Source organism: Myodes glareolus, chromosome 21, assembly GCF_982192425.1.
Source record: "Myodes glareolus chromosome 21, mMyoGla1.1, whole genome shotgun sequence".
Lineage (NCBI taxonomy): Eukaryota > Metazoa > Chordata > Mammalia > Rodentia > Cricetidae > Myodes > Myodes glareolus.
The window spans coordinates 15,797,259-16,081,697 of record NC_142046.1 but is presented as its reverse complement, the minus strand read 5'-3'; the positions used below and the strand labels follow the sequence as shown (position 1 = coordinate 16,081,697).

The 284,439-nt window shown below is 49.3% G+C and overlaps 5 protein-coding genes, 1 non-coding gene and 1 pseudogene across 16 annotated transcripts; 5 read left to right on the top strand and 2 right to left on the bottom strand.

The window, feature by feature from the left end:
• The first annotated feature begins 81,411 nt into the window (after positions 1–81,411).
• Rapgef1 (Rap guanine nucleotide exchange factor 1) lies at positions 81,412–200,519 on the top strand. Of its 7 annotated transcripts, none has more exons than XM_085681439.2 (27): positions 81,412–81,663; positions 140,969–141,105; positions 141,583–141,696; positions 147,267–147,445; positions 149,180–149,336; positions 158,553–158,641; positions 159,247–159,402; positions 159,852–159,972; positions 160,344–160,527; positions 162,109–162,594; positions 167,096–167,298; positions 169,376–169,531; positions 180,225–180,482; positions 181,270–181,365; positions 182,770–182,855; positions 185,614–185,725; positions 187,083–187,158; positions 190,140–190,224; positions 192,642–192,734; positions 193,295–193,480; positions 193,883–193,967; positions 194,109–194,203; positions 195,548–195,626; positions 195,726–195,827; positions 196,251–196,348; positions 197,316–197,444; positions 198,106–200,519. In XM_085681439.2, the coding sequence occupies exons 1-27, from the start codon at positions 81,603–81,605 to the stop codon at positions 198,254–198,256; spliced, it is 3,774 nt and encodes a 1,257-aa protein (XP_085537565.2). In that variant the 5' UTR covers positions 81,412–81,602; the 3' UTR covers positions 198,257–200,519. The 7 variants fall into 7 exon arrangements, with proteins under 7 accessions (XP_085537565.2, XP_085537566.2, XP_085537564.2 ...); XM_085681437.2 differs by lacking the exon at positions 81,412–81,663 and adding an exon at positions 103,801–104,027; XM_085681440.2 differs by lacking the exon at positions 141,583–141,696.
• An 803-nt stretch (positions 200,520–201,322) lies between these two features.
• Prrt1b (proline rich transmembrane protein 1B) lies at positions 201,323–213,262 on the bottom strand. Its single transcript, XM_048431909.3, has 4 exons — positions 212,457–213,262; positions 207,362–207,810; positions 206,536–206,679; positions 201,323–205,368 (listed from the first exon to the last, which is right to left on the bottom strand). Exons 1-4 carry the CDS (start codon positions 212,464–212,466, stop codon positions 205,219–205,221), a joined length of 753 nt encoding a protein of 250 aa, XP_048287866.1. The 5' UTR covers positions 212,467–213,262; the 3' UTR covers positions 201,323–205,218.
• A 2,321-nt stretch (positions 213,263–215,583) lies between these two features.
• LOC146890494 (uncharacterized) lies at positions 215,584–218,394 on the top strand (annotated as a pseudogene). The gene is made up of 5 exons (XR_015735886.1): positions 215,584–215,829; positions 217,254–217,364; positions 217,604–217,647; positions 217,749–217,812; positions 218,158–218,394. The product of XR_015735886.1 is annotated as an uncharacterized LOC146890494 (transcript).
• A 12,782-nt stretch (positions 218,395–231,176) lies between these two features.
• Trub2 (TruB pseudouridine synthase family member 2) lies at positions 231,177–243,393 on the bottom strand. The gene is made up of 8 exons (XM_048431910.3): positions 243,151–243,393; positions 241,909–242,040; positions 240,648–240,722; positions 238,975–239,036; positions 237,806–237,887; positions 234,179–234,251; positions 233,067–233,203; positions 231,177–232,200 (listed from the first exon to the last, which is right to left on the bottom strand). The coding sequence occupies exons 1-8, from the start codon at positions 243,257–243,259 to the stop codon at positions 231,953–231,955; spliced, it is 918 nt and encodes a 305-aa protein (XP_048287867.3). The 5' UTR covers positions 243,260–243,393; the 3' UTR covers positions 231,177–231,952.
• A 357-nt stretch (positions 243,394–243,750) lies between these two features.
• On the top strand, positions 243,751–252,351 carry Coq4 (coenzyme Q4). Its single transcript, XM_048431911.3, has 7 exons — positions 243,751–243,991; positions 244,072–244,203; positions 245,408–245,504; positions 246,034–246,136; positions 250,633–250,762; positions 251,291–251,384; positions 251,771–252,351. The coding sequence occupies exons 1-7, from the start codon at positions 243,922–243,924 to the stop codon at positions 251,940–251,942; spliced, it is 798 nt and encodes a 265-aa protein (XP_048287868.2). The 5' UTR covers positions 243,751–243,921; the 3' UTR covers positions 251,943–252,351.
• A 3,161-nt stretch (positions 252,352–255,512) lies between these two features.
• Positions 255,513–255,705, top strand: LOC125399072 (U2 spliceosomal RNA). Its single transcript, XR_007231600.2, has one exon. It is a non-coding gene; the product is annotated as a U2 spliceosomal RNA (small nuclear RNA).
• Positions 255,706–259,714: 4,009 nt separating this feature from the next.
• On the top strand, positions 259,715–272,019 carry Slc27a4 (solute carrier family 27 member 4). 4 transcript variants are annotated; one of them, XM_048431912.3, is made up of 13 exons: positions 259,715–259,732; positions 261,345–261,511; positions 263,227–263,621; positions 264,988–265,146; positions 266,462–266,531; positions 266,626–266,717; positions 267,273–267,382; positions 267,640–267,849; positions 268,009–268,135; positions 268,663–268,800; positions 268,994–269,158; positions 269,230–269,376; positions 271,159–272,019. In XM_048431912.3, the coding sequence occupies exons 2-13, from the start codon at positions 261,351–261,353 to the stop codon at positions 271,314–271,316; spliced, it is 1,932 nt and encodes a 643-aa protein (XP_048287869.1). In that variant the 5' UTR covers positions 259,715–259,732; positions 261,345–261,350; the 3' UTR covers positions 271,317–272,019. The 4 variants fall into 4 exon arrangements, with proteins under 4 accessions (XP_048287869.1, XP_085537559.1, XP_085537561.1 ...); XM_085681433.2 differs by lacking the exon at positions 259,715–259,732 and adding an exon at positions 259,745–259,924; XM_085681435.2 differs by lacking the exon at positions 259,715–259,732 and adding an exon at positions 260,143–260,163.
• The last annotated feature ends 12,420 nt before the right edge of the window (positions 272,020–284,439 follow it).

Below are 284,439 nucleotides of genomic sequence, written 5' to 3'. Positions count from 1 at the left end.
AAGAACAGCCAGTGCTCTTAACCCCTGAGTCATCTCTCCAGGCCCCAACCAGTGCTCTTAACCTCTGGCTATCTCTCCAGCTGCTGGTGTGAAGTCTTACTGAGAACAGTTAGAGTCTAAACCAAGTAGATGGAGACGAGGCATGGCAGGGCTTGCGGCTCTGAGAAGCTTCTGGGAGAGAAGCTGGGAACTGGCAGGATCCTCTGGAGAAGAGACAAAGTAGCGGAGGCAGCAGGGGGCCCAGGAGATGCAGTGGGCTGGTAAAGCTGGGATGGCATGTCACAGCTTCTGAGCTAGAGCACCCTGGCCCTGAACTTCCTGCCCGCCAGGGAGACCCAACCCCACCCCTCTACCTCCTACATACTTGGCCAGCCTGTCACAGACTGACAAGAGAAAGATAGAGACATTTTGTGGTTCTGTGCGGGGGCCCTGGTAAGCAAGCAGATGCCAATGAAACAGCTGGAGTCAGATGTTTACATCCTGGCCAAGAGACAGGGTAGCAGAGAATAAGAATGTATGGGCCAGAGGGGCGTGACCAGGCCAGCAGCTGGAGAACTGAGCCAGAAGACAAAGGCTGGTCTAACTGGGTCGTGTCCAGATTTGTCTGTGCCTCCGCTCTCCGTCTCTGATGATTTCATTTTGTTTTTATTCTAGACACAGGATCTTACTTTGCAGACACAACCCCTCTTCCCTGTCACAACTGTCCAGAGTAAACATGCGCTCCTGCCCTGCTGGTGCCCCAGCAGCATGGTCCAGACCTTCACAGAGGCTGGTGGACAGAAGCAAGGGCAGCGGGAGAAGGCCTGGTCATGGGGGTACAATCAAGGGCAGCTGTAACGATGCCCTGGGTGACAGTACCAATGCCATGGGGAGCAAGCAGAGACAATAGCTCAGAATCCTTACTGACCCAGGTCTGCAGTTGGGGACCCTTCCTCCTGTCTTCACAGGCTCCACACTCACAGCTGGGTTCTCTGGCCTCTGGAGATCTCAGAAGCCCTAATACCTGGCTGGTGACTTCATTTTCTGCTTAAGTCGACTGGAAGCAATTTGCTTTGCTTACAAAGAAGAGCCCATCGGTTGCCTGGCATCCCTGGTGGTGTTCCCCAGAGAACGCCCAAGCAATAAAATGCGCTGTAAAGTTCTTTCAGTAAGTTCTTTTGAAAAATTATCGCATAAATAATACATGTTCACTATTTTCAAGCGCAAGAAATAAAGAGAAACACAAAGAAGAAATAAAAATATCTCATAATCACAACACCCAGAGATGAGAGTTTCTGCTTTGCAGTAGGCCTTCCCAGTGCCGACAGAGGATGTCTTTTATTTATTTATTTATTTATTTTTAAAAAAGGAGTTTGTCTGGGAATTGGCTGAGTTGCATGTTTGCCTAACATACACAAAGCCCTGAGTTCCATCCCAACACCACATAAACACCCGGGTGTGATGGCACACGCCTGTAATCCCCAGCACTTAGGAGGTAGAGGTGGGAAGTTAGAAGTTCAAGGTCACCCTCAGCCACATCACAAGTTCAAGGCTAACCTGGGCTACATAAGATGCTGTTTTTAAAAAGTGGAGGGGCTGAAAAGATGGTTCAGTGGTTAGGATCGTGTCCTGCTGCTGCAGAGGACCTGCTTGTTCCCCAGCATTCATACAGGCAGCGGACAGCCACCTGTAGCTCCAGATAGAGGAGGACCGACGTTCTCTGTCTTCCTGGGCCTCTCTCTCTCTCTCTCTCTCTCTCTCTCTCTCTCTCTCTCTCTCTGTCTCTCTCTCTCACACACACAAATAAATAAATTAAATAAATTTTTAAAATGCAGGGGCAGGGAGGAAACAAACTGACTGTTGAGGCTGCAGAGACGGCCCCGCATGAAGAGCTCGGCTGCAGAGGACCCAGGTTAGGTCCCCAGCGCCCTCTCTTCGATTCACAGTCATTTGTAACTCCTGTCTCGGGATCTGATGCCTCTTCTGATCTCCGAGGACACCAGGCACACACAATGCACATACATACATGCAGATACCTATACACATTAAATTAAATTTATTTTTTTAAAAAAAAATTCATCACAGGTTTACTGGATATAGAAGTTTTTCTACAATTTAATCCCTCAGTGTTTGACTTTACTTTTTCATTTCATTTATTTTTATTTGCTTATTATCACCATCATCATCATTATTACTCTGCTTTGGGTTTTAAGACAGTATCTCATTGCCCTTGAACTCGTATGTAGCTGTGGACAACCCTGCACTCCTAATCCTTCTGCCTTCACCTTTAGAAAACTGGAATTACAGGCCTGCTGGCCTCCGCCAGCTTTGCTGCTCTTTATTTCTTCCTTTAACCTTCTGAAGCAGGGTCATACCTCTCACGGGTAACTGTAACGCAGGGCGGTGTGTGGGTTCACGTGGGTCCATGAAATGAAGACTCTGAGACACTTTGAGAATGAACTTAGCCTTAGCAGCTGCAGGGGGTCCCTAGCCTCGGTGGACCGGAGGTTTTCCCTTAGCCAGGAGCTAAGCCAGGAGCTTTCCATATCTCAAAACAACCTAACTGAAGCTTCCAAAACTACAATACCAAGTGTAAATACCTGGTTCGTGAGGTACCACAGCTTTCCAGGTTGCCCCTTACCAAACATAACAAAGCTCAACAAACAAACAAATATAACAAAGGGTAGGCTTTGTATCCTATGGGCAACAAGGTATCTATAACACAAAGGATTGATTAGGGCTGGGCCAGTGTGGCGAGTGGAGGTTGCTTGCTACCTCTTTGGTGCCAGGCCAGGACACTCTGCCACACATACTCTGTAGCCCAGGCTAACTTTGAACTCATGATCCTTCTGCCTCAGCTTCACAAGTGCTGAGATTATCAGTGTGTGCCACCATACCCAGCTAGTATTTTATTTTCTCTGACATTTTTGCTTTCTTTGATGCTACTGCAAGTGTTATTTTGTTTCATTTCTCCTTTTGTCCGAGAATAAAGATACTGGGTGTGCAACAGGTTTGCTAAATGTACTCAGGCTTCTGATGCTCTGCAGATTCCATTAGATTTTCAGTGCATCCAGTTTTTTGTTTTAGTGTTTACTTATTTATTTATTTATTTATTTATTTATTTATTTTCGGTTTTCAAGACAGGGATTCTCTGTAGCTTTGGAGCCTACACTGGAACTAGCTCTTGTAGACCGGACTGGCCTCAAACTCACAAAGATCCGCCTGCCTCTGCCTCCTGAGTGCTGGGATTAAAGGCATGTGCTATCACTGCCCGGCAATATTTTATTTCTTAATTATGTGTATGTGAGGCAGGGCATTGGGCTGTGTATGCAAGAGTGCAGGTTCCTGGAGAGGTCAGAGGAGGTCACTGACCCCTAGAGCTGGAGCTACAGGAAGCTGAGAGCTATTCTCAAGGCAAGAAGTCTCCCTCTTTCTCCGGTTTTCTAAGCGCTTTCTTCTTGCATAGTGCTGGGTAATTCTTCTGCATCTATAGCATAACTGTACGACTTCCATCCTCTACTGTGTTGACTGGATTTTGAATATCAAACCAGCCTTGCCTTCCTGAGGCGCAGTCCACTCTTGCAGGGGAGCCCGTAGCTCACATTTCCCTGAGGACTTTCACAGGGACCTACAATGTTCTTTGCTTTCTTGGCCATAACGTTCATGCCAGACCTTAAGGCCACACCAGCCTCAGAAAATGTCTCAGAGACTGTCCCTTCTGCCTACCATCTTAGGATTTGTTAGACTTGGGTTGTTCCCGAAAAGAAATCTGGGCCTGGAATTATCTTTGTCCCATGGTCTGTAGTTTGGGATTTAATTTCTTTGATACACACTGTTTGGGATGGCAATTTTGGAGTTTGTGTTTCTTTAACTTTTTTTATTAATTTTCAAACAGTTCATCATAAAGTTCCTGCTCTCCACTCCCATCTCTTAAAACCTCAGCACTCTGTGGGTAGGCAGGACTCAGGAACTGGATGTGGGCCACTTTATAATCTGCATCTGAGCTATGGCAAGGGGCATTATCTGAGTGTTGCCCGTCTTTGAGTGGCATCTGAGTGTGTGCCCATCTTTGAGTGGCATCTGAGTGTGTGCCCATCTTTGAGTGGCATCTGAGTGTGTGCCCATCTTTGAGTGACATCTGTGTGTGTGCCCATCTTTGAGTGGCATCTGAATATGTGCCCGTCTTTGAGTGGCATCTGAGTGTGTGCCCATCTTTGACACCTCTTGCTGTCTTTGACTCAATCTCATGTCACTCTGAAATGGAACTTTCAAACACTGTTTGTGTTGGCACATCACAGGGTGCCCCAGGTCCCTGCCCCAACCCCAGCCAGGGAAAGTCATCGGCAGATTAATTTCAATGAAGACGAATCAATAATTTATGCTGGTGTTTTCCCTTGTGCAGCAAAGTGGCCCATTTTGATGTGCTCCGACAGGGTCAAGCATACCTTGGTTTAATTAAACCCAATACAGAAAATTAAAAAAAAAAGAAGAAAAAAAATCCTTCCCCAATTGAACCCAAAAGCCTCCATCCAACAGTTGATGAAGAGGGATAGGGGATCTGGGAGGGGTGGAGGGGCTGTAAGGGGAAAGTCCAGTTCAGCAAATGCTTGTGAGAAATGTAAATATCCTATCGGCATCTCTTCATTCTGTGGCCTTTAGGAGGCCAGGCTGGCCGAGGTGTGAGCTGATGGATGGATAGCCTGTCTGCAGGAGGCAGCACCATGTCAAGAAGCCAAGCGTTGCATAACTCTCCTGGAGAGGGGCAAGGTGCCCAACCCACATCCTCAGAGTGAACACCAGAAGCAGCAGAGATCACTTGTCTTGTCACCTTGAGCATCATCAAGACTTCAGGTGTGAGACTGCAGTCACAGTGAGCCCTCCTGAGTCCTCCCTCCAGGCTCTGCAACATCAGTCTTCTGTCAATCAACCCTCCAGCAACCCAACACCCCAGCCCTAGGCCTTCTCTCTGTTCCCTGGACCACTCAGTCACCAACACATCCATGATTCCTAAAACACGTGGAACTCCTTCACCATTGCCATGGTGACCAAATGCTGCAAACCCCAGACTGAATCCCTTTTACTGACTTAGGGAGATGTGGAAACTGAGTCACATAGTGAGACTAAAGCTGTATTCCAAAGCCCTCTGGGCAATAGCCCTGGTCACAGACAGGTCCAGGCTGTCTCGATCCTGTCCTGGACCACCAGGCAATCCCCACCAATCAAAGGTGGCTTATATGCCATGGTCCAGTAAGGCACTGCTTAGCAACATTGTAACCACTTTAGTTTCCTGAGGTGCTCTGTGATGTTCTTATGAAGGTGGCCCCCCAGGAAGACACTCCCGTAACACTTTTCCAAAGCTGCTTCCAAGGGCTCAACCTGGGGCCCTCGCTCCTCTGCCTCCCTGTCTTCCTATCAAGGACCCCACCTGGGGCTCCACCACTGGGGTACAGTGTGGTGTAGGGGTCAGCGTCCTTTCTCCCTGGCCCCTTCTTGTAGGCCGGTGCTCTTTAAGGAGCGGAGGAGAGCCCGGCACTTCTGATGCCCAGACCTCCCCACCAGTCTTCTCCATGGCCTCTTTGATTCTTTTATTATGCTAACATACGCGTGACATTAAATTTATCATCTTCAGGGTGTGGTTTGGGTGGCGTGGCGCACAAAGCCATCACAGGGCAGCAGCCACTGCCATTCATCTCCAAGACACTCCATCCTCCCCAGCAGTCCTCGAAAACGCTAGCCCCTCCTTCCAGTCCCAACCTCCGCTCAGCTCCGCTCTGCTCTCAGTGTTTAAACTCGACTCTCTCAGGTCCCCTGCCTAAATGGACCTATCCACGTTTGACCTTTACTGACTGCCTGTTTCTCACTTAGCAGAACGTCCACAAGGCTCATCTGTGTTGCAGCATATGTCACCGGGTCTTTCCTTCTCCAGAGTGAGTGACATTCTACCATGTAGATACCCACTTTTGCCCCGTCATTGATCTGAGGTGTGTGAGGGCCGCTGCCTCCTGGGCTGCATTGATGCTGCGGCGGTGGTGGGTACCCAAGTCCCTGCATCCTTCTTCATCCCTGGCTAGCTGCCAAGAGGCTGCTCATCCTAGCTCTAGCTGCAGGCTGCATTTATTTTTTGCTATGTATCCACTTGTGTACATATATGTGGGGGTGCATATGCCCTGGCATGTGTGTGGAACTCAGAGGAAAATGTTTGGGGGTTGCTTCCCTCCTTCTGCCGTGTGGCCCGGGGGTCAGGCTCAGGCTGGCGTTGCTGGCAACCCTCCTCACCTGTCAGGCCGCCTCACTGGCGCTGAGCTGGACCTTTTTGAGGATCCTCTACCCTGTTTCCTACAAGAGCTGCTCCATCCTCACTCCCCAAACGGAGCCCAGCATTTCAATTTCTCCACACGCCTGTCAACGTTTGAAAGTGTTTTCGTTTCTTTTCCCTATTGCCGTCAAAAAACACACCACAGAAGCGGCGTGAGGGAGGAAGGCTTGTTCCGACACAGTCTGAGCGGAAGTCAGGGTGGCAGGGCCTGGTCGTGTTGTCTCTAAAATCAGAAAACAGACAGTGACTGCAGTGCTCAGCTAGCTTTCTTTTAAAAAGATTGCTTGTTTGTTGGTTGGTTGGTTTCTCAAGACAGGGTGTCTCTGTGTAACAGTCCTGGTTGTCCTGGAACTTGCTTTATAGACCAGGCTGGCCTCAAACTCAGAGAGATTCACCTGCCTCTGCCTCCCAGTGCTGGAGTTAAAGTGTGCACCTCCATGCCCAGCTTGTTTGTTCATTCATTCGTGTGTGTGTGTGTGTGTGTGTGTGTGTGTGTGTGTGTGTGTGTGTCTTCCCTCCTCATGTTTGCCCTGGGAATAGAACTCAGGTCACCCGGCTCAGCAACAAGCAATTTTATCAACTGAGCCACCCCAAGGGCCTTGACCTCCCCTTTTTAATGCTATCTAGGGCCTTGTCCTGGAAGTCACCACCCACTTTCTGGGTGATTGTTCAATTTACCTAATAAACATATCCCTCCCGGGCGAGCTGGAGGCTAAACAATCCCTCCTAGGCGAGCTTGGAGGCTTGTCTCTGAGGTGAGTCCAGAGCCTGCCAGGTTGACAACGGTAAGGTAACAGTTGTTTTTAATGTCACAACCACCCAATGGGTGCCTGCTTTTCTTGTGGCCCCATTGTAACATTGCTTTCCATAAGTCGTTTTCACTAACTTAAAAAATGTTCTGTTGAATTAGTTAAGAATTCTATACAATATGTTCTGATTTATTGCTTGAGAGGCAGAGGTTCGCTGTTTCTCCAGTACTGACGAGATGGTGGGCAGGCCTCACCACAACCCTCTCCACCACAGCCAGCTTCACCACAGCCGGCTCCACCACAGCCGGCTCCACAGCCGGCTCCACAGCCAGTTCCACCAAAGACAGCCTCACAGCCAGCTCCACGGCCTCCATTCTTCCTAACGTCAGTCTCAGCTGCTTTCTGTTGCTCGCAACATGACGATCTTGGCAGACAGGGGAGGACAGACGCCTAGCTCTCAGGACGGCCAAGCGCTAGCCCTCCTTTTACCCACTTCCTGTGTTGCTCTCTGACTCTCCCTAACTCTGGCTCTTGCCATGGGCCCTCTACTGCTATGTGCGATCTCCCAGGCCAACTCCCAAGAAAGTCTCCCTGGCACCTCTCCCTCAGTCCTCTTGGGGAACCACTCAGTAGACGCTCTGCCCCAATCCTCTCCCCTCTCCCGGACCACGGTTTCGCTCCGTGCTCTTTCGGCACAGACTCACGGCAGCTACACGTGTCCCTTTTCTCTAACATGGTTAGTGCTGCCTGTCCCGTCCCACTACAGATATCTCCACCTTACCTGAGCTACTTCCTCTCAGAGCCTCTCAACCTTCCCAAGGCTGCGACCCTTTAATTCAGGTCCTTGTGTGGTGGTGAACCCCAACCATAAAATTGTTTGCAATGCTCCTTCATAACTGTAATTTCGCTACAGTTCATAACATAAATCTCTGTGTTTTCTGACGGTCTTAGGGGAACCCTGTGAAAGAATCGTTTGATTCTAAGGGGTCGCGACCCACAGGTTGACCTTTCCTCTCTGCATCAGTTTGTTAAATTCTGTTAAAAAGGAAAACCCTGCCGATTGCCGATTGCGAATGCACTGAATTTGAACAGTAATCAGGGAGAGGCAGTGCCTCCCCAGGACGGCAGCCTCCCTCTCCGCTAGCAGGGACACGTCTGTGTTAGTCTTCCTTCCTTTCCTCCAGTGACACCGAGGGTGTAGGACTCTCACCTAGCTAAGCGACTTTTAATGACTTTTAACTCTTGCCCCGCTGATACCTACGGTTAACTCACAAGAGCAAAACAATGAGGGGTCTCCAGCCCTGCCCACTGCTCCAGAAAACAGCTGTTCTCCCAGGGCATGGGAGTGAGACTGTGGAGGTCCAGAGTTAGAGGAAGGAGAGGAGGTTCTTGAGCAAGATGGTGGTGACTATAGTGTGCATGTGCCTACTGCCAGGGAAATGTTTGCAAAAGTTTGGTTAAAATGCAGATTTTCACCAACACCATGATGTACACCTATAATCCCAGCCCTTGGGAAACAGAAGAAGGAGAAACAGGAGTTCAGGGCCAGCCTGGGCTATGTGAGAGCTCATCTCAAAAAAGCAAATAAAGTTTATATGATTTTATCACGATAGAAAAACCAGCCAGTTCTGGTAGGATGTCTCTGCTCACGTTGCCATGATCCTAGAAGACAGGCCTTGGAATTGGGAGGGGCAGCTTTTTTATTTGTGTTGGTTGTTTGATTTTGTGTTGTTTATTTATTTTTGTTTGTTTGTTTAAGATAAACAAAGGCTCACTATGTAGCCTTGGCTGACCTGAAACTTACACTGTAGACCAGGCTGGTCTTAACTCACAGAGACCCACCTGCTGCTTCACTGTTTCTACCTCCTGGGCTCTGGGATTATAGGTGTGCACAACCATACACAGAATTTTGCTTCTCTCTCTCTCTTCTTTTTTTTTTTAAGGTTTATTTTCATTTGTGTGGGGTGGGAGAGGGTATGTGCATACAGTCCTCCATGGAAGCCAGAAGAGAGTATCCGATCCCCTGGAGCTGAAGTTAGAGGCAGTTGTGAGCTACCTGACTTGAGAGAACTCCAAATTCTGGTCCTTGCGAGAGCAGCAAGTGCTCTTAACCACTGGGTCATCATTCTACCCTCTTTCAGGTTCTCTGTTTTCCACTTTCGGGGGTTAAAACACATGCGTGCAAGCACAGACACACACACGTTTTTTATTGTTGAAAAAACTTAAATACAGAGAAGCATGGAGAACAATAAAACATTGATATATGTATTACTTTTGCAGTTTGAAAAAAAAAAGTCTATACTATGAGGAAAAAAAATCAATGTACTCAACCAAAACAGAAATGGGGGGAAAAAAGAAGAGCAATCTAATTATTTGAAAAACACCTCTGGCTAGGCTCCAGTCCGAAAGTCGGGAGCAGTGTTAGGTTCCCCGACCCCCACACCACTCCCCCAACACCTGTCTCTAACCAGGCAGTGACTACCTGAGCCATTTTAGGAAGACTGGATGTATCTGTGATCCTTCTCAGCCTCCAAACCTGAGTCCATTAGTGGTAGACGCTTCCCTTTTAAGTTTGTAGGGTGGGTGCGCTGCCCCATGCTATTGTTTCAGTTACTTGCGTGGTTGAGGCAGGAGGAACATTTGGGCCCAAGAGTTCCAGGCCAGCCTGGGCAAAATAGCAAGACTCCAGAATTTAAAAAACCGAAAGCCAGTGGAAGGAGGTGGGGGAGGCAACACCATAGTGCCGGTGGCAGTTCGCTGCTTGCTAGCGATGTCAGAATACTGAGTCACCACGTTCGAATGGCATCGCAACAGCTGGCAAATGTATTCTGGGCTTCTCGGTTTAGTTCGGATCCTGCTCCAAGCTTCAGTCCAGAGTATACAGTTGGTTTCAAGGCCCTGCCTAAGGTTACACCCCAAGACAGACAACCCCCAGCCTCAGAGAGCCAAGTAGGATGGGGTCACTCAACCCAAGTGACTATCACCTCTGGTAGATAAATCAGGGCTCAACTGTGTATGTAATGAAGTCCTTTACAGAGGGTCTCAAGCTTGTAATGTGTGTGTGGAGTGTGTGTGTGGGGGGGGTGTGCGTGTGTGTTTCATGTATGCATGAATACATGTACATGTGCATGGGTAGGTGGTGTGAAGAGGCCAGAGATACATTCCTTAACTGATTCTCTACCTTATTTTAGACTTTATCCATTGGGCGTGGGGTGGGGTAAATGCCATACTGCACGTGTAGAGGTCAGAGGACAGCCTGTGGGAGTTGGCTCTTTCTTTCCACCATATGGCTCCTGGGGATGGACTTGGGTCATCAGGCATGGCAACGACTGGTCTCACCTGCTGAACCATCTTGCTAGCCCTTGTTTTTTGAGACAAAGTCTTTCATTAAACCTCACTAGCTGGCCACTGAACCCTAGGATCCAGCTGTCTCCAACACACGCCTCCTTCAGCACTAGAGCTACAGATTTCATCCCTAAGCTTGGCTTATTTGTGGGTGCTGGGAACCCAAACTCATGTCCTCATGCTGCCTAGCAAGCACTTTATCTGCTGTGCCATTTCTCCAGCCTATAACCTTGTCCTTATTGGGGGAAAGTAAGGCCCTGCCCCAGGGATTCCAGCTGGCTGTGTACACTGAGGTAGCCTGAGGAGTTCCTTGGTGTTCTCTGGAGGATGTGCTCTGGCTTAAGGGTGATAGTGGGATGGTGCCTCTGGCCATCTGAGAACCCAGACAAGTAACCACCTCTCCTGGAGCCTCCCTTGCTTCCTTGCACCTTCTTGAACGCATCTCCCATGACTGCAGCAGCAGGACAGTGGGCATGGGTAACCAAAGACCTCATATACCATGTCCTTCTCTCCAAATCAGTTTTGCCCCTAATGTGGCAAAGATCTACTCAGAATTCACAGCTACTGGGGGCTCATGAATTATGCACAGTATCAGATCAATTCATCAGCAGCTGTCAGAAAGAAATCAAAGGCACCATAACAAATGTCAGTTCTTTCCGCCGAGCCTAGAACCCTTTGCAAGAGTCCCAGAGTCACCAGAGCTCCTCTCTCCACCCCTCCCAGATGTCCATCTTCCTGTGTCTCCGCCAGATGCAGGTTTGATGGACTGGGGGTGGGGGCAACAACAAAAAGCCCAGCCCATGTTTTCTGAGTGCGTTCTGGAATTCTCAGACTGAATAATTAATGCCAGCACTATATTTGGAGGGAAAGTCACCTTGAGTGCAAGAGTCTCAGCTACCGCATCAAAGCCTCCTTAGGTCAAGCCATGCCTGGTGGTACATGTTTGTTATTCCAGTATGTGGTGGTAGAAGCAATAGGATCAGGAGTTCAGGGTCAGCCTCAACTACATAGAGTTCAAGGACAGCCTGGGCTACATGAGACCCCATTCAGGATCGGTAAGAGAGCCATGTAAGGAAAAATAAACTGAGCCACAAAACAGGGAACAAATCCAGACCCAGGCATTCCCTGATCAGAATGTAGTGTGGGCAACTCCACCGTCAGAGGGGCAGCGTTATCCCAAAGCATCCTCAAAGGTGAGCAAAGCCCAGCCTGGAAGGACTGGAGGGTTGTCTGCAAGACAAGGAGGGAAGTGCTTCGAGAAGGTTAGTGAAGGGTCTGCAGTGGGACGCAGAGAGCACCAGCCATAGGAGGGAAAATGAACACACCAGGCTGCGCTGAGCTTTGTCCACCAGAATGAAAAGGTGATCCTCAGCAAGGAGACCGCTCAGTATAAGGAGCTTTGTGTGAAACAAGTCAGCGAGGGTCACTGATCAGGGTCAGAGATAACCAGGCGGGGCAGGCTCTTCCAGAGGCCGCTAAGATTTCAATGTTCAAGAAACCGACTGGTCGTCACGGAAACACAGGCACAAGCCACAGTGTGGCACCAATCCACAGCTGCCAGGACTCCTGACATGGAAAGGACCTGCAGAGGGCAAGGATGTGGGCCAATCACAGCCCGCTCCATCCACTGGAGGGATGGGGAACGACCCTTTAGAAAGTTTCGACAAAATCTGATGGAGCAGAGCACACACCAGTGCCCGGAACTATGTTCTGGCTAGTAACACGCATGTCAGGAAGAGACCTTCCTTTGCCAACTCTGTTCACAATCGCCCAGAAACCCAAGTATATGACCCAAGGTGAAGTGTGGTCTTCCCTCCTACCATACCACTACACAGCAGAGAAGATGGATCATCCACCATTAAGATGGATGCTTCTCCCAAACACGGACTGGGTGGCAGAAGCCAACATAAGAAGGATTCACCCTAGGCAGTTCCACCCACATGCTGGACGGACAGGCTCCAGGTGGCTTCTAAGGTGGTGGCTGCAGGGATCCTGGTTTGAAGTCTATGAAAATCCATTCACTCAGAGGCATTCATTCACACACTCGCGTGTACTCGCAGACAACTAAGTCACATTCTTGACCCACTCTCAGTTGGTTTTAGGACCTCAGGAAAGCGGAAATGGGGTAACGCTACCAACTTTTTCATTGGATATGAACAAGAGCCCACACTCTACCTTTAGAACTCAAGTCCAAAAGAGCCTACTGGACCCTGCGTGTGCAGAGCAGTGATGACGTCACCTTTCCTAACCTCCATTGCCTCCTTGCCTCCCAGAAGCATCCCTTGAGCTTCCCACAGAGGCTGACACAGTTTGGAGCACATTGTGTCTCAATTCTCTTTTGTTTTTCCCCAACTCTTGCTTCATTGACTGTCATCCACACCGCAAGCCAAACAGTCCCGGTTACCCAAGGCACCATCATAAAACATGGCCAACCCCCACCATATAACGGTTAACTAGCCCCATTCTGAAGCCATTAGGGTGCCAGCTTCCAGCCGCACTATGAGGCATCCTCAGAGACAGTCTGCCCAGGCCAGAGACTCCTGGGGTCTCCAAATGTCAGGAACAGGGACCAAGACTCCCTAGAATCTAAATGAAGATGCTGTCCTATCACAGTGAGCTTTAGATAACACTCCATACACACATTTGGGTAGGCGATGGGGCGTGACTCCAGCTTACCATGTCGGCCTTTGTCCTAGCTCTGTAATTCAGGCAACTCCAGGATCTTTCACCTCAGCCCTGAGACCTCTTGTGGAATGTATCGGTTCCGGGCGATTGTCTAGACACAAGCCACATCCAGGCGTCATGCCATCAACGGTTCCACATACTAACTATTGTGTCCTGGTTTCTAATTATGGTTCTGGAAGCACAGGAGGGTAGCTTTAAGGCAAGGAACATCCAGATCGATTAGTGATGTCTGCTGAGAACCGTGGCAGAGAAACTCTAGCAGGGACCCAGCCCTGACTCAGCCCTTAGTGCTGAGATCTGAAATTGGAGAAATGGAGGCAAGGAATTGAGAATACCCTTCACACACACACACACACACACACACACACACACACACACACACACCACCAAGTAGCATTAAAAAACTAAACAACAACAACCTTTATTATAGAAAAGCTGCAAATTTTTTAAAAATCACACATAAAGACTGTACAACTGAATGACTGCCTATGCGGTCAGAGTGACCATTTGGACAGAAGCTGTGGGGCTTCGTGTTGGTTTATACTTTCACTGCCAAATATATTCTTATGCACTTATCTACCACCCAAAGCGAAAATTCATGGAAAGTTAGATCTAGAAAGACTATTCGCTTTCTATCCTTTCCAACCCATGTCCATCACCTGCTCGGCCCTTCCTCATCCCCTAATATCAAGCTTCTCTTGTTTTCTTTCTGAGTGTTATTCGGCACCCCCACGTACACACGCTTACATGTGTGCTTTTCTTTCTGAGATTGTGACCTTATTCCACCTTATACATTCTAAGTCCACTCATTAGTCTGCATATTGTGATTTAATTTTTCTCGAGAGATGATGTATCTCTTCTCTCCTCATCTCCCACCATCTGTATTGTCCCCTCTGCCTTCACTTAGTTTTTCTGACCACCCGCCCCCGCGCATGCGCACTACTCCACCACTGTGGATACGGGACACGGGGACAGAAGCACTCTGTTGATTGTCCTACCCTCCTGGTCCCAACTGCAGGCTTCCTCCTGCTGGGTGCCAGAAGGCTGAAGTCAAACAGCTATAGAGTCTGAGCTTAGTAACCCCCACTTTCCAATGACCCATAGCCTCAGACTGGGACACAGGAGCTAGGAGGCTGTGGAACCTGAGCTCAGGAGCCTCTGGCTTCCAGGTACCCTCGCTCCTCCTGAGAACCTTTGGAAACTGTCGCTGGGTGACTACCAGGTGTTCCGTGTGGAGCAGCGGGCTGGCCTGGGTTGCTGCTCCTGCAGACAGGAACCGGAGAATTCCAGCTGTCTCACACTCTGAGCTGCCGGATTGCCGGATGTCCAGAGGACTCCCTGCCTGCTGCTCTCCACCGTCCCAGCCTGTTCCTGTCACTTGGGCTCACAGTGTTCCCACTGGCCAGGCCCTGGGAAACTTGGGCAAGCTTTGGGGCAGGGAGGAGGTTTGGCATAGGAAGAAAGGGAGGTTCTGGGACTTTGTGACCTTGACCGAGTCTCCTGGCCTGGCTGGATCTACCTCCCTATGGAAACCCTTTCAGCTGCAAACCTGGTTAGCCAGAGCCAGAGCAGAAAACCCAGCGAGTCTCAGAGAAACTGTCCCCAGGACTCTGCTGAGTCCTCTCAGGCATGCTTCTAGAGAGTCAGGTTTCAGATTGCTGAGTTTGTTGAACACACATCAACCCCTTACTCATAAGAACAAATGCAGTGTGTCGAGTCTCTGAGATACAATGGGCTCTACTGGAGGATCCCAGAAATGAGAATTACCCAATTATTGCCTGCACTTCAGAGACCAGGAAGCTCAGAGAAGTCGAGAGACTCAGCCAATGTCACACAGCCTGGCAGTGGAGAAGCTGGAACTTCCTGTGGCATGTTTCGGGTATCCCGATGCCTCCAGTTTCTCCCTCTCTCCATCATCCTGTTCTGTGTCTGAAGCACTTTACTCTCAGTCAGAACATCTCCACACCCCAAAGCTCTCCCTGCAGATGCCAGGGCTGAGGTGACCATCATTGCCTACTTTCTTTGTCAAAGATCACTCTTGACAGTGTGTCTGTCAGTTTGTCAGCAGGGCCTGGGAACCCACTTCTAAGATGAGGGGACAGCCATGTGTGCTTACAGAGTGGAGGTGATGGGGGCAATGCCTTGGGAAAGCAGCACAAATGCAGGGACAGAAGAGAGAAGTGACAGCATCAAGACCTGCTGAGTGCCAGACATTTTGTAAAAAGGACTTGTTGGGTAAAGTGTGTGCGCGCACTTATGTGTGTGTGTATTTCTATGTCTAACTATGTGCACATGACTGTAGGTGTCAGTGGAAGCCAGAAGAGGGTGCCAGATCACTTGGAGCAGGAATTACAGGTGGTTATAAGCCCTCTGATGTGCCTGAGCTGGGTCCTCCACAAGAGCAGTAAATGTCTTAATTAACTGCTGGGCCCCCTCAGCCGTGTACCAGGTACATCCCCATTGCACCTGCCAGGAGCCACTGTGTACAGCGCACAGACAGGAGCTGCTGTGCACGATGTACAGATAAGGAAACAGGGCCGCTATGCACAGTGCACAGATGGGAAAACTCAGCATCTGGTCTCAAGTCTGGTGCTCAGCCCCTGCTGATCGTTAGTGTCAGTCAGAGACCTTATCAGTATCTGATGAAGGGGAATGATCTGGGGGAGCCCTGAGTCCCTGGAGGCCCAGGGAAGGTTTCAGGTCCAGAGGAGATCACAGTCCTCTTTGGTGTTCCCCAGTCTCTGCTGGCTGAGGACACAGCATGGCCAGAGGGGTCACAGGTAGAGGTCACTCGGCTGGAGCAGAGCCTGCCACCAGCCGAGCCTTGCAAGTCTGTGGCCTGAATGCCTTCCAGGTCCCCACAGGACCTCACCACCCTGCCAGCTCGTGGCAGCTGCTGTGTTGGACAGTTCTAGGGAAGCCGAAGAAAATCCTTCACCCTGCCTCCAGCTGGCCTCTAGCCAGAGCTGAGTGGCATTCAGAACTGGAAAGAGAGAATGGCACTCCCTGAGTACCCTTGCCCATAGGGCACCTGTGCCAGGCAGGGTCCACACACAGTCTCTGGGTGCCAGAGTCCTCTTTCTGTCTCTCCTGTCACTCTGTCCGATATACAGCTAGCTGACAACACAGGCAGCACACCGTGGTCTTTCTAGCCAGAGCAAGAGGACTGGGAGGCCTCAGAGAGTTAAGCTGAAGGTCAGCGTCTGGAGATGGAAGTAGAGTATTCTAGAACAGAAGGTATTTCCCGTGCAAAGGCACTGATGTAATACATAGAGGCATAGGAGATCCTGGTGGGAACCTGAGATGGGGCTGGACCAGTAGGCAGGCCAGGCTCTTATGCAGCGTGGTGAAGACTGCCAGACCCAGGAATCGATGGTGTGCACCAGGGACCCAAAGAGGAGTGTGTGGGCACTGAGAGGCCTTCGCCAGTAAAGACAATTACCACCGAGCCTGATGACCCGAGTTCAATCCCCAGGACCCACACGGTAGAAGGAGAGAAGTGACAACTATCAGCTGACCTTGTCCTCCACACTCACACCCAGTTCTCACACACACATGCAAGCATGTACATGCACGCGCGCGCACACACATACACATCGATGATGCAAAAAAGTCTTTTTAAAAATATTTATTTATTATGTATATAGTATTCTGTGTGCATATATGCCTGCAGGACAGAAGAGGGCACTAGACCTCATTACAGATGGTTGTAAACCATCATGTAGTTGCTGGGAATTGAACTCAGGACCTTTGGAAAAACAGGCAATGCTTTTAACCGTTGAGCCATCTCTCCAGCCCTGCAAAAAAGTTTTTGAAAGAAGGGGGTAGCAGGATGAGGTTGATTGACGTCCCACTAGGGGTTCCCCTGCACTAAGTGGTTCCCAGATGCATGGTCCAGTTTCCACTTCCTTTGTGGACGACTTCTATCGTGCTGCCCAGGGCCGCCTCTAACTGGCATTCCCAAAGATCTTCTGCTCATGATGGGCTGGGCACAGGTCTCTTACACACCTTATAAAGCACTTAAAAGTGACTTCTGCTACAAAGAGTGATTCCTCATGCAGACCCAGGTAAATAAAGGCAGGGTAAGTCCATGCCTGTCAATTTCCCATGGGTCACGTGCCTGCAGACTTGTTAGTCACTCAGAGACTACCTCCCTAGAACCATAATGACTAACTTCTCACTCTCCTTCAAGGCCAGCATCACCAAGGTAAGGGTCACAGGGCATCTTACTATCAGTTTCCAGTGCCCTGTCGCAGATGCTGTAAAGGTACCTACAAATCCCCAGCCATTGTCCTCAGCATGCAGTTGCCTTGGGTTATAGAAACAGCAGAGCCTCACAGGACAGAGCCCCGCCAGATGATGGATGGTGATTGTCCTCGAGGGCGAGGATGCACCCTGGAACTGAGTGTCCACCTCCCCAAGAACCAGCTTGTCCCCTAAGGCAGTAAGGACTTTCCTGGAGTGCCCTGTAGACCTGAGACAGTGATAAGGAAGATTATGCCTGGCCAAGATTGATTAAGCAGACACACTTTTTTTTTTTCAAAAAATTATGAAATGTAGTAGGGAGGAGAACAGACTGCGTCCAGTTGCCCAGCTAGCTTAACCTCCGAAATAACCACACAGAAATTGTATCAATTAAATTATTGCCTGGCCCATTAGCTCTAGCTTCTTATTGGCTAACTCTCACATCTTGATTAACCCATTTCTATTAAATCTGTGTATCACCACATGACTGTGGCTTACCAGCAAGATTCTAACCTACGTCCGTCTCAGGCCAGAGGCCTGACTCTGCTTTTCTTTCCAGCATTCTGCTCTGTCTTCCCCGCCTACCTGAGTTCCATCCTATCAACTAGGCCAAGGCAGTTTCTTTATTCAACCAATGAAAGCAACACAAATACCGAAGAACCTCCTAGAGTTTTATTTTATGTGCTCTGCTGTTTTTACCTGCCTGTGTGTCTCTGTAAAGGTGTTGGGACTCCTGGAGTTTTACAGACAATGGTAAGCTGCCATGTGGGTGCTAGAAATTGAATCTAAGTTCTCTGGAAGAGCAGCCAGAGCCCTTAACTGCCAAGCCATCTTTCCAGTCCCCGGCACACTTTTTAATAAAAGATTTATTTTTATTATTTTCACTTATGTGTAAGAACATGTATCTAGCCAGGCAGTGGTGAGCACTCAAGAGGCAGACAGATCTCAGAGTTCAAGGCCAGCCTGATCTACAGAGTGAGTTCCAGGATAGTCAGAGTTGTTACACAGAGAAACCTGTCTTGAAAAGCAAAATCAAAGCAAAGGAAGTGTGTGTCTGAGTGATGCTGTATGAGTGTAAGAGTCTGTGGCAACCAAAGGAGGACATCACATCCTCTGGAGCTGGAAGAACAGGCAGTTGTGAGCTCCATGTGGATGCTGGGAACCGAACTTGCATCCTCTACAGAGCGGAATGCACCTTTAGCGGCTGAGTCAGGCACACCTCTGACCCTTCTCCCACTTATATTCGAATCTAGAGCTCACGTCAGTGCCCTGAAGATGGACCTGGGACCCCTTTATCTGCACTCCAGAGTGTGGGCATGTTGGTGAAACAGCTTCTCTGTTTTTGCCGTGCCTAGCCTCGTCAGTTGGCATACTGGAGGTCTAGGGTGCTGGCTGAGCTCAGCCTGCTGGAGCCTCTGGAGTCAAGGCTTCTGCTATCAAAACCACTACCCACTCCTCACCCTGAGCAGCTCTGCCCCCGTCACCCACATGGATAGTTCTCCCAAGCCTTAAAGGAGGAGTTTGCTAACTCTGTTCAAATCTGGCTTGGGGTGACTACCCACAGGAACGCTGTCACCTGCCACCAACAGTGCTCAGGTGCCCCAGCCCATGCCCTTGACCTCGGCAGCTTGCTCAGTTTCAGGCAACCCTGGGACATTATCAACTGACTGAGAGGCACAAAAAAGACCAAAAACCCCGTGATTGACCAGTCCTGGTGATGAGCTAGGCTGTTTGTACCCGCCCCCCCCCCACACACACACCCAGTTACGTCAGGCATGAGTAGAGTCCTTCCAGAGTTCTTCTGGAGTGCCAAGTACCAAAACTCAAACAGATCCAAGGATAACGAGATCCCCAGTTCCTGTACCACGCAGCCCCCTGATTTTGAGCCCTATTTAGCCAGGGTCCATCGCTTTGCCATTTGCTGCCTCCTGCTTGGACACTACTTGAGATTCTCTCCAAGGCAGGATCGACAAGGGCAGCCAAGAGGCCTCCTTCTACAGAGGCAAAACACCGTTCACCAGGACTAGCTGTTCAGTAGATTCATACAAATCTAGTTGGGTTTTTTTTTAATTGGCCAGAGGCCTAGAAACCGACTGGCAGGAATGGAACAGACAGATGGGATCCTATATGAAGTGACTGACTCATTCGGCTTAGAAAGAGAAGGAGATCTTATTAGTCAGTAGTGTCTCAAAGGGCTGCGACTTCACAGGAAGCCTCTCGGGTCCAGCCAGCTGGGACTGCCTCATCTCCTTGACTGGCACTGTCTGGCTTTGCCAGAGAATCTACAAGGCCAGGTATTGAAGCTGAATGCCCACAGGCCTGCCTTGTTCCTGAAGTTTGCAGGGCACAGGGGATCCTGTTTGCTTACCCACCGACGGGACCAAGCCAACTGATTTCTCCCAGGTCATTTTTACAGTCCTACCTGAGCCTGAGCTTGAAGCGGCACGACCCAGGAGGTTCCAAATGCCCGGGACTCCAGACCACGGCTTTGGATGTGGACATCTGACCAATGCAATGGGGTCATCAGTTCCATTGACCAAAGATGGCTTATCAGCTTTTTTCTCTCCCCCACCCATATCTCCCCATCAGAGGGTTGTCTGGGCTTGACTTCAACTACCCTGTTACCTTCTAAAAGCTCAAACCAAAGCCACAGAAAAGAGCTAGGGTCCCTAATCAGACAGATTCCTAGATTACCTGGAGTCTAAACTGGACTAACTCAGCTGACATCTGCACAGCACCCACATCCCCGGAGCTACACAGTGCCCTGGTGAGGCTGGGATGGATCAGTGGATGAGGTCCCTGCAACCGGGGGGCTGATGACAGCCCTTTTTACATGTTTACAAAGAATGTGCCTATGTCCTGGGGAGTTGGCTGAGCAGTCAAGAGCGTGCACACTCCTCTTGCAGAAGACCCAGGTTCAGTTGCCAGGGCCTCCCAGCGCCTGTGACTCCAGCTGCAGAGGACCAGATGTGTCTGAACTTCCAGGGTACCTGGAATCACATGTATGTGTACACACACACACACACACACACACAATTTAAAAACAAGTCTTTGAAAGAGAACTACAAAGAGACCACACACACACCACCACCACCACCACCACCACCACCACCACCACCACCACCACCACCACCACCTGGTGAAGGTTGGTCTGGCCATATACTCAGTCAGCACAGCAGACCGGAGAAAGTCTAAGACCCACCCAGAGGCTCCTACCACACCCTTAGGACCCCACAGCCCTCAGCTGCCAGGCTGCACACCTCCCCTGGTCCAGGGCTCTGTGGGTGTCTACTCGACCCATCTACTTGTGTTTCTGGATTTTGCTTTGTATGACGACACTGTTCCTTTTATGGTCACTAAGAAACCAGAAGGAGGACTTTTTCTGGTGGGGACAGAAGCCTCAGAATTTATTCCTACAGAGGCTGAGGGACCTATATAGCCCTACCCCATCTCTGTTCATGAGAGCCAAGCAGGGTCCAGGCACCAAATAAGTCCCAAGCCCTGAACTACTTCTACAGCAGAGTAAAGAGTGAAGAAGTCAGAAGAGGCTTCCAGGCCTGACCCCCCACCATGGTCGGGTGGAGGGCCCCCTCTACTCCTTCCCTGGCCGAGCTCCCAGAAAGCATTGCATTCCAGCTCCTCCTCCTCTAGCAGAGAGGGGAGCATGTCTGATCTCCTGCAGGCTCACTCTCCAGCTCACAGCCCTCCCTCATGGGAGGCCCCCTCTGTCCCCAAGCTGAGTTCCTGACCTGAGCCAGCATCTTCCCACCAGCAGCGGATCCATTTGGATCCATTCGGGTTAGCCGAGGCGGCAGGCCAGGCAGAGGGTCACTGCTAACTATATGCTAATGAGAGCGAGGCCAATCAATCCGCCCTTAATCAGGCAACCACTGTGCGCGGCAGGTGAGTCCAATTCTGGCCTGGGGATGAGCAAAACAGGGGTGCACAGGGGAGGGGGAGCAGAGGGAAGAAAAAGGAGGGAAGGGAGAAAAAGAGGAGGACCAGAAGGAGGGAAGGGGGAGGAAGTGGGAAGGAGCACAGGAGCGCATGGTCCCCACTTCTATCCCTTAGGCACAGCCTTGCTCGCCTAGACTGGCTGTGCCCCCAGGGACCACTGGTTGAAAATTGAAAGAACCAAGGGAAAAGAGAAAGGAAAGAAAAGTGTGTGTGTTGGGGGGGAGCATCATCTTTTTAATCAACTCTTGAAGCTGCAACAGCTAATGAATTCACAGTCTTTGGGAACCCCAGGGCACTCTGTAGAGAAGCCAGACCTCCTCCCTCCCTGTTTGCCCCCTCCCTCTCTCTCTGCCCAGTTCCTCTACTTCACAGCTCCACAGAGCTCAGGGAGGGGGAAGCAGCCAAGCTAAATGCGGAATCTCAGTGGCTCGTGGGTACCTGCAAACTGGAGGTCTATGGGTCTCACCCCTGACTCTCAGCCAAGCACCCACCGCTCCCCAGGGAAAGGCTCACCCAAGGTTATCACCCCTGCAATACCAGGGCCTTGGATTCCTCTCAGCTCAGAGGATATAGTAAAAGAGAACTAAACAGACCCCTGAAGGTCCTTTCTCTGATGAGTCCAGCTGGGGTTATTTATTTCTCACCTACTGTGTGCGAGCTTTAACTTTAACTGATGTGGAAAATGCTCCCATCCAGCCTCTGGGGGCTAGTTACTTTGTTCCAGATGATAAAACAGAGAGTAGGGTAGGGATACAAACTTGCCAGCATCTCAGGGGAGAGGCCTTGTATGACCCTATTGCTGGGGAAATGGACAAATTTACTCCAGTGATCCCAGGATGGACTAAAGCCCTACTTGATAAACCAATGAGATTATCGAGGTTACTTACAGAGCAGAAATGACTCAAGGGCAGTTGCATCAGGCCACCCCAGCAAGAAAGACAACTCAAGAACTGGGCCCCTGGAGCTCACTGCATGACTGGCAGGTATGACTCAATGGAGCAGAGTCTCTTCTCAACAGGCTTTATTGATTACACAACCTTGAAAGGGGAGGGACCTTGGCTTCTGCTAAGTTTCAGGGATTTCCTGAGACTTACCTGTTGTTTATTGCTGGAGTTTCCTTTCAATATGGAATGCTTCAAGTCAGAGTAAATTGCTATACAAGAGGAAGATGTGGAGCCCCACTGTAGCTCTGGCTACAGGGTCCTGGGGAGGCCCATTTCTCACAAAATTCTGAAGTGCCCTGGCTCTTCAGCCCCCAGTCCCACAGTTCTGCTTTGTCTTTTGTCTTTGAATCTTTGACTTCACCTGTCCTCTAGCAGTTTCTTCCCTCCTTTTGAAAAAGGCCAAGCCAGGGCTGGAGAGATGACTCAGAGGCTGAGAGTACTGTATGTTCTTCTGGAGGTCCTGAATTCAGAACCCAGCAACCACATGGTGGCTCACAACCATCTGTAATGAGATCTGACGCCCTCTGCTGGCTTGCAGGCATGCATGCAGGCACACATGCTAACAGAACAGTGCAAGCTTAATTAATTTTTTTTTAAGTGCCAAGCCAATAGGTTTTGACAGTTAAGCTTTATTTGTGCTTGTCCTGACTGGCTATCTCTGGTCCCCTTGGGTGGTATATGGCATGACACACAGGATCAGCACCTTCCAAGGCCTTTCTATGCTTCATTTACTCCTGCCTCATCAGGTGACTCAAGAAAAACCCAGAGATGTTAAGTAACTTACCTGAGGTCATCCAGCTAACCAGAGACTATGCAAGCACGCACACAGCTTTGACAGCTTCTGGTCTAACCTCTGCTAACAGTCCAGATTTCCAGAGAAATCCCACTCAGGGCAACTCAAGTGAATAAAGGCAAAAGTTAGGAAGGGAGACAGCCCTGTTCTGCAGGGTAGGAGGTCCCAAAGGAGAACCAGTGGGACCATCAAGGAAGGGCTAGACAGAAACGCCCAAGGTGAGAAAGAGCCACGTGGAGTGCATAGTAGTTGAAGAGTAACTTAAAGCGTGAGCTGAAGGCGCGGCTCCTCTGCTGCACTTTCTGGGTTTCAGCAAACACGTCTTCCACACCCAGGCTGAGACGAGGAAGCAGCTAGCCCTCACTGCTGCTGCAAACACAGCTTCCCAGAAAGTTCCATCAGACCAATGGCTCCCAGAGATGTGAGTCTCCTTGAGGATGCAGCCCTCTTTATTCTGCTCTGGCAATTGGTCCATTACGGCTGCTAGTTCCACACAGAAGCAAGCCTTCTGGGTCTCCCACCACCTCAACACCACTTAGGCCACAACCTCCAGAAAGGCAGAGAAAGATAGTTCATTCCCATCTGCAATGGACAGATTACTCCTAGGGACAGCCAGGCCATCAAGGCTAGGCTTTGGAGGACTGGAACCCAGGGCTTCTTGGGAAAAGACCTGGGGGAAGGCTGGAGAGATGGCTCAGTGGTTAAGAGCATTGCCTGTTCTTCCAAAGGTCCTGAGTTCAATTCCCAGCAACCACATGGTGGCTCACAATGAGGTCTGGTGCCCTCTTCTGGTCTGCAGACATACACACAGAATATTGTATACATAATAAATAAATAAATATTAAAAAAAAAAGACCTGGGGGATATGTGTTCACAGGTGACACTAGAGGGCAGTGATGTGTCTCAGGGCTGAAGGTCCTGCTGACCTGGATCACATTTCACAGGTAGTAGTAAGTGAAGCTGGGGCGAGACAGCCACCTGACTTATCTAGATGGCGCCAGCTGGTAATCGACATGCCCCAGTAATTGACAAAACCCTGAGCTCAAGTTGCCAAGGATGATGGGTCCAAGAGCCTGGAGACTGTGATGCCAGCAGGCTGGCACCAGAGCCAGCTGCCCGGGATGTCCCTTTCCCCTTCTCCTCCTTGTTTTGCCATCTTCTGGGGGGTGAGAAAGGCCTCTCCACTCTATACAAGAGGCATCACCCAGATGGCAACGCAGAGTCACAGATCTGAGTGACCAGGCAGGTCAATCTGGCTCCTGCCTGGAGCCCAACCTGGAGACAAGCTTCATTCCTGGGTGACCAGGCTTCCCAGACGGTAGCACTTTGCTGTGTTCTTGCTCTCTCCAGAACTGGAGCTTTAGAGAAGGTCTGACCTCAAGAGCAGGCAGAGCCCACACATTAGTGACTCCACACAAGAAGGATGTCTTTCTTGCCTGCGTCTTGCTCAGAATCTGCTTAGAAAGCCAGTACCCCAGGCTCCTTTCAACTCCCATTATCCCCCAGAGCAACACCGGACAGGAATCCCATAAGCTTGGCCGACCAGGTAGCAGCAACTACCCATTTCTACCACTGTGGCAAAAAAAACAAAACCAAAGCCAAACCAAATCAAAACAACAACAACAAACCCCAACAGCTATAAATACAATAAGAGTAACTGACACCACCATGTTCCAATAAAGTTTTATTTCCAAAAGCAAGGAGAGAGTATGGCTGTTAGATTTTAATTTTTTAACTTCTACTCCAGCGCCATGGTATCTCTCACCAGACCCTTTGCCTCCGGACAAAAGAAAATGATGGGATCACTGAGAGAAACCCTTCCCTGAGGAGACTAAGCAGCGCCTAGCCCCTCTTCAAAAGGTCCCAGTGACAAACCAAAGTACAAAGCCACTTCACTTGGGGAGAAGCAAGATTATTGGGTTTACTTGTAGAACATGGGTCAGGGATTAGTGACCAGAGCATGGGGGACCCCAAAGCAGCTGCCCTGGGAAATTTGTGCTCCCGTGATGAGCACTTCTTCACAGCAGAACCGAGAGAGCCCCTCAGTTAACCTTCCCCAGCCTAGATACCTCATGAGACCTCCAAAGCCATGTACAGTTCGGGGGGATTGCACAAAGATGGCTGGAAGAATTTGCTGGACCCTCAGGTAAGAGTCGACGACCCTCCCCGACCCCTTTATCTATGAGGGAATGTCAATAGCCAGTAAGCCCGGATTGAGGATGCAGTCTTGAGCTCAGGAGTAGCTGACCTGATGAAGATGGCAGCCGTTTTGCTTGGTGGACCACACTGTACAACAGGGATATACAGGAGTGGGCTGCACCCCAACCTGGAAGTGGCAGAAGTGCTTTCTACCGCATCTTTCTACCACATCTTGTTGGCCAGAACTCAGGCTACCACAAAGGAGGCTGGGAAATTTCCACTGTATTCAGGAGAAACAGACTAGAAGAGGCTTCAGGGGTTACCTGCTCCCCTGCCTCACCTCTGGCCCTCAGCAGTCACTCTGAGGTGGGTGCTCCCCTCCTCCCTCTTGGGAAGCTTTCTGTAGTCATTTCTCCTCTATGTGGCAAAACACCTGTCGGCAGTGACTTAAGGGGAGAAAGGCTCGCATGGGCTCATGGGGTTTTTTGAGGTCCACAGCCCCCTCAAAATGATGGCGGCATAGTGACAGGAGTGTGGCAGGGGCTTTTTCACTATGGCCCCCCAGAAAGGAAAAGATACGGGCTAAAACATCAAAGGCCCATTCTGACAACCTCACCTTTCTACAGGCCACACCCTACCTCCTCAAGACTCCACCCCATCCAACATATGGAGAAAGAAGACCTCAAAACACGAACCTGTGAGGACATTTCCCATGAAAGCTCTGACACTTGGACAGCAAGAATGCTTTCACAGACAATGCCTGGAGCTGTCGCTAGACTCGATGGTCCTGAAGAGTTGAAGGTCACCAAAGTGAACCCAGATTGGCTTTAGCCGGGGCCTCCAGCAGGTGAAATAAGATGACTCCTAGAACCAGGGGCCTCTGTGCCTAGAGAAGCTCACATTAGGGTCGCCCCACTCATTTAGCATCAAGACCTACCTGGGCCCTGTCCTTGTCTAAATCTCCGTCTTTTTTGTTTGGTGCCAATTGTTCGGTATTGCTAGAAGCTGGTGCGGGCCTAAGAGCCTTCTCCTCCCATCCCATAACAGCCTGGGGTAGAAAGGCCCAGGAGACAATCAGAAAGCTGGGGCTTCCCATCACCCTGCACCCAGACCCCTTTGCTGTGGAACTTTGCAGTTCCATCCAGCCTCACTTTGGAGTCCTCCAAGAAGCTTCCTGTGGCTGCGGCAACCCAGGACGAAAGTCATTTGAAGGATTTGGGCCTCTCACTCTTGTGCCTTTGCTGTTGCCCTGAGATCACATCCAGCTAGTCTAATGGAGGATGAAAGACGTGTTAAGCAGATTCAGGTCACCTGAGCTACCTCTGCCAACAGCCTTCCAGTCCCCCGGCAAGGGAGTGGGCCCATCAAAGCTGCGAAGCTGCATGAACCCTGACCCTTCCTCTTAGCTGGCTCTAGATGTGTGAGAAATAATGTTTATGGTTGCAGGCCCCCAAGATTTGGGAGAGGTTTGTTATGTGCCACCATTGTAGCAATAAGTAACTATTACACTCCGGTTGTCTTCCACTTTAAAGATGGAAAAGGAAAAGCTAAGAGATGCTGAGTGCTTTGCTCAGGGTAGCATAGCTGGCAGATGCTAGCGCCTGTACGCTGTAATCAGTGCATAGTCTATCGGATTCCAAGTTCTGCTCGGGCCAAGCTTTGGTTTAAAGATCTGACAACTGTTCGGTCCCCTGAACTATAATGGCATCTTCTATGTGCAGTCGTCGCCAGTGTTGGTTGAGTGTGTAGAAGGACCCTGCTTTTGAGTGGCAGCAACTAAGAGGCCCTTCTTGCTCTCAGGAACCCACAGGCATGAACTTTCCAGCAGGGGTGGGGAGGAAGCCAGTAAACCAGCCATCACATTTCTTCCCAGCAACAGGAGCCTGGACTCAGGGCAGGCACCAGGGACCCGTTACCACTCGATCATCCCTTTGTTCTCTAAAAGACCTGGGGGAGACAAGGGCAACATCAAAGGAGGTAGAGAATTGTTCTTTAGAAACTACCAGGTCTTCTGATGTGGTGACAGCCCCCGTGGGGAAGATGCAGGGTGGGCTTGGGGAACCGGGGCCGTGGTGTCAGACCGTGAAGCCTGCAGCGTAGTACAGGCTAAGACAAGGCCTGGTTGGCCCAAGAAACTGCCTGGGAGTACATCTCAGGGGATTGCTGTGGTGTGTGTGGCAGGGGTGGGGGCAGGGGTGGAGCTTTGCTGTGCATCCTGCTTACCCTGTGTCCACCCAACCCGCAGACTCTGTCCAGGCAGTCTATGTTCAGCCCAGTCTGCTCCAGAGCCACTCAGAGGAGGCAGCGCGTTCTCCCTGGCTGGGGTTTTGCACACACAGATCCAGGGAAGAATTGATTTCCGCTTATCTTATTTCCCCATCAGGCATCCACGCCTCAGTAGCTTTATGATTACTCCATGTTGCTGCTCCTGTTCCCTGTCAGCACCAATATATTTCTAATTGAAAAGAAATGCTGGCACGCAAAAAAACGTGTGTGCCTATCAACATACAAACACGTGTTCACTCATATGCATACAGACATGCATATACCCATACATACACTTTTGAACACACACGTAATACCAGCATGCACACACACTGATACACACATGCATACATACATACATGCATGGTCTAGCTTGGTCTCTTGGTAATATGTCAGTGGACACCCGCATAATGCCATTCAACCCCTAAATAAATGGTATCTAAGACTCACTGTCTCCTGAAAATTCCAGAACCACAGCTTTGGATGTCCCTTTATCTCTGGGGAGTCCATACAGCTTTTAGAATACTCCAGCCTCTTTCCATAAGAAAGCATAGAAGCTAGTGCCATCTATTGGTGAGGACCCTGATCTGGAGCTGAGCTGTGACATTATTCCCTAATTCTCTCCCTTAAAGTTCCCATCATAGAGACCTGCCAACCCGTGTTGTATTTGTGGCTTTCTGACCCAGTCCTCATCATAATTCATAATGCAGGGCATGCAATGAAGCTCAATAAGTGTCGGTAGACATTAATGCCATTGCTAAGGAATGAGAATGTTTGTTTGGGGCAGGAAAGCGATGCAGTCCTCTCGGCTCTCTCCTGGTAAAAGCTCATGAGCCCCCACTCCCCAACGCCGGTCCCTTGGCAGCACAACTTCACCCTAAGCAAGCAGCAAAATGAATTTCAGTTGTGGGTCACTGCCATGACTCAGGTAGACTAACTGGTGACTCAGAGCTGGCCTCTGGGGCCAGACAGACCTTCGGTTGAACCCCGGCTCTCATGCCTCTGTGGCTTAAGCAGGTTACTGGATCCCCCTGAGCCTCTTATTATGACAATGACACAATAAGACCGGCGTTGCAGACTTCCTGAGAGTCTCCGGTGAGATACAGCGCAAAAAGTGCCTGCACAGCAGTGGGCCCTCACTCGCGGTGGCTGACGGAGCTGCCACTGATATTCATGCACACGGCAGCCTTGGCTCTGCTGCAAGGACAGGGAAAGCAAGAGCCAGGTCTCCTGAGAGCGTGCAGCTGGTAGGGAGAAAGAGAAAGCCGAGAAAGAATGCTTTGAAAAGCATTGCTTGCTAAACTTAGCTCCGAGGTCATAAGGAGGTCGGAGGAACGAGAGGCCAGGCTGGGCTGAAGTAGTCAAGAGAGGCTTCCTGGAAGGGTGTAGTGAGGAGGGACTCAAGGGGTTCGGGGATGAGGTGGCAGGGCACAGAAGTACCCGGGCAGAATAAAGCGGCCTGCGAAGAGCTTACAAGAGAGAGAAAGGAGGGTCAGTCTAGATAGAGGGTGTGGAGACCCAGACTTTTTTGACCTTTCCTTTTAGGATAACATCAGACACGGTGGGAAAGAGAGTGTGTTCCCAGGGGCAATAATAGTTTAGCAATGGCGATACAGCAAGAACTAAATCCCATCTCCCCCGCCCCCACCCCGCCAAGAGTCAACTAGCAGCTGTGTCTGATCAGCAGCCTCTGTGGGACAAGTGACTCTCACACTGACCCCTGACCTCTGCCACTTTCTTCTCGGGGTCAGGACTCCTGAGAGAAAATGGATACTCTTCTACAATACCCAAACATGAGCCACACATCCGAGACCCCCCCACCACACACACACACACACACACACACAACAGCGATTTAGAACCGCGGGCCGTGAGATTCAGAACCGTGGACAGCACCACGGCCCGGCGTTCCGGGAAGATGACCAGCCTAAGTCACAGGCTCGGCCCCACCGACAGTTTCGGTCCAGCACCACAGACAGTTCCAGAGCCCTGACCTCTGACTCCAAGACTTCAAATGCCTGCGATTTCCCCCACCCCTATAAAAGCACCCTCAAACCACCTTCCAGAAACCAATGACCACTCCCGTAGCAATGTGTATTCTAGAGGCCCGCTCGTTCTCCCCCTCCCTTCCTGTAAAATCTACTTCAGATGACCCTATTCCACGGGCCTGCAGCTTTCACGGGCACACAAAAGGCTGCATATCAGAAATCTCACACGGCTCAGTCTAATAGGCACTCCTTTGACAGCAACCCTTTCTCCTGGCAGGCGTCTGCTCCCTCTCACAGACTCTAAGCCACCAGATCTGGTCAGCAGTGACCTTCCCCACCCACAGCAGGCTGGGAGAACTTCCCTTCCAGGGAAACTGCCTGCTCAGAGGGGGCCCCACCGAGCCAGCCCAGACCTCATGACCTCTGCCATGGCTAATGAATACAAGCCACAAAGAGCAAAATGGCTTTGAAACGATCCAGGGTACAGAGGCTGCTCGGCATGAACACCCAGTTTTCATCAGAACATTCATGGAAGGGAATTAATCAGGAGGCTCGATGGAGTTTCGTTTGGTGGGGAGGGCCAGGAAAGGTGACGGGGCTTGGGGGTGGGGTGCTTTGCCTCAGTAATCAATGTTGGAAAGAATTCTGTGAATATCAATGATCTAACTGCACACGGAGGCTGGGAAGAGTGAAGCTGGGTGGGAAAAGCAGGGTCTAACAACACAGCAGCCTCTTCGGCTGCAGACAAGAAAAGCTGCTGTGTCCATTCATTCGTTCACTCATTCATTCATCCACCCACTCGTTTCTCCATCTGGCCCATCGGTATCTATGCAGACCCTCTCATATGCTGGATGCTGGCTCTGGGGCAGTAGTGACTGGGAAGACTGAACTGCAAAGACATTCGGAATCCAGCTTTTTAAACTACTGCTTAGTTCTCCTGTGTCTCCCAACCTTTCTTGCTCATGACCAATAATGTATATTTTGTACACACACACGCACAACACACACACCACACACACACACCAGAAGAACAGCTACACAGAGATGGGGGTGGCAGAATGCTGTCAGGGACTGCAGAAGGCTGAGGGCAGCAAGGAGGCATAGAAGGGTCTCTGATTTGCCCTGGCAACACTTTGATTTGATTTTTTATTTCTTCCTTCAGAACTAAGAGAATAAATTGCTATTATTTGGGACTGAGAGATGGCTCAGCAGTTAAGAGCACCAGCTTCTCTTGCCAAGGGCCTGGGTTTGGTTCCCAGCACTATAATGGCAGCTCGTAACTGTATGTGACCTGCAGCTCCACGGTATCCAATGCACTCTTCTGGCCTCTTCAGGTACACACGTGGCACACATATGTGCATGCAGGCAAAACACTCATATGTCCCCAAAATAAAATCTCTTAAATATCGCTATTGTTTGAAGCTACCCAGTGTGTGTGGTCATTTGTTGCAGTAAGCCTAGGAAATGCATTGTCCAAAGCTTTGCTGTGGTGTAAGGAGTTAGGGAGAGTCCCCTGGAGGAAGTGACATTTGATCAAAGACCTGAGCGCATTCTCAGAGAGGGGATACAGGTGCAAAGACCCTGAAACAAGGAGAACCCGAAGAAAGGGCCCAGAAGGCTGGCACAGCGGGAGGGAATAAGAGGTGCCAGATGGGTCTCAAAAGGTGGGCAGTGGGGGACTTCATGCTCAGAGAATGAGATGCAGCTTCAAGCCTAGAATGCTTAGGCCTCAGCCCCACGGAACCAGAGTCCTACTGGGTCTTTGACCTTCACACATGCCGTGGTATATAAATATTAACTGATAAATTCAGGTGTGCACCTTTGGCTCTGAGAATCGTCTGGACTGTGCCCGCCGCCTCCCTGGATAGTTGAATCTCCTTCTTCCCTGTCCCTGCACCTGTCCTAGCTCCATGTGAGCTGACACCTGCCCCCCACCAGCCTGAGTTCTTCAGCATTCCTGTCCCCTAAGCTCCACACATTCACAGACAAGCGGCTTTCTCTCCTTTGGTCAACCTCAGGCTGAATTAAAATAGTACTGCCACAGAGCGTATCAGACTCGCCCAAGGAATTCCGAGTCTCCGGTGACTTCATTAACTCCAGCGCCTTCAGTCATTCAGCCTGGTGCTTTCTGTCCTGCCCCCCTCCCATGGAGGGGTCTCATTAGCTGGGAAATATGAACCACTTAGTAGTTCCATTAACTCTACACTTGCAGCACATTTTATCTCCACGCTTCCTTCTGTGCTGCCCCTGCCTGTGATCGCTGTCTCTCCACTCATTAGCTGAAGGGCCACTCACCTCGCCACTTCTCCCAGCCCCTTCCCTTCCTTGTCTCTCCTGCAGCTTCAGAATCAGAGGACGTGGGCTTCTTGAGCCAGGACCACTCCTTCAGTGACTGCTCAATGTTACTTGGCTGGGCAGGAATGGGCACGGATCCAGGGTCCCAGCCCTCACTGTCCATGGCACCATGGAGTGTATGTCACTAAAGCTGTCTCCACCAGGGCCACCATATGGGCTCTTGGTGAGGGTCTCTCTGCATCCTAATCTGGCCCACAATCTCCAACCCTGCACAAACTTCCAGGGGGCACTGCAGGAGGCTTCTAGAACACCTGTCCTTATAGACACCCCCTCAGCCCCAGGGACTTCTGGGTACTAGCTATAGAGCAGGTATGTGACTGGTGGGGGGGTTGCCTGCTCTGAAGACCATCAGCTGTCTCCACTTCCTTCTCTGTTTGAGGCACAGCGTTCTCCCAAGGGCCTCTCTCTCTCCCACACCTTTGCCTTATTCTGGGGTCTACTTTCCCGATCATAAAACAAAGGCAGCGATGTATGCAGGTGGGCTCAGCCTCAGAATGTAGGGAAGGAAGGGTGGTTACAGAGGCAGGAGCAGAAGCTGAATTCTGAGTGTCCTGCAAAGGACTCAGATTCACGGAGAGAGATGGAAAACAGACTCAGTCAAAGCTGGGGGCTGCCGGGTGAGCCCTTGCCTCCAGAATCGTCTTTGTTCCCACTGCCCTCTTCCGAGCTGGCGCCAGCAGGACTGAATTGAGCCGATGTCTGTGCCATGCCCCTCCCCCTCCCAAGTCCCGGGCTAGGTGTGGTGACCTGTAGGTCTCTGGAAGCTGTGGATGAGAGCAGCACCGTGGGGACAGAGCTGGCGCTTCATCCTGTGGTGGTTTGATTTGGAATGATCCCATGGACTAGTGTGTTTGAATGCTCAGCCTATAGGGAGTGACACTATTAGGAGGTGTGGTCTTGTTGAAGGAGGTGTGGCCTTGCTGGAGGAAGTGTTGTGTCACTGTGAGGTAGTCTTTTTTTAAGATTAATTAATTAATTAATACATAATTAATTAATTAAATAATTAATACATAATGTATTAATTAATTAATACAGCATCCTGCCTGTAGGCCAGAAAAGGGCACCAAATCTCATTATAGGCGGTTGTGAGCCACCATGTGGTTGCTGGGAATTGAACTCAGGACCTCTGGAAGAGCAGTCAGTGCTCTTAACGGCTGAGCCATCTCTCCAGCCCTGGAGGCGGTCTTTGAGATCTCATATATGCTCAAGCTATGCCCTGAGGAACGGCTTCTGCTACCTGAGGAACAAGATGTAGAACTCTCAGCTCCTTCTCCAGCACCATGTCTGCTTGCACGCCACCATGAAGAATATGGGCTAAACCTCTGAAACTGTAAGCCAGACCCGTTTAAATGTTTTCCTTTATAAAAGTTCCTGTGGTCATGGTGTTCTCTTCACAGCAATAGAAACCCTAAGACAATCCCCAAATTCTAAGGGTGTGGGCCCTCCCTGACACCTGTGCTCCAGGTATGAAGAACCCAGGCAGCTCTTCCTTTCTCCCTCAGGGAGCTCCAGGACCAACACACAGAGCCTGCACTCATCCCTGGGGTTCAGCCCACAGCCTCTATGGTGCTCAGCACAAGAGAAGAGCAGCTCTGGGAAGAAAGGTCTACATTCGGGGGAAGAGGGCCCTTACCTCTGCTGCCTTACACACACAGACTGTGTGACCCGAGACAACCTGCTTCACTTCCCAGGACTGCAACTTTGTCATCTGTAGGAGGAGCCAACAGCCCTCACCCCATTGTGTTTGAGACTGAAACCAAGCTCAGGGCAGTGCTGGATCAAGTGTGGGCCAAGGGTCTTGGAGCTGGTCACCAGGACAAGGACAGACAGCAGGGAGCAGGGTCAGGAGAAGTCTGCAAGTAGACAGGAAGGAGAAGAAACTGATTCTGACAGAGCTTGGAGAAAAAAAGCCACTAAGACTGTCTTCAAAGTGCCTGGACGTTCCCCATGAGCAAGCGTCAGTAACACAGGCTCGAGTGGTGGCCCTGGAGAGGCTGGTGAAACCGAGGAATCAGCTGGCCGAGCTAATATTCTCATTGTATATTGCACATTGACTGAGGCAGGGGACTGGGGGCTGAGGGTGTAGCTCAGTTAACAGAGTGCTTGCCTAGCCTGCAGGAAGCCCTGGGTTTTCCCCAAGCACTGCATAAACCAGGTAGAATGCTGCATGCTTAGGAGGTAAAGGCAGGAGGATCAGAAGTCCAAGGCTGTCCTTGGCTACCTAGTGGGTTGTGGGTGAGTGGTTGGCAGTGCCAAGTATCAAAGCTATTGTAGCACACAAGCCAGAGAGGGTCCACTCACACAAAAGCCCAGGGAAGGATTGTATGACACACACATGTATCTAGTCTGGCTAGGCATCCAGGACAGCAAAGGACAGTGTAGTTCAGACACCCTGTAGAGAAAATTTAGAAGTCCCATGTCCAGGAAGCCTACAGCCCCATTCCTGAAGCTTCCTAGCCAGTGCCCTTAATTCTCAGGGGTTGAATGTCCAGGACCTGGGAGCTTCTGTCCTCTCCCTGCAGAGATGTTGTTGCACTTGGACTCAAAGATCTTAGTGGGCCAGGGAAGTAATAAGAGAGGCTGCCTAGACTATGGCTCTATGAGACCAATTAAGCCTAATGCTAATCACTGACCCTGGAGACAACAAAGCCAGGCTGGCTGAGGCAAAAATGATCACTGAACTCCATTGTCAGGAGGAGAGTTCTACCCCAAGCCTGGCTCACGAGCTTCTGGGGAAAGTTTACCGTGTGAGGACTGGGTAGCTGGACCACGAACGGGACTACCAAGTCGCCACAGTGCATGCATCCATCCAGCATCCATCAATCATCCATCTGACACTGGGAGAATGGCGGATTCTCTGAACCAAGTACTGGAGATCCAGCAGGAACATGGACCCCTGCTGCACAGCATCCTCTGCTAGTGAAACATCATTAGCAAACAGATCGTAGAGAAAGCTGAAGGAGAATTGGTGCCTGTGGTAGTTTATGGTGCCCGTGGCCCCCATAATCTTATAGGGAGTAGCACTATTAGGAGGTGTGACTTTGTTTGAGTGGGTATGGCTTTGTTGGGGGAAGTACATCACTGTGGGGGTGGACATTGAGGTTTCCTATGCTCAGGATACTACCCAGTGTCTCAGTTGACTTCCTGTTGTCTGCAAGATGTAGGAAATCTCAGCTACTCCTCTAGCACCATGTCTGCCTGCACACCAACGTGCTCTCCACCATGATAATAATGGACTGAACCTCTGGAACTGTAAACGAGCCACCCTAATTAAATGTTTTCCTTTGTAAGAGTCGCCGTGGTCATGGTGTCTCTTCACAGCAATAGAAACCCTAACTAAGACACTGCCACAAGGTCAGAGGCACGGAATACTGCAGTGTTGAAGAAACTAAAGAGAAAGGCTATCTCTAGTTCCACCAAAGACTTGAAGAGAGGAGGGTGAGTCTCCAGTGAAGGCAGAGATGCCCTGGCTCTGTGTCTATAGTCTTGGTGTGGTGATGAATTTCCATAAAGCGGATGCTAAACACAAAGAAACCGTATTTCTCACTCAGGAAGACAGAGGTTCTAATTCAAGGCACTGGCAGGCCAATTCTCTAGAGGCTGGTATGTGTGAACTCATATGTGTATGTGCTGTGTGGAGGCCAGTGGTTGGACATTGACTTCAAGCATTGTCTTTGATCAACTATCTTATTTTTCATTAAAAATTTTTAGATATATTTTTATTCTATGCATATGAGTGTTTTGCCTGAAAATAAGCTATGTGCACCACATCTGCGCAGTACCCGAAGAGGCCAGAAGGGGACATCAGAGCCCCTGGAACTGGAGTTACAGATGGTTGTGACTCACCCAGTGGGTGCTGGGAAGCAAGCCCAGGTCCTCCAGAAGAGCAGCAAGTGCTCCCCATCCCTCCAGCTGCTAACCTTCTTATTTTTGAAACAGGATCTCCCACTGAACCTAGAACTCACCAGTTAAACTAAGCCAACTGGCCAGTGAGCTCCAGGGATCTCCGCTCCCGCCCCCCAGCCCTGTGGTGACGAGCACACTGCCATGCACATCTCTTACTTGGGTTCTGAAGATAGGAACTCAGGTCCCCGTGCCAGCACAGCAAGCCCTTTCCTGACTGTGCCACCTCCACAGTCCCTACTACAACCTCATCCAAATTAAACTCACTACACCTACAAAGATTCCATTCTGCTTTTTTGTTTTTGCTTTTTTGTCTGTTTGTTTTGGGGGGGGTTGTTTTGGTTTTGTTTTTTGAGACAGTGTCTCTTTGTGCAGCCTTGGCTGTCTAGAACTCCCTCTGTATACCAGGCTGACCTCAAACTCACAGAGATCCACCTGCCTCTGCCTCCCAAGTGCTGGGATTAAACCCATGTGCCACCACCGTTTAGTTTAAGATTCAGTTTCCGAGTGAGCTCATATCCACAGAATGGGAATATGATAGAACCTTGGTGTGTCTAGTGGGGGTTAATCATGTCTATACAGTTTAATCAAAAGCATGATGGTTTTCCCAGGTGTGGTTTCAGTCTGACCTGAGGCCATCTAAGCATCCTGAATCCCTGCTGACGGGTGCATGAGGATGATGCAAGTGAAAAGGGCTCCAAGCCAAGCTCCGCACTGTGTGGACTCAGTGTTCACAGTTGTTTTACATCACAGAACTCCATATCTCTGCATCCCCAGAAAGACATAACCAGTGTTTCCTAGATGAAAACCCAGACTGAGTTTATGCATCAGCCTTGGTCCCAACTGTCATGGTTTGTTATCATCATCACCACCACCATCAACACTAACATCACCATCATCATTCTCACCACCATCATCACCATCATCACCACCACCATCACCACCATCAACACTAACATCACCATCATCATCGTCACCACCATCAACACCATCAGCATCACTACCATCACTATCATCAACACTAACATCACCATCATCATCCTCACCACCATCATCACCACCACCATCACCATCATCAACACTAACATCACCGTCATCCTCCTCACCACCATCCTCACCACCATCATCACCATCAGCATCACCACCATCACCATCATCATCACCATCACTACCATAATCACCATTACCAGATTTCATTCTGAGAAGTTCCTGAAATTTGACTCTACATCCAGTGCAGTGTACCAACACCAACACCACCCAGCCCTTCCCCCACAGTAACACTGGCTTCTTGTAATGGTAACTTGAATGCCTTGAGGGCAGGACACATATTTTGACCTCATCCATCTCCCCGGGGAGCTTGACACAGTAAAGAGCATTAGAGATTTTTATCAAGTGGAACAGGAAATCTCAAGGGGGACCCCCTTTGTAAACAGGGACTGGTCACACTGACCTTGACTCCCCATTGAGGATTAAGGAAAGGCCTAAACTACCAAATGAGTCCAAACCCTGAGCTGCATGGTAACCTCCATGGATCCTGGCCCCACGGGAAGCATTAGGGTATTTACAGATGGCCCCCACAACCCTGGCTGCCCCCACATCCACCCGTGGCATTTCTCAACTCTATGTAAGGAAAACCTTTCTGGACCTGCATTCCCTGGATCAGGAAGCATTCTGACTCCACTCAGCAACCTCTACACTGGCTAAAACCCAAGACTGAAAATATCAAATGTTAGAGAGACTATGAAGCATCCAGAGCTGCATACCCTCTGCCCGGCTGTGAGTGATGCCCCCACTATACAGAATGACTTAGCATGGGCTTTTTGGTTTGGTTTGGTTTTAGAGACAGGGTCTCACACAGCCCAAGCTGACCTTGAACTTCCCTAGCTGAGGATGACTTGGAACTTCTGACCCTTCTGCCTCCATATCCCTAATGCAGGGTTATGAATGTGAGCCACCACCCTAGTTTTATGCAGTGCTGAGAACTGAACCAAGGTCTTCAGAAAAGCAAAATACTTTGGCCCACACTCCAGGCCTCCAGGAGATACGAAACACATACTCCTTTCTGGGGAGGGGTCTCAGGAGCTTCATGGGACCTTTGCTTGGAATGGTCAGAACCTAGAACAACCCCCAGTGTCCATCACTAAAGCAGTGCAGAAACCAATGGCCTGTTATTTGGGGATGTGGCCCAGCTACGAAAAGTGACTGATTCACACAATATCATGAGTGACCATTGAGGAACTAGAGGTGGCTCATTTCAATGACACCCTATACAAAGTGGCCCATGGTGGTATCAGAGGATGAAGGAGGACCTTGCCTCGGAGGACCCATCCCAGGCGTATGCTTCCTGCTGCCCATGGGCCACAAACATCCTAAGATAGCCATGTATGCCAACCCAACACAAAACTGTAAACCTACCTAAAACATGAGATTTTTTTCGTAAAAATTTTATGTATATGTGTCTCTGTGTGTTTGGCACATGTGTGAAGGTGCCGCCAGAGGCCAGAAGAAGGAGCCAGATCCCCTGGAGCTGAAGTTATAGATAGTTTTGAACTGTCATGTGGGTGCTGGGAATTGAATCCAGGTCGTCTGGAAAAGAATCTAATGTCCCTAACCACTGAGCCACCTCTCCAGGCTGACTTTTTGTTTGTTTGTTTGTTTAGGTAACTCAGTCACATAGTTCTCAGGAGGACAGAAAACTTTATAGATGACAATGTCCTGTTGTGTAAACGGTTAGAGAGACTCTACTTTAAGCTTAAGGGAGCTACAGAGTTTATGAAATTTCATTGAGCCTTAATTATACAACTCCATATTATATGCTTGTGTGTGTGTGTGTGTGTGTGTGTGTGTGTGTGTGTGTATGTGTGTGTGTACCAGAGAACCTTAGGCCTCTCCCCTTCCAAAGGTCCTTCCCTGCCCCACCCCCAGAAGCATCAGGGGCTCCCTCTGAGACCATTTCTAGCAGTAAGCATCTCTTTTCTGTCCCTGAAGCAGCCACTTGCCTGCCCTCAGCTCTAGGGCTTCCCTTGTGGTCACAATTAGGTACTGCACTTCTTTCATCTGCATACCCCCAGAGCTCAGCCTGCTGTCTCCACAGGGCTCAGTAGACACTGCTGAACAAACAAATGAGGAGATGATTGCTCTGTCATTATCTTTGCAGCTGTAACTACATGTTTGTGTCTATAAAGTACATTTCCGCCTCCTCCGATGTCCCCCTATTAAATCTGTATAGATCTGTAAACTCGTTTGTATTGTGTGCCCACGCATCCGAAAGCCACCCTGAGCTCTGGGGATGCCTGTGAAGATGTGAGCCCCAGTCAGCTCATAGATGCTCAGGTGCCTGTAGGAGACCTGTAGGGTGACTCATAGTAGCCGTCACCATGCGTCCCCAACAGAGTGGCTCTCTTCCTGCTTCCCCTCCCTTCCAGCCTGGGCTTCTCAGTTCAGGCTCCAAACCCAGGCAGCTCAGTTCTGCTGGGGCACTCATCCTCTCCAGCATCAGTTTACTCATCTGTGAAATGGAATGGTGCTACAACAGCTCCACTTGTGCATAGAGTCCCAAACCTGGTGGCTTTACACAAACCGATCAGCCAGCCAGAGGTTTGACAAGCAGAGAGGGGATCCCAGTAGCAGTTAGTGAGTTCAACCCCACCCACCCCATGCAGGCTGGCCCCCAAAGCCCTCCCCAGATGCAGAGATGTTTTCAATCAAGACGGTGGAGCCCCAGGCTGCCCTTAAAAGAAGGCTTCTGTGGGGCCACAGATGTCAGAGTGGAGCTGATTGGCCTTGGACAGCGGATTAGTTTGCAGAAGTGCCCCTCCCCCATGCTGTACCAACAGGAAGGGGATGGGAATGGAGGCCCAGAAGAGAAAAGACCCTTCAGGGCAGGGAAGAAGGCAGCTCAGTTTCATGGGAAGGATGGCCTGCACCGGACAGAGGCCAACAACTCCAAAACCCTGACTCTACCAGACCCCATCATATGACTGCGTTCCTGACACATCCCGTGCTAAGGATATGGGAAGAGAGCTGGTGACATCAGCCCTAAAGTCAGGGCCGGCAGTTGCTTCCCAGGGCCCTCCTTTACTGAATATGTGAGCTTAAATGAGTGATCCCCAGAACATCTTCCTAGGAAAAAGAGGTACAAGTCCCCCCCACCCCAGATTTTGATGTAAATTTGGCCAAGAAGGAAAGCCTGTTCCAGTCACTCTGTTCTGTACTGGTAAGGAGGGTAGGGATAGTAAGGCATGAAAGAATAATCTAAAGTGACTTCAGCCAGGGCAGTTCAGAAGCTTAACACGGGGAGCCTGGAGAGACGGCTCAGCCTGAGGACCCGAGTTTGAATCACTGAACCCATGTAAAAATGTTGGGCGTGGTAGCATAAATGTAACTCTAGTGCTGGGTGGTAGAGACAGACAGACCTCTGGGGCACTGGCCAGCTGGACTAGCCTAATCAGGCAGTCTCGGGTCCCAGTGAGAGACCCTATTTCAAATGATAAGAGCGTGGAGCAGTCATAGTGGCCCATGCTACTAATCCCTGCATTCAGGTGGCAGAGGTAGGAGAATCTCAGTGAGTTCAAGGCCAGCTTAGTCTATATAGTGAGTTCCAGGACAACTAGAGCTACACAGAGTGATCCCGTCTCGAAAGAAAAAGGGGGCTGCAGTCATGGCTTTAATAGCAACACCTAAAGTTGTTCTCTGGCCCCCATATGCATATGCACACATGTGCACCCACATCTACACGTGCATACACGGTCACACTGGGATGGCTAGTCTTGGTTATCAGCTTGACTACGTCTGGAATGAACTAAACCCAGGTGGTTGGGTACATTTGCGAGGTGCTTTTCTGTATTAAATCACTTGAAGTAGGTAGACCTGCCTTCAGTCTGGGCCACACCTGCTGCCGGCAGCCTAAATAAAGGACACGGAAGAAGGAAGCTCACTCTCTTTGCCTGCTTGCTCTCACTCTCTCTGGCAAGTTCGTTCCTTCACTGGCATCAGAGCCTACTTAAGGGTTCCAGTGAATACTGAAAACCAACTGAGACATCCAGCCTCATGGGTTGAACAAATACTGGATTCTCTGACTTCCTGTTGGTAGACAGAAATTGTTGGAGTACTGGACCACAGTCTGTAAGTCATTCTAATAAATCCCAAATAAGTAGATAGATAGATGGATGGATGGATGGATAGATAGATAGATGATAGATAGACAGATAGATAAATGATAGATATATAAATAGATAGATGATAGATAGATAGAGAGATAGAGAGATAGAGATAGATAGATAGATAAATGATAGATAGATAAATAGATAGATGATAGATAGATAGATAGATGATAGATAGATAGATAGATAGATAAATGATAGATAGATGATAGAGAGATAGATAGATAGATACATGATAGATAGATAGACAGATGATAGATGGATAGATAGATAGATAGATAGATAGATAGATAGATAGATAGATAGATAGATAGAAACTCTCTAGAGAACCCCGTTCTGCTCCTCTAGAGAGCTATGACTTGCACACACACACATAAAACACAATGTTGTTGTTTCACCATAGGCTCAGGGTCCCAAAAGGAAGGTTTCTGCTCCCTTTGATTCTAAAACCTTTGTGCCGGCAGCAATGACTTCCTGCCAGAGACCGGTACACAAGACATGCTGTGTGGAAGAAAGTGGGCCACTCATGGCACGCCAGATGGTTAAGTGGGTACAGGGGCTTGCTACAAAACATGGCAAACTGAGTTCAATCCCCAGGACCCACACGGTCGAAGGCCATAACTGACTCGCAAAAGCTGTGCCCTGACTTCCATGTGCATGCTATGGCACACACGTCCTACCCCTAAAGTAAATAAAATGTAATAAAAATTTAGAAACAAAGATTAAAGAATGAACAGCCCAAGTTGCACCATCTCGAGCTACCAGCTAGAGAGACATTGTACAGCGTAGTGCTCTCCTTCCAGCATGATCAGGTAGGCCCTGTGCACAGGCTCCAGATTTTAGCCCAGCATTTTTACATTTAAAAATGTATGAACAACATCCTTTTACTGGCCGTGTTATAGTCCATCATATGGATGGATGCTAATTGAATCAAACTCACAGCTGGGGCAGAGCTCCGTCACCTGGCTACGTATGACCTTGACAGCAGATTGCCCCTGGTGACAGGCACTGACTGCTCACTAAATGGTCGCACAACCCGTTTTCATAAGGCTCTAGGATGTCCTTCTCAAGGTCAAGACCGCCTTGTGTTTCCTAAACTTCCTCACACCAGTGTCCATCCTGTATGTGAGGAAGGTCAGCTCCTTGGCCCCAGTCCCCTCATCTCTACCCCAAAGCCTGTCTGGAACCCACTTTCTCAGTGCCTTGACCAGAGAACAGAGCAGCTCCCCCAGTACAGGGCAAGTTTCTCAAGGCTGCAGGTGAGGGGAATTTTGGAGATTTTGAGGCTGACCTAATACCGAGTCTACACATTAAATCCTGGCTCCATCGCTTTCTGGCTGTGTGGATTCTGAAATGTATTGGCTTCTCTAAGCCTGTTTTCCCAGCGATAAAATAGATTTAATATGAGCATCCATGAGTTCCCTCAAGACTTTACGCCAGCTTCCTTGCAGACCACTTGGTCCAGGACCAGCTCTTTCAAGGATAGCCCAGATGATTGGGAGTGTCCCTCTATGGTCGTCCTGAGAATAGGCTCTGTGGGTCTCTGGGGTGTCCCCACTCTGCCCCCACCCCGACTGTCAAAGGCCAGTGTAATCTCATTCCTCGTGGACTCCAGGACCCAGAGGAGGGGCCAGAGCAAGAGACTCAGAGACCAATTGATACATTATTTAACAGCAAGTATGCAAATGAGGACAAATTAATTAAGGCATCCCTCCCCCGGCTCCCCCTACTCCCACTCCTCTCCCCTCTTTATCCTCTCCCCACTGTCCGATTGCTGACAAATTCTCTAGAAAAATATCAAAACAGCCTCTGGCTGGAACCTGCCATGCTGAAGCCCCATTATCTATTATTGATGCAAACCTTGACAAGCTCTCTCTTTAAGGAAGATGCAGAGAGAGAGAGAGAGAGAGAGAGAGCTGCTAATCTGTGTTTAAAGGCACAGACTCCCATTCCCCTCCCCAGGACATTGTGCATTGACACCAGCTGCAGCCCATATTGCCTGTGGGTCAGTCCCCAGAGCTCAGGGCTGGAGGGATGCATCTAGCCACAACAGCAGAGGCAGTCTCGACAGGGTAGCCAGGGGTAGGTCTTCTGACTCTCATTAGTTTTCTCTAGACTTACCTCAGTTCCCCTTTCAGGAATGCTGCTTAAGGCTAACTGTTCCAGCCTGACCAGGGGTCAGGCAGGAGTCCCAAAGAAAACCAGAGAGGTCTTATCCCTGCTTCGGTTACCCAGAAGGGATTTAAAGGCAAGGACGCCATCTGTATGATGTCACCATAGTGACCCACAAATCATTCCACACCATGCACGGTGTGGATCTTGGGTCACTGCTAGACCTTGGGTGATAGCAATGAGTCCTACAGGTTCACACTGTACCAGGTCCTGCCCTAGCAGGGAGGCTGGGAATGCGAAAGACCATGGGAAACCTCTATGCCTCACTCCATCTGCTGTCAACCTAGGGCTTCTCTAAAGAAGAAAGTCTGTTTGAAAGTTCTTACCCTTTAACTGAACATGAAGGTTCTCACTGTAACCAAAGCAGTCTGGAGGCTGACAGGCAGGCAGGACGGTCACAAGTTCAAGGCCACCCCCAGGCTAAAGAGTGCAGTCTTGTATTTGGTTTTTTGTTTATTTATTTATTTGTTTGTTTGTTTTTAAATTGGACACACTGAAGGTTTTGTACTCAGGTCAAGGAATGTCAATGTTGCTTAGTGGGTTGCTTTCCCAGCATGCACAAGGCCCTGAATTCCACATTGAAAGTCAATACAGTTTTCTAATAAATCAAGTAAGGCATAGGTCAGGTGCACTGGCTTATTCCTGTAATCTCAGCACTCTGAAGGCTGAGGCAGAAGGATTGCTTCTGGTTTAGGATCAGCCTGGGCTCCACGATGGGTTCCAGGCAAGTCTGTGTTGCAGAGTAAGAACACAAGTAATTTATTGACTCGGGCACTCTGCCACAGAAGGACTCCCTAGTGGCACTGGGAAGGGTGGAAGGACGTGGCACAAGTGGGAGTCTGTGACCAGGACAGTTAATGGATGGACAGCTAATGTTGGGAGCCACGAGAGTTGAGGCTGCAGGCGTCTGGGGAGTGGTGTCCCAGCCACGCCATTGCGGGAACAAGACCAGGGTGTTCAAATTTAAAGCTCCCGAGAGAAACAGTCTTTGGGGGGTGAAGGACCCAGATTCACTGCCGGCTTCAGGGGAGTCACAGTAGTGGGCAAGAAGGTAAGGGTCTCAAACTAAGAATGCCTTGATGGGAGCACAGCAGAGCCCCTAAGGAGAAGGACCAGGAAGGCTCAGGGAACAGTAAGGGCTGTGACAAAGAGGACAACAGACTCGGTACTGAATAAGCGGCTGCTCTTGGTCTCCCATCAGTCCACACTGGCGTAATTGGTACCTCTGGTCTCAGGGTTTTTCCAGTCTTTGAGGAAAAACACAAATTGAATTTTAACCCAAGATTACTCAAATTTAATGCATTGACAGTAAATTCCTATTTTTACAAAACAGTATTAGGCCAAGCCAAACCTGTTGGCCGGTCACTCCTTGCCCTACAGCTATAATAAGCAATTTGGCCTTCATAGAGGTAGAAATTGGGCACTGCAGGGTGGGGTGGGGCTTTGATGGTATCCATGCCCCTTAAACACATTGTCAGTTTTACAAACCCAGCAGAGTTAGGGTCGGGGCACATCATTGTGGTGGGGGGATTCAAGAGAGCCAGGCAGTGGTGGTGCACACCTTTAATTCCAGCACTTGGGAGGCAAAGGCAGGTGGAGCTCTGTGAGTTTAAGGCCAGTCTGGTCTACAGAGCTAGGGCCAGGACAGGCTCCAAAACTACACAGAGAAACCCTGTCTCAAAAAACCAAATTAATTAATTAGCTAAATAAGAAAGAAAGAAAAAAAAGCTAGAGGAATAGTTCTGCTCTTCCCGAGGTCCTGGGTTCAATTCCCAGCACCCACATGGCAGTTCACAACTGTAACTCAAGTTCTAGTAGATCCAATTATCTCACACAGACATGCATGCAGGCAAAGCGCCAATGCACACACACACACACACACACAAAACTTTTAACAAGAAAAAGAAACCAAGTAGTGATGGTACATATTTTGGGGGGGGGGGAGAAGGTTCAAGACAGGGTTTCTCTGTAGCTTTGGAGCCTGTCCTAGAACTAGCTCTTGTAGACCAGGCTGGCATCAAACTCACAGAGATCTGCCTGCTTCTGCCTCCCGAGTGTTGGGATTAAAGGCATGTTCCACCACCACCCAGTTCAGTGGTACACTCCTTAAATTCCCAGAACTCGGGAAGCAGAGACAGGTGGACCCAAGTTTGAGACCAGCCTGGCCTACAGAGTGAGTTTCAGGACAGCTAGGCCTACACAGAAATTCTGTCTCAAAAAAAACCAAAATAAAATAAATGAATAAATAAATAGAAAGAAAAAAGGAAAGAAAGAAAAAAAGGAAAGAAAGAAAGACAAGTATGATAACACACACCTATAATCCCAGTACATGAAAAGCAGAAGCAGGTAGACCTCTGTGGGTTCAATTCCCAGCCTGGTCTGCAAAGTGAGACTCAGTCTCAAAAATAAATAAATTTAATAATAATAATAATTTTTGAAAAGACATGCACACACTTGTACCTCAAGGGCTAGGGAGGGGACAAGCACCTAGTGAACAACACTAGAGGTTGTTTTCTGGCCTACACACACACACACACACACACACACACACAGAATAACTGGTACAGGTTTGTAGCAAGCCCTGTGCAATTTCTTCTCTACTTCAGGAACACTGTGGGCTGGGTGCTGTGCTTCAGTCAAGGAGATAATGGTGGTTCAGTGAGGTCAAGCAGCTTTCTAGGGTCACACAGCGGGCAAAGAGACAGAGCTGGACTAAGGAGCCTCATGTGAAGGCAGAACCGCCTCCACTGGGCTGCCAAAGTTTACTATAGAATAGAAAAGTGGCGGGGGCGGGGGCTAGGGAAAGGACTATCATCCAACTGACTGCTGCTCAGACAACACCAGTGTGTGACAGCTCTAGAGACCGGAGGGTCCTAACCCACAATATCAGCACCGTGCTAAGCTAGGAAAGCTGCCCACACCCGTCCTTGCTCCTTGCTCCTCTGTCTCCGGAACCAACAGGGTGTCTTCCACTTCCCTCGGTCTCTGGCTCTGTTTCCACTGTCCCATCTCCTCTCATTGTTTTTCTGTCTTGCTATGAAACCCAGCTGATCCTCCCGCCTCAGCTTCCCATATGTTAAGATTGTAAGTTTATAAGCATACACTACCATCCCAGCTTCTTTCTGAAATTTGAACCCCTCTCTGTCGTTTCTCCCCCCTCCACCCCACTTTGAGAGGGTTTCACATAGCCCAGGCTGACTATGCTAGGTAGCTGAGGCTGTCCTTGAACTCCTGATCCTCCTGCCTCCCCAAGTGCTAGGATAGTAGACATCGGCCACCACGCCCGGCTTTGCCATTCTCTTAGAAAGATCTCTGTGTTCTGGGCTCAATGCAGAGCCCAGGAAACTCTCCTGTGTTCATTGGCTGTCTCATTGCTGTGGCAAAATGCCAGAGAAGCAACCTGGAGTGGGGGAAGATCGACTTTGACTCAGGGTTTCAGGAGAAGGCAAGCAGCAGAAGTGGCTCAGTCCCTGTCACCAGCAGCTGGTCGCATCCTGGTAGCTGACCGAGAGTGGAAACCTACCTTCAAAGCCCACCCCTAGTGGCCTATGTCTACTAGCTTGGTCCAAGCTCCAAAGTTTCATAAGTAGCGGGGTGTCTTCTGCTGGGGACCAAATACTGAAACACATGGACTGGTGGGGGAGATCTCACCTTCAAACCACACCCCGCAGCTTGACATCCTTGATTTAATCCGGTCTGCAAACTGCCTTCTGCTGTGTTAGGCGACACACTCGACTCAAGAAACTAGGACACGTTCTGCCTCCCCAAAGTACTCCCCTGCAAAGGCCATACTTTGCCACCAAAGTGTGAGGAAGTGGCAAGGAGACACAGAACAGAAAGGTGACCAGAGGCCCAGGCAAGTAGCAAGTCCTAGTGACCCCAGGGGCAACAAGGAAAGCAGTAAGGAAAGGAGATGATGATGCCCAAACCATGCTAGCCCCATCCCATAGATGATCCTTTGTCAAATTTTACCCCTGGTGGCCCTGATAGAACTCCTCCAAGGGACTGTCCTTATGATCTCATTCTGGATGATGTTCCTATCCAGCCTGGCTTCACGGTCCTGGAAGGAACTTCTTCACAGGGGAAGAGCCCATCAGCAGGGCACCATATCCTTTCCTCATCCGCTCTTCATTCTGAATGTTGATACATCCCTCCTCTGGACCCAGCCCCAGCCCAGACACTCAGCTGCAGCTGGAAGGCAGGCAGATGGGGCCTGCGCCCTTGGAGAACCTTCAGCTTGGCACAAGAGACAGAAATTGAATATACAGTCATTTAGTCATAGGTATGGAAAGAGTTTTGAGGATATGGCATATTGAAGAATGAGAGGCCTCACAGAGTAATTTTTTAAAAAAAAAAAAAGAACTGGAGATACATTCTTCAAGGAATAAAATGAAGGTATTAGAAGAAGAGAAGGGGCAGAAAAAGAGGAGATGGCAGAAGCAGGAAAAGGAGGAGACACCGGAGGAAGAGGAAGAGGGTGGGGCTCTCTGAAGGGTACCACTGACATCTCTTCTAAGGAGTCAGCTCTGTGGTCTGGCCTTAAACTCTCGCTGAGCCCAGGCCTGACCCATTCCCTCTGAGCTCTCTATTCATTCCTTAGACCTCCTTTGCTTCCCTCAGTCTGTCTCCAGGGAAGAAGGCCAAGTCTTGGAGTATCACCTCCATTATTTTCCTGATGCACACCCTGTCACTAGCCCCAAAAGTTGTGTAGCACTTTTAGCTGGAGCTCGCGGCGTCAAAGGGATCCAACGTGCTGAACTGCAAGCCGCCATGTTGGACTGGGGGGCTGGGCAGCCATCTCCAAGCCCTGCCCCCGACAAAAGGGCACAGTCTCCAAATCCCAGGCACTCTGCCTTGTTAGCGTCCTTGTATTCTGAAAAGGCTCCTGTGTGTCTCGGGTTCTTTATTTTGGACTGGACTGTGGGCCTTTTAGGGACAGGGTCATCACCAAGCTCAGGTCTGGGCACCGAGTGACCATCCCACAAGGACACTGGTGTGAGCCGTTGTGGATTGCTGCAGGGAACCAGGGCCTTGCTGGCACTTTCAGGCGATGCCTGTGGTAGGGCTGGCACTAACCCCATGGCTGAGGCCCAAGGCTGCAGGCACTTCACAGGGGTGTGCCATCCTGCCACTCCATGGGGGACTGCAGGCTTTCTGTCCTTGTCCACAGTGGGGAGGGAGCTGATGCTGCCTCAGGACGCCTAGGTCTGACACCATCCGTTCCCAAAGTGCTCCTAAGTCAGATGCCCATTCTCCCGGGAGAGAAACTGAGCACTGGGAGACCTAACAGCTTGTCATGCATGGCCACTTCTCTCTGTCTCTGTCTTTGTCTCTATCTCTGTTTCTTTCTCGCATGCTAACCAGTGTCCTTAGATGAGTAGGTAAGTTACCTCTGAGGGCCTCTGCCTTCCCATCTGCACAAAGAGGGTACACACTCCACAGAGTCACTATGAGACTAAATGATTAAAATGACATGCACATCTACTGGCTTTAGGACCGCCATCCACTTGCTCGATGACTTTGAGAAGCCCTTTCCTCTGAGACTTGAGGGAAGCGGTCCTAGCGGCCTCTCCAGTACTTCCCGTGATCACACTCTATGATTGACATGAGCTGCCACCTTCCCACCACTCCTTCTCCTAGAAGGGCCTGCTGCAAGACCAAGGCCACCCTGACCGTGCAAAAAATGGCCAGCATGGCCAGCAGAACTGGGCAGAGGACTTTCTCTGAGCAGAACCCAGGGTGGGGCTGGAAACCACCCACTGTGGAGGAAACTATGCAATGGTGAAGTGGTCTAAAAAAGCAAAGATCACCATCTCCCTCCACCCCAGGTCAGAGGTCATCCCTTCTCAAAGTCAGGGATGGACGGGGCCCTGCTTTCAGATTAGCCAGGAAAGCTCATGGATTTAAGAACTTATGGAGAGTTTAATTAAAGAGCCCTGTTATTTTTGAAAAATTTTCCTCTCCCTGTATTGATCGTACTTTGAGAGGTGTTTGTTCTGATGAGGTGTCAGGGGAAGGTTGGGGAGGTCATGAAAGGGGAAGAGAAACACGACAGGAAAGAATGCGGCTGCAATAGTGAGACACGGGACTGTCACAAGCAGCCGGCCATGTGACATGATACACACAGACATCCGGCTCCTTGGGTCTGTGGTTGGGATCCCCCAGTTCTGCTACTGGAGATCTTTGGCCTCCTAAAAGATGAATATACACCCACATATGGGCAGAGAGTGCCACAGCCCGCCCTGACTGGTTGCCCCACCGTGTCCTGGCTACCATTCTGTCAGCACTCTCTCCCCAGGAGAAGCGACAATGGCTGCAGCGACAGCTGGGCCCCAGGCAAGGAGCTTCTCGGGGAGACAGCTCAACCCCCGGGAAACCTCCTGAGACTTCACAAAAGGCCCCAGCGTTCCTCCGCTCGGCCGCTGGAATGCTGCCTCAGCAAAGCTGTGTTTGCTCTCAGCTCTCCCTCCCTGCTCCCTTGGCACCTCTTCCTCCACAGCACCCAGCTGCCCTGAGGCTCCCCAACTCCAGGAACCACCCACCATCCCCAAGCAGAAATATTACCACTTCCTGGTACTGCCTTCATGTACCAGGATGAGAGAACCAGATCGGTAGGATGTGTGCCCATCTTGTCCGATCAGCTAGGACCATGGTAAGAACTCCCAGGGCCAAGACCTTGACCACAAGAGTGAGGACAGAGGGTTCCCAGACTCCTCATCCCCAGCCAGGAAGTCACTTGCCCTGAGGTCCCAACAAAAAGGCCTGTGGCCACGGAAGCCTAGTAGGCTGAGTAAGTGATCCATCCCCATTTAGCACCTTGGACAGAACACTCATAGTTGGTGATGCTGATGGCCCTACTGTTCCTCACAGTGAGGTGTGAGAGTCACCACAGAGCCAGGAGAAGGACTCACACCTCAGACTCCCAACCCTTGCTGGGCTAATCTCACTCCTTTCCTGACCACCCCGCTCCCCAAAAGTGGGCCCTTCTCCCAGACTGTCTGTCCCAGGTAGGGACTGACCCAGGAAGTCCTGATTTAAATATAGATTGTGTTCTGGGATGGTGGGGGCAGCGGATCAAGAGATGTCACTGTGGGGAGGATGGCTTGTCCCCTGCATGTGAGGCTCAGTGGCAGAGCTTGCCTAGTACGCATGAGGCCCTGGATTCTAGCCTCATCACTAAAAAACAGAATGAGGAACAAAGGAAGAAGAGGAAGGAGAAGGGGAAGTACAAGGAGAAGAGGAAGGAGGGGGAGACAGATTGTTAGGCCCACAGATGCTAAGAGGAAGGGATTCTCCATTCAGGTCCATAAAGGAAAGAAACAGAGTTGATCAGGGCACAGCGGGTGAGAGAAAAACGTGTGCCGAGCCTTGTTCACGCTCCACCTGGGAAGCGGCAGGTGAAGCGGGGTGAGCTCACTCAGATGACTGCAGTGGGTCCCTGTGGTTTAGATGGGGTACTCCCGCATGGAAACAATGGATATGAGATGGAGCCAAATATTGAAAACAGGACAGGAAAGGCTGTATTGAGACTTTCTCCAGAGAGCAAAGGAGCCAGCACTGACCAAAGAGGTCAGCAGGCTGCCCTCTGAGCAAGCTTCTATTGATCTGCTAGGGTGGGCGATCTGGTCACTTTTGCTGGTTATAGGCACAGACCCAAAAGATATTTTCTTTCTTGTGCATAAACATCTTGGCCTTGGGGATGGCAGGCTAATGGGCAGTGGCTTAACCCAGGGACTGCCGAGTCCCTCCTGTGACTGCTGTCGTCTGCTTGTTTAAATGTCCTGGCCTTATCATTTCCTCTGGGCCTTGTGGCAAGGCTGGAGGTGCTGAGCTCCTGGGAGGCATGGGGCAGATCAGAGGAAGGTAGATCAGAAGAAGCACGGGGCAAATCCAGTGGGCAGTAGACCAAATTCATCCTTCGTTACAGTCTTGAACAAAATATTTTATTTATTATTTTGTTTTGTTTTGGATATGTTTGTATGCAAGTGTATATGTGTATGTGTGTGTGAATGTGTGTGTATGTAGTTTGCATACATAAGGAGGAATATGGGTGCACACAGAGGCCAAAAAGTTTCAGAAGTCTTGAGCCTTTCCTCTCCACTTTATTCCCTTGCTAAAGAGCCTCCTGCAGAACCTGGAGTCAGGCTAGCAGCCTGCAAGCCCCAGTGATCCTCCTGTCTCTGACCCCCATAGCACTGAGCTCACACGGCTGTAGCTTGTTCTTTTGGGCGAGTGTTGGAAATTCTAACTCAGGCCCTTGGACTTGCATAGCAAGTGTTCTCACCTGCCGCGCCATCTTCCCAAAGCCCAGAACATTTTAACCCGTTAATCTTATTTATGTGTACATGTGTGCACCTCTGTGAGTTTACATGCACCATGTCTGTGCAGGAGTCCGCAAAAGCCAAAAGAGGGCATCAGATACCCCGGAGCAGGCGCAAGAAACCAAACTCAGGTCCTTTGCAAGAGCAGTGAGCATTCCTAACTGTTAAGCCATTGTCTGTTCAGCCCCTTCCCAAACCGTTTTTTAAACGATCATCATGAATATGCAGAGCGAGACCTATTCTGACCCAAGGGTTAAGACAGAAAGCAGACCGACACACCATGGAGGCAGAGATGCCAAGGTCATTTCCAGTGCCATCTGGCCAAGTAAAGAGTCAGAGTTTTTAGCAAAAGCAGGCTTTGTATTTCTTCAAAATATCTTAGGCAGCTGTCGCCATACCCCACACATTGGATGTTATCTGCAGTGAGCTAGTCGGCACTGAGAACTGGGATCCAGCTGTGTGGATGCCAAAATGAGTGACTTTAAATCAAGTAGGAGCAGGTGAGGTGCTTTTTCTCTGACAGACTGCCTGGCTTGACTTTGGGGGCTGGATGAGGAGATTTCATTAGCCTTTTGCCGCCTTGTTGCAATTGGACTGATTCCCCTAGCTGTCTGGTACCTGGCCCTGAAAGGATTAAAGCCAGCCCAAAGTATCTCAGGGTAAAAGGGGGTGTTTGGGAGCTGGAAGGGTGACTTGGTTGGCAAAGTGCTTGCCACACAACTGTGAGGGCCCCAGTTCAATCTCCAGAACCCAGGTAAGATCCTGGCATGACAGCTTGCATCTGTAATCCCAGTGCTGGGGAGACAAAAGACAGGAAGATCCCCAGGGCCCAGTAGCCAAGCAGCTTGGCTGCATTTGTGAGTCTGAGGCCAGTGAGAGACTCTGTCTCAAAAAACAAAAGGGGTTGGGGCTGACATGGTGTGACAGCCCTTAATCCCAGCGCTTGGGAGGCAAAGGCAAGCAGGTCTCTGTGAGTTCAAGGCCAGTCAGAGCTATATAGTAAGACCCTGTCTCAAAAACAAAACAAAACAAAACAAACAAAACAAAAACAAAGTGGAAAGCTACTGAGGCACAACACACCCACACACACATACACACACGTGCATGCCTATCTACATACACAAAGGAGGTGATTAGGGCGTGGCTCTAGATTGAGGCTCTGAGCTCACTGGCAAGTCTTTACTGTCCGTCTAAGAGTTAGCACAACCCAAGATATCAAAGCATCCGCGGTACAAAATGTAAAAATGATTAACCCAGAGGGTGGATTCTAGGAGAAGGGACACAGGTACCGAGCTTGTGGACAGCACCTGGCTTCTCAGAGGGTGCCATCTGCACAGCTGAAGAGCGGCAGTCTCCTGAGGCAGGGTGCTAGCTAGCATGATGGACGACCAGGCTGTCATTTCCAGAGCCACACAGCCTGTGTGGTATACTTTCATCTAACTCCACCAACAGACATATTCCAGTACCAACCTCCCCAACCCAGAAGCTGGGTCTCCAGACCCCAGGTCAGTGCTGAACAGGGCTTAGGGAAAAGAATCTGCATGGCCTGCCCAATGGAGCCCTTCTTGAGCTCAGGAGCTGGGCGCCTTTCCTGTCTAACTGGGAAGCCTCAGGCAAATGACAGAGAATTTTAGAAAGATTTTTTTTATTCAATCTCTTCAGTTTTCCCCTCTCCTGATGTCCAGAGAGGTAGAGACATGCCCCCGGGCTCCAGAACTAATTGGTGCTCCATGTACCAGAGGACAGAATTCTGGTTCTGAGAATCCGCTTTAGTCCTGTCTGCTAAAGGCCAAAAACAGCAGCCCCTGCCCCGGAGCAGAGCGGAGGGAGCCAAGCCTTCCACAGCTCCTCACAATGGCCTCCTTTGGCCTCTGAGCAGCCTTTGAGCCTAGACTTTGGGACACAGTTCTCTCTCCAGGCCTGTTTATTTTCTGGTCAGTCTTTTGTTTAGATAAGTCCTCTCAGAGACAGCCTGGGGTAAACTTAACATCCCGCCTGCCCTGCCAGAGGGGTCTCCTGACCACAGAGAAAGGCAGGGAAGAAAGGCAAGACCCTGAAGGGACCCCGATCGATGAGGGCCTTTCTTCTAGCGCAACAGCAAAGCACCCAGGCAGGCAGGGGTGGGAAGGGCTCCGCCACCTTTGCACAGCTGTGTCCTTGCAAACAGGAAAGAACCATTGGACGCCACACAGGGACAGATGCCACTTTGAGAGAGCAGAGCCACAACCTGGGTAGAGCTCAAAGAGCCATGGAGACTCCAGTGCCAGTGGAGGGGGAGCAGGACAGGCTGGGCGAGAGCCTGACAGCAGAGCATGGCCGAATCCCAAGGCAGGCGCCACTGTCCTGAGCCCTCCCAACAAAGCCTCGCCTGCTCGGTCAAGCTGTCGCCTAAAAGGACTAGTGTGTTCTGGAGTCGGGCCGGCTGGGGTTAAATTCCTGGGCATGCTACTCTAGCTACAGGCCACAGGTCCCCTCTGGGTTACCTCAGCTACCCATCTATGAAATAGGCCGCAGGAAGACACGACGAGACAGTAAGTGTATCCTACTCACAGAGAAGACCCAAGGACTGCTTCTGTTAAGGTTAACAGCTCCAGCCCGCTGTTTGTGGTGTCAAGTACTAAGGCCCAGGCCCCCTGATTGCTAGGCAAGCACTCTAATCCAAGCTACATCCAACATCCCTCTGGCTCCTGCATTCTGCACTCTAGCAAGACTCCACTTCCCTCTGCTTCTGGAAGCCTCCGTGCATCCTCGATATTCCAGGCTTGTGTCCCTGCTCTGGCATGTTCTTCCTTGCCCTCTCTTTGCCTGGTTAAGTATTGCCCAGCCTCAAGGCCTGCTTCTCAGTGTCACCTCAGCCAGGAAGCCCTGGACCAGGCTGCGCATGCTTCAGACGCCTCAGGCCCCCTGCCCTGGGCTCCAGTGTTCCTTTCTCCACTGTAACTTGAGCTCCCCCGGGGTGGGTTCCCATCCACCTCAGCGTCTCCAGTATCTGTTGCCTGAATGAATGGCTGAAGTTGTCCTGCACTTGAGTAGACTCCACAAGCTGGAGTGTTCCATCCCAGACATTAGGATCATGGTCGCCAAGGAGGGTTGGCAACTGCCAAAACTAGGTTCTCTTGCCAGACATAGGCAATGAGACCGGCCTGCTTAGGGTTTCCATGCCAGATATGGTGTTCCCTGGGAAATGTAGTCTTTTAAAAGAAGATTTAAAACCCAAATTCACAAATCCAGTCACTTCCTCTTCCCTGACTACTGATTCCCCTAATACACACACACACACACACACACACACACACACACACACATATATATATATATATATATATATATATATATATATATATATATATATATATATTTTACAGGACACTTGGGGGAAAAATTAACCATGATGCTCCAGTCCCAAGCCCAGTCCAGGTGATCAATATTTAAGAGCAACAAATGTTAATTTTTAAAAAGCTATTCTAAATCTAAATCTAAAACATGTTTTACATCTCTTTGACATTTTTTAAGCTGCGCTGTGGTTCATAATTCCTTCCCCATGGCATTACCTTCATAATAATATTTTCAATTTATAATTTATTAGTTTTTTCCCCTTGAAATGGACATCTCCCAGTTGTGATCTAAAGAACACAATCAACAAAATTAATATTTAAGTCTATAATGACCTAAATGTGGAGTCGAATCTCCAGGAATTGCCTTTGCAAGAGGATGTTGAGGCCTCCAAAGCCTTGGGTGGGGCCTCTGGGGCTGGGAAGGCAGAAGACATGCCTTCTCATCTTCCCCTTCACAACCGGGACCCATGGCAGGTATCACTTGGGTGACCCCACAGACCATGACAACCAACGCCCCCCTTGGAATGTCTGCCATCACTAAAGAGCCTCAGTCTCCTTCCTCCAGACACACCCCACTCCCCGCAGCTCCCCCAAGTCAGGTTCCATCCTTCCCACCAATCAGGAAGTCAGTGGCTCTGTCCGCTGTGCTTACAGGCTTGTCTCCACGGTAGGCACTGGGTTAATGCCTGTTTTATAAATGCACCGACTCCAGCCCAGGAAGGCTGTGCTGGGTCTGCCTCAAACCAGAGAATCTCGATCCAATAAGCATCTTCTCTTTGAGCTTCTCTGCTTGGCCTTTCTTTATGTTATGCAAATGAGTGCTTAAGAGAGTTTTCATTCTTGTCCTATAGAACAGAACAGTAAGAACACAGTGAGTTAGTGGAATATGAACACCTCTCTTAAATTCAGAGCGTTCAAGGAAGCCTCCACTTCTACCTTCTTAGACTTCGAGACTACGACATGTGAGGGGTGTAGAGGCAAATGTGCCACGGAGCACACGTGCGGACAGAGGACAGCCCAATTGTGCTCCACTTTATTTGCCTAGATGGGGTCTCTCGGTGTGTCTGGAGTCCACGAACTCACTGAGGCTGACCGGCCAGTGAGTGCCAGGGATCCCCCTGTCTCTGCCTCCCTAGCGCTGAGATCGCATGCATTCACCAGCACATGTACTTTGTACGTAGGCACGCTAGGGATCCAAACTCGGGTCTTCCTGCACATGCAGCAAAAACTTCAGCAACTGAGCCATCTCCCCAGGTCCTTGTCTTAAGGTTTTTGAGACAGAGTCTCATATAATCCAGTCTGGCCTTGAACCTACTCTGTATCCGAGGCCGGCTTTGAACTCCTGATACTCCTGCTTCCACGTCACAAGTGCTGTTACAGGTGTGCCATTATCACAACGAGTTTATAATCTGAAGTTCCCTTTACATTGAGAGTAGGAGTTTGAGGGGTGGCACTTGGTTTTCTCATGCTCACCTGCACAAACACTCACATGATCTTAAGAGATAACGGTGTTCTCGGATTAGTTTATTGATTGACTAATGATTAGTTGCTTCCCTGATACTGACTGATTAACTATCTCATGTGGGGAAATGACTGGCTTCCTTCTGGTGGGCGTAGAGTCAGCAGAGAAAGGGGGACGGGTGGGAGCAGTATCTGTAGAAGACATTGAGCTCACCTCCAAGCCCCGCTGCAGGCTGGATGGAAGGGAGCGCGCTTCCCAGCAAAGTCACACTTCTCCTCATCCAGAAGAATGGATGCTGTTTGATATGCTCACCAACACACGGGGTCAAAGCCCACCCTTCCTAATACACCTCGGAAACTGCTCAAAATGTGGAATTTATTCAAATAAAATGGATTTATCTCTGCATTCAAAAGAGACGCTGGGCGAGTAGACCCACAGCAGATGAAAAGGTGTGCGCTTACGCGGCCCGCTCTTTCTTTTCTTGCCTCGGGAACAGCTCTTTTCTCTTGTTAGCTGCAAACTCGCTTCTACCGGCTCCAGCGACCCGTCCCTGGGATGCCAGTGATCTTCCCGGCACTGATTCCTTTGAGAAACATCACAGTTTGGGTGCAGACAGGGCCCGAGGAGATGATGGTGGTGGTTGTGCAGCAAAGCCCCAGAGGGAAGGTTCCACGCTGATTAGAAGGAGGAAACTGAGGGACACGCTTGCAGCTGGTGAAGTTGGGGACAGAACCCAAAGCAGGGCAAAATTGAGATTTAATAGAAAATCTGAAGGAAGAAAAAAAATCAAAAATGAAAGTAACGGGTGGTGTGGGGAACACTTGAAACTGGAGAAAAATCATTTTAGGGTTGAAAAAAGTCTTTGCCTACTAGGGAAAAAATGAATGCAATACTAAAAATATAAATAGCTTCAGAAAGGTTTTCATAAAATATTTAGGACAAGGAGGGGCCTTAAGAATTATCTAGTCTGGTGGTTTAGATTTTTTTGTTGTTGTTGATGTTAATTTTAGCATCAGAACTTTTTTTTTTCCCTTTAAGAATAAAATTGCAGAGTCTAGGAAGACCGCTCAGCAGTAATGGGGAGGGGAACTGGGCACCCATGGATCCTTCCCTCCCACCCCTTCCACTCTTTATTCGTCTGAGGCCTCTATTAAGAAACTGCTATTGAGATGCCTCTGTCTTTCCCCCTCACACCACAGAGGTAGAGGGAGCCGGAGGGAGCCTGGGAGATCGAGCCTACTAGGGGCTCAGTAGTTCTGGGAACTGTAGCTAGGTCACGCGTGTGCCAGCCTCAGGCTTTCCTAATGGCTGGCCAGAGCTGCTCAGTGACTTTCCAGAGGAGCTCTGTGGCCATGCTGTGTGGGATGAACCCCTGCGCATCAGCTGGCCTCATTGTCTGCCTCCATTCCTTGTTGTCCAACCAGTGTGCTCCTCTGTCTAGCACAGAGAGTAATGAGGCTGCATGACTGGGAGCAGGCTGTACCAAGAGCTGAGTGCGCTGAGCAAGGAGCCGGCCATCGGCTAGGTGTTGACACTGGTCCCGTCCCTATCTTAGGTTCCTCAGGAGGGCAGATGAGAAAAACTAAAGGAGAGAAGGTTCTGGAAGGTTCTGGAAGCTGCTGCTATCCATCCTAGAGGAAGTGTTCACTGGTTGTATTAACCAACACCACTACTAGAATGTGTGTGTGTGTGGAGGGGGGGTATTATTGCTATTTTAAAAGTGCAGAAACATTCACAGAGGAGTTGGGTGATCTTCCCAGTCTAAAAGTCACTAGCTGGCCCAGACTGATTCTCTGGATCCCTCTCTCTGGGCTCAGACAACCCAGTAAAGTAGCAGGTTAGGGTCCAAATGGACTCCAGACTACCCAGCAAGAATCAAGAAAGGAACACCCCTTCCTGGATCCTACCCCCGGGGCCCCAGCGCTGGAGCCTAGTGGGCCATTGCTTCTGTGGACTCTGCTGCCCTCTAGTGGTTGCTACACCATCACTCCGCCTGCTGCCAGGTCCATCTGGACAGGCGCTCATCATCATCCAGTGATATCAGCACCATCTGAAATGAGGGCAGGACTACGCAGTGACCCTTTACTCAGAACAGATGTCAGCCACGGACTGGAACAACCAAGAGCTCTCCTCGCATTGGGATGAGGATGAAACTAGAAAAGGGATTTGGGCAGTGGTGGGTCAAGGGAAATCCTAGAATCTTTGTTCAGGTGCCTAGCCGATGCACGTGTGCACGTGGATGTTGCTGTGTGTGGGGACCATGTGGACACAGCCGAGATAGGTGTGGAGGAAAGCAAAAGATATGGTTCTAGAATGTACCGTGCATCTTTCTATCTGCAAACCCAAAGTGACGCAGAGGAGAGTTAGGGAAATGGAGCTTCCTTTCCAGAACTGTTTTACAGCCGCTCACAGCATCTCTGCACACGAAGCCCAGAGACAGGCATGCGTGTAACTAGCGGGAAAGCCTGAGCATCACCTGCACGAGTGAATTCTTTCCGTTCTACCGCTCTCAATTGGAGTGGCTGTCCGGGCAGTACCGTGAAAGAGGCCTGTTCTCTGCCTCCTCTCAGTTCTCAGGGCAGTCAATCCAGGACATCTGCTGTCAGTGAATCCTCCCAGGGACCACCCACCGTGGCACAGCTGGGTGTCACCTGCTTGATGACCCTCCTGACTCCCACCCCCGGAATGCCCTGCTCATCTGTGTGCTGTGACCAATTATGGCTACCTGGAACTTGACCCCTTGGCTCCAACAGCTGCTGTTGCCCTCGGGAGGTTTGTTTGGATAAAAACCCTGGGTCCAGTAAAGGCACTGGCGAGCTGCCCATAATACCAACTGCAACAGCACCAGAGATTGGGGTGTCTACGCTTAGACAACACCCTTAAATGACTAGAAGACACAAGATAGGACTCACTGGGGTGACTAGGCACCCCTGGAGGCTATGCAGATAGAGATCACAGAGTAAACACGGAGAGGGACCAGATGAGCCCATGCGCCCCAGGGGAGAAATGGTCTCAGCAGGAGGCTGCCCTGCAGTTGTAGTGGGTCAGACATGCTGAGGAACTGGGAGGAGGTAGGGAAGGAGTAGCTGTTAGGAGAGAGGCAGTTCAGAAAGCCCAAAATCGGATGGCAAAAGGCTGGGAATGGCGACCAGTCAGCAAAGTGCTTGCCTAAGGTGCACGAATTCCTAGGACCAATACCCAGTCCTACAGAGACCAGGCATGGCAGGGCACATCCACGATGCCAGCACTCAGGAGGCGGAGGCAGGAGGATCAGAATCCCAGAGTCATCCTGTGCTGTGTAGTGAGTTCAGACCTAGCCTGAGCTACCGTCTCCATGAAGAGAAATGAATAAACAAATGTTTGAGAGCACCACAAGATGGCTCACGGCTGCTTCAGTAACAACAGCTTTGCTGCCCACCAGCATGGCGGCTCGTGGTACCCAGCTCAGCCTGGAGCTCTTCAGGCCCGTTGGAGATTGAACGGGAATGAGGCCATACATTGGTTCATACTGGAGAAAAGGGGAGAGGATGTGGAGAGAGGCAGGTGACTGGCCCGGCTCTCCCAGGGAGAAGAGGGAGGCTTCCCTCGTTCTGGACCAGCTAGAGCTGGGCACCCTTCACACAGGTGGATCTGTGGGAAAGTCCCTCACAAGCCTTGAACCATAGGTGGCATAACTAGGGGGGTCTGTCTGTGACTGGAAGACAGAAACCAAGGTTGGGGAGTCCGGCCCCTCTGAGTCTGTCTCAGTCCAAACCTGAAAACAAACTAAATGGTCTCTCAAGAGAGAAAAGAATGAACACATTGTGCATTTCATGCCATGGGGTAGCACAGGCAGGAAACAGCCACATCTACAGAATAGCTTCATAACAAAACTGTTCTGGTCTTGATGCGTGGTGGGGCATTGGTACTGTTCTGGTTTTGGTATGGAGTGGGAGCGCTGGTACTGTTCTGGTCTTGGTGTGGTGGGGTGGGGCATTGGTACTGTTCTGGTCTTGGTGTGGGGTGGGGCATTGGTACTGTTCTGGTCTTGGTGTGGGGTGGAACATTGGTACTGTTCTGGTCTTGGTCCTTACAGGCGGCTGTTTAATAGTGAAAACCAACAATGTGTAGGCTTCAAATGACTCTGTTTTATGCCCGCTAAAAACACATGAAATCTAGAGCTAAGATGAAAAACAAGAGACTGGGAAGGCAGGGAGAGGTGATGATGGCCAGGTGCTCCCCACCGCGGTCGGGCAGAACAGGGTGAAGACGTGTCTGTGAGGCCGACTTGAGCAGCTGAAGAGCCTCGGGGACAGCACATGTGGAACCTGAGGGCCCAGAGACTCTGACTACATCGACCTTCATTCACTGTCCCCAAACCCCGAAGCGTCCTCTCAGGCAGCTCCCTCCGATGATCCACACTCGGCTGATTTCCCGGCTCATCGCCACGGAGCCAGATGAACGCTCTCTCCCATCTTTTCCTTTGGTTTTTCTACAATTAATGAGTTACCAGTTTTGTAACATGGGAGAGCAGCAAGAGCTATGTTAATTAAAGGAAGGAATTTATGGGTACAGATTCTGTTGTGTGCCTTACAGGCAAAAAAAAAAAAAAAAAAAAAAAAAAAAAAAAGCAGAAGCAAAGCCAGACTCCAAGAACATTAAGGGCATTGGAGCTGGGGTAAGGGTTGGAGTTTGTAAGGGGCCAAAGCTGCCTGCACCTGCCTGGCCTGTCTAGGAGGCAGTGGGCTTTTTAGTAACACAAGCTCAGACCTGATACAGCCTCACGAGTCGTCACATGGGGGTGGCACTTAAATTCCCACCTAGCAAAGTTTTCACAGACCCTCCCTCCCACAGCTTCTGCTAAGTTAGAAAGCAGGAGTCTTGTGGGTTCTACTTTAGGAGCTTGAGGGTGGAGCTGCTTCAGGCCATGTGGCTAAAGCGTGGTTCAGCGGCTTTGGTGACAGTAACTTCAATGGCCACAGGCAGGAGGCAGGAGTTCTGCCTTCCCAGCCCATGGCTTCTCTAGTCTAGATGATGTTCAGCTGTGGCCCTGACCCTTGCGTCACCCGATCTTCTTCACCAGGCTGTTGATGGGTCCATCTCCACCCTTCCCACTGGTTTATCGTGAAAGGCATAGGCAGAAGAGCATTTAAGTAGTTAGCCCAAATCATTTGGTGTGATGCTGCAAGCCTGACGACCCAGCGTTTGGGGGGCAAACACATAAAGATGGCTGGGAGTTCCAGGTCAGCCTGGTTTACATCAGAAGACCCTGTATCAAAATTTAAAAAAAAAAAATAAGGAAAAAAGGAAGGAAGGAAGGAGGAGGAAGGAAGGAAGGAAGGAAGGAAGGAAGGAAGGAAGGAAGGGGAAGGGAAGGAAGGAGAGAGAGAGGGAGGGAAGAAAGAAGGGAGGGAGGAAGAAAGAAAGGACGGGAAGAAGGGAGGGAGGGACAGAAGAAGGAAGGGAGGGAGGGTTAGGGATGTGACTCAGCTGGCAGGGGGCTTGTCTAGCTTGCATGCACCCCTATACTTCATCCTCAGCACAGCATAAACCAAGTACGGTGGCTCACACCTATAATCCCAGTCATAGTGAGCTTGAGACGAGAGGATCAGACTTCAAGAGCATCCTCAGCTACACGGTGAGTTTGAAGCCAACCTTCATGAGAGCCTGTCCTGAAAGAAAGAAAGAGAAAAGGAAGAAAGTGTGACAGGGCCGTTCTTGGTTGTCAACTTGACTACATCTGGAATTAATTAAAACCCCAAAGCGGAGGGGCACACCTGTGAGGGATTTTTGCTTAATTTGAAGTGGGAGGATCCACTTCTAACCCAGATCTTTTGAGGTGGGAAGACCCGCCTCTAATCTAGGCCACACCTTCTACTGGAAACCTATATGGGGCATGAATGAAGGAAGCTTCTGGTCTTTGCCTGCTTGCTCTCACTCTTGCTAGTAGGTCCATTCCTTCACTGGCTTTAGGGCCTGCTTCTTCGGAATTCTATCTTATACTGAAGATCAGCTGAGACATCCATCCTTACAGACTGAATAACTACTGGATTCTTGAACCTTCCATTCATAGGCAGCCACTGTAGATTATCTGGACCACAGCCTCTAAGTCATTCAAATAAATAAATCCCCTTTCTATATATAGAGGAATATTCATTCTATAAGTTCTGTTACTCTAGAGAGCCCTGACTGAGAGAGAGAGAGAGAGAGAGAGAGAGAGAGAGAGAGAGAATTGCCCAAGCCCAACCTACTCACAAGTGAAACTGAAGAAAGCCAGTGCCCTGGCTCAGAGAAAAGTCCCATGCCTGACCAAGCCCGCCTCCCACTGACTCTGCCTTGCAGCTCTTTGCCCAGAAGCTGTTTAGGTTAGAACTTGAGAACCAGCTTTTGTCTCCCTAAAATGTGAGGATCGCAGAGTTTATTACAATGAGCAACAAAAGGGAAACTATAAATATCCTTGAAAGGTTTCTCCTGGGTGAAGATGGAAGGAAAGATTGTTGCTAAAGTAGGAATGAGTGATCTTTTTAAGTCTACAGCACCTGCTTTTTACTGCTAGGAAAGAGAAAAGGGGACTGGAGAGACAGTTCAGGGGTTCAAAGCACTGGCTGCTTTTCAGAGGACCTGGGTTCTGTTCCCAGCACCCCAGGGTGGCTCACAACCTTCTGTAACTCTAGCCACAGGTTATATAGCTCCATCTTCTGGCCCACAAGGACACTGCATGTACAAGATACACAGACATCCATGCAGGCAAAACACTCACACACATAGGAAGGATTCATGAAGGAAGAAGACAGACATACCAAGGGCTATGCTGACCAACTTGCTTTTTAGTTAGGTAAATAAAGGACAGCTGCTTTCCTTGTCTATGCTACCTGGTTTGTAAAGGATATAAACTTTGCCTGAGCTTTTGATTGACACCTCCCTGACTTGAACCCAGGACCACAGGCAAGTGCTCTACCAGTGAGCTTTGTCCTAGCCTGGATGTGCCTTTTTTAATGTAAATTGTGGACAGAGGTGGAAGTCAGAGCCAAGTCCATATAAATGCCATCTTTCTAGAGGACAAGATCGCAGCTCTGAACAACACCCAAGCTGTACCTTTCTCCACCCCAGGAGTCTCATTGCTACAGGACGAGTGTCTGTGATCTCAGCAGGGACAGCAAAAGCAAGAGTTCCAGTCCCAGACTGGGAGTAGCTAAGCCAAACCCTGGCTCACAAACAAAAGGAGAAACAAAGCCGGGAAAGAGATAAAGATGCAGATGTTCCTAACAGCAGCTGCTCTCTGGGAGTGTGAAATTAACTCTCTATGGTCTTGGGGATTTTGTTCCCCGCTTTTTGTTGTTTGTTTATTTAGACAGAATATCACTATGTAAGCCATAATAGCCTACAACCCAGGGTGCTCCTGCCTCAGTAGCCACAGGCCAGGACCACTGGCATTAAAAGGCATCTTATTTAAGGTACCATGGACTCACACGGAGCTGTAAAGACGAAACTGCGGAGATATCCCTGATGCTGATGGTGACAACTGGGCAGAACCAGTGTGTCGCTCAGGTTTGCCCCCGGGGATGCCTTGGGCAAGCTCTACAAGCCGGTCACCAACTGTATCTCTCAGCCAGAGACAATGACCCTTCTATCACACCGCATTTCCTGTTTTCTCTCTATTCTCCCACCCACTTCCCCTTCCCACCCAGTCTTTAACTGCAATCTGTGAATATTTTCTTTTTCTTAAGATTTAAAAAATATTTATTTTATTTTATTTTTATGATTGTTTTGCCTGCATGTGTGTATGTATATTGTGTGTGCGTACACCTGTATACTTGTTGCGATCAGATGAAAGCATCAGATATGTAGGAACTAGAGTTTTAGGTGACTATTGAGTGCGGGAATTAAAGGTGTGCACCACCACCACCCAGCTTGTTTTCCATATCTATGATGTTATCCTTCTTCCCATTCTCTCTACTCCCTCCTCTCTCTCTCTCTCTCTCTCTCTCTCTCTCTCTCTCTCTCCTCTCTCTCTCCCTCCCTTCCTTCCTCTTATTGTTTTTTCCATACAAGGCGTCTCTGAAGCCCTGGTTGTACTGAACTCACTCTGTAGACCAAGCTGGCCTCAAATTCACAGAGATCCACCTGCCTCTGCTTCCTGAGTGCTGGGATTAAAGGCATTCATTTTTTTTCCTTTTCCTTTTCTATTTTTTCAGACAAAGTCTTACAGCTTGTAGTCCAGGATGGCCTTGAACTCAGTAGGATTCTGAGATTGGCCTTGAACATCTTTCGCTTCCTCCACTCCTTAGCGTGGTGGTTAGAAATGTCCTCCACCATGCCCAGGTCAGAATTTTATCATTTCAAGAATTTTATTTATGCTGGGCATTGTGACATTCACTTGTAATCCTGGCAGTTAAGAGGCTGCAGCATGAGGATTTGCCATGAGTTTGAGGCCAGCCTGGGCTACATAGTGGGACTTTGTGTGGAGGAGAAAGGGGAGGAGGTTGGAGACATGAAGAGGAGGAGACAAAGGAGAAGGGGAAAGAATAACACTCATTTCGGTCATGGTTCCTGTGGTTTCAGTCTCTGTGGCATGGAAACTGTCCTCTGGTGGCCTGCCCTCGTCACAACATGGCAGAGAGATTTCAAGGGCAATGTCCTAATGCAGAAGGGACAATTGTATAAACAAAAAAGCAGGACAGAGGGCAGAGGCCGGGTACAGCCTTCTCTCCTAGGGGCTAGCCCACTCATCTTGCTCCCAAGAGATCATGGGTCTGTCCCTGAGAGCCTGTGCTCTCAGTGGCTTTAGGGGAGCTTCACGCCCCTGCCCCTGCCCCTGTCCACCATCTCTGCTTCACAGATGTAACAGCGATGAAGGACAGCACCGTATTGTGGCCATTTCCCAGATGACTCTGGGCCCGCCTAGAGACTTGCACAGGCTTCTCAGCCCTGAGAGGACTCAGGGCTCAAACTTGGCTTTCTTTCAAGACTCTGAAATGCTCTTCTGTTTCCATCCCAAATACACAACATAACCAAGTGGTATCATTCCAGATTGTTCTGCACTGCTCAGCTCGCTGATTTTCTTCTGTCTTCTGGTCTGATTGATGGAGGAGCAGGTGCTCCCCCACAAGGAGCCCCTGGCCCTGGGCTTCCAGGGGTGCTCTTCATATCCTCACAAACCTAGACACGGTTGATAAGACAAAATAGAAGATTATTGAATCTACTGTGAAAAGAAAAAGGGAGGCTATAGATATGATAAGATAAAAAGGTAGATTATTGGCTCTACTTTGTAAAAGCAGCTATTAGTTTTAAATGTTTTACATTGGATTGGACTTTTGTATATTGGATACAAAATTTGTGTATTGTATGCAAATTTGACATTAATTTTGTTAAAACATACTGTACATACATTTCTAATCTTGTTCAAGGTATTGTACCTATACAGCTTATTGGACAATGAAATGCAAATCTCTAGTCCTTGAAAATCATTATTACCAACTGTTTAGGGTAATAAGAAAATCATGCTGGAGAGATGGCTCAGAGGGTAAGAGAACTGACTGCTGTTCCAGAGGTCCTGAGTTCAATTCCCAGCAACCACATGGTGACTCACACCCATCTGTAATGAGATCTGGTACCCAGAACACTATATACATAATAAGTAAAAAAAATAAAGGTTAGTGGTTAGTCACCTAGTATAATTGAACTTGTAATCACATTAGGTATATTTTCAAAGTCAAACAAAGATATATTTTAGATAAACATCTTCAAACACTTCAGAGTGCTACAGATTTGGCATTTAAAATGTTTTAATAACCCAGGTTCTTCTTTTTTTTATGACAATGAGACATGTCTGTTCCTGGCAGCACCAACAGCTTCGGAGAAGATAATGGACATCAAAGAAACTTCTCATGGAGTTTACTTTCTTTGTGGCAAAAGTAAGCCACTGGGCAAGAAAATGCTTCTGCCTCTACTGCTGTCCTAATTAGACAAGCAGCACACAGAATATTCTGCTTCATGGAAAAGTCTTTCAGATATGCTAGGCCTGTAGGCTGAAGATGGATGCCAACGTTGCAGAGGATCTTTGGGTGACTGTCCAGGCAGCCAGCTGTTTCTGTTATTATTCACATTTTTTGAAAGTTGCTTGCTCGCACTTCCTGCTCACTTAGTTAATATTATTTCCTTCTTGGGTCTCTGAGGGAGTTGAAGATTAGATAGTCATATGAAGTACAATTAATAAAAACTCAGGGTCAGAAATTGGGTTCAACCTGAAGATTCAAAAAGCAAAACAGCCAGCCACTAGCTCCTACCTCAACCTCAGTCTGAAATGGTGATCCTGCCTCCCAGAATCTCAGAATGAGACTGTGTGTTGAGAGCTGTTTCCTCCCATTTTATAATCCTCTCTAGGGCTGGGATTAAAGGCATTTATCGCTCAGTTTCTATGGCAACTAGTGTGGCTACTGGGATCAAAGGTACGTGTCATTATAGCTACTGGGATTAAAGGTGTGTGTTACCATAACCTGGTCTGTACAGCTGACCAGTGGGACTGTTTTACTCTCAGATCTTCAGGGAGTCTTTATTTATTAAAATATGTTTGAAATATCACTACTACAGTTATAGTTTATCAGATGCAAAAAGCAAGTTATAATAGAAAGTAAATTAGATATAAGACTTTAGACTCACAAGATAGGATAGATATGAATTATTTCCTCTGAATTTGTCAAATGCAAATGAACTGGATATTGTTGATGTATTTATTGCCTATATATATTGTATATTATCCTTATACTTATTGTATATAATTTTTTATATTAGTTATAGCCTTCTTTTTTATTTTAGACAAAAAAAGGAATGTAGTGGCAATTCAGTTACATTTTAATACATAAAGTTTGCCTGAAGATCTAAGGGTAAAACGGGCCCACTGGTCGGCCTTACAGACCAGGTAATAGTAACACACACCTTTAATCCCAGTAGCCACACTAGTTGCCATAGAAACTGGATGGTGCATGCCTTTAATCCCAGCCCTAGAGAGGATTATAAAACAGGATGAGACTGCTCTCAGACACAGTCTCATTCTGAGATTCCTGAAATCAGGATCAGACTGAGGTCAAGGTAAGAGCCAGTGGCTGGTTGTTTTGCCTTTTGGATCTTCAGGTTGAGTTTTAAATTTCTCTTGCTGAGTTTTTATTAATCATGCTTCACAAGGTATAAGCATTCATCAACAAGTGATTTAAAGCTCGTATATGCATTGGCATGAAAGATGTCCCGTAGATACATTTGGTAAAAAGTACAAGCTAAGACTGCACTAGGCAGAATGCAGCTGCTGCCTCACAGACCTGTGTTGGACAGGCCCCTGGAAGTGGGCATGCTCTGGTCCAGGCAGTCACATAGGATGCTCTGGTCCAAGCAGTCACTCAGGATGCTCTGGTCCAGGCAGTCACTCGGGATGCTCTGGTCCAGGCAGTCACTCAGGATGCTCTGGTCCAAGCAGTCACTCAAGATGCTCTGGTTCAGGTAGTCACTTAGGATGCTCTGGTCCAGGCAGTCACTCAGGATGCTCTGATCCATGCAGTCACTCAGGATGCTCTGGTCCATGCAGTCACTCAGGATGCTCTGATCCATACAGTCACTCAGGATGCTCTGGTTCAGGCAGTCACTCAGGATGCTCTGGTCCAGGCAGTCACTTGGGATGCTCTGGTCCAGGCAGTCACTTAGGATGCTCTGGTCCAGGAAGTCACTTAGGATGCTCTGGTCCAGGCAGTCACTTAGGATGCTCTGGTCCAGGAAGTCACTCGGGATGCTCTGGTCCAGGAAGTCACTTAGGATGCTCTGGTTCAGGCAGTCACTTAGGATGCTCTGGTTCAGGCAGTCACTCAGGATGCTCTGATCCATACAGTCACTCAGGATGCTCTGGTTCAGGCAGTCACTTAGGATGCTCTGGTTCAGGCAGTCACTCAGGATGCCCATCTCCTTCTCCCTGCATCACATTGTAGAAGCAGGAAGAAAAGAGGAGTCGATTAGACAGTGGGCCAGGCAAGGAAGGGGCGCTTATAATTTTACCCACATTCTGTTGTTATCCAGAATTTGGTGCCAGGCAGTGTTGGTGCATGCCTTTAATCCCTGTACTTGGGAGGCAGAGGCAAGCGAATCTCTGGGAGTTTGAGGCCAGCCTGGTCGACAGAGTGAGTTCCAGGACAGGCTCCAAAGCTACAGAGAAATCCTGTCTCAAAAAATAAAACAAACAAACAAACAAACAAAAAAAGACAGAAACTACACCCAAGCACCAGGAGAAGTGAGGAGTACACAGTCAATCCACAGAATGAATCTGATGAGCATTTAACAGATCTCTGATCAAAAGTCGATATGGACCGCTGATGCCGTTAATATAAAATGCCAGAAGTGTGTGTTTGGATTTTTAAAAAGGAAAAATCTGGAAGGATGCTCAAGTGGGAGTTTCTACTTTTTGATTTATATACCTGTATGATTTTATGTCTTGATGAATGATGAGCACATATTTTCCATGAGATTTAGCAACTTAAAGATCAGGAGCCCAAGCCAGGCAGTGGTGGTGCACGCCTTTGACCCTAGCACTCAAAGAGACAGAGGCAGATCTCTGAGTTTGAGGCTAGCCTGGTCTACAGAGCAAGTTCTAGGACAGCCAAGGCTGCTTCAAAAATTCAAAAAAAAAAACCCTAAAACAAAACAATAATCTGTAACCCAGTATAGTGGCATCCACCTGTAGTCCCAGTGAGTGAGGGTTGTTTAATTTGAGGGGTTGAGGAGTTTGAGGTCAGCATAGGCAGCAGACAACACTGGAGGTGGAGAGGGAAGAAGAAAGAGAGAGGAGGTGGAGAGACTTGTAAATGTTAGTTTAGAATTCTAACTGCTCGCTAGGGGGCAGAAGAGACAAGTTTCCGTGTGGCTTGCGGCCACCACACAGTTCGTTAACCGCTCCTCAGGCCACCTGCACCAGCTCATTTGAGGAAGTCACAGCCCCAGGCTGTCACACTGGCAGGCTTCATTTGTGGCACCGCTTAAAAAGAACCCCCTTAGCCATCTTAAAGCCGACAATTCGTCAGTATTTCCTACACTCTGCAGTACAAAGGTCATGTCCCTCTCCAGAGTTCTGACTCTCTGAAAGGTTCCTCCTTTACCCGCGGCCCCTCCCCTGACACTGACTGTTTCAGACTCTCATTCTGAGCTCCTCAAGTAACTCATGAGCATGGGATCATACCTCACTTGTCAATTTGTGACCAGCATTTCTTTTGTATAACGTCCTCGATGGAGGACAGGGTTTACCCATGTCACAATGTGTCAGAGCTTCCTAAGGCTGGATATTTAATTGTATACATGTGTTTTCCTGACCACCCATCTGCCCTGGAGTGCTGGCCGCTTCGACCTCCTAGCTATTGTGAACAGCACCGCTCTAAACACTTCGGCAAGGCTCTGCTTTCTGTGTTTTGGAGTAAATATCCGGAAGAAGACTGCTGGGTCATTTGGTAGTTCTGTTTTACTCATTTATATTTAATTTTAATTTAATTTATTATTCTAATTGTGTATATGTAAGAGTCATGGGACAACTTCCAAAAGCCTCTCTCTCCTTCCATCATGGGCTTGGAGCACCAGGCTTGTATGGCTAGGTTTGGTTGACAAATGTCTTTCTCTGCAGAGCCAGATCATCCCTGTTTGCTGTTTGGTTGAGAGAGGTCTTGCCTGGCCTGACACTCACTGAGTAGACTGAGCTGGTATTGAATTTACAGCAATCCCTTTCCTTCATTCCTGAGTGTTGGGATTATAGGAATACAGCACCACAGCTGGCTACTTTTAAGTTTTTGGAGGACCCTTCACACTGTGGTTGCCCACAGCAACTGGGCCCTAGGATTCTGTTTACTCCCCATTCTTGATAATACTCTTTATTTGCTGGGGAGTTTGCTAACAGCTAATGAAGATGCAGTGGGATCTGCCTGTTCTTTGACTCATTGTCCCCTAAGGAGTCACCATATTGTCCATCTTACTGTGTGCCTTTTTGGTCATTTGTAGAACTTTTCTCCGAGATGTTTATCTAAGTCCTTCACCCAGTGCAGCTATTCGTTTATGGGTCTAATTTATTTAATTTACTTTTTGGCGGACTGAAGCCGAAGCTTTACCTAAGCATATAACTGACCACTATGCTTCATTTCCAGGCCCCTTTGTCCAGTTATTTTGTGGGGTAGCAGGTATTTATTCTTCTGATGTGGTGGTAGTAGGGGAGTTTCAGTACTATGTCTTCAAGGCTATTCTTTGCCATATAAAACACTTGGCCTCTCTCTCCCATCTTGTTCATGCTAATAGTATCCTGTGTGTGGTGAGATGCATCTGTGTATTTGCATGTAATACAGGCACATGTGTGAAGGCCGAAGGCTTTCGAAAGCTATCTTCCTCACCTGGCTTCCACCCCATTTTCAAATGTTTATTTATTTCTTTTATTTCATATGCATTTGTAGGCCGGAGTGTACGAATGTGTACCATGTGCACGCCAGAGCCTTTGGAGGTCAGGAGAGTGTATTGGATCCCCTGGAACTGGAACTACAAACAGTTGCTAGCCATGATGTAGGGGTGCTGGGAACCAAACCCAAATCTACAGCAAGAGAAGTAAGTGCTCTTAACCACTGAGCCATCTCTCCAGCCCCAGGCACCTTCATTTTTGAGACAGAGTCTCTTGCTGAACCTGGACCTCACCGGTTCAGCTAGTCTGACAGCAACAAGCTCTAAGGACCCTCCTGTCTCCATGTCCCCAGCATGGAGCTACAGACACACATTCCCACGTCTGACTTTTTATACAGCTACCAGAGATCCACACTCAGGCTCCTGTGCTTGGAAGCCAAGCACTTCACCCACTGAGCCCTCTCTCCAGCCTCTGTGCTGGTTCGTCTGTCAACTAGAGCCATGTGGGAAGAGGGAACCTCTGCTGAGAAACAGATTCCCTCAGATTGGCCTGGGAGCAAGTCTGTGGAGCACTTTTATAACTGATGATTGATGTTAGAGGGCCCCGCCCACTGTGGACGGTGCCTTGGGGAAGGTGGTCCTGGGTTGTATAAGAAAGCAGGCTGAGCAAGCTGTGGGGAAAAGCCTATAAGAAGCACCCCTCCATGGTCTCTGCTTCAGCCTCCAGTCCTGCCTGGCTTCCGTGATGGACTGTGATGTGGAAGTATAGAAGTCAATAAACCAAGTTGCCTTTGGCTATTGCTGCCAAGTATCCCTTTACGCTGTGTGATGGTGTGTCACTGTGATTGGTTTCATAAAGTGCTGAATAACCAAATAGCTAGGCAGGAAGAGAAACAGATTCCCTCAGATTGGCCTGGGAGCAAGTCTGTGGAGCACTTTTATAACTGATGATTGATGTTAGAGGGCCCCGCCCACTGTGGACGGTGCCTTGGGGAAGGTGGTCCTGGGTTGTATAAGAAAGCAGGCTGAGCAAGCTGTGGGGAAGAGCCTATAAGAAGCACCCCTCCATGGTCTCTGCTTCAGCCTCCAGTCCTGCCTGGCTTCTGTGATGGACTGTGATGTGGAAGTATAGAAGTCAATAAACCAAGTTGCCTTTGGCTATTGCTGCCAAGTATCCCTTTACGCTGTGTGATGGTGTGTCACTGTGATTGGTTTCATAAAGTGCTGAATAACCAAATAGCTAGGCAGGAAGAGTTCAGGCGGGACTTCTGGGGGCAGAGAGGTCTCAGGGAAGAAGAACGGCAGAGTTGCCAGCCAGACTTCGAGGAAACAGATGGGCAGTTCAGGTTAAAGGCAACCAAGCCAGGTAAAGGAACGTAGATTTTTAAAAGATGGTTTAATTTAAGAGTTAATTAGAAGCAAGCCTAAGCTATAGGCCGAGCTTTCATAATTAGTAAGAAGTCTCCATGTCGTGATTTGGGGGCTGGCAGTCCAAGGGAACCTGCTACAGGCCATGGTCTTTATCCCAGCAACAGGAAGCAAACTAAAACACCTTCAACTGCTTCTCCTGGTGCACCATTTGTCTCTTGTTACCTGCGTCTTTTGGTATCACGTCAAAGAAACAATTGTCAAATCTAGCGCCATAAAGTACATGCCCTGTGTTTTCTTCTGAGAGTTCCGTGCCTTGTATGCATCTGTTCTGAGCTAGTGATTGCATATGGTGTCAGATAAGGGTCCGACTTCATGCTTCTGTATGTGGCTATCCAGTTTCCACAAGATCATCTGTTTTGCAGAACGTCTTTAATGCGTTGAATTGCCTTGGTACTCTTGGTACCCTTGTCAAAAATATGTTACATAGTATGTGAGGGTTTGTTTGCTGTGCCTTCCATCCTATCCCATGGGTCGACATGCCTTTATTCCCGTATTCTCCTCCCCTCCACTTCTGCCTCATCCAGGCCGGGAATTAAACCCAGAACCTCATCATGCCAGCTGTTACGGTTAGTTTTAACTGCCAGCTTCACACAACCCGGAATCACCTACGAAGGGTCTCAAAAAGGGGTTGTCTAGGACAAGCTGGCCTTTGGACGTGTCTGGAGCATACTGGATAGAGTCTGCTAATTGATGTAGGGAAACTCAGCTTGCTCCGGACAGCATTCTCTGGGTCCTGGACTGGACCAAGTGGAGGCTTGAGCTGAACAATAGCTGTGCCTGCATCCCTTCCTCTCTCTACTCTTTTTGCTTTGTTTTCTCTTTGTCTTTTGAGACAGAGTTTGTCTATGTAACAGTCCTGGCTGTTCTGAAACTCACTCTGTAGACCAGGCTGGCCTCGAATTCACTGAGATCTGCCTGCCTCTGCCTCCTGGGTGCTGGGATTAAAGGCATGTGCCACCACTGCCTGACCTCTCTCTATCCTTGACTGTGGACACTATATGACCAGCTGCGTCGAGTTCTTGCCATTTTGACTTCCAGTGGATGATGGACTATCTTTTTCTCTCTTTGTTTGTTTATTGTCAGAATAGCCCATCACAGTAGCAGAACTGAAAATAATGCACCTACCACCTCCAACCCAGTGCCTTGCTGTCTTGAGGAAACCTTTTGAACTCTCCTTTTCAGGATTGCTTTGGCTATGTGGGGTCAGCTACAGTTTGTTCACCAGAGGTTCATGTGTTGACAGTTTGGTCTTCAATGTAGCAGTTTTGAGACAAGGTACACTTTTAAGAGGTAGGGGCTACTGACTGGTAATTGGGTTTGGGGATCAGTGGGGAGGCGGAAGAGACTAATGCCCACTTTTCAGTGGTGAGTCAGGGCTGGATTGCATCCTACAAACCTAGGCTGAACAGAGCAAAGCTGCCACCTGTTCTGACTTCTGTTGTTTGACTCCATCTGCCATGTTCAACCCAAGACCTTTGCCCAGCAGGGCTTCCTGAAGTCGGATCAGGAGCCAAAATAATCCTTCTAGGTTCAGAATGTGACTCAGTAGCAGAGTATTTACCTATCATGTATTATGAGATTCTGAGTTTGATGCCCGGCACTACATAAACAAATGTGCAAACTAAACAAATAAATACTACAGATTAACTTTGTTACACTATAAAGTACCCAGTCTCAGAAGCTTTACTACAGTAATGCAGAATAGACTTCCATAGTCACTTTAACTTCTGGGTATGTTTCCTCTCTCTCTCTCTCTCTCTCTCTCTCTCTCTCTCTCTCTCTCTCTCTCCCTCTCCTTTTTGGTCGTATGTCTGTGTGAGGGTGTCAGGTCCTCTGGAACTGGAGTTACAGACAGTTGTGAGCCACCATGTGGTTGCTGGGAATTGAACCCAGATCCTTCCAGAAGAGTTGTCAGTGCTCTTAACCATGGAGCCATCTATCCAGCCCATATTTTTTATATCTTGAATTTCCTTCAGAAGCATGTTTGGTGATACTTTTATTTCTTCCTTTGCTTTTCATTTTGAACAGGGTCTCACATCTCCTTTAGCCTAGGATGACCTTGAACTCAGTATGTAAATGAGATTGGTCTCCAACTCCTGAACCTCCTGTCTCCTATTCCAAAGTGCTGAGACCACTGATATTGCTTCAACATACCTGGATCAACTTTTTGTGGTTTTTAGCAGGCCAGTCTTCTTGCCTCTTTGGTTAACTTAATTCTCAAGTATTTACTTATTTATTTATTCATTCATTTGTGTGTTGTTTTGAGATGGAGTCTTGCTGTATAGCCCAGGTTGTTCTTGTACTTATGATCCTCTCACCTCAGCCTCACTAATACTCAGATTGCAGGTATGCCCAACACAGCTCTCTGCGTGTGCACATTATTATCTGTGGAAATGCATGTGCCCATTTGGGTACAGGTGACATGCCTTCAAGTACATGTGTGGAGGTTCGAAGTCCATGTTGTATCTTTCCCTATCACCCTCCTTCCTCTGAGACAGGGTCTCTCATTGAAACTGGATCTCACTGACTGACTAGACCAGTAGGCTGAACCTCCAGGATCTGCTTCTCTATGCCCCCAGAACTAGGATTACAGACTTGCACCACAGTGCTCAGCTCTTGTGTGGGTGCTGGGGATCTGAACTCGGGTCCTTGTGCTTATGTGACAAGCACGTTACCAACTGAGCCATCTTCCCCAGCCCCTCACATCTCATTTTTTAAAAATTTACAGCATTAACTTTAAAAAATAGTATTTATTTATTGAGTGTATGCATTTGTGTGTGCATTAGAGGGTGTTGGATGTGACAGTTGTGAGCACCAGACATGGGTACTGGGAACTGATAGCAAGAACTTCTGTCGTACTGATTTGGGAATTATGGGACCTCCAAGAAGACGAGTAACAGGTATGGGACAGATAGTGTACAATTTTGCATTTGCTAGAGTATAGAGTGGTGGCCTGAGACCAGAACATGTAGCCACTGCTCATATACTGGTTACTTGCATTTTGATCTGTGTCCTGAGTTTCTTCCTTTCTTCCTTTCTCTACTTTTCTTTTACTTTCTTTTTTTCTTTTTAATAATTATTTTTTTAAGTAATTTTTTTTCTTTTTACTGTTTAGCACTGACTGGCCTGGAACTCACCTTGTAGACCAGGCTAGCCTTGAACTCGTAGAGATCCTCCTGCTTCTGCCCACTGAATATTGGGATTAAAGGCGTGTACCACCACACCCAGCTCCTGTCTGTGTCTCTGGTGCTGGGGTCTGGGGGAAGGAGTCTGAGAATAAATAATAATGAAACTGAGGCTCCAAAGATGCTGAAGAGCCTGGGAAAAGGCAGGGCAATAGCACAAACACAAGTGAGCGCATGCAAACTCACGGTAAGTAAGCTAGCTTGCCCAAGACAACCTGTCAGCGAACCAAAAGTACCGTAACTAATGACACATGCTCCTAGCCAATCACAACATGCCAGCAGTGACCGCCAGTTTCAAAAGGACCAACCAGAAGCATTCCTGTAGCAGCTTAATCTCCCTAACCCCATAAAAACCCCCAACCTGTTTACAATAAAGAGTTTCTGTACCGGAATCTCCCAGAGTCTGTGCCATTGCCTCCGCATCTTCTCTTCTCATCCCCTGCCCCCCCACCCCCAGAGAAATGGGGACCACACAACAGGCAGTAGCAATAAACCTGCAAAAACTACAACTGGCACCTGACATGGATGGACCTTTTCCTTTTGCTCGCTTTTTCAGTCCTTCTTGCCCTCTTTTGGTCATTTTTCTTTCTTACTTGCTGCCCTGGGTGCCGTCCCAGTCCCAACTCTCTGCAGGTGTCTTCAGTTTGTCCCCTTCGGCTGTTTTCAGTGAGTTGACCTCTGACCTCTACTTTCATTAGAAACTCTCCATCATGACGCAGTTTGTCCCAGTATCTCCACATAAGAGCTGAACACCCAGGAGAGGACCCTCTGACAGGTCCTTTTGCCCAGAGACACCATGTGAGCATATGGTTGCAACCTAACAAACCTCAGAAGTCCCTCACCATAAGCAGCACACTTGGTCTGTGGACACTACTTTCTCTTTCCCTTACATCCTTGTCCTTGCGAGGACTCCCTCATGGACTGAGAGCAACTGATGATTCTCGGCAGAGGCCGCTCTTGGGATTGTCTGAAGGCTCTCTTTACAGTGAGTCCCAACCGCTCTTTGGAATGTGAACTGTTAGACTTCCTCTCCTAATCTCTGTAGGCAGAGGTTGATTGTTCATTTTCTGGCCACCCAGACCCAAAATAATCACACAGAAACTATATTAATTACAATACTGTTTAGCAAATAGCTTAAGCATATTTCTAGCTAGCTCTTACATCTTAAATTAACCCATTCCTATTGTTTAGCACAAGGTTTACCGGTAAGGTTCCAGGATGGACGTCTTTCTCCTTCGGCAGCCACATGGCATCTCCTTGACTCCTCCTACTCTTTCTCTACATCTCTGTTTGGGATTTTCCACCTGGCTTTATCCTGTTAAGCTATTGGCCGAATGCAGCTTCTTTATTAACCAATGGCAATAAAACACATTCACAGCATATAGAGGGAAATCCCACATCAAGTCTCTCTTCTCAACTAACCCAATTGTGTGACCACCTATTAAAGAGACGTTAGGGTGGTGACACAGAAAAAGCTTTGCCATTCGACTGTAGTTGAATCCCTGTTCCCTTTCTGGATTGGAACGTTCTCCTCAGACGGCTACTTCCACTAGCCTGACCCTGGAGCTGAGCGTGGGGACTGAGATGTGGTTGTTGCTGCTCACCCATGTCTGCTGGCCGCTTTCTTCTTTGCTGCCCTCCTCACAGGCTCCTCCTAGGGCCCATCATGAATGGTGCTCCTTCTCCCAGAAGGGACGTTTTACCTGATTTACCCTTGCCCAGTTGTAAACATTTAACTAGAACTTGTACCACATGTGCCCCATTGGCCCCACTGGGATCTCTGAATAAGGCAGTAGTAATCCCCAGAGGATTGGTTCCCAATGCACTTTGGCAGATGGATCTCACTCATTATGCCCCCTTTGGCAAGCTTAAATATATACATGTAATCATTGACACCCATTCCTCTTTTGTGTATGCTTTGACCCAAACAGGAGAGAAGACCACACAAGCTATCAAGGCACTGAAGACAGCCATATTGGTTATGGGGGGTACCCTGGGCAATAAAAACTGACAGTGGTCTAGCGTATGTCTCTCAAACCTTTAAGGACTTCTTACAGAACTGGAAAATCAAACACTCAACAGGGATCCCCTATAATCCCCAAGGTCAGGATACTGTGGAAAGAATAAACCGCACCCTAAAAGGAGAGCTGGCCAAGGTCTCCTCAGAAAATAAAAAGGATCCTCACCAAGTCTTGGTGAAGGTCCTCTTCAAAAAAAATAATTTGTTGGCCTTTGATGAAGAGTGCCTTAGTCTTGCTATAAACACCAGGTTTCTCTCCCTTGGGAAACTCCACTCCCACCAGTGAGATGGAGGAATCCCCTAACTAAGGTCTGGCAACCACCTGCCACCCCATTAACAAGAGGGTGAGGTTATGCTTTGTTTCCACAGAACCAAACCAAACCAATATGGTACCGAGTGGAGATATCTGGCCAGCCACAGGCCAGGAAAACATCCCAGATGACTCCTCACTACGCTAATGCTACTACCCTATAAAAATTGAACTGCCCATATTCTGGGACCATTGTATTTCTCATATCCAGCCATTTGTTACTAGGGGAAAAAGGAATTTATTCATTTGAATGAGAGCACCCTGGGCTAATGATTTGATTAGCCCTAACAAAGTTTCCTACAGAAATCCTGCTCAGGTCAATAGGCCTGTGTTTGGCAATTGGCCCCTCTGTGGAAATCACGCTTGCATAGACTTTAGACCCTTCCTATTTTTACGAGGAGACAATTACCATAATGGAAACTTTAAGGGCAATAAATCATTTGAGGACTCTGTCCAAATATCACCAAAACCAAAGTTTATTCTCAAAGGCTCGCCTGCCTGTGTCAAGTTCCCCTTCTTCCTTACTAACCAGTACAGCAGGTGTGAACTGCACAGCAAGCCTCTGCATGCTGATGCCTGCTGGAACCCTAAAGAAGCCTCTTGTGCAGTCCTGGTGCCGTGTATTCTTGCATTCTTATGGGTGTCTGTCGCCATGCATTCTTATGGGTGTCTGTCGCCAACGTTACACATTATCACAAGGTAGAGTTTATAAGTCCCAGTAGAATAAATAGATACTTTGGAATAACTACAGCAATCACCACAGCCATCTTGCTTGTGGTAGCTGAAAGAGTGGTCACTACAGCCTGTCTTATTCAAACAGGAATCATGGCCAATGCCTTGAACACAGCCACAGAACAATCAGCTACAGCACTCAGGACACAACAGTTAATTAATGCTCACTCTCATACGGCCGTTATAAATTTACAGCAACAAATTGGTTTCTTAGATGAAAAATTACAAACCTTTCACTATTTGGCAAGGGGCAGTTGTGATCCTTGACTTCAGTCCCTTTGCTTAACTCCACATCAAATTTCTAACAGGTCCTTGACCAGATAGCAGCTAAGAGATATCTTATTGGGACCATGGAATCAAAAGTTTGTTAATCCTATACAATTTAACTCAACACAGGTTCATCCATTGGACCTATCTACTACGTTCTCTGACCAAGTATGGGATTACATAAAATTCCTGCTAAACTCCTCTAAACTTATTGCATGGTGTCTTAGGGAGGGGTGGTAGTGGCTCTAATATTTCTACTGAAGTGTCTCCTACAACTAAGATTCTGATAACAGCAGGTAAACAAGGCAACACTCCAGGTGTTAATGGCTATGGAATATGCTGGACCAAAACCTCCAAGGGAGGTGGTCCATGCTCCGCTAATGCAAATATAGGAGGCCATTTAAAGCTCTGGTTCTCCTAAAAGTCTCCCCTTGCTTCTGACTTCTTGGGACCTCCCAGGGACCCAACCCTTCGAGGACTGAGAGTCAAAAACGTTGAGTCTGTCTAGCAGGCCAGCCTAAGGCAGGCACAGCCCAAAATGCTGCAGGGTCCCTGAGGAGGGGTTATGAAAATGCTTAACTCCCACTAGGTCGCCCAATTTAAAAAAAAAAAAAGGTAAAATGAAGCAGGACAATAGCACAAATACAAACAAGCACATGCAAACTCACAGTGAGTAAGCAAACTTGGCCAAGACAGCCTGTCAGGAACCAAAAGCTCGGTAACTAACGACGCACACTCCTAGCCAATCACAACACACCAGTAGTGACTGCCAGTTTCAAAAGGACCAACCAGAAGCATTCCTGTAGCAGCTTAATTTCCCTAACCCCATAAAAAAAAAAAACCCAACCTGTTTACAATAAAGAAGTTCTGTATTGGAATCTCCCAGAGTCTGTGCTGTTGCCTCTGTGTCTTCTCACCCCCAGCCCCCCAGGAAATGGGGTCTGCACAACAGGCAGCAGCAACAAGTCCACAAAAACTACAGGCAAGAACATTCTAGGCAGCATGAGTAACACATGAGAGCAAGCTAAAGCAAGGAAGAGTGAGGCTTCAGCCATTGATTAGCTCTGTATGCTCTACCATGGCTATGAACACCTCAGACCCTTAGGAAGCAAGGTCTATGAGTCTGACTGGTGTCAATACTTTACTCACCCCAAATTCCTCATCTGATCTGTAGTAATTTATCATGTGGATTTGATTTCGTTCTCAAGAAACTTAAACTTGACCATGTCTTTATTCACTCAGTTTGATTTTCTAGTTTGCTTCAGAATTTGGGCCTTGAAATAGACTTTCTCAGCGCAGAAGCCTAGAAGACGAAGCACTTCGGGAGGGCTGGGAAGGTGGGCCCTGAGCTATATACCAACTGAGGCTGCTGATGCAGCTTCCAGTGGAGCTGAGCAGAGCCATTCGGGCCCTCGGCAGCCATTTGTCAAGTTGAAAAGGGAAATGAATTTGCCAATCTTTGGCTTTGCCTTTGACCCCTAGGAAGCTTGGACTGATGCTTTGAAAATTTGCCTGCTGACAGTGGACAACTCCCAGCCACAGAGTCAGCGACCCATCAGAGGGTGGGGAGATGGAAACAGAACTCTTTGGTGGTATCTGTCACCGTCTCCTTGCACACCCTGCACAACTGTCACTACCACTAGCTGGCATATCTAGAGGGCAAGATGGTCTAGTTACTTTTTAATGTTTTTAAATTACATAGTGTGTATACCTGTGGTTGTAAGTCAGAGGACAATTTGTAGAAATTGGTTCTCCTTCTGCCGTGTGGGTCTGACTGGACTCAGGTGGCCAGGCTTGCAGCCAGGTGCCTTTACGCCTTTACTTGTTGAGCTATCTCAGATGGTCCCTAGCTTAGCTTTCTCTCTCTCTCTCTCTCTCTCTCTCTCTCTCTCTCTCTCTCTCTCTCTGTGTGTGTGTGTGTGTGTGTGTGTGTGTGTGTATGAGATGCTAATAGGAATCCTATCTTAGCTAAAAACAGAGCAAATTCCCTGTATCCAAACATGCTCTCGAGTTGCTAAAACGCATTGGGCACTAGCACTTAAAGATATGATTGGACTGTCCCACTCAGCTGTGGGCTTCGTTGGAGGGAAGAGTCCATTGCGTTTGTCTTGGGAAGGTATGACATAGTGTGTAACTCTAGAAGGCTCTTTGAATCCTCAAAGAAGAACTGTAAATGAACTCATTAGCATACTAGAAAAGACTGCTTCCTAAGTTTTATGTTGCTTGAGCAAAACAAATCAGGTTTGCTGTGTCCCTCCAGGTTTGGGCCTTGCCTTGGCTTAGAGGATCAGGGCCCACACCTGGCCAAAAGGTTCTGCCTTTCAGTGGCCTCTGTGTCTCAATCTGTGTGTGTGATGTGTCCCAAGCATTGGTTTGGACTGTGGGTGAATGGAGGCCCTGGATCAAGCATGTGGGTTGAAGAGGGGAGGGGTGGTGGTGGTGGGGTTGGGTATCATTCCCTGGAGGAGTCTGGGCAGGTGGGAGGGGCTTCAGGCTCACTCCCAGACCTTTGTGTGCAGGCCCCTTGTGTCTTCAGTGACGAAGCTGTTGAGTCTCAGCTAAGGTCAATTCCAGTGTGGAGCCTTGGGTCAGCAAAGGATGCTGAACTTGGCTGATAGACTTGGGGAATCAGTCCACGACTTGAGATGGAAAAGTCTGGGTTAGCAGAAAGTTCTGCATCTCCCATGAGGGGGGAGTTGCGAAAGTCCTGAGTTTGGGGTGTCAGTCAATAGGCTTGATCTCTCCCTGTGAGAAGGTGGGGTCCATGCTGGTCTGTGGCTGGTGACGACTCCAGGCCGGCAGGGGGTGCTGCGTCTCTCGCCAGGCTTAGCTCGGCTCCGGGCCAGCAGGGGGCGCTGTGGCGCGGGCGGCACGGAGCGCGGGCTTCCGGCAGGTGGCGCCGTGGCCGCGGGGCCCAGGCCGGCGGGCGGGCGGCGGCGCGGCGCTGCGGCCGGCGGCTCGCGGCCCCGGAGCAGCGGCTGCGCGGGAGGTGGAGTGGCGGAGCGGCTGGCCCTGTGCGGGCTGGAGCGCGGTCTGCGAGCGCACGGGCCGCGGCCGCGCGGAGCCCGCCATGCCGGCGCGAGTGTGAGGCGCGGCGAGCAGCGGCCCAGGAGAGCGGCGGACGCGCCGGCCTGTTGCCCCGCTGCGGCCCGGCCGGGGCCCGATGAGCAGCGGCCTCGGCCTCCGGCGCAGCCCGGAAATGTCCGGCAAGATCGAGAAAGCAGGTGAGGCGGACGGGCGGGCGGGCGGCGCGCCTCCTGGCCTCGTGCGCTGGATCCCCCGGCCCGGGCCCCAACCTGGCAGTGACGCCGCGAGGGCCATCTTTGAACCGGGCCTGTCCGGCGCTGGGGGCCCGCGATGCTAGAGGGATCCTAGGGGGGCGACTGAAGGGCCCCGTAATCCTGTTCCCTGGAACCTCCCACAATGGCTGGAGCCCGGGACCCGGAGGAGGCTGGGCCCAGACCACATGCAGAAGGGCAGGGCGCTCCAGAGGTGATCGGCATCCCAGTTATAAAATGTGTCACTCCTAATGAACCTCGAGTTTAATGACCACAAGTGTCCACTACGGTGGCTTCAAAGGAAAGCAAGCTGGGTGTGTTGGAGCGATGATTCAGGACGCAGCCAAATCCTCCGATATCCTGCCTTGCTCAGCAAGCAGAGCAAGTGGGGAGCTACTGGGGTTGGGGGAGAGGGTAGATGCGATCTTGATGCAAAGCTCATCTCTTTGTGTGTTCCTGGAAATCTTGGGGAGTCGCCTCCTAGTTTCCCCGGCTTGCATATTCTGAAGGGAGTTAGACACTCCCGAGAGTCAATTACTGTTGTGCATATGGGGCCCAGAGCTTAATTAACCGTCAAGCAGGGACTCCTTATAGGGGAGGGCGGATTCTTGGCTGGTAGGTGAGGTAGGCAGTGGTCCAGGCCCCGTGTTGGGGGTTGTCACAGTGGGAATACCCAGTTGGCCTGGAAACTCCTTCAAGAAGGCAGACGTGTAAGAAGCTGAAAAGGTGTGGGGCAGCACTGGCTTTTGGAAGTTGCGATTTCACAGGTGGATTTGGAGCTATTTGGCTGGGATGCATATTAGCAGTGGACCAGCCAGCAGTGAATGTAACTTTTTGCAACTCTGGGTTTACGCATAGAAAGAACGTCTTTATTGAACATCTGCTGTGTGTCTTCGCTCTGTGTATGTTCCCGTATTTGTGTTGTTTATTAAAAATACTTTAAGAGTACCCGCGAGAACGCCTTGTCTATTTTGAGGACTTACAGGGAGGGCTCAGCGAAGTTTTGTAGCCCGCCCAGCTACAAAGGGTGTTGACACCTGCCCCCTGACTAGAAACAGGGTACCATTCTCGTGGCTGGACTTTGTTTCAGGTGCTGTCTTGGGTGTTTCTTTCCTTGTCCTCTAGCCCTTGGGCCTTGTCTAGTGACTATGAGTCGCTTTCCTGCATACGTGCTGCTCTGGAAATATCTCTGGTCCATCTGTGCGGCAGTGCTTAGGAACTCCTTATAGTGTCTCATCTGAATGGCACTGTTGGGAAACTTGGATAATTTATTTAAAAATAGCATTAACAGGCTGGGGAGATGGCTCAGCAGTGAAGAGTACTTGTTGCTCTTGAGCACCCAGGTTCAGTTTCCTGCACCCACGTGGCAGCTTTCAGGGGGCCTGATGCTCTCTTCTAACCTCTGTGGGCACCAGGCACGTGTGCAGTGCACAGGCAAACATTTATGTATATGAAATAAATACATCTAAAATATATTATGAATAGCATTAGCTGAGTTTTCTTTATCAGAATAGTGTATGTTCATTATGGAAAATTTGGGCGTGTAAACATGATGAAATGAGCTGTCAACTCATAGGCTCCTTTCACAGTTGAGACTAACATGGCCTTCTCCTGATTCTCCACCCCAGTCCCTTTCCACAGAGATCATGCTGGGGCTTTCTCTGGGCACTGCTTTCTGCTAGGGGCTGTGGCAGTGCCCACTTCTAAAGAGCTTGTCTGGGTAGTGCCTAGGCTGCCAAGACCCATGAATGTTCTGAACAGAACCCAGTTATGGAAAGTCCTGGATGGCACTGTTCACTAGGCGTTCTCTCTCTCTCTCTCTCTCTCTCTCTCTCTCTCCCTCCCTCCCTCCCTCCCTCCCTCCCTCCCTCCCTCCCTCGTTTTTCCAGACAGGGTTTCTCTGTGTAGCCCTGACCATCCTGGAACTTGCTCTGTAGACCAGACTGGCCTTGAATTCAGAGACCCACCTGCCTCTGCCTTCCTAATGCTGGGATTAGAGGCGTGCGCCATCACCGCTTGGTTTACGCTTTTTTAATGGAGGGAGAGGCGACAGGAAGAGGGCTGTAGGAAGGATGAGAGAAAGATGCATTTGGGGAGAAGCAGCTAGGGCTGAGAGAGTGCTGTGGTTGGCCAGAGATAGCCAGATACTCATCTGGATGCTGAGGATCACAAATGAGATGACAGAAGGTGAATCCTCTTGCAAAGCTTTTTTGCTGTGGTCCAGAAAGGCTAGGGTATACCAGAATGAGAGTTCACCCTCTTGGAGCTTCTGTGGGCCATCCTAGGTGAACTCGGTGTGCATTCTTTCAGATTTCCTGTTTGGTTTCTGGTGGGCTTTGCTCGGTGGGTCTGCTGTTAACATGAGGGATGGTGCGACGGGAAGGAGAGACCTTTTTTCAGCCAGGTCCGCTCTCCGGGAATTATGAAACCCACACCCAGTAAATATTTGTTGCTGTTGTCTGTGCTTCAAAGCAAGAGAAGTGTTTTTGAAATATGCTTGTGGTCTGATCTCTGAAAACAGTACTGCTGTTTTTACTTCTCAGGGTTTGTGTAGGGGGTGGGGTGAAGTTTAGGGGTTTTTGAGCGAGCAGAAATCTTACACCCCTACCCCGGTCTTTCTGGTCAGTTTGCCCTCCCTGTTTGCAGCCCCTGCCTGCTCTGATCATCAGTGGTCACACCACTTTATGGGTGCATAGGAAGGCAGCCTTAGTGTTCTCCAAGTGCCCAAGTCGGTCAGGACAGTCTCAGTTGATGGGATCTTGCTGGGCTGTCAGTTAGGAGGAACAAGAGGAAGGCTGGGTAAGGCGTGCCCCTCCTGGGTATACTGTGATCAGGTGCTGGGCAGTTCTTCTCTAGGAGACTACTGGGAGATGGGTTATCACTGCTTTGAGTTTGCAAAGTGAGATTTGGGGTTGGGCAGAGGCACTTTGGGGCATATGTTAATGTGGTTCTAGTTGGGCAAGCAAGTGTGGTGATTCTGCTTGCCCATGTTCCCTCCTGCAAAGACATGAGTGAGTTGATGCCCTCAAATGTCTGGAACTTAATGCCAGACTGGCAGTAGTCAGCTGCTTTAACCCCCTGGTCCATGTGTATTCCCAAGGAAGAAAAAAGCTGTTGGTTAATGCTTTAAAAACCAGGAAATCACTCAAAAATCTCTGGTACCCATAGGAGCTAGGTGGTAGGTGTCTCCCTGGTGTCCCTGCCCTTTCCCCTGCCATGTCACTGAGCCCCCTTGCCCACTTGGACTGTTGACATTTTCGTTTCTGACTCGCAGAGATGATTCATGTCTGTTTGCTTGTATTCTGGACTTTGACCCTTGCTCCATTCCTTCATTGATTGGCTCCTCCATTCCTTCATCCAGCACTGATGAGCACCTGCTCTGCTGGGTGCCGTATGTAGCTCTGAGGACTGGTACCCGCCATGAGGACGGCATTAGCGTGTGTCCAGTGTGTCAGCCTGGGAGTCTACAATATTGGACTCAGTGATAGTGGTGACTGTAAACTTCTGCTACAACAATGGAGATTTCAAGGACCTTGCCGATTTCAACTGGGTGGAGAAGCTGAGTGGCGGGAAATGGCCCGCCAGGTCTCTGTGCTAGAGGAGTAGGTAGGCCTTCAGGCAGCCCTCCTCCTGCCTGTCCCACTCTGCCCTGGCCCATTCCTTCAGAGTTGCCGACCACCTAGTTCCTGGGCCCTGGGTCCTTGGAATAGAAACGGACCCTGTGGACCTACGGTGTTGTAATCCCTCTTCCCCTCTGTGACCTGCTAACCATAGTCTGCCAACAAACTTCATTTATTAAACTATCTGGCCAGTGCTGCCGCCTGCAGTAAAGTTTATTGGGGTGGTGGAACTACCACAGCTCCCCCAACACACCGGTGCATTGACAGAATAAACATGGGTCTCAAAGTCCATGTACTGTGCTTTTCAAATGTTGGCGGGTAGTTTTGTCACAAGTGGAAGGAGATTTACAATGGAACTTACTATGTATCTTCTCAGAAGAGATACTGAGAGTCAGGTCTGTGCACTTTCTGTGGCCTGAGGCCTTTAGGTGGGCAGTCACTGGATGCGGGCCTTCTAACCACTCAGCATGCACTTCCCTTTCCTCCAAGTTGGAATCTTTGTGGTCATAGCGCTTTCAGTCAATGACACAAATGTTGAAGCTCCGCGTTCCTTCATTGACCTGCCAATTCAACACTTTGTGTGCCTCGTTGGCAGCCACTTGTGATGTGGGACCAAGTCCGGGAACCCTCTGGAACATGGCATTGCCAAGGGGGTAGGCCAGTAGTAATAGCAAATCAGACTGTCTGTGGACTCCTCCCTCTCACTTAAACTTTGACACAGCCAGAGGGCCAGGGTAGTTATCCCCATGTTGCACCTGTGGGTAGCAGAGGTCTGGGGGATTTTGGTTACTGCCCAAGATCACAGTCTAGGGAAGTGAAATGGGGAACTGACCTCTTTCTGTCTGTACAAAGACATTGCAGACTCCCAGAGTTGTGAGGGACAGGGACACACGGCAGTGTCTGTCTGCCCCAATTTTAGTTTATGTTTCTACATTTCTCTTCTGATCTTAGGGGGGAGAAAACGCCCCAAACTACCAAGTTAGTTAATGTAGACCCTACTTGGCCTTACAACTGCTTATGATTTTTATATTGTTAATAACATTAGCAGCCTATAGAGAGAGAAGAGATAGTGTGTTTTTAAGCCAGCCACAGCAAACCCTAGTGTTTCCTGATCTCCTGTGCAGCTGCTGACAGGGGTGGTTTGAATGGGATTCCTTGTAGCCGGGAGACGACAGGCTCGGAGAGATGACTCACATGTGAGCTTGCAGAAAAATCATTTCCCAAATTAGCCCAGATTGCAGCTTACTCTTAGTGCAGGCTGGATCTTACCTCAGTCCAGCCAGTGTGTTGCTTGTTGCCATAGTAAGATGACACAGTGGAAAAAGAGAGGCCTGGCCACAGTGCCTGCCACACCCACGTGACCTCCACCCCCTGCCTTGCTGCTGGGACAGGTGCTCCTCTGCCGGTCACCCACCACACCCCAAAGGCTGTGTTATGAGTAAATAAACACAGCCCACAGCCTGTGAATTAGAAGAGATCTGTCATCTTCTGGGCCTGTCATTTGCTTGGTCGTTTGTTTGAGATCATGTGTCCTCAGGTGGTTCTTTCCCTTCTCGGGGATCGCACTTTCTCCATCAGTGCTGGAAGGATTGGGACTCTGAAATTAGTGTCTTCCTGACTGCTGTCTAAGACAGCAGGTCTCTCTATCCTTAAGGGAACAATTGCAGGTGGCTGGGGATGTAGCTCAGTGGCAGAGGGCAGTGTCTGGTCAAGATTTTGGGTTTGATCCCAGCAATGGAAAACAAAACATTAAAATAGCAAGTAGTGGGGAAGCTGCCTGTGTTCAACTCCTCCTGCCCTTGAGGCTCCTCTGAGGTCCCTCCACCAATAGTGTGAAAACCCACTTCCTGGATGGCCTCACAGCTTCCTCCACCAAGCTGACCCCCTCAGGGTGCCTAGTGCTTTCTCTTCCCTAGCAGGTAGTAAATTCTGGGGAAAGGCAGCACACAGCACTTGAGCACAGCCACAGCGTTGGTACTGTTGAATTCCTTCAGAATCCAGAGCCCAGTTTCCTGTCTGAGGACCTGTTTACTGTTAACTGGTTTCCCAGCTCTTGGGAGGGGTGCCTGTCCACCACCGGGTGGCTGCTAGTCTCCTTAGCACACAGTAGGTACCCAGGCCATACTTATTCAAAGAATGACAGCCGGGGCGTGGCTAAGTGGTAAAGCACTTGCCTAGCATGCACAAGGCATCACTTCATCTTCAGCTCAGATCAGAGCGGAAGATGAAAAAGAATGTGTAAACTTAATCAGTGTCATCACAGAATGAGTTTAGGTTTTGGCTTTTGTTGTCGTTAATCCTTACTGGGGACCAAACTAGAGCCTTCCGCATGCTAGGCAAGTGCTGTCCCACTGAGCCACATCCCAGCCCTGACTAACTTTAGATACACTTCCCCTGGCTTTCGATTGCTTGCTATCCAGGTTGTTTCTTGAGTTGGTAGGACTTCCCTGATGAGGGGCGTCCAGTGGATCCCCAGGGTTCTGTGTTAACATGTACATCAGTCAGCGTGTTTATTTCTGAAAGTTAATGCTACAACCAGATTTCCAAGCTGCTGGGGAGGTGGAGGCAAGAGGATAGTTTCTAGGCCAGCCTGGACTGCAGAGTGCACCCTGCTTCAGAGAACTTTAAAAACAAACAAAGACAAAACCAACTCCATAAATTCCCAAGCCTCATGTGGTGGTAGGTCTGTATCCCTGTTGTTGGGAGACTGAGAAGGAGGGTCTGTTGAACCTAGGAGACTAGTCTTGGCAGCATAGCGAGACTTGATCGTGAACCAGCCAAGGGAGAAGAGCCTGAGTGTAGCTCAGCACTGGAGTGTATACTTGCATGCACAGGACTCCTCTGGTTGCTTTTTGCAGCGGACCCAGATTCAGTTTTTAGCACTCATGATGGCTCACACCTGGAACTTCAGTTCCAGAGGATCTGATGCCCTCCTGGTCTCGGGCACAGCATGCACATGATGCACAGACATACAAACATATGCAAAGTTCCCGTATACATAGGGAAAAATAAAGAAGTCTTTTAAAAAACAAAAATAAGACCCTGGATTCAAGTCCCATGTTGTGAAAGGAAGAGCAGATTTTCAGAGTGCTAGGCCAGGGTGAGGCAGAGCCCCACTTAGCTCTATAGACTGCTACTTGCCAGCATGCACTCCAAGCCCCCATTTTAGTCACTGCTTGCTTTGCAGTGGAGAGCAGTCACTATGCTGGCATTTACCCAGCAGTGGGACTGCCAGCCCTGCCAAGGTAGTAACCGTAGCAAGCCCCTTGTAGGCAGGCGTCCTGCTTGATGCCATACAATGGCTCTTGGAATATTCTTTAGCATTTCCTGGCTCTACTCATGAATGACTGGAGGTACCTGCTGTCCTGAGGGGTTGGGGAGGATGGACTGTCCCCTCTTTTGTTTCAGTCATGAGGTCTGGGTGTGTTGTGTCAGCTGAGATGCAGTGGGAGGCTGGCCTGGGTGACCTAGAGATCCTGGGTCTATGGTGGCAGTTCCTCTTTTTATGTCTTTCCTTCTTGCCTGGTACATGATCCAGAGTCCTTCATGCTGCCTACTAAATACATTCCTGCCCCTGAAGCTAGCTAGCCCGCTGCACCAATTGGCCCTGCCTGCCAGAACCAGTCATTTCACTACAAATTAAGTTTCGTGTCAAACCTGCTTTGAAAGTATGGAAATGAGGCCTGCTGGCCAAGAACTAGCGCCTGTTTGAGTAGTTTACTTTATAGATTAAAAAAATAGTGTGTGTGTGTGTGTGTGTGTGTGTGTGTGTGTGTGTAGCCTGAACACACGTATGTGTACCATATGCATACACGAGCCTATGGAGATCAGAAGAGGATGTCTGTCTGGAACTGGTTGTGAGGCGCCATGTGGGTACTGGGTACTGAAGCTAGGTTCCCTGTAAGAGTAGAAAGTGCTCTTAACCACTGAGCCATTTCTCCAGCCTCCACTTTATAGCTTTTATAATTATTCATCATTGGTATGACCGGGCAGGTGTGGCTCTCGGGCACACAGCAAGATGGCTCACCAGCTAAAGGACTTGCTATCAAGTCTGACATCATGAGTTCAATCCCTGGTCTCGTATGATGGAAGGAGAGACCTGACTCCCACACGTTGTCCTGTGTGTGCCATAGTACCCCCCTAAAACATAAATAGATGTAATCGGGGTTAAATAAAGCAGAGCAGGAGGGTGATGCTGCATGTACTGGGAGGTGGGTGTGGAGTGAGAAGGCAGGACAGCTGAAGCCCCATGAACTGCTGCCTCCAGACCACTGCACTGACCTGGAGCAAACAAGACTCCTGGCTGGAGACAATAATAGTATTTATTTGCTGGTTATGGATAGTCCCATGTGCCTGTCCTCCTTCAAGTAGCTGGTTGTGAACAGATAGATGGATGATTGTGTGGGGACCTTGGAATTGGTGTCTCTCAGCCCCTCCTTTTAGTAAGTAAAAATAATAGTAGCAGCTAACAGTCATTAGGCACTTACCACGTGCTGGTACCAGGCTCTGCCAAAAGCATTCCACACATGTGACTTCATCTTCACAGTGGAGGAAAGGTACTTACTGTTCTGTAGAGCACTCCAAGCTGCGGACTGTTATTGGAGTTAAGATGTACACGCATACAGTGGAGTGTGGCAGAAGGAAAAGCCCACAGGCATGCGCAGTACTTACCTGGGTCTCACTAGGTTCTGGACACCTGTCCTTTCTTAGCTCTGTGACATGACAGAGACAGACTTACCTGTTTCCAGATGCTCCTCTGCTTGAGAGGTGACTGCTATCAGATTGTGGATGAAGTGCGACAGGGAACTTGAGAAGAAGCTGTTCTGTATAGAAATTACATTCACCCCTACCTTCACCCAACCCCAGCACTCCACCCCTGTCCTCCCTTCCTCCCTCCTTGTTTTGTTTTTGAGACAGGGGTTTGCTGCATATCCTAGGCTGGCCTTGAACCCACTGTAGCACAGGCAGAGCTCAAACTCACAGCAGTCCTCCTGCCTCAAGCTTCAGAGTGCTAGAGTCTGTGCTCTGTGGAGAGGCCCTTCCTCATGCTGGCTGTGTAGTAGTGCTAGTGGTGGGTTGGACACAGTTGCTTGCTAACAGTTTCTTTCTGTTGTCGAGATAGGGACCATGGAGCGCAGACTGGTCTCAGATTTATTATACAGCTGAGACTAACCTCAAACGCACCTGGTCCTTCTGCCTTCGCTTCTCAAGTGCTGGGCTTGCTGATGGTGTTCCGGCGAGGCTGATAGCCAGCAAGCCCCAGGGATCCTTCTGTCTCTATTCCTCCAACCCCAAGCACTGGGTCATAGGCTTGTGCCTGTGGCCAGACTTAGCCTTTGACATGGGTGCTGGAAGTCCAAACTCAGGTCCTCCTGCTTGAGAAGCAAATGTTCCTACCACTGAGCCACCTCCTCAGCCCTGTGGACGTGCGTGGCTCTGACTACCCATCATAACAAATGACAAATGCATGTGGTGCAGTCCTCCCTAGCTTCCCAAGTATTCCACGGGTACAAGCTTCTTTTGTCGTTTTAGGTTCTGTTGGCTCTCTCATCTAAGGTGTTGGAGCTGCACAGCATTGTTCTAGGGGAGAGAGATGGTGACTGGTGGTCACTTTCTCTTATGTGCAGACCCTGTGCTAGGAGCTGGACCTTCAGATAGGTGCTTGATTGATTTCTCCTCTTCCTGGGAGAAGAGACAGGTGGTGGAACCATTTGACAACTGTAGAAAGGAAGGCAGCATCAGGGGAAGTGACAGGCATACACTGCAGGGACTGGTTTAGCCCCCCCCCCCCCCTTGTATCTGGACCCTGGGTTCAGTGCTGGTCTGCTTAGTCACAGGGGTGTCTCAGAGGCACCGCTATTACCATTGCTTAGAAACAACATGGCTAGGGACTTCCCTGGGGCTTTCCTGCATCTCTGCAGGACTGCTGTACATCGGCCTACAGACTTGCAAAGCAGTCTCTGGCTACTCAGTTCAGAAGTGGTTTCCACAAAGCAGCTTGGGAGTGGTGTGGTGCAGTAGGAGTGATAAGCAGCCCTGGTGGGTGTCACTCACTGCCTAGCAGGCAGCCCTGCAGAAGTTCGGGGGTCGACCAGCTGGTGCTTGTGTTGACTGCAGGAAGCTGAGCCTTTCATACATTCCTCTATGGTAGAGGCAGGGAGATTCTGGGCAAGGGCTACAAGAAGCCCTTGTGACCCCAAGACTGCACCAGTGCACTGGGGCAGAGTCCTGTGAGCTCTTAACTGTCTTCATCTGTAAAATGACAGGTCAAGCAGGTACAAAGAAGTGGTTGAGTATGGATGGGCCTTTGGGCCCAGAACCAGGGTTTGTCTGTGAGGAGGCTGTGGGATCGTTTTCATTTCAGTGGGTCTGCCGAAGGGAAGAGTCCATGAAGTGGCTCAGGGTTCTAGCTGAGTCTTAGCACTTGAGAAATATTTAGTCGACATTAGCCTTGTTCTTACTTAAGGGCCCTCCTGCCCTAAAATAGAATTTCTTTAAAACTACTGATTGGGTAAATAAATTTTTATACTTCAGTCCTCAGAGGAAAGGTGGTCTCTGATTATTGAGGTGCTTTGGAGTCTCGGATCCAGGGTAGGGTGGGATGGTGTGGCTGGACCTCGTGTAAGCTGAGCACTCTACCACTGAACCTCACCTGGTTAGAGTTAGGGCTTTGGGGAAGATCCCTATGCTAAGAGGAGCTGGGTCTCACCTAAGTCACACAGGCTGGCCATGCTGTAGAGGGGATGAGGACTGTCCTGACGCGATTCTAGTCTAGAAGGAACTAACTTGAAGGCTGTGGCAGGGCTCAGTTTCCCCTCCTAGGGCTGATCTCAGCTCTCACAGCGTGTTGTTTTTGTTCTGTGATTGCTAACAAACTCTCTGTCATTGAGGTCTTTGTGATAGGTAATTTACAAATGACCTGGAGTGCCTTGCCTTGGTGGTCCCTGCCCTGTGTTCTCCTCCCTCCTCCCAGGGTCACCTGTGTCCTGCAAGTGGGTGTGTAGACCCCAGGCCCCCTGCTGGCAGGAAGCACTGTGTTGTCTGGGGAGATGAAGCTGTTCAGCCTTCCCTTCATCCGGTCCTGGAGCTGCAGGACCTCCGCTTCATTAGCATTTGTGCCTCTGCCTGGACTTGTCCAGAGCACCGACACAAACTGGTTCTCTGCGCTCATCACAGGACCAAGACCTGGGCTGGATCAAAAACATGCTCTTCTGCATGGCCGCCCTGAACATGAGAGCTTGCAGGAGCTGATTTTGTGTCGGAAGCAGAGGAACCTGCTCTGTACTCCCACTCTGGGCTACAGTGGCCAAAGTTCTCAGGCCCCAGCTTCATAGGTTGAGAACGCCTTCTGTTGCGGAAGTCACCACCAGACTGGAAACAAATTGACCTGGTGCTGCAGCATCTCTGCGTCCTCTGAGTCCCTCTGAACGGGGTAGGGGGGCTGTGGGTCTGCTGGAGCGTGTGTGAATGGTCACTCTCTAGAGGAAACTTGATACTCACGTTCTCTCTCCTGCCATCCTGCCATGAATCCCTCCTCTTACGTGATAGAGCATTTGTGTCCCACTGACTGGGTTCAAGTCAGTCCCCATGCACCCCTGAGGGTTGCTAGGTCCCAGGAATGATGCTTGCTTGTAGCCAGGTCTTTGTAAGCAAAGGGAGCTTTCCTTTTCTGAGTGAGAACGCTCTAAAACTCACACCATAAACCTCTGCGCTCAGCACAGGCAGATCTGTTTAAGCCTGTCACACACAGGAGGTCCAGCCATGCCACCACCCTAGGAGAACCTTTTTGCAAAATCTCTGGATCAAACTCTCCCAACCTCAGTGACCACTGAGCTCTCTTCCATCCGTCCCTGTGGAAATGTGACCATCCAGCTATATTTGTGGACATTGGGTTCTTTCCTCTGCACTCACCAGGTCCTTATGTTTATCTCCAGCTTGTTCCTTTTTAGTGCTGTATAATATTCCATTCTATTGGTTTGTTTATCTGTTTGAGAATTTGACCTTGGTTAGCCACTTAGGTGTTTCTGAGGAACAGGTGATAAACAATGACCAACAAAACAGCTTTATCTTATGCTGTTTTATTTGGACATTTTTTCAAATATAATATTTTTATTATTTGAGAATTTCATATCATGCACCCATCACACTCACTTCCCAGTCCTCCCAAGTCCTCCTCTTTGTGACAACCTACCCTCTACCTCCATGAAGAAGGAGGAGTTGGAGAAGGAAGAGGAAGAGGAAGAAGAAGAAGGAGGAGGAGGAGGAGGAGGAGGAGGAGGAGGAGGAGGAGGAGGAGGAGGAAACACATTGACCGTTTACTCACTGGTGCGTGGTCACACTCCTGGTGGCCAGCGCCTTAAAGATACCTGAGTCCTTCCCCTCCTGCACCCCTTCCAGAAGCCCTCAGTTGTGGAGAGCCACACTTCAGCATCTTTACCACCATTTTTAAGAGTTCTCTTAGATAGTTTTCTGTCTAGGCTGTTACTTTTTGGGGGGTGGGGATAGGGATTGTCACAGAAGCCGTCTGTGTCCTTTCTCAGCTGTGCATCTGTAGTCATTAATACCACTGCAAACATAGCTTCCTGCTCTTTACAGTCTTCCTGAACATGGATCGTGGACTTCTGCATGGCTTTTGGTGACAACACAGACCACCACAACAACTTAATTGTTAAAAATGGACAAAAGATCAAATAGACATTTTCTCAAAGAAACTGTGAAAACAGCCAGTGAGCTCATGAATATGCACAGAATTATTAATCATTAGGGAAACATAACTCAAAACTACCGTGAGAACAGCCTCACACAAGGATGGTTTCTTTCAAAAATGCTGGGAACAACATCATGGGGAAAAGTGAAACCTTGAGTTGGCAGAACATGAAGTGGAAGACTGTAGTTCCTCAGAAGTAGAATTAGCACACATGTAGCAAGCCCACTTCCTACATACCCAGAAGAGTGCTAAAAGCAGCGTCTTGGAGAGCCTCCCACCCTTTACAGCAGCATTCGTCATTATTGCCAAAAGGTAGACAACGCCCCTATGGCCATTCATGGGTGAATAGATAAATGAGCAGTCATCCACATGGTAGAATAGTACTTAGCCTTCAAAATAGAAAGGAAGTCTAATGTGCTGTACTGTGGATAAATCTGAGGGCACCAAGTGAAGTAAGCCAGACACAGAAGCAGGTGCCATGTGGCTTCACTTTTGTGGGATCTTAACTTGGTAAAAATCACATTGATGAAGCAGAATGGTACAGGCACTGGACAAGGGAAGGCTGGTAGAGTTGGCTAATAAACAGTTGGTTTTGCAAGGTGAAGATCTTGTGGAGGTGGTGGTGATGCAGCATGGCTCCGGTGATCACTTTAAACATATTTACCACAGGGTGGTAGTGGTGCACACCTTTGATCCCAGTGCTCAGAAGGCAAAGGCAGGGGGATTTCTTGAGTTCCAGGACAGCCTGGGCAACACCAAGGAACTGTATCTGGAGGAAAACAAGAGCAACAACATGCCAACATATTTGACCACACTTGTTTTCAGGGCAGTCTGCCACAGAGCTCTGCCCCCAAACTCATCAGTTTCAGAGCGTGCATCTATCCTTCTTATCCTTCGACAGTAGATTATATCAAATCAGTTTTAAAGCAGCAGCCTGTCGTGGCTGTGTTAGAGGGCATGTGACTGCTGCTTGATGGGCTGTATCTGGGCTGGGAGGGGCACTGGGTGAAGGACCTGCTGGGTACAGTGGCTCCTGTAGTGGGCCTGGTCCTTGAGGAACCTTTGTGATCAGGAAGCCTGTAAGCCAGAGCAGATACTAGACTACTGCGTAGAGGTCTTGCTACCATCTGGGCTTTTCAGCTCTGGTTGACCCCAACCCAGTCCCATCCCAGTCTCCACCTCCAGGAACTGCCCAGGCACTGGATCAAGTTGTGTTCCTGTGTTGTATCTATATTCTGAGGCCGTCAGAGGGTATGAATGTGCAGCTGGGCTTCACCCTTGGGATGTCGTAGTCTGGCCCATAGTGCTGGAGCAGCTAGCTACTGAAGCCTGGACTTCTCAGCACTGTGTACTAGGCAGTTCCTCGGAGTTGAGGGTGCAGGTGGCAGGCACTGTGAACTCTGGCAGAATCTCAAGCTGTTGGCCACATTCCTAAGAAATTATGACTGACTTATGGGAGGGGCAGAGGGAGAAGAATCTAGACAGAAGGAAGGCCAAGTCTTCCTCAGAAATTCCAGCCCCGAGGGCCCTGTTAGATGGCTAGCAGCTCTGCAGAGCTTCAGTCTGAGATCACCCTTGAGTCTCTGGCCTATGCTGTCATTACAGTCCCGTGGCTGGCCAGCTGCTGGGTGGACATGAACACATCAGCAAATGTAAGAAAAACTGTTTCATAAAGGAAACGCACTAACAGAGTGGATGCTTCAAGAAAGTATATGTCCAGGGCCACACTGGAGCATGATGACTCCGTCTGCTGATTTCCCAAGTGCTTGCTCTGTAGGAAACATGACAGGAGGAGCTTGGACACCTATCCCATCTGGGTTCCCTGCTCACGCCCCTCCCCCCAGCCTTTTGTTTGTTTTCAAAACAGGGTCTTGCTTTGGAGCCCAGGCTGGCCTTGGAGCTCACAACCCTCCTGCTTCAACTTCTTGATGCTGGGACAGCAGGCAGGTGCCACCATGTCTTGCTGAGGCACAGCATTGGTTCAAGGGCTGGTTCTGGATCTTTGCTTATAAATGTCCCCATTATAACCTCCCAGTGAAGAAAGTCACTGAGGGGTCCCTGCTCATGTGGACATTGACAGATGGAAGTGCTGACTGCTCGGAACTCCAACCATCTCAGCATCCTGGGGCAGATGGGAAATGCTGTCACAAACGTGTGCACACAGCTTGTATTGCAGAGGGGCCAGGTTGCTTTGAGAGACCCAGTGCAGAAATATGCCGGCTCCAGTATAGGCTTAGTTTCGGAGGGTTCTTAATGAGTCTGTGCATTCCTGTTAGTTCCTTTCTCCCCAGAAATGTCTGCTACTTCCCACATCCCATTTACTCAAGCCAGGTGAGCATCAAAATCTGGAAGAGCTGGGTTTAAGAACAATGAGTGTATACAGACAGCTAAAACTCATCTTCCATATGGGAAAGGTTAAGCAGGTTAAGGTTAAGCAAAACTCCTGTTCTATGGAGTGGATGGAGACAAGAATAGAATCTGTGTCAAATTACATCTCTTTAAAAATTATTTGTAATGTTTTTAATATTATATATGCAGTACATTGAGTGTGTGTGTGTGTACGTGTAAGTATGTACATCTGTGCATGTGGAGGTCAGAGAACAATGTGAAGGGTCAGTTCTCTCCTTCTACCTTGTGGAGATTGAAGTCAGATTGGATGAATCATCAGGGCTTTAGGTTGTCACCCAATCAGCAGTACTGCTCTGGCTCCTGGCGACATTGCTGGGAGGATACCAGTGTGTTGTCATTCTGCTGTTCTAAGGGCAGTTTTTCACTGCTTAGATCAGATCCCTAGTGCCCTTCCCATTCCTCTCCATGGGAGCAGTGGCTACAGAATGAACCCCTCTCCATTAGCACAATGTGGGAACACATTAGGAATGGGTGACAAATGGCAGCTCTGATGGCTCAGACAACTGGTCCTGCTGGCACATGGGAGAGCTAAGTGGAAGTCCCTGCCTGGCACTGAAACAAACCCTGGTAATGTGAAGTAGCTTAAAACATTCTCCCAAAGCCACTGCAGTCTAAAGATGGTTCTGAGAGAGAGCGAGGCCTGTTTTCCTCAGTAGACCAGACGGAGAACACAGCAGCCGTCTAATTAGCTCTGACAAGAAGGTGGTCAACAGTTTAGCTGCCGTGAAAAAACTGATGTATCTCCCACTTAATGTATAGTGTGCCTTGGGATATTAGCTAATTAATTAAGATGATGTATGAGTCATCATGATAAACAAGACATTTTAAAGCTAAACATCTAGTTTGAACACAAAGTTTAAATCTGTTGGAAGCCACATAGCACAGCAACCGTCTCCCAGTGTGGTGGTAAATACTGACAGGCTTCTTCCGGTCCAGATGCTCCCCAGAAGGGCAGGCGGCTTTCTCCCAGCCCTTTAGTGCAGGGTCTTCACTCTCTTGAACTCTTCAGTTTGGAATGTCCTGGGGTGAGACCTCTGATCCCTCTCCAGATGATCCAGGCCCTCTAAACCAGTGGTTCTCAATCTAAGGGTCGTGACCCCTCTGGCAAACCTCTAAGTATAATTATAGTACGATTCACAACAGCAGTAAAATTACAGTTATGAGGTAGCAACAACAAAGCTTTATAGTTGGGGTCACCACACTGTGAGGAACTGCGTTAAAGGTTGTAGCATTTATTAAAAAGGTTGAGAACCACTGTTCTTAACAGAGCCTGTCCCCAAATATCTATTTTCAGCCCCTCTTTTTTTCTTGTCCAAAGATGGTACCTTCTTGCTGCGTCCTCACATGGAAGGGACCAGGAGTCTCTCTCTGCCCGCACATGTGGGTTCTGTCCTCACCAGTCAATCATCTCATGAACCACTTACTGGGATTACAACTTGACTGTGAATTTGAGGGGCACACCACACATCCCTAAGAGCATAGCACATGTATCCAGACGTTGTGGGCCACCTTCCAAGCTTCCCACCTAGTCGAGGCTGGTCCTAAATGCGGGATTCTCCTGCTTTAGCCTCTTGAGTTCTGGGACCACAGTACTGCCAGTCCGAGGCCTGCTCATTGCATCTTGGACCCCCCCCCCCCCCCCGGCCCAGAAGTCTGAATCATCCTTGTTATCTTACTATCCTGGATAGTTTATGAGGTTACTGGTCTCTGCAGTTCCCTTGTAGCTGGTCACTTGGTTTCCATTCTTGCCTCAGAAATGACTGTTTATCATTTAGCTACTAGAGGGTAGATTGGACCTGCCTGTGTATCTTAGCCACCTGACCCTGTTTTTTGCCCTTAGCTCATGTCAGCCTTATCCCTTACCTTCTCCTGCCATTCAGCCTTTGCCAATGCTGCTCTCCTGACTTGAAGTTAAGAGAGGTTCAGGTCAGGAGTCAGCAGCTAAACTTCAGAGGTGGTAGAAGAGGTGTCTAGCCTCTCTTAGAGCAGCATTGCCCCTCAGTGGGACAGATTATGGGACTCCATTGAGAGTCAACTGCAGAGGTGAGAAGTGAGTGCTTCACCAGGACATACATTAGGTATGAGGCGGGAGTGGCAGAGGGAGGGAGGTAGTGTGAGGGCCAAGCTTCAAAGGCTTCTGAATATCAACATTCCAGACTTACTCCAGGTATTCCAGGAAGCCCTGAGGGTGCGAGGATTCTGTGTGTGCTTAGTGCCCCCCCCCAATAGTTCAATGCCATCTAAATATGGCCAATCATTTCTGCTTAGTTTTTAAAACTTCCTTCTAAAACCAGTTGTATTGGAGCATATCTGTAACCCTGGAACTTGGGATGTAAGAGGCAGGAGTTCAAGGCCAGCCTGGGCTACAGGAGATCCTGTTTATAAGCAAACAAAACCCAACAAACAGCCTTCCTTCCAATTCTAGGCAGAGCTGAGGAATCCAGGTGGGCTTTGTTCTCCTTCCTGGCCTCAGAGCCTGTAGTCCTGGCAGAATAGCAGCCTCGGGGAGGCCAGATGTCTGTTGCAGCCACAGTAGTTTCTGCATGGTCCCCATTTAGAGTCTCCATTGCCAAGAGATCCCTGAAGACCAGCCATCTCAAGGGGTCTGGGAGGAGAGGGGCCAATTTGAGGTCTGCAACAGGTGAGCTACTCACAGGTCATGCCAGTGTATAGCTCCCTTCTGGTTCTACCAGCAAGCAGCACAGTTGACTCATTGGGGCACCTCCAGCTCTCAGGATTGAGCTCACAGTGGCGGACAGGTGCTCTGCAGAAACAAAGCCTGAACCAGCTATGGAGCCTCACTCCCTGAGACTCATCCACAGGTTGTCTGCCATCCTGGGAGTCGTTTGAGGATTAGGAGATGTGGCTTTTTGGAGGACATGTGTCATGAGAGGAAGGGGTATTTGTGTGGTATCAAAAGCCCACACCATTTCCAGTTAGCAACCCTCTCCCTGCTGCCTCTGGGTCAGGATATCAGCTTTCGGCCATTCACTGTTCCAGGGCCATGCCAGCCTTCTTGCTGCCCTGCTGCCTGACATGATGACCATGGACTCTTAACTTTCTGAACTCTTAGCCTCCAAGCTTTCTAAGTCACCTTGGTCATGGTGTTTTATCACAGTAACAGAATCATAACTAAGACACTCAGTTTCCCCACTTCATTGAAGTGATTTAGACAAACTTGGTGATTCTTGACTTTTTAGAGCCTTTTGAGGTGGTGAAAACCATGAACTTCCCTTCCCAGAAAAATACATGAATATGATGTAACACTTTAAGGAAAGACCCCTCCTTTACCTCTCCCGTGCTCACTACTTCCTTTGTGTACTTTCAGTGACATTGGACCACCCTGCTGTCCATCCTTCAATTTTCATCCTTTTTCCTTTCCTCACCTGCTGATTGGATTAGGTGCTGTGCTTCCCCAGCATGCCTTTCAGCATGGTAATCAAATGACTTGTGTGTGTCATCTGATGCTTAAGCCTCATTCTGAAGCTTGCCGTGAGTATGCACAAGTCTCAGAAGAGGATCCTGGTTCTTCTGTGACATGCTCTGCCCAAGGGCCTTTGCTTGCTGTGTGGGATATCAGCAGATGACCCAAAAATTTGGCCCATGAGCTCTGCCTCATGCCTGACCTTGACATCTGACCCTTGCTCTGCTCAGCCTTTTGAGCGTGTGCAGAACAGGTTCTCTACCCCACCCCTCCCCCATGGAACATTCCCACCAGGCTCTGTGCTTCCTCGTATTGTTGTATTTTCTCCAGGAGGGAAATGACCAGCATCAGACTTTCCTCCCGGCAGACAGACACACACACAAAGCTGGGTGTCAGCTCTTGAGCACCACCCAAGAGCCCCCCCCCAGCTGTTTCTTTGCCCCTGTGGGGGTACCCCACACTGGCACCTCCTGCAGGGCTTTTCCTTTCTGAGCCATTTCAGTCAGTATCCTGACAGTGAGCAGTGCCCTGTACAACCCTGGCTTAAATTTCTTCTGCACCCTGCAGTTCATGAAGGGAGCTGAGGGGAGGACTCTCCCTAAAATGTTTCAAACTTTAGGCCACAGTGTTACATTTCTGGTTTATGTTGCTTCCCACAATCAAAATATTCCCGTGGCTCAGATGCTCACAGGTGAAGTGTCAGTTTAGTTATGTGAGGGAAGTGAGTATTTAGCAGTGCAGCAGCAGCTCTGGGCTCCAAGGGTCAGCTCTTGGGAGGGTAAATCTTTCCTTCCAGTTGTAGCCAAGGCTTGTAGTTTGTAGATAATCACAATGAAACCAGCAACAGTAGCTGCTCTTCATTAAGGGCCTGCTATGTGCCAACACTTTGTAACTTCTTACTTTAGAGCTTTTCAGCCTTTAGAGCTGCCTTTCCAGGGGTGGCTGGGTGACTTGATAGTATACAGCTTACATACATGAGAAAATAAGGTTCAGAGCGGTGCTTTGATTCCTTTCTGTGTCACAGTTCACCAGCTCAGAAGTAAGCTCAGAGCTTTAAACCAGGCCAGCTGTCCCCAAAGCCAGTTTCTGCCCCTGTCCTCCTCCTTCTCTAGTCAGGAGGAAGTTTTTCCTAGGCAAGGATGATCTCCCACCACACCCCTCTGCTTCCCAGTAGTGTGAAAGAGGTGCACTCCTGGTGCCTTCTGGTGTTTGTGGGACATGGGAAGCATGGCCGTGGTGGCACTCTGGTGGCACTGGCTCTTGTCTGCTTTGGTCTTTGAGTCAGGGTTTTTCCTGTATTACAGCTGGCCTGGAACTCACAGTGTAGCCTAGGCTGGTGGTCTTGGACTCATGTGATCCTCCTCTTTTGGCCTGTTAAGTGCTGCAATCACAGGCTGGAGCTACCATGTCCCGCTGTCCTTCAGGTTTTGTCTCATCCTCCTGTGAACATCTCCTGTTGGCTCTCTGCATGGGAAGTGGCAGGCAGTCTTGATTGACAAATATATTTACCTTCTGGGATGTTTCTAGGGATACTTTCTCTGACTTGACAATTCAGGGGAATCCTTAAAAATGGACTATTCTGCTTATCTTCCCTACCCCACTGAAGCAGCACAGGTTTGAACATTTGTAACCAGGGTTGTCTCAGAAGTGGTTGAACTACCAGGTCTTCAAGAAAATTGTGCTCTTGTGAAAGCTCTGTTTGTTTGCCAGTGTTAGCCGTAGATATACTATTTGGATCTTGAGTTCATTTGCTCATGGAAACCCTGCCACCAGAATAACAGCTCAGAACTAACAAGGCAGAACCTGAGCCCAGCTCTGTACACATTTGCTGTTGTTATTATTATTGTATATATAGAGAGACATGTGAGTATATATATCTGTGAGTGTGGGCATGCACTTGCATCAGTGAGAGAACACATGCCCTGTACATGTGTGACAGCCAAAGGACAACTTTCAGGAGTCCTCCACCATGGATTTCTAGGGGACCTCACTCAGGTCATCAGGCTTTTTGAGGCAAGTACTTTCACCTACTGAAGCATCTCACCAGCCCTGAGCCCATACACCGTGTGGATCCAGTGGATCCATCATAATCAGATCCCCGCATCAGTGACTTTCTAGAGCAGTAGGGGCAGTGGTGATGTGGGTGACACACCAGGGCAGAAGTTTCTGTGTAGTTAACCTGGTCCAGCGTGGGGACTTCTCACTGTTGTCTCCGTCACCTCTCCATCCCCATCCACACTTCAGCCATGCCAAGTACAACTTCTGACACAATCTTGTCCTAGTGGGCAGCTGCATGAGTTATTTGCCAAATGCTAATAAAATAAAACTTTGTCTAAATGGAAGATGTTAAAAATACAGGATCTAACCAGATCCTCTTTAGTGTGTTGGTTTTGAACCTATATTAAACCGCACATAGCGTAGAAGAAGCGAGATCAGATGGCATATTTGTAGCTGGAACTTCCCTGAGGAAAGGTGTTTAATAGAGACAGATGAAGTTACTCCAGCTCATGAAAAGGGTCAGGTGTGGCTAGCAGGAGTCAAGCTGGGTTTAAATCAGTCTTGACTGACATGCAGCTTTGCTGCACTACACAGGCATGCAGTTCCTGCTGTTGGTTTGTCCAGTGTGTGGTTGCGCTGTGACTGGGGGGTGTCTCAGGGCCCTCTTGCTTCTCATTTCTGCATCAATCTTGGAAAGATGCACTGGGTATGATTTTGTTTTGCCAAGTTTGGAAGCTCAGGCTGTGATTTTCTGAAATGTGTTCTGTACGGATGGAGGAAAACACAGCACCTGAGGATCTCTTAGAGCTGCAGTGAGGTCCTTCCCCATCCTGCCTCATTTAGTGGGCCCTTCTCCAGGGCTAGCTGGAGCAGCACCTGGGGTGGAAAGAGCGCTAAGCTTTTCTGTGGTTCTGCTTTTGGGTGCTGTCTTCAGGCTCCTTCAGTTTGCTTCTATGCCATGCCAACCAGTTTCACAGAACGTGTCTCCTGTGTGCTTTCCCTTCTGACCTGCTATAGCTTTAGAGTCTGAAGTTAGGAGACAGTCATGAAGAACATGTACTAAGCTTTCCTAAGTGAATCTAGTGCAAGTGACAGAAGTGGACTGGTGAGGTGTCTACGTAGCAGGTCAGAAAACTTAGGCTACTGGCTTTATAGGCAACACCAGTGGCAGAGCTGGGTTTGAAGGTCTGGCTGGGTCCAGACTGGCATTCTTGTCCTGAACCCCTTAGCAGCATTTCTAGCCTCTGCTGTGGGGGGTTGAAATAAGTTAGACTTGACACTCACCTTGGTTTTTTTCTTCCTTTCCTCAGACTTCATGCCCTTGTTTTCTTCCTGCAAACCTGGTGGCATGATGCCTTCTCCAGAAAATTGTTCTTCAGATAGAGTCAGGTTTAGAACTCGGGGTGCATACCCTGAAAGGCTGTGTTAGCACTTTGTGTCCTTTGTGAATGAAGACATCTCTTGCATCTGAGTGTTTTGTTTTTCTCTTGGAGACACAGTGTTAATGGGATCAGCCTGTTTCCTCGGACCATGTGGACCATGTGGACCATGTGGACCATGTCATGGGGCTGAGACAGACCTTAAATAGAAGGTGTGGCATAAGGGTCTGTGCGAGGTTCCTCACTGCACACCCTAGAATGACCCTTTGTGACTTTCAGCACCTGGGTCACCAACTTCTTCTTCCCCTGGGAAAGCAGCAGCAGCAGCAGCGGGAGGAGAGCAGTCCGCTCTCCAGGCCACTGCTGTACTCGTGAATAGTGAGTGATGTCAGAGGAAGCCCCAGGAAAGAGCTGCTGAATGCAGTGATTACTGCAGCCACCGGTGGGGCGGGAACACCCTTCCTTCTAGTTTCCTCCCAGTACCACCAAAGAATTTGAAAGGCAAGAAGCTGAGGCCTTTTAGAGTGACAGAGTTCCTGCTTTCTCCAGAGGGTGTGTCAGCCCTCCCGGGGCTCTGCCTGGGGCTGCTGGGTCATGTGTGTTATCCCAGGGATGAGTCCCCTTTCAGCCAGTGGCTTGGTTCCTACTCGCCATTCAGTGGAGACGCCTGGGCTGGGAAAGGTGCTGTTGTGATCGGCTGGTTTTAGGGATGGGCAATGCCATTGAAAAACAGAAGCCCCTGAGACAAAGCCATCTGTACCCCTGGAAACAAGGTAAGAAAACTCCCCCCATTTTGTAGGAAGCAAGACGATGGTCTTATCCGGGATCCTGGCCCAGCTGAATCAGCCTGGGAAGCTACCTTCCAGATCAGAGCGAACTCAGTCTGTGGCCTTTCTAAGGACTGAAACACATATCTCTTTGTAATGACCCGTGTAACTGGTGGGTGGTTCAGCTCAGGAGTTTCTGTGTTGACTTCGTTCAATTTTTAAGCTCTAATCCAAGTCAAGAGTTTTGTTATCCAGGAGTTGGAGTGTTTTGTGTTATTTTTGGTGTAAAGAATGTTGTTAAGAGTTTCTAAGTGTGTATCATTTCCCAAAGATAAATATATATCTATGCTGTTCACCTGTTTTCCACACCATGAGAGGCAACAATCTCTCTCAACACCAACCCTGCCCCTCAGGCTGTAGCTCTGAGGGAAGAAAGAATGGGTCCATAGCACTGCCACAGTGCCCCAGGACCAACACATGACCTTCAGCAGTGACGGGGCTGCTCTGCCTCAGACACTTCTTTCAGTAGTGCTAACCCACTAGGCTAGTACCTGGCAGGTGTGCCAGAGGTGGCACTTACGGAACTTGGGGACAGGATCTCACTATTTAGCCTGTGCTGGTCCTGAGTTTGCTGTCTTATGAGGTTGGCCTCAGATTTGGAGTTGTGTTTCGGCCTCCCCAGTGCTGGGATTACAAGTGTGTACCACTCCTAGCCATCTTTCCAGGTCTTGCCTAACAGCTGCAGTCATGCTTGGTTTGTGGTTGGCAGTCCCCATGTAACTATGACTGAGTGTGTGTTTGTGAATAAAGAAACAACTGGAAAGAAATGCCTGGGAATGTTAGCAATATCTGTTGGAACCAGGTTAGAGAAAGTTCTCCACTTAAAAGGGAAAATAGGTGGGATGTCAGTTTGCTGTTCAGTTCTAGCCTTGCTGAGCGTCCCTCATCATTCTCTTGTCTGCTATTTCTTTGAAGAATACTCCATTGGATCCCAGTTTAACAAGACGGAATAGCAAGTGGCTAGGGGCTTGTGCTGGGAACACGTCTTTCTCTCTTGGGTGCTTGGTATTGAATCCAACACTTGGAACTTGCTAAGCAACCCTGAGCTGCATGCACCCTCAGCCTCTGTCCTTACTTTCCTTGGTACTGAGCAGTGTAGGGGAACACTCTTGGTTTTGGATAGTCAAACTGGAGTGTTTAAAGAGCCATGCTTACTGTAATTACCCTGACACAATTTAGCAGAATGATACATTTGATAGTGAGGACTTCCAGATGAGCAAAATAGGAGAAATTTTAACAAGTGCCAGGAACCAGGTGATGGGTTTGTGGTGCACTGTTAAACGGTGGAGCCAGAGGCTTCACCCACACTGAGCCGTATCCCCAGCTCTCTTCAATGTGTTTTTACATGTGTGAAATAAAAGCAAGCACAAACTCACTTAGCTTAACTTGTGTTGTTTTTCATTGGAAATAACTGGATTTACATACAAAATTACAGAAAGGTTTGAGGTTTGTTTGGCTTTGTTCACTAACTGTAATGAGAGCAGTTGTAGGGCCATAGTTGATAGTTCATTCATAGCAAGCAGAGCCACTGTTGAAATGGATTATTAAAAATGCTGCAGGTCCCCAAACAGTGGCAGTGGGCCCTGAGAGCTGCCAGTCCCAGGCAGGGATGGCTGCAGGTCCCCGAGACGTGGCTGGTCCAGGGCAGGGAGACACGTGGTGGCTGCAGTGGGAGAGAGACAGCAACATGGATAAGCACACCATGCATAGTGAGGTTGAATATTTAGTTAGTGGTTATGGAAGGGAGGGGAGAAGGGGAGAAGAGCAGAGAGGGGGAAGGGAAAGAAGAAGCTGCCTCTCCGAGAGGGAGACAGAAAAGAGGAGGAACTCAGGCTGGAAGCTGAAGATTAGCCTGTCTCAGCAGACAGGGGAGGGAGTGGGAGTGGCTTGTCTCTTAAAGAGACAGAATAGATCCTTACAACTGTGATCCATGCTTTCCAACTTGCTTTTTCTCAGAGGGTGGGTTGGTTTATCTAGGGTACACCTGGGACCACGCTTGTCTTCTCAAAAGTCTGTCTGACCCTGACTTCAGGGCCATTTCCAGCCCTCTTTCAATGAGGTCGTGAGATCCTTCCTGGTAGATGGGTGAGTGGTGGCTCCATGCCACACAGTCAGGGTCTCTGACACACTAGAGAATGGATGAATGAATGGAAAGTGCAGTGTCCACAGTGGCTGCCGCTGGGGCAGCCCAAGGAGCTCCTGTCACTGTTCCCAGCTTGTTGCCCTGTGATGGCTGGAACTCTGAGTAGACATTGCCAGAGCCAGCGATGATGAGTCAAGCCTTGTTGTGTTCTAGAGGCTATTTTATTTACTTTTTAAAATTTTTTATTCATTTACTTATTTGTTTGATTTTTCAAAACAAGGTTCTCTGTGTAACATCCCTTGCTGTCCTGGAACTCACTATGTAGACCAGGCTGACTTAGAACTCAACAGAGATCCACCTGCCTCTGCCTCCCGAGCGCTGGGATTAAGTGCTGCCAACACTGCCCAGCTCTGAAGACTATTTTTAAAGAAATCCTATGTGCCCTTCTCATTAGTTTGTTTCCATGTTGTGGGCTGGGGAAGTTGGAAAATTGAAGTTGTGTGATGGTGTGGGTGTCCCAGCTCTCTGCTGCTCTGCAGACTCATCCTTCCTTTCTTATATTGGCTCTAGGAAGTCTCTCACGGGCAGATGTGCAACAATTGCAAATTAGTTATTATCTTCTTAAAATAGATTGTGCATCACCATGTGGGTGCTGGGACCTGAACCAAGGTCCTCTGGAAAGCAGCCAGTGCTCCTAACCACTGAGAAGTCTTTCCACCCTACCCACTCCCTAAGATCGCAGCAGCCAGTGCCACCAGGCTGGTGAATGGAGATGCTAGTGATGTAAGTGTTTGCACACAGTGTGGGTGGTAGCCAGGGAAATTAACACCCTCCCAGGAAGGGCTGACTATGAAAAGCTTCTGCTCATAGGCTGACTAAGTGGACTTGCTGTGCTGGGAAAGAACCCAGCAGACAGAGAATAGGTGGGGGTGGGAGGCTCTACCTCAGCGCAGCAGGAGTGGATTTAGAGATTTGGATTGTAGCCAGCAGAGGTGTTTAGACGTGCATGTGCAGTGAAGAGGCATCTGATGCAGCTGGATATCCACACATCGAGTCATAAATGTCCACCCAGAGCACACAAGGACCAGCGTCTCACTCTGACCACAGACCCAGCTTCACATTTGTAGGCCTGCTTCATGGTGTCTAAGGGAGATGAGACCTTTACTATACAGTAGCAAATTTAACAAATGCATACTGCTTGCTAGAAATGCTTGTTATTATACATTGCTCACTGGAAAGAACCCTGCATTTACTGGGTCCATGGGCATAGACCTTAGGTCAACTCTCTCCTAGAGCCATCAGCTATGTGAGTTTAGATAGTTCTCTACCAGTGTCCTCCTCTCAATGAGAGGATATGGTGATAGTCTTTTGGTTTTTCAAGACAGGGTTTCCCTGTAGTTTTAGAACCTATCCTGGAACTAGCTCTTGTAGACCAGGCTGACCTCGAACTCACAGAGATCCGCCTGTCTCTACCTCCCGAGTGTTGGGATTCAAGGCGTGCGCCGCCACCGCCCGACTCATGGTGATACTCATAAAGGACTCTTTGGGGGTTAATACCAGTGTCCATGTGCCCTGGTCACCATTGTTTATGGTGCAAAACTCCCAGAATATTTCTCCTGTAGTACTTACTCAGGGGACTCAATTCTCCCTTACTGGCTACTACTGTTTTGTTTGTTTCCAGTTACACAGTGGCATGTCTTCAAACTAGGGTATCGGGGTTGAATACTCATTTTCCAGTTATTTGGCAGTCTGATACAGAGAGTGTACATTTTACTTTAGATGAAACAGTCTTACATTATTTGTTATCCCTCCCATCTTCCTCGTGCTGGTGATGGAACACAGGGCTTTGTGCATGGTGGACAAGCAGCCTGCCCCTGAGCCATACCCTCAGCCATGATGACACATTATTAAGGAAAATAGTGCTAAGATACAGAAGAAAACACAAAGGACAGAAACTTTAGCTGCTGCTGTTTTCCAGAGCCCTGAACATGCACACACCCATGTTTTTCTATAGTCACAAGTATGTGTGTGTAATTTCCCCCTTTGATGTCAGGCTTCTGTATGGCCCCGTAGCTACTGTAATGATGGTGGCATGCTACTGTGTTAATGTTGCACACTGTGTTAAATGAGCCATCTGCTGTTGAATGCTGACACTGCCGTTTTGGCTCCTGCAGGTGGGCAACACTGAGGAGCTCCAGGACCAGAGCTGTGTGATGCTGTTGGATGGTTTCCTTATGATAAGTTCCCAGCATCACATTCCCAAGACAGGAACACAAAAATAGCTTTAAGGATCCCACCATGTTGTTTTCTCAAAGGGGAGGTGTCTGTTAACATCTCACAAGTAAGACGTAAATTCCCCAGTTGGTCACCATCAGCATCCAGTGTCCCATCTGTTTTGAGATTTTCTTAGGAAACGTCAGCTGCACTTGCAGTGCCGCGGTGAAGGGTTATCCAAGGGAAAGCGTGAGAAAGCTGTTGGTCACAACGCTCTTATTCCCCACAGTTCTTTGCTTTGGGCTTTCCTTGGTTGCATTTAAGTGCCAGGTTTCAGTGAACAAGGATCAGGCTTTATTTAAGGATGTCCACTTGTTGTCATTAACTTTTGTCTTCTGTCTCCCAAAGAGTACTGATTATTAGAAATTACTCTCTTGTGGGAGATGTAGAATGAACCCAGGAGTGCTTGCATTGTTAGTATTGGGCTGACTGATGGGCTGCGAGACAAACAACCCAACTTGTCCTTTTTTCCCAAGTGCTCAGAAGTGATGAGGCCCCAGCTCCACTGCCACTAAATTAGATAGAGTTGTTGTGGTTACACACCAGTAATCCATACAGAAGGCTAAGGCTGGAGGACCTTGAGAGCTGGCCTATAAATAAATACGTCCACAGTAAATGGCTGTGGTCTTCTTAATTAGCTTGCTTGAGAGCAGTTTGGACCAATGCATGCAGCACCTCAGAATGTGAATAAATGTGATGGATGAGGAGGGTCTAGAAAGGAGGGGTTTAAAAGCAGAAGGTTATGTGGCATCCTTTTGAAATTGCATGTCTTGGGATAGGAAGGTAAAGGTCTTCTAAAATGGTTACCTAATTTTAACAGTGGAGGAATTGAGGTGGATGTGAAATCCTACATCTTGGATCTTGTCACCACTGTTGTAACAGGGATGGGACAATGTGTGCAGTACTGACAGGAAACAGCACACTGCACGGCTTGTTTCATATTTGCATGTTACATTTACATATATTCTGTAACATGTAAAACATTTTACATGTAGAATGTAATGCCTGTAAAATACAACGCACAGCATGTGTCACATGTACCATATGCAATACAACACAGTAGCATGTCTGGCAGTGGCCAGTAGCTGGTGGGCTGTGGTATTAGGCAATGCCAGTGGCTTCCTGTGTGGCAGATGTGGTACCAAAAGATTGACACGCACAGTGGCTTCCTTTTGTACACAGTTGGCTTATAACTCGAACCTTCCATAAATTGGTTTTTCATTCAGCAGGGATCTGCTATGGGAATGGAAACTATAAGTGTAAAGGGATTTTTCTCATGAGAAGTATGGGGTGTTGTTTTGGGTGTGGGTAAGAAAAGGGAAGGAAACTTGGCTCTGTCATCAGATAGCTCCAAATTTAGAACAATGTCTGTCCTGAGCCACTGGCTGTTGAATGTGCTTCACCCTGGGAACGTGCGTAGAATTCATTTTCAGGTTTCAAGACTTTTCCAGCTGTGTCGAGGCTGCTGCCCGTTATCTGCTGATAGCAGCCACCAGCATCTCCAGTTACTTTCCAAGGATTGCTTGTAAGAAAGACTAAACCTGGGGGGTTTGTCTTATAGTTTGTCTGTGTTAAGGGTCTGTAAACACAAAGGACCAGGTGGTGTTTTAGAAGAAACAAAGTCAAGACTATTATGTAGGTGTTTACATAAACTTTTAAAAAGAAAACCATTCTTCAGTTGCAGGCTATAAACCAGGAGCCTGCACAAAAGGTGGCTGGTGGAATTCTGGGTGATAGGCAGCTTACCAACCCCAGGCCTCCAGAGTCTCTTGGTTTGGATGTTTTCTGTGGTCATTGCTCCTCTAGTAGTCAACAACATGTCCCTCACCCACACAGGAAGTCGAAGAATCTTGTGATTTCCAGACTGGAGGGGGAACATGGCATCACACAGAGCATCCACCGTTGTAGTTGGAATGGGTTGGCTGTGCCTTCTGCTGTCCAGCTGACCCCACACATCCAAGCTTTTATTATCAGGAGAGGAGGCTCTGGAACCTTGTCCAGACCAGAGGCTTTGGTGTTCCCGTTGCCATTGAATAGGCTGTGGCACTAAGTATAGTGGGATCATCCTACCTGGCAAGTGAGTTCTAGCCAAAGTAAAATGTTTCCAGTGAGAGAAAAAAAAGTCAATTTCATTATTCCCATTTCAGATTGATAGGTGTGCGCCACAGGCACTGTTTTAGGCTCACAGGATGACTAATGAATACACAAATCAGTGCTGCCCCCTGGAGTCTACAAGTTGGTACACAAACCAGTGTCATGGATGACAGGTGTCCTGTACATGGCAGAGAAGGGCAGGGGATGTTCAGTGTTCAGGATTCTTAGTTCTACATAGGAGGGAGAAGGTGGATGCCCACGTGTTGCAAATACCCATGCTAGAATACTCTAGAAGAAACAACCTGAGGACCTTGAACTGGGAGCATCCTGGGATAAGCTAGTCTGGAGAGTGACAGCATATGAATATGTGGGGCCAATGGAGACAACTGCAGAAAGGATGTGGGGAGATCTTTTGGGTATGGAGAGTTTGGGCTGGCATTTGGAAGAGGGAGGAAAGCCAGGATAACTGCAGCTCTTTTGACCTGCACATCTGCAGGGCTGCTGCAGCAGGTAGCTTGAAGAGGCCAGCGGAGCAGACTGTGGACTGGTGGAAACTCAGCTGAGTTTGGGATGTTTGTGAGAAATCTAGAAAGGAGCTCTTAGGTTGTTGAATATAAGGATGTGGGAAGATTGGCAGTGAGTCCCTGCACTTGGAAGGCAGAGGCAGGCAGATCTCTGAGTTTGAGGCCAGCCTGATCTAAGAGCGAGTTCCAGGACAACCAGGACTGTTACTCAGAGAGACCTTGTCTTGAAAAACAAAAGAATGTGGGTTACATAAAAACCTGAGTTCAAATCCCAAGCACCCATATAAAAAATCAAGTATGGATATGCCCACACTAGCTATCCTAGCATTGTGGGGACCAGTAGGATGATTACTTGGGCTTGCTGACTGTCACTGTAGCTCCAAGTTCAGTGAGAGCCCCTATCTCAAGGAAATAAGGCAGAGTGATAGAGCAGGACACCTGGCCTCCTTCTCTGACCTCTGCTAGTGTTTCCATATATGCACATATGCTACATAGCACAGGCACACACATGCACGGCCAGACACACTTAGTCAAAAATGAAGAACATAGAGTTCAGAAAAGAGTTGCTTTTTGAAAGTTGTCATCATAAAGGTAGGCAAGTTTATCTGAGAATTAAGTTGGAGGCGGAGGCCAAGATAAGAGCTCCAAAGCCTCCAGCGTTCGAAAGGGTGGAAGAGACCAAGTAGAAAAGAAAGGCCTCCTTGGAAGCAAGGGGCAAAGTGGGAGGCAGGCAGAGTTTCCTGGAAACCTGATTTGGAAAGTGCTGCTGTGTAGAGAGGGTGCTGAGGTGCCAGGTGGTGCTGAGTTGGGTCCTAGTACCGAAGGACTGAGACCTGACTGCAGGACCTGGCACTTAGCAGTCACTGGGCCTTTCCAGGTGGCTCCAGTGGAATTTGAAGATAGGCGAGCAAAGGGAGTCACAGCAAGGAAGTGGCCACTGGGAACATGCACAGTGTTTCCAGCTTTGCTGCACAGAACAGAGACCTGAGATAGCAGTCACTGAGGTGGCCCAAGGGACATCCTCCTAAAATGAAATGATAGTGTGAGCTCTGCAGTAGAAACGTTAGATAGGTGGTGAAGAGGAGAATCGCTGGCCGTAGGAGTTGCTAATCTAGCTTCACCACACTCAGCCATTCCCTGAGGCACCTCTTGCTGGCAGTCTCCTTTCGCTTACTGAACTGAAATATAACTAGTATCTAGTGTGTGTTTCTGCAGCTGGCAGTTTAGGCTGCACTGCTGACTCTTGTCCCTCAAATACCTGCAGACAGCTGCCAGAAGTCCTCTCTGTGTCTCCAGCCAGTCACTTAGTAGTGGCAGACTTCCCAGGGAATGGGAGGAAAAGAGAAGGGAGCAACTTCTGGCTCCTGATAGGAGATTGTAAAATCACCTTGCCAAGATGTATGGGTACAAGGATGGGAATGCTTTGGCTCAGTTCTGCATACAGTATGCCACTGTTCCCTGGGGTCTATGCTGTTGCATTGAGCCTTACTGAAACTCTCAGTAGTAGACTTACACAGTATAGGCCCAGGTAAGAACATGGTCTCCAAGCTTAAGATTGCAGGATGGTGGGTGGTGGAGTCAGGGCCCACACATGGTCTCTAGTGTCTGAATACTTTCTTTCCCTGTCTCACCTTCCCATGGTGTCAGTCTCTCTCCTTTTGAGCAGGGGAACGATGGTTTGTTAGTTGTCTCATCAAGAGCATTGATCTGGAGTGGGGATTGTCTTGCTGTGTTCTGCCTGTTAAACTGCATATGTCTGGACAGCTCAGGGTCACTGTGACGGGTAGTAATTCCTATTTCTACTCTCAGTTATTCCTTCACATTTCCTGTCAGCTGAGTATCCCAGACAGCCACACACAGCCTCCTTGAGCTTCCTTGCCCACAGGCCTTCTGACGGCTGTTACCCTGCCTCACCCTTACCCCTGGCTTGGAACCACTTGGGATTAATCTTCTCTGCTCAGGCCCTCTTCTGCTGAAACTTGTGTGATTGGCCCTTTTCTGCCAGCACATTGGGCTTCAGACTTCCCAAGGGCAGAATCCAAAAGGTAGGGTTGTATGCAGTGGCATCCGAGAACTTGGGCTCCATCCCGGCAAATATATCCTTGAGCCAGTCTTTTCCCCTCAGCTTCCTGAAGGCAAGAAGAATATGCCCATGAAGCTGTGCCATAGGCCACTCAGTGCGTGTGAGGGCTGCTGCGGTGTCACACGTCATTCAGCCTAGGGCTGTTCTCTTGCAGTGGCTGTGCTGTGCCTGTGTCCTGACTTCTGCCTCTCACAGCCCTTCAGTTTCCTCTGTGCCCAGCTGATGCCCACCACTTAGAGCAGCAACTCATCCTATTAGGAAAGCTTCTGAGGAGATGGCTGGGTAGGGCTGGCTCTGCAGTCTTTGAGGAGATGACATTTGATTGGAAAGCAGAGATCTCCATGCAAACATGTCAAATACCCTCTTTGGACTGAGGCAGACTATCGGTAAGTCTAGCCTATGTGGGGAGCTAAAGAGCTTTGACCTCTTGGAGGGAGGTTGCACCTTCCCTGGAGGAGACCAAGGAAATAGGTCCTGAGGGAACTCTGCTCTGGCCTGCCCTGCCGAGACAGCTGATGCTGGAGTTAGAGGTAGTCTTTCTTCTGTTGTCACTTGCAGTCACAGTGAGTAATCCCCTGCTGCATACTTATGTGGAACCTTGAAATCTCTTACTCTGTCAGCCTGGCTTTGTGCATCTGTAGAAACAGCTGACGTCACCTGAGGAGTAGGAGGCAGAGTGTGTGAACCAGTGCCTATCAGTGGTCATCCTGGAGTCAGCTGCGATTATGGTCTCTGTAAACTTGTAAGTCACTGGTCAGTGAGTCCTTGTCTAGCACTTTTACTGTAGCTCCTTACCCGGTCGTTCACTTGATCACTCTCCCCAAGTTTGTATTATCAGACACATCTCAGGGCAGTGGCTGTTGCTATTTCCTTTCTGCCCAGTTTGTCAGGAACTGTGCACTGCTTGGTGTCTTTAGTTTAAAGCTGCAGTTTGCAGCCTGCTGTTGGCTGAGCTGCGTGCTTAGGATCCAGGGCTCAACTGGAGTTCCAGTCCCCCTGGAAAGTGTCTGGAGCCATCTGTGACAGACAATTCACATCAGAATTGTCAGGCAAGGGGTCTCTGTTACATATGCTTTATTCTTTTTATATCCCCATGAAATGTAAACATCTAAGCAGCCACGGTGATGCACATGGGAGCAGAGGCAGTAGAACTGTAAGTTGGAAGCTAGCCTAGGCTATATAAAAACCTTTTTTGGGGGATGGGGGATTCAAGACAGGGTTTCTCTGTGACTGTCCCTGACTATCTTGGAATTCACTTTGTAGACCAGGCTGGCCTTGAACTCACAGAGATCCACCTGCCTCTGCCTCCTGAGTGCTGGGATTAAATACGTGCCCTACCACCACCCTGCTTGTAAAAACCTTTTTATTGGATCTGAATCTTTAAAAAACAAACAAACGTTGATCTGCATGAGCTGATTGTCACCATGATGGCCCTGCACCACCTCTCTGGTCTTCATATCCAGCTGGAGTACCTTCTCCTCTGGATCAGCTTGGTCTCTGTTTGACCTCTGCCTTCCTTCTCTTCTGAATACTTTCTTTTGGGCTGAGAGATTCCTCATGCTGCAGGCATCTGAAGCTTCCTGCCAAACACACGTGGGTGAGCTGAGCTACTGCGCCTGCCCTCCTTTCTCACAGATTCCTGGGAGCCTGAGTCAGCCAGAGGCACCAACTGACCTAAAGGAAATCCTCCTGCCTCTGAGACAGTTACAACCTCCTGAGCAGTGAGTGCTAGAGAATGATGATTTGTCTGAGAGTGTAAAGTTTTTGCTGTAGTTTTAATGTGAAATGTCTGTGCAAGTCTGTTACACATGGGGTGCAATGGGGAGGTGATCAAGTTCTGTACTTCATCCGCTCTGTAAACCTCAGCAAGGTCAGGATTTGGGCTCCAAGGCCTGGTTTGATGAACTTACTCTCAACCCCTTCTGAACTCTCTTTGGTAGGCATTGGGGCACTTAGCTGTAATACAGAGCAGTGCTCACCATCTATGAGACATGGGGACTCTACACTAGCACCGACCAGCTCTGGGTGGCCTTGTTTTTCTCTAGTCTTCTCTTGCTGGCTCATCTCTGGGCAGTTAGCCATTGACCTATGTAGTGACTTCAGGAAGATGAGCCAGACCAATTAGTTCTAGGTCAGGAGTTTGAAAGAGGCATTGTGATCCTTGTTGATCATCTGAATTGAAGACTACTGCAGCATAGGAGCCAGGGATGCCTTCAAGTCAAGACAGTAGTATCCATACAGTGTAGTTCCATGTGTTTAGATGACAAATATTGATTGTGTATCTGCTACATACCAGAAGTAGCTGTCAGACATTACACTTCTAGAACGGCAACCTAAAGAGTAGGCATTATTCATTAGACATACACATAAAATAAAAGAGAAAGCAGTAAGTACCACAGACATCAGGAGTTCAGGGTGAGGGGCAGGTTAGAGAGTTAAATAGAGCAGTGAGGGCCACACTGAGAAGGAATACTTTGTATAGTCAGTCTTGGAGGAGCTGAGGGAACTGGCTAAGTAGACTTCTGCTACACAGCATTCAAGGCAGAGAGATGAGGGAAATTTTCCAAGGAATGGCAGGGAGGTAGGTATGGTGGGTTCAGAGTGACAAGATCTTATTGGCTTTGAAGGATATACACATGCCATAAGAGACAGGGTGGTGTTGCAGAATTGAAAAGTAGTGAATCTTTTTCTTTCTTTGCAATACTAGAGCTAGAGCTCAGGACCTTGCAAATGTCAATGAACCACATCCCAGTTTTAACACTTTAAGGGACATACCCTTCTTGTATTGAGAATACAGTGGGGCTGGGGCAGTTGGGACCCTTTAGCTGATAAAGTAACACAGATTGGAAAGAGATGTTGGGAATGTGGTTGGATCTAAGCATGACTTGGAAGTTAGAGCCAACAGTGTTTCCTGGTGGATTGAATGTGGGCTTAAGGATAAAAAGAAGAACCAAGGATGGATGAGGCTCCTAACCTGCATATAGTACAAGGGTACAACTGCCATGGACTCAGGTTGGGAGGAGACCAGCATGTCATCTTTGTCCTGATTCATTGGGAGTACCTGTAAGATGTCCTATATATACGCAGACAGTCAGTTACATGAGATCTGGGTCAGAGGTGTGATCAGGAAATATTGGCATAGAATATCTTTAGAGCCAAAGAGTAAGTAAACTCCTCCAGAGGACAGAGCCAACTAGAGTGAGTGAGGTGGGCCCTGCATTGAAGCCCACAGCTTCTTTCTGGCCTTTCCTGCTGGGTACCTCTCCTTGGTCCCAGAGACTCCTTACATTCTTCCAGTCTTTTTTTTGTTAAGCAAGGACCTTGGGTTTCCATTCCTTGCTACCAAAGTAACCATGGCTAGAGCAGTTGTATCTTCTGACTTTGCAGGCAGGAGGTAACCAGTGTTTTCCTGGTTTGTTCCAGGTAGCCTACCAAGAACTGTTCCAAAGTCAGTTTGGTATCTTGCTCATGTGGAACCCATTACCCTTTTTATGAGCTGTTGCTGGCCTCACACTGGTTCAGTGTTTGGTGTAACTTGTGTTTTAGATGGTCCCAGATATGGGGAGATTGGACAAGGCTCCATCATGAGATATAATGCAATGACAGGAAGTGAGGCACCAAATGGGTAGTTCATTAATTCAGTTCCTTGTTTCATTCATTCAGCACACCTTTGAACACCTGGTAAAGGGCAGTACTATTAGGCAGAAACCTGTCTTCGTCTGAACCACAGGACACAGAATCAACTGTCTGCCTGTTTTATCAGATGCTCTGGGCATGGCACATGGCTGGTGTCCTGCTGCATAGAACAATCACTGTGATTCATGGCTCTCAACCTGACCCTTTCACAGAGATCTCCTGAGACCATCGGAAAAACAGATCTTTATATCACTATTCATAACAGAGGCAAAATTACAGTTAAGAAGTAGCAATAAAAATAATTTTATGATTGTGGGGTCCCCACAACATGAGGACCTGCATTAAAGGGTCACAGCATTAGGAAGGTTGAGAAAGACTGCTCTAGGGTCTGAGGGATCCCAGGTTGAGAAGTGGAAATAGCTGGGTGGGTACATAATTACAGACCAGCCCACACCATGAAAGATCAGAGCTGAGATCTGAAGACCAAGTCAGAGTTAACTGGGTGAAGGTTCAGGTGGGCCCCTGGGGAGGAGGAGGTGACACTTGTAGGAAAAGGAAACCGTGGGCATAGGCCTTGTGAGGTGGAAGTGTGGGTGGCTGAGTGGTGACTTGTCATCCGCTCCCCTTGACACTGCCCTGAGCAGTCTTGAAATGTTTTAAGTGGCGCGAGTGCCTAAGAGATTGATTGAGAGGTCGGATTGGTCTGAAGAGACGACACGAGCATCCCGGGATGGGAGAAAGCACTGGAGAGGCACTCATGGAATTCACAGGTTGGATTACATTGCAGACAGTTCATGATGGGGGCAGTGGGACAGAGCTCCTGATTGTGTTGGAGGTAAAATAGAAGCAGGATGAAGGTAGGTAGATTGGTGCTCGAACACGGCTTACGGGAGAGGGAGGGGGGACTTTGGCCCAAGATTTTTGGCTTGTATGGACAGTGACAGTGAGGTGACCTGCTGCTGTCTGATTATCTACCAACACTCAACAGTGATTCTTGGAGGACTTTGTCAGTTTTCATTTCTATATTCAAACTGCCGTCTGTAGGTATGCATACGCGTGAAATAACAGTTCCTCCCCAGAGTTCTTCACTTGTGGAGCTTGGATTTTTAGTGGGAGTAGCTTGATCAGACAGTGTGTTCAATCCACCTAGAAAGCTGTCCGTCTTGCTGGCACTGTGTCTCTGTACATCCTCCCGGCAGCTCTGCCTCCACGAGAGAACTGCAGAGACCAGCTAAGGAGTGAGGCGCTTCCCTACAGCTCGTTTTTCTTTCTTTTCATGGGCAATTGGGCTCCTAATGAGAATGTTCTCATTAGGAGGTCACTCCATCCATGAGTGGCTCGTGTGATTTACCAAACTGCCCTGACAGGTGTCCTCATTCGGTTTAACTAACACTTGCTCTGAGCCGTCCGCAGGGTGTTGTCATCAAGCTCTTGGGACCTATGTGTGTGGTGTATGCACCATCAAGGCTGAGAAGTTAATTTTCTACTTAAGTGAAAATTAATTGTCAGACGTGGTGATGAAGCATCCTGGAGAGAGAGAGAGAGAGAGAGAGAGAGAGAGAGAGTGTGTGTGTGTGTGTGTGTGTGTGTGTGGTGTGGAGAGAGATGGTGGTTTCTGACTTGGCACTGTTTCCTGCTGATATGTAAACCAGTCGCCAACCAAGGGCCTAGGTCCGTGTTAAGTCATGAGGTCCCCAGAGGACGGTTGTAGCAGTGGCTGTCACGCTTCTTCCAGTTAAGAAAAAACTGAGGACGCCTTACTCTTTTCAGACATGGTTAGTTTTGAAGAGTCTTGTGTGGAGAAGGGGTAAATGACATTCATGCATGTTATACTATTGGCCTCTCAGAGCAAATACTGGCAGATTATTCATCAAATCCCTCATCCATGTTTGCCTTCTCAAATTTCCCAGTGCTGCTGAGAAATCAGAGGCCAGCAGTGATTTAAGTTAACATCTTTAATGGATTGTGTGTGATCAGTTGTGTTATAATTGTGCATGGTTTTGAGTCTCAGCAGATGAAATGGTCAGTTTATTTTACCTCGCCATTGTCACCAGAGCCCCTTTATAATGCACCTAAATAATTACAGTGTGACTGGGATGACATTTGAGTATGGCTGCTCAAGAGTCTGGGACTAAGAAATCTCATATGTAAACTGGCCCTCCTGCATCCAGCAGTCTGATGAGGAATGGAGCCGTGCTGACAGCCCTGGCCACCCAGAAGAGAGGCAGGAACCTAATTACAACTGGGAGTTTAAATGTGAGTTCAGTGGAAAGTTCCTGCCATGTTACCTGGTGTGCTAGCTAGTTTTATGTCAATTTGACCCAGGCTATAGTCACTGGAAGAGAGCCTCAATTGAAAAATGGCTTCATAAGATCAAACTGTAGAGCATTTTCTTGATTAGTGATTGATGGGGGAGGGCACAGCCCATTGTGGGTGGTGCCATCCCTGGGCTGGTGTCCTGGGATCTATAAGAAGACTGAGCAAGTCATGAGGAGCGAACCGGTAAGCAGCACACCTCCATGGCCTCTGTATCAGCCCCTGCCTCAAGGTTCCTGCCTGCTTGAGTTCCCCTCCTGTCTTCATCCAGTGATGAACAAGATGTGGAGGTGTAAGCCACATAAACCCACTCCTCCCCAGTTTGCTTTCAGTCATGATGTTTCACCACAGCCACAATAACCCTAAGACACCTAGTCTAGGAGGCCCAGATGTCTAAAGAGGAAAAAAACGATCTGAGCCAGGCATAGTCAGATGGACTAGATGTCGGCTTGACAGTGACTGCAGGGCAGATTTGGCAGCTCTTAATATAGACAGCCAGGGATATATATAGTAAAGTGTATTCTACCTAGGTGGGGCTGGGGCCAAATAAAGGTACCCAGCAACAGTGATGTGTGACCAGAGTCACCCTCCAATACCAGTTGACCAGTAAAGCTGGTCTGTGTCTTCAGAGCAGGGATTGCAAACTGCATGCCAAAACCTAATTGGCTGCCTGTTTTTGTGAATACATTTTTATTGAAACCCAGTACATGTGTCCATGTTGCTTTCTCCCTTGCTTAGTCAAGCTGAGTCGCTATACTGTGTGGCTCTCAAAGCCAGCAGTAATTGTTGCCCTGCCCTTTTAAGGAACTGCTTAGAGTAAGTGAAAGCAATGTCTTATATTTAGGCACCAGGAGGTAGGAAAACGGTCTGTAACCACCAGAATCTTGCCCGGATGAGAGGCCTTCACACCACAGGACGCATAAAGGACAAGGGATGTTTTCTACTTCTCCTTTCTGACTCTTCGCTGGGGTCCGACTCAAGACTGATTTCTGAGTACTGTCCCTCCTCCCCATCTTTCCCTGTCTCATTGGTCCAAGTGCATACCACTGACCGTGAGTTTAGTGGGGTCCACCATGTCTTCTCTATGTTTCTTCACAGAGGGGCCGCAGAAAAGAGCAAAGTCCAGGTACTAGCAGACTAATGGTGGGTTCCAGTGCTAATATAACTTATGGCCCAGTGGTTTCAGGAGACAGCTGGGAGGAAAAGGGTTATCATTTTGGCAACCAACCATATCAAGCCACAGTAACTCTGTTTGGCTCCCATGTGACCCACAACTCTGTCTGACAGTGCAATCTAAGACACAGGAGCCACCTTGTTCATAAAACAAAACTGTTCATCTGTGGCTTTGTCTGCATTAATTCTAGTTTTGATTTGATGGTGATAAAGAGGCCAAAAGCCTGTGGCCCTGTGGTCCCCATTTTCTGATGGTCCAGTGTGCTGAGGGTAATGAGATGTCACTCTTAGATTATCAGAGACTACATCACATACACCTGCTCTGGAGACTCTAGCTCCCTGGCTTTGAAGAAGGGGAAGCTGAGGGCGGCCTCCAGTCTAGACCCAAAAACTGATGCCCCAATCCCATAGCTGCAGAAGGGAGATGGCTTCATTCCACACTAAAGGTTTCTTAGCTGGGCTAAAAATCGAGTTGACATAGAACCGATTAACAGAAGAAGCCCGTGTCTAATTGCATGGTCATAGAAGGACCGAGACTGTGAGGCTCCCGGAGGGTGATTGCTTCATACAAAGCAACTGAACTCAGAAAAGACCTGGAGCTTGAAGCTTCTCTGTGATGGGACTGGCGGGTGGCAGAGGACACAAGGATCCAGAGGAAGGAACCATGTTGTGAGAGGTTGTTTTACTACTCAGATAGTCTGTCACAATGTGCAAGTGTCCCAGAAGCCTCTTCCCCCAGACCCAGGTTGGCTTTTCTATGGAGATGCAGCTGTGTCCCACCAGGACAGCATCCTAGAACCATTCCTGGTGTACAATGACAGCATACCACTGAAGGCTCTTGGGGTAGCCCCTTGGGACCAAGCTTCTGTGCACCTGAACACAGCCTTGTGGGCTAGCCTGTCTTCCCTCCCTGGGCCTCAGAGACCAGCAGAGCTGTTGTGTGTGACTTTAAACTGCAGAACCCTGGCCGCTGTTCTGCAGCAGTGGGAACCAAGTGTGTTGGGGAGGTGGCGCCAGCTGGTAGTAGAACATATTTACTTGAAAATCCAAGACAGGAGTCAGCTCTAGGACCTCACTTAAAAGCTGTCCTCAGAGTTGGGAGTGTGGCTTAATAGGGCCCCTTATCACTTCTTCCAAGGACAGATTAGGTAAGACTTTCTCATTAAGTTCATTTTGGGTTGGGTTTGGTTTTGAGACAAGTCCCAGTTTGTAGTCCAGGCTGCCTGGAACTCACTGTGTAGCCCAGGCTACTTTCTAACTCCTGTTGATCCTTCTGCAGCCTCTTAAGTGTTGGGACTACAGGTGTAGTCTCCTACCGCTGCTGGACTTTCCAATAAGTTCTCTCAGAGTTGTTTCTGTGTTAAATGCAGCACCTAGATTTCCATAGGAATATCTGATATATGACACCATCAGGCTGTTAACTCCATAAAGTGCAATGTTTAAAACATCTCTTGAAGACCATTGTTGACTAACAGCCGCCCAAGTTTAAGGCAAGTTCGTAGCTTCTATACATTCCTTCTAGAGTGTTGTACTAGGGAAAGTTACCCTCTTTTGAGATAAGAGCTTTCCTTTTTATCTTGACCACCAGGAAACTCAGAGCCAAACACCCACAGCTGGTGTAGTACATCTCTTGAGGCTCCTGTTGTTGCTTGCTTTTAAACTGACTTGTTCGGAGTTTTGTGTTGCTTAAACAAACACCACTGTTAGGGGAAGAATTGTTCTTAGCTCTTCATGTTAGCACCATGGTTTGTTATGACCCAGCTTTAGAGCAGAGGCAGCCCTGTATGTGTGTTACACTAGTTATTAGGTGAGCTATTTAGTGAGCGCGTGCTGACTGATGAACTCTTAACTTCTGCCTCTCCTCAGGGACAAAACCCTTTCACTGTTTTGATTTAGGAGAATTTACTTCTGACCCAGAGGGAAAGTGGGATTGGTGCAGACCAAGACTCTTGTTCCCAACCAGCTCAGCAGCAGCTGGGCCTGCTTCCCCCTTCTGTGGGATTTGATGCCTTCTGCCTCTTCTTGGGCTTGGCGGGCCAGTGGAGGAGAGAGGAAGCTGACCTCCTGATTGTGGCTGTGGCAGCTGGCTTGGTCTCTCCTCTTGGGTTAGAGCATTTTAGGATTTGGTTTTGCTTTTGTATTTCCTGTGTATAACTCCTAAAGCAAAGTGAGTTGCTGAAAATGTCACTTGGTATTTGTCGTTTTGCGCCTAGAATAACATTTGAGACCTGTGAAACAATGAGTCATTAAAATAGTTTGAGGCAGAAGAATCTATTGCTGCCTGTCTTTTTTCTAGAATGTTTCCAGTAGCTTTACTGTGCTTCTTTAGGCGTGTATCATGCTGGGGTGTTGCTGGTGGCAGAGTCCTTGTCTGGCACATACTACAGTCTACATTCCACCCCCAGCACTACAAAGCAAACAATCAAACAAAACCCCAAGTGGATATCTATAATCTACTCCTTCATTGTAGCAATGCAGTGACACTGTAGGCCCCACCTTGCATGTCTGTGTGTACACAGCATCTTGCTTTAAGGTGTAGTGTGTTTTGGAAGATCATGGGTCAGGAAAAGTGGCTGGAAAGGCAATTAGGCTACATACCAGGAACTAGCCAGTGAATAGGTCATGTGCCCATCTAGGCAGTGAGGCCTTGAACATGGCCCATTATGAAGATCTAAGTGTCTTCCCTTGTCCTGGCTGCATTTGTTGAGTGATAATGAAGTCAGAAGCAGCACAGGTGGGAAAGAGGAAAAATGGCTTTGTGAACAGTAGGAAGAGTGCTTGCTAGCTCGCTTGTAGGCAGTCTTCTAACATAGTGGGCTCTGACTCCGTGATTGCAGGAGCTGCCCGTTTCTGCAGTATGTGGCAGAGAATGACTTGTGAGAAGTCCCTTGAGGAGGCAGCTCCTGCTTGCTGAGTCAGAGCTACACTTTTAGAACCCCTAGTGTAGGCTGATCTTTCCAGATGAGGAAAGAGCCATGAACAGATTGTGTCTGCCTACTTGGCAAAATGAGTCAGTAACTGGCCCAGCACTCACACCGAGGTCTCACATCCTACTCAGAAGGGAAAACTAGTTCACTGTCCATGACCAGCAGGCTGCTGTGGTGCAGACCGTATGCCTAGTTGTTTTTCTGAGGTTCACTTCCAACCCAAGGTCCCCGAGTGCCATTCCAGGCATCAGTTGCCTGCACACAGCCTTTAACTCCTTTAAGGGGAATTGGGTTTTGTCTAAACATCACGGCCAAGGCACATGAGTGACAGACAGCTCTCTTCATTAGATGACAGATGTGCCTCTGGCAGCCATATTTGGACTTAGAATTGGCTCTCTAATGGCGATGAAGAAAGCAAATCTTATAGCCCAGGTTAAACTCCCACCTGCTCTCTGTCCATAGAGCATGCTTGTCCCTCTATACCGTGCCCCACCTTCTGGTCAGCTGCAGTAAGACCTGTGTGCAAGGTAGCCAAAGGCATCTTTGTTTAGTTCCCCTTCCCTGCCTTACTCCCCTCTCTCCTCCCAGGAAACCCTTCACAAGAGCTTGCTGTCCAGAGAAACCATCTCAAGTGTGTGCTGGTTTGAAAGAAAAAAGGCCCCCATAGGCTCACAGGGAGTGGCACTGTTAGGACATGTGGCCTTGTTGAAGTAGCTAGCTGTGGCATTGTTGGAGGAAATGTGTCACTGGGGGTGGGCTTTGAAGTTTCAGAAGCTCAAGCTAGGCCCAGTGTGGCTCACTGTCTCTTCCTGCTGCCTATGGATCCAGTTGTAGAACTCTTGGCTCCTTCTCCAGCACCATGTCTGCCTGCACACTGCCATGCTTCCCACCATGATGATAATAAACTAAACCTCTAAACTGTAAGCCTGCCCCAATAAATGTTTTCCTTTCTAAGAGGTACTGTGGTCATGTACCTGTCTTCACAGCAATAGAAACCCTAACTAAGACACCGAGGTTTAAGCATCCCCTTCTGGCAGGCCATAGGGAAGAGGATCCACAGTGGCAGCCTTTCACCTCAGTGACCTCTGTTGCACTGAAGAACAGGCCCTGGGCCAATTTTTAGCATGAACCTGAGCTCATTTCAGGTTGTTCTTTGGGTAAGAGATGTTTAGAGTCCAGAGCCAGACAGTACTCTGCTGGACTGAGTGGAAACAGTTGCCTGTACAGTGTTTTCTAGCCCTCCTTTCATGGCTGATTTGAAGATAAAGAGACAGGCAGCCTTTTGAAATAGCCCAGACTTTAACCAAACTTGAGGACATATCACTCTGTGCTAATATTTTTATTTTGATGAAGCTTTAAAACACTGCTTTCTACTCCCGCCACAGAGAACATATAAATATTACTGTTAAGAAACTAGATATTTCAATCCCTGCTCTGTGGTAGTGCTTCAATTTGTAAGGAAGGTTGAAACTAAAAGTTATTTAACAGACAACCTCAAAAAGTCGTACATAGCCCATTTACAGATTCAGGACAAGCATTCGAGGGCCTTCTCAAACGTGCACACTGGTGCTTTGATTAAGTGCTTGTGACTAAAGTGTCCTTGGGTCTGAGGTCACAGTGCCTCGAGACAACACACTCCTAGACAGTGCTGAATTGCAGCAAGTCATCTTCCTGGAGTGGTTGTGTGGATCCGTGGCTCTTGGAAATTCTGTGGAACCCTGTGGACTTGTCTTCCTCCTCTGAGGAAGGTCTGCTGTGGCCTCACATGCTGGGTCAGGTACTTGCTTGGTAGGAGTCCTATTTCCCTCAGACCTGGGGGCCTGTGCTCTGGGCTGTTGGGCCCTTGGCAGACCCTTTTTTTTCCTCAGTTGATTTTGTTTTCCTGCTGAGAAAATCTAAGTTTTCCTTGTCAGTTGTAAAATTGGTTCCCTCTTAGAATGTGTTAGAGGGGCTTCAGATGACTTTTTTTCCCACCTGTTAGGACATGTGGCCTTGTTGAAGTAGCTAGCTGTGGCATTGTTGGAGGAAATGTGTCCCTGGGGGTGGGCTTTGAGGTTTCAGAAGCTCAAGCTAGGCCCAGTGTGGCTCACTGTCTCTTCCTGCTGCCTATGGATCCAGCTGTAGAACTCTTGGCTCCTTCTCCAGCACCATGTCTGCCTGCACACTGCCATGCTTCCCACCATGATGATAATAAACTAAACCTCTGAACTGTAAGCCTGCAGGTCCGGGCAGCAGAGGGTGTAGGACCGAGCCTCCAGCCTCTGGCCTGCTCCTGCGCAGAGCCTGCTTCTTAGGCCTCTTGGCTTTCCTGGCCAGTTCTGGACAGACTAACACTCCAGCTCCCTCCCTTAGTACTGTGTTGGATTCCTCTGGGCTTTCCCAGGAGAGGAAAACCTGTATCTGCTTTCTGGATTGCACTTCTGAAGGTGCTTGGGTTTGGGATGTACTCTTGCAGTCCAGGAACCCTGCTGTTCTGACCCCCTTCGTCTCCTAGAGGATTACTGCCCTAGAACAGCACCCAAGGACAATATGCCTGCCTCTCCAGCCCAAGTAGGCACTAAGCAAACACGCTAGCTATACAAACAACTCTCTAGGCAAGAGGAGCTCCACGGCCACTTTGCTCCAAAACATTTTGATCATCACTCATTTTCACATGAAGCAGACCTGCAGGAATGCTGTGGGTTGCCCAGTGCTCTGCACCTAGGATAGGAGAGTCCTCGATTGGCCTTACTTCCTTGCTGAGGTGACTGTTGTTAGCTGGACTTTGAATGTTGGGACTGTTGAGCGGGGACACACACACACACACACACACACACACACACGGAGTAGACCTTCTGTGGGTGCAAGGTTTTCCCCACCAAGGAGGGTCTCATTCCTGAGATGAGAACTTTCTTGCTGTCAGATTCTATCTACCTTTGCCATAAAGGCCTTGCTCAGAGCCCTTTCCCTCTGGCAGCCTTGCCTCTCTCTCTTAGATCTCAGTCTTCTAAAAGAGTGCTTATAGCCAGAGGGTGGTGACACATGCCTTTAATCCTACACTTGGGAGGCAGAGGCATGCCTGGTCTACAGAATGAGTTCCAGGACAGTCAAGGTTGTTACAAGAGAAACCCCGTCTCAACTCACCCCCCTGCCCCCCGCCAAAAAAAGCGTGCTCCAGTGTCACTAGTGAGAGCTTAGGACTGTCTGTTCTACGAGGTCCGGCCCCTTCCCTGCTCATCTGAGAGAAAATGAAGCTAATTTGTCATAGAACTGATGAACTAGCAGCAGTCACATCTTCCCGAGTGTCTGATAGTCTTTGTGCACTCGGTTGTGGCGTGCTCTGTAGTAATTTCTCACTACAGTCCAAAGCCTCCCTCATCTCTGACCCTCCTTCAGGAATGGTTCACTTTTCCCCTTCACCTGCTTGCTCATGGTCCTCAGGTTCTGAGACCTGAGCAGGAAGCTCAACCTGTGACATGACATGGCTAAAGTCACATCTGTCACCTTCCATCCCTTGACATAACTGCAGCACCTCACTGTGCCAGCAGCAGGAGGGGCCATCCCAACTGGGCACTACTGAAACCAGTTTCATCAGAGGTCAGTCCTATACCACAGCTTTCTGCTCTGCTTCATGGCTCAGCCTTTATTCTACTTCTTTCGTCCTCTGCTTCAGCCTCCTCAGTACTCCCAGCAGGTGTTTGAAGTTGGTTGCCTTTTACTGAAGCCCTCTCTCAGGCATGAGGGAGGTGGGGGAGAGTGCTGAGTAAGTGGAGGAGAGTTAGCACCAGGAGAGGAGATGACCAGGCTTTGTCAGAGCTCACAGGCCTCTGTGGTGCCCACTAGAACTGAGAACCTGGCCAACTTCAGAAAAAAACCCTTCTCTGCTTTCCAGCCAGGTGCTGGCAATTCTGGGCATCTCCAAACTAACTACTGTTTTCCCCACCGAGGTTTAAAAATAAAGTCCAGCCCTATCCATTACCCTCTCCTGGTGGGAGAGCAGGGTGTGGCCTTGGCTCCTCCTCCCAAGCCCTATGCCTTTGATGTGCTGCTGCTGTGAATAGTCATTGGCTGCTTTTCCAGGAGCTGATTCACTTTTACAAGAGCTGCTGGCCAGAAAGTCTCTCCTCTAGTCCAGTGGAGACTTGCCTCCCTGTTCAAAACTGCGAACACGTTTAGCAGACAGCTTCCATGCATGAGTCTATGCCATGCTGGGTATAAGTGCCTGAGAAGACTATGCGAAGCCTGCCTACAAAGCCGTGTGTGTGTGTGTGTGTGTGTGTGTGTGTGTGTGTGTGTGTTAGTTAGGTCCTGCCCTCTGCACCTAGTAGGTGCTGTGCTGGCATGTTGGAAGAAAACAGCATTTTGAGCTGACTCAGAGGAAATAAGATTACTCCAGGAACAGAAAGAAGTAGACCCCCAAGCCCTCCATCTCTGGACTTGGATCTGCTTTGAGCCATCTACAGGTTCTACCACTCTTCCACCAATAAACTGGACACTGCTAGTTGACAAATGCACTAAGACTGGGCTCAAATCCCATCACTGTCCTACCTCCTTAGTCTCAAGGTTTCCTTGTCCACCACCCTGGAAGGTGACTGTGGGATCAAATGAGATAAGGCTGCAGAGAACCTCTGGTTGGGGGGAATGGTCCAGGTTCTATGTTGCCATTGTCACACCTAGACAACATTTGGCCATGTATGACTCTACACCTAACACGGGGGTGTGTGCACAATGGTGGGGGCAGGGGAGCCTCACATTTGACTAGTAATGAAGTGGCCTTAAGTCATTGAAATCTGGTTTTGCATAAATCAGTGTGACTTGTTGCTCTAATTTGAAAGCATGAGCCCTTAGGTACTCTGAACACTTGGTGAAGAGTCCTTGTGGGAGGAGAGCTGTCTGTGATGCTGTTTCAGCTATGATTGGGGAAGGAACTGTACTGCCTTTGGCCAGCAGACTGAGTCTGGAGCTTCCTCCTGGCTCCAGATGTGTAAAGTGAGTAAATGAGCAGCTGGCCATACTACTTAGTGCCTGTTCTGCATGGCCTGATGCAGTCTGTTTCCCAGAGGGAGAAGGGAAGGAAGGGACAGCGTAGGAAGTTAAGGCCTACCAGATCAAAAGGAGTCAACCTGGAGTGCCTGGAGCTGTCAAAGGTTCTGTTTAGCCAATAAGGAGCTACCAAGTGATATTTACTGAGTGCCTAGCAACAGGCACTATCAGTTCTGATCGTGCCTAGCCAATGAGAGATGAACGTCAGATGTCAACTGTCAGTGGATCAGAACACCTGGGTGCTAGGAGTATACAAGTCGTCCTCCCCGCCCCCCCCCCCCCCCCGTTGTTAAATAAATATGTAGGAAGTTAAGGCCTACCAGACCAAGAGGAGCCAACTTGGAGTCTGCTGTAAGCCTTCTACCTGACTCCGTTGACATCGCACCTTTTCACCCCCTTCCCGGGGGAAGACATTAAGACCCAGCAATAGGGCAGGATTCTTGAGAGAATAGAAGGCTACATCTCTGACCTGAGTTCTGCCTCCCAGGCTCTGCAGCAGTCTGTCCAGTATTCTGCCCACCCAGTGCTATTTGCTCTCAGGCTTACAATACCTGGCATAGGAAGTCTGGGGAGGGCTTCCTAGCCTGTAGCCCAACTAAAGGAGAGCTGGTACTTGGATTCTATAGCTATGCGCTGCTAGAGGGTGTAACCTAGAAGCAGTTACATACAGCCAACCTAGCCCCAGGACCTTCCGTGGCATGGATAGGCAGGGCCCAGAGTTGTCCTATCTAGTTTAGGCGTCCTAAACCTGGCTTGTATGGATAGAACATGCTGGAACTGTAAAGCTCCATCCCATGGTAGAGCATAAGAAAAACAAGATGTGGGACTGCAAAGATGATTTAGTGGTTAAGAGCATTGACTGCTCTTCCAGGGGACCGGGGTTCAATTCCCAGCACCCATATGGCAGCCCACAGCTATCTGTAACTCCAGTTAAGGGGATCTGACACCCTCACACAGACGTACATGTGGGCAAAACTCCAATGCACATAAATAATTTAAAAGTGAAAAAGAAACACAAGAAGCAACTCAGTAGCAGTTGTGTGAATTGTCTGCTGGATGGTGATATTTTTAGTTAAATGGGCTGGAAATGGTATAAATTGTATATGTGGCTCCCATTGGGCTTCTGCTGCCCAGTAAGTCCCCCAAACATCCACTATTCTCTAGAGACTAGAAGAGGTGGAGGGACAGCTTTTCTCCTTTGCAGCTTAGACTCCTTTGAACATACAGCTGCCACTTGCCTCCTCCAGTCAGGTGGTATCCTCAGTATAGTGAATGCAGTTGCTCAGGTTACAGAATTCACTCATTGATTCTTCTGTGCTTATTGATGATAATGTATTTATTTATATGTACCCACGACTGAGCCAAGAGTCCAAGGTGAATAAGACTTGGAACCCTTTGGGGTCTCAAGGGGTAAGTAAGTAGAAGCCCCTTTCCCCTAATTCTGAAAATGGGAAGGAAGACAGTAGGAGAAACAGAGACCAGCATATGACCTCAGCTTCTGATGTTCCTGCCTTGAGGATCAGACTTGTACTCAGAGCCAGGTGAGCTTCCTGACATTGACCCTGGTCCCAGATGCTTTGCCCCTTGCCAGCATGGGAAACACTTTGGAAATAGACATGTAAGGAACTTGTAAATTGAGAACGGTATCCCAAAAGTGTATATCCTCCTGTGTCCCTTCCAGATGCCAGTCTTGCCTCCAGCATAACCACTCTCTTGACTCCCCGAACAATGGCTGTGTGTTGCCTGGCTTTGTAATTGTGTAGGTCATTCAGCATATGCTTTTCTTGTGCGTAGCCTCTTTCTTCATTGTTTGAGTCATCTGTGCTGGGTAGGTGGGAATAGATGGTTTGTTCTCATGTGGGGTGGAATTCTACTTCCTGAAGGTGCCTTCATTTACCCCATATGCTGTCCCCAAGCACCCCTACACTACTACTCTTAATACTTTGGGGTGTGTTTTATAGTGAATTGGGAGCCATATCTTCAAACACATACCTTGCTCTCCCTTCCTTTTTTGTTTCTTTGTGTACTTGCTTTATTTTGCAACAAGGTCTTGTACTATTGCCTAAGCTGGTCTCCAACTCTCAATCTTTTTGCCTCAGTCTCCCTGGTACTCGGTTTATAAACATGTGCCATCATACCTGGCTTGCTTTTCCTTTGATCCACATGGGCATGCCTGCAGTGGTTTCCTTTTATGACTTTAGGGTGTTGTTTCCTGATGACAAATTTGGATGAGGACTGTGCCATGTGCCCCTTGGCCATTCAAGCATGACCTCTTGGGAGATGTCTGTCCAATTCTCAGAGTACTTTTCACCCTTGTAGTAATGTAAGTGAAATGGAAATAGAGGCACTCAGATTTGAACCCAAATCCATGGTGACGGGCGGGGCCTGCAGGTTCAGCCTCCCTCTTCATTCTACTTCTTCCACCACCACTCAGAGCCACACTGGGGCAGTCATCAGCTGCAACCTGCCTGGTATAAAGGCAGTTTTCCAGATTGCCCATCTTTCTCTCTGAACCAGCAGTTCTGTTTCTCAGAGTTTCATTATGCAAGCATATAGAGAAGTAGGAATGAGCTGTGTGTCCATGCAGCATTGTATGGAAGTTAGACTCCATCAGCCACAAGACTTGCCATCTGCCTTCCAGCAGAACATTATTCAGCTGTCAAACATGTACTCATGGGAAACTGCCCATAATGGATCTATGTTTAAACTAGGGTTGGCTGGGCATGCTAGTGCACGCCTTTAATACCAGTGCTTGGGAGCAGAGGCAGGTGGATCTCTGTTAGTTTGAGGCCACTAACAAATCTGCAGAGCAAGTTCCAAGACAGTCAAGGCTACATAGACCCTGTCTTGAAAGGAAGAAAGGATGGATGGAAGGAAGGAAGGAAGGAAGGAAGGAAGGAAGGAAGGAAGGAAGGAAGGAAAAACAAGGAGATGGGTCAATGATTAAGAACATTTACTGAACTTCTAAAGGACCAACATTCTTGTCTGTTGACTTGTAACCACCTCTGACTACAGCTCTAGGGGGATCTGATGCTCTCTTCTGGCTTCTAAAGGCACTTGTACATATATGGCACATCCCCCCTTGCGCAAACAAAACAGATTATTTAAGGGGAGCAGTTGGAGAAATGGCTCATCAGTTAAGAATGCTTGCCATTCTCCCACAGCACCCAAGTTTGATTCCCTGTGCCCACCTTGGACAGCTCACAACCACCTGTAACTCCAGCTCCAGGTGATCCAGTGCCCTCTTATGGCCTCTATGTGCATCTACACACACACACAATATGCAGACTCATACACATACACATAAATTAAAAATAAATCTTAAAAAAACAACAAGTGCAGTAAGTAATTCCTGCTTGGCCATATGAGAAGCCATGAGAGTTTCCCTCTGTTTCATATTTCTTCAGTGCTTGGGTTTGAATAATGAGCTTGTTTCACCCTTGGTGTTGAGAAAGGAAGAGGACAGACCACTTAGTATTTCCATGTTCAGCATCCACATGTGGGTGTGGGTTATCAGACAGGCCTTTGGTGTTGCAAAACTTCAAACACCACCCCCTTCCCTGTCTTCACACGAATATCTCTATGTTGAGTAAGACAGGGGGTCTTTTAGTGTAGAAATTGTTGCTTTTAGGCCTCCTCATTTGGAACCGTATTAGTATTTGCCTTAGTTAATGTTGGCAGAGGCCCGGCAATGTTACCAGATGACCATGACGGCTGCCATTTAGTAAACATTTGCTCTGAGTCAGGTCCTCTGGCTCCATCCTTCACCCACAGTCACATTTGATCCCCACAGCCATCAGAGGAGGAGGTGGGCTGCAGTTAGGCCTTTTTCTGTTGGCAAGAAGAGATAGAAGAAGTGGAAGAGGCCAAAAGAGGCATTGAAGTTAGTGGGCACACACGGGTTAGCCAGCCCACCTGACTCCACAGTTGTGCATGTCTTGCCGTGTCCACTGCTCTCCGCCCATTGTCATCTTCACTTCCTTACAGTCTGTAAGATCTTCTCAGGCTACACACTGAAAAATGAAGTCCTGTTCTCCACACAGGTGTCCTTATTCCTCGGCAGGGGACAAGGGTGCTGGATGAAGTAAGTGATCTCTAAGTCAGTGATGCAGGGCTGAGCAAGAAGCCAAAGACCAGACCTCTTGGCCGGCTGCAGGCGTTGTGAGACTGCTACAGTGAGTCCCTGTACACAGTGACCTTGACATTGTGGTCCCTGGTGTGGGTGCTGCTTAGAGGCTTCCATCTCGGTGGAATTAAGCCCTGACAGAAATCTGTACTAAGTTGGGATCCCAGCTGCTGCTGCAAGTGACATCTGAAAGGCCAGTTGATGGCCCATTTGTCAGCAGCAGGCAGAATCATTGCTAGGCCTGCTGAGGGGCAAGCTGGAGATCTAACAGTAAAATCCTGGTGCCTGGCAGGGCCCTTTGGAAGAACTTGACGAGCTTTGTGTGTTTTGTCTGTCAGTTTTGCTGAGGTTGATCCTGTGAGCAGGCTGGGTGTTCTTCACCCTCCTTCTTCTAGATAGGGGCATGCAGCTCATGGCTTGTCCAAGAAAGTGGCTGCTGTTAGTAGTACTGTCGTTGCTTACCTGAAGATTACAGTGTCATGCTCCTCCCGTGGAGAAAACGACAAACCTGGTAGTCCTTGGGAACTTCTGACTTTCGGTGTGAATGCCTCACCAAACAATGAAGGACTCAGTCTTAGCTTCTATTAATGGCCTTTCAAGCTTTCATGGATATACAGGTCACGGTACACCAGCTCTTGGTGTTTCCATATGGAGAAGGGCATTTCCCCCTGTGGTTCAGCACAGCTGTATTGAAAGTGTGTGTGCGTGCTTAGGCGTAGTCCCTGGTTGTTTTAGGTTTTACAGCAGCTGGGTCCCTTAACCTTCTGCTCTAATGTAAAATCACACATACTTGGAATTATCTGATATTAGCTGTAAAGTTAAATAAGGGACATGCCCTGCAACCTGGCAGTTTTACCCATAGGACATTCTCCTGTATGCGCAAAAGACATACTGAATATGTTGGAGCAGCATTGTTTATAAAGCCAAAAGCTAAGAACAACCCACTGGCCACTGGTAGGCAAGCAGACAAGATGGTATTACGGACAAAAACAAGGATACCTACATCATCTGAGTGATTAACTGTAGAGGGAGACTCTGTACAGAATGCTGCCATGTGCGATGGTCACAGACTTATAATTTAAACTACACATATGGATGCAAACCGTGAAAAGAGCCCAAACAACCACAGGGTGGCTACCATGACAGGAGAGTGGCAATGGCAAAGGAACTCCAGAGTGGAACCCTCCTTTCTGGCTGTGCCATCCTCATATGGCTGTGTAAAGTACAGGGAAGCAGAAATGCATTTCTCTCTCTTATTCATTTTCAGTGGCTGTGAAAAGGCAGCATGATGAAGACAACTTACAGAAGGAAGCGTTTGTCGGGGCTGCGATCTCAGAGGGCTAGAGTGCAAGCCCTTCACCGCAGGCAGGGAGCATGGCATCAGGCGGGCAGACATGAGAGCTAAGGTCTCATCTACAAGCACAAAGCATGCTTAGCGGGGGTGGGGGAGCTCTAACTGGAAATGGTGTGGGCTTTTGAAACGTCAAAGCCCCCCCCCAAGTGACACAACTCCTCCTCCTAATCCTTTCCAAGTAGTTCCATAAACTGAAGACCAAGTATTCAAATGTATGAACATATGGGGGCCATTCTCACTTACATATGAAGGTGGTGCTATTTGACAGGTAGGGGGTATGTAAATTTGACCTCATCCTCAGTAACCTGTCTACATGTGTGCAGTCCTTACATTTTTTTGTTTTAATTTTAGTCTTAGAAAAAAAAATCTTTACAAAGATGCATCTACAAAATCTACATTATAATTTCTCAGCATTAACCACAGGGAATAACAGGAGCCACCTGAGACTACCGTAATGTGGGAGTAGTTCTGCTCCCTACACCAGTGATGCAGGAGAGCCTAGTTATAATTGCGTGAATGCCTGTGACTGAGCTGTGAACAAGACTAGCAACAGTGTTTGTACAAATGCCACCTGCTGCCTCCTACTTACCTGCCACTGCTGGACATTACAAAAATGCTTCATCTGTACTTCATGGCATAGTTTGAGGGATCCTGAAAACCAATTGAAACCTTGGTTGTCACCCATCATTTAGAGGGAAAGCTAAGGACAGCCTAGTTTCTGCTGTCCTGATTTCAAGAGTTAGGAAGGTTGGTTGTCATTAAAAGCATCTCTGTTCTCCATGTGCCTTACTGGTTGTTTTGTACCAACTAAATGGCCTGAGAAGAGTGCTATATTGACAGGTCCCTCAAAGCGCCACCACAGCTTCCCAGTTGTATCCCTACACAAACTGAATTCAGGACCAGGCAGGCAAAGGTAGAGTAAGTTCTGTTACCCACTTCCTGACTTGGATAGCAGCTGGCAGAAGTGTCTCTAGTTCATGGTCAGGGGCAGCCTTGCCCTTGTGCTCCTTAGAGGGTTTTTGGTGGTTTCCACGTTGGTTTCACCTTGGTTATGATGGTTGGCTGTGAGTCTGGCCAGCTCCTTAACCCCACATCTCCCTACAGAACCCAGGGCAGCAGACCCTAGAGAAGAGGAAGTTGGCTCACCCAGCCAAGTTTTTGAGGAACTTTGACCACCACAGTAAACCCAAGAAATGTCTATCCTGCTAGACTTCCCTTCGTGTCTGCTTTCCTTTCTCTACTGTCAGCCTGCCTGGGAGAGATTAGTCAGCTGCTCTCATTCCAGCCAGCCCAGAGCCTCTCTGGGACAGGGTGCATGCCTGTTGGAGGATGTTGCAAGGCCAGCATCTGAAGGAATGGGATGGATGGAGGAACAGTGAGATGGATACAGAGGAAGTAGGTTGTACCAGAACAGGTGTGCCTCTCTCTTGTAAATGAGCAGACGAGGGTATTGGTGAAACTCCCTCTAATCAGGAGTGAGCTACATGTCAGAATTGGAGAACAACCTGATAAAGATCTGTAGGCCACATGGAAATAGGACTCAGAGTTTGTATTCATGGAAATTGTGGACAGGTTAGCTTCTGCTGAGCAGCTACCCTTGCCATGCCTGTGGATAAGTGAAGTTATACCCCAGTATACCATTTCTAGTTAAAAATCCAAATCAAAGGTGCATATGGAAGAGGGCGGATATAAGTGAAGAAGAGCGTGTCTGGCCAGGGCTATGATGTTCTGTGAGCTAGGTGCCTAAAACATGTTTTCAAAAAAGACTTATTCTGTTTACCTATGGGACTGGAGTGGTAGCTCAGTGATTAAGAGCACTTTTTGCTCTTGTAGAAGACCTGGGTTCAATTCCTAACACCCACATGGTGGTTTAAAATAACTCCAGTTCCAGGGGATCTGATCGCCTTTTCTGACTCCCATAGGCATGTATGTAGTACATATACATATAGGTAGGCACAACACTAATACACATAAAATTAGATAAATCTTTTGTTTTGGTTTTCAGAACAGGGTTTCTCTATGTAGTCTTGGCTGTCTTGAAACTCACTCTGCAGACCAGGCTGGCCTCTGCCTCCCAAGTGCTGAGATTAAAGGTGTGCACGCCTGATCACCCAGCTTAATAAACCTTTAAAAATTAATTGATTTGTCTGTGTGTTTATGTATTTGTGGAAAGTGGCTTGGTGGCTAAGAATATTTGCCATATAATCCCTGTAATTTTGACATCAGTGGATCCAATGCCATCTTCTAACCTCTCTGTGTGCTCGAGCGTACATGTACATGCGCAGGCACACACACACACACACACACACACAGATAAATAAATAAAATAAAATCTCTTTTAAAATGTGTTTCATGCCTCCAACTCACAGAATTATCTTAGCCCAGCCCAGCCTGCTTTACACATGCTTAGAACACTTACATCAGCCTATAGTTGGGCAGAGTCCTCCAACACAAACCCGTTTCCTAATATGGTACCTTGCCTGCCAAGCATCTCCTATCACTTACTGAATAAGTATACCTGAGGCCCTCTAGCCACCCAGGTTACTATAAAACCAGTTGTTTTCTTTCCCTGCCCAGTCTTGCGAGAGTGAACCATACCACGTTTGCCGTCACCCAGAAATGTGATGAGCATGGGAAGGGCAATGTTTCCTGCATGTGTTGTCAATCTTCTTCACACCATCCATATCAAGAGCATTTTTAGCCTCATTTTAAAGAGTGAGAGGGAGCTGGGGAGATGACTCAGATGTTAAAAGCTCTGGTCGCTCTTCCAAAGGACCAGGGTTCAATTCCCAGCATCCACATGGCAGTTTACAACTGTCTGTAAGTCTGGTTCTAGGGGATCTGGCATCCTCACACAGACATACATGCAGGCAAAAACTCAATGTACATAAAAAGTTAAATTTTTAGGGGGGGAAAAGCTAGGCACATGTCAGTATGTGACCATCTGACTCCAGTCCGCACTCTGCACTGTCCTCCTATGGCACGCTTCACAACCTTGAAGTATGGAAAAGTAAGTGTAAATTATAAATGGTCCTGCCCTGCTCTTGTGGGGATAGAGGGGAGAGGAAAGGCCAGAAACTTCCACTATTCCCCTTTTTCTGGTCTTACCTCCAAGGGCTGCCCCTGAGTCCTTCCTTTAGGCCAGTGTCCACCTCCGTCCTGGAGAGCAAGGGCTTCCTGTGGCTCTGGAGCACCCAGCCTTAGGCGGGTTTGGTTTGACGGTTGGAGTGAATGCTGGCGCCTCTGCTGTGTGTTGCTGATGCTTCTGGACTCCCGGGGATCTTCAGAGGCCAGAGTTTATCTGAGCCTGCCTGACTACTTAGCACGTCTTTGACCAAGAAATGGAACTTTGTTCTTGTTAAGTTGCATGTAACAGTGACGATAGTGACAACCCTGAAATACAGCTACTGTTCGTTTGTTGGGGTCAACTTTTGCTTTAGTACTGAATTGTCAGAAACTTTTATGGAGTGGTTTTTATTTTTCAAAGCTAGATAACTTACCTTCCCATGGTACACAATGATGTTTTATTCTTTAGTTTTCCCTGTGGCTCTCTGCTGTGCTGCCAGGTGGGGGGTATCAGCGACTTACAGCCTGTGCAGTCATCGTCAGATTCCAATGTCATCTATGTTCTCCCTTAGAAGACCCCTGTTCCTTCATGGTCCTTCCCCATCCTGCTCTCTTCCCTCTGCTGTCTTAGGCAGCCACTGATCTGTTTTTTGTCCTGTGGACTTACCGTTCTGGACATCACAGACAAGTAGAATCACACGATATGTGATCTTTCTTGACTTACTGTCATAGGGTAATACTTTCAAGATTATTCATATTATTGCAAGGTCGAAGCCTGGTTTTCTTTTGTATTACTAAATACCATTTCTTGGATGGATATACCATATTTGTTTATTCTTTCACAGGCACATGGGCGTTTGAGTTATTTCCACCTTTGGGCCATGATGAAAGCTGCTGCTCTGAACTCCTGTGCACGCCCTGTGGATGTTTTCCTTTACTTGTCTTGGACACATACCTACCAATGGGATTTCTAGAATGGTGTCTTTAATATTATGAAGACCTGCCGGGCGTTTGCCAGTGAAGCTATTACATTCCCAGCATCAGCTTATGAGGCTTCTAGCTCACTCAGTCCTCACCAATACTTGGTGTACCTGTTGTCTTTAGTGTTCCTCGTGTCAGATGGGTTGTTTTTTCCCTCAGTGCTAGGGATCAAACACCTGATCCCAAATGTTGACCATCTTTTAAAGTACTTTTTTTTTTAAAGATTATCCATGACTACATTGAAAGTCTATTTTTAAAAAAAGATTTATTTATTGTGTATACAGTATTCTGCCAACATGTAGGCCTACATGCTTTATATACAGTATTCTGTCAACATGTATGCCTACATGCCAGAAGAAGGCACCAAATCTCATTATAGATGGTTGTGAGCCACCATATGGTTGCTGGGAATTGAACTCAGGACCTCTGAAAGAGCAGCCCAGTGCTCTTAACCTCTCAGCCATTTCTCCAGACCTTTTAATGTACTTATTACCAGTAGAATGCCTTTTCAAATTATTTTTATTAATTTTATTTATTGTGTATGTGGTGTATATTGTGGGTCCGCACTGTTGTGTATGTGTGCACAGCATATACATGGTCTGAGGACAGCTTCCTTCTACCATGGGTTCTGGGGGTCAGATTCAGGTCATCAGGGTTGAGCCATAAGCACATTTTTTTCTCAATATCCCTTTTCAAATTTTTATTAAAGTAATTTGGGGGTTTTGTTGGTTGGTTGGTCGGTTGGTTGGATTTTTGTTTTTGTTTTTGAGACAGGGTTTCTCTTTTTGTAGCTCTGGCTGTCCTAGAACTCGCTTTGTAGACCAGGCTGGCCTCGAACTAACAGAGGTCTGCCTGTCTCTGCCTCATAAATAAATGTTGGGATTATTTTGGTTTTTTTGAGACAGGGCCTTCCTGTACTCACAGCTCACACTGGCCTGGAACTTGCAGTCTTTCTGCCTCTTTGTTCATTTAAAGGTTGTCCGCTGTTGCTAAAAGTTTTATTGTCATTATTGTTTATGTTGCAATGTTGCAAGTGGCAAATGCAGGGCCATGGATGAGTTAGGTAAGCTGTCTACTGGTGAGCTAACTACATCCCACTGGCTTCCTTGTTTGCTTGATTGGGTGTTTTTGGTTTTTTGTTGTTGTTTGTTCTTTGTATTTTGTGGTTTGTGTTTTTTTGAGACAGGGTCTGGGTGTATAACCCAGGCTGGTCGCAATTTTGTAATCTTGGTGCCTCAGCCTCCAGCTCCCCAGAATGAACTCCCTAGATGTTTTTCCTTTCTATATGTAGCCCTTATCAGATACATAATCTGTAAATACTTTCTCCATCCTATAGGCTGACTTTCCACTTCTTTGATGCAGTCATTATAACATAGATTTTAATGTTGATGGAGTTCTAACTTACCTATTTTTATTTCTGTTCCTTGTGTTTCTGGTGTTACAGCTAAGAGTGGGCTCAAATCCAAGGCCACAAGTGATTACCTATACTTTCTTCTAATTGTTTTTTAACTCTTAAAATTAGATCTTATTTGAAGCTCATTTTAGCACGCAGTGTAAGGCAGAGAGGCAGAGGTCCCAATTCATTCTTTTACAGACAAGTGCCACTTGCCCCAATACTGCTTGTTGAAATGACTGTTCCTTCACTCATTCAATGGCCATCATATCCTTGTTGAAAATCAGCGTGGACATGTGGGTTTATTTCTGGAGTCTCAGTTCTGTTCTTGGATCCATGTGTCTAAGCTATAGTACAGTCATGCCTTGATTAATGTGGCTTAATTTTTACATTGAGGCATATCAGCCCTCCAGCTTTGCTGCTTGTTTTGACTGTTGTGGGATCTCATATTTCCTTACTAATTTTAGGATTACAGTGTCAACTCTTACCAAAGGAATTAAGTAACAGGATTCTCTGGGATAATAAGTTGTTACCAGGAAATATTACTGTTGTAACGATAGTAAGCCTTTTGATCCAAGAACATGGGATACTTTTTCACATATTTTAGTTGTCTTTAATTTCAGCAGTATTTTATGGTTTGCAAAATGTAAATGTGAAATTTCTCTTGCCAAATCTATGTCCAAGAATGTCCTTTTTGATATAAACTAAAGGTTTTTACATTTTCATTTTGAATGTTTATCGCTACTGTATAAAAGTAAAAATAGTTTTTATATATTGGTGTTGTATCCTTACTGAATTTGTTAGTACTGGTAGTTTTTTGTTTTATTTTGAGACAGGATCTTATGTAGCCCTGGCTGAGCTAGAACCTACTGTGTAGATCATAGTGGCCTGAATCTCACAGAGCTCTGTCTGTCTCTGCCTCCCAGATGCTGGGGTTAAAGATATGCCACTACATGAAGCTACTGTATCTTATTTCCTTATTTATTCACTATGGTTCTGGGGGCAAAGCCTAGGCTCTGGACACACAAGGTGAGCACTGCGCTCCCCATTGAGCTCTCTTTCTACCCAGTGTTAACAGAGCTCTTCAGTGGGTTGCTTAAGAGTTTCCATCCTGCAAGTAGAGAGCTGCATGTGCTACTGCCTGCAGCGACCCCAGAACTGCACAGGCTGAGCCTCACAGTGAGACCCTGATTAAAGCTGGCGTAGAAACAAGGGTGTGCCATTCTTCCTTCTGAGCTGAGTACCTTTTCCTCTCTACTAATGAACCCTGTAAGAAATTTCTAGCACAGTGCCGACCAGAACCAGTGACAGCAGACGTCCTTGACTTGTCCGACTCTTAGGAAATCATTCAGCCTTTTATCTTAGACCAGAAGGGTTTTAGCACCTTGCTTCCATTTCTGTCTTTGCTGCCACCTCTAAGACCTGGCATTTGTCACTTGTACTCCCTACACCCAAGAATAGGAGACTGGTTACAAAGGCCTTCGCTTCTATTTCCTAATATCTACCCCTCTCTGAGTCCATGGGTGTTCTTAACTGTTTCTTTTGGACATTGACTAGATGCTCATATAGAGCCAACAAGGACATGCTGACATTTTAATACAAGGTCTTCTTAATACCCATCCTGCCTGCCTCTGTTACTCACAGTTCTAATCACCCTAAAACAGGGAGACATTTCAAAGCTCGATACACATGAGCAGTGTTAGAATGGGTCTGCGTGTGCTACCCTTTGGTTCTTTCAGGAAGGAAATGCGAGCTTAAAAACCCTAGTCATTTCCACAAGAAAGCTACAGCTTCTCCTGCCTCCTCCTCTAACAGCCAGGCCTCTGTGTTTTCAGACTCCCAGCGCTCTCATCTCTCCTCCTTCACCATGAAGCTGATGGACAAATTCCACTCTCCCAAAATCAAGAGAACACCATCCAAGAAGGGAAAGCCAGCCGAGGTGTCGAAGATTCCCGAGAAGTCTGTGAGCAAAGTAAGCTGCATCTCTAGGTATTCCTCTAGCCAGCCTGCGGCCAGCACTGGGGGCTGCACTGTGCGTGCGTTAAGTGCGCTTACTAGGGCCATCTGTGTCCCTGGGACCTGGGACCTGGGACCTCTAGGATGGTGTGTGCGTGTCCTGCTAATCAGTCCAGCCAGTGGCTTGGACAGTTCTGTATCATTCTCTGGGCATTTAAAGTAGCTCAGAACACGGTGCTCACACCTGGTGCTGCCTCCCACCCATAAGCCCTGGGCTTCTTTCACACAGGGCTCTGATGGCCTGAACCATTCATTCAGCCTCAGGGCCTGGGCTCACCCTGAATCCCTCTAAAGACATCCTCCAGCACTAGTAACCTTATCAGGGCCAGCTGAGCCAGATGTGTGGAACAGCTGTTGATTCTCATCAACCCCTCCCTCCAGCCTGCAACATCCATTTCAAGCTCTGTAGGAATCCAGGTTTCCTCTCTTCCAGGAGGCAAGAGAAAGATTTCTACCAGAGGGCTACCCTATCCCCTTGGAACTGGAGCAGCAGGCAGTAGAATTTATGTCCACCAGTGCTGTGGCTTCCAGGTCTCAGAGGCAGAAGGTCAGTGTGACATTAAGAACAATTGGGGTTGCCTTGCCTTCCACTGCAGATCTCTGGTCCATGGTCTGGGGATGGAAAAATACCTGTGGCGATGTCATTGTTTCTTAGCTGGGTGGCAACTATGGGCGCAAGTATTTGATATAATTCTTGAATACAAGCGTTTATCTGAGTGCATTGATGGGGAGGGAGCTCAGTCCCCGCAGCCAAAATTTGGGTCCTTTTAAGAGTGGAATTGAGCGGGCACTGGGGCAGTGGATGAGCATCACCTTTCCAGAGTGACTACTCTCTCCTTGAGATGCTGTCACAGCCAACTGCAAGGTTCTCAGCAAGGGGCACCTGTGTCACCAGCACTGGCACTGACAGGGCCTCTTTCCAGCCTTGCACTGAGTGCTCACCTCTCTTCCCACCATCCCTGACAGCGACAACCTGCCCTGCTTAAAAAGAAACAGAGTCTCTAGAGATGGGGAGCACTTAGCTAAAGCCACAAAGCAGTGGTGAAGTCAGGATTTGAAAGCAGACTGGTGCCAGAGCCTGCCTGGGGCTCTTTGTGGTGCTGAGGACCTGCTCCGGGGCCTCCGCAAGCTGTGTCCTTAGTCCTGGGTCTTGTTTTGCTTGAAATGTAGCATGGCTTTCTAGCTTAAGCTAGTCTTAAAGTGAAGTCCTCCTGCCTCTGTCTCCTGAATGCTAGGATCACAGGTGTGTGCCACCATACACAACTGCTATATGTCTTCTTTCGGAAATCAAGTCCGAATGTGTTTGTTAATGTCTCACAAGACTGAATGTTCATCTTGGTGCACCACTTTACATTAAAAATACTCTTAGCGGTGTAGATGAAAATAAGCTTTGTAGATGAACTGCTCCCCTGCCCATAACTGTCCAAGGGTAATTAAATGCAGAACCGTTGTCATAGCTATCAGTTTAATGTGGCTTGCAAACACCACCCTGTTAATGTGGACTAGCAGAGTGTCTTAAAAGTCTTCTTAAAGATAGAAATAAGGTTTATAAGTCCAGACATTCTGTTGGATGAATTGCTGCCTATGAGCAAGAGGGCAATACCTGGCATTTTATCAGGTGCACTACTTCAGTGTAGAAGAGCCTTGAGCAGAACGAGGATTGTTCTGTGTCATAGCATGCAGCGCACACTCTTAGAGCTCACACCTTTAACTGTGCAGCGTAACTGCAAGAGAATGTTGGTAGGAAAATTTTAAGCCATTTGATCCTGGAATCTTTTTTTTATGCATTATCCAAAGAAAGGTCATGGAGAAAATTTTGATAGAAGCATTGCCTTCACGTAATGAGGTGCCTGGAGCCCCAGCAATGCCTGAGACATTTCCAGTTGTCATCATAGGCAAGTGAAACAGGAGCTGCTGCATATGCAGGAGGTAGGGGCCAGCAATGCCTTGAGCATCCGGTAGCAGCAGGGTGTGTTCTCCAAGGCCTTGAATGTTTGTAGTGCTGAGGTGAGACCTGCCCCATAGCTGGAAGTGCAAGTATACCCTGGAGGGAGGGTAGAGCTCACCCTGCTCATCACAAGGCCCTTAATGAGTGTGGACTGTTGTTTAGTACAGGCCCCAGGATGGAGCCTGCCACAGCCCATAGGTGAGAGGACAGTGTCCAGAAACCTGTGGTGTGGGAAGGTTGCTGCTACTTGACATGGCCTACTGTTCATTCTCTCTGTCACCTCTTACAGAGCGTCTGCATTTGTGTCTACGTTGTCCCACTCGTGGCTCTCTCTGTTAAATCACAGGATTTGAAGAGCAGGAAGTAGAAGTACAGATCCCGACTATTGCTGCTTCCCGGGTGCAGCCGTCTGCCCTGCGCTTTCACACGTCTTGTTTTATTTGTTCTGTTCTAGCCATATGGAGAGAGCTTTGTTATTTCTAATAGATAGTGTTGGCTATGGTTCCAATTTTCTAATTAAGTCTGTTTTGTCCACTTTATTCCACTGTCTTTCCAGCCTGGTTTCATCTAGACACAGTAGTCTTCTCATGGGAAAAAAATTATCAGTTCTTTTTCAACCCTTTAGCAAGCCTAGCAATGAGCTATGGATTGTTAAAAGTAGCAGAAAAAATTTAGTCCCATCCCAAAGCTGACCATCTCTATATGGTCAGTTAACAGCGTCCAAAAGTGGCTCAGAACAGGTGAGTTCTCTAACTCTCTGGGCAGCTAGACAGCAGCTAGAGCCAGGGGCTCTCCTAGAAACTCCTGAAGGGGTTTCCCTTTCAGCTCTGCAGCTCTCAAGTGAAGTAGGCAGAGAGATTCCCCTGCCCCAGAGCCTAGTACAGCTGGGCTCTGTTAGATGTGCCTTTCTACAGGGCCCGGCTGTTGGATATGGAAGAAGGAAAGATATTTAGTTGTCTTTTCATGATCCTGGTTCCACTTTTTCTTCTATTGTGTTGTGTTGTTATAGCCCCTGTCCTGAAATTTGCTATGTCACCAGACTAGTCTCGAACTTAGAGACCACCTAACTCTGACTTTCAAGTGTAGGTATTAAAGGCATGCACCATCAACCCAACCTGGTTCCAGTTTTTTATATGCTGATTCTGATTATTTCCCACCCATGACTAGGCCCACAACTACCTGATTCACTGTCCTGCGGTGCTATGAGCACAATTTAGTTTCCATGAAGCAGAGGGGCCAGGGTTACAGGGTTACAGGTACAAGCTGGATTCCTACTGCTGCTCTGATGTAAGACAGGAGCTGAAGCCTGGGGTCAGTTTCTATCCCTTCCTTTTCCTCTGCGTCTGCGCTCTTCAGTGGCTCAAGACAGAAAAGCACAGGTGTGCCATGTCACCACTACCAGGCAGGAAAGTGACCTCAGCTTTCACTTACCTGTGTGCACTTTACTCATTCTCTAGGACGTGTGTGTGTGTGTGTGTGTGTGTGTTATGATAGCATTTGTTTGCTATGTTGTCTAAGCTGTCCCAGAACTACAGTTATCTCCTGTGTTGCTGGGACCAGGTGTGTAAGCAGGTCTAACCATGTTGCTTAGGCTGGTCTCAAACTTGTATTTCTGCCTCCTCTGCCTCCTGAGCGCTGAGATTATGTGTGTGTCCCACCACACTTTTGACCTGTCTATTTATTTGTTTGTTTGTTTATTTATTGTACTCTCCAAACTGGAATGAAACATGCCAGGTTTGTATTCTAATTTTGTCACTCAGCTGTGGGATCTTGGGCAGGTTACCTATCCTATCCACTCCCTGCCTTGCCTCAATTTCCCCACTTATGAAATAATAGCATCTATTCTGTGGCGACACAACAGGCTGAATTGACACCATTATATCTGAAGTGCAGAGCTCTGTGGGTGCTTGAAACACTCAGAGTGGCTGCTGTGCCCTGGCCCTTTCCTCCCCACTCCGATGTCCTTCTCCCTTGCATTTTCACTAGTAGGGATGTGACCTCTAATCCTGATACAGCATCTCTTAAATGTTATTAGTGATGTCCTTACTCGCCCATTCAGTCATCCGCTTGGTTGTTTCTGTGTTTCTTTGACTGTTTTTTGGTTTATGGAACCCACGACCTTTCTTAGGCTAAGTGAGTGCTCTACCACTGAGCTCCAGCTTCAGGTAGCCACTGTGACTTCTTTTGTAACACAGGGCAGATGTACTCATATGCTCCACAGACAAGGAACTTGTCCTTAGAACTAGCCCCTTCCCACAATTGACAGCCTCACAGTTACCAAGCTTATGGGGGCAGGTGGTAGCAACTGCTTCCCTGGGGTGGGAGATGTGTGCAGGTTGGCTGCCACTCAGAGGGACTCTAGCCCAGCCGCAGCAGAGTTCCCAGGTCAGCTGGTGCTGTACGTTGTGCACATTTCTGACTGCTGATCACAGTTGAACAGCTGAAGGGCTCAGGGAATGCAGAGCATCAAGAGACCATTTAGGTTTGGAGTTCAGTAGAAGGTAACAGATGCTACCTGACCCTGCTGAGTCCTTACTTAGCTCCTTCGTTGAGTAGCTGAGTCGCTCAGCCTGGCTCCTCCTTTGCTGATTTGGTCTCTCCTCAGTGATGGGAAAGCCTTTCTGTTCTGAAGTGCCTGCACTTCCCACTGCTTCCTATCTCAGCTCTCCCTTCACTCCTGCCTATGTGTGTGACGTGTTTTCCTGAAGTACTTCCTGTTTCCTCACCAAGTTTCATCACTGTAGCCTTCCAGCACTTTCTGATGTGCCCAGACAGCCGTGTCTGTCTTCGTCTTCCTTCTGTCACCAGTACTGGGAGTGCTGATCCCCAGGCTGTCCCAGCCATGGGAGGGTTATGGACAAGCTGAGCACTCTCATCCAGGAAGTAGAAAAACCAGTGCTCAACCTCTTGGAGACAGACAAGAAATGAACATGTCAGGACACAGGAAGGGTGGGGTCTTGGTGGTCAGCAGAGCGCTCTCAGAAGCCCCTCCAGCCTTTGGAAGTTAGCTGACTGCAGTACAGTTTCCTTGTTCCATCCACTTAGTTATTTCTTTTGGTGTTCCTATGAAATAGCCTCCCATACTGAATTTTTAAATGATATTCCCTGACATTATCTGGGGATGGGAGAGAGATTTAGTATCCAAAAGAATTGTCACTTTCATAGATTATTACTTAAATCAACATTTTTTTGGTAGCATCTCTGACTCTCATTTGCCATTATATGTACTTTCTGGATCTTAGGAAGCCCACAGGGGCCACATACCTCCTCACTTTATTAAATGTGCAGTCTGTTCTTGTATGGACTGTCCGTTTGTGGAAGTATCCACTCTAGATGACTCTCCCTGTCTGCTCCTGCCCCCCCTGGGGTCAGCGCTGCTGAAGAAGGGCAGTCGAGGGAAGGAATCTAGAGCTGTGTGCCTGTTAGGGGTGGACCCCGCTAGGTGTGGACCCCGCTAGGTATGGATCCAAGGCCACCTGCAGTCAAGAAGGAAAGAACGGGTTTGGGGTTAGGAGGCTGAGTTCTGGAAAGTACAGGCACTGTGGAGTTTGGATTTTGTTTTCCGCTCAGGCCCCTTTCCTTGGAGTTAGAGTGTGCAAATGCTGTTAGCAGCCACTGCGCCATACTCACTGGATGACTACCATTGCCTCTGGCTTCCTCACCACTTCCTTCCAGTCCTGGCATTAGAGGCCTTTGAAGTCATAGTTTTTTCATGAGGAAGGAGCTCTGGATTTGGGTAGGACTGTGTGGGGATCTAGGTGGAAGGTCCCTCAAATCTTTGGATCCTGGATCTGATTCTGGTCGAGTATTTGTATGTGCCCTTGGGCATGACTATTGCCTCCTATATCCTCATTGAGGCTGCATCACACACTGGGAGATAGGAGGTGCGATCTCAGGTAGCCAATTAGAATATTGAGAATAATTTCAGGATCTCAGAGTATCGAGAGGGAATCCCCGGGTCTCTAAATGACCCTTCTGATCCTAAGCCTGTCTCTCTTCCTACTGGCCTCTCTCCTGATTGCAGTCCTTAGAGAAACCATCTGACTTGGTCTCTACTGCCAGAACCTTTTCTATTTGCAGGACTGTTGAACTAGTTTATAGATTTTACTGTTTTCAGACTAGCTCCCTTTAATCTCTTCTTATTCCTTAAGCATGATGTTCCCTTTCAGAACCTGTGCTGGCTGGAGGAGAAAGAGAAGGAGGTTGTCAGTGCCTTGCGCTACTTTAAGACCATTGTGGACAAAATGGCCATTGATAAGAAGGTTCTGGAGATGCTCCCAGGGTCAGCCACCAAGGTGCTAGAGGCCATCTTACCCCTGGTACAGATTGACCCTCAGATCCAGCACAGGTGAGTCCCCCGAAGGTTCTTAGTTGTGACAGCAGTGGGAGGCTTAGAGGCACTTTGTTTTGGGGCATTTGAAACAATGAGGGGAAAGGGGTTTGCATTTGTTCCCACTTCCCAGTCTGGAGGCAACTGTTCCTCCAGAGCCAGTATGCTGGCTGACACCACTGGCCCTTTGAGCTGTGGCTTTGTATTAGTTTCCTAAACACGATCATACTGAGCTGGACGCATTCTCAGAGCCTCCGTCATCACTTACCATGATTCAGTCCTGTCATTCAAGTCCTCAGCTTCTGGAATTACCATCTGATAAAGCCAGGTGTAGTGGAACCTTCCCGTGCCAGGCCAGGACTTCCCAGACAGCCTTTGAGTGCTAGAGTGCATTTTCTTCTTACAATGTAGCTTGCCCCATGTTTATTGTTAAGTGTAACAAGGATAGCAGTGCTAGATGCAATCTCCAAGCTGCAGGAACCTTTCTGAAGAGGCTGGCAGCTCTGAGGTTTTGTCAGTGGTATGCCTGTTCATAATCGATGCATCTTCGTTGATTCTCAAGGCAGCTTAGTGTCTATTTAGCCCCATGAGACTGAGCTTTAATGAATGACTTTGAGAACTTGGCCCTGAAGTTCACAATTTTCTTCTGAGAGATAATAACAGATTGTGTGTCTTTATTTCCAAGAAATGTTCTGCTTTGGGCTTCCACACCAGCTTCTGCTTGCTGACCCCTAGAGATTGTGACCTCTGGCTCTCTATGCTGCTGGTGGCTTGGTCTGTATTGTGGCTCTCCATTATTTCATCCCATGGAAACTCCGTGGTCTTCTTTGAGAAAATGAGCCTGACATTAGGCCATCAGATGTGTAGATGGTTGTCTCTAGATGCTATCATACCTCTGTTCTCATGTGATGGCTCCCACCAGAGAAGAGTTGAGCGCCCCACCACATGATGAAGTGCTGACTATGTGACACAGGCTGAAGAAGGCAGTGACAGAGCTGCAGTGGCCCTGTCCTGCTTCCTAGAGGAGAAGGGAAAGAAGAAGTTAGAGGAAAGCAACTAGATTGGTGTGGGGAGGGAGGGTTGGCTATGACAAAAACCCTGAGGACCTCAGGCTAGTGTTAGGCATGCTCCCAGGGGCACCTGACCTGCCAGAGAGGCTGTAGAACTGGGTCATCCTTTCCAGAGGGGAGGGCCCTCCTGCCTCATCCTTGTGAGCCCTTGACACCATCCCCAGGCTTCGTGACCAGCTCCCCTCATTCTCAAGGACTGAAGGGGTTTGCTTTCCTTCTTGCTGACTTTTCTGTTGGTGCATGTGGAATGCAGTCATGGCTTCCAGAAAGCGTAGCTCCTTCCCTTGTGCTGCTGCTCTTGATAGAACCTCACTGGTAGAGTGTTTAAAGACCCCCTGGTGCTAGACTCTGCTTCAGCCACACCTTACAATGTTGTGTTGTCTTGTCTAAATGGTACCCTTGATTTTTAAGGGTCTGCTTTAGTAGTGCGGGAGCTTGCTCTTCTGTTACAATGTATAAAGTCTGAAATGAGAACAGTAACCCCTTCTAAAATTCCTTAAGAAGACTTAAGGAAGGGAGGAGAGAGGGAGGGAGGGAGGGAGGAGAGAAAAGAAAACCATGGATTTTAAAAAAGGAAATGTTACCTGGACACTGAGATCCTGGCCTCCCTGAGTGCTCCCTGGGAAGCAGGGTTATGGTGCAGACTGCTTTCTAATGCTATTTAACCCTCTCCTCTCTGTAGCTCAGCCCTCTCCTCCTGCTATAGCCGAGTATACCAGAGCCTCGCTAACCTCATCCGATGGTCTGACCAGGTGATGCTGGAGGGCGTGAACTCAGAAGATAAAGAGATGGTGACGACTGTGAAGGGAGTCATCAAAGCTGTTCTGGATGGAGTGAAGGTAATGGGCAGGTGTCAGGTGGCCCTGATCGGGTAGCCAGCCCCCTGGAAGCTATGAACTTGATGATAGACATACACTGGGGTGAATGCCTTCCAGAGCTATGGTATGGGCCAGTTCTTTCTCAGGCTGTCAGAGACCATCAGTGCTTCCTGCATCTGGTGTTCAGTCCTCTGTGGGCCGTATGTCCCAGGTCTGGCTGAGAACATGCCCCAGCTTGCCATGATGCAATAGTGATTATTTGTACTGGCTTTTAACAAAACTCCGAACATCTCAACCATTACCTTCTCATGTCATAGGAACATCTAGGATTCCTGGTAGAAAAGCAGAACTGAGTGGTTGAAACAGAATGTACTTGATCTCTATGATATGATCAATATGTTTACTATCCAGGCCCTTGCAAATAGCCTCATAGGCGATTAGAACTCACAGTCACAGTTACAGCAAAGCAAAGGCTACAGAGGGCCTGGAATTGGGACCCAGAAGCCAAACTAAGAATATAAATCCTAATAGGTGAGAAACAAAAAAGAATGGAGGGCACAAAATGAAAAGGACTTTGCAGTGGGCAGGAGGAGCTGTACTGAGAGGCCTACGGTCTGGCCTGCATGAATCCCACTCAGTAGTCTGTAGACTTGGGCAGTGTACTACCTTAGTTCATCTTGATGACACCCATGAACACATCCATGAGCGGATGTAACAGTGGTGCCCTGCATTATAACATTGCGGGTTAGGTTAGTTAATGCAGGATGCTTTTAGAAGAATGCCTGGAGTACACTGAACTTGTAGGCACTCACAACTATTCATTATTGATTATGCGGTGCTAAATGCATGCTTTAGAGATGTGGCTTGGAAAAGCTGTGTCCCTTTTATAGACCCTTAATTCAAAATTATAACCACATTAGTTAGCCTAGGTCAGAAAGACTTCTCTATTTAGCCAGTCTATGAGGTTCCTGAAACATGCCTATTGGTATGTTCTTTAGAAGCTCTGGAAGATAGAAAGACCCCAAAGAGTTTAAATTACAGAGAGAAGGCTAAGGAGGCATTGTTTGGTGAGAGAAATTACTCCCAAATGGGCTGTGTTGGCTGAAGCCCCAGTTGCTCTGTCCCCAGCATAGCCATAAAGTAGAGGCTACTGTATGGACAGTAACTCTGCATTCACTTTGAGGGAGGGGCGTGTGACAAGTTGACAGCAAGTTCCCCTCTGATGCTCCTTCACTATCTAGCACAGTCACCAGACTTCACACCACCCGTTGTAACTAATGAGGCTTGTGGGTGTTGATCGTAGTCACCATAAGATTTGAGGTGCTGTTGATTTATCCCCTCAGTCTCCTTACTGCAGCTCCTTTCAGTCAGTCAGTGGACAAGGTGTGCTGCATGGCCTTCCCATGCCTTCTGGCCGAGTTCTGGTTCACTCTTGCTTCTCCTTTCCCAGCTCTGAAAACCAAAATTATTTTCCAGGTGACATTGTTTAGGTTTTCCTCCATCAGGTTGATCTCAATGAAATGTCACAACAGTTGGAACAGTTGAAACTAGAGACCAGGTTTCTGAGGAGCTTCTGGGCGCTCTGGAAGTGCTTTTTATGGAGTCATGAAAGCACAGCTGTACTGCTCAGAAGAAGGCATGTTTGAAAAATTGCTGGTTTCTCGATGTGACCCTGGGAGATAGAAGCACACACGTGCAGCCTGTGGAACTTGAACTTGCCAGCACCTGAGAGCAAATAACTTTTTCACAGTTGTTTTTAAAATAGTTTCAACAGAACCTAGGTGAGTCAGGGTGGCCTGACCTCTCGGGCCAGCAAGCCTCAAGTACGCAGCATGGAGACAGAAGTAACGAGGGAGACTCTGCCTCTAGCAGGAAGATGGGAGAAAACAGACTCAAAAGAGTTGTCCTCTGACTTTCACACACATGGCCATGCAGGCAAGCATACGCATGCACAAGTGCACATGTGCATGTATGGAGCTTCAGCCAGAACAAAGAGCCAATAGATGAGGCGCTCTGTATTCATCTTGTCTTGTTTATTGTTGAACATTTATCAAGAGCACCCTGTGTGCCTGTAGTGTGACAGGACTGCACACAGTGATGAAAGACAGTGGCACAGCCCTAGCCTTGCTTCACTGAGAAAGAAAGTCCACACTTACTTAAAAGGATGCCACATGCCATGGCAAGGAGTGTTTATGCTAATGCAGGGACAAGGAGGTTAGAGAAACGTCCCTAAGGAAGACCAGATCAGCTGGCCTGTGGTACTGGAAACTTCTAGGGGGTGTCAGTTAAGGAGTAAAATTGGTCAGCATGGGCATTTGTGATTAGAATCCAGTAGTAATAATAGCAAACAATGGATGGGGTTTTGTTTGGGTTGGGTTGTTATTGTTGTTTTGTTTTGAGTTTCTTGTTTGTTTGTTTGGTTGGTTTGCTTTGCTTTTTCCAAGACAGGGTTTCTCTGTATAGCAGCTCTGACTGTCCTAGAACTCATTCTGTAGACCAGACTGGCCTTGAACTCACAAGAGTTCCACCTACCTCTGTCTCTGAAGTGCTGGGTAAAGGAATGTGCTACCACTTCCTGGCCTAATGGGTACTTTTTATATTGCCCAGCTTTGTATTTCTAACAGCCCTTTGAGGTAGACAGCTTCCCTGGTGGGCTAGCCAAGGTTCAGGTGGACCTGTAGTCAGTGGCAAGTTCATGACCTAGGCACTGAATCACCCTCTGCTGCCTCCTCCTAGGAGATTTACCCAAAGGATCCTTCTCATTCTCACCTCACAAGGACACCTTCTAAGCCCATGTCCTGGGATGCAGGGAAGCTGCCTCAGCTGGGAGGGCCAGGAGTGTGCGTGTACAAAGACTGTAGCTGGCTGTCTTCCCCCTGCGGTCTTCTTGGAGGAGAAATGGTGCATTCCTGCAAACTGACTCACCCCCCCCCTTAAGGAGCTCATTCAGTTGTTAAATGGAATTCTTTTCGGGGGAGGAGGGTAAAGGTTGAAAACGAGTTTGAAAAGCAGATTATTTTGATTTTGTTCCTACGTGAGTGCTTTCATTCGCCACATAAACCTTCATATAAATGCCACTAAATAAATAGCCTTGGACAAGTAACTCCTGAGATTCTTATAAGTTTTTAAATACCCTGAGAGTGTGAGGAGAGAGAAGATCCTGTCTGAACCTGGCAAACGTTGGGTGACAACAGGCAGGGGTGAGCACTGTTCACCATGGAAACCTTCACCAGAGAGCTCACATTTATTAGTCTTGGATGGGAATTGTGGCTCCTTCAAGGACAGCTCACAAATTTCAGATCTTCCTGACTGTCCCACTAATGCCCACTTCCCTTCCGACCTCAGATATGGCACCTTTTGCCCTTGGAGATGTCAGTGTTTCCCTGCCAGGCTCCTGTATCCCCAGCTTCCAGCCACTTATATAGACTAAAATGTTTATAATTTATAGTAATAATAATAGAGGTGAAGAGATGGTTCAGTAGCTAAGAGCACTTCCTGCTAGTTTGGCTCTCGGCTTCCATATCTGGCAGCTCACCCAAAGCTCCAGTTCGAGTGGATCTGACATCCTTTTCTGACCTCTGTGGACATCCACTCACACAGACACATACTCAGAATAAACCAATCTTTTTAAACACTTGCCTCCACTGAAAGCCATAGGGAAAGCCATGTGGAGACCCACAGCTTTGTCACCTCACTGTCACCACCCAGAACTGGGCTTGCATAGCAGACTCAGAGGGAAGGAGCCGCTAGAGCAAAAGCTTTTACAGGTAGGACTTTCTGAGCCCCATGGGATCTCTCAGCAGGGGAGAGTGCTCATCACCAAACCTGGGAACTGTGGCATACATGCACATACAATCAACCAACCCATCAATCAATGTAAAAAAAAAAAATTAGACGTAAAGCTTTTGGAGGGTTTGGGCACAATCTGTGAAGTGCTTGCAACATCAACATGTAGGGTTGAGTTTGGGTCCTGAGCACCATTTAAAAAAAAAAAAAAACAACTAGGTTCAACAACGTGTAACTGTGATCCTAACACTAAGGGAAGCCAAGACTAACAGGTTTTAGTTGCTTGCTGATGAAATAGTCTAGCCACATAGGCAAGTTCCCAATCCAAGAGGAGACCGTACCTCAAAAGGTGGAGAGCGATTAACCTCTAGCCTTCACACACAACACAGAAAATATAAGGTTTTGTTTCCTATGTAAAGTTCAGAGATAGACAAAGGCTCGTGTAAGGTTTTCTGAATGGTCAGGAATGTGCCTGTCTCACTTTCCTGCTGTCCTTAGCACATGGATTCTACCCAGGGCTTCAAGGTAGCTGTTTCCTCTCCAGACAATGAGGAGGAGGTGGGAGTTGTAGCTTCTCCTTTTAAAGAGGCTTCTTATACATCCTCACAGAATTTCTCTTACATTTAGTGGCCAGAGTTGCATCAGGCTCCACCAGTTCCCCCCACATGGCCATGCACTGCCAGTCTGATTCTCTTCATTCACTGGCTCCTGAGACTGCCAGGTGTAAATCCCGAGGGATGCTCCTTCCTGGAACCTCTCCATGCCCATCCTGGGGCAGGACAGCTTGTTCTAGAAGGACAAACAGTAAATATTTTAACCCTTTCAGGCTACGGTCTGTGTTGCACAGTCCTTGTTTGGTGCTTTTGTTGTTTGAACTGGCCGTACCTTGAGAGCTTTTTAGAAACACACTCCAGGCTGGCTTTGGCCTTCAGGGTATGGTTTGCTTTTTTGTTTGTTTGTTGACTTTTTACAAGATAGGGTTTCTCTGAGTAACCCTGGATATCTTGGAACTCGCTCTGTAGACCAGACTGACCTTAAACTCATATCCCCTGCCTCTGCCTCGAGTGCTAGGATTAAAGGTGTGCACCTCCATTGCTTGGCTAGGCTTGCTGTTTTTAAAACCCAGATCGAGCCTTGTGCAGCAGCACCTCCGTGTGCAGCAGCAGCAGATGGATGTCTCCTTCTTCTTGAAACTGTGGGACTTCAGTTTATTTAAAATTTTATTTTTATTTATGTGTGTGTGCCTGCTTGTCTGTATGTGCACATGTGTGTGGTGTCACAGAGACCAGAAAAGATGTCAGATCCCCTGGAGCCAGAGTTAAGGCAGTTGTGAGCTGCTCCATGTGGATGCTGAGAACTGACCCCGGGTCCTCTGCAAGAGCAGCCAGTGATCTTAATCACTGAGCCGTCTCTCCAGACTCACTTTATTATTTTAAATTTTTTGAAATTTTGTTTTAGTTTTTGCTCCTGAAAGTTGGCAATGTCAAGTTAGTCAAGGACACCCTTGTGCTGCTCAGCATGTCCTCTGTACCTTGGATTCCTATACAACTGGAGGCCAGAGCCCTCCTAGCTTGTTAGTGGAGAAAGAAAGCTTCCTAGATAGCACTGTGCTTCCAAGAAAGGTGCCCCCTTGGTGAGGGCAGTAATTGTTAGTGGTGACTGCCGTGCCCCGGAGTTTTCAGACTGTGACATGTAAGGTGATTTCTCATGCCGGTGCCAGAATGGGTCTGAAAGAGAAACCTCCCCTGTGGTTGTTGCTTCCTTGTATGTACAGTTTTCAGAAGTAGGAGTGCTTCCTGGCATCCTCTGCCCATGTTACTTGTTTTAAAATGTTATTTAGCTCCCTAGCTGGCCCTGATCCCAGCCATCCCAGTTCTAGTGTGGTACCTGCAGTTCCCTGTCTTAGGCCTATGTAAGGAATGCCAGTTGTTCAGCTGTGCCTTGTGTGTCAAGCCCTATGCTGCTTGACTGTGTGTGCAGCTGAGAACACTGCCTCTACTTGCTGCTTCTCGCTGCCACTCTTGATGTGGGCAGAGAAGGCTCCTTGTTGTCTCTATTAAGTCACTCAGGACTGGGCATGGTGGCATACACCTTCAATCCCAGCACTCATGGGGCAGAGATGGCAGAATCTCTGTGATCTAGGACAGCCAGGACTACAGAGAGACCTGTCCCAAAAACACAAAGTGAAATGACAGCGAAGTCACTTTGGGGATGGACATTCCTGTGATCTTGTCCTGTAGCTCCTGACACAGGGAGCCACCCCAGTCCCCACTGGCCAGTGTTCCTCACATCATCATACCGAATCTGACCCTCTTCCAAAGTATATGAAGAACTAAACGGTGACACTGAGCCATGGTGTGTAGCCACAGACTTCTCGTGCCCTGGAACAGTACTCAGAGACCACAGGGTCAGAGAGTAGCAGGCTGATGGATGGAGGTCTGAGCTGGAATGAAAGGTCCAGACTGTATCTGGTCTGCTTCCAGTAGAGAAGTCCCCACTGTGAGAACCCAGGGAACACTAACCACCATGCTGCCCTTGGGTTTCTTTGTGCCAGGACTACCACGGCTGTGTAGCCCCTCTATCACTCAGGTCTTTGTGTCGTCCCCAGAAGAAAAGAGAGAGGACGGTGGGGCTGGGATGTTCAAACTCAGAGCTGGGCGTTGATTTCTTAAGTCACTCGAGCACTTCCGTCTCTACTGCCCTGGTCAGTGTGAGCAAAATGAGCCTGGAAGCATTTCGTGTTCTTGCAAAGTTGACTTTTGAGAACTGATGTTCAGCAAACTAAATGTTGCTCTCAATTATAGTTATTGGCAGAAGAGTCCAGAGCAGTCTCTCTAACTTAATGAATGTGGGACTCCAATTAAAAAGACCTTGGCTTTGAGAAACTCTGCCTTCCAGAGGCTTGACTTTTCACGGGCTGTTGGGTCCTGACCAATCCACAGGTAGGAAGCACTCAATGAAACCAGAGTATTAGAAGCTACCTAGAGGATGATAGAGGTTCCCAGGGCCTTCTGTGTGATCATTAAGGCAAGTTGAAACCAAAGCCCTTCTGTTTGGGCAGGAAGGTTGGCAGAGAAAGAAAAGCTGTCCGCCCCTTTCCCAGCCTCCAATGTGTCATGATGTGGTCTTGGAATTTGAGGGCACACTTGCACTTGTGTGCTAGTTACCCCAGGATCTTTTTGCTGTCTGTTGTTCATTAGCTGAGGGGAACAGCATCTCACCCTAACTTCTCCCTAGTTGGAGAAAGTGGAATTTGTTCTGTATCGGTAGACACAAATGTGCAGGCTTCTCTGCATTCCTTTGTCCTACTTGCTGGAGTGAGTTTGACTTAGCATGGTGACACACGTCTGCAATACCCCACTCATGACACTGAGGCAGAAGGACTGAGAGTTCAAGGCCAGCCCACACTACATGAACATGGAACTTTCAAGTCGTTTGGGTCTGACACTTGGATCCCAGCCAAGGCTGCGGGGTTTTCAGGGTGAGCTGCCTCTGCCTCTCCCCGTGTTCCCTGGGCAGTGAGTGAAGGGGCAGCCTCCCTCTAGCTGCTTCCTCTTTTCAACCCTCTATCACTTTGTTGTGGAAACAAGTGGAAGAGAGCCCCCTTCCTGTGCCAACCTCAGGCTCCCCAGAATTTTACTTCCCACATGGCTCCAAGAACAGAATGGGGTGAGCCTGCATCTGGTTCCATGGACATGCCTCTCATGGTTTGGGGGAGGCAGTTTTCTCAGAATTAATCTAGGTCTGTTTTAGAAAATTTAGAATAATTTAAAGGGAGGGTTGTTCTTGTTTCCAAAATTTACAGTGTACCTCAACAAAGCAAGTAGGGCTTTTCTGCACCCAGTGTTCCGCCATCTTTTCATGCTGTGACCCATGTCCTGCTGTGACTTTATTCTTACTGACTATAGAGTGTTGGGTTCTGTCACATCTACATACTTGGTACTTGGAGTGAGTGTTTCACTGTGGACTATTGAATAGTTTCACTTTATCTGTGGTGACATCCTTCATAGCTGAGCTTTTGCATATATCCATAGCATTTTCTTCAGACAAAATTCTCCTAATAAATATTGAGGCTTTTGATATGTGCCAGTAGGTCATCCACTGGACCATTGTCCACTGCCCAGATTGACAAACCATTCTCACTGACAGTGTCCCACCCCATACTGTCCTGTGTCTACAAGTTTCTCTTTCATTGTCATCAAGCCCAAGACGCTGTCCTGATCATGATATCCTTCACATATGGGAAACTCCTCTTTCAGATTTCTTTTTGCATGTTCACCTTTTTTCCTAGTTTTTGTGTTGTCAGAAGAACCTGCTTTGGGAGGTGCTAGTCCTTCGGCCCTTTTTAGGGAGATGTGGCTAGGTGACCCACCTCTGTGCCCTCAGAGGTGGCATGCTCTTCCCTCATGCCCACAGGTCGTCATCAGAGGCTCACCATTAGAGAGCAGTGAGGAGATTGTGTGTAGCAATATACCAGAACACTGCTCAGCAGTGAAATAGAGCAATCCTGGGCTACCCAAAATGTGGCAGCTTACTCAAGCAAAAGAAGGCGGATTGCTGAGGCGGATCGCTGAGGTGAATGCAGGTTAGCTAAGAGTAGGGTGATAGTCGCCAGGAGTGGCAGAAGATGAGGGACTGTGCAGCTACGGGGTTTGTCCTTGTGTTGCTTGTGTTAAGCATTGCACATGTGCTCAAGCTTAGAGCAGGCAAATTCCGTGGTATGGGAATTCTGTCTCCACAGAGCTTCTGGAAGTTGAAGCTGGAGTGATGGTTCATTCTATGAAGTACTTCCTGCACAATCATGACCAAGTGTGTTGGCCAGAATTGTGATTCCAGCCCTAGGGAGTCGAGAAACAACTGGATCCCTACAGTTCTCTGGCCAGTTAGCCTCACCCAGTCCATGTTCTCCAGGACCCTGATCAGCCGCATTGCTGCTATTTCAAAGAACCATTTTTATTTTCTTTCAAAACCAGCTCTGCACTGAATCACATGACCTTTACTCTAAGTTCATTGACAGAGTTCCCAGCTGGTCCACTGGGGCTCCAGTTCTTGTCTTACTTGAGCCAGTGCACTTTGGGAAAATACTTAAAGCCAAACACCAGATAACTAAGGGCACCACTGGGCATAACACGACAGCTTTAGGGAACCAAAAATGTCTCCCACTCCCTCCCAGACTGCACAGGAATCTAAGTGCGCAGTGGTCTGTTCTTCTTGAGACCGGGACTTGCCATTTCTCCTTTCAGGAGGAAGTGTGTGATGCAGTTGAGGCTCTGCGGTGTGCTGTGGTGGTATTTTCAGAGGGAAAGAGGCATGTTAGGAACTGTGTACATCACCTTGTGTGGGAAATGTGTGGGTACAAACGTGGGACTTGGAAGCCCTGCCTCTTGCTAAAGGTACAGTGGTATTATCCCCCCTCGCTCTCTTTCTCCCTTTCTCTCATGTGGAGCACAGGAGCTGGTAAGGCTAACCATTGAGAAGCAGGGGCGGCCATCACCAACAAGCCCAGTGAAGCCCAGTTCCCCAGCCAGCAAGCCTGACGGGTAAGTCTGAGCAGACTTCTGTCACTGAGGGCCCTGTGGGACCAAGCACATACTTCATGACTGAGCCCATGCTTGAGAAAGGATGGGAGCCAGGCAGTCAGAGGGAACATTTGAGACACTGTGGTCAGCCCCAGGTCCCTTTCCAGTGATAAGTTTTGGTGAGTACCTGATGCTTTAAAGTATGTATTCCACATAAGTTTCAAAGTGTTGCCTTTTACTTTACAAGGTCGGCTGTTTAAGAGTATACAAAAGGATGTGACTGCCTATTCTTAGCCCCCTGGTGCCTGTCACTGCACCATAAACTCCCGAGAGCTTGGCGAGGGGTCGTGGGAGATCTTGGATTATTTAATAAAGTTCAGTCAGTAGGATGTTGATACATGAACAAACTCCGAGGCCAGCGGCGTAGTGTTTTCTAAGTAAGATGAGGACAGCCTTACTGTTTTGCATTAGTTTAAGGACTGGCCCATGTTAAAAATGTGACACATTATTTTAGAGCAGACTAATCAGCGATGAGACTCCATGGGAACCCCTAGCCCTCCCGCTCCCTCCCAGGACCTACATGTGCTCTGACTGTGTGTGAGCCCTAGATCTTTCCGTTTCTCCAGCCACCCTGAGCTTCCTCTGACAGACCGAGAGATGGAGATTCTGAACAAGACGGCAACAGGTGTGTCACCATCCACTGAATTGCTCCCAGACTCCACTAGTGAAGAGGTCGCACCTCCCAAGCCCCCCTTACCTGGCATTCGGGTGGTTGATAACAGGTAATTATCCTAAACTCTTTGGGGGAAGTTGTTTTTTTTTCCAGTACCTCCCCATTAGTGACCTAATGTGGAGAGAAGATAGGTGGCAGAGTGAGCCAAAGGGATGTGGCATGCTTGGGGAAAGACTTAGGACATTGGCCCCGTAAATGCTCCAGAAGCTTGGCACTGTTGAGAAAGGACTGTCTCTGAGGATGGCCGGGCTCTGTACTCTTACAGATGCCTTAGTTCTCTAGCCAGTGAAACCAGGCATGATTTACTATGGAAGGAAAAGAATCTTTTGGTTTTGTTCTTTTGGAATTGATACAGTGTTTGGCAAGAGAACAGGAGGTAGTTAAAGTGTGGAGATTGGGTGTGTAGAAAGAGCTTCAGTCATGACTTGTTCCCTAAAACCATTTTAAAGTACTCTTGTTTGTGATGTACAGTTTGCCTGGATTTTCTGTCTCTTCTAGTCCACCAGCATTACCGCCCAAGAAAAGACAGTCCGCTCCATCCCCTACCCGAGTGGCTGTGGTAGCCCCTATGAGTCGAGCTACCAGTGGCTCCAGTTTACCTGTTGGAATCAATAGGCAGGTAATGTCGTTCATCTTTAGTTGGGAAAAGGACTGGAATTGGGTCCAAAAACTGAAAGTTGCCCAATAGTCTTTAGACCCACTGTTAGTTACATCCAGAGACTTGTGGGAGGGCAATCCATGACCATTACCCCCACCTCCCATGATGTGGGCAATGAACAAACCTTGGGCATCTCCCAAGGACATCCCTGTCCACACACTCCCACACTCCTCCCAGTTCCTTTCCTGTCTCATTAGAATCCTACGCTGACCTCAGAGATGGCCTCTGAGCTAGACAGGGTTTTTTCTGAGCCAGTGAACATGCCAGTTGCCTTCCCTGGGCTCTGCTGCCATTCCCAAGGATGACTGAGGCTCCTTTGCATTCTTCCCTAGGACTTTGATGTTGACTGTTACACCCAGAGGCGCCTGTCCGGAGGCAGCCGCTCCTGCGGTGGTGAGTCTCCTCGCTTGTCCCCCTGCAGCAGCACAGGCAAACTCAGCCGGTCAGACGAGCAGCTGTCCTCCCTAGACAGGGATAGTGGGCAGTGCTCACGGAACACAAGCTGTGAAACACTAGGTAAGCCACCATAGCCCTCCTCCTTCCAAAGCTTCCTGGGTCCAGTGATTCTGGGCCTTAATCAACTGATTTTCAAATGTTAGCTAGGTGACTTTGGTTAAATCCTTGAAAATCCAAGCTTAGTTTCCAAAATTAGGAAAATTAGGACGGTGTCTGCTCTGAAAGAGGCTGAAGTGTCTATGAAATCTCAGCGCAGAGTCACACAGCAGATGCACAGGGAGTCACCCTCCTTACAGGTAGCCTGGCGATATACATCCTGACCCAGTCCATGTGCACACAGGGCTTTCTGTGAGGGAGTGAGCTACTGAAGGTACCTGCAGAGGGTGAAAGCATCAGGCAACTTCCCTATCCTGTTGGGCATCAGCGACAGAGGTCACCAGGACCACTTAGCAGGGGCTTGCCGGTACCCACCAGTTTGTGTCCTGGGAACTAGATACTTTCCCTTCGGAGAAAGTATGCCCAGGACAAAGGGGAGATTGTTGGCAAGCTTCCTGTCTGAGGAGGATAACCTCCAAAGAATGAAATGGTGACAGTCTGGAGTCACAGTGGGGATCAGATATGAGGGCTCTTTGCTCTGATGGGGTAGCCTGTAGCTAATGAAAGTCACTATGGCTGTAGTTGCACAGACAAACTGAGATCAGTGACATGCTACTTTCTTGTTAAATTAAAAACGAGGGTGGCATATACAGTTCCAGGCCGGTCTTGTCTACAGAGAGAATTTCAAGCCAGCCAGGACTACATAGTGAAACCATATCTCAAAAACAACAACAAAAAATGTGGGGATAGGGTTCTAGGGGAAAAAACTTTGAGATTTTTGCTGGGCAGTGATAGCTCACACCTCTAATCCCAGCACTCAGACAAAAACAGGTGGATCTCTCTGAGTTCAAGTTCAGCCTGGCCTGTAGTTCCAAGACAGCCAGGGGTACACAAAACCTTACCTTAGAAAAGAAAACACCCCCCAAAAAAATTACTATCAAGAAAATACATCAAGATGTGAACTCTGATGGCCAGCTCTGGGTTCTTATTTTTCATGATCATTTGCCATTTGTCTTCAAGTAGTCATGTGTATTTTTTTTTAAGTAACTAAGTTGGAAAATGCTGGGAATATAGCTCTGTGGTAGAGTACATACACAAATCTCTGATTCCTTGAACCCCCCCAAAAAAAGCCATATTTCATATTTGTGTGTGCGCATGTATCAAAGTACAAAAACACAGAGACCATTATAGCACACAGCTGTCCCACTACCTCTTTGACTTCAACAGTCAAGAGGCTGGAGAGATGACTCAGTGGTTAAGAGCACTGACTGCTCTTCCAGAGGACCCGGGTTCAGTTCCCAGGAACCACATGGCAGCTCACAACTGTCTGTAACTTTAGTTCCAGGGAATCTGACACCCTCATGTAGGCAAAACACCAATACACATGAAATAAAATTAAATAGATTGTTTAAAAAAGGAATATCCAGTGAAGTAGAAGTCCCCAGGAGAGATGAAGCATCCCCTGTCCTCTGAGGGAGACTGAGCAGAACAGGGCTGATGTCCTGGGGCTCACAGCTAAGGGTGTGTGTTCTGTTTGGCTTGCAGATCACTATGACCCTGACTATGAATTCCTCCAGCAAGACCTCTCCAATGCAGATCAGACCCCTCCACAGGCGGCCTGCAGCCTCAGCCCACTACCGGAGTCCCTGGGGGAGGCTGGCCCACCCTTTCTTGGCCATCCTTTCCAGCTGCCTTTGGGCAGCTGTCTCCAGCAGGAGGGGCAGCAGACAGACACTCCACCTGCCCTTCCTGAGAAGAAGCGCAGGAGTGCAGCCTCCCAGACCACGGACAGCTCAGGCTGCAGGATGTCCTATGAGCGACACCCCTCACAGTATGACAACATCTCAGAGGATGACCTACAGAACCCAGTCCCAGTCCAGCCTGTGCCCTACCCGCCCTTTGCTGCTATCCTTCCCTTTCAGCAGGGAACTTCCTCAGCCCCTGTTGAATTTGTGGGTGATTTCAGTGCTCCGGAGTCAGCGGGTGACCCAGAGAAGCCACCTCCTCTACCAGAGAAGAAAAACAAACACAGTAAGTTCTCTGCACACTCTGTAAGCACATTTTGTAAGCCTGAACAGGTCTGTGTTTTGCTTAGCCCAAGCATGAGACCAAATCCAAGCCCATGGCCTGGTTCTTTCCTAAAGAATAGGTTCATAGGTACACGGTGGATGTTTCCAGGGGCCTGATGCTATCATTATTCATGGTACTCATTATTCATGAGTCTAATTAGCTCATCTCTCCTTTGTGGTCTTTGAAATCACAGGCCTGATGCTCCTAAGTGCCTCTTCTCTATAGATGTAGTTCATGGACCCTTTCGGCCTGAACACACAGTAACAAAGGCAACTGAGTATGTTGTGGCACACAGAGCAGCACTGCTGTAACATACACATGGAAGGGACATTTAAGCACACACAGAACTGTGCTAGCCCTGGGAGGGATGTCCAGAGCGTGGACGGGGTGCTCACAGTGACCTGGATCAGAGCTTGCTGGCTGGAGGACTGAGGTCAGCTCTTGACCTAGATGTCTTAATAGATGGGTGTCACTGGGCTGGGAGAGTCTGGAAGGTGGGATGTCTGTGCTTTGGATGGTTTCCAACTGTAAGTTTGCCATAGCATTACTAAGTAACATTCTGGACATTCCATCTTTTCTCCTCCCACCCCAACTGCTCCACTTGGGAGACTTGCAGGCCACAGTGCCCCGCCCTCTCCCCACCTCACTAACACTGTCCTTAGATTTTCCCTGGCAGACCAGCTGTCACCATTTTGATGTGTGTGGCAACATCAGTTGTGGTGCAAATCCAGCAACAGCACCTAAAACTAGATACTACACTTCTGACTCCCTGACAGGGGCTTCCCACTCCCAAAGGAAGGCCTGCCTCGTAAACCCAGCAGAGCCATCCCAGGGCCTGGTTTGTCACCACACCCAGGATGTCTCACAACTTTGTGCTAGCTTGGTCCCCAGCTAAGAGAGAGGGTGGGTCTGCAGCTCATGATGTCATTTCATGTGTCCTGCAAACTCACTCATAACTGACCAAGCTCTGCTGAGAAGACTCACAGTAGTTGGGGACAGCTCTTTCTGAACCTCTCCTTCCGCCCACTCTACCAGAGCACTGTACTGTGGGAGGGGACTCTTTATCATCAGAGGGGTCCTGTGGACTAGAATGTGAGGCAAGACTGTGTCTGTTAAAGTGTACCTAGTGTGTGGTGCTGCCCAGCCAGGAAGCCTCCTCCTGTTTGAAGCTCTTAGAACAAGTGTGTCTGAGCTCCAGAAGCAGAGCCTGTAGAGAGGAAAGTGGCAGGTAGAGGCAAAGCCATTGTTTCTGTTAGTCTCAGTCTCGAGTGGCTGAAATGTATCTTTGTGATGTGAGAGTGACTGAAGCTCTAGCCTCTTGTGACCAGATCCCAGGTCTCAGGATGCTAGAACTAGCCTCAGGAGCAAATGAGAGGCAGCATGGGGTTCAAGCCTGGCTGGAGCTGGGAAGAATGGGCTTTGCCCTCCTTCAAATAGAGGTCTTTTTTTCCTCCCCTCCCCTCATGCAAGGGTCATTTTTCTGTGTCTCTTCAGAGAGCTCAGAGCGTGAAGCATCCTGAGTTCAGTCCTGGCTCGGAGTCTGTCCGTCACTCCTGAGGGGACTATGGGGAGTTTCACCTGAGAGTGGGTTAGAACTTCACAGAACTGCTCTTAGGGAAAGAATGAGGAAATGGCATCCCTTATGTTCAGCACCTCTAAAGCAAGCTCACACACGGGCAGTTCTGATGCCATAGTATGTCATCACGGAAAGGAGTGCCCTGACGTGATGGACCCTGGTTCTCCTTATTAGGAGTAGCCCATGGGAGCACCTCAATACTGTGGGACCCCTGGTGTTCTCAGAGCCTGGGTGCCTGAAGAAGTGCCTGCAGCCAAGCATTCCTAGCCTTGCAAGCTGCTCTGGCATCTGAGCCACTGCACAATATGGGAAGGAACTGTATCCTAGTTCTGGGAGGGTGAACCTCATTGCTATTCTTTTGTGTGTAGCTAGCAGATCTCTACCAGGACCTCAGCATAGGAGTTCCCAAAGGCCTGGAGAGGCCCAGTTTGATGGCATGTTGGGTAGATGGGGTTGCTTGGCCCTTCTGGAAAACCAGAAACTAGGGTCACGCCGGGGCTGTGACTGAACAAGAAAACAGTAACATCACTGTGGGGCTTAAGGGGCAGTGGGAGCACTTCTCTTGTTGGTTCAGCCATGGGGAGCATAGCCATTTCTGTTAGTGCACAGCAGAGCTAACAAGTTCTTCTGTGTTCTGTGAAATAAACATGGCAACCTTCCTTTTAGCAAGGATACAAGGAGGACCTGCCAAGAGAGCACTTTTGCCAACACCCTCAGCCCGACATGCTCTCCCTTCCTCAGGCTGTCCTCCTATGCTTCCTGGAGAGTGGACTCCTAACCCTGGTTATCAGAAAAATGCCCACACTGCAAAGTAGATGCTCCTAGCACTTGGGATATAACTGAAGGAGAAACTGTCTGCCTGGAAGATGCAGAAGACTACTGCATCTGTGCAGCCTTTGACTTGGGTCCTTTACTTCACAGTTGTCATTCTTGCTCTCTCTATGAGTGAATTAATTGACACTCAGACTTGACCAGATTTCGAAGTGCCAGCTATATCCTTCTCTCTACCATCCTTTCCCTATATACATCCCCTGTATGTAGAGATGGTTCAGGACATAGATGGAAGGCCTGCATTCAAGCCCCTAGGCATAATGTTCTGGCCCTTTCCCCAGAACCCTCTAACTCTGTGGACAGTGGGACCCAGGTAACTCAGAAACAAAGCATTCACTGACTCTGCACATGAGGGTGAGGACCCTGCACCTGCTGTGTAGAGAGGTACCTGCTAGATGAGAGCATGAGATGTGACAGTTGAGCTTTGGTTCCCCGGCTTCTCAACTCCCCAGGCACATGAGGTCCCTGTTATTGTTGGCTGCCACCCTGCTGAGGCAGAGAGGCTGTGACAGCATTGCCAGGCAGACAGGTTGTGACAGGCAGCTCTGCTGAGAGACATCAGCTTATCCTCCGTATACAAGGATGGTGATAGCAGGGGTGGAAAAGATGTATCATCTGTGTACTTTCTCTCTCACCCTCTCTGCTCCTGCTGGTCTGCCTGTGTCCCTTCAGCAAGAGAGGAAGCCCCTTGAACTAACAAGTCCCTAGAGGTGCCTGCTGGGAAATGTTTCATTTACCTATTCTACAAATGTTAAGACAAATCAAACATGGCCCCTGCCCTGCTAGAGCTAGTCCTTAAGGGGAAGGCAGTAAATCCTACTCCATCTTTTGTTTGTTTGTTTGTTTGTTTGCTTGTTTGCTTGCTTTGTTTTTGTTTTTTCAAGACATGTTTTCTCTGTGTAGCCTTGGCTATCCTGGGAACTTGGTCGTGTGGACCAAGACTGGCCCTGAACTCAGAGATCCGCCTGCCTCTGCCTTACAAGTTCTGGGATTGAAGCTGTGCACCATCACTGCCTGGCTCTATCTATTTTTTAAATATTCTGTTCTGCATCACTGTCTCCCACGACAGCTCCTTTATATTCCTGCCTATCACTGAACAGACAGTCATTTCAGGTTACCACGGGTCAGGCCCAGACACTCCCAAGTGGAGCCCTGCAGTGGTTCCCTATGCTCAGGATTAAGGCTGTGCAAGCAGCCTCTCGGGAATACAGCCTCCCTTCCCTGGTCTTCTGCAAGCTGTGCTCTTCCCCCAGTCTGGGGCCTTTGTATATCACCTTTGGACTACAGTAGAAGATCCTATCCCATCCTGACATTCTTCCATAGTCTCAAGTAGTACTCTTCAGCCATCACACTTTTTCTTTCTCTGGGGACTGCTATGCCTATGTGTGTCTATAGTCTGTTGCTCCAAAGATAGTGTGAACCCCGTAAGACAGAGGATCTATCTTGCTGTAGTCCCAGCACCTGGGCCTGGGCCTACATGTACAATACTACCTGCTCAGTAAGCAATGAGTGAGAATGTGGGGGTGGAGGGCTGTGGATGGAGGCCTCCCCTCCCCCTCCAGACACAGTAGGTCAAGGGCAGGACTTGGAAACATCAGGAGTCTTATGTGTGTTCATTATCTGATACAAGATAATACAGCCGAGGATGACCCCAAGGGCAAGCTGAGGCTGAACAGCCCTTCAGAGCCTTGGGTATTGCTGAGCATGGAAACCCCCAGCAAGTGCAAAGTGCCCCTTTTGCTTACTTTAACAGAACTTTATGTTTGTAGAGCTGTTTCGGCTCAAACAGCACTGAATAGAAAGGACAAAATTTCCCATATTCACAACCTCCCCAGTGTCGATACCCCCAGCAGAGTGGGACATCTGTTACAGTGGGAGAGCCTAACTGACAGTCATCACTCCCGGAGTCTGCCATGCGCAGGAGGGTTCTGTGAGCGCATCCAGCTGGTGATGGCACATGTCCACCTTTGTAGTGGCACCAGAGTCGCATCCCGGCTCTGCGGGGCTCTGTGGGCTCCACTGTGGTGAGAGAACAGCAGCCCCCTCTGTCTACAGTGCTGGCCTACATGCAGCTGCTAGAGGACTACTCAGAGCCACAGCCCTCCATGTTCTACCAGACACCGCAGAGCGAGCACATCTACCAGCAGAAGAACAAGATGCTCATGGAGGTCTACGGTTTCAGCGACTCCTTCTGCGGCAGCGACTCCACGCAGGAGCTGGCTCCCCCACCCGCCCTGCCCCCCAAGCAGCGGCAGCTGGTAAGCAGTTCCCCATCTGTGTCTTTGGCACTGCTGCAGGTGCCCAGAGCGGTCCTGCTGGGGCCAAGTTAACCTGCTTTTCATACATTAGATATGTTCAAGCCATTATGTCCCACATAGTGCCTCCAATTCCTCCCCAGATACATTGCCATCTTCCCTGGGGGCAAAGGGTCTCTCCAGAGAAGCCTGTGTAGCTGGGGCAGACTTGTGCTCAGAATGTTTGATTTCTCTACTGACAGTCTCTGTGTCTTTTCTTTCTTCTTTGCCTCTAACATAGACCTCATAGACAGGAGGGACTCAATCAAAGCACAGAGCACTGTCTGTATGCAGCCATCTGTGGACTTGACTTCCATAATGGGCCTAACTGTATGAAGTGACTTCCATCCCAGTCCTGGCCAGGGATGGCCCCATGGGAACAAGTTCCACTGAAGCAGAATGGCTTCAGATAGAGCCACTTTGTGCTGCAAACCCAGCAGTGTCCTCCTTTTCACACCTCTGTGATGGATCCCGCCTGGCGTGCACACTCACCCGGGCAGCAGAGCACTGAACCTGCCAATGCTTCTTTGTTCTCCTTGCTGCTGGTACACTCTGGGCTTCAGGGTCAGAGCCACTGTTCCAGCCAAACTCTGCAGAGCCAAAGTCTTAACTTTGCAGAGCTGGGTGGCTGCTTTACTACTCTGCTGGCCAGTCAGTCCAGTTTCTGGCTAGAGCAGGGTCATGTGTGGCAAGCTAAAGCCCTTTTCTGTGAGAGGAAGTAAGCCCCGTTTACCTTGTAGTGCCTAGGGCTTGGTTTAGCCTCAGGCTTCTGAGCTGTTCAGCCTTTGCAGGCCATAGCCCGGCAGCTCAGCAGGGATTGCTTCTCCTGAGAAGCTCTCAGCCTGAGAGAGGAAAGATTGAACTGGGATCTGTGAACCTGGAGTCCCAGCCCTGTCCATGGTACTACGCCACTCTGCAGTTGTTTCCCAGGTCTTCTTTATGAGAATAGAAATGTGAACCTGGGACGACTGCTGACCAGTCCTTACTGAGGTTGCTCATCCAAGACCTGTGAGTTGCCCTTGGGCATCTCTATGCTGGACAGTCCACAGACTCCAAACAGCTAGAGGCAGGTTCCTCACATACATGTAGAACAGAACTATTCCAAGGGTATAACAGGAGGCCGACTATCCTACCATGCAGTGGGGTGGGGAGAGATCAGCTAATTAGGGACCTCCCCAGGCAGGTTCAGCTATACATAGCCCTCATCATAGTTCCTGATCTCTCTCCAAGAGATCTCCAAAGAGAGGCTGAGAACTAGAAGAACTTATCGCCAGGCCACAGCTATCCAAAGACTAGAAGTGAAAGCCCAGCTCCAGGTGAGCCCTGGCCTACCACAGGACAGGCTGTGCTATTGCTGGTTCTGTCCTGTCTCCAGCACACACACACAGGAGCTGTGCGCATCTTACACACAAATGTGGTAGCAGTTACACTTACAGGACTTGCAGTGCTATATGCATGGAACTTCATTTAGTCCTCCCCTCAGATGTACACAGAAGGTGCAAGAGTTCACCACAGTCTCCACCAAACTCTTTAAGAAATGCCCAAGCTGATGGTGGTGCCTTTAATCCCAGCACATGGGAGGCAGAAGCAGGTGAATCTCTATGAGTTCAAGGCCAACCTGGTCTACACAATTAGTTCCAGGACAGTCAGGACTATTACACAGAGAAACCCTGTCTCAAAAAAAACAAAAAAGAAAGAACGGCCCAAGACCAGCAGCAGGTGGTCTCTGATGGGGCCCGGATTAAAGCACAGGTGGACTGACTCTCTCAGCTCTGAGGCCAGAATGATCATGCAGGTCTACTCCACTCTAAAGAGTTCAGGGTTCTGGGTCAGCCCAAGTCTGTGTGGCCTCAGCCCACTTGTCCTCTGCAGTCCTCTGAACGCTGATGCTAGAGTCTCATTTCGGCAGCCTTTGGCAGAGTCAGGCAGCCGTCCTTTCGCAGGACTCCCCTCTGCTTATTAGACCCCACAGCTACACTGCCTATGCTGACCATTCTCTGCTTTCTCCTCCTCCCTGCCTTCTCTTCCACCCTCTGCCCAGCAGGCCTCCTATGCTGCTTCTTCCTTCTCTGTCTCCTACTGTGTCCAGCAAACTAAAGTGGCCTTCACCCCCGAGGACGGCAGTGCCGCTCAGGGCCTCAGTGTGTCCGTGTCTAACTCCTTTCTCAGCCGGCACGGCAGCTTGCCTGTGCCCTCGGTGAGTCATTCCCTCCCTGCTCTTCTTCACTTGAAAGCTTGTACAGTTAAGGCCTGAAGCCTGTGCCTCCCGGACAGTGATGTTCTCATTACCAGTCCTGTCTTCCTGCAGACCCCTGCCTGTCCACAGGAGAGAATCTGAATACTTGATTCCCTGGACCTTGGGGACTGTAGTTTGGGGTGGTATGGGAGTGGAGGTGTGGGCTGTCCTGTCTGGAGCTTGGCAGTGTCACAGAGGACAGCCATTTCTGCTTTTGTATTCTGGTTTCCTGGGGCAGTGTTTAAGGGGAGTGAGCCTCACATAGAGAGCAGGTAACTGGGTACAAGAGCAATGGTTGTTGGGCACCTCTGCTTACCTCTACTGTGTAAGCAGCCAGAGTCCTATGTCTTTGCCCAAGGTTCAAATAAGAGGATGGTGTGCTAATCTGCCCAGGCAGATATCTTTGGGACCTGAACTGGGACTGTTGGGCTAGCTTGTCACTACTGCTGGGCTGGTCTAGGCTTGTTCTTGTAGCGGCTGGCAGGGTTCCAAGGAAAACAATGGAAAAGCATCAGGCACCCTGTGGTCAAAGCTCAGAACAGGCGCAGGGTCACCACATGGCAACACTCAGTGGGGTCACTTGTTAGAGACAAGAAGGAGGCCCTGCTCCTGAAGGGAGGTCCTGCCTGTCATATTGACACAGACCAGTGTGGGGAGGACTAGACCAATCTATAGACAGCTCCACCATGGTAACACACAAAGAGACCTAACCTCCTGGAGTCTGCATCTGCTGCAGAGCCAGAGCAGCCTCTTTCCTCCCGTGATCTTCTCCACAAGGCTCAAAGGGAAGGATGGAGCCAAGCTCACTTCCCTTGAAACAGCTTGTGCTTAAGTATTGACTTATTTCTGGGCCTCAGTCTTCTCAGGAGTCAAGTGTGATTGAGAGAACCGTATCAAATCACATGAAGCACCCCGTGTCCATGGGAAGCTTAGAAGCTGTGTCACTGCCCTCGAGTTCTGGGCTCCAGTCTTGTCCTGCTTCTCACCCTGCGCTCAGGAATAAAGTGGTGGCTTCACCCACCCACCTCTCATTTCCCCCCTGAAAAGTTTGGATAGGTGACCGTAAAACTTACCCAGGTTCCCAGTTGTTTTTGTCTGGTGTCCACCTTTGTCTAGGGTTTGCAATTCAATGCCCAGAGCCTTCAGGACGATCTCATAGCTCAGAGCATCCCTTCTCATAGTGTTCAGCAGTGCTGGGTATATAGGACAGGGTGAATTACCTCTGCCCTACCACATGGGTAGCCTGGTTCCTCAGAGGGCTCCCTCCACCGAGCTTTCAGAATTTGGTTTTAGATAACCCTAGCCCTTGACTATCATACACACGACTAGTTTCTACTTATTCCTTCTGAGCTGTTAGTGGAGAACTGTAGATGAACTGTTTGCTACAGAATTGCAGAACATTCAAGGGCATTTTCTTAGGTCTGGGTCTGAGTGTGTCACCATTGTGGAATGTTGAGGCATTTTGCATTTGTGACTCTGTATTCTTAGCTCCAGCTCCAGGAAAGAGTCTAAGGGGCCACACTAAAAGGATGCGTTGTTTCAACAAAAGGAACTATGAGTAATGGTTTAAATGCTTGGAGTGTGTGTCACTTGATAGGTAGAACCCAGGGAAGTGATTTAGTGTCATGCCAGGCCTTCACATAGTCTCTGGTTGATTCTAAGATGAGCCTCGACATGAGGTTCCGCACTGTGATGAGAGCAAGTGTGGGTTAGCTACAAGAAGGGTGGCTTCGTGCCTGAGAGGGGCTCATGGCTCAGTAGGCACAGTCAGATAAGCTAGGAGAGACTAGGCTAAGCCAAGGTGTGGATGACATCAGGAGCCACGATAAGAAGACATGGGGAGAGAAAGAAGTTGGTTAGCATAAAAGGACAGTTGGTGTCTGAGAGACAGATGACAAGGAAAGAAGTTGAACACGTTGCAGACCCAGGGCTTTGCTTCAGGGATGGTTGCCAGGAAGCCCAGGAGCCATTCTGAAGAGCCATCTAGAGCATAAGCCCAGGGACGGCGCTCACAGGGGTGGTCTAAAGAGAGTGACAGCACCAGCTATCCCACATGTCCATAGGGTCACACAAGGAAAGCCAGGTCCCAGCTTTCTTTGTTCAGCATGGCCCTTGGTGTCGGCTGAACCTGGAATTTGTTCCCTAAGTGGGCTGCAGCCTCAGCTACTAGGCACAGTGTTAGCTTCCAGCCCACAGCCTCCTATGCTTTCTTGCTGATGTGAGCATCACTCCCAAAGACTTGAACAGCAGCCAAGAAAATTGTATATCTTCAGGGTCATTAAAACCTGCTTGGCAAGAAAGGTGCTGAAAGAAGTGAGGAGGAAACTAAAGCAAGAAGTGTGGGAAGCCAGGAAGCCTTTGCCAAGGCTAGGCAGCGGCTGCCTGCCCTCGTACCCATGGCCTGATCTCACCATGGGCCTGTTGTGTACATGTGTTTGAGAGGTAACCTCCCTGCCTTTCCCAAGCTACCAAGCTCCCTAAGACTTCAGATTTGGTTCCAGACCCTTCTTCCTGTCCTAGTCTCTCCTCCATGGCTTTGCAGGTTCTGCTTACCTGGGAGCTGCTTGGTATGTCCGCATTGTAGCCTAGCTACAGAAATGGCCACCTTCCTCCCAGCCCTCCCCACACCTGTGTCACAGCCTTCCCCTTTACATGGCTCCTCTCTGTCCTCAGCAGTATGAGTTTAGTTCATATTCACATTGCCCTTGATCCATAGTGACAGCTTTGAGACTCTTGGTGACCACAAGGGTGGCCACTCCCTCTGTATACTGTGGAGCAGGTTGTAAGGAATCAGTCACCTCTCCCTTCTCCCAGATTGCCTTGTGCCCCGTTCTAGATCTTAACACCACCAAGACACCTGTTGGGATGCTAGACTCTGTTGACAGATTTCTTTCCCATCCAGTTCTGAATAAGTAAAATAGCTAGGTGGTTCCATTAGCTTATGAGAGCTTATTTTTAAATGCCCATAATGATGCTTATGATTAAAACAAAAACCTTTGGGATAAAAAAGTTAAATGTGACCAGGCAGTGGTGTCTCATATCTATAATCCCAGCACTCAGGAGGCAGTGACAGGCAGATACCTGAGTTGGAGCCCAGCCTGGTCTACAGGCTGAGTTCTAGGACAGCCAGGGATACACAGAGAAACCCTATCTTGACACCCTGAAACTACCCCACCCCCCCAAAAGCTAAGTGTATGTCATCATAGACCCCAGTGTTTTGAAAATGGCTTTAAATCTGCTGCTGTCCTATTCTGAACTTAGACAGTTCCTTCTCCAAGCATTTGGATCCAGATTTTGGGGCTTCACACGTTTCCTTCACTGAAGACCCAGGCCTCATATAAACACTTGGCTTCTGTGTTATCATAGATAAAGCTAGAGCCACCTCTTAAGATATAGGACTGTCTCCTTACAACTCCACCACTGTTCCTATGTCTCTGGATGTCCCTGAGAATTCACCCAAAAGCCATCCCAGATACCATGGGCATACCACCTGGTCTAAACACCAAAAAGGAAGGAGGGAGATGAAAGAAAGAATAGGAGAATAAGTGTGGGCAGGAAAAGGTACTGCCCATGATGGGGCACAAGACAGGCTCAAGCTGCTTTGAATATCACAAGCCACCCTTGCTTGTCCTATCTCATCTTGTCTTTACTGACTTCCTGCCCTAAGCAAAGCTAAATCACTCTGACACAGGAGAGGGAAGGATGTGGGGGGTGGGGGTGGAACCCAGTAGTCTAGGGGCAAAGAGATGTTGTTCAGAGCCATTTCCCTCCCGGTTTGTTTCCTGGGCCTGGCTTCATGGGTTTCCATGTAAAGTTCCTGGCATTATTACCAACAGGGGGTTTCCCCTTGTGGGGAAACCTACTCAGTAGAAAGCCACTTCATAGACCCCTGACTCGCTGACTGGAGTTTGGCAATACAATATAGTCTGCAAGCCCAGATCTGATGTCCCAGGGTCTATTTTCGTGCAGACTTGTGTCTTCCACTAGGCTCTGAGTTCCCTGAGGCCAGTATATAGCAGTATATAGACCACTTCTCTATTCTGAGTAGCTTTACAAACACCATGTATGCCCGTGTTCATCATCCACACAGCCCTCAGGTCCTTCCGGGGCTGCAGATCCTTTCCTCTAGAGCTGGCACATTCTCTCCCATCTGCTGCCACAACCACACTCTGCCCTGTTCTCCCATGCCCCACATCTGTGGTGAAATGCTTCCATCCCTGCAGTACCAGGCCCAACACTCACATGGTCTTCTGAGACTGCAGCCAGTCCTTGAAATAAGCCATGGGCCCTGCAATAATCTCACCTATGCTTTTCTGTCCTTATAGAAACCCCCGGGCTACTGCAGGCCAGCATTTGCCAAGTGCACACACAGACTAGACCCTGCTTTGCACCTCCCAGAGCCTCCTAAAAAGACAGACTTCCTGCAGACCTGCATGCCTCCTACTTCTCTCTCACCTGAAGAGAACCCACTGTATACTTTCCCAGCTCAGAAAAGGGAGGGCAGGACCAGGCTGCCTCACCTTGCTGGTTACAAGGGAGTAGAATAGAGCCTGACTTGGGGCCAGAGGTCAGTGCTCCTTGCCTGGGACTTTCACAAGCTGTGCTCTGACATAACTATTCCACCCTCACCCTACCCCCTTTGCTAGAGTTCTAGGCTTACTGTTGTCATCTATGCCCCAACATTTTGGCAGGTCAGGACTCTGGGACCAGCCCAGGACACAGAATGTTGCTGTCGCACCCTACTTCATCTGATACCAGAGTCCAGCTTCCAGGAAGGGGAAGGTCACGTGATGATACGGCCCCTGGGGGCACTGTTCCACATGGGTGGATATTGCCTTTCTTCCTTTGTCACACTGCCTGACCTTCTGTCTGGGACCTCCCTTACAGATCTGTGACCAAATATCTTCCCATTCAGGAGATGGGGACTCCAAGGCAGAGAAGCTAAATCATCTGCTTGCAGTCTCAAGCTCGAGCCAAGGTTAGAACTCAGATCCCCTTCATGGAGAGAACAGTGTTAAATTGGCGTTCATAAGCTATTTTTTGGCCAAATAAATACTGAGACCCAGTGTAGCTGATCAGAGATGCCTCTTGGCTGGCTTTGGAGGTGCACGTGTTTCTCCTTTGTGTTGTCAAGCATTGCTGAAGGTAGCTTCCAGATCTAATGAGAGTTCTAAAGACATGTTAGAGGTTGCCAAAGCCTCAAGCACATGAGAATAGTTCAATTTCTGGACTGAGCGGAGCTCCCTTCTAGTCAGCATCAAAGCTTCCTTAGAGCTGAGGCCATTCATGTTGTACTGTAGTAAGCACACCGACCTTTCTGAAATGCACTTGGGTTTGGGAGGCAATGTGGTCGAACCAGGACTTTCACAGGAGCTTTTGAGCCAAGGTTTTTCAAAATAAATGCACTAAGAAGTTTGTTTTAACGGGGAGAGGGTATTTGGACATAGCGTGACACTAATGTCACTCTTCTTGGTAAGGTCAATGCTTGTGCCACTGCCTCTCCTTGCCAGGGACAAAGACGAGTAGCCTGTAGCAGGTCTCATGTCTAGAGGCTTGTGGCATCAGCTTTATAACCCGACATAACCCGACATTTGTCCTTGCAAACTGTAATTCCTGTCATTAGCAGAAGAGCCTTAAATGAGAATCACCTCTGGACTTATAGCCCCGAGTTAGGCTTTGGGAAGTGCAATGATGGGAGTGGGAAGCAGTGGTAACCGGGACCCTTCCTGCCTGGCACCCTGGACATGATCATATCCCATCTCCAAAGGAGCCATAGCAGTCTTCCCAGGTGACTGCTGGGTGCTTTGTAGCAACTGAAGCTTGGCTTCCTACCTAACCTTCTGCTGCTGGCTGTGCTGCGGGCAGTGTGCTCTGGGCCCAGGACCACTGCTGAGCACAACACCCAGGGAGAGTCCAAGGGAACATCCCCAAATCAAAGAAACAACTTCCTGTGACCATGTTTAGTGGTCTTTTTGAAAAGCGACTGTATGGTGACTTATCCATATTTCTTTTCTTTCCATCTATCTATTTTGGTTTTTTGAGACAGGGCTTCTCTGTATAGCCTTGAGTGTCCTGGAACTCACACTTTAGACCATGCTGGCCTTGAACTCAGAGATCCACCTGCTTCTGCTTCCTGAGTGCTGGGACTAAAGGATGTGCCACCTCCTTCCAGCTCATATCCATATTTCTAAGAGCATCTAAAACCTAGCCATCCTGAGCATGTTTGATGCGGGGATGACCTGAGTCTGTTTATTATCATTGCAGTTATCTTGCTGCCATACACGCTGGCTCAGAGCTGGGCTGTGCTCCAGCTCTCACTACTGACTACTGATATGCAGGCCGCCCCCTCACACCCTCGCTGCCTGCCCACCAGAGAATTAAATATGCTGTCCTGCGCTCCTACGAAGGCAGCACAGGCTCCGTCCCCTGACATTTTTTTATGCCAGTGCTAACATAGAGAGGAAGTGTCACTGGAGCTTGACCAGCATAGGGTGGCTCTGCCTTTAATGAATTGGCTACAAGCAAACGTAGACGATTTCCCATCAGCCTCCACCATCTTTTTTACTACAAAAATTAGTATTCTTATGAGCATTTCTTTTCAGAAGAGGCTACTGCTGCTTCCATCTTTTTTACCTGACAGTCAGGACTTTGCTGTCTGCATCCATCGCTGGCTTATGTTACCTGCGCAGCACCAGCACATACAATGCTCGGTGGAGGAAACCCCTCAGCAGATCAGCACAGATAGGTGAGGGGTCAGTCTCTCGGAACCCAGTATGATACAGGCCACCCTGTGCCTCTCCCACCAGCACAGGATGTTAGGGAGGTCGGCTCTGTTCCTTCCATCTCAGAGAGATTGCAGCAGCACTTCCTGTCAGCTCAGTCAGATGACCAACACAATCGCTCTGAACATCACCGCCCAGATCCTCAAGCGACCCTGGAGCCCGCACCTCTCTCCTGGTGCTCCTTTACCTGGCACCACTCTTTCCACAGAAGTGTGCAGGTCTCAGACAGGAGCCCCGAGTGTTCTAGAATCCTCAACCCAAACAGCCTTTCTCGGGCTATAAATACAAATTCCTGCTGCACAGGGATCTCAGAAACAAAACCAAGCACTCCCCAGATCCAAAAATAGACATCAGGCTGCCTTGGGGCGGGTGACTGTGCGATGGCCATCTGTGCCCTCTGCCAGCGCTGGGGATGAACATGATCCTGAAGGACCTGACAGAAGCAGGGCCTGTGGAAACAGTGTGATGCTGAGCCCAGCCCCCCAGCACAGTTTCTGGAATCCAGAGAGCCACCCAGAGCAGCCCAGGGCCAACAGTGCTTTATGGTGATTGGAGAGCCTTCTCTGGCACCTCCCGCCCTTGGAAAGGTACTTCTCAAGCTTGGCTCCTGTCCCAGCATGACTGCATAACTGGAATGCCTGAGCAGTCTAGGCGCAGGGGCTGAAAAGGAGGGCGACATCCAGACCCCTTTGTCCTAGAGACTCAGCTTGCTCCTGCCCCTTCTTTTCTATTGACCCATCCCCACTCACTGCAGGACTGCTGCCATGGGCCTGGCAATGTTCTAGATACTTTAATTATTAATAAAATCAGCAATGTGTGATATACCTATCACCCCAGCTAATTGGGAGGTTGAGGGTGGAGGATTGTTAAGTTCCAACCCAGCCTGAGCAACATATCAAGGGAATCCTTTCTCAGAAAGCAAAAGCGGAGCTGAGCAGTGGTGGCACAAATCTTTAATCCCAGCTCTTAGGAAGCAGATGCAGGCAGTCTCTGTGAGTTCGAGACCAGCCTGGTCCACAGAATGAGTTCCAGGACAGGCGGACAGGCTCCAAAGCCACACAAACCCTGTCTTAAAAAAAAAAAAAAAAAAAAAAAGACGAGCTGGAGAGATAGATGGCTCAGCAGGTAAGAGTACTTGTTGAGGGACTGGGGAGATGGCTCAGTGGTTAAGAGCACTGACTGATCTTCCAGAGGACCCGGGTTCAATTCCCAGCACCCACATGGCAGCTCACAACTGTCTATAATTCTAGTTCCAGGAGATCCAACACTCATGGCAAAACACCAATGTATATAAAAATATAAATAAATAATTTTTTAAAAAAAAGAGTATTTGTTGCTCTTGCAGAGGACCAAGTTGGAGTTCCAATACCCAGTTGGCAGCCCACAACTGTCCATAACTCCAGTCATAAGGGATCCAATGCCCTCTTCTGGACTCTGCAGCAAACACCATACACATAAAATAAATAGGAAAAAAGAAAAGCATGCAACTATTTAAAATAAATAAATAAAAACATTATCTGGGTGTAATGGTACACAGCTGTAGTCCCAGCACTTAGGAAATTGAGACAAGATTACAACCTGAGCTACATAGCCTGACCCTGTCTCAAAAAGAAAATTATACAGGAGTCTGACAAGATGGTTCAGTAGTAGCCAGGCATGGTGATTCATACCTTTAATCCCCACTCTTACAAGTCAGAGGCAGATAGATCTCTATGAGTTCAAGATAAGCCTGGTCTGCATAGTGAGTTCCAGGCCATTGAAGACTACATAGTGAGACCCTGTCCCCCTCCCCCCTCCACAGACACACGCATTGAGAGGGGGGGGGGGCTCAGCAGGTAAAGGTACATGTCATCAAGCCTGATGACCTAGTTGCATCCCTTGGACCCATGTGGTGGAAGGAAAGAACCAGTTCTGACCTCCACATATGCACTGTGGCATGCTCATGTTTATACACACATAAATAAGTAAATTAAATGTAATTTTAGATTTTGTTTAATTATAATGTATCTATTCCTGAGCATCTGTTGGTCCAGCAAACATGTGTTGCCTCCTGTGAGGAACTTCAGCCCTAGTATTTGAATGACTTCTCTGCTCTTGGGGGCAGAAAAAGACAGCTGGTGTTGAATATGGGCCTGTTGCACCAGCCATGCTGAGAACTGGTAGGACATGAGACTGTAACTGTCCTCTGAGAGAAAGGTTGTCCTTTCCGCCCCATTTGGAAGGGGGTGTCGTTTTGAGACAGGGTTTCTACATAGCCCTGACTGTCTGTCTTAGAATTCACTATGTAAACCAGGCTAACCTGAAACTCACAGAGATCCACCTGCCTCTGCCTCCTGAGTGCTGGGATTAAAGGTGTGCTCCACCATGACCTGCCAATAAATGTGTAGCCCAGGCTGGCCTCAAACTCATGATCCTCCTGCCTCCGTCTCCTTTAATAAATTACTGGTGTGTGCCACCACAACCCGCTCACCCCATTTTAAAGATGGAGAGACTGATACACAAGAACTTACTTGTTCAAAGTCGTCATGGTGGAAAAATGACAAGGTCTGGGGGTGGGTGGTGTCAGAGGATCTACAACCTGTGCTGAAAATCACAGCTGACCCAGAATCAGAGTCAGGCAGAAACCTGCGCCAGTAGTCACCTTCAAAGGCTGCCTTGGTGACCAAGCTCTGCTCACCAGGCTCCACAGCATCCAGAGCAGTGCCACCACCTGGAGACAAGTGTTCAGCACAAGCCCTGAACTGGGCACTTCAGATTCAAACCCGAACATCTCCTTTCGTTTAAAGCTTCATTTCTTCTTTCTTCTTCTTCTTTCCCCTGGTGGGTTCTGAAAACCGTGCACCGCAGCAAGTGCACAGGGCATTCGGGTGCTGTATTTCAGTCAGCACCTGTGATTGGTACATGAGGCCAACAGCACTACCAGGCATCCCTCCTCACACTGTTCTCCCCGGAACTGAGGTGGTTAGCAGCGATGCACACTCCTCGGCTTGGGGACTTGGAGCGTGCTGTTTGGGCCTCAGGAGCTGTGCAGACTTGCAGACACCTCTCAGTCTGGCATCTGACTTTTCTGTTGGATGAGAAGTTGCAGGAATCATGCCTGTGGCTCTGGGGTGACATCAGAGGGGTTGTAAAAAATCACCGCATTTGCTGAAAAATACAAAGAGCAAGAGTGAGGAGAAAAATGAGGTCAGAACCATTGGTTTTGTGTGGTGCAGCTCCTCCAGTCATTTTTGAGGCGCGTGCCCTTTTCCACAGGGGCCTGAGATAGCTGGGTGGTGGTGGTGCACACCTTTAATCCCAGCACTTAAAAGGCAGAGGCAGGTGGTCTCTATATTTGTGACCAGCCTGGTCTACAGAGAGTCCCAGGACAGCCGGGGCCACACAGAAACCCTCTCTCGAAGAAAAAGGTGGCGGGAGCTCATCACAGTATTTAAAAGATGTTACAGTTGCCTTTTAAGGGATAAGCTAGAGAGGCCTCCAAAAGATTCCAAATGAGTAAATGCCTGTGACTTAGAGTTTAACCCTGGGTGCCTGAGAGGTGGAGCAGTGGAGCTTCTGTTTCCACCTCAGGGCACATGTGGTCATCAGTATAGTGAGGAGGATGTCCTGTCATTGGACACCAGGGATCCACTGTCCACATCCTGCTGTTCAGATAGTGCTGGTCAGCATCCAGCCTGAAGGCCCCTTCCTGAAGGCACTGTAGGCATGTGAGTCTGTAAGGGGGATCTCTCTGGCATGGCCAACAGCCCCTAGTTAGGACAGACAGGACAGCTCATTAGTGCGGAACCACGGCTAACCTAACCATCTTTTCTCTTGTCTGTTTTCTCCTTCCCACATTCTTGTTGTGTGTGTTTGCTGCCTGGGTTCTGTAGTACAAATCTGTGTTTAGGTCTTATTCCCAGGACTTCATGCCTCATCACCAAGCCTCCGTCCAACCTTTCCTTCCGCCTACCTCCTCTTCCTCTCCACATTTCCCACCTGTCCACGCGTCCCAGAGCTCGGACTTAGCGGTGTCCACCGTAAGCAGTCCGCCTCCCAGCACCGTGGACGGGCCTCTCTCGTCTTCTCAGGACAGCAGCTTTCATGGGAACCCTGTCCGCCTTCCTTCCGAAACCTCTTTCACTGACTCGGTGAGAACTCAGCACATACACATCTGTGCACATCTGCACGTAGGCCTACAGGGTTTAGAAAAATGATGCTGCTGCTCACGGAGGGCCTGTCCTCCCTCCTCCAACCCAACCTGCTGCTGGCGTGAGCCTCCTCGAAGCATGACCAGATTGGGGTCCTCAAAGGCTAGTAGTAATCCACCTGTTCCCAGAGCAGAAACCAAATCTTTTATATAGAATTCCCAGCATGCTAGGAATTGGACTAGTGACCATTTAGAACAGTAAGTTGTCACAGGATCAAAAAGAAAACACTACAAGCTTTCTGGTATGTATCTGTAGAGAGGTCCAGACTTGTGGAGTAGAAGAGACAAGGTAAGGTTGCCTGTGGGGCCCATGCCAGGGCCCCTGTACTTCACCAGTAGAGGGGCAGAGGGTTTTACAGGTGGGGACATTTCCAGTATCTAGAGTTGTCAAGTATGTTGCTTCTTGCTCAGTGTACTGAGAACCCCTACAGGCCCTGCTACAGACTAGGGTCCCTCTGCCCCCTGCAGGGCTTACTACAAGTGGAGAATGGTGACTCTGAACACTTTGGGGAAAATCCAGCAGGAGACTGGGGCCTGGCTGCCACAGGGTCAGGAGGTATCGAGAGCAGCTTTGTCCTCTGCCCTGGGGAAACACTTCCCAGGGATAACTGAGGTGGCTCTAAGCCCTTTCTCTTTTCCTAATTGGCCTGCAGCGGCCCTCTCTAAGCTGTGGGGGCTGACCAGAGGGCCTCGCCTATTGTCTGCCCTTTTCCCCTGTCTCCCCCTAGAGTGAAAATGCCAGCAGCGAGGAAGTTGGCGGGGGTGACTATGTCAGTCTGTACTCCCCTGGCCAGACCAGCGAGGAGCTGGCTCCCTCTCGAGGAGTAAGTAACCTCAGGGGGTGGCCTTGTGCATGGGCCAGCAACTGCCCCCCTCGAGGTCGCTTTCCTTGCAGCTGCTTTTATTGGCCGAGCCTCCATAATCTCACTGGAAGCCAGCCCATCCTATGGAAGAGCATATGGCTTCCAGGGAGAGGTTTGCCCTGCTTTTGCTTCAGTGAGTGCAGCACTTGTCAGAGCCTGGCTGGATGAGTCTTCTAGAAGTCTCCAGAAGCCACTGGTGTAGACTCTGGCCACAGGCCCTGCTGCTCTTTGGAATTTCTTCCCATCATCCCTCTAGTACTGCTTTCCCTCTTCCAAAAGATACTTTTACTCCCGCTCTTCAGTTCCTCCCAGCATGCCTCACTGCCCTCAGCTACTCCCAAAGAAGCAGGGCAAGTGATGGATATCCATGCTTGTCGTTCCTGAGAGCAGAATCCTTGAGGTCCATGCCTATATTGTGCTGCTGCCCAGCTGTGGCCTTAAGGTGCAAGGCTTCTTTGAAGCAGGAGGCTTTCCAAGTTTGGCTTCAGCAAAATGGGCAAATTGAGATACTTCAAGTCACTGAGCCCAGGAGAATGAATGAGAAGTTCCTCTAGAGGATTAGGTCAGGTCTTCAAGGACTAGAATCCACCAGGCATTACAGCACTGGCAAGCCCAGCCTGAATACCATGCCCATCCTCTGGTGGTCATGCCGTGTTTCCCTGCCACAGTAGCCACCACCATCCCCCCTTAACCACCTGGTGATGGCCCTGTGTTCACAAGGCTTCTTTTCACCCCCACTCCATGACAGCTCAGGGACACTGGAGTTGTAATGTCACTGGGTATGGAGGCAGTCTACTCAAGGCAGTTCACATTTTGTGTGTTTGAGCAACTTGACTCTTTGAAACTCACTGGTTAAGGATCGTGACCCTGAAGACCCTGTAGGGAGTCAGGGGAGTTTGAGTGCAGTGATAAAGGATATACGCTTGGAGACAGACAGCCCCAAAGGGTTCAGGTCTGCTGTCTGCTGTTTACCAGCTGTGTGGTGTCCCTCAGGAGGCCCTTGACTTCCTTGTGGTCAGTTTCTAGTTTCCATAGGAGAGGGTGTAGAGCACTCAGTGCAGCACTACCTTTGCCCAGAGAGGAGTTCCTGGGACTTGCTTCAGGAAGTGGGTAAGGTGTCTGTGCCCAGGTTGACAAGTGAGAGATGTTGGAAGGACTGGCACCTCCACGCCCTCCAAAGGCAGGTTTTGGTCTCCAGAGGGCTTGTGTTTCTGGTAATTAACCCCATTCATCATTAACTTGCTCCCACCTCCAACTCCTCCATACGCACTTGCACTAGGCCACTCTTGCAGGCAGAAGTGCTGAGAGACAGGTCACCCCAGCAGGGACCGTCTGTCCAAACCCCACTATTCCTTCTCTTTGCAGGAACCTCTGTCTGGGAAGGATGGAAATCCCAGAGATCCCTTGATCAATAGTGCGTCTGGGAAGGACAGCAGAGAGAATGGGGAGAGGTAAGACGTGAGCAGGGGGCATTCAGGCCCCAAGAGCAGTGTCTACTCAGTGAGGCCACCTGTGTTTGTGTTGAGGGTCTTTATTTCTGATTCTCAACACTGTTTGGGGTGGAAACTACGAGGAAACAAAAATCACTAATAACCCACCTTCAAAGGCCTTTGCAGTAGCCAGCATGCCTGCATGCTCACACCTGTGCTGTCTGCTGTCCCATACCCTCTCTGGGACCCCCAGCCCCACCTTCCTTGATTTTGGTTTCTTCAGCTCAAGGTCACAGAGGAAGTATAAAAGACCTTCCCACCCACAAACTTGTCATTGTGTCACTAAGCATTCTGAAAGTAGGTTACAGCTATCGTGACCCATGCCCTTCCCCTGACAAGAGGAAATAGTGATCATAGTGTCATTGTTGCTCCTGAGACAGAAAAGGTCCCCTCATGTTACCTGGAGAGCAAACCCAGAAATCTATCGGTCTCTCCCTCGCCCTTCCCTGACCTCTACCCCAGAGTGAACCTAAGGCCTCGCGCGTGCTGGACAAGTGCTATAGCTGAGCGCAGCGCCAGCCCGAGTGTCTGAGGTGGTTTCTGTTTTTATGACCCAAGCCTTGCAGTGCCTTTAGATACCTTTTTCTCGTCATTGCTTCTTAGTAGTGAGGCTTGCAGAAGGGTAGCTGGTTCTCTGGAACCACTTAGTGCAGTCTGAAGGAGCTGCCAGCCGGCACCCTGCTGCTCGGTGTTGATGTCCCCTTCCTTAGGAAAGGTACCAGTGGTCAGGCTTGCCTTCCCTGGAGTCACCCGAGGCCTCATTGATTCAGCACGGCAAAGCCCTGCCCACTTAAAGATGGTAGGCCTCAGTGTAGGCATAGCTCCAGGAGGGTTGGGGGTTGTTTTTAAAGGTGGGGAAGAGAAGCAAAGACCTGCAAGCAGTTTGGACACGCTTGTGGGTGGAACCACCTGCCCACCTGCATCCTGGCCACTCTTAGGTTCTCACTGCCATAAGTCTGTCTGGTGACTCCCCCAGGTCTTAGAAGCAGTGGTAAATTTTCCTAGTCTAACACTTGGTCAGAAAGGCTTGTGTGTGCCAAGCAAAAGCAGCGTGTGATTCTGACACTTGCTTCACTGGAGCCCTGTGTCGTGTTCAGAGTTCAGATGTTTAGGGTAACCACCTCCTGAGGGAGGACTCTCCCCAGAGTTATTCTGGTAGCTCAGCAGACTTCTGATGGTGGAGTGGACAGAAAGACGAGCACAGTGGTGGTCGGAAAGCTCCTGAGACGTCTGCTTGCAGAGACACCACTCTGGCCTTCTAAGGCAGCAGCAAACATGACGCTCCTCAAGCCCTAGCCATTCACGCTCCGACTGAGATACAAGTTCTTGCAGCTGAGCTGCAGAGAAAATGTGCCCTAAGTGGGTGAGGGCACTGCTGCCAAGGCGGCTCCCTGCCATCCACTACTGGAAGGAGAAAACTGATTTTCACACATTGTCCTCTGTCATGAGTGTCCACACAAGATAAATTAAGATGTAATCAGTGTTATTGGGGGTGGGGGGTCATGCCCTCTGACAACCCCAAGACTGGCCAGTGTCTTGATAGATCTGGCCTGAGAATCTTCGAACGTCTTTAGCTGCCCACACTGGAGAAATCTCATCTCCTCTTCCTTTGACCAGATGCTGTTCAGTGCTTTAAGTCGCTGTCAGCACAAGCCCTCTCTCACTCCAGCGCCATGGCTACCTGTTTTAAAGGCCATCTCTTATGAAATCGAACACTCGGTACTATGGGGCCACATCTGCTGGGTCATAGCATTTTCTTCCGATTAAGCAGAAGGCCTGCAGAATTGGGCCCTGTGAAAGGGCTTGGGCTGGCATGGAGGAACATGGAGTTCCTGCCTGCCCTCTTACTGCACTTCCCTTCAAGTGCTGCCCTGTGTGACTGCGGTGGAGCTAGAAAGCTAAAACCATTACAGGAGAGTGCAGGGGAGCATTTCCACTCATGACCTAGTTCTTTCCATTCGCAAGAGACTTCCAGAGAACAGACGTCCCTAGGCAGAGCCAGTAGTCTAGTTGTCACCCTGGCTCTGCCCGCCACTCCACCCTCATATAGTTGTCATTCAGGGCTTGTCTATGAGCAGCTCTTATACCCTGGCCTATGCATGGGCAGGTGTCTTCGGTACTTTCTCTGTTACCGTGGTAACAGTGACTCAGAGTTTGGCGCCTCCATCTGGAGTGATGGGAAAGTCACAGCAGCAGGAGCTCAAGGCAGCTGGTCAGTCCATGCCCACTGTCAAGAAGCAGAGTGCTGGTGCTCAGCTCTGTTTCAGACAGTCCACCACCATCCCACCACCCCACCACCCCACCACCCCCAAGGGAACGGCGCCACTCACAGTGGCTGGGTCTTCCACCTCACCTAACCTATTCAGGCATGCACAGAGGCCTGACTCCTCTGGGTCTCATTAAGTCGACAGTGGCAGGGTGCCACACACCTTTAATCCCAGCACTCAGGCGGCAGAGACAGGTGGATCTATGTAAGTTTGATGCCTGCCTGGTCTACAAAGTGAGTACCAGGATAGCCAAAGGTGTTTCACAGAAAAATCCTGTCTAGAAAAAAACAAATAATAATGATAAGATTAAGCATCACAGAGTAGGGGAAAATAAATAAGGATTAACCATCGCCTGGATTGCCTCGACCTGCAGGTGTCACCGACAGGTGTCCAGGAACTGGGGAACCTGGCCATGTCTGACACTTTTGAGCACCAGCCACTTCTCCTCCCAGGTCCCCAAAGTCACTGGATGCCCTGGAGTCAGGCCAGTCAGAGGAGGAAGTGGATGAACTGACCCTCATTGACCACAATGAAATTATGGCCAGGCTGACACTTAAGCAAGAGGTAAGGATAATCATCAAGCAAGAGGGAGGGGAGGGGAGGGGAGAGAAATGTGGCCTTGGTTGCCCAGCAGGGAGACCTGAGTTCTCGGGGGAAGTTCACTGTCCCTTTCTTGCTATTTTCCAAAAGTGAACTTGGGCCTTACAAACCCTCTCTGAGCCTCATGCAGGTACTTCTGAGGTCAATGCACAAGAAACAACCAGCAGTGCTCAGTATAGCCAGCATTATGAGACATGTATATGCTGTTAATAGCATGGCCCCTCCCACTCCTCTGGACTCTGAGCTCTGGACTCTGTTTGAGGAGCCCTATTGACAAGAACAACACCCAGACATTTCATGAAAGAGGAAGAAGCTGACCCAAGAACCTTGTCTCTTCTCTGTACTGTTCTAGAAACTCAGGGTTTCATGGGACATCTCAGAACAGGTGCTACCCTGTGCATGTTCCTGGGCAAGCCTCAGTGACTTCCTAGCAACACAGGAAGACGTCAGCACTCGGGCCATCAGGGTGCTGGTAGGGTTAGCAGGGTCCAAGCAAAGCTTCTGCAGAAAGAAGAGCTCAATTCCTTCTGGAAAATCAGGTCATGAATATAGGCAACCTTGTCCCAGGTGGGAAACCCAAAACACTCAGAACTCGGAGTCCAGGGGGGAACAGCAAAGTTAAGCATTCATGGAATGTACAGATGGGATATTGGCTCTGTCATGGAATGTACAGATGGGATATTGGCTCTGTCATGGAATGTACAGATGGGATATTGGCTCTGTCTCCCTTGGAGTCACAGTGATTGAACTCCCAACCCCACCTACAGCTCTGTCACTAGAGCAGATTAAAGCTTGTTTGCCTGTGGAAATAGAGTTGGTCTCCCACTGGCAGGCTGGGTTTAGTGGCCCTAGACACATCCGATGTCATGAGTAGTCTTACACTGTTTTGAGCTCTTCTCGTGAAGTCCTTCTCAGAACAGCCTGTGGGGCACGGCCCCACAGATGAACCCTACTTCCTTCTTCCTGGGAGAGGGCCTAAGCCCCAATGTGGCTTCCTGTCTCCCAGGCTAAAGGGCTGCCTCTCTTCTTTGAAATTTCACCTTTTAGCTAGGAGGTAGAGGTGAGGTGAAACCATAGTGCCCTGACCCCACATGTCCTCTGGAAGGTGATGTGCCCTGGTACCCATAGCGTCTGGACAGCTTCCTCGATGCTGGTCTCCTTCAAGAGTTCTAACCAAAGTCTTCTAAGTCTATAACAGCAGGGTTACACACAATATTGCCTGTTGCTGCTGAGCTGAGAAGAACAGAAAGAAGGGACCTTGGGCCTCTGACGCATGGTTTGTTTGTCATCTCAGCCTTGCCTCATGCTCTTTTTACTCCAGGGTGATGATGGGCCAGATGTTCGTGGAGGTTCAGGAGACATCTTGTTGGTCCATGCTACTGAGACAGACAGAAAAGGTATGGCATCTTCCACTGCAGTGGCTTTGTGTCCTACCAAAGGCATCACATGACCCTGCTGCACTGTCTTCTTTCCTGGCAAACACTGTGACTGGGTTGAACTTTGGGCCTGGGTCAGAGGAGGCCACCTCTGTAGACCCTGATCCTGTCAAGGCTGTGCCTGGGCATGTCCTCTCTTGAAGTAAGATGACGATGCCCTTGGCTCTATGGGCACCATGAGATATGCCCGTTGTTGGTACCTTGTATATACTCCAAGGGCAGCCCACTGGATAATGACCTGTTCAGCGGTGGTATTAAAATTAAAGCAGCCACAATGGCACACACTATAATCTAGCACTTAGGAGGCTGATAAAGGGGAGTCATGAATTCAGAGTCACCTGGGACCACATAACAAGGCCCTGTCTTTAAAAAAAAAAAAAAACTTATAGGATGGCACATGATCAGTCTCTTCTACCTTTCCTTGTATTTAAGTCATTCTTCTCTTTTCTTCCATGGATTTAGTTCAATTAGCAAGTTCCTAGGAACAAAGTTTGTTGTCCAGGAGCTGCCCCAGCCTCGCCATTCCCTCTGCAACCTGATCATCTGAGATGCAGGGACCGTATTCCTATACCTGGAAGTGAGTTAACTAGGCTCTGCTAACAGAGGAGCTGCTCATCCCATCAAGTTCTGTAGGAAGGAAACCGGGCCCTTGGGCTGGCCTAGGAGGAAGATGCAGGGCCTACTTCTTCCCATAGTCATTTTCTTTCTCTTCTTTTTTGAGACAGGGTGTGTGTTCCAGAGGTCCTCTTCTTACATTTTTTAAAAGGATTTAAAAGGGGAAGAGCATGCTGACACATGTTTTTAATCTCAAGATTTGGAAAGCAGGAGGATCTATGAGGTTCCAGGACTGTTTGGGGAGACCATGTTGCAAAACAAAACAAAAAAAGGAGCTGGGGTTATGGCTCAATGATTAAAAAAAAATGCCTAGCCATTAATAAAGGCCCTAGGATTAAACCCTTAAACCCTAGCACTGGGAGAGAAAAAAAGGGAAAAGGATATAAATGACTGAAAAGTGATGTAACCAGATTAAACTATAGTGAAATCACTCAAGACTTCCAGACTTTAAACCTTAACCCAACCAGGTTTTTTTTTAGGGGGGAGGGGGCTTGTTTTGTTTTGTTTTTTATGATCCAGATCCAAACTAAATTAAACAGAGTGGTTCCGGAAAATCACATCAACATCCATTTTTATCTAGGATGTAAACTGGCTTCTGACCTGGCCTTGTGAGGCAACTTTCCTGTCCTACCAGCTCTAGCCAGGCCAAAGGCACTCTGGACAGGAAGCCCAAAAGCCTTCTGGTCTACCCACTGGGTCTGCACAAAGGAGATTTTTGAGCTCAAGTTTCAGTAAAATTTGAGGTCCCTGCAGAACCAGAATTGGTTTTACCTGGGAATCTTACCTGAGACAGAGGCTATGGGCCGCTCCAGAGTGGGTAGGGTGCCCATTGGCAGATGGCAAAGCTCTTCAGGCAGGTAACTTCCTGCACCAGTAGTATATGAGTGGCTCAAAGGCCCTGGGAGCCATGGCTCATATGTCTGGGACTCGGCTGTGCCAAGCAGGACTAAGCCCATTAGACAAGTATGCAGGAAGGAGGCACACTTGCCAGTGTACAGCTTCTCTCTCAGGCAGTACTATGAGAAGTGTGGGACAGAGCGGGCTGGGTATGATGTTGGGCTCAAGCTCACAACCTATCCATTTCTTGGGACCTGTGTGATGACCTGTTGCTTGGCCCCCAAGCTTCAAAAGGATCTTATCCACACCGACACTACGAGCACTGTAGAGTTTGGCTCAGGCTCCCACCCAGAAGCCAGGGCTGTGTCCAGCATGGCACAGAACAGCCATCCTTGAGGCAGGCCTACTCTCTGTCTCACACATGGGCTATAGCCCTGGTGCTCATCAGCAGGCTAGAGCACGCCATACAAGAGGCCACTTACTCCTGCAGTGGTCCTCTGCATTTGTGCCCATTCTTCCAGAAACAGGTGTATGTATTGGCCCCATCTCGGCTTTCTTGCCTGGAACTCTTTCTAGAAAACCCTAGCATAACAGTGAGCTGGTAGGTTAGAATACAACTATGAGGCTGAGCACAGTGCAGGACCCAGGCCCCATGCAGCCCAAACACAGAGTGATGGCATGAAGTGCCACACATATCCTTGCAGCTCCTCCACCCCAGCAAATGGGGAATGTGTGAGAGAAGATTGGAGAGACCTTCTGGACCCAGAAAGTGAAGCTCAGATAGCACCCAGCCATGTCTAGTGTGGTACAGCACAGCCAGCCCTGAGCTAGTTCACTGTGTCTCACAAGACATTCTATGCTTAATATCTAAAAGTATGGGCAAAATAAATCACAGCAGTAAACAGGGCTGCTAGGACTTTAGAGAGACAGGAGTCCTTGACTGGCAGTTCCTTTCCCTTCAGAAGGAGTGGGTACTACTAGCCTGAGGCCTCCAGCAGACAGGCAGGCACTCCAGCGTCCGCTTAGGAGTTAGGATGAAATTTCCCACATTTTTTAATTACTGGACCTGTCATCTAAAAACACTGCTTCTGATTTGACTGCAAGAGCTGGCTGATTACCATTTCTGCCCATAGCAGTGAGGAGCCATTGAACCACTGGGCTTCAGGACAGTATCTGTGCTTAATTCGAAGGTGGCACAGTCCAGAGCCATTGTGCCTAAGTCTCCACCCCTTCCCAGCACAGGGTCACTGAGTAATTGAAGCTCGTTTCCTGCACTGGGCCTCAGACCCTCCCATAGCTTGGCTCCCCAGGCAGCCCATCATTCGTAGCTAGTGTCGATGAGATGAAGGATGCGGGACACAGTCAGGAAACAGGAGCTTACCTTGCCCTCCCTGGCCTGGCTCTCAGGGAGAACTCAGCATGGTGCCCATGCTGCAGTCCACAGCCCGCACCCTGGGTCCTGCATCAATGGCTCCTTTGTGTTTCTGCAGACCTGGTGCTGTACTGTGAGGCCTTCCTGACAACCTACAGGACCTTCATCAGCCCTGAGGAGCTCATCAAGAAACTGCAGTACCGATATCCTTCCCGGGTCTGCAGCCTTCAGTCTGTGAGACCGTTTTTACTTGCGTTACACCATTTCTGATGATGTAATTGGGGAAACTGAGGCTGGGTGTGAACCTGGGCATATAAGGTAACTGAGCTGCATAGTATCACCAACCCTCAGGTTCTCAGCCCTTTCCAGGGCAGCCTGTTGCCCCCCCAAGACCAAAGATAGCACTTTCACCTTTGTTTGTTTGTTTGTTTGTCAAGACAGGGTTTCGCTGTAGTTTTAGAACCTGTCCTGGAACTCGCTCTTGTAGACCAGGTTAGCCTCGAACTCAGAGATCTGCCTGCCTCTGCCTCCCAAGTGCTGGGATTAAAGGTGTGTGCCACCACCGCCCAGCTAACATTTTCACCTTTACAGTGGGGCCCAGTTCCCATCCAATCCTGCTGTGTCCTGACCCTGACTCTCACAAAATGGCAGAGGAAAATGTAGAATGACGTGAAGGGCCTGCAATAGCGTTCTGCTGCACTGCCACACTGCTGAGGACAGCTGGGACCACTGGGCGGGTCTGGAAAAGACTGAGAAAGGTTGGGAGAAGGAGGTAGGTGGCCCTGCCAGGGGGCTCCCTATAGGTTCTCCACACTGAACCCTGGATGTCCAGCTAGTAGGCAGACTTAAGAGAAGGAAACTGGGGGCTGGTGAGATGGCTCAGTGGTTAAGAGCACTGACTGCTCCTCCAGAGGACCCGGGTTCAATTCCCAGCACCCACATGGCAGCTCACAACTGTCTGTAGCTCCAGATTCAAGAGAATCTGACATCATTATACCAATGCGCATGAAATAAAAAGTTAAATAAAGTTAAAAGAGAGAGAGAGAGAGAGAGAGAGAGAGAGAAGGAAACTCAGCCAGGTGATGGTGTTACACACCTTTAATTCCAGCATCTGAGGCAGAGGCAGGCAGATCTCTGAGTACAAGGCCAGCCTGGACTACAGAGTGAGTTCCACACAGTATAGGTAGGACCACACTGAGAAACCCTGTCTTGAAAAACCGAAAAGGGAAGGAGGGAAGGAGGGAGGGGAGGGGTGGGGGGACAGTGAAGACTGCTTACGACAACTAGTGACTTCAAGGCAGGTCTGGCCCCTTCTACCGCCCTGGCTAGGTAGTGGACAGCTCCTCCACCACAGGTAGGCTTTGCCCCTAGCCCAGGCCTCAGCCGTGGGGATTGTCTCTCCCCTTGTTAGTGGCAGAGACCCTGTGTTCTTGAAAGAACTCACTTTTGCTGCCTATTCCCTTTCTCTTTCCTAGAGGCCTGTCTGGGAACCACAGTTACTGGGCCACTCCCAGCCACATAGCCTGTGACTGCCATCTGCTGGGCAGCTGCTGTCACTGGGGCAGCTCTCCGCCTTCCTGTGTGCCCTGAACCCTCTCAGGGGCTCCCTCACACCTCCTGTCCTCAGTCTGACCCTGACTAAACGTCCTGGCCTGTCAGGACAGGTGTGGTCATTTTCCATTTGTGGACCCTAAACACCTGCCAGAGCCTGGCCTAGCAAAAGACTATCAACTACATCTGCCAGGAACATGTCAAACCTGACATATATTGCATGTGGGATCCCACCTGGCTGTGAGACCATTTTTATTTCTGTTACACCATATTTCCCATGGTGCCGGTGAAATGGAGCATGGGTAACTGACCTGTGTATTCCCACCTCCAACCTCTACCACCACCCTGAGTTTCTCATTCTTCCCCCATTTAGCCTCAGCCAGCTATTTATGGAGACATCCCCACCCCAGACTTGGGACAGCACTTTTCTGGGGGCCAAGTAGATCATCCATGTGGCATGACTCCCCTTGAGTGCCAACACGCAGGTCATGGGTCACTGGGAAATAAGGGAAAGAATGGAAAGTTAATGGGAGCAGAGAAACAGCAGGAAACCACAATCTCCAAAGTAGACTCTGGCATCAGTGGTCATGAGTCAAGTGTGAGGGCTGTCATGGGGTGGGGAGCACCTGGAGAGTCTGTTGTTCCCACAAAGGAGGACCAACTTGGCTTTCCAAGGCACAAGCTCCCAGGAGCATCCACACCGTTGTGGTCATGTGGCTAGGGAAATGATCTCTGGATGGAAGCCCATAGGATGGAGAGAGGGGCTTTTTAACCTGTTCACTCTCTGGGCCCTGGGTTTTCAAGGATGTCTAGAGAGGGATCTGCGCCCTCAGCCAGCATGTCAACACTCAGGTCTGACCCGCAGATGCCCTGGAGGGTGCAGCAGCCTGTGGAACAAGTGACCTGTACTAGATTTGCACATTCTTGCTACACACAGACCAGGCCTTTGCTTCCATAAGCTAAGTCTTCACTCACCAGTTCCCAGCACTGTAAGTGGCTCATGGGAGTAGAGCCTCAAAATTAGCATTCCATGCAGACCCTGTCCTATGGACCTTAACCCACATTTTACATACGAGAAGTTCTCTCCCTTCGCTGACACATTCAAGAAACGAGTCAGCAAGAACACGTTCTTTGTGTTGGTGCGAGTGGTGGATGAGCTCTGGTGAGTTCCTCGCCTTGGGGTCCCAGGGCTGGTTGGCCAATGTTCAGGACTGCATTGCAGCAGGCCACTAGCTTGCCGTGGGGTGATCACCTAGATCGCCCAGCTCTTACACTCCACCCACTGTGGGGGTATGTGCCCCCAGCACAGAGTATTGCCCACTGGTTCCATTGATTTGTCCCAGCTCTGAGGGTAGGGTGGGTTCTAGACTCTCAAGAGAAATTCTGCCCCATCTAGGACTGTGTCTTCCTGAGTTATCTTAGGACGAGTTCACAGAAAGACTCACAGTAAGCAGTTCTGGGGGTGCCACATCTGAATCCTTGCCCTTGGATGGCATCTTGTTCATGTGTGGTGGCTGTATACTGCTGAGGTCAGGAATGGAGGAGCTCAGTGGAGATGAGGATCTTCTGCCCTGACATAATACCCAGCTTAGACAGGATCTTCCCCGAGGCAGAAAGCAGCAAGTGTGTTGAGTAAGTTGGCAGGGACCTATTCCAGAAAGGCTTCTCCCAGCACTGTCCTCAACTGGGTCCTACGTTTCACCAAGTGCCCTTGGCCCTTAGCCTGGTGGAGTTGACGGAGGAGATCCTGAAGCTACTGATGGAGCTAGTCTTCCGTCTAGTGTGCAGCGGAGAGCTCAGCCTGGCCCGTGTACTCCGGAAGAACATTCTGGAAAAGGTGGACCAGAAGAAGCTGCTCAGGTGTGCCCATTCCGACCAGCCTCTGGCAGCCAGGGGTGTCGCAGCCAGGTGAGCCAGTGTCCCAGCACTGTGCTGTAGATCAGAACTGAGCCCAGCAGCTGCCTTTGCTCACAGCCCTGTGACGAGGTGCCTCGGGGACAGTCCCTGGGCTCCCATGACTGGGCCTCTCCCCGTGCAAATGGAGGAGATGGATGTGCTCTGGGCTGTGGTCAGCTCTGGTTTTCCCCAGGACTGATGTTACCGTCTATGTCATCCTGACTTCCTAAAAGCCTGGGAAGTCTTTCTTGCCCTCTGCCCAGCTGGTGCGGGTGTGTTGGATGGTAGGCATGTGGAGCGGAGGCGGGAGAGGAAGGAAGCCAGTTACCTGAGAGCAGCTCTGTGGCCCAGAAGGGCCCAGAAGGAAAGCCTGCATCACTCTCCCACAACCATGCTTCTCATGCTGTGTTCCAGGCCAGGGACCTTGCATGATTTCCACAGCCACGAGATAGCAGAGCAGCTGACACTGCTGGATGCCGAACTTTTCTATAAGATAGAGGTATGTGTTGAGGTGCCCTGTAAAAGGAAGCAGCTCTCTGCCTGGACACTGCTGCTGACCGTCCCTAAGGAGAGCACCCCCAGCCCACCCCAGACCGGGAACACCGCAGGCTGTAGTGCCATCTGTTCTGTTTCCACCCAGATTCCTGAAGTTTTGCTTTGGGCCAAAGAGCAGAATGAGGAGAAGAGCCCCAACCTGACCCAGTTCACGGAGCACTTCAACAACATGTCCTACTGGTGAGAGCGGCCTCAGCACTCGCTCAGTTGGTCTGGGTGGCGCAGCTCAAGCGTCATTGGCAGAGAGGTTGAATGGCCTGAGCTCCCTCCAGAGCATGCGGGCTCTGGCCTTGAACTTTGGGCACCAGAGAGAAGGCTGGGAGGGGGTGACTTCCTACAGAGCTGGTTGAAGAGGCACCATAGGCTCTCAGTGAGGCCTGGCAGGGAAGAGTGCCAGGATTGGCTGGTGACTCTGCGAGGCAGGAGGCATCCTCTCTGCTGGACCAGTAAAGCCATCAGGGCTGCAGCTCACCTGGCTGCCTTGATAGAGATCAACCGATAAGCAGAGGAGTGGATTGTTAAGGCTTTGGCAAATCAAAGGACACCTGAGTTCTTTTCTTGGGAGACAGTCAAGGTCTCTCTACAGAGCCCTGACTGGTTGTCTTGGAAATTACTAAGTACACCAGGTTGGCCTTGGACTCACAGAGATCCTCCTGCATCTGCCTCCCAAGTGCTGGGATTAAAGGGCACGCTGCCACTGCCCAGCCTACATTCTCCTAATTTAAGGGCCACCACACCCGGTTTGTCTCTGAATTCTTAAAGCAAAATGAAGGCCAGCTCTGTGTGTGTATAACCCAGTCATTTTGCCTTTTCACGATGTGACCAGGTGCATCCTGCTGTATCAGCCCTACCCCACATGTCTGCAGTGGCCCCAGGGGAAGGTTTCATTGCTTCTCAGTGTTCTTGGAGGCCTTGCTTCTCCCTCTGCTTGGGAAAGGGCCTCCCCTCACCAGTAGCCACCATTCCAATCTTAGTGTCCTAGTTTCTAGGGCAGATAGGAGATGCTTCCCTCCTGAGCCTTGCCTGATCCACAGCTCTGGGCAGGCTGGAGGTGCACAGTGCCCTTTGGAGCCATGGCCTCTGACGTCCCTGACACAAGTGCCCTTTACAGGATAGGAGAGTAACCCTGTAGTGACCCTTGTAAACCATAGGAGGTTGACGCCACCATGAGGTCAACCTTATTGCTAAGGTTCTAAGTTTCCATCCCCTTGGCTGACCAAGTGGTTTCCTACTCAGCTGTTAGCTGATCTCTGAGCCAGCGTCAGGCCCCATGAGGCCTTTCCCTGCTGAAGATGCTTCAGCCCCCAAGCCTCCCTTGGAGAATCCAAGGTCCTTGTTCTGGCCCCCTGAGGTACAGTGAACACCCTGAGATCAGGGACCAGATCCACTCTTAGCTTCCTTTGGCTTCAAGTGTGTAAGAACGTGTAACCACTGGCACAGGGGTCGCACATATCTCCCCTCCCGGGGCACCGAGCCTGTGGAAGATGGGCAGCTCAGCTGTTGCTTGTCTGGCCTTCCCTGCAGGGTACGTTCCATCATCATGCTGCAAGAGAAGGCCCAGGACCGGGAGAGGCTGCTTCTGAAATTCATCAAGATCATGAAGGTAACTGTGGCTCAGTACCCAGAGCCCTCCAACTCTGCCTGGGGAGGCTAGAGCCATCAGCCCTCCATTGCCCCTACCCTTACCACTGCCTCTCTGCAGCACCTGCGCAAGCTGAACAACTTCAACTCCTACCTGGCCATCCTCTCAGCTCTGGACTCAGCACCCATCCGCAGGCTGGAGTGGCAGAGGCAAACCTCAGAGGTGGGTGGTGGGAAGTCTGAACAGACTGGTATGGGCCTGATAAGATTGGACATAGGTCTCCATCTGGCCACCCACCTCTGTGTGACCAAGACAGCTGCTTCTTCAAAAACCTCAGCTTCCTTTCTCTGGCCTCCAGTCCTGTGACTTTCATGGTTGGCTGTGGGTCAACTCTCCCAGCTTCAGCTGCTGAATGCATTCTTTAGCCCATCCATCCAAAGTGGCCGTTCTGGGCACAGGACTGCACACTAGGCCTATTGGGTGGGTGAGAGGAGTGCCAGAGGAGGGGACAAGTGAGCCCACGAACAGGGTATTCTCTGAGGACGCGTCAGCCACAATAGGCCTGAGGCCTTCCACCATTAGCAGATGTCAGCAGGGCCTGAATCTGGCATCATCACATGTCACTAATCCACCTCTATCCTGCAGGGCCTGGCCGAGTACTGCACATTGATTGACAGCTCATCCTCCTTCCGAGCCTACCGGGCTGCCCTCTCAGAGGTGGAACCCCCATGTATCCCATACCTGTGAGTTGTCTCCCCGCCCACAACTCTGTGGTCCCCACACCTGATGATTCAGACCTCTCAGCTCCCTCTGTTCATTTTTAGTGTGTGTGTGTCTGTCTGTCTGTCTGTCTGAGTACATATGTGTGCTCACAGACTTCGGAAGAGAGAATGAGATACCCAAGAACTGGAGTTACAAGTAGTTACGAGTGGCCGTGTGGGTTCTGGGAACCAAACCCAGGTCTTCTGCAATGGCAGTAAATACTTTATTTTTTCTTTTCTTTTTCTTCTTCCTTTTTTTTTTTCAAATAACTTACTTAATTTTATGTGCGTTAGTGTGTGAAGGTGTCAGATGCCCTGGAACTTGAGTTACAGACAGTTGTAAGCTGCTGAGCCATCTCTCCAGCCCCATTTTAGTTTTTGTTGTTTGTTTGTTTGTTTCAGTTTTAGTTTTTCATGGCAGGGTTTCTCTGTGTAGCTTTGGAGCCTGTCCTGGCACTCACTTTGTAGACCAGGCTGGCCTTGAATTCATAGAGATCCATCTACCTCTGCCTCCCGAGTGCTGGGATTAAAGGTGTGTGCCACCGCGCCCAGCAGCAGTGAACACTGCTGAGCCACCTCTGCATTTTTAGTCTATTTGACTGTTCAGTTAACCACTTCACGTTAGTGGCTACAGCCCTGTCTGATGCTGTAGCCAGGTCAGACCCACAATCCTCTAGCCTGTAAGTCCTCTATAAGATTCAGGTGCTCCAGGCTCTGCCAGTGCTGAGCTAGTTTTTAAGGGATCTGTAGGGGGAATCTGACCCAGAGTCCAGAAAGCAAGGATTCATGTGGTTCAAAAGACCACCTAAATCTGTGCTCTGGCTTGCACTACGGTTCAGTGGCTGCTTATCATGGGCTACAGTTCTGGTGGCAAAGCCAGTTTACAACAAAGCAGCTGCCTCCTGAGTCTTGTCTCCATACAGTAACTGGCTTCTGCCTTCATCCCCAGAGGTCTGATTCTGCAGGACCTGACCTTCGTTCACCTGGGAAACCCAGACTATATTGACGGGAAAGTGAACTTCTCCAAGCGGTGGCAACAGTTCAACATCTTGGACAGCATGCGGTGCTTCCAGCAGGTGTAAGTACTACATGGTGCCAGCCTGGCCTCGCTGCAGGGAGGGGCATAGCCCAGAGTGCCAGGATCCCGCATCTGTGGGATGAGGTACAGTCCCTGCTCCCCTGGGTTTTATTAGGACAGCATGGGGAAATCCACATAAAGGGCTCAACTCCTTGTCTGGGCCTGGGCCTTTCGTGGCAGCCAGTTTGTTCTCCAGTTACATACAAGTCAGGAAGCAGGTACTCTCCAGGCCATAAGGAGGAGGCCAACTGGTCTACAGAGTTTCAGGACATCCAAGACTACACAAAGAAACCCTGTCCTGAAAAACAAAAAAAGGAGACTAACAATCCGGGCTACCTGGCTCTAGGGCAGTCAGAGCAGGCTTGGACATCACGGCCCACTCAGGATGGCCTGAGTGCGCCGCGTTCCAGACAGGTCTGCCCAGGGGACCCTCGAGGAGCGCTGCAGCAGTGCTAGTTGAGGGCCTAGAGCGCACAGTGGGCTGCTCACACTGTTTTATGTATGGTGCTGAGTGCTGCTGTCCCCTGTCAGCTTGGGTAGCAGTGACCCTGCCAGGCAGTTGACTGTGAGGGCCTACAGTTATCTGGGTTGCACTCTGTGAGAGGTTCTGGTCTAGCTATTCAGCTAGCCCTGGACTTGCTGACTGCCCCTCTCCCACCAGGCACTATGACATCCGAAGAAACGACGACATCATAAACTTCTTCAATGACTTCAGCGACCACCTGGCCGAGGAGGCCCTATGGGAACTCTCTCTGAAGATCAAACCCAGGAACATAACAAGGCGGAAAACAGACCGTGAAGAGAAGACCTAGGCACTGGCTGGGTGTAAGAACACTCAAGCGGCCCGGAGAGGACCTGGATCAACCAGCCTCAGAACCTGTCCACAGCTTGGCTATGTGGCAGCACCCGAGCCTGCTAGCCAGTTTCCTGCCTCTCTCCCTGTGGCTAAAGCCCCAGGGTCCACAATGAGCTAGCCGGCAGGCCTCGGGACTGGCTTGTGAACTGGCGGCCCCTGGTCTGGTTTTGTTTTCTGTTTTCTGTCGATGCTCCCTCCTGTTCCCTACTGTTCCCCTCCAACTGGGGAGCAACAGAGACCTGAGCAGCAGAGTAGGGCAGTGGCGGGCCTCAGCCCTCTCAAGGGTGCCCTCACCTTCTTAAGTGGCAGGTGCATAGAAGCCCCAGGACCCTTGGGTAGGCTGCCCTCCAAGGACATGGGAGGCAGAAAGCAGAGGAGGGCCATGGCAGGAATCTTTTAAATATGGAGGATGAGGCATGTAGACCTGGCCCAGAGGGTATGGTGAGTGGCGGCAGCAGCCACAGAGCTGGCATTCTCACAGTAGTGGCCCCAGACGTGTCCTGCCATGCATGGCCCACTAGGCTCACCTGCTACACATGACAGCAACACCAGTAGCACCTCCCTCCTGTGCCCCCACCCCTGGCCCAGCTGCAGCCGCTGCCCACACCACTGGCACTCTGGGGATCAGGAAGAGGAGGCAGAAGGAAGGGGGAGTTCATGCTGAGTTGGGGCCAAGGCTGTGTTTCTGAGTAGGTCAGAGTGAGGGTCTTTAGTGACCGAAGGAGAGGCAAGCAGCCCCTCCGTGCTTGCTGTGCCTTAAATGCCATCTCCTGTCCCTTCCAGGCCTACGGGCTTCCCTTCCACTTTGCCCGACCCCTGGCAGCCAGCAGGTCCCTAGTCCCTTTCTGTACCCTGGCAATGTCTGGTGTCCCCGAGAAGGCAGAGCAGGCCTGGGGTGTGAGTGCCTCCAGAGGCCTCCTGATTCCAGGCAGGCACTCGTCCCCTGATGTGGAGCCACCACTGCTGCTGAGGTTGACAATCGAGGGCAAGATGTTCAGGGCTCGGTGTTAGGGTCTCCCAGGCCCTGGCTCCATGGGCGCCACTGTGGCTAGTCGGCAGGTGCGGGTCAGATGTGCTGCCAGCCCTCCCGTGCCTCCAGTTCACTTTTGCATGGACAAGCACCCATTTCTTCTGGTCATGGGGCTTAGTCAAGTGGACACCAGGATCTCTGTGCTTCCTCAACCCAGTCATGGCAGCAGAAGGAAGACAGCAACAGCTGCTGGCCGGGTGCAAATTTGAAACAACTGTCGCTCTAAACCCCTCCTGGGTGTTTTTTTTTTTTTTTTTTTTAGCAGCTTTTATCAAAAAGGAACTCTGGGCTGTTCTTCCCCCTCTCTGTTTATTTGTGCTGTAAAGAGAGGGGGGTATCTGTGAACAGCCCCTTGGCCGGCTCCCTCTGGCAGCAGCCAGGGCACCCGGGTTGTTTAAGGAGTGTGTGTGGAGTCAAGCTTGTGAGCAGTCGTGTGGGTCTTTGGTTTGTTTCTCCTTTGCAGGTCCTTTCATTTCAGTCATTGCCTCCACCTCCTGTCCCTCACCAGCTCTGAGTGCTGCTGTGTGCGAGTGGGGGGCACTGTGCACATAGGGCCCTTCCTCCAGCCTCTCTCTGTAGCACAGACCACCAGGCCCAGCCTACTGGTGCCACAGCAGGCAGCAGGTGTATGGTCTGGCGCCTGCAGGTTCCCAAGCATGAGCTGGACAGAAGACGGTTCAGCTTCCAGATCCAGAAAAGCCAGAGCCTCCTGTAGTCCTGGGAGCCTTTGGTGGCCTAAGCAAAGGGCCAGGACAGCTCTGGAGCCTCCGTGTGGGGACAGTGAGGTGCAATATGTGGATTTAACTTATTAGCCAACAGGCTTCCCTAGTCACCTGCCTCTGGCTGAGGCTGAGCTCAGTGCTCACCGCAGCCTGGCTTCCACATGTCTGTTTCTCGGGGGTGGGGGGCTGGGAGAGCTATGGAGATCAGTCTTTGTAGGCACCTAAGTGGCACGAACAAGTCAGTTTTCAACAGAGGCCAGCCCTTACCTGTGAGTTTGGTATGGACAAGGATAGAGCAAGCAAATGCCACATCTGGCTGACCATGAACCAAGACACCTGCCCAATGCCTCCCAGTGTGATGCTGTAATATAAATCCCCCATTAACCTGTCCGACAGTGGCATCTTCCTACAGACATTACAAGCGCGTAACTTTTATATGAAAAAATAAACAGGCAAAAGCCGTCTGATGCCGCCTCTGTGTCCAGGCTTTCTGTACCAGGCTGCCTTGGGCCAATCCCTACCTGTTTGTGACCTAGTTGAAGGGGAAGGGGGGGTGGAGCCTAGGGCTCTGGTCGGCATTCTCTTCTCAGACCTGTTCTTGTGGTTGTGGTCGTTCTGGCTGAGTAGATGGATAGCACCAGGACCTGCCTTTCTCAGACTGAAAGGAAGCAGGCCTAGAAAACAGATTGGTGGCCATGGGCACTTACCACCACTCTGACAACCTGGGTTCTCTGGGACCCATGAGGTAGGAGAGAACTGACTCTTGCAAGGTGCCCTCCACCTATACACGCACACACACACACACACACACATATATGCATGAGAAAAAAAAAAGAAATACACAAGCACTGTGCATACCCAAGAGCTCTGTCCCTGCTCTGTCATCACAGTACCTTCTGCGGGTCACTCCTGTGACTTTCCAAATGAATGCTGAGAGAAGGGGTGGTCTCAGAGCCATGAAATGTCCTCAGACCTTGGGAATGAAGTACCACACCCAGGAGGACAGCTCCTAGCCAGCCCCTGATGAAGTCAGACTGGAGAGAGGACTTTGCAGTTAAGAGCAGTGCTGCTCTTAAGACCTGAGTTCAAGTCCCAGCACACACACACGCGCGGTGTCTTAACAACCGTCTGTAACTCCAGCTTCAGGGCAGGCAGTGCCCTCTCCTGGCCTCTCCCAGCACCAGACATGCAGTAGTGCACATGCATACAAACAAAATGCTCTACACAAAATCCTAAAGCAATTATAAAAACAAGCCTGAGTCACACTTGGTAGGAGGTACACATCTTTAATCCAGCACTTGGGAGGCAGAAGCAGATGGATCCCTGTGATCTCCAGGCCAGCCAGGGATACAAGTGAAACCTTGTCTTTTAAAAAAATAAAAAGTCTGGATTGAAAGTCAGTATAGTTAACCATAGCAGTAAAATTCATTTCGTAACTTTCCAGTTAATACATAAATTTGAAATTCGACATCTATGTATTATTTTAATGCTTAAAAAGTCTAGAACTATAGCACTTGGTTAATTTTTATCTTTTTTTACAAAAATGAAAAATTGAAAACCTTCCAAGATCAAAAGGCAACTCGCCATCCACACTTCTGTTCAGTATGCAGTGTTTGCAATTGTAGTCAATACAATAAAACTAGACAAGCACACTTGAGATTAACACTGAAAAGGGAAACAGTAATATGGGCTACAGCATCTTGTGAGCATAAACTTCAGCAGACGTGTCAGACTTCAGGGGGCTTTAAAAGGAAAGGATTTGCCAAGCAGTGGTGGCGCACGCCTTTAATCCCAGCAGTTGGGAGGCAGAGGCAAGTGGATCTCTGTGAGTTCGAGGTTAGCCTAGTCTATAGAGCTAGTTCCAGGACAGGCTCCAAAGCTATACTGAGAAACCCTGTCTTGAAAAAAATACCAAAAAAGAAAAAAATGACCTACATGTAAGGGCTGGGTGTGTTGCTCAGTGGTAAGATGCTTGCCTAGTATGTGTGAGGTCCTAGGTTCAATCCCCAATACCACACCACATGCAAAAAGCACTATATACATAAAATAAGACATTTTATCAGATCATATTGTATAGATGTCAGTTGCCAGGTGTAGTACACTGCATAGCCTCAGCTGCATACCGAGAACTCCCAAAATAGCCATCTCATCCTCAATCACTGGTATGAAGCAATTCCTGCTAAAACCCCAATAGTGTGTGTGTGTGTGTGTGTGTGTGTGTGCACGCGCGCGCACAAAGCACATGTCTGTGAGGGCAAGGAGGCCAGAGACTGACATCAGATGCCGTCTTCAGTTGTTTTCCCCTTTTTTAAGATTTATTTTTCCCTGGCATGACGCGCGCCTTTAATCTTTAATCCCAGCATTCGGGAGGGAGAGGCAGGTGGATCTCTGAGATCAAGGCTAGCCTGGTCTACAGAGTGAGTTTCAAGATAGGCTCCAAAGATACACAGAGAAACCCTGTGTCAAAGAGAAACAAAAGCACTCTAGCACCCTTACCCACTGGAACCTGACTCTGGCCAGACAGATCTTTATTGTTGAAGTATCTTATAAATCTTACTACTTCTGTTACTTTTTGTTTGTTTGTTCTGTTTTTCGAGACGGTTTCTTTGTGTGGCCCTTGTTGTTCTAGAACTCGCTGAGTAGACAAGGCTGGACTGGAACACACAGAAATCCGCCTGTCTCTGCCTCCCAAGTGCTAGGATTAAAGGTGTGTGCCACCACCATCTGGCTTCTGTTACTATAATGAGCAGTATTTTGAATTTTCAACTTAACATGTGGTTATGGTTGATTTTTGTATATTTATTTTGTATCTAACCTCTTCATTGAGTTGCCTTTTTTTTTTTGTTTGTTTGTTTTATTTTTCATGGTATTCTAGCTACAGAATCAGTCTTCTGGTTTTGTTTTCCTTTTGTGTGTGTTTGTGTGTGTGTGTGAGTGTGTAATGGGCAGCTGTGCATATGTCCCAGTGCCTATGTGGAGCTCAGGGGTCAACTTTGAGAAGTTGTCTCTCTCCTTCCACCATGCAGGTTCTGGGAATTAAACAGGCAGTCAGCCTTGGTGGCAAATGCCTCTACCTGATGAGCCATCACCCTTTAATTGGTGAATATTCATGCTTAGTGCTGGGATGCCCCCCACTATAGCTGTATATTCCTGCTTAGTGCTGGGATGTCCCCCACTCTAGCTGTATATTCACACTTAGTGCTGGGATGTCCCCCACTCTAGCTGTATATTCACACTTAGTGCTGAGCTGTCTGCTCACATTCCAGACTCCACTTTCCTGTTTTCTTAGGAACCTCTCCCTCACAACAGCATTAATAGGCACTGGAGCCTTAGATCCTGACGCAGGTAGTCTTGACAGTTTTATTTATCACCACCCAAGGTATTCTGAAGCAGCAGCAGAAGAGGCAAAATTCCCATTAGTCATGCAGAGCTTCAGGCTGCGGTTACAGGCCCCCTGCAGTTTAACACGATCCCCAGGTGACTGATACCACCAAAGGAACAGCCTTCTAGAAACTTTTCCGTGGCGACTTATTTAAAAGGCTTGAGAATGGTGTCATTGGCTGCTGGGTGCTATGAGGTACCTCTGAGGCATCTACCAGCTCCCCCCCAAAAAACCCTTTTGTCCTCTTTGTGGCTGTCATGCATTTTGAAGGTCAAGTTCTTGGTCCCAGAACAGCCCAGTGTTCTGGATCTCCACACTGCTGACTTCCTTATTCCAGTCTCCGCCCCTGGAGGGGGCTGGGCTTCCGCTTCAGGAGCTGTTGGCTACTAGGAGCAGGGCCCAGAGGGGCCAGCCTCTGTGTGTGTGTGTGTGTGTGTGTGTGTGAGAGAGAGAGAGAGAGAGAGAGAGAGAGCTGCCCATGCTTAGAGCTGCCCACACTTTAAAGTCCGTCTTAATGCCCTCCTCAGAGATGGATGGGACCCTGTGACAAGAGTCTCCCTCACAGCCATCTGGAGTTGGCCTCAGGGCACATGATGTAAGGACAGCTGTGTGTATCAGTGTACAGGTGTCTCACAGCATCTGGGGTGGCCTGATTGGAGAGCACCCCAGTCATGACAGCCATCCCTAACAGACCCTTTTGTTTGTTTATTTGTTTGTTTTTCAAGACAGGGTTTCTCTGTAACATTTGGAGCCAGTCAGCTTTTTTTTTTCTTTAAGACAGGGTTTCTCTGTAGTTTTGGAACCTGTCCTATCCTGGATCTCACTCTGTAGACCAGACTGGCCTTGAACTCACAGAGATCCACCTGCCTCTGCCTCCTGAGTACTGGGATTAAAAGCATGTGCCACCGTCACCCAGCACCTTTTGTTTATTTTTGAGACAGTCTCACGCAGCCCAGGCTCACCTCCAGCTTGCAGTGTAGCCAGAGCTGCTCTTAAACTGTTCCTTCTGCTCAAGTTCTGGGATTACAGACGCGCACTGCCATGGCCCATCTTGTAGAGCTAGGGATGGCTTTGTGCGTGCAGGGAACTGAACAAACCGAAACATCCTCAACCCTCAGCTGGCCTCGTCCAGTGACTGTGGAAGAGTGAGCAGGAAGTTGGGACAGGGAAAGGCAGAAGCGGGAAGTCTCAGACAGGTCGCCAGCGGAAGCCAGAGGCAGTAAAGAGAAGAGAGAGACTTTTAGAAAAGTGGATCTCGGGAAACGAGGCGACCTGTGTAAGTGGAGCTGAAGTGTGAGCCGCAGACAGACAGCTCGGAGAAGGCTAAGCAGTGAACCTGGGGACTCAGCTGCACACAGGAGGAAGACAGAAAGTAGTGGTCTTCTCCGAAGTACTGACAAGAATTTCTGATCTCTCCCAGCATGGACAAGGGTGCAGGAGCAGGCAGGAGCTCCCAGGGAGAGAAGCAGAAGTGAGCCCACCTCTTTGCTCTCCGGGAGAGCACTTACAACTAGAGCCCGATCCCTGAGCTGGGCTGGAGCTGGCCACGTCCTCTGGAAGGCTCTTTAGACAGTGGAGACGGTAGTCTTCTGTGTTCTCCAGGAATGAAGGTGAAGGCGGGCATTCCAGGAATGGCCTGTGTCCCTCAGATTAGGATCCTACCGAAGGCCTCAGTGGACCACCCATGGACAGGACTGCTGAGCCCACCTCCCCTCTGCCCTGTGTGAGCAACACGGGGATCAGGGTCCACAGAAAGGGCACAGCCTGGCCTGCAGGTCCTGGACTCAGGGGAGGTAGAGGGCCACCACCACATAGATGACCCAGCTCGTAGATACAAAGACCCCAAAGAGCAGGCTGAAGAGTACGAGTGAGCGGGCCTTCCTCGAAGCCTCCTCCGCCTGTGCCAGGTCACCCCTGCCCAGGGCTGCTCGAGTCTGTAATGAGACAGGTCAGGGTGGGACGCATCAACAGTGATTCCCCCTCTACCCGCCCCAAACCCCACCAGCACAGCTTCAAGACCAGACCCATGCCACAAGCCAGAACTGCCAGTCTGGGAATAGCGGTACCCAGCCCCACAGCTCATTGAGGTGCGGGAATGGTGGCAGAGGTCCCTCCTCTAGCACTAACGAATGCCCTCAGATTTCTCTCATGTCACCTCATAGCAACTCTCAAATGGGGCTCATTGCACCCCACTTTGCTGATGATGGTGTGAAAGTTCAGCAGACTTGAATGACCCCACTGGGTCACACAGCTAGTGGGGAAGTCGAAACCCACAGTCCCATCTCTGAGCTGCTTGCTCCCCTCAGCCCTGGCTGGCGCTAACCTGAACTGAGACATTCCCCTCTTCCCAGCAAGGCCAGGCCATTAGCTGCAGGCACAGCTCCCACCCCAAGGCTTGCCTTCCGTCAGTCAGAAAGTTAAGGCACCTTCATCAGTGAGTCCCCAGGGCCTAAGCCAGAGGCAGGCACATGGACAGTAATGGAGGGAAAAGCTGGAGGGGGGAGGGGCGGGGAGAGATACTAGTGAGACAGAGCTAGGATGGAGACGGACAGTCATGCAAATGAAAGAATGAACAGGAAGTGAGGCAGGGGAGTAGAAACTGGGAGGTGAGTCAGTGAAAAGGCAGGTGAAGGAGGTGGATGAATTGACAGATGACGGATGGGTGGAGGGCGGGAGGCTGAATTGATAGAGTGGTGTGTCTTGGTGGGAGGGAGGGCAGGGAGATGAATTAACCGGTGAGTAGCTGTGAGCCAGCAGGACAGAGGTATGGGCAGGCAGATGGTAGCTAGACAGAGAGGCTAGCCGAGGAGGCAGCTGGATGGGTATGCAGACTCCAGGCTGCTGAAATACTCCAACAGGCTGGGCAACCCCTCGGCCCTCACCAATCATTTATACCTCCTTTTGTTTTCGAACTTGCCAGAACAGATCCTTAATAATGAGGGTCACAGGCAAACAGCAGGAGGCAAACAGACAAGAAAGGCTAGGCCTCCCAACGGGGCTTCTTCCTGGGTCCTACTCAGCTGTTAGGTGTGTAGGACACCTGCAAGGCCCGACAGGGCAGAGGCTCCTTTCCTACAGCTGTGTCCCTCCCGGTCACCTACCTCGTGGGAGTAGACAATGGCAATGAGCCCCGTGAGCAGGCAACAGAACAGGGTCACCAGCACTGACTCCATCATGAAGTCCTTGGGCAGAGGCCTGTGCTCCACTTGCATGGGGGCAGGCCCACCGGCCATGGGGCTGCCATACTGTGGGGCAGAACAACTTACATGAAAAACCAGAGAAAGTGGGACTGACCCCCACCCCCTTCCCCTCCTCACACGCACCCCCGGCCCCTGGAGTGTTCTCGTCTCCACCCTGCACACACAGCCTAGTCCAGGGCGGACCACCACAATGTCCTATCCAGCCAGGGAGCTGTGTAGGCTTCCACCTCCCCCACAGTAGCAACCCACTGCCTGCCTGCCGTTTTGTCAACAGGGCCTCTCTAGGTAGACTTCGCTGGACTCAAACCCAGGGATCCACCCACCTCTACGTCTGCTGGAATTACACCTGTGCCACCATAGTCCTAGCACTGAGGAGGTGAGGGCTACAGAATCGGGTGTCTCAGCTACAAAGTGAGTTCCAGGCCAGCCTAAGTTGCATGAGACCTTGTCTTTAAAAGAAGTTCTCTTTTAGCCAGGCGATGGTGGCCCAAGCCTTTAATCCCAGCACTTGGGAGGCAGAGGCAGACGGATCTCTGTGAGTCACGGGCCAGCCTGGTCTACAGACCAAGTTCCAGGACGGCCAGGGCTAAACAGAGAAGCCCTGTCTCTGGGAGGAAAATCTTTTTATTTATTATTTTTCTTTTGATCAGGCTATCACCTCACATCCACTTTGGGGCCCTCATCTCTAGCCACCTGTGTGTAGGTCTGCCATGGGGCATGCTCTCACCGAGGGGAAGGGGAAGGAGGCTCCCGCAGCGGCGGCGGGTGGGAAGAGCGGCCCAGGCGGCGGTGGGTAGAGTGCGGTAGGCCCAGGTGCGGGCTGGAACAGCACCGGCACCTGCGGGAAGGGCGGGTAGAGTAGCGCCACTGCCTTGGGGTCCGGCGGCGCATAGGGCGGCGGCTCACCCACGAAGCCTATGGGCGGCACGGTGCAGCCAGTGGCCTTGGGCCCGGGCCCCGCCTCGCCCGACGTGGACGCGGGTTCTGGGTCTCCCCGGGCGGGCTCGCTGCCCTCTGCGGCCGCGGCCCCGTCCTCGTCTGGCCCTGCGTCTTCATCCAGCAGCTGCGGTCGGCGTGGGAGCTGCGGGAGCACCGGCTGCGATGGGTTGCGTGTGTCCTCGGCGACGGTAGGGTCCTCTGGGACTGTGGGGCTGTCTCCCCCCTTGACGTCGGGACCTGGGGAGAAAGGCCTGTGAGGCCAGGCTGCTGATCCCTCAGCCCAGTCGCACCCAGAGAGCAGGGGACCCAGTGCGTTCCTCCAGGCAGCCTGGGTTCCAATGCTCCCATCACCCTGCCTCATGAGGTTCTTTCGGTGATGCCTCCTCTTGAACCTATGCAGAGCCTGACACTTTCTCGGGACATTGACAAAGCACAAGTTGGAACTTAAAACACTGTGTCCTTGAGTCGCCAGAGCTTGGGGAGGAGTGCTCAGTAACATTAGTGGGTCAGCTCTCAGGGTGACCAAGAAGTTCTGAACGTGAAGGAAGGGAAGTTCACTATGCAAGGGTCCAGGACTTACAGATACTGACGCCTCAGCTCTTAGCAGTGGTCTTGCCAGGGCTGGTGAGACGGATTTGTTGGTGACATGTCTGCGTGCAACCATGGAAACCTGAGTTCAATTCTTTGAACCTATACAAAAATCGTGGCAGAAGTTTGCCATCCCAGCGGTGGAGACTAGCAGACCCTGGCGCTCACTGGCCAGCCGCCATAGCCTAACTAATGATCTAACAGTCAACGAAAGACTCAAACGTCGGAGGAGACAGCTCCAGAGATAATCCTTGAGGCTGACCTATGACCTCCCTCTTGGGAAAAGAATAGGGGACAAAACCTTTCATGATGGAAAAGTTCATGCTGCGTGCTTTAAGCACACTTTTTTTTATTTATTTTTTTTAAGCACACTTTTTAAAAGTGCATTTATTTGTATAGGCATGAGTGTTTTACCTGCATGTATGTCTGTACATTATATGCATGCAGCGTCTGTGGGGTCAAAAGAGGATGTTGGGCCCCCTGGACCTGGAGTTACAGATGGTTGTATACTGCCATATGGGTGCTGGAAATTGAACCAGGGTCTCCTCTGCAAGAGCAGCAAGTGCTCTTAACCCCTGAGCCATCCCTCCAGCCCAAGCCCTGCTTTTTAAAAAACTTCTCTCCAACCCCTGAGACAAATCTCAAAAACCACCAGGGGTCGCTGAAAGTGAAAACAGCAAGTAGGTTCCTCACTTGCTCCCTCAGGGCCCGGAGTTCAGGATAAAGGAATGACCCCGCAGGAAAAAGAGTGGAGATGCTGGACTTCCTCAGCACTGCCTGTGAGCTAAGCCATCATTGGATTCCTTTGCGCCCTTGACTGTCTCTGGTCCTGGAGGACCCCAAGTCCTGAACAATCAGGGATGCTCTGACACTCTAGAATTAATCCCCACAAGCATCTAATGCAGCCCTGAGCACAGGTGTAGGGGCAGACCCACACACTAGCACAGGAAGCCTGAGAGATGAGTTGACCACGGAGAAGTCACGCACAGAAGGTGAACTCAAGCTGAGTGTGGCGCAATCACCGGAGCCAGGGAATCACAGCAGCGCTGAGGGCAACACTGACAGCCTCAACACCAAGGGCCCAGGGCCGTATAATCTGCACTGTGAAGAAGCGACCATGTGAGCTTTCTTCAAGGAAAACCAAAGGGACCAACAAACTCTGCAATCCCAGCACCCAGGACTGCTGCAAGTTCAAGTACAGCCAGGACTACCAGACCCTATCTCAAAAACAAAAAGAAAGGTCAGCTGGATGGCTCAACATGGTAGAACTTGCTGCTGGGTCTCAAGTTCAATCCCCAAGATCCACATGGTAGAAGGAGAGAAAAGACTCCTGCAAATTGTCCTCTGGCCTCCACTGTGAACCATGGAATTCTAGTGCTTGTCCATGCACCTCAAACTCACAGAGATCCACCTGCCTCTGCCTTCCGAGTTCTGGAACTAAAGGCGCAATCCCAGAATTCAGAAGGCAGAGGCAGGAGAATCTCTGAGCTTGAGGCCATCCCGGCCTACAGAGTGAGTTCGAGAACAGCCAAGGCTACACAGAGAAACCCTGTCTCAAAAAATCACACACACACACACACACACACACACACACACACAATTAAAAAACTAATGTATACCATCTCTGATACCCAGACACTGGAATTAGAAGAAAAAGCATCCATGTTCCACAAGGTAAAGAGAAACACACTTGGGAACCAAGTAGCAATTTTAAACTAAATTTTAAATTATCTGAGTTTATTTCATTTATTGAGACAAATTCTCACTATGTATCCCCAGATAGCCTGGAACTGAGAGTCTAATATTTGAAGAGATCACAACACACATTTTTACTATGTTTGGTCAGTGTATTTGAACAATACTTCAGACTTAAAACCTTAAGAAAACTTTCTAAAGGCTGGGACATAGCTCAGTGATAAAGAGCGTGCCCGCTGAAAGACCTGGATAAATCCAGACCCTTCTAGCAGGAAACATAGAGCCAAATATCTAGCAGGGAGAGAAGAACCAAAAATCTAGGTTAGCCGATTCAGAGACTCTGTTCCAGGAACTAGCTGACCATAAAGTTAGATTATAACCTTGAGGGGCTGGAGAGATGGCTCAGTGGTTAAGAGCATTGCCTGCTCTTCCAAAGGTCCTGAGTTCAATTCCCGGCAACCACATGGTGGCTCACAACCATCTGTAATGAGGTCTGGTGCCCTCTTCTGGCCTGCAGACATACACACAGACAGAATATTGTATACATGATAAATAAATTAATTAATTTAAAAAATTATAATCTTGAGAAACGGGGAGTTACCCCTTGTGATTATCACTGGTATTTTCGGAATTTTCCAGTGACGCCCTCCCTAAGCCCTTTGGGTTGTGGGTTTTTTCCCCTAAATACCTCCGTTCCCAGCTACTCGGGGTCGAATTCCTCTACGCCTGCATGGGAAATGAGTTTCAGCTCCAGCGAGCTCGCTCCTGTCCTGTCAATAAACCTCATGTGATTGCAGCAAGGACGGTCTCTCGTGAGTTCCTGGGGGTCGTGTTATCTGGAGACTTAAGTGAGCCTCCCCACTCCGGGGGTCTTTCACGGCATTCATGGGATTGTGGGTTCAGTCCTCAATACTGAAGAGAGGGAGGAAGGGGTGGAAATGTTTTGGGGGTTTTTGGTTGTTGTTTTTAGGGTTTTTATTTATTTATTTGTTCTGAGACAGGCTTTCCCTGTGTAGCCCTGGCTGTCCTGGAACTCACGCTGCAGACCAGGCTGGCCTTGAACTCAGAGATCTGCCTTGCCTGCCTCTGCCTCCTGGAAAAGTTTTCTAAAGTCACCCAAACAGGGCTCAGGGATGGCTCAGTGGGTAAGAGCACTTGTTGAACACACATGAACCCACAGAAAAAGCTGGAGTCTGTGGGAAGAGGAGGTGTACACCAGAAACCTCAGTGCTGTGGGGATGGATATAGGAGGAGGGCTGAGAATTTCTGAGCCCCAGGCTGGGCGAAAAATCCCCTCTAAAGGGAATAAGGCAGACCGGAATCCCCCTCTGACCTCTCTGACTACTGTGAACCCACTAGTTAACACATGTACATGTACAGACACACACACCACTGGCACGTTGTAGCTCTTGCCCTCTCTTGTAGGGAAATCCTTGCCACTGCCAATGAACCAGGGCGAGCCTACTCCTGGACAGACCACAAACAACCGGTAGGTAACTCTGGAACCAGCCAGTCAGTCCCAGGAACCCTCGCCTGGATGAGCTGGCCCTAAGAGCAGGTGCGAACACGGGACCTCTTTCCACCAGCTATAAAATAAGGACAGATAGCAATAGCAGTGTTATAACTATGACAGGGAGCAAGTGCCAGGGCCCTGGGCTCAAGTCCTCCCCACATCTTAAGGATCCTCCTTACACAGACTAGGGAGCAAAGGGCCCAGCAAGCACTTCAGCAACTTAAAGTCACTGCGAAAGGAGCCGGGACGCGGTTTCAGAAACGCCAGGCCCTTGACCCAGTTATCATAACAAAAACCGCAATTTCCCTGGATCCCGCCAGAGCAAATACCTGGCCCGACGGGCACGCAGATAGGGGCCTCCGAGTAAATAAATCCACTGGCTGTGCCTGGCTCTGTGGCCTGGGGTTCTCGAGTTCTCGACACCCGAGCCTGAGGCGACAGTCCAACCGAGACAGAGGAGGTGTTGGGGCTGTTCCAAGGCTAGGGGTAATGTAGAAGCGGGCGGGGCACAGTGAAATTCTGCTAGTCACCCCAGCATCCTCTATAGCAAGTGCAGGGTACGAGGGGCACCCGGCGCATCTGATCACAACCCTGCGTGGATCCTGGCAACACCCATGCCCGTGGGACTCCCGAGTGAGCGCCGGGACGCGGTTACGGCCCCCCGGGGTCCTCCGCTTAGATGTGTGGCCGCGATGGGACCCTATCAGGGAGCATCCACACCTGCCTCTCAAATCCAGCCTGCGAGCTCTCTCCCATACGGCTCTGCACGCCTCCTTGCTGGGTCACCCTGCTTGAGGAGCCTCAGCCTGGTCGGGGCTGGGGTCGGTGAACAAAGCAAGCACACACTGGACACAACCAGGAGAGTCTGGGCGGGAAATGCAGAGCCACCTGCTGCTGCCAGGACACCTGCTTTCTACCAGGATCCCATCCTTCCCCAGATGTCCCGCAGTGATGCAAGAAAGAGCGAGAGTTACTGAACTTTTCGCCGCAGCCTCTTGGATCCCCCCTCCCCCGCGCCCAGTGTCACCTCGCTCCTGCCTGCGCCCTCGGTCCCTGCGCTTTGCCCCCTGTACCCGGCGCCCCTTACCTGCCTCCATGGCTGGATCCGCGTGGGTGCACGCAGGCTGCGCTGCTCCGGGTCTCAAGCCTAGGTCCGCCCCATTCGGTTGACCGTGCCGGCTTGGGTTTCCTGGTGCCCGCAGCGCGACAGGTTAATAATTGACCGCCTTGTTTGTCCACGACTGTGTCAACACGTCGCTCCCTCTCGCCCTGGCGCTTGCAACCCACCCTGAGTCCTCCCGGCTTGGGCCAGACAGCGCTGCGGCGGACCCCGAGGGCAGGATCCGCTCTGTGGAGCCTAGTGAACCCTTTGAGGAGTTGCCGGACCTGGATGTTGGGGGGCGGGGACGTGGTCAAAATAATAGGGCGGGCAGGAGGCTCGTGCAATTCCCACAGGGATGGGTAGAGCCAAAAGAAAAACCATACGGAGAAGAGGAGACGTGGGCAAAGGCAAAATAGAATAACTAAGTCATCATCTTCCGGCTCCCTGCCCCCAGAGAAGCCAGGAGTGTAGATTTCATCTAAGAGCTGAGGTTTAGAACAACTGGTGCCTAACTTTCTTCCCAAGATGCACCAGGCCAAAGAATGTACAACAGGTCCGAACCCAGTCACCTGAAAATACCACTCTCGCAGCACACGCACGCTTGGTCGCCTTATTATTCACGGCTATGCTCCCTTACGAGGAGGAATGTTGTGTCAGGTTTTCAGTTATGCGAGTCCATAGAAGAAACAGGGTCACTCGGGAGAATTTTAGCCTTTGCAGCCTCAGGGAGTCAGCCTCTGGCGAACTAACTGACTGTAGTTTTGCAAACGGTTTCTTTTACTGTTGTACAATTTACACCGTTAGCAAGTCAATTTCCGCATACCAAAACCTCTTATCTGAAGCTCCCCAAAGAGACAAATGCCTAAGCAATTCCCAGTCACTGGCCATCTCCGTTTACCGAGTCCTCCCAAAACCAGGTTTTGCATAGGCTTTGAACCTTTAGGAAACTCTCAGATAAGATTTACATACTTCAAACAAAGACACAAGGGGTAGCAATCACAATCACAAAGGCAGATCAAAGCCAGGTGCTGTCATTCCGGAATCAGACCAGCTGTTTCCAGAGTGCTGGGATTTAGTGTGCCACCAAACCTGGCTCCGTCTGTTTCTTTGAAGGGTGGCATAGAAAAGGAAAGCCGTCACTGTCCCCATCACCTGCCGTTATAGCTGCTGCCTCCTACACAGGACACCAGGACTTAAAACAGCTGGGTCTGCTGTCACCATCAGCACTTGGTTTCATTTGACTTATTTCGAGTAGAAGTATTATTTCTCAAGGACAAAGTGCGATGATGCCACACGCCTTTAACCCAGCACTTGGAAGGCAGAGACAGGCGGATCTCTGGGGTTCACAGCCAGCCTGATCTACATAACACGTTCCAGGACAGGCTCCAAAGCTACAGAAAAATTAAAAAAGAAAAAAAATGTCATGTAGTTGTTTAACAATGAAATACATCTAAACCGGGCAGTGGTGGCACACACCTTTAGTCCCAGTACTCAGGAGGCAGGGGCAGGAGAATCATAGAGTTTGAGATATTTGGCCAGCCTGAGATCTCTGTAAACCAGCCTGGTCTATAGGATGAGGATAGCCAGGGCTACACAGACAAAAATACAAACAAACCAAAAAATGAAGTGCATTTAAGTTCAGAAGGACACGGTGGCGCAGGCCTTTAATCCCTGGCAGTCCACGGGCAGAGGCAGGTGGATCTCTGTGAGCTCAAGGAAGGTAGGCCTGGTCTAAATAGTGAGTTCCAGGACAGGCAGGGCTATAGGCAGACTCTGTCTCAAAGCATGTAAATAAACAAATGTAAAAATGAATCTAAAAGTAAAAAATCCTGACAACTTATAATGGATGTGGTGGCACAAGCCTGTCATTCCAGCACACACCTGTCAGTCCGTCATCCCAGTTCACACCTGTCATTCCAGCACTCACCTGTCAGTCATCCCGGTTCACACCTGTCATCCCAGCACACACCTGTCATCCCAGCACACACCCATCATCCCAGCACACACCTGTCAGTCATCCCAGCATACACCTGTCAGTCATCCCAGCACATACCTGTCATCCCAGCACACACCTGTCATCCCAGCACACACCTGTCATCCCAGCACACACCTGTCATCCCAGCACACACCTGTTATCCCGGCTCACACCTGTCATCCCAGCACACACCTGTCAGTCATCCCAACATATACCTGTCAGTCATCCCAGCTCACACATCTGTCATCCCAGCACACACCTCTCATCTCAGCACACACCTGTAATCCCAGTTCACACCTCTCATCTCAGCACACACCTGTCAGTCATCCCAGCACACACCTGTCAGTCACCCCAGCATCCCAGCATACACCTGTCAGTCATCCCAGCACACACCTGTCAGTCATCCCAGCACACACCTGTCAGTCATCCCAGCACACACCTGTCAGTCATCCCAGCACACACCTTAAATCCCAACACTTGGGAGACAGAGGCAGGCAGATCTCTGTGAGTTCAAGGTCTACAGAGTGAGTTCCACGACAACAGCCAGAAAGAGCTACATAGTGAGACCCTTTATCAAAAAAAGGCAAATATTTATATGTATGTATATATGTAACACAACACATGAAAAACAAGGACAAATCCTTGCTGATCCAGCACACTATGACCCTTTCTTGAGCAACAGCAGGATGGCTCTGCAGGTAAGGAGGCTTGTTCAAGCCTGGCAATGTGAGTTCCGTCTCCAAAACCCACAGGCCGCAAGGAGAGAAGGGATTTCTGCAGGCTGTCCTAGAACTAATCCCTCCCCCTTTCTCATCTCAAAAAATCAAAGAAAGAAAGAAAGAGAGAAAGAAAGGAAGAAAGAAAGAAAGAAAGAGAAAGACACAGAGGGAAGGAAAGTTGTGCTCCATCCAGAATGCTAATGTGGCAGCACCCCGCATGCTGAATTGGAGGAAGCTGGTTCCCAGTGGACTTGAAGCTGCAAACGTGGGTATTTGAGACTCCTTTTAAGATGGCAGGTGGGTCATGTTCAACCCATGAGCTGGAGAGCAGGAGAGCTGTGAGCTGGCGGCAGCATTGTGAGCTCACAGCTGAGCTCATAGGCACCTTGCAGACACTGGGACTCCGGGTGGGACAGAGATGGCCTCCCCTGGATATGATGTTAGTACTTCCTGTGTGATTCTCATTCCCCAAGAGACCTCTGCCAGACAAAGGAAATGGGTCTCTGCCCGGCTGAAGGAGAGGGCCCGAGCCAGAGCCACATCCTGCTGGAGTTGGGTATGGGGAGAGGATCGGAGAGAGAGACAGAATGAAGACCCCCAGCTAGAGCTGGGCACCTTTGCAGTCATCAAAGCTGATCCTGGCCAGGTGTTCTGGTCGGCTCAGGTGCTGGCACTCAACTTGTCAGCTCAGAGGTGGCACATGCTGTGTGGGGAGAGGGGTGAGGAGGTGGGGAAGGGAAAGGAGGGCATGCCTAGAGGAATCTGCAAGTCACATATTAGACTTTTGCTATCCTAAAGGGACAGTGGAGGGGGTCTGAGGCCTTAGCTTCCTCATTGGAAAAGTACTGGTCCTATTCTAGTACTCACTGGTCTCTTCTGTTACTTGCTGATATGTTCTGGTACTAACTGGTCTGCTCTAATACTCACTGGTTTGTTCTGGTACTCTCTGGTCTGCTCTAGACCTCAGTGGTCTGCTCTAGTACTCGCTGGTCTGCTCTAGTACTCGCTGGTCTGTTCTAGTTCACGCTGGTCTGCTCTAGTACTCACTGATCTGCTCTAGTACTTACTGGTCTGCTCTAGTGCTCATTGGTCTGTTCTAGTACTTGCTGGTCTATTCTAGTACTCTCTGGTCTGCTCTAGACCTCAATGGTCTGCTCTAGACCTCACTGGTCTGTTCTAGTACTCACTGGTCTGTTCTAGTACTTGCTGGTCTATTCTAGTACTCTCTGGTCTGCTCTAGACCTCAACGGTCTGCTCTAGTACTCTCTGGTCTGCTCTAGACCTCAGTGGTCTGCTCTAGTACTCGCTGGTCTGCTCTAGTACTCGCTGGTCTGTTCTAGTACTCGCTGGTCTGCTCTAGTACTCTCAGAGACTGTTCAGTTCAGGCCCTTGCTCTGCAGTTGAAGACTTCCTTGTATTTCTAAACTCTCTGATTGTAATGGGTGGCTTCCTGGGCCAGCAATATGGCTCAATGGGATAGGTGCTTGCTGCCAACCTTGCAGCAAACCTAAATCGCATCCTCCTATATAATTGGTATCCCATACTTGGCCATCTGTTGTGACCTATTAGATTCAACCTCCAGGATGCTGCAAGCCAAAGAGCAGCCATTGCTCTCTGCTTTATCCGGTTGTTTCTGAATCAGCAAACACAGCCAGCGCATGGGTCTGGGAGAAGGGAAGGCAGGAAAGCAAGAGGAGAGGGGTGAATGGTTATGTTGCCCATGACGACTAGTCCATCCCAGGAGCAGGGCCCGCAGTCAGGGTCACAGTCGGTACAGGCTGGCACTCTGTACCAATGCTCCTGGACTTGGGCACTTCCTGCTGTGGCTGCCAGAGGTCAGAGCTCCTGAGGGAACAAGGTCCTCGGGTTTTCAGGAAGGAGACCCTGCAGCTTTTGCTTTGAGCTTTGCCTTCAAAATGCTCCTCAGTGGCCTGAGGCCTGGGCAGGCCGTGTCTGTCCCCAGTAGCTCCCAGCATGTGCGACCATCCTGTGACTGCTGCTCTCCTACCCTGCTTGTCCCATCACCTCATGTCCATGGCAGCGAGGCTCCTTGTGGTCGTCTAATGCCCCCGCTCTGTTCTGTGACAGGCGCCCACAGATTCTGCTGCTCCTGCACCGCCAACTGCTGATGATGACACTATGTTTCTTGGTGTTGTCCCTTCCCCTGATGCTGACCTCACTAGCATGGCATCACCTCAGGTTTGTGCTTTTTCCCTTTTGCTTGCTGTGCTCCTGTCGGCTTGCCAAGGGACTTTACCTTCTCTGAATTCCCTTCTCTCTTCTGGTAGCTTGGTCCAGGTGCTGCTCCTGGAGCCTGGCGTGGGGAGGCCAAGCTGGGGGGGCCTGGGGAGATGGGTGTTGATGAGCTTGGCCTCCCTCGTCCCTGGTGATGATAAGCAGAAGCTGAATAGTGACCTGATTTGTTTCTACCCATACAGAGCCACGACGCTGGCAATTGTTCTAACCTCATGGAGGAGACCAAGTAAGCGTTCTCTACTGAGGGAGTCAGGGCAGGCCCATGAGCCCATGAGCCGGGTTCCCATCAAGCCACCTGCACCCCTGACCCACTGTCTCTTTCCTTAGGACTTTCTCATCAACTGAGAGTCTGCGACAACTTTCTCAACAGCTCAATGGTCTTGTGTCTGAGGTACCGCAGGATTGGGGTCCAGAGAGAAGGTAGAGGGGAAAGAAAAGCATGGTAGAAGCTGAAGCAGGGATTCTCAGGAGACTGACTCATGAGAGGATCCTGGCAGACCCAGAGAAGACAGATTTGGACCCTGACGGGTGATGTGATTTTTATCCTGGTGTAGAAAGTGCGAGATGACAGCTGTTGAGGGCAGGGGCTAAGCCTTGGGGGGGTGAGAACCATGAGGGAGAGGTCCAAGGTCGGCAGGAAAGCAGATTCTGCTAGTTGAGGGGGAAGTAAGGAGGCTGGAGGGATTAGACATCGAGGGTGACAGAGCATCTCCAAGTGAGATGTTGTCTCTCCTAGACTACATCCTACATCAATGGGGAGGGCCTCGTGTCTTCCAACACAAAGGCCTGGACCATGGAATACATGAGACCCTGCCTCAAGATGCCATGGCAGTGGGGGGAGGGGGGAGCTGAGGATGTAGCTCAGTGGCTACAATCTTGTCTGCTGGGCACCAGGCTCTGGGTTCAATTCACAGCACCAAATCAGAAAAAGTTACGTCAAGCCGGGCGGTGGTGGCACATGCCTTTAATCCCAGCACTTGGAAGGCAGAGACAGGCAGATCTCTGTGAGTTCGAGGCCAGCCTGGTCTATAAGAGCTAGTTCCCTGGCAGGCTCCAAAACTACAGAGAAACCCTGTCTCAAAAGACAAAACAAAACAAAACAAAACAAAAATGTTATGTCATGGGATTACAAAAGTATGTTTGAGGCACTTAGGGGACATCCAAGGAGGAGACGTCAGACAGACAGCAACCCTGCGGACAGTCTCGGCTGGAGACTGTGCAGAAGCCAGACTCAGGATTCCCTGGACCCAGGACTCAGGAATTCTGTTTAGCTAAACGTGGATAATGACAGGCAGGCTGGTCCATTCAGACCTTTGGTATGAGACAAGACCCTCACCCAGTCAGATCCTAGCCAGGGTCTGCGTTTGAATCCAGTAAGTACCAAGGGCATTGGAAGGAAAACGTCCCTAGTTCTGTGTGAGCCCAGCTTTCTCATGCGCCATGCATGACAGGCACAAGCCTCAAGAGGGCAGTGTCTGCTCAGAGATGTGCCCAACAACCGGGCGGTATCCCTTCCTTGGGCCCCCTGGGCTGGGTAGGTGCAGGTCTGCCAGGCTACCGGCCACAAGATGGATCTCTCAGCTTTCCTCCCAGGAGTCTGAAGAGACCAGAAACAAACAGAAAGGAAACAAGAGGCTGACGGAAAAGGCACGGACGGACACACAAACACTTCTTCATTAGACCTGGTGTGAACCGCACTTGAAAATAATTCAGAGCCGATGGTTCACACCTGCAATCCTAACTCCAGGGGCTGAGGCAGGAAGAACCAGTCCTGCCCTGCTTACGTAGCAAGGCCCTGACCAAAAAAATGAATTATCCCAACTGAGTGCTAAGGAAGATTGATTGCTTCTGCCCAGAGATCAAGACCAGCCTGCAAAGCATGTAGAGAATTTGTCTCAAAATGTAATAGTTGGGCTGGAGTTTAGGCCAAAGCCTGTAGCCCAGCATCCCTCGAAGGGGCAGGAGAGATGGCTTAGTGCTTAAGAATACTTGCTGCCCTTCCAGAGAAAACGGGCTCAGCTCCCAGCACCCACATCCTCCAGCTCCAAGGAATTTCTCACCCTCTTCTGGCCTCTGTGGGCACTGAACACATGTATGCAAACTCATATATTTTTTCATTAAATTTTTTTCTTTAAATATGAAAATTTTTGTATGTCTCATACTAAACCTATGGCGCTCCAAATAAAAGTGTAATATAATCTCCACTCATCCCAGATAACCAGGTGTCATTTCCGAGTGGTGTGAGGTGGAACCATCAGATCTCACCCTATGCAGTCTTTCTTGCCAGAGAGGCACATTCCAGGGACAGCGAGAAGAGGGCCAGGCCAGGCAGAGAGGAGGAGGTGGAGCCTCCCAGCCCGGTCACCGGAGGTACGGTGAGTAAAGGTCCTTGTCAGGTAGGCAGAGGAGGTGAAAGGTGACAGTCACACACCCAAATCAGTTACCAGCTGAAGGTTTCAGCAGACATGGTTGCGGGCTGCAATCACCACATTTCCACAGCTCTGTGGCTCAGCTGGCATCTCACCTGAGGCATCCCACGGGCTACAACGATGGAGTAAGACCCTGTGTGGAACTCCACTCCCAAAATGAGCCAGCTGAGGCACACCACATCTGACACCTGGGTGTGGTGGCGCACGCCTTTAATCCCAGCACTCGGGAGGCAGAGGCAGGCGGATCTCTGAGTTTGAGGACAGTCTGGTCTACATAGCATAATCCAGGAGAGCTAGGGCTATATAACAAGACCCTTTATTTGGAATGGGGTATCTTGGGATAGGTTCTAACACAGCCCAGGATGGCCTTGAACTCCTTACCCTCCTGCCTCCATTTCCCAAGTGCTGGAACCATGCCCAGATGCCAAGTTTCCTTGTAAGGGAAGTGGGGCATGGAGGGAGGAAGGATCCACAACTTCTAGGGACCCTTAGGTGTGAGGTCTTAGCCGCGAACCTCCGCCATGCTTTTTGGAAGTTGTGTCTGGGGGCTAGAGGGGCAGCGCAGCAGTGAAGAGCGCGGGCGGGCTGATCTCCCGAAGCTCAGGTGCCACCTGCTGCCCTTCTCACATGGCCACCAGGATAGTCTATGGCTGCTCTTACAGGGTGCGGGGTTCCATTGCCAGCACTCTCGTGGTGGCTCACAACCGCCGATAACTCCAGTTCTAGGGTGTAGACCTCTAGTGTCTATGCATGCTCCCACACACGACAATTTTTTTTAAGATTTATTTTGTAGTGTGTGTGTGTGTGTGTGTGTGTGTGCGTGTGTATGTGAATGCATGCACTGTGTATGTAGGTACCTGTGGGGGACAGAGCTTGGCATCTTGAGTGCATGCTCCCACACAGGCTCTGACATGGGTGCTGGGGATCTGAACTCAGGTTCTCGAGCTTGCGTTGCGAGCATTCTCCCTACTGAGCCTTGCCTCCAGCTCCAGAACTTTACAGGTGCCAGGCAAACATCGTATTGCTGAGGGACTCCCCAGGTTCGTTTTTAATTCTCACTTTGAGACAGCATCTTCCTAAGTTGCCAATGCTGTTCTTGAACTCACCCCGCGTAGCCCAGGCCAGCTACTGTGGGTGTTGATCTGTAGAAGTAGGTATTGAATCCAAGGCCTCATCTTGCTGGGCTGTACTACTGAACTAAACCCCCAGCCATTTTTCATTTTTATTTTGAGACTGGGCAGGGCCTTGAACTCACTCTGTCGTCCAAGTTGCTCTTATATTTATGATCGTCTTGTCTCAGCTTCCAAGTAGCCGGGATTATAGTCTGTGCCACCAGGCCCAGGCTCCCTAGGTGCTGATGGCACCTTTCACCTCTGCTGTATAGTCCTTGCCATCTTTATAAACCGGCTTCCGGTCGCCAACAATAATGTTCCAACCAATCCTCCCGCAACCCCGCCTGCCTCCTAACACAGAGCTGCCTGATCCTCAGAGCCAGCACCGGCTCAGCTCTCCACCACCCAAAAGAGACTTGATTGTTCTGCTCCCACACCACCACACAGGCTCTGGGGTTTCTTGGCTGCCTTCCTTAGCCTGGAGTTGACTTACCCCACCACCCTCCCCCTGGCACCAGCAAACCTGCCCAACTGGTTTGCCCGGGAAGAACCGGGCCTGTTTTGTCACTGGCTTCTGATTTGCCAGGACTTGAAAAAGTACATGGAGGGGGTCAGAAATGGGACCACACAGGAAAAAGAACTACAGCCTGCTCTCCAGACTCCGAGGGGGCTGGAGGTTCCCAGTCAGTCCCAGACTGACTAATCGCACCCTGGCTGCCCACTTGCAATGCTTGTCTCAACCTTCGCCACCTCACAGAATCCTCGGCCACCATCTCTGCCAAACCAGACCTTAGGCGTGACTAACATCTGCCCGCCTGTCAGTCAGCCCATCTCTGGGAGAAGGCCTGATCTCTGACCAGAATAATCAGGGTGGAGTCAGTCGGAGGAGGTGAGCAGAGGCTCAAGGGAAGTCGGGTGCTGACATGGTGGATATGAATTTGTTTACTTTTGTATTTTTTGAGACTGTGTCCTAATGTAGCCCAGACTGGACTCAAACCTACAGTCCTCCTGCCTCAGACTCCTGAGCTCTAGAATTACTGGTATGGGCCACCATTCCTGAAGTGATGGTTAATCTTGTCAACTTGGTCACTTAGGATCATCACGGAAACAGGCCTGTGCCTGAGGGGGGGATTTTCAGAAAGGTGGTTTTTTTTCTTTAAGTTTATGTATATGAGTGCTCTATTCGCGTGTATACCTGCATGACAGAAGAGGGCGCCAGATCTCACTACAGATGGTTGTGAGCCACCATGTGGGTGCTGGGAATTGAACTCAGGTCCTCTGGAAGGGCAGCTAGTGCTCTTAACCTCGGAGCCACCTCTCCAGCCTCTTCCATAAAGGGTTAACTGCTAGATGGAAGACCTACCATGAATGTGGACAGCGCCATCCCATCTGTTTTGGCTGAGGGGACAGGGGTGTCCTAGACAGAGGAAAGATGAACACAGCGGTCACCCCTCTTTGCTGACTGTGGATACAGTGGGACCAGCCACCTCACAGTCCCACCACCATGCCCCCAGGCCATGATGGCCTGCACCCTCAAACTGTGAACAAAAATAAACCTTCACCTAAGTTGTTTCAGTCAAGGCCTCAGACTCACAGAGCCCAGCCTGCCTCTGCTCTGGAGGGCCATTCCACCTGCCTCTCAGAGGCTTTTCTCAGGTGTTCTGTCACAATGAGGAAGATTGACACAGCTTTTAGCTTGCTCACCTGTGGCTGAAGCCACTGCTCAGCGTGGAATGGAGACACGGGGACAGCAATGAGGGCTTCATCTCCCCATCTATAAAAGATGCCTATGGAGGCCACTTCCGGCTGCTTAGTGAGTGCACAGACACAGGTAAATGTCAGCTCCGGGTTCAGACGGTGACAGAGTGTATGCTAAGCACGTTTCAGGCCCCGGGGCAATGACCGTGGGATCTCAGTGAGCCAACAGCCCAGAGCCAGGGAGACGTGAGATGGGAGTGTGCCGAGACAAGAAGCTACAGGATTCAATGGCCACTCAGACTTATTTATTTATTCAATCACTTGTTCGTTCATTCATTCACCAAGTTTTTGTGCTTTTTTGTTTTTCTTATTTTTTCCCCGGTTTTTCAAGATACGGTTTCTCTGTGTAACTAGCTGTCCTGGAACTAGCTCTGTAGACCAGGCAGGCCTCGAACTCACAGAGTTCTGTGAGTTCTGCCTTTGCCTCCTGAGTGCTGGGATTAAATGTGTGCGCCACCACCACCTGGCTTTCTCATTCCTTAAACATTTTAAATATGTATTTTACAGTTATGTATGTGTGTGTCATGTGCACATGGGTCCTGATGCCCACAGAGACCAGTTCCCCCTGAAGGATAGGTAGTTGTAGGCTGTCTTACATTACCAAACGGGTCTTCCACAAAAGCATAAGTGTTCTTAACCTCTGAGCCATCTCTCCAGCTCCTCATCAAGTTCTGGTCCACGGAAGAGCAACTTTTCAGGGAAGAGGATCTGGGCTTGCACAGGCTAAGGAACAGGTGGTGGAAATGGACATTTCAGGATGGTGGGTCACGGCTGCAATCCCAGCAAAGCACTTGGGAGGCTGAGGCAGGAGGATCACAAGTTCAAGAACAGCCTGGGCTATATGAGATCCTGTCTCATAAAAACAACAAATATTTTTTCAAAATAAAAAAAATATATGTATGTGTGTTTCTGTGTAAGGGTGTATTCACATATGTATAGATGCCCTCAGAGGCCAGAAGAGGGCATCTGAGCCCCTGGAGCAGAAGTTCCAAGTGGTTGTGAACCACTCAAGGTAAGAAGCCCAACTTAAGCCAGGTAGGGGTAGCACACGCCTGTAATCCAGCACTCTGGGGGCAGAGGCAAGTGGATCTCTGTGAATTCCAGGCCAGCATGAGCTACAAAAAGAAACCCAATTTAGGTGGGTTGTGGTGGCACATATTTTTCAGTCCAGCACTTGGAGAGGTAGAGGCCAGCACAGTCTGTATGATAAGTTCTAGGTCAGCCACGGTTACATAGTGAGGCCCCATCTAAAATAAAGCCTAAGGTGGCGTGATGGTAGCGCAGGCCTTTAATCCTAGCACTTGGGAGGCAGAGGCAGGTGGATCTTTGAGTTCAAGGCCAGCCTGGTCTACAGAGTAAATTCCAGGACACACAGAGAGACCCTGCCCTCCCCAACTCTCCCTAAAAAGTCTAGAGACTAGGGAAATGGCCCAGCAATTAAAGAGCTTATGACCAAAGCAGTCAATGTGAGGCCACAGTTTGGATCCTCAGAACACCACCATGATTGTGGTGACCTGCCTGTAATCCCAGTGCACAAGCACTCTCTGATGGCAGCTGGCTAGACAGACCAGCTGTGTTGCTGAGTTCTGTGTGCCCTGCCTACAGGACCACAGTGTAGGTGGAGAGTGCTGTGTGCAGCATCCCTGGCCTCCACGGCAAACTGGCCGAGGCTCCACATCCAGGGGCAGTTGCTCACTGCTCTGGCCAGGATCCAGGCGCTCTGAGCCGAAGTTATGCTCTTCTTTGGGACCCATATGTAGGAGCTACACAGGTTAATCTGAGGTCAATCACACCGCCTGCTCTGAACCGTGCAGTGAATAACCCACACGACACACAAACAGCAATTAGCACCCACCCAAGGTCCTTGGCTAAAGACAGCTGGTGTCATTAGTAACAGTGCCGTCACCTGAGTGTTCTCCAAGCCATCCCAGCCTGCTGATAAAAAGATCAGCAAGGTCCAATGCGTCAGACCCTCAGAAAGAATAGCCATGGTCAGGCTAGCTCTGAGTCTGGGCTCCCATTAAATCAAAAGCACAGAAGTTGCCACAGGTCATCAGGGCTTCTGAGTCAAGTTAAGAGCTGGGGTTCCAGGTCACCCCCTATGAGAACAGCTAACACTTGCCCATCAGGTTTGAAAAGCCTCAGGGAGCCTTACTTCCCAGTCACGGAGCCCCTGCAACAGCTCAGCCTTTTCCGGCTGAATCGCCTGTATCTCCTGGCTCCGTTCACTGTCTCAGAATCAGCTCTTATGGCGACTGAACGCTGCTGCCTTTTCTCTCCTGCACTGGGCTTTGGTGGTCTTGTGCGCTGACACATCCCCAGAGCCCACAAGAGTAGTAAGTACTGACTAGTCATGTGTCCATTCGCAAGGGCTGACTAGAGTCCAGGCCTTTGAGAAAGTTACTCATCCTAGGGCAACAGTTGCTCAATAGAAAGGAAGTTGCCCAAGGAAGGAAGAGGTCAGAGCTACATAGATAGCTTCTCGGAATGGCCCAATTCTCTAATCACCCTGAAGGCCCCGCGTAAATGCGTATTTCCCTAGGCCTGATGGAAAAGTGGGGAATAGCCACGAATTATTGCTAAATTCAGGAAGCAAGTTGCAATACACACACACACAAATTATATATGCCATTTTGCTAAAAAAAAAAATCAAAACACTGGCCACTGGGGCTGGTCATGGTGGTACATGACCTTAATCTCCAGAGGCAAAGGCTAGTAGATCTCTGTGAGCTCAAGGTCAGTCTGGTCTGCATGGCAACTTCCTGGACAGCCGGGGTAACCTAGAGAAACCTTGTCTGAAAAAGCCAAACCAAACCAAAACTTGCTCTGGGACTCACTGGTAGCTCAGTGTTAGAGCATGTGCTTAGCATGGATAAGGGCTATTCATCCATACAATATATGCACAGCAAACACAACACATTCTGTTTGCTGTTGTGGTATGTGTAGCTGCATGCCACAGTGAGTGTGTGGAGCTCAGAGAACCACTGGGCAAGGCCATTTTCTCCTCCTGCCACACGGCTCTTGAGATCAGAGTCACACTTTACTTACAGAGCCCAGCCCGGATCTCTGCCGCCCTCTACTCTAGCCTGTTTCCCCGCAGCCGGGATTAGACACTGCACTGCCGTGCCCACCTAGATTTTATTTGGACAAGTAAAAGCAGGCTGCTCTGTGAATGCTGTGGAGTGGAACAGTCAGATGCTGGGCCCCAGGTCACCAGCAACTGGACCCATTGACACCCAGGGCCCTTCCTCCATCCCAGATGCCCTTAGCCATCTGTTTGTTTGTTTGTTTGTTTATTATTTTTGGTTTTTCAAGACAAGGTTGCTCTGTATAACAGCCCTAACTGTCCTGGAACTCTCTTTGTAGATCAGACTGACTTTGAATTCACAAAGATCCATCTACCTCTGCTTCCCGAGTGCTGAGACTGAAGGTGTGCCACCAAACCAGGGACAAGATTTCTATATAGCTTTGGTCTGGAACTCATTATGTAGACCGGCCTGGCCTCAAACTCAAGAGATCATCCTGTTTCTGCTTCCTGGGTGCTAGGATTAAAAGCATGTGCCATCATGTTGGACTTCGTAATTTTTTGAAAGATTTATTTTATGTGTATGATTGTTTTGTTTGAATGTATATATGTATACCACGTATGTGTCTGGTGTCCAAGGAGGTTAGAACAGGGCATTGAATCTTCTGAAACTTGAGTTATAGATGTTTGTGAGCCATCATGTGGGTGTTGGGAACCAAACCCAATACTTCTACAAGGGCAGCATGTGCTTTTAACCACTGAACCATCTCTCTAACCCTTCATAAAAAAAAAAGGGGGGGGCTGGAGAGATGTCTCAGTGGTTAAGAGCATTGACTGCTTTTCCAGAGGTCCTGAGTTCAATTCCCAGCAACCATATGTGGGTCACAACCACCGGTAATAAGATCTGGTGCCAACTTCTGTCTGCAGGGATACATGCAGGCAGACCATTGTACACATAATAAATAAATAAATCTTTTAAAAAAAATTTAAATGTATGCATATGTGTGTTGTGTGTGTACTTATGCCACATGTGTGAAGGCCAGAAGAAGGCATCTGATCCCCTGGAACTGGAGTTACAGGCAGCTGTGAGCCACCCAACATGACGGCTGTGAATCAAACTCTGGTTCTCCGGTCCTCTCAGGGAGCAGTGAGTGCCCTTAACTGCTGAGCCATCTCTCCATCCTACAGCTTGAGAGTTCTACTTATCTTAAAGCCACTCAGTTTATGGTTTTCCCTCTCACTGTACACCAGGAAGCAGTCCCTAAGGGTCCTGTAGGGCTGGCTTTATTTATCCGTCCTTTATGGGACAGGCTCTCACGCAGCCCACGCTGGCCTCCAACCGCACACCTGAGGATGACTGGGTGACTCCGAGAGCCGAGAAGATGTGAACTACCAAACCCTGGTCTTTAGACTCGGAATCACCAGATAAATTTGCTGAAATGTAGGTTTCTAGGGGAAACCTGAGAACGGAGTCAGAATCCAAAGGTTAGCACTTGAGTATTCTTTTCGGTTCTGTTGTTTTGAAACAATGTCTCTTTTAAGATTTTTTAAATTCATGTATACATTTGTGTGTTTGGATATGTATGGCACATGTGTGTAGTGGTCCAGGGACCACTCCAGGGACTGGAGTTACAGATGGTTGCAAGCAACCCAACATAGGTGCTGAGAACTGAACTCAGGACCTCTGGAGGAACAGCCTGTTTCTTTTTTTTTTTTAAGATTTATTTTTTTATTATGAATACAGTATTCTGCCTGCAGGCCAGAAGAGGACACCAGATCTCATTGCAGAGGGCTGTGAGTCACCATGTGGTTGTTGGAAATTGAACTCAAGACCTCTGGAAGAGCAGTCAGTGTTCTTAACCTCTGAGCTTTTTTTCCGCAGCACCAGAACTGTAAGTGCCTGTCACCTCACCCAGCACTAACCTCTTGCCGTTTTCGAGATGATATCGATGGTACAAAGGTACCTAGTTCTGGTAATGTGGAAGTGCGTCCCTGACTGCCGAGTGTGGCTGGCCAAAGTCCATTGCCTAGTGTCCACTTCCTTAGCTGCGGCTCGCTATCTTTGTTCTGTCCTTGAGCCTCACCCAGGAGATACTGTACTAAAGTCTCTCTGGGCTCCTCTTGGCTGTGACATCTGCTTAGCCTGTCCCTGCATTAGACGCGGCTCCAGTGCTTCCCTTGCTGCCCCTTGGACCCTCTCGCTTGTCTGATGATAGCTATGGGTCATTGCAAGGATTGCAGAAGGGGCCAGTGTTGCCACACGCCATCGGTAGCGTGACTTACGTCATCAGCTTGCCTGGCTGAGGTTCTGCTTGTCAGATATCTACACAACAGATCATTTACACCACAGAAACAAGAGCTGGAGGGAAGGCCTGATCCTGCGACTTTCTGTCACAGTCCTGGCTCTGAAGTCAGTGCTCAGAAGGCAGTGTTTACGACTCACATCCGCTGTAGTGCGGCACCTGACCCTCAACTTCACCTGCCCACAGTAACCTCACAAGACAGGCAAAGTTGTTATCCCATTCCATGGATGGGAAAGTTGAGTGTGTGAGGTCTCCCAGCCAGGAGCCTGTTAAGCACCTGTTACTTAGGGCTGCAAGCTGCCTTGGAGGCCATCAGGGAAGGGTAATGGTGGTCAGGTGACCCATTGCCACATGGAAACATGGACAAGACACATGCTAGCGCTTCTCTCTGAGGGTGAGGATGAGGGGGGCAATGTGGGCACGGGCTCCTTTCAGACCTAGGGGCACAGAAGCAAGCTAATGGGAGTGAAACTGGTACAGTAGCTCACACCTGTGAAGCCAGCACTCAGGAGGCTGAGGCAGGAGGATTGTTGTGAGTTTAGGCCAGCCTGGGGGACAGAGTTGGTGACAGCGATGCAATCAGCTCAAATCTTTCTAAAAAGCTGGGAAAGGTGCAGTGAGCCCAGCTCCAGACAGGAGGAGACAGAAAGATCTCTGGGGCTTCCTGGCCATCCAGTCTGGCTGAACGATGATTTCTAGGTTCATGGGGAGTTCCTGTCTCCAAAAGCAAAGTGGGGGAACATCTGAGGAAGAGATAATGCGACCTCTGGCCTCCAAACACATGCACCTTCCCCTCATAAGGACTTCTTTTGCTGTTGCTGGTTCAAGCTCATGGTATAACTGAAGATAACCCTGAACTCTCGATCCTGCCACTGCTGCTATCAATGTTGGGATGACAGGCTTTCTCCAAATACAAGATATTTTTCCAAACATAAGGTGACACCAGTCAAAGCAAGCCAAAAAGTATCTCTCTGTGGGTCCAAAGCATCTACTGCACAGAAATATGAACCTAAAATGAAAATGGCTTTTAAAAAAAATCCTGAGGTGGAGAGCGGGGTCACTAACGTTAACGATATTTGAAAACCCATGGAAAAACTCATTTGATAAACTTACTAAAAAATATAATTAAGCCAGGAGTGGTGGTGCATGCCTTTAATCCCAGCACTTGGGAGGCAGAGGCAGAAGGATCCCTGTGAGTTCAAGGCTAGTGTAGTCTACAAAGTGAGTTCCAGGACAGCCAGTAACAGAGAAATCTTGTTTCAGAAAACAATTAAAAATTATATATAAACACACACACATATATACATACTTAAGAAGAGAGCTTACCATATTATGGTAAAATGCTAGTGTCCGGAGTGGAATAGCTGGTTAGGATGGTCCCCAAGATCCCCCAAACAGTACAAGCTAATGATGTAGCTCTTGGCTGCTCAGCAGAACATGACAGTAACACACTTTGGTCACTGGACATGAGGAAATCTAGAGCCAACCTGGAAACCCCCTTTCATAGTGCTGGCGGGTGCTGTACTAGCTGCTGGGGGAGAAAAGCCAACCAACAGTCTCACACAGCTGTGAACCCTCAAGCCACAGTAAAAGACCGTCTCGGTGGGCTGGAGAAATGCCTCAGAGGCTAAGAGCACCAACTGTTCTTCCAGAGTCCCAGAGTTCAAATCCCAGCAAGCACATGGTGGCTCACAGGCACCTGTAACTACAATCTTGATGCGATACCCTCTTCTGGTCCACATAGTGCACAGACATACAGGCAGATAAAATAACCACATATATAAAATGAATTAAAAAAAGATCACCCTGGCATGATATATGTTCATTAGTGCAATAGTAGCATTACGGAGGGCCACAGAGGGCCACAGAGGCATCAGTATTAAAGAGGCGACCAGCAGTTTCCTGTTCAGACGTAAAGCCTACTCCATAGGAGGGAACCACGCCTGCAGCTGTAAATCTGACGAGAACCCGTGGCTGAAGAGGTCTTAGGTCCTAGGAGAGAAGCGACTACTGTCTTACTCAGCTGCCCTCTAAATCCCGTCTTTACACAGAGCTCAGAGCAGCGCTCGCCTCGTCAGACTCACTACTGTCCACCCAGTGAACAGCAGTTACAGAGACTGTGATTGTGGAGTGACATCTATATGGGGCATCTGTATCACATCTCCTCCAGGGCTTGGGGCACGTCTCAGAAGAAAGCAGCAAGATGACAGACTGGGGACACGACCGTGAAAATATCTCCTGGGCATGACATATTACAGCAGCTTTGGCTGCCTGCATGAGATCAAGTCAGTCAACTTTCCAGCAAGGATGTAAGGGGCTGATGGGGCCCTCCGTCTTGAGCCCAAACTGGTGACTGATAGGCTACTGGAGGAGGGAGAACCGTTTCTCTTCAGGGTGTAGCCCATAGCAGGCTGTGGATGGCCCCGTACCCATGCATGTGTCCCACATGTGTCTCAGGGACTCATTAAAAAAATAAAAAAATAGATGACTTCAGTTTGAGAGGGGGACATGCTGGGAAGGGGGCGGGGTCTGGAAAAAGTTGGAAGGGAACCAAAACCTTGTATATGTGTATGCCACTCTCAAAGAATAAAAATATTCTAAAATCCCTTCAAGTCAGGCAGTGGTGGCGCATGCCTTTAATCCCAGCACTCGGGGGGCAGAGGCAGGAGGATCTCTGTAAGTTTGAGGCCAGCCTGGTCTATAGAGTGAGTTCCAGGACAACAAGGCTACACAGAGAAACCTTTTCTTGATAAACCAAAAAAAAATAAATAGATAAATAAAAATAACTAAAATCCCTTCACGTCTTCTCTGCAGCACCCTCCCGTCAGCACCCTCCCGAGGATGGCATCACACTCCTCTGCCTTTTTCACTGTAGATGCGAACCATTATCAGTCTGCACCTGCTCACAGCCAGAGTAGTGGTTAGTTACATACGGCAGGAGACTAACTTCTGGGGACCAGAGAGAGCACTGGCTGCTCTCCCGGAGGACCAGTGGTCCATTCCCTGTGTCACTGCGGTGGCTCACAACTGCTTCCAGCTCCAGGGCTTTCCGCCCTTTTCTAGCCTCCATGATTCATGGGGTGCAGACAACAACACACAAGCAAACACCTGCATGCATAAAAGCAAACTTTTTCAAAGTAATTTTGGGCTTTTTATTTTGGAGATGGGTTTCCTGTAGCCCAGAACTCATGTAGCCAAAAATGACCTTGAAATCCTGATCATCCTGCAGGATTAAATACTGAATGCACTACAAAGCACTCCAGAAAGAGTAGTCCGGGCTGGTGTCAAACGCTGAGTAGTACTGAGATCACAGGTGTGAGACACCACCCTGAAACAGTGAAGATTTTTCCCTAGGGGGTAAACACATCCCAATCATCAGTTATAGGAATCTGAATAAATCACCAGCAGGCATTAGGTGTTGAGGTGACACTGCCCAGCTCTCCAAAAGCTAAACACTGGAAGCAGCACAGACTGGCCTTAAACTCACTACGTGGCCAAGGATGGCCTTGAACTCCTGTCTCAGTCATCATGCCTGACTCTGATTTGATTTTTGAGAGAGGGTTTCTCTGTGTAACCCTAAGCTGGCTTTGAACTGTCAAGATTCTAGCCTGAGCTTCCCAAATAGCCAAGATGATAGGCCCTGGCACCACAGTAGACTATCCCTGCAGTCAGTCTGTATCTCAAGTAGACGAATCCCCTTTTCCCTCTTGCGTTTCTCTGGCATGGCAGGCGTGGGCACTGCTCAGGCCCTTAATGCCACTCTCTGCACGGTCATCAATTCTGTCCTGTAAAGAGCCTTTGTCTTTGCCCACCTACATCTGGGCATTCCCTGCCCTGCATAGCTTTCCACCTCCAAAGCAGAGTCTGGGTCCTCGAAGCCCCAAGGCTGCCCAGCACTGGGGGGCTACCGGTGGCCCAACCTTAGTCTCGAGTCCTTTTTCAGCTCTGCTGCCACCCGGGGGGTTGCAGCCTGGATGGCATCCTGGATGCTGTGTAGGTCCCACTGGGTTCTCAGGAGGGCATCGTCCAGCGTGAAGAAGCCATCCCGAGTGCGCCGCACTTGCACGCAGACAGCGGTGGTCTTCAGCTCCAGGCCGATTTCATGCACCAGCTTCCTCAGCTGCTGCTGCGTCTCGTGCATACACTGAACCTCTGTGGGATACAGACACGGACAGACATGGCTGTCGGTAACAGCTCCAGGCAAGCAGATCAGGATCCACACCCCCTGGACTCCTCTCCACAAAGAACATCCTCCTCCATGAGATGCTTTTTAGTTTTGCTGGAGGACCTGGAGCACGGCAGTTGTGCAGACCGTAGGCCTCACCTGCACCTGCCGGGTCAGTTTCCAGCTCCGGATGCTGCAGGCTGAGCTGTGAGCAGGCTGGGCTTCCAGCAGCACTGCTCTCACTTGGTCTACGCATGACCCGGGAGTAGGGCACAAAGGCATCACTTTCTTGTAGGGCTTACTGGCTGGGCTTTTGGTAGTGCTCAGGGAAGAAGCCAACAGCACACAGAAGAGGCTGGGGTAAAGCTGGGTGAGGCGCAGAAAGTGACAGTAATGTCTGAGGGGCCTCTAACAACATGGACAGCTCTAGAAAGGAGCTGCTAGATCCATGAGGCCTCTGCTTCATGTTGTTTTGGGTTTTGTTTTGTGTGTGTGTGGGGGGGAGGTGTTTCAAGACATGGTTTCTCTGTGTAGCTCTGGAACTCACTCTATAGACCAGGCTGGCCTCGAACTCACAGAGATCATCAGCCTGCCTCTATCTCCCCGGTGCTGGGATTAAACCACTGACCAGTCCAGTCTCTGCTCCTTATGGGCTGGCCTCAAAGGCTTGGGAAGATAAAGGAGGCAGAGGGCAGTCTTTGCATTGTTACTCTGGGTTAGACTGAGCTTGGATCTGGTGGACAGAAGCCACCCATGGCTAGCCAACCAGGGCAGTGTATGCTGGCTTCGGCATGCCACACCTGACTCCACATCCAGGCTCCATCACATCACTCCAGCTTCCTGAGTGACTTACCTAAGAGGAACTCAGGAGGGGCAAAGTGCAGGCAGCGGATGCCGGAGATGAGCATCGGGGACTTGTCCATGGGCCGGATCACACCTTGTACAGCCATCTCGTAGGCCTCCTGGGACTTCAGGTCCAGGTTGGAGTACCTGTGGCCAGGAGGGTCAGGATGGGAGGCCAGTGGGGTACCTGCCCCACCACGAAAAGGCTCTTCACTGTTCGCTACATTCCTCACCCATCATCTCCCAGTCTCCCCCCACCTTCAGTCACCAAAGGTATCGTCTGCCAATCCCTGGCTTTACCTATCATAGGCTGAACAATCCTGACGCCCTTCCCTATGCACTGTGCTCTACCCCAGGCACCTTACCTAAGAAGTGCAACCCCAAGGGCCCACAATGAAACCGCCATTCCAGGGCGCTCCCACAAATGCCCCAGATCCAGGTCCCAGGTATCATCCTGGCCCCGTCTTTCTATAATTGCTCACTCTTCCTTTGCTGCTTGTCCCCCTGTTGGCTTCAGGCCTAGTGCAGTGGGCACAGGATGGTGCCCTTACAGTCTTGCCTGGTCTTCCTCACAGGGTCCCCAGTGAGATCACAGTGCGGCTTCAGAACTGTTCACAGTCCCCACTGCCCGGGCGAACCTTATCCTGCTTCCCTGTGCTCCTGCCCCAGCCCCTCCTACACCAAGCCCTGACTCTTGGCTTCTGAGTAAGTACACTGGCCATTTTAGTCCTGGCATTCCTGCTATAAGGTGCATAGCACAGGGCCTGGCTCCTGCTTATCCTTTGAGCATGCTCCCTGAGCCATTTCCTGTACTCTCAGCAGGCTCTACCCCTGTTCCTGTCCCCACCTGGAACACTGTGCTCAGGTACAGGTCTGGAGGACAGGGGCTTTTCTTGTTCCGATTACAGGCAGCTGATTAGAGTTTCCTGGAAGCCGCAGGGCTGATGCCCAGGAAAGTCAGAAGTCCCAACCAGCCTGGTGCAGGGCTCTTAGCCAAGCTCTCGGCAATTAGGCGACCCCATCACCCACTCCTACGCCTTAGTGGTGTGGGCCCCTTGTTTCTCCACTTTAGATCACCTGCGTTTGCTCAGCAGGGCAGAGGGAGCTCTGGGAACTACTTACATCACCAGTGCCTTCTGGTGGGAGCCTTGGATTATAGCCAGGATCCGGTCCAACCGTTCTCTGGTCACATGGTCTGGAAGAGGCATGGTACAGGGGAGTGTCATCTACAGAGAGCCACAGAGGACAGACTGGGCAAGTGTGTGTCACCCCAAAGCAGCCCATTTTGAAAATGGTCAGAGCATCCATTGTGGAGGGGGCGGTTACAGGAGGCTGTCTGTTCAGGGTTCATTGGAAAAGCTCGATAACGCTGAGCAAGCAGCACATCCCAGTACCTGAGAGTCTAAGGATAATGAGAGGTCAGCCTGCGCTACACAGCAAAACACTGTAATAATAAAAATAACTGCCAGGTAGTGGTAGCACACGCCTTTAAGCCCAGCACTCTGAAGGCAGAGACAGGCAGATCTCCAAATTCGAGGCCAGCCTGGTTTACAGAGTGAGTTCCAGGACAGGCTCCAAAGTTACACAGAGAAATCTTGTCTTGTAAAAGAAAAACAACAAAAAACCCAAAAGATAAAATAGTCAAAAGATGAAAAGAAAAAAGATGATGAGGCTAAAGATGGCTCAGGGGTTGAGAGCACTGGCTGCTCTTAGAGAGAACCTGGGTTCTGTCCCAGCATCCACATAATGGCCAACAACCACCTGTAACTCCAGTTCCAGGGATTCAGTGTGCTGACCTCCACAGGTCCCTGCATACACGTGGTGCGTGTACACACATATACCTAGGAACATGAACATATATGGAATTTTTTTTAAAGTTGATGAAAACTGGATTCAGTGTGTAGGCGTTTCCTCTGGAAATGAAGGAACTCACAATGTGACTTGCCCTAATCTGGGGCTGTCAATGCTATTGACTGCAGGAGACAGGCACTACCTGGCCAAATTACAGAAGTAGGCAGCCTGAGGGAGGAGCAGCTCTGCCCCCAGGACCCACTGAGGGACTGAGCACCTAAGCCTGGGACTTTCACAAACTATCAGGAAGCTGAGACCGTGGGGCACAGCAGTGACCCATGCCAACCTCTACGCAATGGCAGGATTTGGGGACAGTTAGAGCTGACGCCTCATCGACTGCAGTCTCCAGCCCGACTGCACTGAACCACCACGCCACCTAGACCGACTTGCTTGTCTCCCTCCCTCTGACAAGCCCAATCCAGTGCTTCCTCATCGAGGAAACCCTCCCAGATCTCCCAGCTTCTTCCTCTTCCAGGGAGCAACACCCCCACCCCCAGCCTTCTAGCTTCTTCCCCTTGATGACTTTGCACCTGGGTCTTTCCCAACATCTACTCTACCCTGACTTTTACTCTACTTTTCACCGTGTAACTGATATATGAAGAATTGGGGACTTTAACAGTAGAGCAAGCACAGGCCGAGTTTGGGCCTCAGGACATAACAAGAAAACAAACAAACAAACATGAATCTCCTTTTAAAAGTTCTTATTGGAGCTGGAGAGATGGCTCAGCAGTTGAGAGCACTGGCTGCTCTTCCAGAGGACCCAGGTTCAATTCCTAGCACCCACATGGCAATTCACACCTGTCTCTAACACCAGTTCCAGGGCTTCTGGTACCCTTACACAGACATACAGGCATACAAAACACCAAAGAACACAAAATAAAAAAATAAATTTTATTATATAAAATAAAGTTATTGATAGCTGGGTGGTGGTGGCCTATGCTTTTAATTCCAACACTCAGGAGGCAAAGGCAGGCTCTCTGAGGTCAAGGCTAGCCTGGTCTACAGAGTGAGTTCCAGGACATCCAGGGCTACACAGAGAAACCCTGTCTCAAAAAACTAAGAGTTCTCCTTTAGAACTTGCTATGTACACCAGACTAGCTTCAAACTCACAGCTCCTCGTGTCTCTCTACCTTCTGGGGGCTGGGCTTAAAGGTGTGAGCCACCACACCTGACTTTCTTAAAAATTTTTAGGTTATGTGGGGCATGATACTGGTGCATATAATATCAGTATTCCAGAGCCAAAGGTAGAAGCAGGTGGATTTTTGAGAGTTCAAGGCCAGTCAGGGTTACAGTTTCAAAAGAGATTGGCTAAGGGCTAACAGGATGGTTCAGTGGGTAGAAGAGCTTACTGCACAAAACAGGCAATCTGGAGGGAGCTCAGCCGGATGGGTGGTGAAGAGGCTCTTAAGATGGAAAACTTTGGTCCCTATTTTGTTCCTTTGCAACTGGAAGTTGTCACCTGACCCTGCTGAGTTTGATCCCCATCCCTAGAATCCATGGTCTGAGAGAACCAACTCCAAAAAGCTGCCCTATAGTCTCTATATGTGTGCCATGGCACCCTGCCTCATTCTCTTACCTATGTGCAAACACGTGTGCACACGCACACACACACACACAAATACACTAAAAAAGGTTAGGTCAGCCTGCCAGGCATGACTGGAGCACATCTGCAATTCCAGCACTTAGAGGCTGACATAGGAAGGCTGCTATGAGTTTGAGCCCAGCCTGGAGTACATAGCAAGACCCTGTTTCAAAACAAACAAACAAACAGACGGACAGACGGATGGACAGACAGACAGACAAATAAATAAATAAATAAATTACAGAATCCTCTCCCTGATTCTGGCTTCCTCCCATCCTGACTTGGAATATTTGTGCACACTGTGAAGATGTGTCTCTGCCTAAGGCGCCTTCTGATTGGCTTAATAAAGAGCTGAAGGGCCAATAACTAGACAGGAGGATAGGTAGGATTTCTGGGGAGAAAGAGGAAGGGGAGGAGTTATCTAGGTGCACAGATTTCCCCAGACTCTGAAGAAGTTGGACATACGGCACAGAATAAAGGTAACAGAATGGGAGACTGTACATGAACATGAACAGAGACAAGTAATTTAAGTCATAAGAGCTAGTTGGGAAAAAGCTTACGCTAAAACCAAGCTTTCATAATCAGTAGTAAGTCCCTGCTGCATTACTGGGGAGTTGGTGGTCCCACAAAAAAAGTCTGACTACATTTGAGAAAGCTTGTTACAGCAACAGAAGCACCAGCTTTCTCGGGGTTTCTATGCATTTGAATGTCCAACACAGCTTTACTGATATGTGGCTATCTTTAATCTTCTGCCAAAGAGGGGTATGTGAAGTCAAGTTCATCACTACTGGGCCCCATGTGATCCACCCTGTGTCCTCCAGCACCTGGTCGATTGCTGGTGCCCAGAACTGTCAGCTGTTGAAGGAACACTTGTGGCCCCGGGGCCTGTCTTAGAATACAGGGCTAGTGAGAAACCACCTATTCTCCATCCATCATTCACCCACACACCCACACTTAATATGATTCTTGGCTCTGTGCAACTCGTGTGGCCACATGATGAAGCTCCCAGTCCACCTCTCGTGAGGACAGTGCAAAGACAGATCTTAAACAACCGTTAGCTGGTTTCCATTCTGTGAGCATCTACTGCAAGGTCAAGGAGGGGGAAGGGTCCCCAAAGGGGGGAACATTTGAATCAGTGAGGAAGCAGGCCCAGGGCATTCTAAGAGACAGGTGGTGAGTGCAAAGCTGCGGCCTGAGCTTGGTATGCCAGAACCAGACAGGCACCAATGTGATCTGAAAAGGTCAGGGATCAAGGAGACAGGAAAAAGAAAGGAGGCTGAGGCAGCCACCTCTCCAGCCCCACCTCCGGCTCTCACCATATGTGGTCTTCTCTATCAGCTGCCCATCTTCACAGAAGTTGTCTGTAGCCTTGCCTAGGTGGCCGCGCACTGTGTAAGCCTGTGGAGACAGGACAGGGAATCCCCATTCTAAGCTCTGGAGCTAAGGAAGTGTCAGGCTGATGCTAGATGGGGCCTCCTGGAGCTCCATACACAGCATGCCTGCTGCCCTTCCACCTGAGGAGGATGTGGGCTCTGCTCTGGAGCTTGGGCAGCCCTCTGTGCTCCGGTCCCAGTGACCTGGCATGGTGCCAGCACTAGCCTCCACCCGCCTGCAGTCACCAGGCCATACCAAGTAGACTGTCGCTGCACACAGGTCCTGTTGGCCCCTGCGCGGACTAAGTTTCAAGGCCCACGTCAAGGTCAGTGCTCATTGCTCACAGAACTCCCTTCCTCCATCTCTGTCCAGAAGCTGCCTCTTCCTGGGGTGATGACAGTGTCACTGACTCAGTTTGTGCTCTGCCAGGGACTGAGCCAAGGCTTCATCTGCAGCCATTTTAATCCTCAGCAAGACTGAAGCACAAAGATGCTCCCCCCAGCACACACAGCCTGCGGCTGGCGGAGGGGCAGAAGACGGATTCTGTACTGTTTTAGTGCTAAGTGGCTCCCCACAGCCCTGAATCGGGTTGTGAACTGGAGCCTTTTGGCCCCCAATTCTGTGCTTGTCAGCACTGAAGACACAGAACTGAAGTGTCCCCTCAGCAGACATCACAGTACCACAGTCTATGGCCCCACCCAGCCCTGAGGAAGCCCGAGGAAGGGACGGTGACATCCACAGCTCAGCCTTGCAGTGAGAACAGAACGCTGGGCTCGGACTGCGGTGTGGGACAGATCCACGCTCAAATTTCAGCTGCTAAGCTCACACAACTGTGACCCTGGCCGGGCACCTTTTTCCTAAGCCTCAGTTACTCAACCAGAAAATGGGAGAGCAGGTAACTGGGGTGAGGTTTCCACGAAGGGATCCACACACAGCTCATGGCTTTGGCAGAGAAGAACAGGGATGGTACTTAATGCACTATCACTAGCTATTCCTAGTCACAGGGTGACAGAAAAGGTTTGCTGGTGGCCTAGGTCTTTCCTGTCAGTGTGACCCCTGGGAAAGAACTAAGGGATAAACAGGCTGTCCCCATATTTTTGGAGCACCATACCTTGGTGAGGTGAGCATCATACATGCTGGTGAGGAGTCTGCATCCATGTCCCACGGCGAGCACTGGAAGGTAGCCAGACCCTTCTTATACCCAGAGTCCCCTTCCCTGGGAACTACCCTTGCGCTCCCTGCCACCAAAACACTCTCCCTCTCTTGCTGCTGCAGCCAGAAAGGGACATGGAGAGCTCTGACATCCAGATTGGAAGCTCCTCGGAGCAGATGTCCACCCTAATCTCCAGGGTTGGGCCAGGCTGGGATCTGGCTCATGGTGGGAAATAGGTCTGAGCACTCGAGGGAGCTCCCGAGGGGCTCGGAAACACCTCCACAGCAAGAGACCACTGTCCCAGCTCCATCAAATGTGATTACATTTGGGGTGGGAGAGGTGGCACACACCTGTAATTCCAGCACTTGGGAGGCTGAGGTTGGAGAACCTTGAGTTCCAGGTCAGCCTTGAAGTAGTCAGACATTGTCTCAAATAAATACATAAATGCATAAATTTTAAAACTAAAATAAATCCACGTCAAGCTGACACATGCCTACAATCCCAGTGCTCGGGAAGAAGGAGTTCAAGAGTTCAAGGTCATTCACAGCAAGGTGAAAGCCAGCCTGGGCTCACTAGACCCTATCTCAGAAAGCAAGAGTATCTGCTTTTTTTTGGGGGGGGGGGGGGGATTATGAGCCTAGCCTTTAATGGCTGAGCCATCTCTCCAGCCCAGTATCTAGCATCTGGGTTTTTTGACCCTTAACTTTTTTTTTTTGTTTTTAGTTTTTTGAGACAAGGTTTTTCTGTGTATCAGCCCTGACTGTCCTGGAACTCAATTTGTAACTCTGTAGACCAGGCTGTCCTCAAAAACTCACAGAGATCAGCCTGCCTCTGCCTCCCAAGTGCTGGGATAAAAGGCGAGCACCACCTGGCTCTGACTCTAACTTTTAATATCTTTGGCCCTCAAGCTCTGAGTCAGTAAAACAGATAAAGAAGATCAGGCTTGGCGGAAGGCAACACATAGGAAGCTAAGGGTACAAAGGAAAGACCTAGAACAGTGGCCTATGGGGTCACTTCCTGCCTGTTCCCTGATCTGTTTATCCGTCTGTCTAAAGACATGAATGGCTTTTCATTCACAGCTAGAGAGGAGAACAGGGAGGGGACATGAGATCATGTCTGACTGTCTGCACCTCAGGAAGAAAAATGAGGGAGCCATGACTGTGGAGGCTGGACAATGCAGCTACCACATGACCCTGAGGCCACAAGTGGCTTGTGACTCAGGGCTTCTGGCAATATCCAGACCCTAGCCAGAGGAGACAAAGCCACATGCCTAGGCTGCACCCTAACTTAATGGTGGCTCCTCTGGGGACATGAACATTTACTGGCCTGGCCAGGCCAGGTCACCCCAGCTCCAGTCTCCCCCTCTCTCTCACTCATATAGCATCTACCACAGGTTTGGTAAATAAATGTCCCTAAAAGGCCTTGAACCACAGGTCATGCAGGAGTCCCTTGACAGAGGTGGACCCTCCCCTTGCACAAATCATCCTCCCAGCTGATGAGACACATGAAATCACGGGAGACAGCAGTGGTGAGAAAGGAAGGTCGGTTAAAACGTGGGCTGGGCTCCTGATCCTTCCTGATCCTTCCCCCAGCCCACAGACCCACACTCCTAGGCTGAGCCCACCTCTTACCCAGCACACCAGAAGCCTGGGAATCCAAGCGATGTCCAACACCAATCTTCAGGCTGGTAAACGCTGGGCCACGTACTGGAAAGAAAAAGGCAGTTCATTTTCTCAACTAATGAGCCCTGGGGATGGTTTTGGAATATGTCCTCATTCCTAGAACAGAGGAGCTGTTAGGGCTCAAATTATGATAGGCTAGCTTCTCAGCCTTCCCCTCCATGGAAGCTGGGACCAGCTCTATTTTCCCAGTTCCCTGGATCCAGAGAAAGGAGAACTCATGAGGTTCCTTGCTCTGCCTTATCACCATTCTCCCCATGAAAGGCTCCAAGACCAGATATTACACTGAGGATCAAGGCTGGGGGTTCTCTGCACATCATCTGCTGATAGAAAACCTGGCCATTCTCCCACTGAGACTGTGGGCTCCGTGAGACCTGGGACTCTCTGTCTACAATACCACCCTATGGCCCCAGATTCAGTCTCTCAAAGACTGAAAACTGAATACAGCTTAATGTGTCCCAGCGCTTTAGAGGCAGATGTAAACAATCAGGATCAACTATAGAGTGAATTCAAGACCAGTGTGGACTATAAGAGGCTCTGTGTCAAGACACAAAAGCCAGGGCTGGTGAGGTGGCTCAGTGGGCAAAGACACTTGTTGCCAAGCCTGCTCGTCTCACTTTGATCCTGGACCCACGTGGCGGACTGAGAGAACTGACTCTCAAAAGACGCCCTGACTTCCACACCCATGCCCTGGCATCCATGCAAATGCACATATACATCAAATAATACATTTTTTTTTTTTTAAAGAACCTACCTCACAGAACTACGGTAAGGAGAAAGGTAACCCAGTGTGTACCGGGCAGGTATTAATTAATTAACAACCTAAGTCTACCTGCAGTCCTCAGTTTCCATACAGAGTCCACACATTACAGTCCACAGGTCTGCCTCGTTCTGAGACTCGGTCTATGCTACCCCGGTCGGCGGAAAACTCCTGAGCTTAAGTGATCCTTCTGCCTCAGCCTCCCTAGCAGACAGGACTCCAGGTGAGTACAATTGCATTCAGTCTTAACCAAAATATAGGAAGTCTCCCTCCTTTCCGGTATGATATATCTAGAGTTGCATTGCACTACAATGGCAAAGCTGAGCCTGCTGAGGAAACCACATGGACTGTAAGGCTTAAAATGTTTACATTTTCCCCTAAGGACCTTTGCCAGTCCCTGGGCTAGAAATCTAACTCAGGCCAGGGATTTCCTCCTGCCTGACTCTGCCTTACCGAGTCTGTGGGTGGTGAGGGTGGGCACACTTGTGGCTGTGAGAGTCAACTTCTTCTCTTCACTGCCTTCCACGGGGCCTAGCAAGAAGCGAACACGCTGCTCAGGAGGCGGAGGCTTCGCTGCATTGAGACCTGAATACAAAGGAGCACACTGTCAACACTGTCCCAACACCTGGAAGAAGGGGTAGACCTATGATAGTGTAGAAGATAGATTTGTGTAACGTCGAGAATAGAATGAGAGTCCTCAAGAAAAGGCATTGGGGAGATGGCTGGAGATGACACTGGAGAGATGGCTCAGAGGTTAAGAGCACTGGCTGCTCTTCAAGAGGACCTGTGTTCAATGCCCAGCATCAACATAGCAGTTCACAGCTGTTTGTAACACCAGCTCCAGGAAATCTGACATCCTCACACAGACATACATACATGCAGGCAAAACACCAATGCACATAAAATAAATTATTTTAAAGAAAAAAAAAAGAAGCTGGGCATGGATGGCGGGGAAGAGGGGTTGCCACATGCCTTCAGTCCCAGCACTCAGAAAGCTAAGGCAGGCAAGTCTCTGTGAATCTGAGGCCAACCTGGCCTACAGAGCAAGTTCCAGGACAGCCAGGGCTACACAGAAAAACCCAGTCTCCCCCCGCCCCAAAAAAAAGACCAAAAACACAAGAGTCCTTAAGAAAGACTGGGCTGGAAATGTGGAAATGTAGCTCAGTTGATGGAATGTTTACACAACACGCAAGATGCCCTGGGTTCCATCCCCAGCACCACAGAGGTGGTGGTGCACTGATGTAGTCTAAACCTTGGAAAGTGAAGGAAAGAGCATCAAAATTCCAAATAAGGCTACATGCGAGTTGTTTTATAAAACGAAAGAAAGAAAAAAGACAAAAATTGTAGTTTGAAGCTCGGTGTGGTAGTGCATGCCTGTGGTCCCAGCATTTGGCAGGTGTAGACAGAAGTCCTTACTAATTTCAAGGTTGGGTTAATTAATTACTCGAGACCCTATCTCAAAAGCCAAGGGGGGAAAATGTTTCAAATTCTAACTCTATAATAGTAACCGTGCAAAAACCAACAGTATGAAATGCGTTTCTCTAGTAGAAAATAGCGGAGAGTGGGGAGTAAGGAAATGTACACAAGAGGAAAGCGGCTATAACCAGGCGAATGTGTCACGTGACTGTCTCCGGGCAGGATCCGAATCAAGATGTAACTAATGCAGAACCGTGCGGTCGGCGTCGAAGCGCTCACCTTTCAACAGTTGCAGCTCCACGGTCTCCCGCACGTGCAGCCATTTCAGCCCGGGAGGTTTATAGACCGCGAAGAGCCCCTGCAGTCGAGCCAGACCCGAAGACCCCATGGCTGGAACTCAGCTGTACATCATCCAGAAGCTGGGATGCAAGCGGAAGAGCCATGTGGTCCGGTCCCAAATGTGCTCCCTACTACAGTAGGTCGCTGCCATGTTTCCTCAGCCGGAAGAGGTTCTTTTGTCATTGTCCTCCGGGGGAAAACATGAAGGGGAGAAGGAAATAGGGCCGAATGTTGAACTGCATAGCTCTCGGTTATGGTCTTTCGGGAATCCCTTCCAGGAGTTTTTGTTTGTTTCTCATATATCCCGGCTGCTCTCGAACTTGCTCTGTTGCCGAAAATTTGTGATTTTCCTGTCTCTACTTCCCAAATACTGGGGTGACAGATGTAAACACCGCTCTTTGTGTTTTAGGCAAGGTCTCAAGTAGCCCAGGCTGGCTTCGAACTTAGTAAACAGTCAAGAAGGACCTCCTCCGGCTTTCAGGTGTCAAGTGCTGGGTTGATAGGCATGCGCTATCAATAACGCCTAGCTCACAGCAGAAGTCTTACGTCAGTGGAAGACAGATCCTGTGACTTTCTCTCTCATTCCCCGGTCCATTACAGACCTTTCGATCAAAATGACACAGTGAGTGCGGTTCCGGTAGAGCCTTTTGACTTCTCCGGCCTCCGTCGTGCCAGCGGAGCCCCGCCCACCCGCCGCGGACATTCGCTGCCATGGTGACCCTACTGCTTCGCTTCCTGGGTCTGCACCGCAATCGCCCGCGTGGTCTGCGGCTAGCTGTAGGTGAGCAGCCCTGACGTGGGCATCCGCGGCGACTGGAGGAACCGGGCTCCTCTCACCCGTACCGCTTTTCTGCCCCGCAGATGTACCCTTCAGGACCGGGAGCCATGGCACCCGCCCGCTGTACCCGGACCATATCCCCACCACCTCGCTGCAAAAGATACTGCTGGCCGCAGGCTCTGCGGGAATGGCGCTGTACAACCCCTATCGCCACGGTAAAGCCGTTTGCTCCCCGCCCTTGAATGCCCGGGCCTCTGTCATGACCTCTGTCAGAGTTGGTTTCCTGACCAGAGAATCAGGCAGTCGCGGGCACCCAAACTTGGCTGCATCAATCTCATAGTCCCCAGAAATGTTCATGATAATCAGGTGCCTGGTTCTAGCCAAAGTCACTGCAATGAATCTGCTGGGCAGAGGGAGGAGAGGAGAAAGAAGCATGAAATCTACATACAGGTCTGGTTTTTTGTAATTCTTGGGAGAGTCTGTCATCCATGCATATTAATCTTTGGACCGAATAACTTGATACACACCACATTATCACATTCTCACTAGGTAGTAAACTTGGTAAGGTCAGGAACATGGTTTTCTTTGCTGAATCAGTTCAAGACCGGCTTGAGCTACATAGCCAGCCTTTGTAAAAGAAAAGAAGACGGGAAGGAGAGGAAGAAGACCTATAAAATCACATCTAGTGACTGTACCTGCACTCAAATCTAGCACCATTTTAAAGAATTGTTTTGTTAAAACAAGGCCTCATGTAGACTAGGCGGGCCTCTAGACTCTCTACTTAGCTCAGGATGACTTTGAATTCCTGATTGACCTGCCTCCCCACCCTGAGAATGCTGGTATTACAGGTATGTGCTGCCATACCCAGTGTATGTGATGCTGGGATTCAAACTCAAGGCTTTGAGTGTGCTAACCAAGCACTCCGTCGGCTTAGCAACATCAGCCCTTCACTGCCATTTAATCTCAAGCTTGGCCTGTACTAATCAGTGAAAACATGGTAATCGTTTTTGATAATGGGATATGAAAGTCATTCACACACTCTGATGATCAAAGCCTCCACATTCTAGTAGGTTAGTAATGTCAAGAATACGAGCTATTGCCAGCTTTTGGGAAGCAGAAGCAGGCAGATGGCTCTCTGTTAGTTTGAGGCCCGCCTGGTCTGCAGAGCGAGTTCCAGCATAACTAAAAGTAAGGCTGTTACACAGAGAAACCCTATCTCAGAAAAAAAAAAAAGAGCTATTATGATGGCAGATACTTTTAACCTAGCACTGGGAATGCAGAGGCCGGAAGATCTCTCTGAGTGTTTGAGGCAAGCCTAGTCTACATGGTGAGTTCCAGGACAGTCTGTACTACAAAGACAGGCCATCTTAAAAACCAAAAAGACCCCACCCTCCATCTGTCCCATTTCTGTCCTTCTAGACATGGTTGCAGTTCTGGGGGAGACCACAGGATGCCACACCCTGAAATTCCTCAGGGACCAGATGAAGAAGGATCCAGAGGGTGCCCAGATCCTACAGTAGGTCCCAACTTTGCCTTGACATTTGACAGGGGTCCTGACCTTTCTAGAGTCACACTGTGTTAGTCCTCTTCCTGTAAGGAGCCCTTCAGAGGACTATGGGTGGACACACTGCCCGGGCACTGCTCAATACCAAGAGCACACATCCATGTAGATTGGATCCCCTGTGTTGTACAATATGTTGTCTTAGTCCAGTGTCAGCCTCAAGACTCCACTTGCATTAAGCTCTTAGTATCTTAGCTGTACCCCCTCCAAGTGTGTTCTTGCTATCCCCTTCCTGCAATGTCACTTGGGAATACTCTTATCACATCTGTGACCCTTCGTCTGACTAGATCATGACTTTGAAGGTGCTAGCTCAGCCCTGATTTGTGATGGTCTCCACAGTCCCCAATACTGCAGTGCTCCACTAGGGCATGTGGCTACGTGGATGTCCTATGACCCTTTGTGTACCCCAACTTCCTCTATGTGGCCCTTTCACTAGCCTTGGTTGACACACTCCCAGTCCCATCTCCTGCATTCTGTCTTCCAGAGAGCGTCCCCGGATCTCACTGTCCACCCTTGACCTAACCAAGCTCCAGAGCCTGCCTGAAGGCTCTCTGGGCCGTGAGTATCTCCGCTTCCTGGATGTGAATGTGAGTTTCCAGGCTCTGTGCATCTAGTAGTTTCCAGCAAGGGCAGAGAAGTAGCATAGGGACGGTAGCCTAGTGCAGGGAAGTGCCCGAGCTGCCAACTCAGGCACGAGTGCTTTTCAATCATTTTTCTGTGAGATGGGCAAATGGGCTGGGAACGTCATCCCAGATATTGGCACCGGCTGGAGGTTATTAACCTCCTGTTGCATGCCAGCTGCCAGGCTGCTACATGATCTGGCTGGATCCTCCCAGTGACCCTGTCAGGTATGTTCTGTTGTCATCCTCTTGCAAGAGATGAGGACACAGACACAGCCTAGTGAAACACCTTGGTAGCTTCACAGCTAGTTCCTCTCAGGGCAGTGTTCAATGCCAGCATACTCTCTTACCCACTGCCCCACTGCCCTGTGCCCCCCTGCCTCTCTCGAGTATGGCCAGCACCAGGCAGGAAAGATGGTGAGAGGAAAGGGGGTTCTCAATGAAGCACAGTTAATAAAAATTCAGAGACTGATATTGGGATTTGACCTGATGACCCAAAAAGCAAAGCAGCTAGCCAGTGGCTCTTATCTCGACCTCAATCCTAAATAGCGATCCTGACTCCAGGAATCTCAGAATGAGACTGTGACTAAGAGCTGTCTCCTCCCATTTTATAATCCTCTCTAGGGCTGGGATTAAAGGCATGCATCGCCTGGTTTCTATGCCAACTAGTGTGGCTACTGCTTGGTCGATAAGGCTCACCAGTATGGCTGTTTTACTCTCCCGATCACCAAGCAAACTTTATTTATTAAGAGACAATTGAAATGCCACTACATTCCAACTATCGATGGACTTACCCCTCAGCATCTGCCACCATCATTCCATGTGCTGGGGTGTAGCAAGCCAGGTGCCCGTCCCTGTGCAGCTTATGCTCTTATTACAGAGGCAGCTAATGAAGTAGTTTTGAAAAAATTCAAATGAAAACGTAATGATCTGGGGATGTAGCTCAGTTGGTAGAGTTCATGCACACAGCCCTGGGTTCAGTCCTCAGCACTGCATGAACTTGGTGTAGAGTAGAAGGAAAAGGATCCGAAGGTCAGGGCCAGCCTTATCTACATAATTTTTTTTGGCCATCCTGGGACACATGAGACCCTCCCTGCCCATCCCCTTTTGTGGTACAGAGTATTTCTTGAGTACTTAGAATACACCAGACTTCATCTTCAACCATGGGACACAATGAACAAAACTAGCCAAACGCCTGCTGCTGGTAAGCCTAGCAGATGGACGCTCTGAAGGGAACAATATGATGGGCATAGGGTATCTCTGGACAGGTAGAGGAGGCCACTTGGTAGAGCAGTCAGGAGAGACCTTTCCAGGCAAACTTGGAAGATGAGGCGATGTCGCTCTGTAGAGTTCCAGAGAAGAGTCTTCTAAGCACTGTTGAGAAGGACGATGCAGAGGCCAGGATGACGGCTCTGCTGGGACGGTGCTTGCTGCTGAAGCACAGGCACCCGAGTTTGCACAGCGCCCATGTGCAAACCAGAGCTGGCAGTTCACACCTGTAACCCTGGCACTTTGGAGGGAGGGATAATTGATTCCAGAGCTCGCTGTCCAGCCAGCTGATCTGAATCAGTGAGCTCCAGGTTCAGTCTGAAATCTGTCTCAAAACTAAGGGGGCAAGAGGGAGACACTCAACACCAACCTCTGGCCACACACACATGCCATATATGTGCATACGAACATGCGCATTAAAAAAAAGAAAAAAGAAAATCAAGTCCAGTGCTGTGATGTGCACCTACAAGCCTAGTGCTTGAGAGGGTGAAGCAGGAGGGGTGTCACTGAGTTCATAATCAGCCCTGCCATACTTGCATGGCAAGATCCTGTCTTTAACAGGCAGATGGGCTGGAGAGATGGCTCAGTTACGTATGCTTGTTATGAGCCGGACGGTGGTGGCACATGCCTTTAGTCCCAGCACTCAGGAGGCAGAGGCAGGTGGATCTCTGTGAGTTTGAGGTCAGCCTGGTCTACAGAGCAAGTTCCAGGACAGACTACAGAGTAACCCTGTCTCAAAAAACTAAAACAAACAAAAAACTCTCATGTGTATATTAAAAGAAGAATTTGACAAAACAAACATTTGCGGGTCTGGGGACAGTGCTCAGTAGTAGACAGCTCAGCATGCATAAGTCCATAGAAACAGAACACTCTAAGGCATGAAAGGGAAAGAGTAGGCTGATGGTTGTGCTGGGGCTTGGGAAAGAAACTGTGTTTTGTAACAGGAGCCATTAAAGTCTTGGGAGGCAGACAGTGGTGGCACACACCTTTAATCCCAATACTCAGGAGGCAGAGGCAGACAGATCTCTCTGAGTTCAAGGCTGTCCTTGAACTACAAAGCGAGTTACACAGAGAAACCCTGTCTCAAAATTGAAAAATAAATAAATATGAAAAATAAATTAAATAAAGGCATTGCTTCAAGACAGTAACCTGCCTCTTGCCCTCTGCTAGCACCTGTGCCTTGGCAAGGCCGTCTCCTGCCCTAGTTTCACCAGGATGAAGGTTATTTCATCAGTGAGAACCTGCCCCAAGTGCCACCGTGGGAGGGACAGCTGATTCTCCAGAAACCTCATTCCTGTTGATGGGGGGAGGGGGTCTGCGGGCCGTCCTGGTCTCCTTATCCAGCATCGTCCCTACTGCGGTGGCAGTCTGGAGATGTGGCGCTTCTAGGACAAGGTTTGAGCCCTACAGAGATTTAGGTGAAGGTTCATGGTGAAGCCATGGGAGTTGAGGCTGACATTGTTGAAAGATGTGGTCATCCTTTGGCAAATCAAAGGAACAAAGGTAGTGCCCTGCCTCTCTTCCCAATTTCACAGCCCTACACAAAGCCTCCCCGGAAGAAAATCCTTTTATCTTCAGGGCACTAATGTGCCCAGTTGATAATGAATGCCAAGGCTACTGGGTTTAAAGGCTTACAGACCGTATTCCGGGTTAACTCAGCCACTTCAGCTGTGCGATCTTGGACTCCACACTCCACCCTCCTAGCCATGTTTCTTCTTACCTATTTCTGAAGTTCCTAATAGTATCTCCCTCCTAGACTACTGAGAGGGCAGAGGACGGCAGTGTGGGTAAAGGATGTCTTGTGTGGTTGGCCCACAGGACATTCTCAGTGAACCCGACTGCTGTTGCTGTGATGGCTTCAGCTTCATACAAGAAGAAATGAGCTCGTGAGACCCAGCAAGGCCACAGATTAGCACAAGCATAGCACTTTGCCAGAGCTGCCGCACAGATCTCAAGTCTGTCAGCTCCTGGGTAATCGGAGGGCATGCTTGGAGCAGGCTGGCCAGGCTGACACCGTGTGTTCAGGCATCGATGCAGACTCAGAGCAGGGTTCAGTAAGTGAGGATAATCCACCTCCTTACCTGTGCTCAGAGAATTGCCTGGGAGTGTACACACCTGCAGTCCCAGCCTTAGGGAGGCTGCCACAGAAGAATGGCCATGATTTCAATGTCAGCCAGGGATGCACAGCAAGAGACTTCCTACAAAACAACAAAAAAGAAGTTGTGCATCTGGGTCCTGGCCTAGGCGCCAGAGTCACAGCAGCGAGTGAGTGGCAAGCCCTGTCCTCAGGTGCACAGCCTGAGCTTGGACCATATGGAGGATTTAAAGCCTCCTAATGGCCCCAGGAATAAAGCAAAAGAAAGCCTATAGAATTAGCTTAGTAGTGACATTTTGGCATTTACTTTTGATTTTTAGAACAGGCTCATAGCCCAGGGTGGCCTCAAATTCTTTATGTTGCTAAAAATGACCTTGGATTCCTGATCCTTCTGCCTCTACCTTGAGACTGCTGGGATTACAGCTATGGGCCACTATGCCCGGTGTCATGCAATACTGAGGGTATGGTAGGCCCACACCCTGCCAACCAAGCTATACCCTCAGCTCCACGGCAATCATTAAGTTTATAGTTCAGTAATGGTGTGTTTATTTTGTGTGTACAAATTTATGTGTGTGTATCTGCATATGTGTAGATTCTAGAGGTTGACAAGTGTCCTCCTCAACCTTATGTTTTGAGTCAGCTCGAATTTAGAGATCATCAGTTTGACTAATCTGGCTGGCCTGCAAGGTCCAGGTCACCTCCTGGCCTCCTGTGCTGGGATTACAAGCACATGGGCTGCAACCACGCTTTTGTTTGTTTGCTGTATGGCTGCTGGGGACGTACAACAATCACTTTATTGACCAAGTCGTCTCCCCAGTTCCTAGTATGTTCATTTTTATGCAACTAATCCCAGAATTTCTGTCTTACAAAACATAAAGTCCATATTCCCCCTTTCCTCACTAAGGCTGTAGATTCCAAAAGGCATTGTGAGTTGGGAGTGGGCACAAAGGGAATCTTCCCCTGTTGTGGTGTGGATGGAAACAGGATTCTCAGATAGGGTATGAGTTTGGGGGGAATGGCTGAGACTCAACTAGCTTCAGGCTAGATGAGTTCTGGGGGGCTGATGGGAAGGAATTCAAGTAAGGGTTGCGTTTGCCAGAGGGTCTCTCCAGATACACGAGCACCTACCCGTTTCGTGGATGATGAGGAACTAGCCTATGTGATCCAGAGGTACCGAGAGGTGCACGACATGCTTCACACCCTGCTGGGGATGCCCACCAATATGCTGGGTGAGTGCTGGGGGTACCCACCAATATGCTGGGTGAGTGCTGGGGGTGCCCACCAATATGCTGGGTGAGTGCTGCCCATTAACCAACTGAGTGGGCAATGACAAGGTAACCCACCAGTTTGGTCTTCCAGGCAGGGTCCCTGTTCATACCTCTTCTTTACCAACTAGCTCAGTTCCTGCCTTGTCTTCTGCATTATATGTGTGTCCTGGTAGCATCCCTGCCCTACATCCTCATTCCTCCATGCCTGCCTGCCCTTGTCTCTAGACACCAAGGATCCCTGCTTCTGAAACCCATAGAAATTCCTTGTGACCTGTGCAGACCATTGTTAGCCTGGCCTTTGAGATCCTCTGCATGCTGTCCCCAAGATCCCCCTCTTGACCCTTCCCTCACTTCTAGCCAAATGTTCCACAGCCCATATAGGATGGGACTAGACACCAGCAAACAAACCTAGAAGTGTAAAAGGAGACCATGCTCACTGGGGGCCATTCCAACATCACTGGCTCCTCGCTCCTCACCTCTTACCTCTAGGAGAGATTGTAGTGAAGTGGTTTGAAGCTGTGCAGACCGGCCTGCCCATGTGCATCCTGGGAGCACTCTTTGGACCCATCCGCCTCCGTGCTCAGTAAGTTTTCTGGGGGTGGATGGAGACTTCAGAAGGTCTGGGGCTCCAGGAAGTGGGTAAGGGCATGCAGGTGCCTGGCGCCTCCCCAGGAAGCAAAGATGAGAAAAATGAGGCAGAAAAGGAAACTGAGGCAATGAACAAACACAAACCCCAGAGTCTTGACCCAGGCCTCAAGGGCTGGGTCAAAATGAGCATTGGCAACATGAAGGTGTGTTTCTGGAGTTGGACGGCTCTATGTTTAAATCTGAGCTCCACCGGGTTCATGGTGTGTGCTATGGGACATGGGAGCTTTCCTCACTGAGGGTCGCTTAGGTCTGAGGGAGGGTTGACTGAGCACAGTCTGCTGTGCCCTTCAGGACCTTACATCTTTCCTTCCTATCCCACAGGAACCTGCAAGTGTTGTTCTCTGAGCTGATCCCTTGGGCAATCCAGAACGGGCGCCGGGCCCCATGTGTCCTCAACCTCTACTACGAGCGGCGGTGGGAGCAGCCCCTGACAGCCCTTCGGGAAGAACTGCACATCAGTCCTCCCCCGAAACATATCCAGGGCCAGGCCTAGCCTGCACTGCTGCACCGGGAGGGCCAAGCCTGCCTCTCCACACACTGCCTTCCTTGGGACAAAGGAGCCCTTCTCTTTGAACCTTGAATACAGCGTGTTATTGATCGTAATTTTTATAGTCACTGCTGTCATGTGCCTTGAGGGCCAGCCCAGGAGAGAGCAGGTAGGGCTGTGAGGGGTCTGTGAGCTATCCAAAGAGAGAAATGTGTGTGCCTGGAACATCCATCTTGGATCATCGTGGATTGTTCAGCTCCTCTTCTGGACAGTTTCCCTGACAGGGCATTCTGTCAAGCTCTGTGTCTTAGAAGACTTGACCACTAACTACATCCTGTTCCAAAGTCCTGAAAGGAATGGTGAGGAAGTGGGTGGCATCTCTGCTCTCTGAATAAAGGCTCCCATCAGGCCTACAGTGCTGGTTTCCCTTGGCCTTAGGCCTGAGGTGCTGGTTGTGGGGATTCCTTCCCAATTCGGACGTCAGCTGCTTATTACTGTCATTGGGTCTGAAGTCAGGCAGTCTAGGAATCAAGTCCCCAGCCAGCAGAAAGCTAACAAGTCCCCTTTGGCGGGGGGGCTCCGTGTTTTAAGACAGAATTTCTCTTTGTAACAGCCTTAGCTGTTCTCAAACTGGCTCTGTAGTCCAAGCTGGCTTTGAACTCACAGAGATCCATCTGCCTCTGCCTCCCGAGTGCTAGGATTAAAGGTGTGCGTCATCACTGCCCCGTGTCCCTTCTATTTCTAAGCCAGACTTCTGACATCAAGATAGGATCAATGATAGTGCCTATGCAAGAGTCAGAGGATAAAGGTGCTTCTGCCTTCCCCTAATAAAAACCAACAAAGCGAACCAGTGAAATGGCTCGGCAGTAAAGTCACTTGCCACAAAGCCCAGTGGCCTAATTTTAATCCCCAGTACCCAATGTCTACATGCATGTTTCCATATAAATATACACTCAACAAAATGAAATTTCAAAGCTGAAAGAAAATAAAACAGGGCCCATTAGATGATTTATGAATGTCAGAGCATTGCCACCAAGCCTGGCGACCTGAGTTCCTTCCCCAAGACCCACATATGGATGGTGAAAACCAACTTGTGCAGACTGTCCTCTGATGGCCACATTCGTGCCATGGTAGGCACACACTCATGTATGTGTGGGATAAATACAACGTGAAACTTTATTGTTAAAATGATGTGCTAGAAGATAGTTCAGCAGTTAAGAGTATTTGTTGTTCTTACAAAGGACCCGGGTTTAATTCTCAAAATCCACATAGTGGTTCATAACCACCTATAACTCCAGTTCTGTGATCTGTTTCTTCTGATCTCTCTGGGACCAGGCATATAAATACATGCCCATAAAATGTTCATACACATAAATAAATCTTTTTAAATGAACAATGAAGTGTTGGGGATATAGCTCAGTGTAGAGCAATTGTCTAACCTGCACAAGACTCTGGGTTTCATCTCCAATACCACACATACGCACATAACACCATAGGCAGCATTGATACTGTCTGTGCTTGGACACACAGGCTCTCGGAGCAGCCCCAGCCCCACCACTGGCCTGCTCTGCTTCCTTGTAGCAGTCCCGTCTCCTCCAAGCCCGTTTCCCATCTTTAAAATGAGTTTGGAACACCTAATGCACATGAGATGGCAGCTCGGTAGGATGGTGCGTGGCGGCACTTGTTACATCATGAGCCCTTAGGAAATGGAAGTTGTCATTGGCCAGGAAGGTCTATGGTGAGCTCTGAAGTCACCATGGGCAAGGTCAAGCAGGATTGCTACAACTCATAGCTCCTCTGGCCAAAGGAACGAAATGGCTATGTGTAGATGTGGGTGTGGTTGGTAAGCACCTATGGAGCCAAGCCCCGGGAGTCTGGAGAGCCTGAGCTCCCTGGGAGTCCACAGAGCTCTTCCTGGTTAAGTTAGCTGCTTTCAGTGCTCCTGTTAGCTCCCATGCAGCTGTTACAGAGGAGCTGTAGGCAGGGCCAAAGAGTCGAGGGAGCTGAGCCTAGAGCAACTTGATGGACCGGAGGCTTTCCTTCCCTCCTATACATAAACACTCGGACAAAAGCAGTGAAAGGGAGAAATGTTTCAGTCCATCTTGGTGGGAATGTGAAACAACAGGAGTGTAGAGAGGCATGTGGAAGCGGGCAGTGGTGCTGCACACGTTTAATCCCAGCACTCAGGAGGCAGAAGCAGGCTGAGCTCCGAGTTCAAAACCAGCCCACATTCCAGGCTTTCTCTTTTGGGCCACCAGCCACTTTCAAAATCATGATGTGGAGACTTATTAGTTATGAATGCTTGACTTTATCTTAGCGTTTATTTTAATCTGTTTCTCTTCATCTACATTTTGCCTTGGGGCTTTTTACCTTCCTCCCTTCCTCCCTCCTTTCTTTCTGTTAGTGGAGGGCCCACTTGTTCATCCCGGCCGCCCAGCTAGCTTAGACCTGAAATAATCACATAGAAACTGTATTAATTAAACCACTGCTTGGCCCATTAGCTCTAGCTTCTTATTGGCTAACTCTCACACCTTGATTTAACCTATTTCTATTAATCTGTATATCACCATGAGGTCGTGGCCTACCAGCAAGATTTTAGCACGTCTATCTCCAGCAACTCCATGGCGTCTCCCTGACTCTGCCTTCTTTCTCCCAGCATCAGTTCTGCCTTCCCCACCTACCTAAGTTCTGCACTGCTATAGGTCCAAAGCAGTTTCTTTATTCATTAACCAATAAAGGCAACACATCCACAGAAGGACCTCCCACACCATCTTTCTTTCTTCTATCCTTCCTTCCTCCCTCCCTCCCTCCCTTCCTTTCTTTCTGTCCTACTTCACTGCCTTTCTTGGCTGACTGGCTGGCAGCTGCCTGGCTTCTGGTCCCAAGCATGTCCCTCTCTTTCTCCCTTGTTCTCTTCTCTCTTCAGCCTAGATTTCTCCTTCTACTTATTCTCTCTGACCACCATCCCTGCCTCTTCCTCTTCTGCCTAGCTATTGACTGCTCAGTTTTTTATTAGACCAATCAGGTGCCTTAGGCAGGCAAGGTGAAACAGCAACGCATCTTTACATAATTAAACAAATTCAGCATAAACAAATATAACATACCTTTAAATCGCTAACAAAGGCAGCAGAAAAATGAAACACACCTTTACACAGTTAAAGTAATATTTTTCAGCATAAACAAAGGTAGCACATCTTTACATAGTTCAATATTTCAAAACAAGCCTGGTCTACAAACTGAGTTCCGGGACAACCAGAGCTATACAGAGAAACCTTTGTCACAAAACAAACAAAACAACCACCACCACCAACAACAAAAACAAAGACAGAAAAGAAAGGGAAGAAGAAAAGTAAAGGCAACAGGTTGCTGGAGAAATGGTTTAGTGGTTGAGAGCTCTTTTTTACTCTTGACAAAGGACCCTGGTTCAATTCCCAGCACCCACATGGTGACTCACAACCACTGATACTCCAGTGCCATGGGATCCAACACCCTCTTCTAACCTGGTGCTCTCTTCTGGCCTACACAGCCACCCAAATACAGACAAAACATTCATGCATATCAAATTAATTACTTCTAATTGTTTTCCGGTCTTTTGGCTAAGATCAAGTGTAGCATCTATTCTTATAAGTTTAATATCTGATACATTCTCTATCCAATGACAATATATAGTAAGAGGATTTTTGGAGCTAGGAATTGGAATGGGAGCTTGTTTCACCCATTTCATGAACTGACCTGGTATTGCAGGACATCCAGGAATGGTGAATAAAATCCAAACAGCTTGTTTTGTTTTGTTTTCTCTATGTAGCCCTGGCTGTCCTGGAACTCACTTTGTAGACCAGACTGGCCTCAAACTCAGAGGTTTGTCTGCCTCTGTCTCCTGACTCCTGAGTGCTGGGATTAAAGGCATGTGCCACCATCGCTTAGCAATTACCTTGAATTCTTAACCAGCCACAGGAGAGATTTCTTTTTTAATTACTTTTATTTTATGTACATTAGTGTTTTGCCTGCAATTATGTCTGTGTGAAAGTGTCCGGTCTCCTAGAACCGGAGTTACAGGCAGTTGTGAGCTGCCATGTGGGTGCTGGGAATTGAGCCCGGGTCCTCTGGAAGAGCAGTCAGTGCTCTTAACCACTGAGTCGTCTCTCCAGCTCCACTACTCCCTCAGGAGGATTTCTATTCAACAGGTGCAGATGCAGATAGGCTCTGGGCTCTGGGAGAGAGATTTTGTCAAAGCCTGGCCCCTAGGGCCAGGGACTGCATCCTAACTGCATCTGGCCAGAAGGCAAAGAAGACGGCCCAAGGAGAGTGTTGGGGCAGATGAAATGCCAGAATGTGTGTATGGGGGCCACCCATTCAAGACTTACCTTCATCTACTCTCTCTGTGTCCAGCCACAGCAAGCAGCTTGGAGGCATAACTGTCTTGTTCCTCCGTGTTTAGCTTTTTGTCCTCAGCCCTAGCTCAGTGTTTTGTGGGATACAGTCTTAATTTAACTGTGGCAAGTCCGGGTAGAAGACAGCAGCTAGTTCCTCAGCAGTCCCCTCCCACAAGCTCACTTGCTGCCTTGTAGATGCCCTAAGCAGTCAGTCCAGAAAGTATCATATTTACACTCGTGGCTCCCGGTTGCCATAACCTGGCTCGTTCTCCCTTTTATTCATTCAACAAGCATTTACTATACTACTTGCTTATCCCTGTGCATGCAACCAGACATGATCTTTCTGCCCAGAGTTATTTTTTATATATATTTTTATGGTTTATTTAGCTTTATTTTATGTGTATTGGTGTGAAGGTGTCAGATCCCCCGGAACTGGGTTTTCAGACAGTTCTGAGCTGCCATGTGGGTGCTGGGAATTGAACCCGGGTCCTCTGGAAGAGCAGTCAGTGCTCTTAACCGCTGAGCCATCCCTCCAGCCCCGAGTTATTTTTTTTTTAATTTGCTACAAACTCTTGCTATGTTATATGACCTAGATTGGCCTAGTTCTTCCCTTCTTTTTTGAAAAAAAATATTTTTCTATTTTCATACGTATGTGTATACATGCTGGCAGAGGCTAAAAGGGGACTTCAGGTCCCCAGGAGCTAGAGTTAGAGGCCATCCTGGCTGCTGAATGTGGGTGCTAGGAACCAAACCTGGGACCTCTGGTGAGCAATAAGTCTACGGAGTCAACTCCCCAGCCCCCTGGTTTTTGGTTGTTTGTTGACTTAGAGACAGGTCTCTCTATAGTCCTGGCTGTCCTGGAACTCACTACATATAACAAGCTGTCCTGGAATTCACAGAGACCGGCTTGCCTCTGACTCTTGAGTGTGGAGATTAAAAGTATGCATGTGTGTGCCATAGGGACCACATGCATGAATGGTGGGCGAAAAAAATTGTATGTCGTAATGCCCGGCTCGGTTTTTTTGGTTGATTGGTTGAGTTTTTGGTGCTGGTTCTTGGGCAAGCTGGGCAGGGCTCTTCCACTAAGGTATAGTCTGATACTCTATGTACTTCAGGATGACTTCAAACACCAAAAACCATGTCTCCTAGAATTTGATTTATATGCTCTCTGTGGTCAGAGAGCCTATAAACTATAATAATAAATATGTCAACACTGCTTCAAATGTGTCCCATAAATCTGCTATCTGCACACTAATGCTGTGAAGTGAGCCCTAGAATCATACACACACACACACACACACACACACACACACACACACACACACACTGTTGTTTTGAAACAGAGTCTCCCAATGCAGCCATGGTTGGCCTCAAAGTCACAGAGATCCTTTGCCTCCCAAGTGCTAGAATTAAAGGTATGATTCACCATGCCTGCCTGCTACCAAAACCTATGTGTGTGTGTTTTTGTTTTGTTTTGTTTTTTTAAAAAATAATGTCTTGATTTTATGTGCATTGATTTTTTTTTTTGCCTGTGTATATGTCTGTGTGACGGTGTCAGATCCCTTGGAACAGGAGTTACAGACAGTTGTGAGCTGCCACATGGGTGCTGGGAATTGAACCTGGGTCTTCTGGAAGAGCTGCCTGTGTTCTTAACCACTGAGCCATCACTCCAGCCCTTTGTTTGCTTGGTTTTTTTTAATATTTATTTATTGTGTATACAATATTCTGCCTGTGTGTATGCCTGCAGGCCAGAAGAGGGCATCAGACCCCATTACAGATGGTTGTGAGCCACCATGTGGTTGCTGGGAATTGAACTCAGGACCTTTGGAAGAGCAGGCAATGCTCTTAACCTCTGAGCCATCTCTCCAGTCCCTGTTTGCTTGTTTTTTTGAGACAGGGTTTCTCTATGTAGCCCTGGCTGTCCTAGAATTTACTTTGTAGAGCAGGCTAGCCTCTAACTCAGAGATCCTCCTGCTTCTTCCTCTTGAATGCTGGGACTAGAGGTGTGAACCACCAATGCCTGACCCCCAAAACTCACTTTTAATAATAATAAGAAGCTGAGATTTGGAACTTTGGTCTGAGAATGTGAACCCAGCCTGTTGATCTGAAATGTCTATCCCTATGAAGATGGGCACCACAGCCTTCTGTTGTAACCCTGGAGATGTCACTTTAACTTCCTACCCAGGCCCTCCAAAGGATGAACTCCTGAACAAACTGGTCCAAATCATCATACCAAAATCCCATCTGTAAGCCCTCTAAAGAGACCTTAAAACTGCCCCTCCCCACTTTAAGAACTTTATTGGGCCAAGTCATTGAAGGAGCTACTTAAGGGCAAGTGCAGTAATAGATGACTGAGATGCTTAATTACCCCTTTTCAGAGGCTCTGAACCCCGCGGGGCTGCTCATCTGGACCCTTGCCCACAGCTAGGCACAGGGCAAAAGTCCTAGGTTTACAAAGGAGCCAAAGTTCTGGAGAGTCCTATCAGTCAGAGGCTAAAGTTCTGGAGTGTCCTATCAGTCAGAGGCTAAAGTTATTTATGGGCTTTAAATCCATGATGTCAAGGAGATCTTCTGCAGTCGCCATGTCTGGCTCTTCAGCTCTTTCTGTCCCTTGCATAGGTGATGAAAACCGCAAAGGAGCTGAGGAAGTAGTCTTACTCAATTGTGGGGAATGGCCACTCCGGCTGGGCTAGAAGCCCGGCATCCTATGTATTCTGCCAGAGTCCACGATTTGAGTTTGTGTGTTCATCTCTGCAAGAATCCAGCCTTTTCTTTCAGTGAGTGTTGTTAAGCATTTGTTAAATTCTGTTGGTAGCTCATGCCTGTGATCCCAGGGCTGAAGTAGATTGACGGCAGCAAGTTCCAAGACAGTGTGACTACAGAGTGAGACCCTGTTTCAAAAAATAAACAGGACTGGCAAAGTAGTTCAGAGAGGGTACTTGTCCCCATGACTGAAGCCCATGTCTAATTAGATCCCTGGAGCATGCATGGTGTAAGAACAGAACCAACTCCGCCAAATTGTCTTCTGGGCACTCAAGGGTTTGGTACGTGCATACACACACAGAAATAAGCAAACAAATATTAAAAAAAAACTAATAAATAAATTCTACTTGTGCCTCAACTCTGACTCCGGATTCCCGAATGGCCATGTGTGCAGGTATAGTCTCCCTGGGTCCTCTGGTCCAGGGAATTGCAGATCTGCACTCTCCCTGACTAGGGCATCTAAATTGGACTACAATTCCCAGCATGCCGCGCGGCTGGACCTACCACTCCCAGAGGGCAGCGGAGGCAGTGGCGCGCGCAGGGCTGGCAGGGTTGGGCGGTGTCGAGCGCGCTGGTGCTGGGTTGCGCTGAGCGCACGAGCTCAGAGTCTCGCCCTCTGCGGGACGGGGCGGAAGGTGGTGCTGCGGGCCGGCACAGCCGGTACGGGTGCGGGAGGTGGGCGGGGGTGGAGTGCCGCGGAGGTACAGACCCTACAAGGGCACGGAGCGGGCCGGGCGTGCTGAGGCTCGGCTGTGTGCGCCCCGGGGCGGCCGATGCCCCCAGCGCTCCGCACTCCGCTGCCGCAACCGGGCCGCATCCTGACCGGGCGCCGCGCCGCGCAGCCGCAGCCGGGTGAGCCAAGGCGGGGACGGCGGCTTTCTGAGCGGGGGAACGTGCCAGGCCGAGCAGGGGGAGACGGCGGCACCGGCCCGGGCAGAGGGGCGCGTCCTCCCTCCCCGTCTCCCAGCCCTGCGCTCTGATGTCCTGGCTATCTATCACGCTGGTCGGTCCGCGGCACCCCTTCCTGTCCTGTCTTTTCTCTCAGCGTTCTTGGATCGGCTAGTAGCCTCTTTTCTGAGTGGCTCTGGCAGGTTAGAGGGCTAAGGAGCTTAGGGATCCTGCATTAGTCCTCCCATCCCTAGCTTAAAGCTTTACTCCAGAAGATGGTCTCATAAGGGGTTCCCTGTGATTCAGGCTATGGTCCTCCGCCTAACTTGGAGATATTCAAGCTTTGACCTTCGGCTCTTCCCAAGAAAAGGAAAACACTAAGAAAAGCAATCCATTAGCTGTCCTCTTCACCAAGTCCATAAAGAAGCAAAGATACTGTGCCTGGCTTTAATCTCTGCCCTGTGCTTGAACACAGCCTTTCCCCTTCCCCTCAACCCTAGTCCCCCCAAGAGTCACCTGAGGGGCTTGCTGAGTGTGTGGGTGTAGGTGAGTGTTGTGCTTTCCAACAGCCATCTCCTTCCTCCCTACCCCAGGGCTGTCACCTTTCAGGCCCCTCCAGCCTCTAACCCATTTGCTGGCTCGCCCTCTATGGACCAATAGAGGCACAACGTTTGAGTCCGTGGGCAGAGACTGTGCAGGGCTCCCTTCCCAGGAAACTGCCCTTTTGGGTGTTGTCATCTCCAGAACCTCCTGGAGTCCCTGGGAGAGGAGTCAAGCCAGAGGCACTTATCAGTGCCCACCTCACAGCCATCTTGGTTAGGATATTTGAAAATAGGTGAGTGGATTGTCCTATTTGGGCTGGAAAGGTTCTAAGAACAAGTCTTACTAACCCTGTGCATAGAGCAGAGTGCTGTGACCTGAAATAGGAAAGGGGCTAAGGTCACTTGGCGTGGTGGTCAGAGATAGAACTAGAAGCTAGACCATCCTCTTGCTTCTTAGCCCCAGAGGTTTTTTTTGGAGATTTTTGTTTGTTTATTTTTTGAGACAGGGTTTCTCTATGTAACAGCACCCCTGACTGTCCTGGAACTCTCTCTGTAGACAAGGCTGTTTTCAAAATCACAGAGATTCCTGCCTCTGCCTGAGTGATTTGATTAAAAGCATGTGCCACCATGGCCCAGCTAACCCTGGAGCTTTTTACCTCAGTCCCTTCCAGCTTGGCATGGAACCAAAGTCTTGAACCTTATTCTAAGCCACTCCTTTTGAGGTGACTAAGCAGTCCCTTTTGGGGACCATTTGGGATCAAACTGAAGTGGCTGCTGGGTCAAGAGGTTGAGGCCCCTAAAGAAATAGTCATTTGAGTCTCCTAACCATCTTGTACCTGCAGGTCACAATGCTGCTTGGGGCATCTCTGGTGGGGGCACTACTGTTCTCCAAGCTGGTGCTGAAACTGCCCTGGACCCAAGTGGGATTCTCCCTGCTGCTCCTGTACTTGGGGTCTGGCGGCTGGCGCTTCGTGCGGATCTTCATCAAGACCATCAGGAGAGATGTCTTGTGAGTACCATAGCTAGCCCTTCTTGGGTGTTTCAAAAAAAAAAAAAAGGAAAAAAAAAAGAGACTGGGCTTTACCATCCTTTATCCCCACCAGCATAAGATAGCTGGGTCACAAAGGACAACCTCTTCTTCATGCCCTTCTCCTGGCTGTCGTACCAGGTACTTTCATCTCCAAGGTCAAAGTCTCCAACTTGAGACTCCCTGACCTGGGCCAGGTTTAGGAAGCCGGGGCATACATCAGAGCAGGTTGGTTGGAGAGATATCTGTAAGGGGTCCTGAGAACACTGGTTTATGGCAAGGTGAAGAAAATCCCAAAGGCAAAGGACCTTTCCCCAGGTTGGCACAGCCTGAGAGAATCCAAGGCAACTGTGGATGTTAGCACAGGCCCTGGCTATCTGGGAGTAATTGCTCCCAGCTGCTCTACTGCCAGGTGCTGGGCTGGCTCTCAGGCCCAGAGAGGAAGAAGGCCAGACTCAGACTAGTCAGGAGTTAAGAAAGGGACAAAGTAACTCCCTAAGCTGGCAGCGCCATGCTGCAGCCTCTGGTAGTCTTGCTAATTCCTGGGTTCCACCTAGGAACCTAGAGCACTTTGTCAGTCTGGGCTGACTATAAAAGGAGGTATCGGGGTCCCACAGGAGCTGCGGGAGCGTGGGATGGGGAGACAGGGCCTCAGACAAGAAACTGAGACCAGGAATCCAGGAGGCTTCCTGGAGAGAAAGGACTGTGCCTGGAAGGTTCTGTGCAGGCGAGGGAGGCCAGTGCACAGCAGAAGACACTGGCAGAAGCGCAGAAGCAGGCGGCTGGTGATGTGACGTGTGAAGATGGTTCCTCTAGCACAGGACGTTTACCCTGTGCCCAGTGTGGAGAAGGCCTAGGGGACAAGGTAGTAACTATGACACATACCTGCCTCTGCATTTAGGGAGGAAGACTCATCCCTGATTTCTATGGCAGTGAGGGCCACAGGAGGCTAGACTATGGGCTTGGGCCCTAGAGGGCTTCTGGCAGAAGTGCAGACTCAGAAGAGAATCAGAGTGGAATTTTGGATCTAAACATGGTGGTGCACACCTTTAATCCCAGCTCCTGAGAAGCAGAGGCAGCTGTGTCTCTGTAAGTTCCAGGCCAGCCTGCTATCATAGTAGGTTCCAGAGAAGCCAGAGCTGCATAATAGAGAGATACTGTCTCAAAAAACAAGCAGAAGAGTGGAACTCTGGAGTTGAACCCTAGAGAGACCTGACTTTGGATTGTTGACTCAGTTACATTTGACCTCTGAAGCCCTGGGCCAGCTGTGGCACCATGAAAACCTGGGGTCTTTTTTTTTTTTCCTCTTCCTGCATCAAGGGAGAGTAATTATGGCTCTCAGTGCTGCTGTGAGGCCTCAGTGAGGGTATATAGACAGTGCCTAGCACCCAGGAGGAGTTGACAATTGAGAGTGTCAGAAAGCTGGTTCCTAGCCAGGTAGTGGTGGTGCACGCCTTTAATCCCAGCACTCTGGAGGCAGAAGCAGGCGGATCTCTGTGAGTTTCAGGCCAGCCTGGTCTACAAGAGCTAGTTCCAGGACAAGCTCCACCCTGCCTTGAAAAACAAAACAAAACAAAACAAAAAAATACGAGAAAGAAAGCTGGTTCCTGAGACTCTGGCCCTTAGGATAGCAGCCTGGGCTGAGGTGTCAGGAGCCTGTCTGGCTTAGCACTCACGGCTTCCTTGCTCCCACACAGTGGCGGCATGGTGCTCCTGAAGGTGAAGGCAAAGGTTCGACGGTACCTCCAGGAGCGGAAGACAGTGCCCCTGTTGTTTGCCTCAGTGGTACGGCGCCACCCCGACAAGACAGCCCTGATTTTCGAGGGCACAGACAGCCACTGGACCTTCCGCCAGCTGGATGACTACTCCAGTAGTGTGGCCAACTTCTTGCAGGCCCGGGGCCTGGCCTCAGGCAATGTAGTTGCCCTCTTTATGGAGAACCGTAATGAGTTTGTGGGCCTGTGGCTGGGCATGGCCAAGCTGGGCGTGGAGGCGGCTCTCATCAACACCAACCTTAGACGTGATGCCCTGCGCCACTGTCTTGACACCTCAAAGGCAAGAGCCCTTATTTTTGGCAGTGAGATGGCCTCAGGTGAGTTGTAAGTGGAAGACCCATGGGACTTACACAGATGATGACAACCCCATTCTAACCGTATGGGAGACTTCGGAGCTTCTGGACCTTGGCAAGACTGTGTGAATGACACATTCCCTAAGCCTTAGTTTCCCTACCTGCAGTACCACAAATCTCAACAAGGTTCCCGCTCTATACCAGCAAAGTGGCCTGTGCTGGCTGGTCCTTAGGTAGATTCGGCCTCTTCTTCGTCTGTTGAGGGGGAATCCAGTCCCTACTCTCCTCTCAGACCTGAGTTTTATTTATTGCTGAACATGCTGAGCACGGTGCTTTGCCCGGCCCTGATCTTCACTAAGCCAGGAGAGAGCGATTGTTGTCTTGGTTCTTGGATGATGAGACCGCTTTAGAGGGAAGTCACACAGTTCCACAGCAGTACTAGGATTTGATCTTGGGCTGGACCACAGTCTCCTTGTTCTTTCTGCCCACACTACTGTGGAGAAGGAAGTATGCAGAAGGGAGGGAAGAGGTTGGGGGAGTCAGGGGAAGCCAGAAAGACTAATAAGGACGTGGCTCTTTCCTAGCATGGATGAGGCCCTGGGCTGCATTCCTAGCATTGAAGAAAGAACTTTTTAAAAGAGATTTATTTATTTTTATGTATATGATGCTCTCTATCTGCATGTACTCCTGCAGGCCAGAAGAGGGCCTCAGTTCCCATTATGGATGGCTGTGAGCCACCATGTGGTTGCTGGGAACTGAACTCAGGACCTCTGGAAGAGCAGTCAGTGATCTTAACCACTGAGCCATCTCTCCAGCTCCAGAATTTAAAGCTAGAGAAAGCAGAGCCAATGGGCCAGGATTGTCTCCTGCCCAGGGAGAATAGAGTCTGTGCAGCTCCAGGAGGCCTGAGGAAAGGTTTCCTGAGAACTGGAGCCATGACCTCCTCTTGTCCTCTAATTAGTTCCTGCAAAGAGTCATAGTAGAGTAGGTGAAAGCTTTGCATGAGCTAGAGCCATGTCTTCCATCCTTTGCACTCACTTTCCTCATCTGTAAAATGGGTGCATGGTAGCTGACATGATGGTGTATGCTAATAATCCCAGCACTAGGAGGCTGAAGCAGGAGGATTGGATTACATAGCAATATCAGGCCAGATACATAGCTACATTTAAAAAAAAAAAAAAACAGGATCAGAGGGCAGGGAGGTGGGGAATTGATGTTGGTAGCCTTACAAGAACAGAAACTATGGGTAAGGCATTGTATCCAGTCAGGAGTGAATGTGTTTTACCCATTTCCCCACACCAGCCAGTGTTCCCTGATAGCATGCTTAACCATGGCATAGCACAGGTCCTGGGAACACGGGGCTTGCTGACCCGCATCTTCTCCCCTGCAGCCGTCTCTGAGATCCATGCTAGCCTGGACCCCTCACTCAGCCTCTTCTGCTCTGGTTCCTGGGAGCCCAGCACCGTGCCTGCCAACACAGAGCACCTGGACCCACTGCTAGAAGATGCCCCGAAGCACCTGCCCAGTCCCCCTGACAAGGGCTTTACAGGTGGGCCTCTCACTACCCTGGAGGGTTCTAAGATGAACTCCCTGGGGTTACTAGTAAGGTGACATTGTTGGATCTGTGAAGCAGCCCAAGGTAGTGCCTGACTGTAGGACTGTGTGCACCCTGCAGCTTGCTATGAGTCTTAGCCAGGAGTTGAAGTGGAGAGGAGGGTACCTGTGAGAGCCTTGGCATATCCTTCCTGCTTGTTGAGTATAGGCTCTGCCAGATCCCAGCCCTGCACCTAACTGCCTTTGCCCCTCCTCCAGGAATCCTTTGCTACTTCCCTCTGTGACACAGGGCCACACACCTGCCCTCTTAGCCTCAGGTTCCACTGCAATAAAGCTGGGGATAGTAGCAATCAGCTTTGTGGGTTGATACTAAAGGTCAACCCTGAGGCTAGGGTATTGGCAGGAAGGACTTGGTGACTTGTCGTTGCCCGTGTTGAACCTCTCCTATCGCTTACTTCTTAGATGCTTTTGGAAGCTGCTTGAGGCAGGGACCATGGCTGGTTCACCCTCGTGCCCTCATACTGCCCAAGGTTGGCACACAGCAGGTGCTATACCACCTGAGGTGGTTGCTGTCAGTATTGTCCACTGGAATTCTTGACCTGCAGAGACTCAACACACACACACACACACACACACACACACCCTCTGATAGGACTGACTGAGCCTTATGACAAGCCCCCGTGTGGGCAGGGAAAATAGACCTCAGTGATGCAAAGAAGCCATCATACCCACTCCCTTATTTTATTCTTTTTTCTTGTATTTTGAAACAGGGTCTCTCTCCTTAGCCCTGGCTATCCTGAAACTCAGTAGGCAGACCAGGCTGGCCTTGATCTCACAGATTCGGTGCCTCTGCCTCCTGAGTGCTGGGATTAAAAGCCACCATACCGGTCTTTTTTCTTGCTTTTTGACACAGTGTCTGTCTGTAGTGCTCAGTGTCCTTTAGCTCGCTGTGTCTCAAGCTCACAGAGCTTCTCCCTCCTCTGCCTCCAGACTGCTCTTAAGTTGTGCACCGCCACTCCCAACAAGTAGTCTTCTTGCAGCTAAGCCTCGAGGCAGGCATCCCTTCCTTCCAGAAGCCTACCTGGCACTGTGGCCTTTGCTTCTGGAAGCCTAGCCAGATGGTACTTCCAGGTTTCATCAGCCTGTGCTCCCATGCTGAGGCTTGGTGGTCGGGTATCATGTCTTCATCTGCCTGGGAGGTATAGAGGTCTCCAGAAGGATAGGAAGAAATGTCGACGGGCATGCACCTTCCATTTCCCTGTGCTGTCCTGCGCTGGCCTCACAGTAACCTGCATGTCTGTTCCCTTCAGATAAGCTCTTCTATGTCTACACATCGGGTACCACAGGCCTACCCAAGGCTGCCATTGTGGTGAACAGCAGGTAAGGGACAAGTGGAAGTGACCTCATGGGACTGAGAAGCTTCCTTCTGCTATTCCAGAGTGCCCACTGAGCTCTTTACCCTGTCCCCTTGAAGGTATTACCGTATGGCTGCCCTGGTGTACTACGGATTCCGCATGCGGCCTGACGACGTTGTCTATGACTGCCTCCCTCTCTACCATTCAGCAGGTAACCCTGGGCCTCCCTTAGCTGCCAGCACCGTGTCTTTAGGAACCCCACTTTTCTAGCTACAAATCTGGGTTCCAATTCAGGCTAGTATCATTCTGATCTCCAAGAAAATTCAAGGAGGTCTGTGTGTTTGGAGGGGACAGGGGGATGCTGGGGACCTGCCTGACGTTGGGGAGAGATGACTTAATGAAGGTAAGGGAGGGGTAAGGAGCACAAATGTCGTACACAGGAAGACCAGTTGGGGGGCTGAGAAGACCTAGAGGAGACAGGTGCCGGGTAGGAAACTCACAATGTTTCATTCAATGGCAGCTGTGCAGACTGGGGCAGCCTTGATTCCACAGACACTGTGGAGACATGGTCGGTAGAAGAGAGGTGTGGCCAGTTAGTGTAGCAGGACAGCAGGAGGAGAGCAACGCTTGGGAAGTGGAGGCCGGATGATCTTTTCCTATTCAGCAAGCTTGAGGCCTGCCTGTCTCTAACGAGGCAAGCCCAAATGAAAGGAGTCTGCTGGGGTTGGCTCTCTATCTCCTTAACCTCCAGGCCCCTCTGACTTAGGGAACATCGTGGGGATCGGCCAGTGTCTACTCCATGGCATGACCGTGGTGATCCGGAAGAAGTTCTCAGCCTCCCGGTTCTGGGATGATTGTATCAAGTACAACTGCACAGTGAGTGAGAAGGGACAGGCATGGGCAGCCCCATCCCCCTGTCTCCTTCCTGCCACCCACACGTGGAGGCATCTGAACAGCTGAGGCTGTTTAGAACAGTTCCTTGGGCAGCATTTTCATGGTTCAGATGGGAAATCTGAGGCCCCGAGAGAGAAGGAGCTATTGAGCCCCTGCTGGGGAGAGCTGGAAGAATGGAAAGATGATGAGGGGGCGCCCCCTAGAGCGTGGACTCACACCCACACCTATACCCACCTCAGATTGTACAGTATATTGGCGAGCTTTGCCGCTACCTCCTGAACCAGCCACCCCGGGAGGCTGAGTCTCGACACAAGGTGCGCATGGCACTGGGCAACGGCCTTCGGCAGTCCATCTGGACCGACTTCTCCAGCCGGTTCCACATCCCCCAAGTGGCCGAGTTCTATGGGGCCACTGAGTGCAACTGTAGCCTGGGCAACTTTGACAGCCAGGTAAGGTACAGATTGGGCTAATAAGGCTGCTGTGGGGATGGACCACAATAGGCCCTAAGCTTGCAGAGGGCTAAAGAGAATTAAAGAGCAGGGTCCCTCTAGCCCCACTGTCTTACTGGGGAGTCCACGGAGCCCCGGCCCAAGTCTCGGCCTTTGCAGGTGGGGGCCTGTGGCTTCAATAGCCGCATCCTGTCCTTCGTGTACCCCATCCGGTTGGTTCGAGTCAACGAGGATACCATGGAACTGATCCGGGGACCTGATGGCGTCTGCATTCCCTGTCAACCAGGTCTGCTCCATGAGGGAACTGGGCACCCGAGGAGGGAGATCTTGTCTTGGAGGTAGTCAGCCAGTGTGGATAACTACAGAAACCTGTTCTGCATGGGCTCTCTTCTAAGGGGCACATTACCCATTTCTGCTGCCATCACTCTACCTTCGCCCACACACCATGCCACCTGCACACCTTCCTGAGACGGCCCGTCCTGGCCACCTAGGGCTGACTGGGCCCTTAGCCTGTACTGTGTTAGAGCCATTAGAGTCTGTCACCTTCATACGGGGTGATGGCTGCACTTAGCCCAGGGGCTTGTGTGTGGTGAATGAAAGGAAGGTCTGAGGAGAGCCAGGGCGGGAGCAGGGCTCAGTGTGTCCGATTGTTCAGATGCCCTTCCTCTGCCTCCTGAGTGCCACCACTGCCCAGCTTAAATGGGGGCATTTCTGTGGTGGGCAGCTTACATTAAGTCAGCTCAAGATGTAGGGTGCCTTTGTGGGAGAAGACAGGTAGAATAAGCCACATTTGACTGCCTTTCTCGTCCCTAGGCCAGCCAGGCCAGCTGGTGGGTCGCATCATCCAGCAGGACCCCCTGCGCCGTTTTGATGGTTACCTCAACCAGGGTGCCAACAACAAGAAGATCGCTAGTGATGTCTTCAAGAAGGGGGACCAAGCCTACCTCACTGGTGAGTTCCCCGCTCTTTGCTATCCCCTCCAGAGGGAGAAATGTGGGAGCTTCCACTGACCCAGAGAACACATTCTTGGACTCCTCAAAACCCAGCCCCTGAGCTTCAGTGATGACTGCCTGACTCAACCTTGGGCAAGAGCTAGGCTGCAAGAGCTAGGCTGGCCCAGTCCCGACACTGTACACCTCTCTAGGTGATGTGCTGGTGATGGATGAGCTGGGCTACATTTACTTCCGAGACCGCACGGGGGACACGTTCCGCTGGAAAGGGGAGAATGTGTCCACCACCGAAGTGGAAGGCACACTCAGCCGCCTGCTGAATATGGCTGATGTGGCAGTGTATGGTGTCGAGGTGCCAGGTATGTGTGGGGAGGACGGTGGGTGTGTCAGGACACTGCCTACCACTCACCTTGTGCCCTCTTGCTCCCAGGAACTGAGGGCCGAGCAGGAATGGCGGCTGTGGCAAGCCCTACCAGCAGCTGTGACCTGAAGAGCTTTGCACAGACACTGGAAAAGGAGCTGCCTCTGTATGCACGCCCCATCTTCCTGCGCTTCCTGCCTGAGCTGCATAAAACAGGTCTGCCCCTTTTCCAGCTCCTAGATTCCAGGGTTCAGTCTTTCTGTAGTGTGAACTCCTGATTGGTCTCTGACCTTGACACACAGCCTTGCCCCAGGGCTGAGATTCTGCCCCGCTGTCTGGAAATTTGTGGAAACAGCCTTCAGAGAAGGTTCAGCATCCCTTAGAATGAGCACTGTTCTCTGGCTGCTGCCCTGTGGTTCTGAGATATTGTCTTACTAGACTTGAGGTCCTTTTAGACCCAGAGGGGGAAAATTCCAAAGGAATTCCAAAGATAATGGGCTGGGTTTCGCGTGATGACACACCCTGTGATGCTTTGGGAAGGAGGAAGGAGGATGGAGAGTTCAAGGCCAGCCTTGGCTACACAATGCACAAGACCCTGTCTCAACTGTAATAAAATAGCAGCAAAGACTGGGTGGTGATGTTGCGTGCCTTTAATCCCAGCACTTGGGAGGCAGAGGCAGGCGGGGATCTCTGAGTTCAAGGCTAACCTGGTCTACAAAGTAAGTTCCAGGATAGCCAGGACTGTTTCACAGAGAAACCCTGTCTCAAAAAAATAAAAAAAAAAAAAACACAAACCAAAAATGGCTCACAACTGAGACTGAACTTCCTGAGGGTTAAGGTTGGCCTTGCTGCAGAATGAACTACAAGCGGGGGTTTTGACTCAGCTATAAGGTGGGTAGTAGGACCGCAGAGGCCGTAGTCATACGCGCCGGTCCCATGGCTGCTCTGTGCTCCAGCTGTCATACAGAACTCGGTGCTGATGCGAGTGTTGGCGTCTCTTCTGTCCACTCTGGTAGCAGCAAGTGCTGTGGAAGGAGTGAGCATTCGAGGTGGAGCTAGTGAGACTGAGGAACTGAAATCTTGCATGTGAGCTGTGCTGGTCCAGTGGCCTCACCTGGGGTGGTTTCCCATCCATGTAGCTTTTTGTTCTTTGCAAGGCTTGTCTGATCTCAAGGTACCCCCAAGAGCATGGGAGTGGAACTGGCAGTGGCTCCTGAGGCCTAGATTCAGTCCGAAATTCTGCAGCAGACATTTCAGAGGCTAGCGGATGCAGAGACCAGGTTCAAAACCTAACTCTACCACTTACTAGCTGGGGGATTTGGGTCCAGAAATGAGTAACAAGCCAGGCCCAGAAATGAGTAACAAGCCAGGCATGGCGATGCACATCTGTAATCCCAGCCTGGAGAGACAGAGACAGGTTTTTGTGAATTTGGAGGACAGCCAGTGCTCTCCAGTGAGACCCTGTCCAAAAAGGAAGAAGGAAAAAAACAATCATCTTAGAATATGGTTGAGCACCTGCCTCAGGGCGTTGAGGCCGCTTCATCCAGTCAGGGACCCAGATTCTGGCCTCCACTTTGTTGTCATTCAATGGTGTGGGGCATATAGTATCCCTGTGTCCAGTCTCTGCCCTCCACCACTGTGCAAAACTGCTTTGAGAGGCAGTTCCCTGTGTGATCGATGGAGCATTCCTTGTGGACCGTGAAGAGCCTGGCCCCTTTCTCCCACACTTTTTCTTCCCTAGCTCTCTGTTTCTCAGCACTTGCCCTTCAGTTTCTAGGAGTTCAGACCCCTGTCTTGCACTTTCTGAATTTTTTTTTATTTATTATGTATACAATATTCTGTAGGCCAGAAGAAGGCACCTCATTACAGATGGTTGTGAGCCACCATGTGGTTGCTGGGAATTGAACTCAGGACCTTTGGAAGAGCAGGCAGTGCTCTTAACCACTAAGCCATCTCTCCAGCCCCCACACTTTCTGAATTTTCTTTCCCACTCCCTAGGGACCTTCAAGTTCCAGAAGACAGAGCTGCGGAAGGAAGGCTTTAACCCAGCTGTTGTGAGAGACCCACTGTTCTATCTGGATGCCCGGAAAAGATGCTATGTTGCACTGGACCAAGAGGCCTATACCCGCATCCAGGCAGGCGAGGAGAAGCTGTGATTTCCCCCTACATCCCTCTGAGGGCCAGAGGATGCTGGATTCAGAGCCCCAGCTTCGGCCCCAGAGGGTCCTGGGCAATGCCAGACCAAAGCTAGCAGGGCCCGCACCTCCGCCCCTAGGTGCTGATCCCCTCCCTCCCAAACTGCCAAGAGACTCACTGCCGCCTCCTCAACCCTGCCGAGGCTTTCTGTGAAAGTCTCGTGTCCAAGCTGTCTTCTGGGCCAGGCGAGGCCTCTGGGTCCAGGCTTGCTGACAGACCTCTAGAGGATAATGTCTTTAGTCAAACAGGGCAGGGAGCAGGAGAGGGGTCACCAAGCTCCCTCCAAAAGGAAGGGTACTTACAAATGAGGCCAAGGCAAAAGCCTCCAGACTCAGGAAGCCGAGTAGCCAGAGACTATAGTGGCCAGCCATGGACGTCCACAGAGGATCCTGGACCACAGCTGCCAAAGTATCACCTAGCCCTGCTTGCATCTCTGGGGAAAGGAGGTCAGCATGTGGCCACTGGGCCCGAGTGTCAAGAAGTCTTGACCACACTCCTCGTTTCTCCAGGTTCCCTGCGTCCTTGTCTTGGGGAGGGTGGGGAGAGGAGAGTTTTGTGTCTCTCAGAGGAGCCTTTCTGCCTGTCTGTGAGTCCTAGCCTAACTGGGTGGAGCAGGTGTGAGGGGGAAGGCTCAGGGGCCAATAAACTCTGCCTCGACCTTGACCTCTTGGTCTGACTCCTTGTCTGCCTCCTGCCCCTCTGGCCCCTTAGCTCTTGGGGTAAGGTTCGCGTCTCCCACATTCCTGTCCCTTCCCAAAGATCTGCCTCTTCCCAAAGCAGTTGCCACCAGATCTGACAGGTTGTTAAACCTGTGAACTTAACCCTTGTCAGAAGCCTGTGGCTTTGGGCAGGTGACTCTGTCCTAAACAGTGGGGACCACTGGGAGGAGTCAGAAGCTAGGATGTGCAGAATGAAGAAGGGAAATTCTTGGGAACTTTGAGAGAAAGTTCTCACCTAGACAGAGCTGTCTCTGGGCTTTTACCCTGTTCCATTAGCTGGACATCTTCTCAGTTCTTTGGGGGGGTATCTCTTGGTAGAGACTCACTGTTGCCTTCCCATCCTGAGACTGTCGAAGTCTCATATCCAAGCTCTGTCTTTGGGCCCCTTAGGATGAGGTCTCCGACCCAAACTAAGGCTGCCTGCCCTGCCCTGGCAGCACCCAGCAGTCAGCAGCCCCTTCGTCCAGTACCCCAGCCGGCTGACGAGTTCTCAGAAAGTCCAAAAGGTCAGAACCGGCCAGGGTGGACCACCCTAGGGCTGTGTCTCCACTGTTGAGCCTTCCTGGATGTGTGCATTTTGAGATGGTTTTATGTGGTGTATTGCTGAGGATGACCTTGAACTCAAGATCCTGCTGCCTCCCAAGTGCTGGGATTAAAGGCACGTGCCACCACCCTGGCTGAGGAGTTTTGTTTTTTAATTGCATGTGTGGCTGTGTGCACATGACTCAGGAGTCTGCAAACATGAGACAGGCCGTGGGCCTCAAAACCCCCCTGGAGCTGGAGAGGATACTAAGAACCACTGGAGCTGGAATTCTAGGCAGAGGGTACTGGGAGGAGCCACTCTGGGTCTTGAGGCCGTTTTATAAATGAACTATTCAAGAAAAGAAGCAGAGCAGTGGGATTTTGAGTCACTCAGGAGCCGATGTCACCCAGGTAGTAGAGGCTGGAATCCAAACCCCAGCCTGTGCTCTTCTCCGCACCACCCTGCCACATGGTGCAGAAGGCAGCAGGAAGCCAGAAATTGCCATTCTGCACAAACCTGTGGAACCTGCTGTGGGCCACACCCAGGGCCATCAGCTGATAGTTCAGAGGCTCAGTGGCCAGGTTAAGAAAGAAATCCAGCTGCCTCCATGGCTGAAGGCTTTTGAGTTGGGGTACTCTCAGGGTCTGAGCAAACCAAGTAGAGGAGGCCAGAGATAACACAAGGACAGAAGTAAAGCAAGGCTAGGTGTCCTGCCTAAAGATGGCCAGCAGAGGGAGAAAGCGGCTCAAATTTGCAAGCCTGGCCTACAGGGCCTACAGTGCCTACAGTGCCCAGTCAAGGAAGCAGGAGTCCGCCAGCCTGACCACTGAGCAGAATCCCAAGAACGGTCGATGAGGACTTTTGGTTAGGCTTGATGAGAGAAAAAAACCTCAGATGTTAAGATCTCATACTAGGCTTGGTGGTTAAGAGCTCTGACTGCTCTTCCAGAGGACCTGAGTTCAATTCCCAGCATCCATATGGCAGCTCACAGTTGTCTCTAACTCTCTCCCAAGGGATTCAGCACCCTCATATAGGCATTCATGCAGGCAAAACATCAGTGTACATAAAATAAAAATAAATTATTTTGTTTTTAAATCTCATACAAGGGCCTGGAGCAATGGCTCAGTGGTTAAGGGCACTAGCTGCTCTTCCAAAGGTCAGTTTGATTCCCAGCATCTGTAACTCCAGTTCCTGGGACTTGGATGCCCTCTTCTGGCCTGTGCAGGCTGCACACATACGGTGCACAGGCATTCGTGTAGACAAAATACCCATTTCCACCTAAAATAAAAAATGAAGATGTGCTGACTGGGTGGTGGTGGCGCACACCTTTAATCCCAGCACTTAGGAGGCAGAGGCAGGCGGGTCTCTGAGTTTGAGACCAGCTTAGTCTATAGAGCAAGTCCCAGGACAGGCTCCAAAGCTACGCTGATAAACCCTGTCTCCAAACCAAAAACAAGCAAAAATGTTCATACTGGAAGCCAGGCCTGACGGTGGCCCATTCCTGTAACCCCACCACTGAGGAGGCTACGGTGAGAGACTGTCCACGACACCAGCCCAACCTAGTCTACAAAGTGAAACTCTATCTCAAAAACAAACAAGGTACCTGGGTTCAGTTCCTAGCTCCAGTTCCAGTAGATTCCACGCCTTCTGGCCTCCGTGGGCCCTGCACACACAGTGCACCTACATGCTTGCAGGGAAAACAAAAGTAAAAATAGCTGGGCCTGATGGTGACCGCCTTTAGTCCTAGCACTCAGGTGGACCTCCGTGAGTCCAAGGACAGCATGGTTTACAGAGAGTTCCAGGCCAGTCAGGGCTACACAGTGAGACTCTGTCTCAAAACACAAACAAAAAACAACTGTCTGTGAGATGGTCCAGCAGGTAGCAAATAATGTAATCAAACAAAACATTCCAAACAAGGCTGTTTCCTTCCCACTTCCAAAGTAAGACTCCTCCCAAGGCCTCCTGGAGGACCTGGCTGCTTTTGGATCCGCATCTGGTTATCCCCAGACCGTGCTGTGTGAGCCCTCTCCATACATCCATACACACAATAGTTGTTCAACACACATTTGTAAAGTTGCCTAGCAATAGCTGCTGATTATCAGGCAGTTCCTCCTGCTTACTAAGTTCTTTACAACTGCAGAGCACATGTCTGCTCATGGGGGCAGATTCTAAAAGCTGCCCTGGGAGCAAGATTCAGGCCCCAGATCCACCACCTCATGGAACACAACGGTTAGGAGATGGACCGACCAAATGAGATGTGCGCTGGGCACAGATGTACACTGCTCTCTTTTGTTTACGAAATGTTCTCCCAGTGTAGTCTTAGCTGGGAATATGAGGCCTGTGCCACCATATGACGCCTTCCGGGCAGACTAACTAGGTCAAGGACTACAGAAGAAGCAGTAAACCAGCTAGCTGCGTGTGGTTCTGCACACCTTGATCCCAACACTTGGAAAGCAGAGGCAGGTAGATCTCTGTGATTTCAAGCCAATCTGATCTACATAATGAGTTTCAGGCCAGCCAGGCTGGCTTGGTGAGACACTGTCAAAAGTGGGGGGAGGGAGGCTAATTGCACTAGGGGGCACAGGCCTTTAATCTCATCATGTGGGAGGCAGAAACAGGTGGAGCTCTTTGAGTTCGAGGCCAACATGGTCTACAAAGAAAATTCCAGGATGGTCAGGACTGTTACAAAGAGAAACCCTGTCTTGAACCTTCCTCATAAAGGGGGGTGGTGAGGGGCTGGAAAGATGGTTCAGTGGCTAAAAAGAACTTGCTGCTCTTGTATAGGACTGTGGGTTCTCAGCACCATACATAGTACACATCCATGCAGGCAAAACACTCATGTACATAAAATAAACCTTTTTTAAAAGTAGGATTATATTTCAGATGGTAAGAGGAAGATGTATTATAGTGGTTAAAATATAAATTTGAAATATAAAGGTCTAGAGAGACGGTTCATCACTTAAGAATACTCATTCGCCAGGCAGTGTTACGGCACTCAGGAGGCAGAGGTAGGCGGAGGATCTCTGTGAGATCGAGGCCAGCCTGGTTTACAAGAGCTTGTTCCAGGACAGGCTCCAAAGCTACAGAGAAACCCTGTCTGAAAAAACAAAGAAAACAAAACACATATTGCTCTTGTGGAGAACATGACTTCAGCTCCCAGCACTAGCATCCAGCGGCTCAAAACTACCTGTAACTCCTGTTCCAGTGGGTCCCATGCAGACACTGCATTCACACAATGCACATACACATAATAAAAATAAATCTTCCAAATAAAAAGAGGAGAGGCCAATGGAGCTGCATGGTTGAGGGAAGGGGTTGGTGCTGAAAGGTGTGAGCAGTGACCGCTTCCTGATGGCACTTCACGTCTCCAGAGCCATCTCCCTCTGAGGTCAGCCACTCTCATAGACTTGTTAATGGCCACCAAACACTGATCAAGTATGATTTTATCCTCATAAAAATAGGAGGCTGGAACTGGTAAAACTTTTCCTAATACCACAGAGCCAAGAGTTCACGTGTACACACACACACACCGTGAGTTAACACACATGCACACGCACCGTGTTGTATATACACACATCACACACACACACATACCATGAGTTAACACAGGGGCACACGCACACACATCATGTTATATGCACATGCGCTCTCACGGACACACACACACACCGTGTTGCAACGAGCTCTGCTGGAAGGGGCCAGCCTCCTGCATCCTTGGTCTCTCACTCACACACACGCACACACGCACCATGTTGTATATACACACAGTGTTGTACATACACGTCACACACATACACCATGAGTTAACACAGACGCACACGCACACACACCATGGTATGTGCACGTGCGCGCTCACGGACACACACACACATTGTAGCAAAGAGCGCTGCTGGAAGGGGCCAGCCTCCTGCATCTTTGGAGGTCACACACACACACACACAAACACACACACTTCGTGTTGCACCGAGCGCTGCTGGAAGGAGCCAGCCTCCTGCATCCTTGGAGGTCCAGCAGCACTTGGGACAGGCAAGTGGCTGCCCAGGCCAGTGTGGCTATCGCTTTCAATTCCTAGGAAGAAGGTTAAATACCTTCCAGAGCCCCACAGAGGGCTGTGGCGAGGGCGGGGGGCGACCCAGAGACTTTCAAAGGTGCCTGAAAGCACAGCCACCCCTCCCCCGGGCCGCGGCTTCCTCCTGGCCTAATCATATTCTGGGCTCAGCCCTCGTCTTTGGCGGCAGTTTAACCCGAGCCAGGGCGGATTTCTTTCTCACTGATCTCAGCTTGACACCCAATTAGCACAAGAATGGGAGGAGGAAGCCTGCGAGAGGCGCCTCCCAGCCTCCCGGGGCGCGCGAGGGGGCAGGCGGGAAGACAAAGGGCGGCGAGCAGGGGGGCACTTGGGCCCTCCCTCCGCCCGCGACCCCCGCCATTGTCTCCCTCGGAGCTTCAGAGAGGATGGAGGTCCATGCACTGGCTGGCAGGCTGGGGCCCCAGACCCTCCACTGCAGGGGATGCGAGGGGAAAGTTATTTGGTTGAGACTCAGGCCTTGGGATCTCAGAGACACTGCTTTCTGGGACTCAGTTTTGTCATCTGAAAAATGGGAATACTTGAGAGGAATATGCGAGGTATATATATATATATATATGCTGCTATAAAGCAGCAGGACCTGGGCATGGCAGAGCTCAGTAAACGCTCTTCAGACAACACAATGCTGAGCCTGTATTGTGTCTAACTGATAGGTTAAGCATTGCCGTGAAGTGTCAGCTGGAGCGGAAGCACAGTGCTGCCTTTCTGAGACTTCTCTTCAGTTGGTGCCTGAGCTGGCACTCACCTTGTACCTGTCAGAACTCCCACTGGGACTGATGAGATGACAGATGAGGACCACCACATTGGGTTCGAGGTTTGAACCCAACCTTTGAGCAAGGATAGCATTCCACTAACACGCCCGGATGTTGCATTGATTTTAATGTTTTTATTCATCTTGGATGTAATAATTGTTCTGTCTCTTTAAGAGACAAGCCATGCCATGCTCACTCCCTCCCCCATTCAGGCAGGCTGATCTTCAGCTTCTTCCTCTCTCCCCACTTCTTCCCCTCCCCCTTTCTGTCTCTCTCTTCTCTCTCCTCTCTCTCTCTTCTTCTCCCCTTCTCCCTTCCCCCCCCATAGCCCCCTGAATAAATATTTAACCTCACTCTGCATGTCATGCCTATCCATGTCTCTGTCTCTTGCCTGCCCGCCCTGTGTCTCCCTGTCTGGGACCAGCCTCCAGCTCAGGGACCTGCAGCCTTCTCTACCTGGGACTGGCTGTTCTCAGGGCCCGCTGCCTGCCGCCATATGGCCACTACTACCACTTGGGTACCTACAGCATTTCTGCTGCCTACTGCCACCAGGGATCCTGCAGCATTTTTAATTTTTCCATTACATTGAGAACTTAAGAGGGCGTTGGATTTCTTGGAACTGGACTTAAGCCATGTGCTGGGACTTGGATGCAGGGCTCTTTTTAATGTGTTTTGCCTACACCCATGTCGGTGAGAGTGTGTCAGATTCCCTGGAACTGGAGATACAGATAGCAGTGAGCTGCCATGTGGGTGCTGGGAATTTAATCTGAGTCCTCTGAACCATGTAGGTGCTGTGCTGGGAATTAAATCTGGTGCTTTTTTTAAACCACTGAGCCAACTCTCCACACACACAGACGTGAGCCTGTTTCACCTTGTCTGAAGGTCAGGGAGTCTGAGCTTATTTTTGGTCTTTCAAAAGTTGTTGACAACAGATGTGGCTACAAACTAGAAACCCTGACCTAGGGTGTGGTTACCTGCTGTTTTGGACATTAAGATGACCCACAGAGGTGGATCCCCTCCACCCTGATGGTCAGAGAATTCAAGTCAATTCCTGCTCCTTAATTTTAAAATAAGAGGTTTGACTTAGGAAGTGGCTGCCTGCAGGATAGTTGGTCTAGGGTGTGTTTGCTGTATATCCTGCCTAAAACATCAAATGCTTAACTCAGGAAATAATGGCTTGATGTCTCAAGTATTGAAGCAAGTAACTGTTCCGGTTGTTCTTTGTATCATGTTAAAGCAGTCCTTTGTCTTCTTTCTGCCCTGCTTTCATATTGGGGTACAAAAGTGTATGAAAAATTAAACACCAGCTTTTATTCCTTAAAAATATAATGTTGGCGTGACAGCTGCTAGTCCAGGCAGAGATGGCTAGAGCGGTGCAGATTCCCCACAGCGAGCGGCAGAGAGGTGGCTCATCCCGTACAGGCTGGTGCATGCGGCCGGGAGAGTCACCCAAGCGGGCGGGTGGAGAAGACAGATAGAAGGCTTACAGGACATAGTAAATAGACATAAGGCTGAACATAAAGCTGAACATTTATTACTTAAAAAGAGAAAGAAAGACAGAAATAGGAAAAGGGAGAGAGAAAGGACAGAAAACACGTGTGCACACACCAAGAGAGGGAACAGAAAGAAGGAAAGATGGCAATGAGAGGTCAGAAGTCGCTGGGAGTGGATGTGGCTTGCCCTTTAAAGGGACCAGAGACCAAAAGAATAACACCATCTGGCAGGCGAATTCAGTACTCAGTATCCACTGAGTTGCCCTCCCGGGTGTTATTATGTCTCTGTGTTTCATTCATATCTCTGCTCCTCTTGCTTAACGTTTCTAATCCACATGCCCCTACCCTGGAATGTACAAACCTATCGTGGCTGGACCGCGATGTACAAACCTGTCGTGGCTGGCGACAGAAGACACCCCAAAATGTGGCTTATGATATCCAGCCACTGTTATTTTTGAAGAAAGGTTTCTCTACATAGCCCTGGCTTCCAACAGACAGATCTGTCTGACTCTGGCTCTGAGTTGTGGGCTTAAAGGTGTATGCCACTACTACCTGGCCAGATTCTGTTTTTTTGTTTTGTTTTGTTTCGTTGTTTTTTGTGTTTTTGAGACAAAGTCTTTTTTTTTAAACATTTATTTATTTATTATGTATACAGTATTCTGTCTGTGAGTATGCCTGCAAGCCAGAAGAGGGCACCAGACCCCTTTACAGATGGTTGTAAGCCACCATGTGGTAGCTGGGAATTGAACTTAGGATCTTTGGAAGAGCAGGCAATGCTCTTAACCTCTGAGCCATCTCTCCAACCCCTGAGACAAAGTCTTAATTTATATATAGTTCACATGTGTAGACAGAGACTGCTCGTTCATTCCCCAGCCACCCAGGCACGAATAGCCACACAGAAATTATACCAATTACAATACTGTTTGGCCAATAGCTTATGCATATTTCTAGCTAACTCTTACATCTTAAATTAACCCATTTCTATTAATCTGTGAGTCACCACGAGGCTGTGGCCTACCAGTAAGGTTCTGACTGGCAGCTGGCATCTTTCTCCGTTGGCAGCTACCTGGAGTCTCCTAGACTCTGCCTACTCTTTTTCTATATCTCTGTTCTGATTTCCCGTCTTCTATAATAACCAATGGTAATAAAACATAGTCATAGCATACAGAGGGGAATCCCACATCAGGCATGTGACTTCACAATCCCCTACCTCAGTCTCTCCAGGGCTATGCACCACCACTTTCAGTATAGGTTAGTGAGTTTCTCTAAAAAGGGATTTTTTTCTTTTCATTTCTTTTTTTATTTTTTATTTATTCTTTGTGTTCTTCACATAATGCATTTTAATTCCATTCATTTCCCTTCCCTTTGTACCCACCCTCTGTCCTTGCAGGCTCCCTCTTCCTTTCCTTTCCTTTTCCTAGACAGTATCTCGTGTATGATTTGGGATTACCTTGAATTTACTGTGAGTGAAGTGTTAATCTAATAAACCTTTAACAATAAAAAGCTGAGAGTCATATATCAGGGTAAGAACCTGAAAGACCAGAGAACCAGGGAGTAACTGCCAGTCACTTCCTACCTCTACTGTTACTCTGTCTAAAAGGAGGGAGGCTCTCTCTCACCCCTGCCTTACTACTTCCTGTCTCCTCTCTCTACAGTCCTCCAAAGCTCTATGATCAGCTAGTGACTAACTCAACCCTCTGACTCCAAGCAAGCTTTATTTGGCAAAACACAATCAAAATATAGCACAACATTTCCTCCTTTTTGTCTAAATGAAAAGTGAAAGTTTTGACTGACAGAGGAAAACTATAAACAATAAGTACAATAACTATATACAAATATATAAGGCAGGAATTACATTAACAATGTGCAGTCTAGCCAGGCGGTGATGGTGCACACCTTTAATCCCAGCACTCAGGTGGCAGAGGCAGGCAGATCTCTGTGAGTTCAAGACTAGGCTGGTCTACAAAAGCTAGTTCCTGGACAGGCTCTAAAATTACAGCGAAACCCTGTCTCGAAAAACCAAGAAAAAAAGTAAAAACAATTCCCAGTCCATTTGCATTTAACAACATCAGAGAGAATACTTTAACCAATCCTACCTTGGTGACTTCAAAGAGATGTAACTAATTCACTTTCCATCCTACTTGTATTACCAACACAAACTGTCTTTTCATGTCTCTCAACCTATACACTTCACACCTCTTTTGTGAGTTTCTTTTCTGAATTTTATAGCAAGGAAAACTATAACTCCTAGTCTTCAACTCCATCAGAGACCTGAGAAGGCTATGACAGTCCATGAATATACAGGAAGTTCAGACAACTTCCAAAACTAAGAAATGACAGAAACTGCTAGCTGTCTGGACAGTAATCTAAGGTTCCTCTGTAACAATGGGACATCTATCTTCATACTACAATCCTAGAATATCTGACAAACTTTTCTGTGAAGCAGGATTTCTTTTTGAAGAACTGTCCTGCCTTGTCTTGGTGAAGTTCAGCAGCCACTTTCTTTTGTGTCCTGCTTGTTCAATTTGGACAGCATAGTGTCAGCAGTCGAGGCAAGAGCAGTTTCTTACACAGCGGCTAACTTTTGCCACAAAGAAAGTAAACTTCATGTGGAGTTTCTTCATGCCTATTATCTTCTCAGAATAGATTGGTACTGCCAGAAGCAGATATGTCTCATTGTCATAAAAAAACCTCATATGTTATTAAAACATTTTAAATGTCATATTCTGTAGATCTGTGAGGTGTTTAAAGACCACATGTCTATTTTTAAAAATCTCTATTTGACTTTGAAAACATATTTAACATGACTACAAGTTTGATTGCAATAGGTGACTAACTACTAATCTACATTTCTTTATTATCCTAGTTTGTAATAATAACTTTCAAGAATGAGAAATTTACGTTGTTAAATGAGCTATATAAGTACAATACCATGAAAAAGAGTAGAAATGTATGCACAGTATGCTCTAACAAATATAACTTTAAATTTGTATCTCTATATTAAAAATATCTTAAACAAGAGTAGAAACTTATATACAGTATGACAACAATAAACTCAAATTTATATCAATATATAAAAGTCCATAACAATGTAAAATATTTAAGACTAGTAATAGTTTTTTTGGTTTAAAAGTAGATTCAATAATTTATACTTTTATCCTATTTTTCTTTTCTTTCTTTCTTTTTTTTTGTTTTTTGAGACAGGGTTTCTTAGTAGCTTGGAGCCTGTCCTGAAACTGTTCAAGCTGGCCTTGAACTCAGAGATTTGGAGCCTGTCCTGGAACTCACTTCATAGACCAGACTGACCTTGAACTCACAGAAATCCAGCAGCCTCTGTTGAGATTAAAGGCAGGCATGCACCACCACCGCCCAGATTTATTATTTTGCAGGCAGAATTGGACAATATCTTAATTAGGAAGATAAGTGGACAGGAAGTTCACAAAGAAGGAAAGGGTATAGACACAGGACTAAGTATCAAATTGTACTGACTTGACCTCTTGGACATCGGTCATTTTGTTTTCGTAAGGTTTTCTTGTAAGATCTTAATGCCACACACAGGGCTTGATGACAACGTAGCCATATATTTCATAGCTCAGAGTCTCCCAGTCCAGAATATTAGGATCCAGAGGGAACGTTAATACACAGATTTAATGTCTTCTGGGGTCAACACAGAGTCCCACATGTTCAAAACCCCAATCTCCTTCAGAAAGGACTGAGCCTATCAAACCCTCCTCTGTAGATATCCTGCTCCTGTCCTAGGACAGTACTGGGCTGGGCTTGCACAGCGTGTTCCTTCTGGAGACCCCTTTTCACCCAAGCTTCTCCACTGACCCAAAACTCAGCAACACCAGAAGAGGACCTCCAGAAAAGTGAATCCTTCCATACCACAGACAGTTACTTTTGAACGCCCAATGTACAGTTTGTATTCACCAACTCTTTTTTTTTAATATTTATTTATTTATTATGCGTACAGTATCCTCAGTGCTCTGCCTGCAGGCCAGAGGGGGCACCAGACCTCATTACAGATGGTTGTGAGTCACCATGTGGTTGCTGGAAATTGAAATCAGGACCTTTGGAAGAGCAGGCAATGCTCTTAACTTCTGAGCCATCTCTCCAGTCCCTCACCAACTCTTTCTTTATATATTAGTAGCTTATTTTCTCTGCTCTAATTGTTCCATTTTTTGTTGGTTTGTTTGTTTTCGAGGCAGGGTTTCTCTGTGTATCTCTGGCTGTCCTGGAACTCCTTCTATAGACCAGGCCGGCCTCAAACTCACAGAGATCCTCCTGCCTCTGCCTCCTGAGTGCTGGGATTAAAGGCATGCACCACCACCGCCTGACAATTGTTTCATTTTAAACCATCCATTGTGGAATCATACAAAGACCTAATTCCCTCCATCATATTTGTGTTTCCTATTTTTAATGTGGTAAAAGTTTGTTTTTTAAAAACTAATTTCCCCCTTTAAGAACTCTAAGTTGTCTCACCAAATCTGTCAACAATGGCAGTGAAGCATAAGGCTCGTCGTCACTGTTGCAACACATCTGGGCGGAGAACGCAGGCTATGCAATCTGGCTGAGAACTTCTGCTGCTGAATGCGCCTGACGAGGGGTTCCATAGAAAGTCATGGGGGACAAGGAGTCAGCCCTCTGAGAACAGGACACAGGGGACGGTGTGATAGGAGGGAGGTGAGAGCACAGAGCTGCCTGAAGGTGAGGGGCTAACCCTGGCAGCATCTAGGCGACTGTGGGGTTTGGGGCTCGTGGGGATTGCTGTAGAGAGGCTGCAACAGGAAAATCCCAGACTCGCTCGGAAGGTTTGGGGAAAGAAAGGGAAAGCCAGCAGTGTGGTGACTCCAGCAGGTGCAACTCCGGTGGGTGCCAGTGGCTACAAAGCCACAGGCAAGTGGCTGTTTTATTAATCCAATGCCCCAAAAGTTGGAAGCCAGATGAAGTGTTTATCTAATTAATCTTTAACAACAACATCCAAAAAAATCGGGACCTTTTGCACAGAACCATACCACCACCACCCCGTCTCCTGCCTACTTTTTCAGCCTCATCATTTATTTATTTATTTATTTATTTATTTATCTATTGTGTATATAGTATTCTGCCTACATGCATGCCTGCAGGCCAGAAGAGGACACCAGATCCCATTACAAACTCAAGACCTTTAGACAAGCAGGCAGTGCTCTTAACCACTGAGCCATCTCTCCAGCCTCATCTTTAATCAAGCTCCCTGGTCTCCAATTTCCTCCTGTATGCTCTGATTAGCTTGCAACTTATGCTGTGCTCATAACCACCTGGTTTATAATAAAGTCTAGCAAGTCCACTCTGGTATGTCCCATATAGATACCACCCTGGTACTATGGACTGATCCTAGACCCTGTGTGGGGGCAAGCACAGGACCATTGGGCTACATCCCCAGATTACATTTTCTTTTTGTCTTTTTAGGTTTTTTTGCATGTATATGGATGTCAGAGACTGACACTGGGTGTCTTCTTCAATCATCATT

Bases quoted from the DNA above. Each gene is read 5' to 3' on its own strand.
- Trub2 (XM_048431910.3), bottom strand. From the start codon at position 243,259: ATGGGGTCTTCGGGTCTGGCTCGACTGCAGGGGCTCTTCGCGGTCTAT. The intron at 242,041-243,150 runs GTGAGCGCTTCG...CTTTGTATTCAG, and splicing joins GGAGCTGCAACTGTTGAAAG to GTCTCAATGCAGCGAAGCCT. The intron at 234,252-237,805 runs GTGAGAGCCGGA...TGCCTCTTCCAG, and splicing joins GATAGAGAAGACCACATATG to ACCATGTGACCAGAGAACGG.
- Prrt1b (XM_048431909.3), bottom strand. The intron at 206,680-207,361 runs GTGAGAGCATGC...TCTGCCCCACAG, and splicing joins CCTCCTTCCCCTTCCCCTCG to TATGGCAGCCCCATGGCCGG. The intron at 205,369-206,535 runs GTAGGTGACCGG...GTCTCATTACAG, and splicing joins CCATTGTCTACTCCCACGAG to ACTCGAGCAGCCCTGGGCAG.
- Rapgef1 (XM_085681437.2), top strand. From the start codon at position 103,964: ATGGGCAATGCCATTGAAAAACAGAAGCCCCTGAGACAAAGCCATCTG. The intron at 169,532-180,224 runs GTGAGTCATTCC...TGGGTTCTGTAG, and splicing joins GCAGCTTGCCTGTGCCCTCG to TACAAATCTGTGTTTAGGTC. The intron at 187,159-190,139 runs GTATGGCATCTT...GTGTTTCTGCAG, and splicing joins TACTGAGACAGACAGAAAAG to ACCTGGTGCTGTACTGTGAG.
- Slc27a4 (XM_048431912.3), top strand. From the start codon at position 261,351: ATGCTGCTTGGGGCATCTCTGGTGGGGGCACTACTGTTCTCCAAGCTG. The intron at 261,512-263,226 runs GTGAGTACCATA...GCTCCCACACAG, and splicing joins ACCATCAGGAGAGATGTCTT to TGGCGGCATGGTGCTCCTGA. The intron at 267,850-268,008 runs GTAAGGTACAGA...CGGCCTTTGCAG, and splicing joins TGGGCAACTTTGACAGCCAG to GTGGGGGCCTGTGGCTTCAA.
- Coq4 (XM_048431911.3), top strand. From the start codon at position 243,922: ATGGTGACCCTACTGCTTCGCTTCCTGGGTCTGCACCGCAATCGCCCG. The intron at 243,992-244,071 runs GTGAGCAGCCCT...TCTGCCCCGCAG, and splicing joins TGGTCTGCGGCTAGCTGTAG to ATGTACCCTTCAGGACCGGG. The intron at 246,137-250,632 runs GTGAGTTTCCAG...TGCGTTTGCCAG, and splicing joins TCCGCTTCCTGGATGTGAAT to AGGGTCTCTCCAGATACACG.